The sequence below is a fragment of the Rhineura floridana genome, chromosome 10 (genome assembly GCF_030035675.1).
Source record: "Rhineura floridana isolate rRhiFlo1 chromosome 10, rRhiFlo1.hap2, whole genome shotgun sequence".
NCBI classification, from domain to species: domain Eukaryota; kingdom Metazoa; phylum Chordata; class Lepidosauria; order Squamata; family Rhineuridae; genus Rhineura; species Rhineura floridana.
Window position 1 is genome coordinate 21,373,237 of NC_084489.1, and position 283,869 is coordinate 21,657,105.

At 41.8% G+C, this 283,869-nt stretch overlaps 7 protein-coding genes and 1 non-coding gene across 18 annotated transcripts; 3 read left to right on the forward strand and 5 right to left on the reverse strand.

The window, feature by feature from the left end:
* Positions 1-4,451: 4,451 nt before the first annotated feature.
* SACM1L (SAC1 like phosphatidylinositide phosphatase) lies at positions 4,452-52,082 on the reverse strand. Its single transcript, XM_061587953.1, has 20 exons — positions 51,802-52,082; positions 36,459-36,556; positions 34,467-34,541; positions 33,433-33,560; positions 32,591-32,740; positions 32,176-32,235; positions 29,764-29,797; positions 24,896-24,997; positions 23,355-23,440; positions 22,864-22,950; positions 20,841-20,909; positions 20,672-20,751; positions 19,143-19,241; positions 17,410-17,548; positions 11,426-11,495; positions 11,259-11,331; positions 10,153-10,246; positions 9,133-9,225; positions 6,929-6,986; positions 4,452-6,425 (listed from the first exon to the last, which is right to left on the reverse strand). Exons 1-20 carry the CDS (start codon positions 51,855-51,857, stop codon positions 6,289-6,291), a joined length of 1,788 nt encoding a protein of 595 aa, XP_061443937.1. The 5' UTR covers positions 51,858-52,082; the 3' UTR covers positions 4,452-6,288.
* A 253-nt stretch (positions 52,083-52,335) lies between these two features.
* Positions 52,336-52,408, forward strand: TRNAR-ACG (transfer RNA arginine (anticodon ACG)). The gene has a single exon. It is a non-coding gene; the product is annotated as a tRNA-Arg (tRNA).
* A 12,554-nt stretch (positions 52,409-64,962) lies between these two features.
* On the forward strand, positions 64,963-69,964 carry SNRPD1 (small nuclear ribonucleoprotein D1 polypeptide). Of its 2 annotated transcripts, XM_061586029.1 has the most exons (5): positions 64,963-65,053; positions 65,481-65,698; positions 67,238-67,314; positions 68,638-68,829; positions 69,790-69,964. In XM_061586029.1, the coding sequence occupies exons 2-5, from the start codon at positions 65,685-65,687 to the stop codon at positions 69,864-69,866; spliced, it is 360 nt and encodes a 119-aa protein (XP_061442013.1). In that variant the 5' UTR covers positions 64,963-65,053; positions 65,481-65,684; the 3' UTR covers positions 69,867-69,964. The 2 variants fall into 2 exon arrangements, with proteins under 2 accessions (XP_061442013.1, XP_061442014.1); XM_061586030.1 differs by lacking the exons at positions 64,963-65,053; positions 65,481-65,698 and adding an exon at positions 65,887-65,906.
* On the reverse strand, positions 68,457-100,365 carry SLC6A20 (solute carrier family 6 member 20). 3 transcript variants are annotated; one of them, XM_061586028.1, is made up of 12 exons: positions 100,158-100,231; positions 97,993-98,077; positions 89,328-89,468; positions 85,791-85,882; positions 81,256-81,483; positions 78,866-78,976; positions 77,069-77,310; positions 75,842-76,004; positions 74,039-74,243; positions 73,355-73,514; positions 72,951-73,116; positions 68,457-71,547 (listed from the first exon to the last, which is right to left on the reverse strand). In XM_061586028.1, exons 3-12 carry the CDS (start codon positions 89,440-89,442, stop codon positions 71,419-71,421), a joined length of 1,611 nt encoding a protein of 536 aa, XP_061442012.1. In that variant the 5' UTR covers positions 89,443-89,468; positions 97,993-98,077; positions 100,158-100,231; the 3' UTR covers positions 68,457-71,418. The 3 variants fall into 3 exon arrangements, with proteins under 3 accessions (XP_061442012.1, XP_061442009.1, XP_061442011.1); XM_061586025.1 differs by lacking the exon at positions 97,993-98,077 and having other exon boundaries at positions 100,158-100,365; XM_061586027.1 differs by lacking the exons at positions 97,993-98,077; positions 100,158-100,231 and adding an exon at positions 89,547-89,670.
* Positions 100,366-109,807: 9,442 nt separating this feature from the next.
* LZTFL1 (leucine zipper transcription factor like 1) lies at positions 109,808-133,666 on the reverse strand. Of its 2 annotated transcripts, none has more exons than XM_061587218.1 (10): positions 132,927-133,214; positions 132,478-132,602; positions 129,888-130,082; positions 129,362-129,422; positions 128,233-128,301; positions 120,640-120,705; positions 120,463-120,540; positions 118,246-118,419; positions 112,342-112,445; positions 109,808-111,053 (listed from the first exon to the last, which is right to left on the reverse strand). In XM_061587218.1, exons 2-10 carry the CDS (start codon positions 132,552-132,554, stop codon positions 111,035-111,037), a joined length of 843 nt encoding a protein of 280 aa, XP_061443202.1. In that variant the 5' UTR covers positions 132,555-132,602; positions 132,927-133,214; the 3' UTR covers positions 109,808-111,034. The 2 variants fall into 2 exon arrangements, with proteins under 2 accessions (XP_061443202.1, XP_061443201.1); XM_061587217.1 differs by lacking the exon at positions 132,927-133,214 and adding an exon at positions 133,558-133,666 and having other exon boundaries at positions 109,809-111,053.
* A 4,976-nt stretch (positions 133,667-138,642) lies between these two features.
* FYCO1 (FYVE and coiled-coil domain autophagy adaptor 1) lies at positions 138,643-236,860 on the reverse strand. Of its 3 annotated transcripts, none has more exons than XM_061586020.1 (18): positions 236,800-236,860; positions 231,887-232,043; positions 229,478-229,584; positions 227,801-227,926; positions 215,193-215,299; positions 213,698-213,841; positions 211,377-211,470; positions 208,325-210,955; positions 204,637-204,729; positions 193,400-193,518; positions 191,858-192,025; positions 186,112-186,261; positions 183,435-183,634; positions 182,044-182,188; positions 159,209-159,304; positions 153,695-153,905; positions 151,806-151,915; positions 138,643-140,060 (listed from the first exon to the last, which is right to left on the reverse strand). In XM_061586020.1, exons 2-18 carry the CDS (start codon positions 231,939-231,941, stop codon positions 139,985-139,987), a joined length of 4,632 nt encoding a protein of 1,543 aa, XP_061442004.1. In that variant the 5' UTR covers positions 231,942-232,043; positions 236,800-236,860; the 3' UTR covers positions 138,643-139,984. The 3 variants fall into 3 exon arrangements, with proteins under 3 accessions (XP_061442004.1, XP_061442005.1, XP_061442003.1); XM_061586021.1 differs by lacking the exon at positions 236,800-236,860 and adding an exon at positions 235,697-236,000 and having other exon boundaries at positions 182,044-182,161; XM_061586019.1 differs by lacking the exon at positions 236,800-236,860 and adding an exon at positions 235,697-235,789.
* Positions 167,633-176,124, forward strand: CXCR6 (C-X-C motif chemokine receptor 6). Of its 3 annotated transcripts, none has more exons than XM_061586022.1 (4): positions 167,633-167,713; positions 171,515-171,541; positions 172,304-172,421; positions 174,480-176,124. In XM_061586022.1, the coding sequence occupies exons 3-4, from the start codon at positions 172,410-172,412 to the stop codon at positions 175,521-175,523; spliced, it is 1,056 nt and encodes a 351-aa protein (XP_061442006.1). In that variant the 5' UTR covers positions 167,633-167,713; positions 171,515-171,541; positions 172,304-172,409; the 3' UTR covers positions 175,524-176,124. The 3 variants fall into 3 exon arrangements, with proteins under 3 accessions (XP_061442006.1, XP_061442008.1, XP_061442007.1); XM_061586024.1 differs by having other exon boundaries at positions 172,304-172,373; XM_061586023.1 differs by lacking the exons at positions 167,633-167,713; positions 171,515-171,541 and adding an exon at positions 171,967-172,043.
* Positions 236,861-250,848: 13,988 nt separating the features above from the next.
* On the reverse strand, positions 250,849-255,429 carry XCR1 (X-C motif chemokine receptor 1). 3 transcript variants are annotated; one of them, XM_061586672.1, is made up of 2 exons: positions 255,353-255,429; positions 250,849-251,973 (listed from the first exon to the last, which is right to left on the reverse strand). In XM_061586672.1, the coding sequence occupies exon 2, from the start codon at positions 251,937-251,939 to the stop codon at positions 251,082-251,084; it is 858 nt and encodes a 285-aa protein (XP_061442656.1). In that variant the 5' UTR covers positions 251,940-251,973; positions 255,353-255,429; the 3' UTR covers positions 250,849-251,081. The 3 variants fall into 3 exon arrangements, with proteins under 3 accessions (XP_061442656.1, XP_061442655.1, XP_061442654.1); XM_061586671.1 differs by lacking the exon at positions 255,353-255,429 and adding an exon at positions 252,077-252,164; XM_061586670.1 differs by lacking the exon at positions 255,353-255,429 and having other exon boundaries at positions 250,849-252,207.
* Between the last annotated feature and the right edge of the window lie 28,440 nt (positions 255,430-283,869).

The following is a 283,869-nucleotide window of genomic DNA, read 5'->3' on the forward strand; positions in this document are numbered from 1 at the left end:
TTTTTTAAAGTTCTTTTAAAATGTTTTTAACACTGTTTTGTTTTAATGTATTTTAAGATCTGTTTTTATGATGTTTTAAAGTGTTTTTAGAGCTTTGTTTGCCACCCTGGGCTCCTGCTGGGAGGAAGGGCGGGATAAAAATTAATTAAATAAATAAATAAAGTCTCCAAAGTATGATAACCTCAGTTTCATCCTTTTAGCTTATAGTGACAGTTCTGGTTTAATTTGTTCTAACACCCAATTATTTGTCTTTTTCACAATCCATTGAATGCACAAAGCTCTCCTCCAACACCACATTTCAAATGAGTTTATTTTTCTTATCCACGTTTTTCACTGTCCAACTTTCACATCCAAACATAGAGATCAGGAATACCATGGTCTGAATGATCCTGACTTTAGTGTTCAGTGATACATGTTTGCATTTGAGGACCTTTTCTAGTTCTCTCATAGCTGCCCTCCCTAGTCCTAGCCTTCTTCTAATTTCTTGGCTATTGTCTCCAGGTTGGTTAGTGACTGTGCTGAGGTATTGATAATCCTTGACAAGTTCAGTGTCCTCGTTGTCAACTTTACAGTTACATAAAGCTTGTTGTCATGACTTTAGTCTTCTTGACGTTTAACTGTAATCCTGCTTTTGTGCTTTCCTCTTCAACTTTTGTAACCATTCGTTTCAAATCATTACTGGTTTCTAGTAGTATGGTATCGTCTGCATAGCTTAAATTATTGATATGTCTCCCTCCACTTTTCATACCTACTTTATCTTGGTCCAATCCCACTTTCCGTATGATAAGTTCTGCATATAAACAAATAGGGTGATAAAATACACCCGTCTCACAACCCTTTCTGATGGGAAACCAATCGGTTTCTCCATATTCTGTCCTTACAGCATCCTCTTGTCCAGAGTATAGGTTGTGCATCAGGACAGACACTGTGGCACCCCCATTTCTTTTAAAGCATTCCATAGTTTTGTGTGATCTACACAGTCAAAGGCTTTGCTGTAATCTAAAGCACAGGGTGATTTTCTTCTGAAATTCCTTGGTCCGTTCCATTATCCAACGTATGTTTGCAATATGATCTCTGGGACCTCTTCCCTTTCTAAATCCAGCTTGGACGTCTGGCATTTCTCGCTCCATATATGGTAAGAGCCTTTGTTGTGGAATCTTGAGCTTTACTTTACTTGCATGGGATATTAAGGCAATAGTTCGATAATAACTGTATGCCCTCGTATCCCCTTTCTTTGGAATTGGGATGTATATGGAATGCTTCCAGTCTGTGGGCCATTTAGTTTTCCATATTTCTTGACAAATTCTTGTCACAATTTGGACAAATTCAGTCTCAGTAGCTTGTAGCAACTCTATTGGTATGCCATCTGTTCCTACTGATTTGTTTCTTCCAAGTATTTTAAGAGCAGCTTTCACCTCACATTCTAAAATTTCTGGTTCTTCATCATACGGTTCCTCCATGAATGAATCTGTCATCCTGGCATCTCTTTTATAGAGTTCTTCAGTGTATTGCTTCCATCTTTTATTTCACCTCAGTCAGTCAGTGCGTTCCCCGGTTGATTATTCAACATCCCTTTTGGTTTAAATTTTCATTTCTCTAATTTTTTTTGGAATAGGGCTCTTGTTCTTCCCTTTTTGTTGTCTTCTATTTCTATGTAATAACTATTGTAATAGTTCTTTGTCCCTATGTACTAGTTGCTGTATTGTTGCATTTAGCGTTCTGACCGTGTTTCTATCTCCTTTTGCTTTTGCTTTCCTTCTCTCTTTAACTATTTTAAGAGTTTCTTCACTCATCCATGGAGATCTTTCTCTTTAATTAGAGGTATTGTGTTTTTGCATTCCCTGACAATGCCTCTGACCCCCTCGTGACCACCACGTTAAGGTGTGCATCCTAAAGATTAAACAAATAGGGTGATAAAATACCTCTCTCACACACACCCTTTCCGATGGGGAACCAGTCAGTTTCTCCATATTCTGTCATTACAGTAGCCTCTTGTCCAGAGCATAGGTTGTGCATCCGAACAATCAGATGCTGCGGCACCCCCATTTCTTTTAAAACATTCCATAGTTTGTTGTGATCTACACATTCAAACGCTTTGCTGTGATCTCTAAAACACAGGGTGATTTTCTTCTGAAATTCCTTGGTCCGTTCCATTATCCAGCGTGTGTTTGAGATATGAACTCTGGTGCCTCTTCTGTCCGGACTCTCCTTTTGCATCTGTGCACTTCAGCCTCTTGGCTGCCTTTTGGCTTTGACCCAGTTGTGTCATTAGTCGTAGCGCTACTTGTACTTGGCCATTGTTCTTCCCCAGTAGCTCAGTGAGTGCCTTCCAACCTGGGGTCTCATCTTCCAGCATTATCTGGTGTTGCATTTTGGATAGTCTGTTCATAGGGTTTTCATGGTAGAAGGTATTCAGAGGTGGTTTACCATTGCCTTCCTCGCTAACAAATAGCACCTAACTAAACTGAAAACTATCTTGTTTTGGTTTAGAAGGGATTTCTGTTGTCACAGTTGTTTTTCTGCTGGGAGAAAAGTTGTGCGGCTTTCACCTATTCTGGTTCTCACTATCCTCTGCAAAGAAACAGTGGACAATTAAACATTTTGGTTTTATTAAGAAGTAACACTGAAGTATCTTACCTTGGTTCAAGAAAGGGTCCCTGCTATCACAATTTCTGATGTCAGTTCATGCCATAACAACCAGACATTACACAGAAGTAAGTCCAATTGAATTCCATAGGGATTGTTCCCTGATATGTAGAGTAGAGGATTGCAGCCTGGATAGTCTTAAAGGAGGCACACACAACTGTTAACAAGGGACCCCATAATTTTCCAGACCTATGGGAAAATATTCCCCTCTCCCAGCTTATTAACTTCTGCAACTTTTTTCTAGAATAAGGTTCTCATCTGAACCATTCTCTGCATTTATTGACTTTTTATCCTCGTAACAACCCTGTAAAATGGATCCTAGTGTAATTTTAGCAGAACAACAGAAAGAATAGTCCTAGTCCCTTCAAAACATCTATTATAGCATAAACTGTCTTGGGCTAGCATTGGCTTCACCAGATGTCTTATTCTTGGTAATCTATTAATGCTTATGCAATAAATAATTTGCTAGCATTTGAAGTGCCACTGAACTATTGTTTCATTTTTGCTGTAAGCCATCATTAGTCGTCTACCCCTTTGATTGCAAGTGTACCAGCATAATGTACCCAATACCACATGGTGAGCCTGTGGCAGAGAGGAAGAATTTTAAACTAGGCCTCCTGATATTCTGGTGGACTTTTAAAAAAAAATTAAGTGTAAGGGCATAGCTTTTGTCGATTGGCTTACTGAGAAAGAAAATATGCAGGCAGTATTCTTCCCAATCAAAGCATGACACAATCTAAGGGACTTAGAGGCAGACAGGGTTAAGAATTATGAAACAAATGGCATGAGCATCCATAGAGTACACCTGTCTCCCCAATGTGGAATCTCTGTATTTAATAAGACAATTGCATAACAGTAATTTCAGCCTGAAATATAAACTTTCTATTACCAGTCATACACATGATACATGCATAGTCATAGCCTAAAGCAGTCCTAGTCCAGAGTTTAAACACCGAGGAATCCTAAGCCCTGAAGCAGTTGAAGAGAGATTTCTAGTGGTCTTTTCTCATGTTTTTGTTTGTTTTAAATGAAATGGTTCGGTTGCCATCTTGTATGTCAAGTGTACACCACAGTGTTACTATTCTGTAAGTCTCCCCACACCAAACTGATAACAATCAGTACACTTACAGAATAAATAATGCCAGGTTAAATTAAGCATCGTTTCTATCATCTATATCAGCAAGTTGCAAGGCTTATAGCATCCACTGCTGGCCAAAAATTCCAGCATGCCTTTGAATAAAGCCACTACCCCCTTTCCTCTCAGCATAATTATCCTATTAATTCAATCAGCTTTTAATGAGGGTGACCTCATTATTACAAAATTAAAATAATTTAAGTTCTCACATTCCCATCCATTAAACAAAAATGGTGTAAGTAAGAAAAAAATTACAGTTCAGTGAAATAAAAATAAACACCTGATCAGGGAAGACAAACAGTCCTGAGATCTAAGCTTTGTATCAGTGTTACTGCACAGGCTGTCACCCTGCACAGCAACTACACATGCGCCGTACACCCTCCCTGCTACTAATCTCCTCTAGATTGTTTTTTTTAAAAAAAATAGCACCCTTGCCTCTGGGATGACCCCCTTTGATGGTGACCATCGGCAGCAGACCTGCCACACAATGGCTGGCAGGCTTTTACGCCCCCTGACCCAGACAGGAGCTGATGCAAGAGGCTGCAAGACTGAATGCAGCCTCTCTCTAGATTCAGAGTCAGGCAGCTCCTTTTGAAGATCAGGATCTCCCAACACACACTTCTTCAATATTATCATTCAGGATTCAGAGACAGAAGTCAATATTTAGAAAAGATGACAGTTTTATTATTGATTACATTGTGTGTGGACTTAGAAATGCAACCTCTTTGAAAAGCAATGGAATGCAGACATCTTTCCAAACCTCAAGTCTACAAAAATTTAGTTCTGTTCTGACAATGCAAGCTGCCCAAACTTTTTTGTTGTTGCAACCAGTTCATAATGGAAAATACACCAGAAGGGCAAAGCAGGGCTCATTAAAAAAAATCATCCACTAATGAAATCAAACATGTCATGTGTAACCTTTTTATTTTTTCCACACATTTGAGTGGATGACTTGGATTTTAATTTTTAAACTGCTTTTTAGATGATGCACTGGAAAGAACAGTCAGCAAACAGGAACTGCATATATTTTATTACAAGTGACTGTGAGGCTAATATTGAAACAAACTCAGAGGCCCTCAACTATTCAAAGGTTAAAATGACCAGTTGCCATTCGTGCCCTGTACAGTATATTCAATAGCTTGGAGTGACAAATTGTATTAACTGTAGCTCTCTACCTGTTCTAATATTTAAATCCATAATTGCAATCTTGACTATACAGCTGTAATTACAGGAATTCTAATTAAACAATACACAGTACCTGAAGCTGATTTATGTCTGGTTCTGAACAAAAGTAATTAGAAAATGGTTGACAAAGTAGTTTAAAATTGGTCCTTGGATTTAGGATCATCTAGTTTTAATATAAAGCTTGGAAGCACTAAAATTGAGACACACATTTATTGATAACCAGCACAAGGCTATTCTTATAGCTTAGTAGTTTCCAGAAAGTTACAATTGTAGAGAAATATAATTACAGCATGCACAAAAAGTAAGCTGATATTGATCCCAAGTGCAAATATGAAATTTAGCCCCCTGCAAATGCATCAAATGTGTATTTCCCCCACAGATTATCCCTACTAAAACCAAAGCAGCATAAGCAGCAGATGGATGCCAAATTAATAAGAAATACATTTTACATTTGAGACTGTTCGGAAAGAAACAAATACTTTGGACCTTTAGCATAAGAGGGTTCAAATAAGCAGTTTTACATTCTTTGATTCCATTTACATCTTCTTAATAAGACAAAATCTTTGAATCACACTGAAGTTTGTAATCTAAATCTTCTAAGGACTGTAGTCATTAAAGCAGCACAAGACATGTTCTAAACAAAGTCAATTGTACACCTCATCCTCTCAACAATGATTTAAACAGAATATTGCATCAACAGCCCCAGAAACGGCAGGACAGGCTTGCATTTTGATGGGGGAGTACAGGGAGAAAAATATGTGCAGGGAGAAGAGAACAAATATATACAACCCTGCACTTGACTACAAGGGCACTCAACTAGACGTTTAATTAAGCAGCAATAATCCTTATTAACAAGCAAGGCTTTTTACTAGTATCAGATAATGAAACTTGGATGTATCCTGGTAGTGGCTGGATCCCTAGGTAGAATCAGGAGAATAGCATCTCTTTTCAAGGGCTGAGCCATCTCAAAGATTTTACAGTATTACACTCCTGAGTTGCAAAACTTGGCAGACCCTTTTATGAATCCAGTTAACACATGATAGCTCCACAGTGCAATATGGGTTTCATATCTTAATTCTCCTAATGGTATGTGCGCAAGCTCTCTAGTAAATGCAATACTCCTAAGATCATTGTGACTATAGCATCAAAATAGCCAATCTCCACTAAGTAACAAGTTAGATTCACTTTTTCATCCTGGAAAGATGAAAGTTTAAAAAAGACCTAAAAAAAGGCCACAGGTTGGTGTGGAAAGCAGGTCAGTAGAGACTCCAGGTGTGGGATGAGGAGCCATCCCTACCAAGCTGCTTTCCACACACACAAATTCAGTCCATCTTCTCCTTCTGAACTAGTCTGGGTGCATCTACAAAGTCCTTGCCATTGTAAAGGATGATAGCAAGAGTTCCAAAGCTTGCACTTCCCCAGAACACCACGTAGGCCAGTGTCTCTGTCCATGTGTCACCTGTGAACATAATAAATTGATTTCAACCAAATGTAAGAACTATTAAGGAACCATAATAAGCAATCACAGAAATGGAAGTCTGTCAAAATGACTTAAGTCTAAAGTACTATTTGAGATCTACAAACCAGGGTCTCCCTCTCCCCTCCCCATATCTTTATTAGCAGATTACATTTGCAGCAAATGTGAATGAAAACTATAGGCACACTTGATATGGAAGATTCTGCCTTGGAGTAGAGCAGCAGCTTAGGTTGCCTTCCAGCTCTATTGCTCAATTATACTATTTCATCCGTGTCCAAGGGGATCTTTGGAGGCCACAGACTGAAGAACACCGAGCTCCTCCAAAGCACTAGGCTATCCAACACATTTCTCAACTTGTTCATGATGGTGCTTGTAATTTCTCACCCAAAAACTGCTCATGTCTAGCCAAGAAGTGATTGTAAAAGCTTCCCATTAACTTTCAATAACTCACTGCACCTTTACATACGGGTCAAGTAATCACTTACCAGCCATAAGCAAACAGATAATGCACATTGAGAAAGCCACCACCATAATAATAGGCAACTGAGAAAGGAGAGAAAAAACAATTAAGAGGCAATAAGTACTGTTTCAAATCTCAGTTATAAACAAAGTACAGAGCATGCCGCAGTGCAGGCAAGTAGAACATGGGTAACTTGCCAATTTCACCAGGAACAAGATGTGATTCCTGGTACACTCTGTTTTCAGAAACGCTTCACATACTAACTAACCCATGGCATTTTAAAGATTATTGTGGCATAAATTTTTGTGAGTTATTCCACCAGATGCAATCAGCTTCAACCAAAAACAAAACCTTATGCCACAATTTGTTCACCTTTAAAATACCACAGGACTCAGATTTGGGATTCTAAGTAAGTTATATAAGCCGGCCAGACTGAAGAGCAAGGCAAAAACAGTACTGCTGAAGCCAGTTAGGAAAACGTCACTCCGTGGGAGGGGCTAAGGTGAGAGTCCTTTTGTGTGTTAACTCTTTCCTGCCTCAAGCAACAGGAGAGGAAGGCAATACCCACTTGGGGGTGTCTTGATGCCCACTGGAGAAGGGATTTTTGCACATCAAATGAATTTTTGTTTCTGAGAAGTTTCCAGCACAGTTGCAAAAATGGGGTTGAATGCATGTACGCAGTGGGGTATAATACCTCCCTGATGGAAGCCAGTAGGTTTTAGCAGAGCTTGATTGTATCTAGGCTCTATGAAAAATTAGTGAAGCTGGGTAAGGAACAGAATGTTTGCCCTCAAGTTCTGTTAGCTCTTCTGATTTCTGATCTGCACTATTTTTCCCAGAGTCCCTCTCACTTCCACAGTCTTTTGCATTACTGTTGAGCTCACCAAGCCTATTCTAAGCACAACTGAAGGAGCCACTCCAGCATTACTTTCCACATCCCATCCATCTGTGCAAGGTGGAATTGTGAGTGAGCTTTAGGCTCGCATGCTCCTACTCAGTCTATGTTGAAATGAATGACTGAAACGGAGAATCCAATGTTTGAGTATTTATTTGGAATCCTCATCCCTGGTTACTGAACATGCTAAAAGATTCAGATTCATTCTCCTGCGCCAAGAGACACTCCATTGGCGAACAAACACAGCACCTCCAAGCATTTTTTTTACATGTGGTGAAGGCAGCAAGGAAAGGTGTGCAGGGACAGGAGGCCCAATCCTGAGCTGGTGCAACAGCACAGGCAACTGCTGCCTCAAAGTATAGAAAGCAGCACCAAAGCAAAGGGGAAAAAGAGCCTCTTCCTAGCCCTCCAAACTATTCTGCTCAGCTACAGAGAACAGGATTGGATTTATTTGTCATTGATACTGTATAACAGTGTGGTGTAGTAGCTACAGCAGTGCATTTATATATGCGGGATCAAAGTTAAAATCCCTGCCTGACTATGAACTACACTGGACTGATTTGCATACAACGCTACACCATGGTTTGGTGCTATATGGACAAATATTGGGCTTGCACACTCCTCCTCTCACATAGTCCAGAAAAGGTTTTCTGCTAAGTTTACTTTGTTTCAAAGAATCTTAGTGTTACATGCAAACCAGAAATCTTGTTTAAAAACAAGCCCTGATTCACTACTAAACAAGCCAACTTCATTTGTTTAGCAATAAACCATTGTTTGCTTTTAAACCAGGATTCCTGGTTTGCGCTAAGCTGAGATTTTCTTTCAAAGAAAATAAACTCAAAAGAAATGTCCACTGGGTTGCTTGAACTACCCACAGGGTTGCTTTAATTATGTCCCAGGACTGTTTGGGAACCCAAAGGCACTACTCTGAGTGGCCAGAAAGGAAGCGATACATATCTTATACAGGACACACTTCCTTTTTTAAAAAGCCAAAGATGGAAGTCACAGGATCATTGGTCCATCTGGCTCAGTACTGTCTCTACACTGGGTGGCAGTGGCTCTGCAGGGTTTCAAGATGGAAGTATTTCTCAGCCCAGCTGGAGATGCCGGGGATTGAACTAGGGTCCTTCTGCATGCAAAATCGATGCTCTACCACTGAGCTACAGCCCTTCCCCTGAAAGATGTCCTGCTTTTCTTAAAAGCCAAATCAGGGCTTTAGTTCTGATAAGTAAAATGTAGAAGACATGTGATCAACAGTTTACATTGAATTAAGCTATGATTAATAGTTTAAAAAGTGTTACGAAGATAGCATACGAAAATGACAAAATCCTTACAGCCAAAAATTTCCAGTCTTTTTGTACATGAAGAGGACTGAGAGAATCTACTTCATCCACTGAATAATTTCCAAGAAATAGATCTATAGCATCCTGCAAAACAATCCAGACTTAAGTGGTTGAGAGTTAAGCCCCATGTTATCCTACAAAGAAAGAAATATTCAGCATCTCCCAAATCCATCCTCCTATTACAATACTCTGCACATTTGTAATCTAAAACCATGTACCTTCTCTTCTGGTAGCTTTCCTTCCAACCACATGCCATCTTTTCAGTAACTGCAGGATGCCTCTGATGAGAGGTCTCCTCCAGTTCTTATGCCATCCCTCTCCCTAAGCTCCCAGTCACTTGGAGACAGAATAGTATAGTGTAGTGGCTAAAGAATGGTATAGTGTGGTGGATACAGCAAACATAGGTTCATTCAGTATCATTCAGCCTAGCCTACCTCCACAGGATTGTTGTGACAATAAAGTGAAGAGATACCCTCCCGCTGTATGCACCATGGAGAAAGGGCAGAATATGAAAGAAAAAACCTTGTTCCTTTTCTTCTTTGACTTAGGCTGCAATCCAATACCTGTCAACTCAGAAGTAAGCTCCATTGGGTTCAATGGGACTTACTCCCAGGTAAGTGTGTATTGGATTGCAGCCTTAATTTCTTTTCCTATATTCCCTTATCTCTTCTCTGTATTCTCCCATAAAGCCTTTTATTATGCTTCTTCCAATGCCTGAAGCAGCTTCCCATTGGGTGGCTCGTTAAGCCACACCTCCTTCTCCTCTGTTGTGTCCCTCCTTCTTAAGAACCTCTTCTTGGAAGTCTTTCCTAAGTGACACTAGCCTAGTCCTCTCTGCATGGCTACTCCCACCTGTCTCCATCAACCCACCACCACACAGCCTCCCCGACTTACGTATCCATAAGCCCTGGTCACAGTGGCCACACTGATTTTCATTCAACACACAGTACTCATTTAAAGCTAATAAAAAGCAACAACAGTAAAAACAAACAAACAGAGGAAAGTCCTTGCCTGTCTAAATCCATCAGAAAAGTTGTTTTTGTAGTAACGAATTAGTGAGTTCCAACCATCCATTAGCAGGCCCCATTGAGTTCTTTTCCCAGTTCTATTAAAAAAAAGATGATGACTTTGAGAATTACAAAGAACCCAGGCATCTTCAAAAGGGAAATCAGAAATTTGACCTCAATGTCAAGTACTTAAGGGTACCAGCAATTGACCTATATAGCGGGGCTCTCAGCATCTGCAACCATTTCATTATTTTGTGAAGGAAATAGATGAGGAACTGGTGTAACACTAGTAGTGGTGGAGGGAGGTCTTCATGCTCCTGCTCCCTGAATGAAAGGATAGGCCTCGAGCCCTTTGGCCTTCCTATTATGACCAAAACACCATTCAGTTCAACCCAATTTCTCTCCTCCCTGCCAGCATCACAAAGGACTACCAAAAGGGCTCTACACTAAGGCCTCCTGGTTTCAAAACAAATGCTTCAGAGAGTTCCTCTTTTCCATATATTTACAAATAGCCCAGATACTAGCACTGGCCTCTCAGCAATGTTCTATCCTTGTTCATTCAAATTTTGGCCATATAAGTCTTGTCAAATTTGAATACAGACATAGAAAATATAAACGTATGGAGGAATTCAAGTGTGTAGCAGTTGCCCGTATCAACAGTACCATCTTAGTGCAACAAAGATAATATTTTCATTTACATTTAACACAAAAGAAGTTGCCAATAACAGAAATAAAAATCTAGAAAGTTACAGCCATTTACATGAAGCCTACAAATTAAAAATTGGAACCACCAGTAACAGATGGCTTTTTTGTTTTTGTTCTGCACAGTATATTTGGTTCGTTTTGCTGATTTTATAATATATTTAAAGATTTACTCTGCTTTTGTTACAGTAGTGATTAATTGCAGTAAGCTGCTTTGAGAAGCAGCTCGGCTGAACAAGATACAGTTTTCCTATTATGTTCTGTTCCAAGTCCTCTCACTGTAGCATGTGGACTACATGTACTCCAGAGTAACTATGGAAACCAGTTTATAAGTAAGTTAACAGCTAAATCCTTCTAGAGAAGTTACATCAATACATTTTTCCCCAAGACAGACTGGGTCAAACTTACCTTGTGTAATCTGTTTTTAAGGCACCCGTTCCAGCATATTGTTTGGCACACGCATTCGCATTGTCGGCCCATGCTATGAACAGAGAACATTTTTTTCTTTAAAAAGAGACACCAAGCAAGTAGCACATAAGAGGAAGATTTACTTAGCAATCAGTACAGAAACCTACCATTTTTATAGATTTTCTCAAAATCTGCTTGTTCTTCAATTCTCTGCCCAACATGCAATACACCCAATCTCTACAATGACAAAAGAAACCATTACTGAGAATCTCATTAGAATTCTGCTAAAGTTTTAACTGCACGGAGATTGGATCATTTTAATGTGTCAGAAAAAGCATGTTCTGGAAGCTATGTACTTGAAATACAAAAACTATATTATACAGCCACAAGTGTGGCTGTATACTATGGCCAGCGTGGATTTTTCACATTCCGCAATGTTAAATCGAAACTACCCCCCATGCCATTCTGATGCTTCCCATAAGCTCATTTCAAAACAAAACTTTTAGTCCTGAACTCAGAAACGCTTGCTTAACAACCCTCTCAATTTTCATGGCGATACACAAAACAGTCAGAGAGAATGGAGAGTTCAAAGTCTAAAAAGAGAGAGAGAAAACCCAAAGCCCATTTGGACTTTTTTCTGTCAGAGTTCTCATAATCCGTTGAAATTCATTAAAAATCAGCCATGTTCACAGAGTACCTGTAATCCTATAACTGACCTTGCCCCCTACTCTGACCTCCTTCTTCTTTCTGCAGTTTAAAAATTAAAAAAATGTCTGGCTGATTTTTAATTAATTTAATAAATTTTGGCTTGAACCCAATGATAGTGTTGGGCATGCTCAGTAAGAACCAACTGTCAGTGTTCTAAAAGCCAGACTCACAGCTGCTTGGCTTGGCTAATCAGGGGGCCACACCCACACCAGACTTTGATTTCAGTGAGACAGTCATGGCTTCCCCCAAAGAATCCTGCGAAGTGCAGTTTGTGAAGGGTGCTGAGAGGAGACTCCTATTCCACTGACAGAGCTCCAGTGGCCAGACTGGTTTAACAGTTAGCCACTCTGATTGAAGGTCTGTGAGGGGAACAGGGCGCCTCCTAGCAACTCTCAGAACCCTTCACTAACTACACTTCCCAGGATTCTTTGAGAGAAGCCATGACTCTCCAAAGTGAAATAAAAGCCTAGTGTGGATGTTGTTGGCTATTAAACCGAGAAAGCAGAGGTTAAATTTCCACAAGTGAGCTACGTGACTTATAAGCGAAAGTTGGCAGAGCTCCAGCCATCTTCAAGGACACGTTGCTATGCAACCTAGGCTCGGGCAGCTGGCCTTATCTATATAGAGGGCCAGCAGACACTTGTGAGTGTGGGGGTCGAGGAGTTTGTACAGAGAGAGAGCTTGTGATATATTCTATTGTCAGTAAAGTGACTCTTAAAACTTATTACTTGTCCGGCTCATTGCTTCAACTGGCATCTAGCCTGTCACTATACTGTTCTGCATCCTGGGCATCTGCTTGCGCCAGATACAACATCCAACAAGTGGTAGCAGAGGATGGTTTCCTGGTGCTGATGGTTACCTGGTGCTGATGGTTACCTGGTGCTGAGGATTGCAGAAAAGCGGCAGAGAAAAGCCAGAACTGCAGACCAGCGAGTAAAACAGCAGAGAGATGGAGAAACCGAAAGCTGAGCTGAAAGCTGTGAGAGAGCCGTGGGAAAAAAAAACCTAACTGAAGGACAGAGGTGAGAAGCTCTAATTACAAAGGCGGTGAACTGTGAAAAGTGAAAGTATGTCTATTACGTTATCGGCCGGGATTCCCTTGGAAAGGCTGACAGGGAAAAATTATGGCACTTGGAAACAGAGAATGCAGGCTTTTCTAGTGAAAGAAGACCTGTGGAAAGCTATCGCAGAAGACCCACCCGCCGGGGTGCCTATTCCAGCAAATTGGAGAAGGCTGGATGAGAGGGCAAAGGCGTTAATTGTTCTTGCTATTGATGATTCTCAACTACTGCACGTGCGTGATGCAACAACAGCTAAGGAAACCTGGGAAACTAAGAAATATTCATGTGAAAAAGACTGCCAGTTCTAAAATATATCTTGCCAGAAGATTGTACCAGATGTGCTTATCTGGAGATACAACCATGTCAGAGCATTTGTTAGAAATAAACAGACTGTTTACTGAGTTGTCAGAACGTGAAATTGAACATTCTCAAACGCAAAAAGTGTATATCACATTATCTTCACTAGATTCAAGTTATGATAGTCTGGTGAGCTCTTTGGAAGCAATGGACGATGCAAATCTCAATATGGATTATATAGAAGGAAAACTTTTACAAGAATTTCAAAGAAGGCAAGAAATGGCAAAGCAAGAAAGGACTGAGTCTAAACACAACTTAGGAAAGCTGAACAACAAAGCAGCACAAGAGAGACTGTATGGACAAAAAGCATGTTATTTTTGTGGTTCCAAGCAACATCTTCAAAGGAATTGTGAAGCAAGAAGAAGAGAAAAAGGAAGAAAACCATGTGTACAGGTGATCTATGCTAGTAAGAATAAGCAATGTATTAACAATGAGCAGGGAAATAACTGTAAAGATTTATGGGCAATTGACAGTGGGGCAACAAATAGTATAATCAAAGATAAATCCATGTTTCATACATTTTGTGACGTAGAGGATCATGTAATAATGGCTGATGGATCTAAGAAACAGATCAAAAGTAGGGGAACAGTGAAATTAGCAGGTTTCAATACCATTATGACTGATGTGCTGTTTGTTCCTGATATTGAATGCAACATTATGGCTGTGTCGAAACTCAATGAAATGGGGTTCAATGTAATGTTCAAAAGGGGTTCAGTGCATGTAATGAGAGGAGGAAAAATATTCATGAAAGGAATAGTGAGGAACTCATTGTTCTTCTTACACGTGAAACAAACAAATCATGTACTCATGTGTGCTAATAAGAAACCCCATAATAATTGTGTTCATTTATGGCACAGAAAACTAGGCCATATAGGATATGAAAATGTGGTGAAAACAACAGAAACTGTGAAAAATATGTAGACTGCCACGTGTGTAAACAAACTAGGGCAGTTGTGGCTGCAAAGAACAAAGAAGCCATGCCTAGTACAAATGCACCTTATCAATTAATACACGTGGACTTAGTGGGGCCATTTCAACCTACTCAGGTGGGTGCAAGATATTTCCTGACAATAGTTGATGATTTTTCAAAATTCTGCACTGTTTATTTACTAAAAGCTAAAAGTGAAGCTGCAGAGAAACTGAAAAGATTTATTACAAAAATTGAAGTGCAGTTTGGTGTCAAAATACAGAGAATAAGATCAGATCAAGGAGGAGAGTTCTTAGGACACTCTTTTACTGAATACTTGGATAAAAGAGGAATAAAACAGGAGTTAACAGCCCCTTATAGTCCTCATCAGAACGGGTTAGCTGAACGCTGGAACAGGTTGCTTCAGGACTCAATAAGATCAATGCTATGTGACTCCTCTTTAACACAAGGTTTCTGGGGAGAGTGTGTTCTGTATTCAGCTTACATTCAAAACAGAATATTCCATAAGGCCACTGGAATGTCTCCTTATCAGAAATTGTATGACAGAAAACCCAGATTAAAACATTTGATTAGGTTTGGAGCAGAATGCTGGGTACATGTTCCCAAAAATAAAAGGACAGGGAAGCTGCAAAGGAGAGCAGACAAAGGGTACATGCTGGGATTTGAAAACACGTATTACAGAATTTGGATGCCAAAACAAAGGTCTGTGGTGTTAAGCAGAAGCGTGCAAGCAATAGAGCAGGATTGGGAAGAGAAAACATATGTGGAGTTGGGAAACACTGAAGTTAGTAATGAACAAGAACAGGCAGACACAGTACCAATAAAACAAGAAGAAACAGGCAGCAGTAGTGAATCAAGTTCTAGCTCTGAGAGAGAAACAGAGGAATCGCCTGACACAGACACTAAGGCAGAAATACAACCACGCAGATCAGAGAGAACAACAAAAGGTATTCCACCTGTTAGATTTAAAATAAATTCCATTAAACATATAGACTTCAGTAACTGGAAAAAGTGGGATGATGGAAATCATGAAGAGTAATGAAATATAATGAAAATGATGCTGAGATTGCAATGGAGTAACTGTATTACAAATGAAAGTGATGTAAACTGAAATAAAAGGAAATGTATCAGAAGAATAAAACCAAATGATGTAAATGTAATGACATGTAAAATGTAACACATGTAAATGGAAGAGAAATGTAACTGGCTGAATGTGGAAATTTAAGGTGGGGGATTGTTGGCTATTAAACCGAGAAAGCAGAGGTCAAATTTCCACAAGTGAGCTACGTGACTTAGAAGCGAAAGTTGGCAGAGCTCGAGCCATCTTCAAGGACACGTTGCTATGCAACCTAGGCTCGGGCAGCTGGCCTTATCTATATAGAGGGCCAGCAGACACTTGTGAGTGTGGGGGTCGAGGAGTTTGTACAGAGAGAGAGCTTGTGATATATTCTATTGTCAGTAAAGTGACTCTTAAAACTTATTACTTGTCTGGCTCATTGCTTCAACTGGCATCTAGCCTGTCACTATACTGTTCTGCATCCTGGGCATCTGCTTGCGCCAGATACAACATCCAACAGATGTGGCCAGGGGCAGTTTTGGTTTAAATTTGGGTGGGAGGCTGTATGTGCCTGCTATAGAATAAAAAGAGGGGGAAACCCTGAAAAGCAATGATACTGTTCACGTTTTCCTTTTGGAAAGGTAAGGGGCTTCCCCTCTGCCCAGTGCCCACTCACCCAATCTCCAACCCCTCCCCTCCTCCTACCCTCCCTGCCCCTCCCCTGGGTCAGTGTTGGACTATGACCAGGGTTCGAATCCCCACACAGCCATAAAGCTCACCGAGTGACCTTGAGCCAGTCACTGCCTCTCAGCCTCAGAGGAAGGCAATGGTAAAACCACCTCTGAATACCCTTTACCATGAAAACCCTATTCATAGAGTTGCCATAAGTCGGGATTGACTTGAAGGCAGTCCATTTCCATTTTCAAACATGATTGCACAGAAATAAATCCCATTGAACTCAAAAAGTAATCAAGCCCCTCTTCTCCTCCCTCCTATCCCCTCCCTCTTGCCTTTTCCCTCCCCCTTCCTTTCCCCCTCTCTCCCCATCCCCATCCCCTTCCAATCCCCTCCTCCCCCTTCCCCCTCCCCATGGTCATTTTTACCTATCTTAAGCATGACTGCACGGGAGTAAATACCACTGAACTCTATAAGCATGCAAATGATCAAACCTGCCCCCTCTCTTCTTTTGCCCCCTCCAATCCATTCCTTTTCCTTCCCCCTCCCTCTCCTCCTCCCCCATGGTCAGTTTTAACTATCCTAACCATGATTGCATAGGAGTAAATCCCATTGAACTCAGTAAGCATGCAAATGATCAGACCTGCCTCTCCCCTCCTTCCCCTCTCCTCTCCCTCCCTCTTCCTTCTCCCCTGCCCACTCCAGCCCTCCCTCCCCCCCAGTCAGTTTTACTTATCCTAAGCATGACTGCACGGGAGTAAATCTCACTGAACTCAATAAACATGCAAATGATCAGACCTGTCCTCCTCCCCTCCCCTCCCTCTCCTGCCTTCTCCCCTCCCTCTCCTCCCCTCTGCCCTTCCCCTCCCTCCTCCTCCTCCCCATCCCCTGTGGTCAGTTTCACCTACCCTAAGCATAATTGCAGGGGAGTAAATCCCACTGAATTCAGTAAGCATGCAAATGATCAATCTATTCTCAGTAAACTTGGACAGGATCCCATTTCTTACCTTCCAGATTAAAAAGCAGATAAATTCACTAATAATTCTTCCAAGCTACACAGGAAGTGGATTGGACTGTGAAAGACCAACCCAAATGGTGTTTGCATTTTGACAAATTTGTAGGGCAGTACAATATCTCAGAGGCGAGGTCAGGTCTCCTGCTCCCCTGGTGCATTCACTATAGCTGCCCAATTTCCCTGCTTTTTAAAGTTTGATAGAAATATCTGTGGGCTGTAGGTACTTTCTTAAACCGCAAGGTTTTTTGCCTATTAGTGAATATATAATTGGTGGCAATTTGTATGACAATGTCTAGGATACCACCAACAACCCTTTACACACAGGTTTTACACTAGGAGGCAATCTGTACCTGCAGTTGAGCTTGGAGAGAGCACCGTGCCAGAAGGCTCTGAATCACATTCGTCCGGTCCAAGCAATCCATACAATTACTGCGGAATGTTCCTTCTTGTTGCATCACCACCTTCCCATCAGAATCAACTAGAAAGTAGCTGAAATACATAATGGAGCTTCTCTAAGAGTTTACAAAATACCACTTTTATTCTTTTCTGGGAGACTACCACAGCTGTGGCATCAGCATAGGAAAATGTTTATGACTGTTATCCAGATTTTTTAAACAATCCCCAAACAATCCCCTTAACTTTAGAGTATTCCCAAAGCCTTCAAAGTATTACTGCTAGTTAAATCTGAAATGAACTGGTTTTGTTTAGATCACAAAGGTTGCAGTCATAACTATTCAAGTTCTTTTCCATTTCTTATTTCTCTTATTTCAAACACCTGCCAAGATACACTTTTTCTTTTATACAAGATATCTGAAATTACTGCCAGAGTAATTTACAGAGAAGAAAAAGTGTTAAACGTGCTCAAGGGCTTCTGGACTTCTGTTTCTTGAAAGCACTCTCCATGCCAAATGGCAAGCCATGTTCAAAATCAAAAATGTTGAAAAGCTGTTTGTATTTGCAAATTACAGTCTGCTGATAAAAGTAAAAAAACCAACACACACACAACCATGGGCACTAACAAGCCCTTGGGCTTTAGGCAGCTAAAGTAGCTCTTCAGACCATGGCTAAGAAAGATTCAGAGACTATTTTAGAGGAGAGATACAAACTAGAGCAAGGCAGTAGACAACAGTTGATCCTTGCCTACAGCTTTTTCCCAGCTCAGATCATCCCAGGAATGTAGGCAAAATATTCCCCACAATTCCTTCTAGTCGAGTCATCTTACTTTGGCCAACCTGAGCCGTTCTTGACATTATACAAATGTGCAAGTGACATACATACATATCTATATCTGTATCTCCCACACACACACACACACACACACTAACCATATTGCTTGTGTTTATATTATCCTCACAATACCTTTTTTCATTACAAAACCTTCAGTTAATGGTTCATTCTTTTGCCTTCCAATGAAATTAAAAGGATGTCCTACTAGTAGCTATGGAGTGGATCATTTATTGTTACTTGTTCCTGAACTTGCAGACTAAACTCTTCTTCAAAGAGCAGCATTTTAAGATGCAGTGTTCCTTTTATACAACCATGTTACAGAAAATCAACGTGCTTCTTATTCAGGGGATCAAGACAAGGAATGTAATTTTGAGTTTCCTATTCGTTAGCCTTTGGAAATTCATCCATTCCCAGAAATTAAAATAAGGGCATGAAATTTGCTAGCTTCCTAACCAATTACAATTGTCTGCCTTAGCAATTTACACACACACACACCTCCAAATATGCCTTGCAGCTGACACTAGCTTTACAAAAACATGGCCAATTGGCATGGTGTGCCATCCTTTCAAGATCTTTACACCGTTGTGTAGAAATGGAAAGAGAAGCCACACAAGATCTGAGGACCTAATCTAGGGAAATCCAAAGGGAAGTGAACTCCACTGATTTCAAAGAAACTTCAAATAAATGTTTTTGGATTTCAGCCCATAATTGTCCTTAAAAATTACTAGAGCAATACAATTTTCTTTTAGAATAAAGCAGCAGTTTACTGCTAGCATCTGCTGTGCACTAATCAAATTATTATGTAACTTCTACTAACCACAACTAAATGCCTGCACACTGCAGTTGCATATATTACCCAAATTCATCTTGTTGTTCAGCTAGTTGATCCAATAAAATCTGGAGCCGGTCCCACCTCATATGACTGCATTCTTTATGGAAATCAAATGCTACATATCTGGAGAGAAAAAAAGCACATGCAAGTTAAGAAGCTATTCACTAGTATTTGGATCAGGATGAGGCGGGGAGGGAAGGGAATACAGGCCAAGGTGGTGCAGCAGAAAAAGATGTCAGAAGCAGCGTTTACTATTAAGCAAGCATAAAAGTTCCCCCTTGATAAAGAATTTCCTCAAAATGCACTGAGAATCATATCCACCTATTCAGCTTCCTTTTGCATCTTTGGGACAGAGAAAGATCTATGTTAGCAGGGGAGAAAAGGAGATCTCAGCAAAAGCAGATGCAAAGGAAACATTACCAAAATAATAATAATGAAAAAGACCTTTCATAGTATGTTCTGCCCACCTAAAAAGGGATTTTCAAGGCAAACTTTGCCAGCTTCACTCACAAATGTTATGTTTTTACAAAGTTAAAGGTTTTTTACTGTTAACTGCCCAGTACTGAGTAGTATATAAATATTGTTTCTAATATAATACAGTATATACATAACTTCTGTCTGTAGGATTGTATTCAGCTAAGTCTTACTACTCAGAGTAGACCCACCAAAATTAATGAGTCCACGTTTGTCATGTCTATTAACTTCAATGGGTCTACTCTAGAGTAGAACTACTAGCACTGAATACTACCAGTAGCCTTCTCCAGCAACAGATTTACAAGACAAATAAACATTTCCATAGAACCTCCAAGTCAAAAGCCACATCATGGCACTCCTGCATCTCGTCTATCTTACCGCACAACAAAACTATCCATATCTTTGACAATTTGGTTTAAGGGTTTCTCTGCCATGCCAGGGTAGAGAGTCAGCTTCTATTTTTTTAGATTCCCCACCCTCCCACAGGCACATGTATCATTCTACTTCATGTCTCGTCTCCCTTGCTCATCTTTGAGCTTTGATGGTGTACTTGATATGGGCATGCTTACAATTTGCACAGGTTTATTCCAATTAAGTGACATGAGGATCACGGTGCTTACTTGCCATTGTAGCAGAAGGGGATTTAAACTTACTGGGGCAAATTTTGCCCTAGCTCTTATTTTTTAAAGGAAGGAGATTCATTTAAAGTCCTGAATAAAATCTGCGCAGCTATAGAAAGCTTGTGATTGTCATGTTCACACAGAACTTCACTATTCAATTCTTGTACGCAGATTAATCTTTGTATTAGAGAATGTTTGATTACAAATCAATGTACAGGCAGGGAAGCTAAATATATCGTTCTTGTGGAGGTCAGGTGCATGGAGAAGACATTTTTAGCAAATAGCAGTAGGAGACAGCATATAATAAGGCATGCAATTTTGGGAAAGGTGGGTGGCAGATCTAGGTCAGAGTCCAATTAATGACTATCAAGAGAGATTAATTTTTTTATTAGAGAATATGAAGTCGACACCAAGCAGTTTTTCCAACACAGATGCAAATATGTTTCATTTGGCATGTACCTGACCATTCCATTTCCCAAGCTGTTTACCATTTTTGAAAAAGTTTGTTCAAGAGGTTTTTCTGAGCCCTTCTGGTTAACCTGCAAAGGAAGAAAAGGTCACATACAACAGTAATAACACACAGTCATACTTTCCTGAACTTGGATGCAGAATTAAATTAAGATCATACCAGGTTAACAATCATTTGTTTTCCGTAGCTAATAATCTGAGAGTCAAAGTGTCTTTGGAAGCCGTCCATCTGAAAAAGAATACAGTACATTATTTAACTGAAGTATTTGCCAAACTTTCATATTATGGAGAATCCATAAAAGGGGGGAATGGAGAACTTGTTCTATAGTCAGCAAACACAGCAAAAGAATATTAAAATGGATTCAATATGCATTTCTAGTTGTGTGTGGAGTTAAAACAAACAATGTTTTCATGACTATTGCAGATGCTGTGTCATGCATTCATTCTAGTCATATTCTGAAATTAGCCAGAGGGATCATCAACTATCTCTCTTAACCTATATGTTTTTCATTCCTCCACACCTCTGCTTGCCCTGCCAATCTTGATGTTACTATGCAACACCTTCAGCCAGCCAGAAGACTATCCGGGGGGGGGGGGGGAGAGCAGGAAGAATGACAACAGGGAAAATCTTCCTGGTTTTTAACTCCTAGCTCTAAGACACTACCTAATGTGCATTTAGAGAGAGTGCTCAAATGACACTTTGTTGGTACAGATCACTTTAGCAATTTTGGAGCATTTCATTGGAAACAGACACCACTTGCTACTTATAAGATATTCTTAGTCTTTCAAAGTTTAGCCAAATGATGATATTGTTTGTACACAAGTTGCAATACTGCAGCTGCTGTGCTGGAGTCCATGAAAGAGCCCAGTAATGGCCTGGTCAAGTGTTTTGCTTGATATTCCCAGGCATTCTTCCCTGGTAATTGGCATATACCAAGGTCAGAATAGGCTCAGGTGTTCCCAAGCAAAGGATCTGTTACCCAGACTTGTGGGGCAATGCCAGCCATCTCTTTCTTGAGCTATGGACTGGCTCTAAGCTCTCGTAGATTTAAACCTTTCAGTATGGAGTGGCTATGGGGAAATTAAGGTTGCTCTTCAGAAGCAGGTATGTATAAAATAAGAATATAGACTCAGTACTTCCTTAACATTAAATGAGAGAGATGGCTTTTGACATTCCTCTGACTAATGTGCATCCACAGATCTAGCCTTAATATGAGACAGGTTGACAATAAGACGGCATGCTCCTGATTAAGTTCCTGATTTCACTAAGACTGAGGTCTTACTACAGGCATACCCCGCTTGACGTCGCTTCACTTAACGTCGCCTTGCTATAACATACATGCTCCATATGCCTGTATTTCTCCAGAAACGCAGCACAGCAGCAGAGGCTTTAGAGCGCAGGGGTGGAAACAGACACGATCGCGCCACTGCAAATCAGCTGGGAGGCGTGATTGCGAGCAGCTGGGAGGCGCGGCAGCGCAGCAGCAGAGGCTTTAGCACATGGGGGTGGAAACAGACACGATTGTGCCACCGCAAATCAGCTGGGAGGCACGATTGCGATCAGCTGAGAGGTGCGGCAGCGCAGCAGCAGAGGCTTTAGAGCGCGGGGGTGGAAACAGACACGATCGCGCCACTGCAAATCAGTTGGGAGGCGTGATTGCGAGCAGCTGGGAGGCGCGGCAGCGCAGCAGCAGAGGCTTTAGAGCGCGGGGGTGGAAACAGACACGATTGTGCCACCGCAAATCAGCTGGGAGGCACGATTGCGATCAGCTGGGAGGCGCGGCAGCGCAGCAGCAGAGGCTTTAGCGCGGGGCTTTGAGGCTCCGCATGAAGCAGAGGTAAAAAAAGTTTTGAAAGGTAGTGCTTCACTTTAAGGACATTTTCGGTTTACGTACTCGCTCTGGTCCCATTGAGTATGTTAATGCGAAATATTACTGTATTAATTTTGTCTCTGAAGATGAAAGCACTACTGCATTAAGACCAAACCTTCCCTGGCTTTCAAACGACATTGCGTTATTTAGTTCAGGAACATCTTAGAGAGAACACGTTCCTCAGGCAACACATTCCTCAGAATATCAGCAACTACCTTACGGCTTTTTGCATATGTATATGGACATTATCGCCATATTAACATTAAACTCCTTCTGCAAAAGGATGGGAGAAAAATATATATTAAAACATACATGATTTACTGTTTTGCTGATCTGTGGCTTTGGTTTATATTTGAGATTTGGTCTCTGTGACCAGAAAAAGGGAATGGATCCACGTGTCTGAAAAATGAAAGGAACAGATAAGTGAACCATGTAACAATGTTATCTTATCAACACATCTTCCCAAATAACTTCCACATTTTATCTTAGCGTAGACCAGCATTAAAAGGTTATCGGGAAAGACTAATCATACAGTCCAAAATCATATATAGCCTCTACTCCACTGGGCTTTCTGTGCCAGATCAAAATGTTATCTGTTTAACCAAGCCTTTGATTAGATTTGTTACATTTTTCAAGATGCTGAAGTATGAGGATTTTTTCTCTGCTGCCTTTTATGATTGCCTTCTTTTAAATTATTGTTTGAAGTTAATTGTGTTCTATTAATTGTTTTGTAAGTCATCCTGGGTTCCTTTCTGGTGAAGGGCAGTTCAGAAGTGTACTATTAAATGAATGAATGAATGTACCTGGACAAAAGAAGCTTTGCTCCCATTGTAATGTACAATTTGTTCTGTTTCTACAAAATTTGCTGCATGTCCTTCAGAATCAATACCTGTGAGAATAAGAAATTCAGAGTTATACCTAACTACCCATAGCACAAGCCTTATGATTCAAAACCTAGCCAGTGTGTCATAGGCAGCCTACTTCTGCTGTGCGGTGCAGCAGCATTAAGTGTTACAGGGTTAAGGCGTTAGGCTGCAATCCAATGCACACTTACCTGGGAATAAGTCCCATTGAACCCAATGGAGCTTACTTCTGAGTAGACATGTACTGGATTGCAGCCTTAGTGATGGACGATTCTGATGGAAGATTCTTCTCCATCAATCTGTCCATTTCAAGATGATGACCACAATATAGAAAAACATAATTAGTTCACTGTAAGCATTGTGGCTTTTCTGTTTGCATTATCCAGACGGAGTCCAGGATGGCAAACAAGAAACAAATCACTAAAAACATCTTAGAACTAAAAAAACTTTTAAAAATCTTAAACAGCAATTCCAACACAGCAACTCCAACACAGCCCTTCCCCTACCCCATGGACCCTGCATGATATACCACTATTGAAAGCCAGGAGAATTTAAAAACACAGTTTGTGAAATAGCAGTGGTGACAGAATTGTATGTTGGGGTGCTGCTCTAAGGGGAGTTGTACCTGGTATGCGGGGGCAGCAAAGATCAGCCACCCATTTCCTCCCACTCCAAATAGCAACTATACAGGAAGATGTTTACTTTAAAATATATATATATATATATATATATATATATTTCCTTTTCTGCCCTTCCTCCAAAGAGATAGGAATGGCTTTTAGCTTTAAAACAGCCCTGTGAATTAAAAATGCCAAGATATAATGAATTGTACAAGGGCATTCAGTAGACTTCATGATGGAGTAGAGATTAAAATGTTGGGTTTCCCAAATCCAAGCCATTATTCCACACTGGATAACCACTCCAAGTTTTGTTCAGATTTTCACCACTTTCTAAATATATTTTTATACCAATACACAAAGTCTGTCTTTTAATCTACAGCAACTTCAATCTTCATCTTCGTGTGAAGATATTACAAGTACCAGAGGAATTTTTTTGAAACAAAATCTATATACCATGTGGCAGAACAGCTTAATATTGTTGTCAACAAGGTGCAAACAACTGACCCTTTTCATATTTATTTCTGACGTTTGAGGCAGCTTACAGAGAAGTGGGTTGCTGGGTGGCAAGAAACCACTATGGTAGCTTTCCAGTAGATAGGCCACTGTTGCTTACCAGGAAGTCGGAGCAGTGCAATGCCCCGGCAGGAGTGCTGGATTGGCTCTACCAGAGCATTTGCACCATGTCAACCTCTCCACCCCTTCTGGGAAGCAACAGTGACCCACCTCCTGGGAAGCATGCATAGTGGCTCCTTCCCACCTGGTGAGCTGCTTCTGGGCTTGCATATCATAAAAACCACAATACACGTTCAAATTGCCAAGCTAGCACTACTAACAATTATTAGTGGCACACCTTTGTCTTACCTCTTACATAGTAGCGTACGCCTGCTCTGAAACAACTTCTTCGAGAAATAAGAATCCAGTCAAAATATTTTCCATTAACAGAACAAGAGTGCATAATAATAACTGATATAGGAGATATGTTAAGGAATGCATTGCTCATTAACTATAACAATTAATCTGAAAAGTGAGTTATGCCATTAGCCACTCTTAGAACGGTCAATACACGGGACTATGGACATGGGACAGTGTCACTCAGTGGATGGTAAAGCTTCTATCAGCAGAATGGGGACAGAAGCCATGTTCAACTATTCCTCACCCCCTCCTGTTTCCCCAACTTCTAAATCTGTTCCAGAGGATTGGGGGACCATCCACAGCAGAATTAGGGGGTGTGGGAGACTGCAGGGAAGGTGAATCACTAAAAATTGCTTACCTCCCCAATTCACTGATGGAAACCTGACCATCAGCTGCGAGTCACCATTGGATGCAATCCATAGAGAGCACATTTTCTCTGTTTCAAACATCTTCATGCTAGTTCTACTCAGAGTAGGACCACTGCTTTTAATGGACATGCGTAACTTAGGCTTGTTAACTTCAGTGGATCTACTCTGAGTAGGATTTAGTTGAATACAACCCACTAAAGTTAAGAGCAAGCAATTTAATATCAATAAGTGGATTGGGGGAAAAAACTGTTTTGTTGCTTTGGACAGCAGTAGGGAGGAAGAGGAAGATGCATTTCCCCTCAATTTCCAGTTCATTAGGAAATGAAAATATAGTCAACAAGGCAATTTTGCTAACAATGTTAAAAAATAGTTTCCAAAATACACAGAAAAAACAAAATAGAGTTGATGTATTTTCCTGTATATATGCAAGGACTACTGGCAACTTGGAGGTTTTCCTGTATATTTTACCACAATATTACAGTATGTACTTGGCCTCTTTTCCATAATCCAAGGAAAGACTTTGATAAATGCTGCTGCATATGTCCCTCATTTGAAAACAAAATCGTATCACACTATATAAAAATCAAATAAATTAGTCAAAAGCTAAAATAAGTAGTTATGTCATTTTTATCTACCATGGCTGTTTGCTACAGTTCATTATACTAAGAATTCAATCTCAAAAGTTCTGCAATTTTCTAGTTTTTGGTTGTTACCCTGCAAGCAGCCATCAACTTAAATATGATTGTTCCAGAGATGTCATTGTCTCATTTTGTTCTTTCCAAATTGTTAAAACAGCTAATTCTGGTGTAGCATATATAGTATGTTGTACAAAGCTTGCCATTTCTGCAAATATCACATTCCAAAACTATGATGCAACAGGACATGATCACCATATATACATCTTGCTGATTCCAGTTTCCCCACTATTTTGTGTTTGTTATCCTTACCATATGTACTGGCATAATGCACCTTCGGAACAAAGCTGACCTATCATGTAGTTACTCTCTTTGTTAGAAAGCAAGAAGTTACTCCTTGTTCTGCCTGGCAACTAATACATCCTGAATAAGGAAGCTATTAAAAGAGAAGTTGAATTAGGAAAGAGAATCATTATGTTTGAACATGTTATAAATGATACAAAAGATACAAACTGTTCTCCAATCACACCATTTTAATAAGCATGTCTACTCAGAAGTCAGTCCTGCTCAGCTCAACAGAGCTCACTCCTACGTAAGCCACAGAACTATAGGTTAAGACTTAAAATGACTGGCATTTGGGGGTGGGGACATTCTGGCATTTTGCTAGAATGTCACAGATTCCCATGAAAACATGAGGAAGCTTCTTCAAAACAAGAACAGGAAAATATGAACTCTTCAATGTAAACGTCTACGAGGGGATAATCTGGAGCTTGGCAACAGGAACTGCTCTATAGTAGAAACGACAAGCCAGCCATCGAAGTAAAAAACAGTGGTCACATCAAATCAAGATTTTGACCTCTGAGACTTGTTTTATTGCATCAGAGCAATAGAATGTAATATCATTGTGCTCTCAGTATCTCCTCCACACTGTTCAAATTGGTAGGGAGGAAAAGATCTGTATAAGCATTTTTATTAATAGGTTGGGATTTTAAACAAAACCTGAAGAATACTATTTGCTGCATTGCATTATATATGCTAAAGTGAACTTACTTCTCTAAGGGCATATCCTTATGTAGCTGCAACAGCACCATGCACACACAAGAGGGAGGTACAACCAGGGGATCCCCCAATGTTTATAGAAATACAAAAACTCAGTAGGAAACTCTAAGGGGAATCTCGTCCCCACCCCACACTAAACAATGCTGAGTGGCCATGTAATGCTGGCCAATTGTTTGAGGTGGGGGAGAGAACTGAAAGCTGGGGTGGGGATTGGAAATGGAATGGAGTGGAGTATCTTTTTTTTTTTTTCAATAATTTTTATTCAAATTTTCATAAAACATACAAGACAAAATCATAAAACATTCAAAGACAAAAAACAAAATCAAAAATAGTTAAACAAAAAAAAAAAAAAAAATAAAAAAAAAAAAATAAAGAGTAAAATATTGACTTCCCATTTGTCAAAGATCAGATCAGTTATAAGTCTATAATATATAACAATCCTGTCTCTTAAGTCATATTATAAAATCACTTTCCTCCAATAGTTATCTTACTTAATCATCAAATCTCATAAACATTACTTTATTCTTTCCACAAAAAGTCAAAGAGAGGTTTCAATTCTTTAAGAAATATATCTATCAATTTTTTTTTCCAGATAAGCATATCGATTAATCCATCTCATTACTAATTATGATAATCTTATTGTCATAACCATAGTCAAAATAAACATTTCAATTAATCCATCACATCAGAATCTGTTAGGTTCAGTAATTTCAGTAGCCATTGTTCTATTATCCCTATTAGTTCCATTTTCCATCTTCCATCTTCAGTAGTCTTGTTAAGTCCAGTAATTTCAGTATCCAATCTTCCATTATCAGTATTCCATAATAATCTTGCTGTCAAAGCCATAGTCATATAGTAAGAGTCTGATGGGAATTACCTCTATCCCAAATATTTTCTTGCCATCCATTCTAAATAGGTTGCTGAAATACTGCTGTAAAATCATATCTCTGTTCTTTTTTTCAAAATACACTGGGTCATCTCTTGAAAGTTTTTCCATTGTCACATGGCTGCAGTTAATTCCATAGATTTCCTCTATATTGGGCTCCATCACATCATTCCAGTCCAGAAGATTATCCATGCCATTGATAACTTTATCTCTAGAATCTTCATTAATTTCTTCAGAGATAACATTGAGTTCCAAACAATAGATTTTATTTCTAAAGTCCATAGACTCCAAATCTTTTTCCTGTTCCACGTTTGTTCCAATCTCCGGGGTCTCCTCTCTCACAGGGACCCCTGTTCCAGTCTCCAGGGTCTCCTCTCTCACAGGGACCCCTGTTCCAGTCTCCAGGGTCTCCTCTCTCACAAGGACCCCTATGTCTTTAATCTCCTGTGTCTCCAAACAATAGATTTTATTTCTAAAGTCCATAGACTCCAAATCTTTTTCCTGTTCCACGTTTGTTCCAATCTCCAGGGTCACCTCTCTCACAGGGACCCCTATATCTTTAATCTCCTGCGTCATTTTACTCAATTCAATTTTCAGCTCCTTACAACCCTGTCGCAGGTTTTGTTTCGTTATCTCAATCTCATCCATTATTTTCTGAAACATAGTTATTTCCAGATTCTCAGCCACTTTCTTAATTGCCATTTTAAAAGAAAAAATATAGGAAAACCACTTCTTATTTCAGCAACAATTGGGTTAATACTCCAAACTTGGTGACATCACAGTATAAACAGAGCAGACAGCCTTATCTCTCCATAGTTAAGTAAACAAAATGCAGTTCCCAGGATCGAAACAATTAATGGCAGTCGTCAGAAAACAGATTCGTCAAAATAAAATAGACCAAAAAGAGAGTAGTCTCAGACAATATAATATTCTTCAAAATAAAAATCTGGAATAGAAATCCCTCTTCTGTGTATATCTTTAGAATGCAAATCCAGGACAGCTTTTTGCAACAAAAACAGAGATAAGCTATTAATTAGTGCGTAGCAGAGAGAAGTTATGGCTCCCCAGTGAGATGTCAAAAACCGATCAATCTGGCAAATCTCTTTTAAACAGCAACAATTTAAGTCAAGTAAAAGAAAAATATAGAAAGAAGGGTGCTTGCCTGTTAGTGCGTTCTCTCTTAGAAGATAAGATGAACGTTCGCTTTATCAGATAGAGCTTGCTGTTGAAAATCCGTCCCACCTTCGTCGGCTGGACCTCGTCCCATAAATTAATGAGATCTGGTCGTCCCAACAAAAATAGGCTTTGAGGTTAATCTCTTCGTTTCTCCCTACCCGGGAGAAGTTTAATCAGTCAAAAAAAAAGAAAAAACTGACTGATATATCTGAATAAGCTTCTTTTGAGGCAGGAGCCCGTCTCAAAAGCAGGCACAGGCTAAGTCACCCTTCCCGGAAGTCGGAATGGAGTGGAGTATCCATGAAGAAGGCATGGTTGAACAGTGAACAGAACTCCACACTACAACATTTCATTGCAGGTCCCACTGACCAATATCCTAAACACAAACCATGGCTCTGCATTACATCGGTACTAAACAGAAGTTTTGTTTTAGTCAAGAGCTTTGAAATATTATTACACAGCTACCTCCTTTTGTCCCAATCCTTGCACAAATTGTTTTTTTGGGGGATGGGGCAGGGGTAGGGATTGTTTTTAGGACTAATTTGAAAGAGTTATAGCAGGCGTTCAAGACTAAAAAACTTTGTTTAAACTTTGCACTTCCACCGACAAGTTGAACTAGTTGGTGGCAGTAGCACCTTCCTAAAGCTCTAATTAATCAAATGGTGTCATTCTGGCAGAATTGTGAAAGGATACATCCATGCATAACTGGAATAGCAAACCTATGGATCTGTAAAACAGAAAATTGAACACAGCTGAACCACCATATTTGAGTATTCAAAGAATTGCTCAAGCACTGGACAATGAACATTAGAATATCAAGAGATACATAATGAAGAAAAACCATTTGTAAAGCTGTCCTATTGACAGGAATATGTTCTCTACTCATATTGTATGTGCTTATTGCCACCTGCTTATACTAAACTGATGATCTCCCTTAATTATACCATGCTTTAGATTTCTGAACCCCGCGCATGTGTTATTTCAGTAATCCTTACAACCCTTTGTAAGGTAGATGGGACTTATCCCATATTGCATATACATGGGCAGAAGAATGTAGCTTTTAGAAGGTCACCTGGCAAATTCCTAGCTGAGGTAAGATTTGACAGACAAAATCCAGAAAGGCTGTACATAAGCAAGGTAACCCCCCACCACAGTGGCAGAATCAATAGCTCTATACCTATAGAAGAGGAATGTATATATGAAAAGTCTTGCTCCAAGTCCAAAAATGAGCAGCTCTTAAAGGAACATGTTTTCAGGAACTTTTATAATGTTGGATTTTAGACTTGTAACGTGAAACTGTTTCAAATATACATTTGTTGTACAACTACACATACAGCACCTTGAGCACTTCGGAGGAAAGGTGGAATATAAATGTAATAATAAATAAAACAAATGTCTTTGCGTTTGCATTTTTCTCTTTGAAAGTGAAATTTAGACCAAGAGATTTTGTGATTCCCTGCTCAGGTTCTTGGCCACAATGCTATACTAGCTCCTGATGCTGGAAAAGGTTTCATGTTACCTACCAATTTTATGGCTAAAGTGAAACTTGGAATCAAGGACTTTATGACCCCTAGTCACTACAGTGGCAAAGGATACTATCTAACACATGCCTAAATGCCATTGGCTCAAAGTGGGAGAGTGCTGATTGTTGGAAATTACTATAAGGTAGCTACTCACAGAAATATGCATTTGTATGAATATGAAGCGCACAGAATAGCTCAGTTGTTTCAACTTATAATAAAGCTGTAGGCTAGTAAGAGTTTGTTTTTACGCTAACATGGTTTCACAAGTTGCTGTTTTGTGAAGCTGACTGTCTTAATGAATTGTTTTGCTATCTCAAGAGACGCTTATCGTTTCTCTTCTAAAGACAAAATTCTTACACCCATCTCATCCACACCCACTGTATTTGTAATTTATTTACTGCCTGTTCATAGCTGAAAGGAATTAGGTTAGTTAGCGACCTGAGAGGAATTAAAACCGTCTTGCTTGCATGCATAATTGAAGACTATTTTTAACAAGCTGTGCAAGATGCCGATTGAATGAATTTGTTCTACACAAGTCTTAATAAGAGAATAGCTGACACAAATTTAAGTTTTGAACCAGGGGACTGCCAAACAAATTAGAATGAGAAAAAGATGCCTACTAATTACCATTTGATTAAGAAGGGTCTAGTAGCAGCAGAACTCCTGAACTCTCACAGGCCTAACTCTAAATCTAAGGCCAGGGTGGCTAACCCATGGCCCTGCAGATGCTGTTGGAGTCCAGTTCCCATCAGCCTCAGCGAGCAAGGCCAATGGCCAGGTATGACGGGAATTGGAGAACAGCAACATCTGGAGAAGAGGGCAACCGTTAGCTATCCCTGCCCTAAGGGGCTCCATTACGCATCTTCACCAACTACTGCTGTAACATGAGGTATTTGTTTCCTTGAACAATGCTCTATATCTGGATTAGCCTTAATTGAAATTGATCATCTTTTAAACCGTTGCTAAAACAACTTCGACTGAATCATGACACCAGTATTCTGTGCTATCATCTCCCAGCTTTCTATACCTACATCCACAGGTATCATTATCAAACTTTGTCTTCTCCCTTAGATTGAATTAACACAGGCTCTGGCTGGGACTATGTCATTTGTGTTCTCTACAACACACAGCAAAATGTAGGCACTAAGCAGAGAGCAGTAACTGAAGGAACAGCAGCAGAAAATGTCAGCACTCCATGGAAAGGGGGGATTGTTGCTACTGAAAAGGGCTAGACAGAGCAAAAATCATGCACAATATTAAAGATCATAATATCAAACTAAGATCTGCTCTAGTCATTCCTACTTGCAGCAACCACATCTTGCACACTGTATTGTTATAGTTTTTTTTTCTACCTAACCTACATAAGCAGGCTCACTAGAGTTTCTGCTTCAATTTCAATTAAGGCTATTAGCTTTTATAACAGTATTACTAGATAGTTTGCTACAACCATGAAAGACTTCACACTGTATCACCGGCTGTTCTGTCACAGGAATCAGAAGCAGGTAACTTCTGCTTTCATAGTTGTGTTTTCGTCACCTTCAATATTGTGAAGATTATGCTCAACAAAATGGATATACATTACCTCGGGCTGAGCAGCAAATTCTCTAAGAAGATGCCCATTCCACACAAACCGAGGATCTGCCTGTAAAAAGTTGCATCATAGGGTACATTTTAAACACCATATATATATATTGTTTGTTTTCAGACACTACTTTCCTGAAATGTGGCAACAAGGCAATTCCCTTTCCCTCCTATCTAAGCATTCAGAGGTACACATGGTTCTCCCATCCAGAAAGAGTTAAGGGATCAGTTGATAGATTAGTGGTTCACAAAGTTAATTCCCAAGCTATTGATTTAAGAGCTAAATGCTTTTGTTGGAACCATGACATTACATAATAAGCTGTAATGTTAACAGCTGAAATAAACACACAGTCATTCTACTGTAAATACACACGTCTTTTTTATAGTTGGTAAGAACCTGGGCACAGAATCCTTACCCTCTCTAGCAAGCTCATTTCTTGAAATTCTGGACTGGTATTAGCCAACCGTTGTAAGGTGTGCGTTAAGTCATATGTCGTAGAGAAATAAAATCCGTCCACACTCAGTACATGGCTAAGCATTGATAAAAAGACTTTATTGTCCTGTAACTGTTAGAGGGAAAGTATTGTTATTGACCACGCTGTCTCTTAGTTTCCCTACCAGGAGATACACATTTCCCAGAATAGCTAACAAAGACCTCACACAGAAAATCTGAGATTCTTCTTTTCTTAGTGCAACAGAGTTTAAGCATTCTGCTGTTACCATAGAGCCCATACCAATACACACATATTTATGAGGAGTTAAAACGTTCTACATTTGATTTAGACCCCACTTATATGCAAGTCTATGACCCAAAAGAAAAACCAGGCTCAATGCAGCTTCGTAAACATCAGTTAAATCAACAAGCCTACAGAAAAGCACTAGATTTCTAATGGCTTTCAGATTACGGTCAGGAGCCAAACAGCCCCATGTGCTAGCAAGAAGTGGGCATGCACCAGTTTTTCCCTCCAGCTGCATCCCCTCATGCTGCACTAAATTCTGTTCCGGGGGGACCTTCAGCAGCAGCTTTTCAGGGAACGCAAGAAGCTACAAGGAGAAGATCTCCCCCTGAGAAAAAGTGTCCTTTTGGATCCCAGCCTATGTACCAGTTGCTGAATTGAAAAAATAAATTCATTAAATAACTTATTCATACGTTTCAACAGCCTTATTTTTTTTAAGCAAAGAGATCTACTTTCATTTCATCTCAAACGTTTTTCAAAGTAGACAAAAGGTGTTTTTCTATTACCAAATCTTTCCCTACCTGAATATCAGTTAAATGTAGCATTGTCTTTTTGTAAGAGAGAATGTCGAAGTCTGTCGCTTTCCAAACAACATGATTGAAAAATTCACCTACTTTTCTCTTTTTTGTTATTACAATAAGATACGTGCCTGTAAAACAAAAGGACTCTGATCAGCAGCACTGATTTTCTTCTAGTAAAGCACACACACACGCACACACAGAGAGTTATAGTTTATCTATTTATTGCATTTGTATACCTCCCCCCTCCCCATAGCCCAAGCTCTCTGGGCGGTTTACAACAATTAAAAACATTAAAAACAAATATACAAATTTAAAAACACATTTTCTAAAAAGCGACTTAAAAGCACAGTTATAACACAAGGAAAGCAAACTATGCCTTGTTTCAAATAAATTTACAATATTCATCATTGCATTCTCAAGTTTCATTTTCACTATAGTCTTAAGGGTTGGACTTAATTCTCTTCTGCATGGCCAATTTCATATCTCATCGGCTTACTAATACACCAGGTTTCTATTGTACTGCTCCATACACCAGTTTTCAGGAGATGCGTGGTCACTATTTTTATCATCATCATTATGAATTAAATTTGTTAGTTGCTTGTTACCCAAAGTTCTCCAAGTGATTTACAACACTGTTAAAACCACAAATGTATTGTACCATAAAAACAAAAACAACAAAACACGATGGTTTTTACAGATAATCCAGCTGCACACACTAATCATTTATTTCCATTCCCAAAGACCATTAAGTGGGCAATTAAAAGTCTGAATGCTCCTCCACTACAAAAATTATTAGGGAAAAGATTGAAGCCTAGTCCTCAATATAACGTGCTACTTTTGGGAGGAAGGGAGGGATATAAATTTAATAGATAAATAAATAAAGATTTTAAACAAACAACAAAAAGGGAGAGCTTTAAAATATGCAATACCACACCCACAGCCTTAATGGTGCCATCCCAGCTGAAAAGAACCACATAGTAATTCTGAATGTATACCAGGCTCTTATTATAAGATCTCTCCAGAAATTCTCATACCTGCCACTAGACGGATTGTTCCCAAAATACCATATATTTGCCTGGTAACTGCTGAAGGCGGAACATCTTTCTTAACTGCAAAGGAAAAACAGCATGTATCGTCTCACTACACCAGTATTATGTTGATCACATGCAGCTGAGAATGATCCAATAAGATTTAAATGTCATTGTGCACATAATTAATAGTTTCAAATAAATTTACAATATTTATCATCGCATTCTCAAACTAAAAACTTGTTGGGGAAAATTTTAAACACATGGAACTAACATTAACATTTTATTATGTGAACCAATTTGAACTCATTCACATAACCGAAGAGATTCTTCTTTTCAACAGAGACCTGGGATATTGAAGCCTCAAGATCAACGTTGTATTTAGTAGTTCCCGATTTCAGTATTTCTATCTATTGCTCACCTCCAGTCTCTGCAGGTTTGTGTGTATGGGAAGGTCATTTTATTTTTTAAAAATTATCATCAACTTCAAAAGCTACATATCACTGATAACTGAAACACAACCAGAAAAATGACTGGGATGGGGATTATTGGTACCATAAGAAAAGTATTTAAATAAAAAATATACAGCAATACTATTGCTGTTAGTGAAGGAACTGGACTTTGCTGTACTGGACTGTTAATATGGAGCATGGCTTTTTATGGGAATGTATGTTTGTACTTGTCTGTTTAGGAAGTTACAGGGTTAACCAGCTCAAATGATCTGGCTGATCACATGATCTATCCTTGGGCTCAAATATCAAGGCAGTGAAAACTCTATTGTATATGTGACAAATGACACATCTCTTATCTGAGGGTGGGAATATTAGACACTGCTGCTTCCTGCTGCTGGTACCCTCAGCCCTAATACTTCCCGCTGCCTGAATTGTGCTGGGTGGAGCCTGTGATTAGCAGGGGACAGGTCATCAGAGATGATAACTAGAGGTGGCCTGGTTGGAGCTAAGCAGCTCAAGGCGGGCCTCCTGAGATAACAGGCTTTTACAAGGTGGATCTCAGCATGGTAAGGAAACGTTTGGTGAGCCTGAGAGGAAAGACTGCTACTCAAGAGTCAGATTCTCCTGAGAATCTAGTGAGTTAAGGGATTGTTTAGACTAAGGCAAATGGATTGTGTTTAACCACTTTTAAGCTCTTTTTTCTCCAAAGGGACATTCTGGACATTTTCTATATCAAATATCTTTCCTCAAATCTCATATTTTTCTTTCTGTTTTAGTAAACTCTTTTATTTGTTTGATAAACCTGGTATAGTCTCTCTTTATTTTCATTACCCACGCCTGAAGCCATTATATGGCGATACATCAAAAGGCTTTGGGGAGACCCAAGGAAGGTTTTCATTATTATTATTAGGCTGATTAATAAGGGGCACCCTATAATCCAATCATACACACCCCTTTGGTGGCAGCAAGTACTTAAAGGGGGAGAAGGGGGGCAAATACTTGGGAGTTTCCCTGTTAGTGCTCAATATGTACAGACAACTCTGGCTCATTATTGCTTCTTCCTTCCTTCACCAAAGATGCAGTCAGTCTTGCATCTTTTCTTCTACTAGTAACATATTGCAGTCAGAAAGCATGATATTAATACACCTAAAATCAACTGGATTCACGTATGCTACGCAAGAGAATTTCCCAAAAGGTTCACTTGTAAAGCTCATTACTTGAGCATAACTTGAACACAAGCTTGAGAAATTTGAATATACATAATGATTTTCATACACACAAACTAAAACACCTCTGTCATGTTTATTTGATTCAAATTTTCAGAATGTATACATAAATGAAAATAAACATGATTGGTCAAGAAATGTATGAACAACTACAGTACTATGAAGGAAGGAGAATAAACGATTGGATAGAATGGAATTTGTTTTAACACGAGCCAGATTTGTGTTGACTTTCAGGTTGCTGACTATTATTTTGTAGCTTGAAGAAAAAGAACCTAATACTATACTAGAACAGCATTTTCAAAGTGATGGCAAAGAGGTACCTGTAAGAGTAACCTCTGTGGAGACTCTGTCAATGGAAAGTACATCATCTGCTCCATCATCGCAAGCTTCCACATAAAACTTTTCTGGCGTTATGTGCCTAAAATGCAAGAAATGTGCAAGATCACCACCAAACAAGCAGCATTGCTTTAAAATACTTATACTATTACTTTGATTTCCTATCCACCCTTCACCATAAGGTCGCGGGACAAACACTACAATTTAAAAACAATTTAAAACATATTATAATCACAGGAATAGGGTGGGTCCTAAAAACACATCTCAGGTGTCAAAGTCCAGGGTAAAGAGCGGTCTCTTCAGCATATGATGAAAGCTGCATAATGAAGGTGCCAGGCGCACCTCTATGGGGAGGGAATTCCACAACGTATGTGCCATTAGAAGAAATGCCATATACCCAATATGCACAGCAGTGAACCAAATCAGCAAGTAAAGGATATACATTGTCATGGGTTCCATGGAGGACTCTTAGTGGAGTGATCAGGAGAAGGAATACTGGGATTCTGGAGAGGGGCCAAGTGGGCTGCAGTGAAAGGGGCTGAAACAGGAGGTTTCAGTAGCACACACAATGACAGCTCTGCCTCTTGGTTACAGTTACAACTGAAGCAGCACTATCAGGCTAATGTTCAGCCCTGCCTTGTCTCCCAAGCCCCCCACTTGTGCCTCCTCTTAAAGGAGGAGGGGGAGGCTCAACCCGAACAGGTGTCAGGAGGGGGATCTGGTGAAGTGCCTCCACCCCATCACCAAGGATGCCCTGGAAGATGTGCAGGTATGAGCAGATAGTGCCAACTTTTCAACCCATTCACAGGAGTGCTCACTTGTTAATACAGTCCTGTTCAGAGAAACCTTCTCCAAGCAAATAGACCCATTTAAAGGGTCTCAAGGGGCATGTCTAATTGCTGAGACAATGCCTTAGCTTGAGTAGTCATGCCAAATTATGTTTGTGTAGAGATGCAGAGTTCTGTATAATCTGTAAACTGATGATGAAATATTCTAAACTGAGATTCCATATTCAACATAATGGAGAAAACCACACCAGCGAGTCAGAGTCTGAATCCAATAGGGTTGGCCAGGACATAATTTGCCGATGCAAAAACGTTCTTGTTTGAGGAAGGGCTGTAGTGGTAGATGATCTTGAAGTCCCAGGTTTAATCCCCAGCATTTCTAAGTATGGGTGGAGTCACTGCCAGGCAGTATTAACAGTAGGGCCCCACTCATACGGCAGGTTAGGGACCAGACCCCTGCTGAAAAGTGGGACATAGCGCGCAATCAGCTGTACAGTACAGCTGATCACACGCTATAGCTGATTGCTGTCAGCTGGAGCGCAGCAGCTGGAGCTCCCCATGCTACAGCTGTTCGCGCGCTACACCTCATCAGCTGTAGCGTGTGGGGAGCTTCAGGGGCAAACCGCTGTCAGCTGATTGCCCCGCTGGCGCCGTATTAGCAGAATGCTGAAAAGCGGGGCCCTACTGTAATTGGACCAACAGTCTGACTTGGCATAAGGCAGTTTCCTGTGCTTAGCATCACGAGTGTCAAACCTCAAACCTAATTACTTTGAGGTAACTTGGAAAATAACATGAAAAATTCAAAAGAAAGACCACTCCCTTCTTAAAAAATCAGGATCTGTCACACATGTAGCATTCAATGTGTGATGAAGAATTAGGAAGACCCAATGGAGGGGCTACAACTGCATCTCTGTACCTTCCACTCCACCTCCCAATGCTTCAGGTTGTCTGTTACGACGCAGGGCCATGGAGCCTGCTAAACTACAATTCCCACCCCACACCCCCACCTAATGGTATGGCTGGTTATGCTTTCCCACGAGGTTTTGTGCGAAGAGTAACAAGGGCAGAAATTAAGATACAAAACTAAAGCTACGGCATAAATGTTCTGCATAATTGTTATCTTGTTCTTTGGCAAATTTCCCTCACCCACAGTGAATCCCATTGTTTGTTAGGAGCCTTAGTTTTCAGGGTCAGTTAGAGATACACACACACATACACAACATCACCAGACTTTCATACCCTCCTTGGCAGGAGGGGGAGAGAGGAAAAAGTATTTTAAAACCGAGGCTTGAAGGTAGAAAAGGAAGAGAGGAAGAAAGAGGAAGGGGGGCTGAGGAACATCAGAGCTCCGACACACGTGTACTACGCTCTCAAGGAACGCATCAAGGACTGCAGGGACAGAACCGGGGAGACTCTGGGTCTCGGTGCAAAACCTTGAGACCAAGAGATTCCTTCCTGGTTTTGGATCAGAGCTCTTCCACATAGCTTCAGCTGTATTCAACCGCCCACTCCGGGCATAGGATAGGTAATCTCTCTCACCTTTCACCTCTTATAGTAATAGGGTCCTTTGATTTCTTTAGTTTAAAGTTATGAATGGGTTAGGATATTAATGATTAATGCTGCCATGCACCCAAGTAATTCTGTAATGCTTTCCTACTCTTTCTCTCAATAAAATCAAGCTTTGTTTTATTTTGGTTTGGACCTGCATTTCTTGGGTTAAATATATACACCATTTAGGCACGTTTCAGGGCAAGCGCTTGTTTTATCCCTAGCAAAAGATCCCCTCCTCTCAAGGAGGTGTGTTTCATGGGACATGAGGGTGGCAAATGCACACACTCAGGTTCCCAAGAGCACATGTCGTAACATGTCTCTCCCACCTCCTCCTATACCTCCCTACTCTTGCCAAATGTTCTCAGCACCAGACAGAACACGCAACTGACAAGCATCAATGGTGATACCACAATGGCTGAGTACTGTAAGCTGATAACCCTTCAGGCAAATCATTTGGTGGCCTTGAGTAAGCCACCAACAACTAGAAACTTACTTTAAGCATATTTTTTAAAAGTGAGAAATCTTTTAATGCTTTTCTTAAAATAGGTACTCTACTTAGAATGGCACAAACTAATAGCGTAATTCAATTGCATTATTAGACAGGTCCACAATGCAAATGTTGTAAGATCAAATCATGGAATCTTATTTCCATATTCCTAGCAAATGGTAGCTATCCAGAAAAAAGAAAGAGCAACCAATTCACTTCCATTTTCAGTGAGGAAAGCATATGGGAGCCCATCTTTTCACTTTTCCGCAGGGGTCTGGCCCATCTTTTTATTGTCAACAGAACAACTGAAGTCTTGACAGCTTCAAACAGAGCAATACAAGATAAGAAATGGAAACAAGTAGTGTTTGAGTTGATTTATGAGAAGGGACAAGATATCTAACCTGTGTGAAGCAGTAAGATTTGTGAAACCCGTGATGGGTGGCTGGGAAAAGAGAGAGTGCCTGAATGTCAGATATAGTCATCTATTATGCTGACAGAAGCTCCATTACAAGGCACTCGAAACTAAGGATGGACAACAGGGAGGATCACTGACAGGATGCTTAAAGCAGGTAAGCCATTTCCATGCTTATCAGCAGGAAAATAGGTAGGGCACTTGCTGCTTGACATCTCAGCCACCTGATTCCACATACTGTTTTCACAGCAGCAAGGTTTTTTTCAGATAGAAAGTTTGGAAGCTCAGAAATATTAACTCCCCCCTCCTCTTGTCTTTTTCCATTCCCTTGAGGTGACAGATTTGGCTAGAACCAGAGACAGGATATCAAATGGAAATGAGAAGAACTGCAAAGCATTTTACATAGAAAAGCACTAAAGAAAGATAAGCTAAAATATGAAATTGGCTGGCAAGTCTGAAGAATGCAACCTCTTCAACAACTTGAGTATCAAGATGGCTCTAAATGCAGAACTTTTTTCTACAGGGGCAGTACAAGTTAGAGCTAATTCCCATTCATGTACAGCACTTGGAGTTAAATATTTGAACTATCTCCACTGAAAAAATAGGTGCTGCTTAAGGTGATTTTAGGCATATGAACACGCTGTCTGATGTTTAGCCATCATGACAAATCCACAAATGCACACCACTTAAGGTTGTTGTCATCAAATAAACATGTATGAGCAAATGCACCCTACATCTACTTTGTTCCTTGCTTGCAACATGCTGTGATCTGGTGAATTAACTTGGAATTTCTAAGGGCCTTTTGACATACAAATGCTTTACAACCCATCTCTCTTATCCTCACCAAAATCTTACTAGAGCACTAGAGAGTCTCATGGCTCCCTAAAAGACTAACAATTTTATTGTGACATATGCTATCATGGGTCACAGTCTATTTTCTCTGACGCGTGAAGTATTGACTTAGTATGTGTGTGTATCCCAAGCACAGACAGGAATTCATAAAATAAAATAAAGCCAGGAGAATGAACATTTCAAAAGCTGTTATATGGTATTATTTTTAAAGTTAATTTTAAAGTGTGTGAAACACACGCAGCTGAAGTTGATCTGTCTTTGTACTCTCCTTTGCATTTCCCTCTGCAGTCGTGATCCATCTAGTTGGCACAGAAGATCATGTTTCGAGCATATCTTCCAACTGTTTAATAGAATTTTTGATTGTGGCCTGTTCAGTTGAGCTGCTTTGGTTTCAAGGAAAAGGAGAGCACATGGCTGTGCATCTCTCTACTATATTAACAGAGACAATCAGGGAGTAGAGAGACTGCAGCATTTATAAACAAACGAACATAATTCCCTCAATTCCCATCATCCCTGGACGCTACTGCAAGTATGTGCAATAGTGTCCAGGGCCTCAGTCCCTGCTTCAGCATTCCACGGAGTGCTCTCTACAGTTCTCCATCATCAAAGTAAGTAGCAAATGCAGGACGAAGGAAAGTGTAGAGCAGGAGCAGCTAACAAGTGCCCTCCCAGATGTTGAACTACGCTTTCCATCATCCTCAGCCAGCAGCATCCACGGCAAGGGAGCTGTAAGTCAACATCTGGAGAGCAACCGGTTAGCAAACCCTCATGTTGAGACCCTTAAGCCCTGAAGCGTGATGAGGCATCACTACACAGGAGGGCCATAGGATAAAATCTTAAATTCCAACCTGGAATTTATATTAGTCCTCAGTGTCCAGGAAATTTATTCCAAATTATTTCCAGAACAGATATGAGGTAGGTCTGTCCTTTACTAATCAAATGTTCTATGTGAGCAAGAAATTTGGAGAGGCAGCATTATGTCTGTGTATCATATAGCAGTAGCTTATCTGCCCTGCAAACAAGGTCCCAGCCAGTGTCGCCTGCCTTAACACCCAACTTGCCCTCTCTCGAAACAAGGAAGCGAGATGCATCAGTGAAAGAGGATGTCTTGCCTCCCTAGCACAATCGTGACTCAGTATTTCTTTGCACCTTCTTAAACTTCTTGACCCATGCCTGGTTCTGGGCCTCCTTCACCATGCGGTAATAATTTCCAGGTTATGGTTTTTTTCCTGCCACTTCTACTCTATCCATCTAAATGAAGGAATCTCCAAATATTAGGATATGCTTGTTTATTCTGCTTATTGTTGAACAAGATACCAACAAAACCATTATTTCTTGCTTAAAAAAATAAAAAACATTTGCCTCTTGTAACAATTTAATAATAGACAAACATGTTCTTTAAAATGAAAACTCAAAATTATTCAACCTTCAGTTACCTAGACAAGCCTGTTTATATTCAAAATAAATATCTTGCAATGAAGTCTTATTTAGTTTTATGGTTTATAAAACACCAAACATTTATGAAAACATTTATTAAACCACAGAATGTATGTCATTTCTTTACTTGCAACAATCTCACAGAAGAGGTAGAGGTATGCTTCACAGAAAAGCCATATAGAACCATTAATACTCATTTGGGATTTACATATGTCAGTCTTAACCTCCCCCCAGCATCGTGCTCTTTTTCCATTTAGAGAGACATTATGGACTCACTCTCTGATGCTCTAATGGCATCTAAAGATAGCATTGCACTGAGCATCCAGTATCATTTAAGAACCCTTTTAGCTCTCACTGCACCAACCTTGATTTCAATAATGTACATATTTCCATCATGAATGCTCAATATTACTCTAATACAGGAAACTCTTCAATGCCAACTACCACATATTGTCATGAGAAGAATCCAAAAAGGCACATACTGTGCTGAGCAGTATAACATCAATCCATCTTGAAGTTATCCTCAAAATGAAAGGAGAATGAGGATAGACAGGCCATATTTCACTAACATTTATGCAGCACTCTGAACATGGATGATTCTACGAATTCTATAAAATGTTACATTTCAGTTCTACTTATAGTGGTGTGTGTATCAAGTTACCTCACATAACAGTTTAATAATTTTCAACCACATATCCCTCTAAGTATCCCTATTAATGTCATGAATTTGGGGGGGGGGAGGACAGCAAAACAGCAACAGTTTTCTTTAAAGAGAAAAAAAATCAACATGTACTCACTCTATTCCTGCAATTTTATTAGGGATGAGATGTCAGTCAAAACTCACATGACTGAAATAATGCCTTTATCTATATGTCAGCCTGTATCATCTAATGGCAATGGCAAAGGCTCCTTGTTCTCCAGCCCTGCAGGATCTGGGTATACACACACACGAGCAGACACTCCCTACCCTTCATTAGAACCACAATTAAAAATTAACTTTAATTTAAAACCTGCAATTATTTGGGTTGTCCTTGGGGTTCCAACAGAAAGCCAAATGTAAGATCTCCTGAATATCATTCAAAAAATGTTGGGCCACAAGAAAAAAATACGTATTAGGACAATACTTCTATCATTGACACTCATCCATATTTGCATAACATACTTAAAATAATTGACTTCAATACTTTAGGATTTTAATGTCATTGTTTCATAACAGTTAACTACTTTCTGTAAACACGTTTCTCATTATTTAAATGCCTACAATTTAAATATATAAAACATTAGTTATTAAATAGTATATAAATAAATAATTAGTTGCTGCTTAGTTTCATTATTGTATTTTTCTAATATGTGCTTTGCTTTTTTATATATTATATTCTGTTTGTACTTCTTACATTGTGAAGTATCTCCAAGTGCCCTATGAGACAGAAGAGGCGGCTATAAGAAATACTAAAATACTTGACCAATGTTTGACTGACTAATCAGTTGATCAGTTAATTGGCCAGTCAGATGGCCAACCCTATATTTTACTACACCTTAATTTGTTCTAGCATCATCTTTGTCTATATGAATCATGCTAAATGTGACCATGTAGCCATGATTAAGACAAAGGATCTATGTTAAAGCATGGGACTATAAAACACTAGAGAGTTAAAGTAGCAAGGAAGAATTCAAAAAGGACACAGAGCACTTTCCAATATTTTTCTAACATATACCATCTTTCTTTTTCATTCAGGCTATCCCTGAGCAGCTTACACAATCCAAACAAGAATAAAAAAGCAATTACACAAATTCAGCAAAATCCATTAAATTATATTTACTGTATTACAATCATAAACCTAAATCCAGTCAATGTATCCAATAAAATATTGCTAGAATAAGAAAGCCATGACACTCTTCCTAAAAGCCTCAGATGTCAGACTGAGGTAGGCCTTCAATGAATGTCTCCTACTGAGCTGTCTTAGAAGCTAGAGGCCTTTGTATTATGGTAATAGCATCTTGGAAGGCACCTGAACATATTTTTTAATACGTGGTCATCCCACAAGTTGGGAAGTAAAATCTTCTTGCTCTAAGGAGTCAATATGCCACTTCGTCATATAAACGGTATATCAATCAATTAATTAATTAGAACATCATAATCATTATTGTTGTTGTTGTTGTTGTTGTTATTATTATTATTGCATGAGTGCATCTCTGCCTTCTCTCAATACCATATGGAGGGTGGGTTAAAGGAGCAAGATGAAGAGGGGCCACGTGGAAGTCAGGACTGCCTTTGGCTAGAAGACTGGTGTCAATGGACTAGGTCAAAGATACGTGGGGACCATATGATCCCAGAGAATGCACCTAAAATGGAAAAGAGTTGTTATAATATACTAGAGACAAAACTGGCTGTTATGAGTTGGGGGGAGGGTTGAAGATTTAGATTATTTGCAAAATGATACACAATTTAAAGTTGAGACACAGATACAGCTGGCTTAATATAACAATGCTCTTGGATATTTGTGAATCTTATGAAAGGTATAAGCATAGGGTATTAAAACGTGAGTACCCGACACATTTAAACATGTAAACAAATTGAATTCTAGCTATGGTTTAGTGCTATGTGAGACAAGCCTGAATGAGGCCAAGCACAAGGTCTGGCTTGTATGCTTCCTTCTCATCTCTCCTATTCCCATGCAGGTGGAGGAATGATCTAAGCACAGTTTCATTTTATACAGTATATATAATTTATTTATTTAATGAACAAATCAACAATTCAGCACTTACATTACCTACACATTCTACTGACAAAGATACAAAAAAAAGAAAAAGGTGTATCAGTTAATCAATTCGTGCTGTAAATACACCTTATATCCTACATTACCTTGTATCTATATAATATACATAAATATAAATATAAATCTCTTGTACTCATCTTATATTAGAACAGCATATAATCAATTCCTATCCAGGCTACATCCAACTCTCTGATGTATTGAATAACTGGATCCTAGCTTTCTAATTTTTCCGTATATGCTCCTTGCTTCCTAAATATTATTGTTGATTTTAAGAATGCCCAGCTGTTCCCATAAGTTTCTAAGTAGCTTCAATTTATTTGGTTTGCAATTAACCTTTCAGATTTTGGCATAAAGAATTCTAGCTAGCATGAGTATGTGCAATACATATGTTTGAATTTGTCTAGGCACTGTATTACTATTGATACACTTTAAGAAAGACAATCATCAGTCAGCAATCCTATCTATGTGAAATTGTATCTGTGTGAAATAGAAACAGTGATAACCATTATCCAATATTTTCTGCCTCCCAACAGTTCCACCTAATTTGGGGTGGGGGTTCCCTTTAGTTTAATTTCACTTTTAAGGAATCCCACTTCAGCAGTATTCTGAACTAGGATCTGCAGTATTCTTAAGGGGGTCCATCCTGCGGCTGCACATTTCCCTGATAACCATGCACTGCAGCAGACTCCAATATAATAAAGCAGAACGGCTGCTTTATTAAACAGATGATAAACAGGACTAGCGCTGAGGCTAGCTTTCACAGAACCAAACTGGGAGAGAGTTGAAACACACACAACCTAAATCCCGCTCACCGTCGTAGGAGGAGCAATGCTTGCAGTCAATCCTCTTTTAACCATTTACAGGCCACGCACCACTGGGCCCTGGTTATAAACAAACTTCAAATTTCGTAACAAGCCAATTTCAAATGGCAGATTATGAAACTCATTAAACTAACCAGAGTTTGTTTTGAACTACAATCTCTGGTTCATAAACAACACTAAGTCAGGATTCCTTGAAAGTGAAACTAAATGCTGCAGAATTCCTCCTCCCAGATGTATGGAAGGAATGGTGCGCAGGATCAAGTCCTGCTTAAGAACATAAGAACATAAGAAGAGCCTTACTTTTAGCAGCTATTACGGCAGCTTTACTGGTTGCGCCTCCCAAAATGGAAAAGGTTGGCAAATGAGGCAAAGGCAAAAATATTTCTCATGACCAAAATGATAATTGTTACTAATTTTTGCAGAAAACGTATGTGCTCTCAAATATAAGAATGCTAACAGAGACGAAAATAAGTGATCATACAGCTATGTCTGTAGACAGGAGAGTAATTTTGCAGTACTACCAAGAAAAAAATTAAACAGAGTTTTTGTTATGTTCTAAAATTATTGCAGCAAAATGTTATTTTAAAAAAAATCTGGTTGTTTCATACAACCCTCTTCGTTGAGGGGGAAAATGTACAAAAAAGTAAAAAGCAAGGCACAAATCTTGTCCACTAACTAAGGGAGAAAATATATTTCCATCACTGCCTCATCCTGAGTCTCCTGGTAACAAAATAATATAGCAAGACCTTCAATAGAAGAGAAGATCAAGAGGGAAGAACAGCCCATTTTTCCTTAAAGGGAAATCTTCCATTTACCTCATTTGCTAGCAGAAACAATGGTAAAATGAGAGAAGATGCCATGCCGATGTGAATAATATAATTCACTTTGCCAAAACCTTATTGCACTGTAACTCCTATTCTGAGAAATAAAGGTCAGGGAGAGAATGCACATATGATTTTTTTTAAGGCAAGACCATTACAGCATAGTGTTTCCTTTCTGAAGAGGCAAAGTTTGCTGTCAATGCCAGACTTGCTAGTGCAATTATTTTAGGACAAGAATGAGCTCACAAAGTGTCTATGCAAAGCCATTTTATCATGGTCTGCCTTTACATTCCCTCCTTTTGAAACAGAATACTATTTATCCCAAGATGTCTTGCCAGCTAAACTTAGCAATATTGAATACTTGTAAGGGAAACAAAAAATTATTCAAAACAATCACTGTATTAAAATCACACACCTGCTGGATACAGACAAGCACATTTTCCCCACAATACCATAATATGGACTCTGGAATGTTTATTAGGGGCCAAAATTTACTTTACTCTTAGCATAATTTAGGTTTCTTCTTACATCCAAAAGTCAACTTAACGTATCATATTTCTGGAAATGAACACCCTGTATAATTGTAACCATATCGTAACTCCATTTCACATACATTGTATTTGGTTAACCTATCCACTTCAGACTCCAGTTATAATTTAGTAGTTAAAGGTTGCTCTCAATCACTTCAGTATGCCCTCAAATGATGTGATTCTATTAACGCAACACTGGGTAGGTAGAGGCCCTAACACCGCCATTCACATTTCAAATATGGCACTGCACCATTCATAAGAAAGCACAGCACCGCTCAGAGGCAGTGATGGGCTGGAGGTGGGCCAATAAATTGAAGCTGTACATACCAAGACAGAGGTGTATTGTGTTCCAAGTTCTGGGGTAGACAGCCCATTTTGGATGGGGTTTCACTCCCTAGGTCTGTAACATTGTCACTGGCAGCTCAGATTGCCGATTTCCTGCTATGGCAAGTTTGCCAGTTATGGTCCCTTTTGGACAGACATGACTTGGTCACTGTACTCCATGTTCTGGTAATCTCCCAATTGGGTTATTGCAATGCGCTGTATAGGGGCTGCCCCTGAAGACTCATACATTGCAACTGATCCATAATGCAGAAGATAGATAACTGCATGGCTTCTATTTAGAATTCACATAACCCCTGTTCTAAACCAGCTGCATTGGTTGCCAGGTCATTTCTGGGCCCAATTCAAGATGCTCACATTAGCGTTTAAAGCGCTAGAAGACTTAGACCCAAATACTTGAAAGACCACCTCCTTTTCTACAGACACCTCTTGGTGTTAAGATCGGCAGAGTGGGGCTGTTTGGTAGTTTTACCAGCCTCAGAAGCTCAGGGAAAGAACACTTTCTGTGACAGTTCCCAAACAGTGAAATCCCCTGCCCGTACAGGTATGTATGACTTTCTTATTGTACATCTTTTGCTGTATGCTAAAGACACACCTAATTATCCTGGCCTTTCATAGCTGAGATATACATTTGGGATCTATTTTTATTCTCTGTTTTAAACTGTGTTTTTGGTATTGGCATTAAGCATAAGCTTTTATTTTATTTTAAATTGCATCACTGTTTTTATTTAACCAGGAACCTTAAGGTGAAGAGCAGGTAAGAAATCTTATAAATAATTTTTTTTTTTTAAAAAAAGTATCATAGCTGCAGATAATTTCTGAGTAACACAACTGTGCTGTGCGCATCTACACTGTTGTAGTGGCAAGGCAGACAAGAGCTACCCTTGAGATTAACTCTAGGGAAAGGAGTCAGCAATTCTAGCAACCTAGAATCTGCCTAGATCAGGGGTGGCTACTCCATGGCTCTCCAGATGCTGCTGGACTACAGCTCCCATCATCCCTGACCATGAGCTGTGTTAGCTGAGACTGATGGGAGCTGTAGTGCAGCAGCATCTGGAGAGCCACGGAGTGGCCACCCCTGGCCTAGATGGTTATGAATGCTTTATACTACACCTTTACTTCTGAATTGATGTTAAAAAGAGGGTACTGTTACTCCTAATGCAATATTTGCAATAGCCTTCCTACTGACTTCAGCCAAGGCTCACGTACATAAAGGTAAATATTGGCAAGTTAACATGACAGTCAGCTCTTTGGCCCCAGGCTATGGGTCTGAAGGCACATAAGGCCAGCTCCCTGCTGAAGCTAAGGAGGGTCAGGTCTGGTCAGTGCCTGGATGGGAGACCTTCTGGGTACCATACGCCTTAGGTTTCTATCATGAAAAGAAAGGTGGGGTATAAATGTAATAAATAAATATTGGACTACAACCTGGGAGACCAGAGTTTGAATCCCCACACAGCCATGAAGCTCACTGGCTGACCTTGGGCCAGTCACTGCCTCTCAGCCTCAGAGGAAGGCAGTGGTAAACCCCCTCTGGATACCGCTTACCACAAAAACCCTATTCATAGAGTCACCATAAGTCGGAATCGACTTGAAGGCAGTACATTTACATTTTTACTCCAGAAAAATTAGCATATATTCCTCAATTGACACTGGATTGGTTAATCTACATGTTTGCTATCTTGAAACGCAGAATCTTCCATTCCAAGATTATTTCACAGCAACACATGAACATGGCTTGAGGAACTGGAAACAGAGTTGCAGAGCAAGGCAAAACTAGGCAAAACTACAGCAAAGATCATTCCTGAGGAAATTGCAGCTGGTAAGTAGTATTGCAACACGGAAACAATCTTTCTACACTTTGCTTTCACGTTGATACTCTAAAAGCAGGGTTGGGAACCTGGTGTCCCCCCGATGTTGTTGGACTCCAGCTCCCATCAGCCACAGACAATGGTTAGGGATGATTGGAGCTGTAGTCCAGAAACATCTGGCAGGCACCAGATTTCTCATACCTGCTTTAATGTCAGCTTCCCTTGGTTGCAGCATTACATCAGAGGAAAAGCAGAACAAATAGCCAATGAACAATTGAATTAGCCTATTGAGATTAAACTAAGGATACATGCAAGAAGAGGCTTGCATGCTCCTCCCAGCTGATCATTTAATGTCACAACTTAAACACATACCAGGACACAGAAGAACTAAATTCCACTAAGGAAAATAAATCACTTTAAGACTCTCATCTAACACCAGTGGAAGTTAAAGATTTTCAATTGCCTAAGTATTTGAAAGGCCTACTTTAAAACACAAAGGTCTATTATTATAACCTTGCTGCAATACAAAGGAAGATCCTGGCACACAGATTTTGAATGATCCCCACATTCATTAAGTCATTCACTATTAAACACACTGGAGGCGGTGATAAATAAATGTAACAGCATCACTAGAGCTGAGAATTTAAATTCTAACCCTGAATTTCTAAAGTGTACATATTTAGAAGCAAGTTCTGCTAATTCCATAAGTCTTCTTTCCATGTATGTGTTTTCACGCTAAAGATGCTACTTGTCTTTTCCTAACACTAAGGAAAGAATCTCCCTGAAGTGTCCTAAATCATCTTTCTGCTCAGGACCATATGTTCCCTTCCATGGCATTTCTAATATTCTAGATTAACCTTCACCTTAGACATCAGTTATCTTGTTCCTGCAGGCTAGCATTAGAAAGAATGCAGCTGAGCCCCCTTTTAACTCTGTTATGAATAATGCAATTACTAGAAAGACTGGCAGAAGCTGTTTTAATTTTCAAGAGCTACAGTAAAGGGCGATCTCATTTGTGAAGAAACAACAACAGGAGAAGAGAAACAAAAATGGACATGCAGAGTGGAAGTGGAGAGGAAGTTAAGGTAAACTGAGAAGGTGCTTCCACATAAGAATCTACAGGAACCTTATGCACTGTAATGAGAGAAAACTCAAGAGTACAGACAACAAAGCTATGAAATTATTATTTATTACACACTGCAATTTTTTACACAGTAGAACCGCTATGTTTGTTAGGGATTATGTGTTTGTGTTTTTACTGTCCTCTAACCACCTTGAGTCTCCTTGATGAAAGGAAGAAAAATTAAAAATATTAATAACAACAACCCATCACCTAAAGCAGGGGTTCCCAAACTATGGTTCATGGACCATGAGCTTCATTCAGATGGTCTGCAGAATATCTATGGATTTGTGTTTGAAGATGGGAAACAGCACATCCATCACATTAAATATTCAAATTTACTTTTAATTGTATTTTCATTGTATCATTTATTTCTGATACTGTATTTTATTTTTTAGTTTGAATTCTGTGGAATCACAATTGCTCAACAAGCAAAAAAAACATGAAGTGGTCTGCCAGACACACAGCAACTGAAGGGGAGAAAAGGTTGGGAACCACTAACCTAAAGCAACTAATTCCACAATAAATCAGTTAGCCCCTAAGACGCTGCAGCCCAGTTGTTAATCAGAGTATATATCTTTGGGTGGCAGGGCCCACTGAGAGAAGAGCCAGTGTGAGATAGTGGTTCAAGTGTTAGATTAGGGCCCTGGGAGGCCTCGCTTAACCCCACTCAGCCGTGTAGCTTTCTGGGTGACCTTGGTCCAATTGCCTTCTCTCAGCCTAACCTACTCACAGTTTTTGTGAGGATAAAAGGAGAGGAAGAGGACCATGCATGCAATCTTTTATTGAATTTATATACCGCCCCATAGCCAAAGCTCTCTGGGCGGTTTACAGTAACTAAAAACATTAAAAACAAATATACAAATTTAAAACACATCTTTTTAAAAACACTTTGAAACACAATTTAAAAATGTAAAACAATTTAAAAACACATGCTAAAATGCCTTTGCAGGGAAAAAAAGGATGATGATAATAATAATAATGAACAAATCTTCAGTTTGGGGGAAGGAAAGAGTAGACTAATGACTAAAGTAATTTCCACTGAGGAGAGAAATCAAGCAAAACAAATGTGTTATTAGCAGTATGAATGGGAGTCTTCCATGGAAGAGGGGTGACAGACCAGGAAAGAGAGATTGCTGCGAAGTCCATGCAATAGACCAAGCTTGCCTGGGATAGGCTGGTCACGTAAACTGTCTCCCAGTGAGCGGCCAGCACGTTGGAAGAGACCAGAGGAGAAAGTCAGGAAATGGGGGCACTTGGGTGAGAGATATTCAGTCGGCGAGTGGGGAGTGAAGTGACAGGAAAGGTTAAGCGAGTGGAACTATTTGCCTGTGGAAAGCGGGAATGCCCATTTGAGGGGCGGGTCAGAAAGAGCAGGGGAGCCAGCGGACCACGGAGGGCAAGGAGAACAAAAAGGAGGCAACGAGCGAATAGGAAAATTGCCACGAAGGAAGGGATGGGGGGGGGCTCTAGTGGGCTGCCCTATAGGAGGGGGATTTTTTTTCTTTCTTTCTCTTCCCCGCACATACAAAGGAAACGAGGGAGGAGCAGGTGGTATTCCCCCCTCTGTCGCCGGCCACTCACAGCTTCAGGTTTTCGTAGACTCCTGCTGCTGCTGCTACTCCTGCTGCGGCCGCCATCGCCCCCTCCACCGCCTGCTGCTAAGTACCGTCCGGCTTCGCGTCCAGGACTTTCTTCTCACCTCCCTTCTCACCTGACACGCTTCAGCCTTCAGGACGGAACGCTGCTTAGGACAAAGCTAGTCGGAAGGCATTTCGACATCTGGTGGAGGCGATGAAATGACACGGGGGAGTGGGATTGGAGGAGCCTGCGCCTTTGACCACGCCAACCTATACTCGAATCGAAGGGTGAGGTGGGCGGGAATCAGAATTGTGACGCTCAGCTGGAGCTCCGGTCCGGGACTGGCTATTCGCCTCATTTTAACTCCGCCTCGTAAAAGTAAAACTGCTAATAGACTGGTGACCGAAGTGAAAGAGCTCGGGAAAATTTTGATTGGTTGGTCCTGCCGGGAATACCCGCCTACCGCTGGGGAAACAAAATTTAGATTCCCGGCAGACGGAATTTAGAATACAAGCAGAGAACACCGTATTGCAAGCAGGGCCAGTGGCGCAATGGATAACGCGTCTGACTACGGATCAGAAGATTCTAGGTTCGACTCCTGGCTGGCTCGGCTATATTTTTTTTAATTTTCTGCCTGTCCTTAATTCATTGAGGGGGACGTTTTTCGTAAATCGTCAAGTAGCGTGGTTGCATAGTTCCATTATTACAGGCAACTACTTATCTTGTTACACTTCTAAGCGGATAAACTTGCCAGGCACCATTTCTACATCTTGCATTGTATTAGTCATTCTGTTGTCTGGAAAAGTGCTCGTCCAGTTCTTTCTGAATTCACTTGGCTGCAGATCTACAATCATAACTCTGAAACTGCTGGGTGTACTTTTATCTCTGATAAAATACTGTACTGATTGACGTACCAAAACTGTCTCCTAATATATAGTGAGTTTTAACTCTTGCCCGAAACACAGACTTTGCAAAGTGCTCCTTAAATAATTTCTCCAAACTATGATCACTGTTTCTACTACATACATCCAATTATTAATTTATAAGTATGACCCATAAACTGCTCAAGATAATGTTCTTTACATTTATTCTAGATTAGTCGTTGGGTAGAAGGGAAGGGACAGAGACTAACTGAAGCTGTTAAATACCAATGTATTTTCAATGGCCATTGAGAAAGGCATATTTCTGTCTGATCATTGATAGAACGCCCATAGATCACTATAAAGAGATCTGTGGCATCTTAGGTTTACATTTATTGTGGGCTCACGGGCATACATGTAGACATCAAAGAAGTTGATAAAAAGACCCAGATATTTAAGTAGCAGTTTACATGTAGATCAATACCGTACTGTTATGAGCATGGGGGTTGGGATGGATGATTCCTGTGGGTCCCCTTTCCAGCCTCTGATATGGAATCCTGTGCCTTGGAATGAGGAACACTCTGTTGGTCAAATGAGTCTTTTGTTAACCAAATAACTGGCAAGATAATGGGCGGATCAGTTGCCTAGCAACGGTGAATGGGCCAGGGAGACCTTTTTGTCATTGAAACTCTTCAGGAGAGGATCCCTGGGGCCCAGCAGAGGCTTATAGTTTGAGTTGTGTCTAGAGATTTGCTGGAGACTGAAGGCAGGCAGAGAGACTCTCTCTGCACCATGGCATTTGGGGTGCCTCCTGCAACCCAGATGGAAAAGCTGGATATTGGACTGCTGATGCCTTGAACCCCTCCATCTTAAGCTCAGGTTGGAATGTGTGTAAATAAATAAACCATATTTCATAAAGAAACTGCAGTCTCCGCTGACCTTCTTCCCAAAGGAAACCAAACCCTGGATGAGCTCAGGGACCCCGGAAATCTCACCACTCAGAGATTGGGGGAGGCATGCAACAGTACATTTAAAATGCATCCAATGCACATTTAAAGTGCAGGACTTTTCCCAAAGAATCCTGGGAACTGTGGTTTCCCCTCACAGAGCTACAAATTCTTATTTCATCTATATCTCTGAGAATTCCAATTCTGCTATTCTGGAAGAATAGGGCTGAACTTATAAGGCCTGGCAGCAAGAGAACCTGGTTTTACAGGAGTGGGCCTGTTGGGAGATGCATGTTTCCAGTAGGCCCCTTGACAAGAAGTTCATGATGTCTGATGGTTACTTCAAAGATGGTACCCAGGGGAAACGTTGTGGAGGTGCTATGCTCCTCCGCTATTTATAGAGAAGTGTGTGAATCCCTCTGTTCACCTAAATGGCTCAAGTCTTTTGTGGACTCATGTCACACACAAAAAATATCAGTTCATCTTGAAGATGCCATAAGAGGTGTGTTTTTTTTGGTCATCTTGCTACTAAAGATTATCAGGGCTGGAAGCTGCAGTGAGTATCAGATTTTTTACTTAGTAAATTGTAGTTCCTCAAGATCATTTTGTCAAGTTCAAGGTTCTAGTTTTGGTGTACAAAGCCCTATACAATTTGGGACCAGGATACCTGAAAGACCGTCTTATCCTTTATATACCCAATCGATCACTGCGCTCTGCAGGTGAGGGCCTCCTGTAGATACCATCTTGTCAAGAGGTCCGTTCTGCACAACATAGGAAACGGACCTTTCGTGGCGGCACCTAACTTGTAGAATTCCCTCCCCTTAAATATTAGACAGTTATCTTTTCGGCACCTATTGAAGACTTTCCTCTTTCAACAAGCCTTTTAAGTTGAGACCTATCCCAGTCTGCATTATTATTATTTATTTATTTAGTTGCATTTCTAAACCACCCTATAGCTAGCAGCTCCCAGGGCGGTGTACAACATGATAAAACCACAATATTTAAAATACAGCAAGTGTGTATTGCGCAGACAATATAAAACATTATATAAACAAAGTAAAAAAAACTAGAAATAAAATAAATAAGATTAAGAAGCATAAAATACATTAAAATGCCTGGGTGAAGAGGTGGGTTTTTATCTGGCGCCGGAAAGATGACAGGGAAGGCGCCAGGCGTATCTCATCTGGGAGGGCATTCCATAATTCGGGGGCCACCACCGAAAAGGCCCTAGATCTTGTTACTGTTCTAGATCTTGTTATCTTGTTACTGCATCTGTGTTGGAATTGCTTTTTAATATGTTCTTAAACCTTTTTTTAAAAATGTTTTTTAATCTTTTTTTAGAAGATATTTTGAAAGCTTTTTTTAAAAAACATTTTAAAGATGTTTTGTTTTAATGTGTTTAAGTCTGTTTTTATGATGTTTTAAAGTGTTTTTAATGCTTTTGTTTGCCACCCTGGGCTCCTGCTGGGAGGAAGGGCGGGATATAAATCAAATAATAAATAAATAAAATCAACAAATCAATTTTGGTGTAAAGAGCAATCTTAGAATCATAGAGTTGAAAGGGACTTTGGAATAGGGACACTCTGAGTGCTTGCTGTGGGTAAAGTTCGTGAGCCCTGGAGTGGGCAGGTCAAAGGGGTGTGTGGCAGCAATAGAGTTGGCACTGAAAAGTAACCATTAATATTATCATCATCATCATCATCACCCACCTTTCACTAGCAAGTCCCAGGGTAGGATGCAACAGTTTAAAATTCAATCTTAAAAACGATTAAAACAAACTACAATCACAGGAATAGGGTGAGTTTTGCAAGAACTGTATTCAAATCCTTGCAACATCCTTAGCACAGGCTAGCTGTGGAAGGAAGGCAAAACAGAATTGTTACATTTTAGTTCCCTTATCACTGAGTAATTAGAGAATGCCATCCATCATGTGGTTCATCAGGCATGCAGATCTTGACCTCACAGAATGCATATGCACCCAACAATATGAGTAATTTATTGATGTTGCTTTATTGTAATGTGCAGTCTTAGTTACAGTGATGGAAGTTTCCCAGTTAGGTTAATTGACACTGATATTTTACAGTGACGTGCAGGACAAATGACTTTCCTGTAAATTATTTTTTCAGAAACATATGACAGCATGCATGCCCACATGTGCACATTATCCTTGGCAAGTACATGCAACATGTAGTGTGGACAGACCTGCAATAGAAACGTGCTCAGATAGTTGTGATGCTCACATCTGGTTAGTTTCTTGCTAGTATTGCCTCCTATGTCCTTTGAATATGACTAGAATAAGGGTGGGCAAAGTGGTGCCCTCCAAATGCTTTGGACTACAACTCCCATAATCGCTGGCTATTGGCCATGCTGGCTGGGACTGAAAGGTGCTGTAGTCCAAAATATATGGAGAGCATCATGTTGGCTACCCTTTGAACAGGGAGACTTTGTCATGATAGGGTGCCCTGGATGTAGCAGCTGTGGCACATCCTTCTCACCTGATGGTCCAGGGGTTGATGGAGTCGCCTCTTCCACTGATGGCTGGTGCTGCTCCAGTTGAACTTCACCTTCCACCCTTCTCTAAGGCTCATCAGTCTCCTGACACTGTACCTCTTGCTCCTCAAGCATTGTACCTCCACATAAAAACATCAAATATTTTCTGTTAGGACTCTCTAACTGGTGGCCATATGGTGTTAGATGAGCAGATTGGTATATGTGGCTGCAGTGATCATAATTGTACTTAAGATCAAGTGCAGAGGACACAAAGGCATCCTAAAGAGCTAGAGCAGGGATGGGGAACTGTTTCCAGCCTGGGGGGTGCATGCCCTTCTGGACAACCTTGTGAAGGCCACATGCCAGTAGTGGGCAGGGCCAGAGGCAAAAGTGGACAGAGCAAATAATGCAGGTTTTACAGTTTCTATGCAGGCCAGTTTCTACACACACTCACATACTCCTGTCTGTCCCCCATCCAGACAAGCAAGAGGGATTATCAGAATTCAAGGACGCATTCTAGCCAGACAAAAGCATTTGGAGTGTGCAGCAGGGCTGGAGAGAGGTGTAACCTGTGAAATTGGGTTGTGGCTGGGGAGAGTTCCCAGGGCCAGATTGAAAAGCCCGGAGGGCTGCATTTGGCCCCCAGGCTGGAGGTTCCCCACCCATGAGCTACAGTGCAAACAGTTCTGTCTTGCATACCAAACCCCAATTACCATTGTGCAAACAGGTTCAGAAATAAAACAGTTCATTTGCACTTACTAGGACATACTGGGTCTTTGAAGGGTGGCTGCCTTTAAGCAGCCACAAACAGACTGGTGCCTGCCTGGTAGGCTTTTGTGGGCATTGCTGCTGTGGGAAAATCTTGACTACAGTAGTCATCCTGGATACAGCTCCGAAGCACTGTTGCTTCTCTGTGCAAGTGAGCATGAGTAACAAGATATCCCAGCTTGCTGTGATGGCAGTATATACTGCCAGCTCTTTGGAGCTCTCCCTAACAAGACCTCATGTCAGTATTTTGCTCATGAGGGTAATGGAGAATTTCTATATATCCACACATATAAACATAGATATTAGAAGGTATATGTTTATGAAATATAAGAAAATCACAAGGAACTCAGCAAAAGGCTCACAGGCCTTTGAGACCCCTAAAATCCAGTCTCACAGACAGGCAAGTGAAGTTCAGCCTGAACTTCTCAACTCATGAAATGAAGCAAACAGGCCTGTGTGTATGATTAACTTTTGATTAATTAGTATATTGTTTATGAGCAAGCACACATGCAGTAAGAATGTAACAAGTGCTGGATGTGCTGGTTAGATCTTCCAATGGTAAAGATGGAAGGTTTTAGGTAATATTATGGGGAATTCATATATTCCTATTCTCATATGTTCCTTATATAGATATAGATATATAAGTTAAGAGATATATTCTAAGAGCTGTAGGAACCAAGGAAAATCATAAAGAAGCAACAGGTATGGTTTGACGTGAACTTTTAACAACCCTGACTTGGGCAGTTACAGGTACACGTATGATTAATAAATAGACTGGGTAGGCCTGGCCGATCAGGAACAATGGGATATGCTATGTGCTAGATATCCCCCTTTAGGATGCACACCTTAATGTGGTGAGGGGGTTTGAGAGTGTTGAAGAAGCTGAGAGCAATGCCGTCAGGAGTCTAGACCAAGAGGCTAGACTCCTAGCAGGGGCACCCAAGGCAGAATGGTCAAAGCTGAGACACCAGACTAAGATGCATCCAAACTCAGAAGAAGGCAATGGTAAACCACCTCTGAATATCTCTTACCACGAAATCCCTATGAACAGAGTATCCAAAATGCAATACGAGATAGTGCTGGAAGATGAGACCCCCAGGTCAGAAGGCACTCACGGAGCTACTGGGGAAGAACAATAGACAAGTACGAGTAGCGCTGTGACTAATGACACAGCTGGGTCAAAGCCGAAAGGAAGCCCAGAGGCTGACGCGCACAGATCCGAAAGGAGAGTCTGGAGTTGTGCAGCGCACACAATAGGAACATGGAATGTGAGAAGAATGAACCAGGGAATGTTAGAAATTGTCAAGCAAGAAATGGAACGTATCAACATTACAATACTTGGCATGAGTGAATTAAAATGGATGGGAATGGGACATTTTCAATCAGGGAACCAGAAAATATTTTATTCAAGAAATGAGATATTAAGAAGAAACGGGGTTGCTTTAATAGTGAGAAGTGATGTAGCAAAAACAATTAAGAGCTATAACGCAAGGTCTGAACGAGTTACATCAATGAGATTTAACGGGAAACCTATTAACATAACCATCATCCAAGCCTACGCTCCCACAGCAAACACAGAAGAAGAGGAACTGGAGAGATTTTACGCAGAAGTACAGGAAGAAATTGATCACACACCAAAACAAGATGTGCTGATAATCATGGGGGACGGGAATGCAAAGGTAGGGAACAGAGAAGAACTAGGAATTGTGGGGAAATGGGGCTTAAAAGATAGAAATGAAGCAGGAGAAAGAATTATCGAATTCTGTGAAGCCAATAATCTGTTTCTTGCAAACACATGTTTTGAGCAACCAAAAAGATGACTGTACACGTGAACATCAGCAAATGATCAATATAGGAATCAAATTGATTATATAATTGGTAGCAGAAGATGGAGAAGTTCCATACTTTCTGCGGAAAGACCAGGAACAGACTGCGGTACAGATCATGAACTGGTAATAGCAAAAATCAGAGTAAAGCTAAAAAAGAACAACAAAGCAATCATCATGCCAAAATACAATAACATCCCAGAAGAATATAAAGATCAAATAAGGAACAGATTTGAGGCTTTAAACTTAGTTGTCAGAGAACCAGAAGAACTATGGACTGAAGTCAGACACATTATCAGGGAAGAATGCAAAAAGACAATACCTCTAGTTAAAAAGAGAGAAAGACCTCAATGGATGACTGAAGAAACTCTTAAAACGGTTAAAGAGAGAAGGAAAGCAAAAGCAAAAGGAGATAGAAACATGGTCAGAACCCCAAATGCAACAATACAGCGACTAGTAAGTAGGGACAAAGAGAACCATTACAATAGTTATTGTAAAGAAATAGAAGAGGACAACAGAAAGGGAAGAACAAGAGACCTATTCCAAAAGATTAGAGAAATTAAAGGGAAATTTAAACCAAGAGTAGGGATGTTGAACACTGGGGAACACACTGACTGGCCAAGATGAAATAAAAGGAAGATTGAAGCAATACACTGAAGAACTCTATCAAAGAGATGCCAGGGTGACAGATTCATTCACAGAGGAACCATATGATGAAGAACCAGAAATTTTAGAATGTGAGGTAAAAGCTGCTCTTAAAATACTTGGAAGAAACAAATCACCAGGAACGGATGGCATACCAATAGAGTTGCTACAAGCTACTGAGACTGAAATCTGTCCACATTTTGATAAATATTTGTCAAGAAATATGGAAAACTAAACAATGGCCCACAGACTAGATGAGTTCAATATATATCCCAATTCCAAAGAAAGAGGATCCCTGGGAATGCAGCAATTATCGAACTATTGCCTTAATATCCCATGCAAGTAAAGGAATGCTCAAGATTCCACAACAAAGGCTCTTACCATATATGGAGCGAGAAATGCCAGACGTCCAAGCTGGATTTAGAAAGGGAAGAGGCACCAGAGATCATATTGCAAACATACGTTGGATAATGGAACGGACCAAGGAATTTCAGAAGGAAATCACCCTGTGCTTTATAGATTACAGCAAAGCCTCTGACTGTGTAGATCATAACAACTATGGAATGCTTTAAAAGAAATGGGGGTGCCACAGCATCTGATTGTCCTGATGTGCAACCTACAATCTGGACAAGATGCTACTGTAAGGACAGAATATGGAGAAACCGATTGGTTCCCAATAGAAAAGGGTATGAGACAGATTTGTTTAATCTCTATGCAGAACATATCATATGGAAAGTGGGATTGGACCAAGAAGGAGGAGGTGTGAAAATTGGAGGGAGAAATATCAATAATTTAAGATATGCAGACGATACCATACTCTTAGCAGAAACCAGTAATGATTTGAAATGAATGCTAATGAAAGTTAAAGAGGAAAGCACAAAAGCAGGACTACAGCTGAACGTCAAAAAGACTAAGAAAGTGTGGTGTGTTGATTAAGGTGTTGGACTACGACCTGGGAGACCAGGGTTCAAATCCCCACACAGCCATGAAGCTCACTGGGTGACCTTGGCCAGTCACTGCCTCTCAGCCTCAGAGGAAGGCAATGGTAAACCCCCTCTGAATAACGCTTTCCATGAAAACCCTATTCATAGGGTCGCCATAAATCAGAATCGACTTGAAGGCAGTCCATTTCCATTTTCAGTGACAACAAAAGATTTATGTAACTTTAAAGCTGACAATGAGGACATTGAACTTGTCGAGGATTATCAATACCTTGGCACAGTCATTAACCAAAATGGAGGCCATAGTCAAGAAATTAGGAGAAAGCTAGGACTGTGGAGGGCAGCTATGAGAGAACTAGAAAGGTTCCTCAAATGCAAAGATGTATCACTGAACACCAAAGTCACGATCATTCAGACCATGGTATCCCGATCTCTATGTATGGATGTGAAAGTTGGACAGTGAAAAAGACGGATAAAAGAAAAATAAACATTTGAAATGTGGTGCTGGAGGAGAGCTTTGTGCATACCACGGACTGCAAAAAAGACAAATACTTGGGTGTTAGAACAAATTAAACCAGAACTGTCACTAGAAGCTAAAATGATGAAACTGAGGTTATCATATTTTGGACACATAATGAGAAGACATAATTCACTAGAAAAGACAATAATACTGGGAAAAACAGAAGGGAGTAGAAAAAGAGGAAGGCCAAACAAGAGATGGATTGATTCCATAAAGGAAGCCACAGAGCTGAACTTACAAGATCTGAACAGGGTGGTTCATGACAGATGCTCTTGGAGATCATTGATTCATAGGGTCGCCATAAGTTGTAATCGACTTGAAGGCACATAACAACAACAACATGTGCTAGATATGCAGACCAATTAGAACAGTGCAATGTTAAGGTTGATAGTAACTGGTCTCAACTGGCCCAAAACCCATCAGTAAGGTGGGACAGCAGAATAGTAGTAAAGTCGGTCAAGGAGATAGGGGTATATTGGAAATATTAGTCAAGGGGACAGATTGACATTAGTCAAAAAGGCAGTAGAACAATGGAATAGGAGATGTTTGCCAATTATGAATATACATGTACTCGTTTTAATAATGTTATTTGATTGGTTTAGAAATACTGCAGAAAGGAGTAACCTTTATGTAATGTTTAGAGGATATTGTATGATTGGTGTAAGTATGTCACATGCTGCACTTAGTACTGTATAAAAGAGCCAGCCAAACTGGCTGCTGCAATGGATTTGCAAAAGAGAACACTTAAGCCCAATTAGCAGGAGTGCCCAAGGGAAGTGCCATTAGCACTTGCTCCGAGCACTCTTCTTCTATTTGAAAGCAACTTTACAGGCACTGTTCTCCCTTTCTTGTGCACCTTTTTTCTCACGATGCAGGGAATGGAAGTGGACAAGAATGGCAAGGGCCAGGAGTGGCAGAAGCATCAACAACAGTGGCAGCCACCCTCAGGAGAGACTGCAGGATCCTGAAAGCGGGACCTTTGTATGCTGGTGGATAGGAAGGCTCTGAAGAGGAGGAGTTAAGAGCATCCTCAAGTGGCACCCACCTTACACAGGTCTCCTGCATCTTGGTGAATGTTGGGCCTAGGAATGGCAAGATCTGTCAGTTTTGATTCTCTCCATTTCTCATTTTTCCAATCTTAAATTCAGTCCTCCACATTTCTGCAGCAATTTAAAAAAAAAATCCTCATGGAAATTCTTCAGCGTTTTAGCGCAAGTGTCTTCTAATAAGCACATTTTTGTATGCAGTTTTGACTGATGTACACATTTTTGCAAAGCGATTTCTCCTAATAACATCTTTGAAGGTTATTTTTACTAACATACTCATTTTTATGTTCTAGCATATGCATTTTTGTAAACATTGTTGGTCGGAGAACTGCAACACAAAATTCGAGTAAGTGTGAATTTTGAAGGATGGCTGTGTTTCGGTTTTCATATTGTTTAAAAAATACCAATTTGATTCAGCTTTAAATGTGAACTGAATCAAATTCCCCCCCCCATGCCTAGTTGGGACCAACAATGACAGGATACTGCCGTGACATGAGTTTCTCACATATCTGCTCATGTAATGTATGGCATGCGTTTATTACTGCAAACACACCTGTGAAATTACCATGCAGGGAATTGTAATAAGGCTTATGGTGTATGCATTTCTCATGCCACTGACTACTGTCGCAAGGTTGTTGTTGTTGTTGTTGTTATGTGCCTTCAAGTCAATTTCGACATAAGGCGAGGTAACAAGATTACTGTGATTTAAATGTGATGAAAGCCATTCCCCCTTTAGGTAATTTTCTTTCTATAACAGTTCTGTTGAGATCTAATTTTTGGCTTGGTTCCATAGTTGAACAGGTTGTTGCCAACACTGCAAGCCTCTTTTATCAGCTTTCACTCTTTAGTAGGAGATTGGCAGCAGGAGAGCATCAACTGGCTGAACTGAGGAATTTCAGCTAATGAGTTGGTCATCTGCCTTGAGTAGAATCCTGCAATGTTCATTTTAATTTACATTTTAAAGGCTTGGTTTTATGTTTATTTTGATGGCTGTTCAGAAATGTCCAGTTTGTTTTTAGTTAATATTTTGATTGTGTGGTGGGTTTAATTTGGGGGTGGTATAGCACAGTGGGCAAAAGAGCCTGGCTGGGAGTCCAGAGTCTGAGTTCAAATCCTTGCTCGGGTCTCCTGGGTGTCAAGGGCCAGCTAAAGATCACCCCCACAGTGAGTGGCTCAGGGGTTACGTGCCCTGCCACCTGTGCAGTCGTGGACAAACTGCATAGTCCCAAGGAGCCCAGTTGCCCCCCAGCTGGCAGTTGCGGACAAGGAAGGGCCTGGCTTGTGCAGCTGTGGCAAGCTGAGCAGGCCCTAGCTATCTAGGGAGGACTAGCCTCAGAGGGAAGCAATGGTAAACCCCTTCTGAATACCGCTTACCATGAACACCGTATTCATAGGGTAGCCATAAGTTGGGATCGACTTAAAGGCAGTCCATTTCATTTTATATAATTTTGCAATTGATTTGTTAGCTGCCTTGAGTTTCTTTGGAAAATTAGGTGGCATACATTATTTTTAGAAATAAATACAGATTGTTAAATGTTCAATAGAAAGTTTATTTAAGTTACTACTTATGTTCACTCCTTTATTTAATAATGTGCATGTCATGCTGATAAGTGTCAGCAGCACAGACACTTCAACAAGAGGGAAAAAAAGATTAAAAATAATATAGCCTTACCCTTAAATCAAACCACGTGAACAAGGATTGGGGCGGGGGAAAGAAATAACATGTCATTCAATAAAGTAAATATACATACTGAACCGAATGCATATCAATATTTAGCAGACAATAAATAACATTGATGAAATTAGTAATATTGGTAATATTCGGCATATAAAAAGATATTGAAGATCGATTCCAAACCATTTCAACCTCACGCTTATGCAACAATTTAAAAACAAAGCAACATCTGTGGGCTATTATATAACCCAAAGTCAAAGAAAATATTCTGAAAATATTTAGTGTCTGACATAGTAGCTACAGTCCAAACCTGATCTCTGCACTGTGGAGGTTTAGCACTCTACTCAAACCATGGAGTGATGCTGGTGCCACTCCTCCAGTGTGGAGCTATTCTGTCCACCAAAAGGGCAGGCAGGTGGAAATCCTGCCATCAGGAACCCTAAAATGGAGCACAGTGGGGAGTGGTTGAGGCAGCCTGGGATCCATTGGGTCCCAAGTTAGTAATCATCAAGCTTAACTGCTATGCCAGCTCCAGGCTGACATAGTGCTGAACAGGACTTTGCCTGCTGTCCACTTTCACCTTGGCCAGTGTGAGTGACAGGCTATGCCATTCCATGAAACTCCACTGCTGCCTGGCCAAGGTTACTCTTACTGGTTGTTGTTAAGAAGAAACCTTTAAATTGTGATATAATCTCTTGCCGAAGAACATGCTACTTAAACATTTATACAGCATATGAGGCACAATTATTGTGGTGGGTATGTGCACCCTGTCATATTCAGCATGCACAACTGAGATGCATATAAAATTTGTACGTGGAGTCTTGTTCCTTGGAGATTGGAGGGCAGCTTGCCATACAAGACAGAAAGAGTATTAAAGTGCATGAACAGAAACTACCGTTTTAGTTGCAACTTTGCAATGGTAGCTTTGCACAATGATTGTTTTCACACACACTGAGCTATTTCTTTGATTCCACTATAGTTCAGCCTATTTTTAATTTTAATTATAGTAAACAGATGAGATTTATTTCAGGTTTCATGCCAGTTATACATCATATTTCTCTTTCTCGCTCTCACACACACACCCCATACCTATCAGTTCTTTGTTCATCTCTGTAACTTTGAACTTTTATGGGGACAGTCTGATGCTCCTTGCTAAGATGCGGTTGTGTAGTGGCATATTCAGAAGTGAAGGGTCCCTTCATGATACTAATGCCACACCCCCTCTCCACATTCCTCAATCTTTACCCCACATGCCTTTTCTCACAACAGATCTCCCTAGGAACAGCATGAAAGGGATGCGTTAACAACTGAGAAGAGTCCTCCTTTCTGATTGGCTCCAATCAGCAAGAAAGCATGTTACAAGAGTTGTCTCAGTGGCCAGTACACTCTCTTTTCATGCTGATTGGCTCGTAGGATGCTAGAGATACAGAGACCTGGCTGGGACCCTGCTGCTCAAAAAGTATGGGGTCTAAGACAATTCCCCCTCGACAGCTACACTCCTGCTCATACGGCAATCAAAAGCAGATCCTGTGTCTAGGTATTCCCGAAGCGTCTTTTCTAGATTTCCCTGCCGGTCCTGTGGGGTGTATATGCTGCTGCTCTGTTCGCCGCTGTTCTAGACAAGGGATATTTTTGAAATTGAAACATCTCACAACATGTCTGTGTTTAGTATTCCGTCCCAGGGTGTGAGCAGTCTCTCCAAATCACCAGAAGTAATCCTGGGTTGACTCAAGCGCCTTCCCAAAGGAAGAGCGAGAGAAGACAAGCTGATGCCGCTCACAAACTGTCCCAGCTGAAAGCACAGACGGCGGATTTCTCCTCTGTCTCTCAGATTCCAAAACCTATTCTTCAGCGCAAGCGCCTTAGCCACTCTATCCCTTTTCCCTTCGCACGGAGTCCTCCGAGCCTGGAGGCGGCGCCCGCTCCCAATAACCTCCCTTTTCTCTTTGACTTTCCATCTCCAGGGCTGAAGACGAGCATAAGGGCTGTGCTTCCGGCCATTCATATCGCTCACGGAGCGGAGTGCCACTTGCACGAGCAACGGAAGCGGCCTAGTTTTTGCTGCTCCGCGCTCAATTTTTGGTTTTCCTCCCCTTCATTCGCCTTTCGCTTCCCATCTCCGGGGAAGGTGCGGCATCAGTTAGGTTCGTGCCTACCGCTTAGCCGCTATGAAGCTCGTGAGGTAAGTGGGAGCGCGTGGGAGAGCGGAAAGTCGTTGAAAAGACGCCGCTTGGGCCTGGGAGCGTCGCTCGCGCGTTCATCCTCCCCCTCCAGCCGCGCTCGCGCTCCTCCCCCGTCAGCCCACGCGACGTTCTGAGGACATTCTTATTCTCGCGCCCCTTTAACCGTTGGCCTTGCGTGGGCTTTTTCGTTCTTCTCAGGCCTCGAGGGTGAGAGCTGGGTCGCCCCCATCAGCCGTCTCCCGTGGAGCTCCCTTTGGCTCCCCTTTTCCCGCCTTTCGGTTTCATCATAGCAGATGTGAATGTTTGGAAAATTTGGGGGGTGGGGTTATCTTTGAAAGGTATTCTAGCAATAGTAATTAATTGAGCAATTAATTTATGAATCGTCTAACCAAAAAAACCACCACCACTAGATGACATAGTAAAATAAAAAGATACTTTAATAAAACCGACCAGCAATACGACAATAAAATGCAACGTCGACAGACACAAATTAAGCAACTGAGCTGTTTGGCATAACAAGACTTGGGCCTGCTATAAAACCTAAAACTGGCCGAATTGTCATTGTTCCACAGAGACTACAATAAGATGTCGTTGATGATCAAATGTATTTTTGAAAGGCCAAAGAGAACAAAAAAATATTTTTTTTTGCCTGATACTGAAAAGACATAAAAGTATTCCACGGTGAGCCTCTGTAGAGAGAATATTCCATAGATGAGGAGCACTGGTGAAAACGCTATTGCTCTTATATTCCAGAATTCATTTTGAGGACACATCTGGAGAAGATTCTCCATTGGGAAATGGGTAGAGGCATTCCTGTAGGTACTGGGGTCCAAAGGATGCAGGACTTTGTATGTGAAATACAGAACTTTGAATTGGATCGAGAAACAAGTGGGAAGCCAGAGAATTAGCCTAGTGAAGCAGTCTTAAATGTCTACAAAGCCAGGATTTTTAATTCCACGATGTAATGTGGGCAAGGCCTGATGTGGGGGCTCTGCAGCTTCTGCCCCTCCCCTTTAACATGTGCAGCTTTCTCTCATTCTCTGTCTTGCGCATTTTGGGTGAGGTGGTCCAGAGGAAGTATCCCTTTCCTCAGAGTAAGAAAGTGATTGCCAGTGCTGCCACTGTAACACCAGCAGCAGAACAAATTTAAATGGGAGTGGGGCAAGCAGTGCATTGCCCTGGCCCTACGTAGGGTCCCCTAAGGCACAGAGATCAGGACAGTTGCCTGGATATACCCTACCCTAGGGACAGCACTTAATATGGGAGTTTAAACACTCTGTACCCTCATGAACTAATATAGCCCTTCCCCTTAATCATATTTGCTGGACTGGAAAATCACTGATTTTCACATAAGGGTCCTGCTGGTAATAGGAAGAGCTGCCTGCTTATAGTTAAATTATTCATTGGTTGGTGGGATGGTCTAGAAATAATTGTTCACTGTTTAAAATGTCATCGACAAAGGTTTCTATAACTTCAGCGCCTGTTAGTACCAATACATTGAGCTGAAAATATATTTTTGTTTCAATTATGAATTGCAGGTTTCTAATGAAACTTAGTCATGAAACTGTAACCATTGAACTGAAGAATGGGACCCAGGTACATGGAACCATCACAGGTATGGGATTTGAGATATCTAAAATGTTAAATTCCTGGTATGAAATATTAGGTAGTTGTTCTATCCTTTCATATAAATATCTAATTTGTGACTAGATAAAGCTCTGGAACACTTGACAGAATACTAGTTATATAAAGAGCTAGAGAAATTATTTGCCACATGCATAGCCCATCTTTCTCAAGAAATCCAGATGTGCTTAGTGAAGTATCCCATATTATTCCCCAAGCCCTGTGAAGCAGGTGCGCTGAGAAAGCAGCTTACTCAAGGCCACCCACTGTATTTCTCACAGATGTGAGGTTTATCCTTATTGAAACCCAATGTAGTTTAATAGCTCTATCACACTGGCTCACAGGATATGCATTTTCCCCTGTTTTATTGCTTGCATAGCTGATGTTTAATAGAGCTACGTGATGAAAAAACCTTTCATTATCAAGCTTGAGGAGGAGACAGTTATTTAATGGCTTACAATAGTTTGAATAAACATCTTATACTCTTAATGTTGCTTGCCTAGGTGGTATCTGTCTGGATATTTTCCCCTCTTCGACTGTTATGATACTCCACCAGAACAAGGTTGTGGAGGGGAGTAATGCTTTGAAAGTGTGCATAGCATGTGTTCTATCTAAGTACTGTTGGAGGGGGGGTTATTAAGGTAAACCTGCACTAAGAGTGACTGGGAAGAGTAAAAGAATCTAGAGATAGTAGTGCTTAAGTAATATAGATAAAAGGGTTTAAACATAATTACTGTTTTAGAAAATGTATGGGTTCTGTATCTTCCTCTTGGTTTTGAGTGGCACCTTCTCTGTAGCTGTACTATGGTGATCACATGTGTAGGAGTTTAGTGTCTTTAGTTTAGATGGCATGGCAAATGTAGTATCCTGTATCAGGGGTTCTGAAACTGGTCCACAGACCACCACTGGTCTGCAGGCTTCATTCAGGTGATCCATGCTGTGTCTCTGGATTTGTGATTGAAGATGGCCGATGGCACATCCATCACATTAAATATTCATAATGATTTTTAATAACTTTTTATTTTACTTATATTTTATTGTACAATAAAATAAAATACATAAGAAATAAAGCAAGCAATACAAATACAATAAGAATCGTACAACATCTAGCACAGCACATTAGTACAACAGGCAGAAAAATTATTAAGTGGTCCTCCAAGATGCTCAGCAATTTTTCAGTGGTCCATAGGGGGGAAAAAGTTTGGGAACCACTGCGTATAGCACTATGACCCTCTATTTAGAAACTATGTGATTAGTTATAGAAGTCTCTTAAAAACCCATATGTACAGGAAGATTTATGTTCTTTGTGTTTCAGGAGTGGATGTCAGTATGAATACACATCTTAAAGCTGTAAAGATGACTCTGAAGAACAGAGAACCTGTCCAGTTGGAGACTTTGAGTATTCGAGGCAATAATATTAGGTATTTCATTCTACCAGACAGCTTGCCCCTGGATACCTTGCTGGTGGATGTTGAACCAAAAGTCAAATCCAAGAAAAGGGAAGCAGGTTAGTGTTTGATTTCAAACTATCAAGAATTAATTTGCTGTCTTTATATGAACACTTCACTTTGTCCCCCTCCATCATACTTAATTGCAGCATAAATTCTTATGCATTCAACCCTTAAGAACATTTGGGGCGGGGTCAGGGGTCTGTGGCAGAGGGAGGAGCCAGGAAAGTCTTGTTAGACGAGCACATGTCTAGATTCAAATGTAAACGTTTGGGGCACTAGCAAATTCAGATGCTCTCTGTTGCATGTTGCCAGTTTTATTTAATTTTTTGATGGAGAGGGATTTGTTGTGGAATGAGAATTCTTGTGTTAATTATTCACGTTACATTTTGAAACCACAAATTTCTGGGAATCTACTAGATCTCTATCCCCCACCCCAAATTATGCAAGATTGCTACACTGGAGATTTCCCACAGAATCTGGCTAGTCCATTATAAGAGAGTGACTTAAGGTATTTGGAATAGACCTGAGCTATGAACTTTGTACTTGTAGGCAAGATTCTTAAGATCACTGGGTCCTATTTTTGCTGTTTAAAAAAGTTCTTTGAACAGTGAAATCTCCTGGGAACTAATCTGTTATGGAATCTATCCTTGTACCTAAAAGGAGATGTGGAATTTACAGAGGTATACTTAGCATATTTCTTTGAGCTTTCACTTGTACTGCTTGTGACGACAATGTTTACTGGTGATGGGACTCATAGCACTAACACATCTTTTCCAGTTTAATACATTGAATTTTTATCCAAAGTGGGAAATAGAACAATAGCTGTATACCATTTTGCAACCAAATTAATGAATTACTTCGATAAAATATTTTCTTGCTGTTGAGTCTGCAGTGCACACTTCTGAAGTGAAAACAAAATGTTTAAATAATAGAAGTTCTAGATCCAAAATCTGGTATAATTTTCATATGCCATTATATCAGTTTTTTGAAAGGAAGGTTTTTCTTTTTGTACTCAGTTGCAGGAAGAGGACGTGGTAGAGGACGTGGCAGAGGTAGAGCACGTGGCAGAGGAAGAGGAGGTCCAAGGCGATAATTTCTTTAAAGCCACTGAAAATTGCCAGGCACCATAGGCTATTTTTTGTACAGGTTTTGTTTCAGTGTCAATTTTTAATAAACAAGCGTGGAAAATGTTGTGTTGGTTATGTATATGCGCATGTATCTTACTGAAAATCTGATTACATGTGTCTTTGTTACCTCCAGTACTGTTCAGCCCAAATTTGGACTTGCTTAAGCCAGTATATACTGAAATTTCTTCTAAATTTCCTCAAAGCTATGTAATTTGTTCCTTATGATATAGCCCTTTTTCTTGCTACATATTCTGTTACAACAAAAGACCTTGCGCTGTTTTGTGGTTTTTCAACGTTGCTTGAAATTAAGTACATCTTAAGTTTCAGTTAATACCTTGAGTATCTTTCTGTAAGTCTTACATAGAAAAAAGAATGCAGAGTATAAAAGGCCTGCAGGCCATGAAATGTTCAAAGACTAAAATAAGCATTTGCATGCATTGTGAATTTAATTGAAGGGAGCTGAATGTAGAAAGTGAAATTACTGGCAGAAGGCCTGGAAACCTTATAACTGCTAGGGAACTTCAAAATTTAACAGATACCTTTCTGAATTTGAAGTACTTTTTCAGTCTTGGTAAGATATAGGTGAATGATGTATGGCCTTTTGCATAGTCTACAGCCATTTGTTAGAAGCCTGAGAACATCCACTCTCTTTTTGAAAAAAATGTTCAGTTTTTACTGTTTTAGAGATGAGACCTTTGGCAACACTTGATCATGGTTCAGGAAAAGAAAGCTAGTAAAAAGAACATGTGACTTTTAATCTTGTGACTTGTCCATATATAGGATTTTCTGACTCATGTTTATGCTAGTTGAAGGTAATGTTAAAATATTGTACAATAAGTGCACTATGCTATTGAGAACATTTACAAGCTTATTACTTTAATGTAACTAAAATATGCCTCTCTTTAGTTCCCTTGCTCATGACACAATTTCATTGTAGCTCTTACTGTTTAACATTTGCCTAGTCCCACTCTTTTAAGGTATGTGAACTACCTCTAGAAAAGTTGGAAAATTAGGTTGATTTGTACATCTTGGAAACTGCCCTTGAGATTGCATATAAACATTGCTAACTTGAGTAGTGAGCTTATATAGCTTGTAAAGAAACTTCCTAGCATATGCTAAAAGATACATCCTATGAATAATGCAAATAATTTAACATGGTTAAACTGTATGTTGTACATGGAAAAATTAGTTGTGCACAGGCACTTCAGTTACAATAGGATGCCCTTCCACTGAGACAAAGATGGTTCACGAGAAAGCAGAGTGAATTGACCAATATATACTTCTTTGTACAATCCAGGGTGTTGGTAAGCCACCATTCTGTGTTCATTCCTCCCAAAGGCAATATTAAATCTTCATCTGTTACAGGACAGTTTTCTTCACCATTTATAAGAACAGCCAGGATAATATTTTGATATAACAGTAGCAAAGTTCTGTGTAATTGTTGCAGGCTGTAGCTTCTATAGTCTTCAAGGTGGTGGATGAAAACTGCAGCTGTTGAAGTTCTCATGAGTCCAGTGACTAGTGATTTGTTCTTTTTGTTATAAAAGTTAGTAATGCACCCAGTGGTATACACACAGTGGATGCTGCCACAAGCAGTCCAATAACTGCTAGGGCGCCACTTGGATAATCTTTTGTAACCAGCTGACCCTGAAAGAAAGATGATCAGAATGTAAACCTGTAAGCCTATTAATGCAGAGAAATCATATGTGCTATTGTGCGAATTTTAGGTTTGGTGGCAGGTATTTGCAAATGCCAATCTGCATTTCTTTCACAGTATGGATCTCTGATACTTCAGAGAAAAAAATACAACTCTCAAAACGTCTCTACAAAGCTAGTTTCCCATGACTCACATTTGCATGACAGCTATTTGCTTCTACACTTACTGTTAAGGGTAAATCAATTGAAATTCAGACTTGCAGGGCTGTGTAAAACAAGGTTGATTTGTGAGCAGAGGATATGTAAAGTTGTGTATGATCACTGCATTTGAAACAAATTATAGTAATGATCCCTGTTCTCTCAAACACGTCCGGCTGACAGCTAAAGCTTCTGTTACATATGGTTCTCTTTTACAGTTCTATTCTGAATTTCAAATTGCGTTTTTGTAGAGATGTTGCAACAAATTATGTATCGGCCTCAAAAGCATTGACCTGATTCACACATCATGAAAAGTAGTTTGTCTTAAACCATGGGCCCCTGCTGGGCAGGCCTTCATGCAACTTCTCTCTCCTGCTCGAGACAGCTCAAGACAAGTATGCCTTGTGGCTTCCTAACCCGGACTGTTGTTTATTTGAAAGAAACAACCCATGATCCAGGTTTGGATGACACAACAATCCATAGTATGGCTTGTTTGAATCATATGGAAGGGGAAAAGTCATCCAAGTGGCTTGTGTAGTGGGGAAGGCAACGTGAACCAGCTCTCTGTCAATTGTAACATTGCTGGTTTAGGGGTATGTTTTAAGAAAAACAACTTAAAGGTTTGAATTTAATCACTAAATCTGAGCAGATGTATATTGTGTCTTTGAACTCAAGATCGATTTCGGGGGGGGGGATCACAAATTGTATTATTTGTGTTAAGCTGTTTTTAAGCTTAGTGGGCCTGATTTTATGTATGCTCCTCAAAGTAGCAATGATACAAGCCATTCCATAGCCCTGGTTGCTAGTGTATCTACTTTGCTGTCAGGGAGACACGAAAACCGCTACAGCATATACAGTATTGAAGATAACTGCATTGCATTCTGTGTAGAAGATTGTGTGAATTATTTCACATATATTTGGCATGTCTGTTACGATTCTAGGGTCTAAGAGTTACTGAAACTTAACAGGTGAAGGCCTATTGAGACCTATTATAAGTTTTCTAGCCTTGTTAATACTATAAAAATTGGGAATTCTGAATATTTCAGTTACCTGTCTTCCCCTGCCTACATTTATTCCCTAAACATAATTACAGCAGTTTTTAAAAAAATGTCAGCTATGGTTTTTGTACTCTTACTCTATCCCTACTTCCAGCTACCAATGGGTAAAGGAGAAGCAAACTCCAGTGAGTAAAATACCTCTGTTGCGTCCCAGGCTTGGTATTGCAGTGTCCCTGTTCTGATGTAGTCCGTGATGTAAAATATAAACAGGCTTACAATTATGACAGGACTAACAAAAGCCCACATAATCTTCCAGTACCAACTTGGTTTATGTCCACTTATCACACAAAGGTCTTTCTCAAATCTATCAAAGAAAATAATGCACACTTGATTAATTTTTTTTTAAAAAAATGCTACTTTGTTTTGGATAGAAATCATAACTATGCTAAGGAAAACAAGATCTGTGAATATTAAGAAATATTCAAGGATTTCCAATCCGTTTGATACTATTATGTACACAGTTATGAGATAACAGAAACTAAGGTTACAGCATAGTTACGGCAATTAAAATGTAGGATAGAAAGATGTTCTTGAGTTCTTACCTTTTGATCCCATATACATAACAGACAGCAACAGTTTCCACCAGTACAATAAGCAGTAGGGAAAGAGTAGCTGCATAGTCATTGAAGATATCAAACCAGTAGTTACCAGCCTCTATGGTGAATGCCAGGCCAACAATAAAGTTGATAAGGCACACACCACCTGTATATATATATAAAAGGAATTTTAGTTTCAACCGAAAGAAGGCAGGGATTGATGTTTTTTTAAGTCACAGCAGATAACTGTTGGCGTTACTGTGGCTACATGGTGGGGAGTCACTTGCCAATGGGCCTAATTAGGTCCATCAGGCTTCCCTATTTGGTCCAGAAGGCTATTTTGCCCAAGCCACAGCCACTTGTTCACATAATGTCAGGCACAGGACAGGTAAAACAGAGGCTGCAAACCACCAAATGTAAGCCTTGGCTGCAAAGGAATGGCCTGGATTTGGTGCCTTACCCAGGGATTGGATATACTCTGGAGCTTCCAGTCCTTTCTGAAAGCAGCGCAACAGAGAAAGGTGCCAAATTTAAACAATGCCAGAGGTTAAGTTGCAGCTGCAAAGGAACAATAGGAAGCATACTTCTGATTGTTCCTTTATAGCAGCAGTTTTCCATGCTTTATGCCTGACATATGATGTTAGTTGACTTTTCATTGTAGCACATTGGCTGTATTTAGGTGGCAATCACCTGAGATCATCTCTCTAGGCACGTGGGAGGTAAGGAACTTGCTGTCAGTCAAAGGAGTAAGGATGGCTGCTGTGTTTCCGAGCATGCTGCCTATTCCCAGCATAAGTAGCATAATGAAATACAGCACTGAATACAGCTGTGAGACTTCCATGTTCTTTATTGCTTCAGAATACACTATGAATGCTAATCCAGTCCCCTGAACAGCCTGTTTGAGAGGGAAAGAGAACAGACAATACCAGAATGATGGGTAATACATTACCATGCAACAAATAACAGTTGGTTAGAGGGCAGATAACTTTTACAGGTTAGCAGATGCTTTTATAATTGTGAACTGTAATTTAAAACGCAAGGTAAATTAAAGCTGACTTGCATGCTAATATTGACCTGTATGGTATTCTTAAGGTACGCCTGATAAATGTAGCTGGACTGTTAGAGGACAAAATATTAAACAGATTTCCAAGGCACATCTTATGACAGTTGGTAACATGATATTCCTGGCCCCAAACCATTTAGGGCTTTGTAGCTAATGACAAGCCTGGGATGATACAATGTAAAATATCACTGCTGTAGCTATGGGTCTAGAGAGAGCTGTACGTGTAGGTGTATTGTATTAAAAAGGTCTGAAAGTAGCAGCCATCTGTCTATTCCTGTACACATTATCAGTATGGTCAGAGCTTAAGAATCTTGATTTAGGATCGACTTGTGATGCACAAGCCAGTGACAAGAATCGCCCAAAACAGCAGTTGACACAGAAGGACTTGCATGTATAGCACTCCTTTCTGTGTGCAGTTTCCAATCCAAGTGTGCATCAACCTGTTTCGTACTGAGCATCAACCTTGGGGTAACGATACAAATTTAGTGGCAGGTTATCCATGATTGAAATCAATTGTACTTACAACTTAAGTAAACAACCACATGCTTTGTTACCATTGATTTTTATAGGACTTAGTTGCCACCAACTTTTGATGGGTCATATCCAGTACTGTTATGTGTTCATCCAGATATGAGAATCCCTTGCAGGTGATTTTCTATAAGCCTGTGAATATTATGACATGTAAGGAAAACATCAACTGCATGGGCACTGATATATGGCTATTACTAAAAAAAATGGCTTGTCACTGCTTGCAGTCACTACTCACAATGGAAGCTGTAAGAATATTTTCTCAAACTTGATCCCAGGTTTCCATTGCATGGAAGCATCCCTAGGCAGATTTTAAGTTATTGCTTTAATAAGCAGCAAAGTTAAATGGTGGGGGACAACATTTTTTCTCTGTGTGTGTGTTTTAATATTTATATCCTACCTTTCTTCCACAGAATGAAAAATAGCATACATAGATTTCCTAGATATTTATGAATTGTATATGTTGTTACTATTATTTAAACTTATTACTCATTTGGTACCTAAAAGGCCTGCTAGCAACTTGCATTTTAAATGTTTACATCCCATTTTTCCTCCAAGCAGCTCAGGGTAGCATACATGTTTCCCCTTTGTATCCTCACAATAACCTTATAGGATTGAATAGCCTGAGAGATAGTGACTGGCCCAAGGTTACCCAATGAACTTCCTGGCTGAGTGATGATGTAAATTCCAGCCCCCTGCCCAAACCTAGTTCAAGCGTAACCACTACACCATCCGAGCACTGACCAGGCCCAGTCTTGCTTAACCTCAGTAAGGTGCCTTCATCATCTCCTTTCTGACCATGCCCTGGGTTCTCAAAATATGATGAGTTGTTTTTTAACATCTTGAAAACAGACTGACAACTTTTGTCCTGATCCAGCCTATTTTAAAAAGAAGCAGCTCACAGTGTCTAATTCAGCTTCCAAGCTGCAGTTCTTAATCTGTGGCAACAGTTCTGCATATTCACTGGGGCGGGTGGATGCTAGGAACTGTTTCATATCTTCAAGATTTTCTATTGATAACGATCCTTCTTCTAGGTCGAAAAAATTTATCAGCACCAAGATCACCCTGCACAACAGAGTGAAAAAAAGAGATTATTTATATTCAAACAAGAAGCAATGTTTTCAAATGGTAACTCCTGGTACATGGGCAAAATAGATTTAAAAAACGAGAGAGAACACACTTCATGACAGACAAAATTAATTTGCAGATACTGTTGTACCAGTTGAAACTAGATCTTCCTCAAGTTGATTTTAAGGACAGATTTTAGAAGAAAATTGTAATGCAATTAATAATTGATGAGTGAAGCAATGGCTAAGTAGCCCCAAATAATGAGAAGTCCACTTGTGAACACCCATTCATTTTTATTTTTTTGGTTGTATCCAGACCTTTAAATAGAAGGGGTCACCTGGAGGGTAGGGAAAGCATTTCCCACCCATATCCCTTTTCCCTGAAACCTCCATGCCACCTTTCATGCTGTTCCAGAGGGTCCCCATCCCCAATCCTCCAGAACAGCTTTGGAGGGGGATGCAAGGGGAAGATGAAATTGGCGAAACACCTCCCCTCCCCTCCATCCAGTGGAGCATTGTGTGAGTGCAAATTGGGATCCAACCCTTTAGGTTGAATTTCCAACTAAGTTTTACCCAGAGTAGACCCATTGTAATTAATGAACCTAAGTTAGTCCTATTGATTTCAGAGGATCTACTTTGAGTATGACTAAGGTTGCAATCCATGTCTACTCAGAAGTAAGCTCCATTGAGTTCAATGAAATTTACTCCTAGGTAAGTGTATTGGATTGCAACCTTAAATTGAAATCAACCCTTTGTGTTTACAAGAATGCTGTAACTTAGATGCACCTTTGAAAGAAATTTAGGTAATTGTTTCTGATAGCATCATTCACAGATCAGTGTAAGAGAAAGATTTTCTGAATGGGATCGTGATCCATTTGGGTGTCTTCCCATCACCCCTAGTCAGACATGGCTAAAAAATCAGATGGCTTGAACCCATTCAGAAGAAAAGATTTCAGATGGATGAGTAACTTCAGAAATGTTGCTGTAAAAAGAAATGTGTTGACTACAATTTATTTTCAGATGCAAAGAGAAGAAGGGAATTGAATTAAAAGCCAAGCTTACTTGTTTATGCAGTTTTCATAATTGAAAGTTGCCTTAAAGCCATAAATGGAGAAAGTCACAATGCTGGCAAAAATAGAGGTGGTGCTGTTTATCAATGAAACAATTATGGCATGTCGTTCACAGTTGGTGTTCGGCTCATTGTAACTGGCAAAAGCTATCAAGCTGCCAAAGCCAAGCCCAAGGGAGAAAAAGATCTGAGTGGCTGCATTAATCCAAGTCTTGGGGTTTGCTAGTTGCTCTAGCTGCAAGGCATAAACCATGAGGATGGATTGTGTAGCATCTTTAGACTTCATTAATTTTCTCAACATGTCCATAAGGTTGATCATGACAATACCCATTTTATAAATATGGAATTGAGAATGAAAAAAAAATTACTCCACTTCATAGTACACAGCCTAGTTCATCATCCAGCTACTTTGATGTAAGGTCATTCACAGCCTAATCCTATGCTGGGTTCAATGGGACTTAATCCCAAGTAAATGGGAGTATGAATCCAACCTTACGGCCACTAAAACAAGGCTGGCCCTAGATGTCTGAACATGGTGGACAGTAAGTAGCCTGGATCTGTAATCTCCCACCCCAGCTCCTTTCCTGAACGTCAGAGCACTTTTCTGCTTCTGTCATTACCATTCGACAATATTTCATATAAATCAGCTGACACCATGGAGAGGTTATATCATGCTACTGCCAAATAAGATCTTCTGTGTGCATTTCTCTTCCAAGGGGATAATATTTCATAGAGTAACAAGTTAAACTAGCCCCAAGTTAAACTCCAGTAGATGTCAAAGAGAAGATCCCATGTATTTGGGGTAATAGAATTTTAAAAAATAATATTCATATTCTCTGGAATTTATGTCAGAGACTAATAAAATAATATGCCAAATTAAGTTTATTTTAGTTTTTTATTTCATTTCTACCCCACCTTTCTTTCATCAAGAAACCCAAGGCAGCATTGTGGTTCCCAGGCAATCTCCCATCCAGGCGCTGACCACATCCAGAGCTGCTTAGCTTTAGCAAGGTGGCAGTCTCACCATAGCCTGGGACTTGATGACTTGACTTGATTTGGAGCCCTAGATGTGCTCCCAAGGTGCCCATGGAGCACTGGTGTATTCACTTCTATAGAAGAGGCAGTTTTGCTCTCACACTTAAGTGAACGGAGCAGCCTTTGTGGATGGGAAAACTCCATGGGCACATCAGAACATCTATGTCTGCAGCAGATTTCTAGGTAGAGTGAGAGGCCTGGGAAGAGACACTCTGGTTTAGTACATTCAGGTTAATATAGTCTATTCAATTTGTGTTCAGTATAGATCATATTCATATGTACCTTCCTGTATTCTGGCTCTTCATTGGCCTAAACTTCTGTTATGAAAATATACCATGTTGATCTGAATATATGCTGCCCCCAATATAGGCTGCACCCCTAAAATGAGATCTCTTTGAAAGGAAAAAAAATACTGCAAATCTTGGACATCATCCAGTGTTTTTTATGGTCTAAAAATCATGTGCAACCTTTAAACTCATCTCGCAATGAATAAATCAACTGGCAATCATCACCACTTGTTGAGAAGGGATGGTGATCCTTTTACAAAAACTGCCACAATTCTGCATGTTTCCTGAGGTCTCATCTTAAATCACAACTTCTCTACTCATAAGAGAGTGTTTTGTATAAAACACTCAGGTTTTATACAAGCCAGGTGTGTGTGTGTGGGGGGAAGTGCAGCCTATATTCAGACCAGTACAGTACATTTAAGAAGAACATGCTTCAGTTTGTATGAAGTATTTGTCTAGCATAGGTACCTTTGGTGTAAACATGTAGGTCAACCCATTCATAGCTCCATGGAGAGTTAAGCCTCTGATTAAGTATATTATAAGGACTACATAGGGCAAAGTAGCTGTCACATACACCACCTGCAAAAGAACAACAAAAGGCTACATTTAGAAGAGTTGCACAACACACTTAAATGTGAGACTTCGGATGCGTTCACACAGTCTACGGACCTGTGTACACAAACAGTTGAGCTGTACACTCATACAGTTATTCTCATGTAACAGTCAGCAAGACAAGTGTACCACTTGTGTACACAATAGCTGAGTTGTAAAAATCAACAAGTGTACACACACACTTCTACACAAACACTTGTACATGTGAAGAAACAGCATGTACTTGTGTTCATTGTGACATATGAATAAGCCTTTTGTATTTGCATTTTACATTCCAGTTTTTGCAATTGGATTCAGTTTGAACTTATGTGTGACTGTAGTACTCAGATTTTGATGATGACTTTCAGCCACTAAAAGGATTCAAGCCATTCTGCTTTGGAACACCCAATATTGCTAGGAACTACTCTTATCTCATATGTTAAGCCAGATCTCCTCATTAAGGAAGATTACAGTTGTATCCACTATTAGTAACACAGAGAATAACCCCACTGAATTTAATGGGCATGTCTAAGGTCTATTATTATTAAATTATTATTATTATTATTCATTTCAATGGGTCTGCTCTGAGTAAAACATAGCTGGATGCAACACAAATATATTCCTGACTAGCTGCTCTAATATTCTAGTTGTCATTGAAACAGGATTTCGGTGGGAAGTTAAATCAAATTTTAAATTTTCACATTAAGTCTCAGATTTCAAAAGCTTTTACTCTGAATGTTGAAAATACGCCAGATTGTGGGTTTATGATCAATTTTATGTCAGTTCTGTCTCACTGCAATACAGAAACCCAGGTGTGCACACAGACCAGACATGTATGGGTGCTGCTGTTTTCATTATAATGGAGGGGAAACTGGTCAAACACATGCATTTTTTGTTGGTAAAAACTCACAAGATCCCTCTGTTGAAATGCATGGCAGCAGCCTTTTGTGAATGGAGAAACTCCATGCATGCATGCATAGCCCGTGCTACCAGCTGACGGGGTGAAGGTTCATATTAGTTTAATGAAAGGACAGTAAGTTATTTCATTTATAATTATTGTATTATTACTGCTAAGGAAGGGGAGAGATGTTTGTGGGATTTTCTGCTCGGCTGCCAAAATAATTTGGCTGGCCTTGGCTCCTCTGCACCTTGACTTGTTGTGAGGGGGGTGGGGTGCTGCTTACTACTTTTCTCAGACAACCAAATCAACTGGCTTCAATTGTCCCTCTCCAATAAACAATCTGGGTTGTACTCAATGGTGACTTTGCCCTAGCTTCTCTTCTTGTACAAGGTGGGGTGCCTGGTTATTGCCAATCCCTCTGACCTAGTGCAGACCTCCATTCCCCCCCTCCATTTTCTCTTGGGATTGGGGGACTCTCTGGAACAGTGTGAGATATGTCATAGAGTAGCCTTTGCTAAACTGGTGCCATCCAGAGCCAACAAAGATGGGAGTGTGCTGGCTGGGACTAAAGGGAGCTGTGTGTACTCCAAAACATCTGGAGGGCAGCAGGTTGGCAAAGGCTGCCGCAGAGGACTGCAATTGGTAAGGGGGGTTTGATAAAAATGGAGTGCCTCTCCATTGGACTTTCCCAACCTTTGGGCCCTCAGATGTGGCAGGACTACAACCCCCATCAGCCCCAGCCAGCATGGCCATTGATCAGAAATTATGGGAATTGTAGTTCATCAACATCTGGGGACCCAAAGGTTGGGAAAGGCTGAAGCACAAAGCCACCATTGAATACAACCCACTAGATTGGAGCGTCTCTGTGTTTTTACTTAGACCAAGGGTTCCCAGAGTGTGGTGCGTGGACCACCAGCAGTCCACAAGCTGAATTCAGGTGGTCTGCAGCATGTCCGCATTAAATACTCATATTGACTTTTAAGTGTATTTTTATCGCTGTTCTTATCTCTTATATTGCACTTCATTATAGTACCAGTTTAATTCTACGGAATGCAAGTCGTAATACAATAAAATGCAACATAAAAAATAAAAGCAGCAATAAAAATGCGATTCCAAATCATACAGTGCCTACTACAGCACGTTACAATTGTTACAGCAGGCAAGTGATCCACCCAGACCCTTGGCAATTTTGAAGTGGTCTGTGGGCAAAAAAACATTTGGGAACCACTGGCTTAGATGAGAAGTAAACAGCCTAGGAGAATTAAACCCAAACTAGTTTTAAAAGCTTTTTGAGGTTGTTTTCCTTCCCTCACTTCATATTAATTAAAGCTGATTTCTTCAGGCCCAGCAGCAGTAATCTTCTTACCTTGCCTGTGTGTTCAGTTCCTCTAAGAATACAGAGATAGACCACCAGCCAAGCCAGGACAAGGCAGGCTGCTTGCTCCCATTGGATGCTCCCACTCTCCTCAATGGAAGGAGAAATGTTGAGGGTTTTCCGGTACCAAAAGTACTGAGTGGGTGTTGCCTTCTCACACTCTTCCACATAATCTGTATGGTTAATATTCAGTGGACAGTTTGCCCATGGCAAAGGATCCTTTGGATATGAAGCAGACGTCATTAAGCTCATTAATCTTCTGAAGTACCATGAATCACATTAGAGACCATGAAAACGTTAGGTCAGGGATGGGTAAGTTATGGCCCTCCAGGTGGTGTTAGACAACTATTCCTATCAGCCCCAGACAGCATGGCCAATAATCAGGGATGATGGGAGTTGTAGTCCAACAACATCTGGAGGGGCCACTGTGGCCTAGATAAAGTAGAATAATGTGCAGTGCTCCATACCAATGTGAGGTGATTGCAGGGAGGAGAATGTCAAACCATAAATATTTTCTCATTGAGCAATCTTCCTGAAGTGCCGTATTCCAGTCTAATTGTGGAGGTCTAGATAAGCAGCAAGTGATTGAACTCGTAAGATGGCATTCTATAACTTCTGATGGCATAAGAATATACCAGTTTTTCAGGTAAAATAGTTCTCTTAAGGCAAACTATTTAACCTGCAGCTACATAAAGAATGGATGTTTGAATGTGTGCTAATATGAATAATATATGTCAACATAAACATGTTTCGCTAGTTCAAGTATATAATGGCCTAATCAGCTCTTTGAAATCTTCAGCTTTTCAAAAACAAATAGCACAATACATCCAATAGCAAGGGGAATTTAATCTGTAGCACCACCCTATGGCTGACATATTGTACCAAAAGTGTTTGATCAGCTATCCATTTTGTAATTTGCCCACTATCAACTCTTTTATATCGACAGAATTGTTCCCAATGTGCAAATTTATCCGAATTATCACATTTTTGTATGCAGTTTTGACTAACACACATTTTGCAAGCAATTTCATGCATTTTTGCAAGTTATTTTCACTAATATATTAATTGTTATGCACACTTTCCCCTAATATATGCATTTTGTAAACATTGCTTGGTTGGAGAACTGCACTGAAAAATTCGGATAAGTGTGAATTTCAAAGGATGGCTGTGTTTCGGTTCTCATGTAGTTTTGGAAAGTGCGCAATTGATAAATTCAGCTTTAAATGTGAACTATTTGAATTTCTCCCCGATCCCCAACACAGAAACAGCTGCTGTTTGTTTTCTTAACATGAAGGGAAATTGGAAATGCCCCCTCTTTCTTTAGCAACAAAAAAATTGTTCCCACTGAAAGCTATCACTCTGGGAACAGACACAGCTATAACTACAGTAAACTCTCATTTTAATACTCTGCTGTAAAAAACCTCACAGCAATTGTAAAAGAAACTCATGGCTAGGACAAATTCTGGGGGTTAAAATCTTGTAGGATTGATCTGGATTGTACTGAATCCCCCCTCCCCTGATTCTCATATTCATAGGATATCAAGTCATGTAAAAATAGCCTGTTTTACTCAAAACTCCAGGGGTCAAGTTGAATGGCAATGTATTCCTATTTCCAATATTACTACTAAGCTTAGAATAGAATCATAGAATAGTAGAGTTGGAAGGGGCCTACAAGGCCATTGAGTCCAACCCCCGGCTCAGTGCAGGAATGGACCTGGAGCAAGCTGTAAAAGTAATATATAAACACAGATGTTTTATGGTTGTCAATAGATACTGCTGAAGCAGAGGTGGAGAGCTACAGCACCACAAGCAAATTTGGGCTGGGTTGAATATTACTATTGCACATTATTGCACACTGAAACTCCCAAGTTCAAGTGACATTATGCAATTAAGCTGTTTCAGGAAAATCATAAAATGTGATCCTTATCAACAAAATCCAGCATATCATTCTGGGATAAATAATCTTTTATTTCATTATTGTCCTCAATTAGAAAAGCTTTTACAAGAATATGAACTAGTATTCTGCCCAGAACAGATAACATTTTACTAGACCAAGCTTTTGCAGCGCAACAACATATCCTCCGTGTGAGTTTCCATTAGACACATGGTTGGACATTGTGAGAAACCTGGACTAGATGGACCTTTGTTCTGATCCAGCAGGGCTCTTCTTGTGATCTTAAATATATCACTGTGGACCTCAGATAAGGGCGTACCCAGTGAGGCCTGATCTGAGATGAAGTAGGGTATGAATGGGAAAAGATGTCAGAAAAAGAAACTGGCTGCCTCTCCAACTCTCTTTATTCCTGCTTCCACATAACACACACTGCAATGTGATTGTGTTGCATATTTCCCTGCACTTACTGCATCGCTTACATTTGCATCTTTTGCATTAATGCAAAGCTTAACATTACAGCATAATAGCTCTATAGTGCTATACCTGTCTTTAATTTTAAATAGTATAAATGGAAATTTTTTTTAGCATTAACTGTGATTGATTAAGCATAAATAAATGGGGGTCATAAAATGACACCACACAAAAAAACAAAATAATAAATAAATCCCCACCCCCACTGCAGGTGTTGTAGGGAACATGTGCTGAGGTTCAAATGACTCCACCCATAGCAACTACATCACATCCACTGGTGTGGACGGAACATAATGGGAAGCGGACACAGAAAAAGTACAATATCCCCAATTTTGTGAAATGCTCTTTGCAATTCTGCTTGTAGCTTACAATTGGATAGCACTAGGAGTCACCTGTTTAGAAGCAGCCATAGGGTTGGATTCTATACCAAGTTAGTTGCACGAGTTAGTTAATGGGACCTAAGTTTGACTAACTTGGGGATGGAATCCTTAACACACTTCCTGAGAGCAAGCCCCCTTGAACACAATTTCTGTGTTCTGATTCCTGAGTATACATTAAGGACGGGTGAATCTGTCAATTCTGATTTCTCTCTGTTTGTCATTTTTCCAACCTTGAGTTCAGTTCTCCACATTTCCAATCAGCTTGCAATTTTTTTAAGTCACCATGAAAATTCATCAGTGAATTTCTCCAAATATACACATCTGTATGCAGTGTTGTCTAATATACACATTTTTGCAAAATAATTTCCCCCAGTACACTGCATTTTTGTATTGTTATGAGCATGGGGGGTTGGAATGGATTATTCCTGTGGGTCCCCTTTCCAGCCTCTGATTTGGAATACTATGCCCTGGGGGCTGGCTCTGCTAGCCAGATGAATCTCCTTTGTTAATCAAATAGAGTGGCCAGTTAAGACAACGGGCCGATCAGTTGCGCAGCAATGGTGAATGGGCCAGGGAGACCACTTTTGTGATTGAAACTCTTCTGGGGAGCCTCTCCCCCACTCCTGGCAGCTAGCAGAAGTGTCTTTGTAGTTTTTTAGGGTGTCTAGAGAATGGCTGGGGCTGCAGGCAGGCAGAGAGAGACAGGCTCTCTGCACCATGGCTTTTGAGGTGCCTCCTGCAACCCAGATGGAAAAGCTGGATATTAGACTGCTGATGCCTTGAACCCCTCCATTCTGAAGCTCAGGTTGGAATGTGTGTAAATAAATAAACCATATTTCATAAAGACACCACAGTCTCCGCTGACCTTCTTCCCCAAAGGAAACCAAACCCTGGAGGAGCGCAGGGACCCCCGAAATCTCACCGCTCAGAGATTGGGGGAGGTGTGCAACAGTATGTTGTTTTCACTAATATATGGATCTTTACCCATATACTTTATCCTAGAAATGCATATCCTAATATGCATTTCTGTACACATGGCTCAACAACCACATTTGGAGAAGTGGTAATTTTGAGGGATGGCTGTGTTTAGGTTCACGTCATAATTCAGAAAGTGCAAATTAGGTAGGTTCACCAAATGCAATCTGAATCAGATTTCTCCTGGTATATATGAATAGGATTGCATTGCGCATCTGGATCCAACCCAGAGACTTTACTGGCCATACCTTTTCAATAATTCCGACCCCCCCCCCAATCTAGGAAAGACAGTGCATCAGTCTGTCAGCATAATTGAGAGTGCCAGGACCAAGGGCTAAGAAAGCAAAGCCTCTGCTTTTTGCCCTAGAGTGCTTGACATCACCAAGCAGGCACTGTTTCCTGCACACATTCTCTCCTTCACACAGGCATCTTTCTGCATAGGTGCAGGGAGTGCTTTTTTGTTGTTAAAAATGAGGTGCCGGTACTCATACCTTGATGAATGTGCTGTGGGTGCCAAGACAAAAAGGCTACCATGGGCAGCAAAAACAGAGGTGCCGGTACTCTGGTACTCCATACTGGTAAACATAAAAAAGCACTGGATGACAGTACAAAAATTACAGATTGTTGTGCATCAGATGTAATGAATGTAAAATGACATGACGTAGCTCTTTTTTTTTTTTTTTACTCTGCAGCTTCTCCCAGCATCTACAGGAGCTGCCAGATAGATTTGCTGAAGTTGTTCAATCCTGGAAGGAAGGGAAAACACTGTGCGTGGCCCTGAACTTTGAAAGAGTTTTCTTACCCACCTGGAATGAATGGAAGAGGTACCAGAAAGCCCAGGCGTTTATAACATTGTAGTACATAGAGAGGAAGAATGAGACAATAACACTGGCAATTCCTGAAAATAATAAAAAAGAAAGTCATGGAAAAGAGCATCAACTTGCAGTTGTGTAATCATCCGTTGGATCCCACTAGCTGATTGTTCCTTGAAGGGGAACAGGAAAGGGGGGAGGGCTATGTTGAAATGGCACTCCATGCCACATCATTCCATTGCAGTTCCACTAGTGAAAACTGCTGCCTGCCCTATGAAATACTCCAGGCTATAAACTTTTTGTCAGCAAGTCAAAGCATATCTTACAATTATATTGCTTGATTGACGAGTTGATGATAGATGTACCTGTACTGTCTTCCCATTTGTTTTCAGGCCCAATTCAAGATGCTGATTTTGACCTTTAAAACCAAAAAAGGCTTGGTATTTTAGTACCTAATGGAATACCTTACCCATACCTTGAATTCATCTACAGACACTCTTCTCCATGTGCCCCCTCAGTCTGAAGTTCAGATTATGACCACTAGAAAAAGGGGCTTTTTTGGTGGTGGCCTCCAGTTATGGATGCTCTCTTTAGAGAAGCTCACCAGACTGACTCCCATATTATTGTCCTTTTGGCAACAGGCTAAGACTATTCTGTCCTTTTTAAGATCTTATTTTTTTTAGATTGCTTCCAGATGACCTGTTTACTGATCATTCATTTTGATTTGTGTGCAGGGAGGTTATATGATGTCGTGTCAAGCAGTTGTTATCCCACACTTTCCAGTGCATTTTCACTCCATTTTCCTTACTACAAAAAGTCTGTTTTTCAAAATATTATTATTTTTGGAAGCTGGTTTCTTGTACAAAAGCACCAAAGTCACTTTAACTGTACAACCTGAATTTGCTGATATGCAACTGAATCCCACCAACAAAACAGCAATAGTCTAGAAGCAGCTTTAATCTGTGTGGTATGGTTGCATTTGATGGTACATTTGATGATGCTTTTAGCTCTTACGCTTTTTCTTGTATTTTATTGTGCTGGCCTTCTGAATGTGGCTTTTACGCTTTTTGGATTGTGAAGATTATTGTGGATTTTCGTTGTACCATTGTTTTAGTGTCATGTTTTCTTTTTCTGTATGACTCCTGGAGAATTTATTTTATAAGGTGTCTTATCAATACATTTTTAAAAAGCTTGGATGTTGGTTTCAAAGGTTGTATTGTTTAGTTTTCAGCAGTTGCATTGTTCTAGCTCTATGTATCTTGCATGTTGCTTCATATGTTTTAAAAAGGAGGGACTCTTAAAGCAAGGCACAAGGGTAAGACCTTTTTATTGACTCAGGCCATTGGTCATCAAGATGACCCCTACGCTGGTGCTTGTCTTTTAGTGGGGTGGGTAGGACTTTTTCTTATTAATATGTTATTAGATAGCCTTTTATGCATTTTTGTAGTGTTCATTGTTTTAAAATCTTCTGGTTTGCGTTGTTTTTTCTGTGGTATTTTATCTTGTTAAGTTGCTGTGAGACTTTTTCTTCTGCATAAAGCAACTAGCAAATATAATAATAATAACAAGCTTCAAATAAGAAGCTTCAAAATGGTCCAGGTCATTCAGGGTTTGCTTGTCACATATTGAGAGCCAGTATGATGCAGTGGTTTGAGTGTTGGACTAGAACCTAGGACAACAGGGTTCAAATTCCCACTCAGCTCACTGGGTGACCATGAGCCAGTCACAGTCTCTCAGCTTAACCTACCTCACAGGGTTTTTGTGAGGACAAAATGGGGAGGAAGAGAACCATGTAAGCCACCTTGAGCTCCTTGGAGGAAAGATGGGATATAAATATAATTAATCATCATCATAATAGTGTGCATCTTAAGAACTGTGTTAGTACAAAGGGACAATCTAATGTAGTGAATTGGATGAAAAGGTGCATAAGGGCTTGTCAACTGCACTTTATTCCTTTCTTGATCTATGCCCACAACCATATAATCATGAATTTTATATGTCAAGCTCTCCTGCAACTCTGCATTGGTAAAATCTGCTGCCTCAAATTCCTCTTCTTCCATTAATCTCCTAGTGACATCTAAAATCTGATCACAATTGGCCAGAGCGTCTCTAGCAACCCTACATAGTAAAATAGTACTATGACTATTTTCTGTATTAGAGCTGAGAACCATGAACCCAATCCAAAGGACCAATCTCCCAACCAATTTGCCCCATCTTGAGCTACTGCATGGAACACCTTGATAGAATTCTTCAATTTCACCACATCCCTTTCAATCTGCCCACTTTGACTGATGAAGAAACAACATGACATGTTTATAAGTGTGCAGACCCTGCCCTGCTGGGCTGTCAATATATTTAAGGCCATGTGGTTCTCAACCACCATCTGTGATAGAGAATCCACTTCACTTCACCTTTTAGGCTTAGCTGCCTTAACAATCTATATGCTCACAGGTTCCTGTCAAGCAGAGTTTTTTTAAACTGTAATTTTCTTTTAATTCATGCTTCTGCATACCGAGGGCAACCCCTGGTATGTAGAAACTACTATCTTATTTTTTGGGCGGCCTCATTTTGCTGCCAAAATTATAGGCACTCAACCATCTGAGTTTGCTTTTAGAAGAAATGATTAAAGAAGACATGCTGATCGAGGGTATGGTCAGCAGAATCCCACATTATTGCCCTGATGCTTACTTTCTGTCTTTGCATGTCGTAACAATTGGGCAAATGTTTGACTTCTCAGTAATTTTGTTGTTTTATAGTGGATTTATTTGGTGCTAATTTAGTATGCCAACTATTACAAAATTAATTAGTTGCAAAAGTTGCTAGTTTGATGGTAATTGGATTGTAATAGTTATATGTCATTAAAAGCATAGAAAAGGATCACAGTTACCTAAAATGGACGGATTCTTGTTTTTGAATCTTGTAAGAATGGGAGATTTGTGCCTTTAGTTTTTCCAGAAGTGGGAAGCTCTGTTCCTTTCCCCCTCCAGCAAAGTTTAGAATGGGGAGGTGAGGAGGACGAGATGCTCAACCTTGGGTAGGGGAGGGCACTGGAGTCAAATGCTCCAGGCTTAACACACAACATCCTTGTTCAGCTTTGCATCTGATATTTCTGCTTGTTGATGATACATGAATAGAGGGTCCTTTATGCAGAAAGTCTGAAGGAGTGCTCACTGCAAGTGAATGCAACATAGTAATTTTTTGTCTTCCCATTTTAGAGACATCAAATCTTAACATACTGCTTCTGATGTCAAATATGGATGGTTTTGAAAGGATCATATGCATATTTAGTTTTTGTTTCAGTTGAGGTGGGAAATGGCACTGACACATGATGCACTGAGAAGGGTGAGCCTAAAATGAACATTCAGCCCCCAGGCCTCTCAGATTCTTAAAAAAAGTATCTGACAAGATGTGTACAGGTTCAGCAGAGACTGCGGGTGACATGAAAAGGTCCTCCAGTAGGTACATCTAAAAAGCAAGGATAATTTGACAGGGAGAAACAAAAATAGTTGCAGGAATAAAAAAACAACGCACCAACCCCACAGAGGTAAGGACTTATTGCTCTCCATGCTCCGATGCTCCCTTGGCGCATGTGCTGTCCCACTGCCAACTCCAAGTACAACAATGGCATCCCTTCCACAATTAACATGATCAGGTATGGAATTAAAAATCCACCTGAAAGAGGAACAATTAGTTAACATAATTCTCATATCTGGTATCATTTAGCAGTTGTATGTAAGTTTTATATCTCACCATTTGACTGCTCTTTTATGTTGCCACAAAATGAAAGAGTTGGATATGTCTCCCAGATTTCATGCCAATCTTCCATCTCCAGCACCATTTACAGATTGGTTTCCCAAGAATGGGGGGTCATCCAGTGACATCATCCCACTTGCGTAATGGACATGCAGTGGGACTTCCCTTTCTTTCTCCCCACTCTTGCAGCCTCTTGTGTGTCTCAACAATCTACTCCAGAGCATTGGGAGATTCTGTGGAGCAGATTTTGGGTGTGTACCAGGGGCTGCAGTGGGGAAGGGAGGTAGAGGAAAATCATTACCGCTAGCATAACACTGGGTATCGCCATACACGTATGCGCTGACTTGGTATATTTGTCCTTTCAGAATGCAATGTATATCTGAAAGAAGTCCCTTGGAACTTGCCTGATTTGCAGAGAACTGGGCTTCAGACATTATGAAGATCTTTTAACGTGCTAGGCAGTGATATCATAGGTCAAAAATTGCCTCCATTGAAAATACTGAAACCATTTAGATGGTGAATCTGGATGCTTGTCACACAAAAACTGTAGAGTATGGCAAGGATGGGAAACCTCAGACCCAGGGGCTGAAAGCACCCCTACAGGCCTGTCCATCTGATCCCCAGGACTGTTCCTAAGCCACATATCCTCATCCAGCTATTCACTCCCTTTTTACATGGCATCTATGTGATGTCCTGATCAAAACACACCCACCCTAATGTTTTCCCTTTTCATCTTCCTTTTCCCTCCCACAGCTCAGAAAATCCAACCTTTTTTCACTCAAGGGAATAGTTGTGCAATTTCCCCAAGTGTAAATGGTCTATCACACCGCTTTTCTCACTCAGTATGGCATTTACAGTTTGCTTAGCTACTTCTATGTGGTCTCTCTCCACTCGAGGAATCAACTCTATCACTGTAACTCTTCTCTTTCCAAACAGCATTGCTCTAATATCATTTTTTCCCCACCCCAAATTGCAACAGGGTGGGGAAACACGATTGGGAGTGCAGTGTGGGGGGGACGATTTAACCCTTCCCCTTCAATGGCCCTAATGAAAACCACCACCACCTTTTCACATTTGGGGCTGGTGAAAAGGAACTACTTAATTGGCTATTGAGGGTTAAAAATCTGGAAGCGGAGCTGCTATCCCACTTCCAGCTTAAAACAAAATCACAATGATTGGGTGTTGCTAAATAGTCCACATCTGGGAGCATGCCCAGAAAAAGCAGCCGTTCATCCTTTCCTGTACAAAACAGGAGAGTCAGCTTTCTCTCACTGTTTCCAAGTTTGGAAGAGACAAATTTATTCATGCATCTTTGCCATCGTACGTCTAGTTTATATCGTCACTTGATGTGGTCATAGAGAGGCATTCTCTCTCAACATGTAGAACAGTAAGCAAAATTTGAAAGCACTTTACTAAAAGGGAGGAAATACCAACAATTGGTTTCATCAGTGGAGGATGCTTCATTAGGGCAAGTGGCACACACTGTCCCACCACGTTTAGTCTGCCCTCAGCCAGTCCCCTCCTGCCTAGTCCAGGGGATGACACTGGCTGTCAGATTCCTCCTCCTTAGTCTCTGTGTTGCCCCTTGTAGAACACAGAAGGAAAGAGGATGCGGACAAAACTGGAATTAGTTGGCTCTGCCTGTCATTGGCTCTGGCTCTGCCTACTGTTGGGCTCCCTGCCTTCCACCTCTCCAATCTCAATGGGCACCAGCCAACAGCGGATTTCATCCAAACCATCACTGCACAGAAACAGGTAGTTAGGGTATATTAAACATGTGAGGTGCAGCTTAGAGGATACATATACACTCTAAATGAACAGAGTTCCAATATCTCCTGTATTTCAGTCTCATGTAATTATAAAAATACAGTGCAATTCCATACATGTCTACTAAGAAGTAAGTCCTACTGAGTTTCATGGGGCTTATTTCCAGGAAAATGGATATAGGATTGTAACCTAAATCGTGGAAGTGTACACAAGAACTGGTACCTGAATTGCTTTTCTTTTTCCTTTTCCCATTCCCTTTTTATTTGGTATCATACCTGTTAGATTATAAGCCTGGTCAGCTTTTAAAAATTATTATTTTTGAACTGTACCTCAGAAATGTTAGATGATGATACCATATCTACCATGTCCTGTTTGGGTCACTAATGCCAGAATAATTTTCGTACTATAGATGTGATTAAGGAGAATCATTCACACAGTTCAGACAGCACAACTGTTAAAGGATAACTAATTGTTATAAAAAGCATTAAAATGTAACCAAGAGAAGCGAGAAAAGATCAAGAGTACTGTGCCACTATGAAGGCAACTGATACTTTGGAAGGAAGTATCTCACTGAAATCAGTGGAACTTATTTGCCAAAAGGGATAGATGAATATGTCAAGTTTCGGTTTCTCTCCGTTTCTTATTTGTCCATTCTTAAATGCAGTTCTCCACATTTCTGCATCAGTTTGGAATTTTTTTAAAAAAAACTCCTCATGAAAATGCTTCAACATTTTAGTGTGAATTTTCCTTAACAGACACATTTTTGTATGCAATTTTGCCTAATACAATGCATTTTTGTATATTATTTTCACTAATATATGCATACTTTATCCTAGTATTTTTACATTGCTTTTTAAAAAATGTGTTTTTAAATTTGTATATTTGTTTTTAATGTATTTAATTGTTGTAAACTGCCCAGAGAGCTTTGGCTATGGGGCGGTATGCAAATGCAATAAAATAAATAAATAAATAAATAAATAGTATATACATTTTTTAAACATGACGTGACTGGAGAACTACATTGCAAAATTAGGCACGTTTTGTAGATGTTTTAGGGCTCTACACAGGGTTTTACTGTGTGTCTGGTGCTACGTGCATCCCCTTTTAATTTGCATGGTTCACATGACATTACTGGCAAATAGAAGCTATCACAGTTTCCTTCACTCTGTATCTCTAAGGCTTGCAGACACTGTGCTCCAGTGCTTTTAGGTGGGTTTGTCAATTGTTCCCCTCTCCACACCCACTCCCTCCTCCTCCCTTCTTTCCTTTCATTTCCTATGGGCTGAAGAAAAACTTCTGCTTCTCTCTCCCATACTGCAAGCTTCTTTTATGTTGCTGCAACCGGTGTCTTTATTTTCTTTCCCCCCCTAACTTGTGCACAAAAGTATTTACACTGCTCAAACAAAGATTTGTATTTCATGTGTACTGTATCAGTGAAAATACAAATAATCACACTTTCCGGGTTGTTGTTGTTTTTAAATTAAACTTACTTGTAGAGCAAACTGAGCATGCTCAATTGCCAGGTAAACAGAGGGACTGGAAATGTTAGAGGGCATGGTCTTTAGGAAACTGCGTGATTGATGCTTTCCCTCAAGTGTGACTAGAGAACACCATGTTTGCAGCTGGCATTGATCCCTTACTGTAGACGGTGCAAACAAAAAACAAAGGTGAAAACGACGTCTTTAGCACGAAGTTATGCTACCATGTGGATAAGCCCCTAGTTTGCATATTGTGTTAGACAGTGTGAATTAAGTAAGTTGTCTTCAGTTTGTCTTTACAGGCAATTCATTCCAATTTGTTTGCAAAGAGGTTAGATGACACTGCATCATAGCAAGTGTTATCCCACACCTTCCAGTGCATATTTCCATCACTTTCCTTAACGCAAAAAGTCTAGCCTTTTATGAAAGGTGGTTTGTTGTACAAGATCTCTCAGTCGGCTACAGCTGGACAACCTGAATTCGCCAGGACGTGATCAAGTCCCACTCACATTTCCAGACCACATTTTGCTTCTGGACATACCCATTAGGATTCAAGCACTACTTTCAGCCCCAGGGCAGGAGCTCAAACTAGAGCACAGCTCTAATGCTGCTTCAGCAAGAATTAAACCAAAACTGAATCCTATATAACAGCAGCTGCATCCCTATTGCTAGCTCACTCTCACTGGAAGGTGCCTTTTCAGTTAAAGGGCCCTAGCTCACTCCATCAACCTTCAGCTTTGATGAAGCTGGAGAGACTCCAGTCTCACTGGGGCCTCTGAGATGGAATCTCTGAGCCTGAGGATGGGATACTACATCTTTGAGCTGGAGGGGCAGTGGTTCCACAGGCTCATCTAGCAGAAGCAATTCTGGGCTTGGCCTGTTTTAATTCTCCTAAAGAAGGGAAATCTGAGTCCATGGTCATGACATGGCTTACCACAGGCATGAAGGCCCCAGAAGGTACCTCATGAGGGAATTTGGTTCTCGGACTCAAATAGGTTCTCTGTTAAGTAATGGGGAAACTCTCAAGGGGTACATTTTCCTACATGTTACAGGGGAGAACTTGCTGAAAAGATGCTGTTTTCCTTGGCATTCCCCTGGTGCATCTAACATCCAGTACAACAACCTTCTGGAAAACTTCTTTCTGTGTGAGTTTGGAGTCACGATGTCTGAGCAACCTTCTGCCTAAAAACAGGAGGTTGTTTTTTGTTTTGGTATGCAAAGCTGTTCCTGGTTTTCTTTTTAGAGCAGGCCAAAATATTTAGGGAAATATCTATTATTTTTTATTTAATCTCCAGCATTAACATTCCTTGAAGCAGGGACTGTTTAGCCCTGGAAATTAATGCAGTCTGCCCGGTAACTGATGCAGAGAAAGTGGGGGGAATGCTCAGCCATAATCCGTTTTTTTTCAGGGCATTATTTGTGCTGCCTCCTGCCTGGGTCTTTTATTAACAGCCCCTTTGTTTCGAAATTAGGTAACTTCCTCCTTGCAAAAGGAATTATCAGGAGTCTAAGAGCCTTGGCACTGTAGCAGATCCCTTTTATAACAGCAGGCCCCTAAGAGAATGAACTAACACTTTTGCTCTCCATATGGAGGGGACTGAGTTTGTAAACGGTTGTATGGACACGGGGGCGTTTGTGTCTGTTGCTTGCCACGTGAACTGAGGGCCAAAATAGACAAAATAGACAAAACTGGTGATCAGTGACTGCTCTGTCTCTCTTTTAAAAAAGAAATCACAGAACCTCCCCACCTGTTGGATTTGGGTTATGGCACAATACCCTCCCCAGACTGTTTTCCCAATATAAATAACCCGCTGAAGCTGCTATTTAACCTATTAAGGAAAGCTTACAAGTAATTTTCCCTAATAGGGCAAATAGTAGAGAGGAGAGCAGTTTAGGCTCGTGGCTCCAGTGTAAGTGGGGCAGTGAATCCACTCCGTGTTTTAGTCTGAACTTTCCAAATCTGAGCACCTTGGACAACTCCTGGAAACTTCAGATTAAAATCTGGAGCGAATTCACTGCCCCACTGACACTGAGAGACAAGCGTCCACTGGCGGGAGGATTTGCATTAGCAAAATAAAAGAGAGAGAAGTGGTTAAACTCTCTTCCTCCCCCCTCTCCCAGTGCCATGGTTTCCATTCAACTCTCCCCCTGCCATGGCTGCTTAAAAAAAAAATGAAATATGTGAAAGAGATCCAAGCACAGACAAAACTCTAGCATCTTGCCTCATTTGGCTCTGAAAGGAAAGGAGCACTATAAATTCTCTCCCAAGAGGAGACCTCACACAAAATAGTGTTGCCAACTAACCAGCAAGAAGGCATTTTTGTTTTGCTTTCAAGTAGTTGCCAGAAAGACAAAAGGCCAGACCCACCCCCTGCTAGAGTTTATTTGTTTGTTAGCTGAATATCTTAAGTGAATAGACAAATTTTTATACTGGTCTCTGCCCTGGGGCTAGCCAAACCCCCCCCACTGATCTCCCTACTAGATCTGCTCTGAGCTCCATCCCCTGTGTGAGAGGGATCTGCCCGGCAGACCATGCACAGTTCCCTAAGTTACCCTGATTATCTCTAGAACTCTGTTTTGCATGTGACCCATAACTTTTTAATGACATGAAGCAAAATTCCATGTTCAGGCCATCCAAGCATTTCAGGGCAGTTTAGTTCTAGATCAACCTTGTAAACAAGCCACAAAAATTAGTAGCCTGCAAACAAAAAAAAGTACAACCCTGCTAAGAAGGTACCAGTCTGCATTTCCATCCTGACCATGGAAGAAAGAGCTTTCTTTCTCCCATAGCTAGGGGTAGAAACACACTCACTGTTCTGTCGGCTCCAGTGCGTCTCCACCTCCCTTCTGAAAACGGGGGCACACAACACTAGTCAAACCCCATCCCTTTTTATTGTAAAACCTGGTGGGAGCAGCTTGAGTGCATTTTTTAAAATTCAGCTTCAAAGAGATTTTGCAACTGATTGGCTGATCAACCTGTTCCCCCTCCAGGTGTGGCTAATGGAAACACTTTGCTCTGGCAACTAGTGTGTTTACAGCCTAGGACAGAAACCAAGTGGGCTGTCAAAAGAGGGACAGAGCGTTTGGTTCCTTCTTCATCAGCCTGCTTATTTGCCTACATTAAACTCCTCATCATTACCCATGACTACCAAATAAGTTAAGTGGAAGGCTATTCTAGATATAACTTTTTATTTAATTGTTAGTAGAAAAAACACATGGAGCTTTTTTTTTAACTTAATAGGGTTCACATGTCAGTTTTGCCACACCTTGACTTTATAGTAAGGTAACATACAGCATAGCTGGCTCGTATATCATTTAAGTATGGTGTTGCTAGGGATGGACTGATCTGTCTGTTTTGATTTCTCAGTTTCTCACTTTTCCAGTCTTAAGTTTAGTTCTCTACATGCAAATTTATCAGCATTTTAGTGCACATTTTTGTATGCAATTTTGCCTAAAATACACTTTTTTTGCAAGCAATTTCCCCTAATATATTTTATATTTTATTTTCACTATATATGCATTTTGATACACATTCCCCTAATATACACATTTTTGATACATTATTTGGTTGGAGAACTGCATCACAAAATTTGGGAAAGTGCAAATTTTGAAGGATAGCTGTGTTTTGGTTCACGTATTGTTTAAAAAGTGCAAATTATGTATGTTTGCATTAAAATCCTAATGGATCCTAATTTTCCCCAATCCCTTGATGATTCACACAGTAGTATATTTGCTCCATCAGTTCATTTTTGGCCTAATGTTAGAATCCACACTGCAGTGTTTGTATCACTTCTCCAAGAACATGTTTGTTTGTTTTTCCCTGGCAGAGTATAAACTCGATGCATTTGAAGCTTTGCTCCAGTAGAGATCAGCACTGTGACCTGCTATGCTTGGAGTGCTGGACTGGATGGGATGGCTCTCTTGGATCAGGAAAGAAATATCCCACCTCCAGCACCACTGGAAAACAAAACCTCCTAGAGGGACACTTGCAAAACCTTAAGTTAGCCCAGTCACAAGAGTGAATGACGCATTTGCTAAAAGCTGACACCAGATTTCACAGTCGGTGACTAACTTTTTGAGGGCAATCAAAGTCAGTGGGAATTTTGTCCCTGATGGCAGATGAAAAATGCCTTGCTCTCCTTGTCATCATTCCACACATTAAAAAAAAGTTCCCAGCATACAGTGTACTCTCCCAGTGTCCTGCCAAACTCGACTATGATATATGAAACAAATGAAACAGGATGCAGACAGGGAACAGGTGATTCTTGGGGCCAAACGTCTTGTGATGCCTGAGATTCATCAAGGCTTGACACCTCATTTTTCCCCATTTACTTTAAAGCAGCTATCACTGTTTCTCCCAGCACCATCCAACAGAAGAAAACAACATAGGTAAATACAGTTATCTGGTATTTCCCTGCCCCCTGTTGTGGGGCTGATCTGGATCAGAGCAGCAGTGTAGACTAAAAGGTTAAATATCCCTCATGCAGTGTCATTATTTTGATCAAAATGGATCCCCCAAGGGGTGTTTTAAAGCAGGGTGGGGGAACAGTGGCGTCACTAGCGGGAGTACGGGGGTGTGTGTGGACCTCTGGTGCGCGCCCTCCCAGGGGCATGGACAGGGGTGGCTGGTCTCGCAAGCGCGCACACTCTCACCACACACTCCAGGCTGATGGTGGAAGACCCGTCCAGGCTTCACCGCCAGCGAGCGGGCGCCTGGTTTCAGCATGCACCGGACCGGGTGCTGGGGGGCCCTTGGTGAGCCCCCAAATCTTGTGCTGAGCATGGGCATGCGCGCGAGGCCAGCCACCCCCATCCATGCCCCTGGGAGGGCGCGTGCCAGAGGGGCACCCAGCTGGAGAAGCAGGCCTGGGAACGCCGGCAAGCTTCCCTTGCCCCGCCGACACTGCTCCCGGTCTCGCCCACCTGCCTGCGTGCCTCCGAGGAGGAGTTGGCTGCTCTGACCGACCTGGAGCGCTTCTTGGCTCCTTTGCCGGGCAACGGCACGGGGCGGGGTGGCTCTGGGTGTCACCCTCCTCATGGTGTCACCCAAGTGCGATCTGCACCCCCTGCACCCCGGTAGTGACGCCCCTGTGGGGGAACCTCAGGCTGGGGGGCCAAATGTAGTCATCAAGGCATCTCTCTGTAGCCCTCAGGACTTTCCTCAGTCAGGCCACACCCCCTCTCCCCAGGCCACATACCTCACTGGCCCTGCTTTGTACCCTCATTGAGTGCTTTCGCATGGCTGCAATGTGTCCTTGAACTCTGATAATGCTTCTTGCTTTCCTGGATGGAGGACAGAGAGGGGTGTCTGAGCATGTGCAGAAACTACCCTACTATATAAGGTAAAAATCACATTTATTGCTCTGTTACTTTTGCCTCTGACCCCACCCACCATTTCCATGTGGCCCCCAGAAGGTTGCCCAGCAGGAAATGCAACCCTTGGACTGAAAATGGATCCTGGATCTCTCGCATCATATATGGTTTCACTCTCAATAGCTGAAATTGCCACAGGTAGAATGCAGGTTTAAGCTGCACCTCACCCAGTAGTATCTCTGAGTCTACTTTTGTTTATCCTGTGTAAGTGTGACTGGCTGCAATTCTCTTCTATGGGGAAAAGTAAAAGCTCTACATTGGGGGACAACTTTCCACAACCCCAGGCACTATGGCACAATGTCTTTCCTTCCCTTTCAGGGTTGGGTGGGCAGGAAGGGAACAAAGCAGCGCACCTTGACACTGTTCTTCAACTTTGGGTTCCCAGATGTCTTTGGACTACAATTCCCATCCAGAGCTTGGAAAGTTACTTTTTTGAACTACAACTCCCATCAGCCCCAGCCAGCATGGCCACTGAATTGGGCTGATGGGAGCTGTAGTTCAAAAAAGTAACTTTTCCAAGTTCTGCTCCCATCATACCCAATGAGCTTAGCTACTGGTTAAGGGATCATGGGAGCTGTTGTCCAACAACTTCTGGGGACCCAAAGTTGAAGAACAGTGTGCTATGAGATGAATAGAAAGGCCCAAAGGGAAGGAATGTGAAAACCCTACCTGTGAATTTACACAGGCCTTTCTCTAGTCATATATAAAGTTCTTGGCTTCCATCTCTTGATCTGCTGCAATGTGTCTTCCTGTCCCATGCATCAGGGATTGCCAAACTTTTGGGGCCGCTTATACAAACCGGAGAATCTGTCATGGCTTGCATATGTGGGCCCATACGCATGCACTATGCATGCTCCACAACCATGCCTGCATGCCCATGCATGCACCATTGTCACCCACACAGACATGCATGAAGCGCAACCACACACATGCACACATACTCACTCTATCCCTGCCAGCTTAGGCTTTAAAAAAGTGTTCATTTCCCCCCAAACCTAAGAGAGAGAGAGAGAGAGAGTGCAGAGCTTGGAAAAGTTACTTTTTGGAACTACAACTTCCATCAGCCCAATCCAGTGGCCATGCTGGCTGGGGCTGATGGGAGTTGTAGTTCAAAAAAGTAACTTTTCCAAGCTCTGAGAGAGTGAGAGTGAGTGAGTGAGAGAGAGAGAGAGAGAGAGAGAGAGAGAGAGAGAGAGAGAGAGTGTGAGAGAGAGAGAGAGAGAGAGAGAGAACTTCCTGGGGAAAGATGGAGGCAAGAGACCTTTCCCTCCCCAGCTACAATCTCCAGGAAAATCACCCCTTCCCTGCAACAATTATTATTGACCGGCAATTAGGAAAAAAAGGCCAAGGGGTGTGTGTCACAGATGAAACCCCTCAAAGTGCCACTCCCCTGTTACAATTAGGCTTGAAAAAAGCTTTTATCTGCTGCAATAATCCTATTTTCTGTCTGTGTGTGCATGGAGGCACAGACCTCTGCAGGTGCCAGGGAAGATCTCTGTGAGTGCCTGTGCAGCACCAGCAACTCAGGCCATCAATTTAGAAGGAAGTGAACAGGCTTCTGATAGACTGCACATAAACACCATGCCTTTAGGAGCATGCAGTCATTCACTTCCATCTTCCACCCACTCAGTGAAAGAAGTTGTCTGTATTAACAGGATGATGATGACAATTATATTCCTCGAACACCAGATGAAAGTTCAAAAGAACAAGCCTTGCCTGCGGAGTCTAAGATTTACGCTGGAAAACTATTGAGGAAGGAAGGCGCATGTGTGAGGACAGGCTGGTGAACATCAGATGATGCTGGGATTCCTTGATAATGTTCCTTGTTTCCCTAAAAAAATATAGCAACTGTTTATTTCTTCTCAATCTGAGGAGCCCTATCCAGCCTCCAGTGGTATTCTAAAAAAGACCACCTGGCTTCACAAATAAAAGGTACATGATCCCTGATTCTCAGCCCAGAGGAAAATCAAGAAACTTAAGTCCCACTTACCTCCTCCATGCATCTGGCATAAATAGGGAAAGCGCCATACATTGCCCAGTCCCACAGCATAAGAAATGCAGGCAAACACAAACTGTAAGGGGTTGTCCCATAATGGCCTGGATTTCTCCATTTCTGCTCTTAGTTGCTGGTTGCAGACAGCAGAGAGTGCCTTTGCATTCACTCCTTCAGGTGCTCTTCAAGCCCTGCTAGAGACACACAAAAGTGTCAACCCAACTCTAAGGAGAACATGCTTGCCAATTGCCAGTCAAGCTTTTTAATTACTAATCTTATTAACAGGCACTTTGCAAAGTGGGAATGCCAGTTAGATAAATAAGAGGGAGAAAGCAAGCTGTAAAATCAGCATTCCAGACAAATAATTGTTTAGTTTTCAACTCAGCATTTCCGGGAAAGATCTGAAATGTGGTTGTTTGGTTTTGCCCCATGCTGGTCTTAACGTCAGAAACATTTAGGGTTGCAGAGGATTGTGCTGTGATAAGTCCATGGGGTTTTGGGAACAATTTGCACCTGTCAACATCTTGTGTTTAATTATTTGTGAAAAAAACATACCACACAGTATGGGTTGGGGTTATTGCACTCACCACCTTACAAACATTCAATTTAATTTGCAAATTACCTCACTGATGCCTGGGGTGGGGTGGTGGGAAAGGTTTTCCTGACATATCAAAAACAATTGTGCTGGGTTTTTACTCAGAAGGGGATTATAAAGGGAAAACGCAGTAGGCTACGGGGTAAGTCACAGAAAAAGGTTTCATTTTTCATGAGTCACATCATTAAGGTCAGGTTAGGTCTTTAGAAGAAGGACAAATTGTTTCTGGATCAGCTTGACTCTCCTGGGATACTTGTGGTAGATGCAGCTTTGGTTTTATAAATCTCTGTGAGGGGTAAACTACAGTTCCCAAGGTTCTTTGGGAGACGTCATGTGCTCTAAATGTGCTTTAAACGTATGGTGTGGATATGACCAATGTTTGCAGAAGAGTTTTAAGAAAAGGTATTTATTTATAGGATAATTTATCTCCATCTTTTACTGTGAATGGTCTCAGACAGCTATGGAGGGAGCCATTATAAATGTTTTGGGACTGATTTGTGGCAAATGAAGCTAACTGAATTGAAGCTGGTTTACATTATGTATGTGTAGGTTTTGACTATATAGTTTCTCTATCTTTATTTTATTTAAAAAATATATAATTAAAATGTAGCTAAAATATATGTGAATTTTTTAACTGATACGTGTCCAATGGAGACTGGTGGCTCCAATGTCAGTGAGGGAGTGAATTGGCTCTGGGTTTTAGCCTAAACTTTCAATGAGCTGTTCAAATTCAGACTAAAACCCGGAGCGGATTCAGTGCTCCACTGATATCAGCTACCAGTCTCCAGTAGATGTGTCCAGTGCTGTTGCTTTCTTGTGTTTTCCCTAAGCAATGTGGAAGAGAAGGGAGGATGAGGAGCAGTTGGAAGTATAGAGTCTCCTGAGACACTTAACATGAAGCATGACATTCCCTAGCAGCACTTACTATAAAGAGCCCCTCCAGACTGATTTTTAAAATGGGTGTATTTTGCAGTTTTGCAGTAATAGTGCTTTAGTGGTGGATTTATATTGGACCATCCACCCACCATTCCACTTTGTTGGTTCTGCTTCCCCAATGTTATATCATTATTCCTGTCGTGCACTATAGTGCAACAAAAGTTTGGACAAACCAACCAACCCAGGGCATTTGTGGTATAAAAAGTTACAGGACTTCAGCTGGAAGTTACAGGACAGACACTGATTGGAAACAAAGCAGTATGTCTGTCCTGAAACGTTTGCAGGTGCAAACCGTATTGAAATCAGGATCACCTAAAACAGTCCCGATCATCAGCACAAATTGCCATGAATTCACAATAAAAAGGACATTTGAAGGGCCCAAAGGCTACCTTAGCCATAGGTTGCTTCCAGACAGCCTGTTTATTGAGCACTCAATTCTGAGTTGTTTGCAGGGAGCCTACAGGACGTTGCATGAAAACAAATGCTATCTGACACTTTCTAGTGCGTTTCCCCATCACTTTCTTTATCGCAAAAAGGCCAGTTTGGAGGGAGAAGACGTTTTGTTGTGCATGAGCTCCAAATAAATTTTAGTTGCACATCCTGAATTTGCCAGTATGTGACTGAATCCCACCCCAAAATAGTGAAAGTCTGTATGCGTTCATATAAAGGATACATCAGATATATCTTGGAGCATAATAAAGAAATCCAGGTTCCCAGCAAGTCCCATAAACCGTTGATTAACTATGGACACCACATGATAACCTTTGTTTTTTAAAACATACCAACATTTACTAGTATACACTTTTATTTTCATTCCATCTATACATTAATTACTTCGATTTTAGCTAAATCAAGGAGAGATACCATATGTTGATATTTCTGTACATCCCAGTGCTCTCTTAATCCTGTACTCTCTTTTGCAAGTTCATTTTACAGCATAAAAGTATTTATTTATTTATTAATTGTGGACTAAATAAATGTATTTAATATGGATCCAAAGGTCCCTTTCCTCTGATGGAACAAATCCTTCTGTCAAAGAAAGGGAAACATTAGATCCAGTTCCTAATTTAAACCCTGCTTTTATACATTAACCAGTAGTCAAACCTATTTACTTCAAAAAACAGTCAGCAATATGTCAATACATGAAAAGAAAACAAGGCATTTTAAAAAGGACTGTTTTAAAGCAACACTAAAGGCAGCTATAAGGTAAAGCACATTCATATCCCTTACCAAGAATCAGTGGTCTGTGGGGCTGTGGCACTTGCATGACCTCCTCTTGCCCATGGTGCTGCTGCTGCTTACTGAGAGGTAGCAGGGAAGGGGCAAGGCGGTGGCGGCGAGGTTATCATGGTGCGAACACACTGGCAGAGCTAATCCGCTAATGACTGCCTCAAGTATTGGTGGCGGTATGCTTCTGTATACCAGCTGCTGGGAAATTCCCTCCTGTTTGCAGGCTTCATCTATAAACATCTGGTTGGCCACTGTAAGAACAGGATGCTAGACTAGATGGATGTTTGGTCTGAACCAGCAGGGCTCTTCATCTTGTGTTCTTATGTGCTAATCCTGCTAAAACTGGAGGTCATTTCACAAGCGGGGTGCCACAGGTGAAGAGACCCTGTGTTTCATACCAACTGCTGAATTTCTGATGGTGAGTGCAAAGAGAATGGCCTCAGAATTAGAGTGAGATTCTTGGGCAGTTTCATACTGAAGGAGGCTATTCCTGAGATATCCTAGTTCCAGACCTGTGCTTTGAACAGAACCTAGGGAAAAATTGGCACCTAGTGAAGTTGATTGAGGACTGATTGATGATCTAATAACTTGGCTCCAGACAAAACCATAGTGGCCATATTTTGGACCATTGAGATTTCTGGACTATCTCCAAGGACAGACCCATATCAACTGCTGATATAGTTATATTTATTGTTTTTAGCCTTCTGATTATTATTTTACCTTATTTATTTTTAAAACTTTGTAAACTGCCCAGAGGATATGTTTATACAGTGTATAAATTGTGAAAATAAGTAAATAAGCAAGTGTTGGCAGAATCTAACTTTCCTTCAAAGAGGCGCTAGTCAAGTATTCATTTGAATTCAAGAAGCTCTTCAAGAATCTTGTCCACCTTTTCACCAGGCACAAGCTGAAAAGTATCCATAAAAACATGTCAAGAATTATCCCTAGCAACAGCAATCAGGTTTGATTTTGTTATGGCCATTGTGCTCAGGTTGGTGCAAACTTGAGAAATTTTATTCAACATGTTATTTGCAAATTGGTCCCAACAGGGCTTTTACAACAACAACAACAGTTAATTTCTACACAAAGCAATGTACAATAAAAACAGCAAAAACAGTAACAGACAAAAAAGCAGGTATATTTTAAAAAACAACACAGAATAGAAGAAAAATAATACAAATTTGACACCTGTGGCAGAGAGACCCATTCATCCAACTGGGAAAGCCTGCCGCATCAAAAAAGTTTTCAGCTGTTTCCAGAAAGTTCAGATAGCAGGCGCCTGTCATATCTCAACACTCAGGAGTGCTTTTCCACAGATGTGTGGTTTACTGAGAGCTGCTCTGTTTTGCATTTCTTTGTTTTGGGCATTTTTATGTTAGAGTCTTTTCACAGACTAATTTTTTAGGGGTATATCTAAGATTTTTCAAGTATACATCACAGTGGAGGCTGGTCCATTAGGGCAAGTGTGGCATTGCCCCACCAAGCTCAATCTGCCCTCAGCCAGCTCCACCTGCCTACCTCCTTACTTATAACCAGTCTAGGGGTTGGCACTAGCTGTCAGCTTCCTCCTCCTTTGCCTCGGTGTTGCCTTTGTAGAACTCAGCAGGGAGGAAGATGGGGACAAAACCAGAATTAGTTGGCTCTGCCTATCATTCTCTCTGTCTCCACCTACTATTGGCCTCCCTGCCTTCTGCCCTAATAGTTCCAATGGGTACCAGCTTCCATTGCATCTAAAAGTATGAATGCTGTGAAGAGGTCTTTGAAAATACTTGTAGACACTGCTTGTCTAATATTTAAGGAGAGGAAATTCCAAAGGGGAGATGCCACAACACTAACGGCTTGATTCCCTTGTTGTGCAGAATGGACCTCCTGATGAGATACTATCTGCAGGAGGCCCTCCTCTGCGGAGTGCAGTGTTCGACTGGGTACATAAGGGGTGAGATCTTTCAGGTATCCGGGTCCTAAGCTGTAAAGGGCCCCATACACCAAAACCAGCACCTGGAACTTGATGGAGTTCATAGCGGGTTGTGTGTGTGTAGAAACTAGTTTGTTACACAAAAGTAACATTTGCATTTGTTGCTCTGCCCACGTTTGCGTCTGGCCTCGCCCACCACTGACATGAGGCCCTCAGAAGGTTGCTCAGAAGAGAATGCAGCGCTTGGGCTGAATAAAGTTCCCCATCCTTTCCACTGAGCCATTACTGGGGGGAGGGAATTATATGACACATATGGACAGACCTGCATAATATTAATGGGGATGTATGCAGAAAACCATGCAAACTGCAGTGTTGGAAGAGCCCTGTGGCTCCATGATGTCAATGGAAAAATGTTAGTGGCTCCACTGGAGGGGGTGACGTGTGTAGGAAATTTCCTGTGAGTCCAATTGGGGTATATAGAGATACCTAATGATCCCAGTGGGTGTGTATGAAGCCCTGCTGTTGTCTGCACTTGGGATCTAACTGGTTAGTGATTTACGTGCCTGTTAAAAATACATAAATGGTAATTCCATCAAACATGAGTTTCTTATGACAAGTTAATAAATGATAGCTGAAAGATAAGAACAGTGCCAGCCTGTTTGCTCATGGCCAAGCTTCTGCCTGAATGGAACATCAGATAAAGCAGTGGAGAATCATTTCAGTTAAACTTCTTCCTTGTGAATATCGCCATGTAATTTAGATTAACAGCCCAATGTGAGGCATGTTTATCAGAAGTCAATCCCACTGAATTCAGTGGAACTTACTTCCAGGGAAGTGTGTATAGGATTACAGTCTTAATTAAATAAAGGGTTTGGGAGGAATATTGTGGGAAGAGTGAGTGAGCTGAACAAGATAGGATACAACAAACCACCTAGAGTGAATGCAGATTTTTTATGTGAAGAATAAAGGTCTCCAGAGTGGTTTACAGAGCACTACCGGACAGCCCTTGGTGTAGTGGATAGAGAGTTGCATTGAGACCTGGGAGACCAGGGTTTAAATCCCCACTCAGCCATGAAGCTCACTGGATGATCTTGAGCCAGTCACTTCCTCTCAGCCTAACCTAACTCACAGGGTTGTTATGAGGATAAAATGGAGAGGGGAAAACCATGTACACCACTTTGAGATATTTGGAGGAAAGGTGGTTTATAAATGTAATAAATAATAATAAAGACATGACACAAAAGGACAATAGACTGGAAAGAGGAAGAAATAAGCATACTCAGGTACAAGTTCTTTGTTGCAAGTTCTGGGGTGGAAAAGTTTAAGGATGTGTCAAAAGTTGCTGGTCTCTGAGCTGCACGGATGGAGTGGCCCTGCATCCTCTCTCTTACCTCCTCTGCTGCCGCCTGAATAATGACTGCTGCCTGATGATGGCTGGAGAAAGGAGCCTGGCTGGGAGCCTTGCATCTCTTTCTTTCCCTCTCTTATAGCCAACTTAAGACATTGATTAGTTATCAAAGTTATGTAATCTAGTTATTAAGTGGCCACTTAGGCACTGACAAAAAAGTAATGCATCCCAGAAAAGAAAAGGCAAAAGAGGACACAATTTTGCAAAAGATGCGTACATGCTAGTTTATATGTATAGATGCAAGTTTAGAAATTGTTACTATAATTTAAATAGAAATACAGTACATCTCATTGTAATAGAAATACTGTAACCATCCAGGTAACCTGCTCACTATTGTTGGGCAACTTCAAGGCCCCTCCTGCTCTCTTATGGTTCTGTATCTTAAAACTGGATTTAGACTAGACAGCCCTTCAAACAGAGGAATCCTTCAAATATAGAACTATCCTCCACAAAGTTGGATCACATGGCCATGCTATTGATCACATATGTGCCCAATGAATATTAGGCAGGCGCCATCTCTGCTATCTTTTTGGCGCCTTTTGAAGACTTTCTTCTTTCAACAAGCCTTTTAGGTTAAGACCTATCCCAGTCTGCATCTGTGCTAGAATTGCTTAATATGTTTTTTAATAATGTTTTTAACCCTTTTTTAAAGTTTTTTTTTAAACATATTTTTAACGCTGTTTTTTTTAATGTATTTTAAGACCTGTTTTTATGGTGTTTTAAAGTGTTCTTAGCTCTTTGTTTGCCGCCCTGTGCTCCTGCTGGGAGGAAGGGCGGGATACAAATTAAATAATAAATAAATATGTGTTCATGCATGTAACTTAAGAAGGGTCAGCTTAGCAACAATCAATTTACCACCTGATAAATGTGGGAACGCTTGCCTGTTTCTTAAATGCATATTAAAGTGTAGTAATACAGATAACTGTAGCAACAGACTAAGCTATAGCATCGGGAAATTATTCAGTCCTGACCCACTTTCACAATGTTTTGAATTTTAATTTACCATTTGTGCCAGCTTTAGACTCTTCCAATTAAAAAATGGAGAATTGTTATTGATTTCAACTCCACAAAGTATGCCAGCCCATATTCCCCCCCTCCCCTGCATTTAATCAGGATTTACCCTTTCCAGGGAATATCCGGTTTTTTAAAAAAACAACGACCTGTTGTCAACAATCTGTTTGTGATACTTCATCGACCCATTTGCAAATTGAGTACTTTTAGACTAAAGCTGCAATCCTATAACACTTACCTGGGAGTAAGCCCCATCGGTGGTGGCTGGTGCCTATTGGCTGGGGCAGAAGGCAGGAAGGCCAACAGTTGGTGGAGCTAAAGCCAATGAAGGGTCGAGCCAGAGCCAATGACAACAGGAACAAATTCTAGTCTTGTCCTATTCCCTGCTGAGTTCTACAAGGGCAACACTGAGACTAAGAATGAGGAAGCTGACCATGAGCACCATCCCCTGGACTCCACTGTGTCCCACTGAATTCAATAGGACTTCTGAGTAGACATGGGTAGGTTTGCATTATTAGTCTTGTAAGATGCTATTCTTGCTACATAACCATGCCTCAGCAAGATGCATGGGTCCCAGAGGTTGCTGTTATTAGCTCTATCAAAGGCCAAACTAGACATGATGTTGGGAAATCTGTGCAGCCACATTGTGTGGTTATGTGATTGTGTTGAGGCTGCAGTGCTGGGGCCATTTTCCCCAATCTAAATCACCTCACATCTAACTGGCTACCATTTGCTCCAAAATGTCATGAGGTTTATCTTGGTAAAAACAGCGTATTTGTTTTTGTTTTTTTCATGATGATGCACCAAGAAAATGGCTATGTTTTATATATACTGGTATATACAAAATTTTAGGAAAAATGCCTTCAAAAGATAGGGAACAAACTGACCAGTTAGAGTATTACTATCCTGAACCATTTTCAAGTCAATTAGTGACCAACTACTGAATTCAGATGGTATCCTGCTATGCCAGCTGTTTATTCTGACATGGTTAACAAAGGCAATGTTAAATAGCTTAAATTTCTACTCTGGCAGAAAACATGTCATTTCATGTTTCATTTCATAAGCACAAAAGCTCCTTGAAGAGAAAATGTGTTTATTCATAAACCTCCTATTACAGTAAATGTAAAAATGCACCCTTTTATACATATTTATTTGGGGTACAGCCAAGGAATCAATTCTGTTTTAAAATCAGCCCAAGGTCATTCAGTTTTATATGTATCTGTGTATTTTTTTTTCATTTACATCCAAGAATACTTAGGAGCTTCTCTGCAATTTTGAAGCAGCTAATAATGAATAACAAATACACACTGGGTTGTATTCAGCTACCGTTTCTTAGAGTGGACCCACTGAAATTCATGGACCTAGGTTAATCATGGCCATTAATTATAATGGGTCTACTCTATATAAACCATAGGCTCTGCTACTAGAACCTGCCACATTCTTAGAAAAAGCTTTAAAGGGGAAATTAGAAATTTCATGGTGCTGGAGCCAAAAGGTTCCCCTTCCCTGACAGACTGAAACATGGAGGATAGGACTATCAACAACTGTTAGCCCCGATAGCCCGATAGCTAAATTTTCAGAGGCAGTTTCAAAATCTAAGCAATCAAAAGGAAGATGGGTGATGACTTTGTGTGTGTGTTTTTAAAGAGGCATCCACCTGAAGCCAGATGCTGGATGATTGACACTTGGTTTGATAGAGGCAGGGGTCCTCTCATGTCATTACTTAATAATTTCTTTGCTTTTATTCTCAACTCTTCCGTTATATCCTTCTTTCTCCCTACCAATGTCACTTACAAGAACGTTCTTCAGAAACTCTCAAGAACACACTCTCAGTCCCTCCCATCTATTAAATACAGTGCTGCCTCTTTAACTCTTATGTCTTTGGGGTGTGTGTGTAATGAATCATAGATTTAAAACATTTCATATTGAAAAACCAATCATGCAATTTAGGATTATTTGGAAGAGGCTGTATTTTTTTTAAAAAAGCAACCTGAACTGTCATTCTGGCTGTAACTACTCGGTAATGAGTGCTACTATATAATGATATATGTATATTCAGATTATAGTGCTCTGAAGCAAAGCAAAGAACCAAGATTTACCATGCCCATAAACAACCTTCCCTATCCCTTCACTTAATGGTGCTGTAAAGGCTGATACTATGAAGTGGCACCTTGGTCAGAATTCCCCATATTGATCCACATTTCTTCTCATGCATTCTGTTTTACGTTTTCCTGTTCAGGGGTGGGACAACGCATAACAACAGGAATGCCTCTTGCTTGTTTGGATTAAGAGACTGTGTGCACAGAAACCTCTGACCTGGAGGTGTGAGTAGAATGTAGCCTATGGTACAAAGGTAAGCCACATCCATTGCTCCATCTGCTTTTGCCTCTGGCCTGCCCTTGAGCTGAAACAGTTTCTCCACTTCTGCTATACGGCCTTGGCCAAAATAGTCTGAATTTTGCAAAAGAGAAGATACCACAATAGATAAACTACACAAATGTAGATATGCGTGTTTGATTTATATAATCAGAATGTACACATAAAACCCTACAGAATTAGATCCCATTCAGATATACACTGGGTGCTAGCTTTTACAAAGGTCAAGAGATATAAATTCAGTTAGAGGTTAGATATTGTATCTAAACTAAGGGACAAAAACTTATTGTCCTTGTGATTTTGCTTGAAACCCCCCGCCCACCATAATATCTGCAGCAGAATTTCCATTGAATTTCTGAAGAATTTGATAACATATATAACAAAAATAATTAATATAACAACAGGATGGCAGCTCCACAGAACCCAAAAGGCTGGTAAACATACACAATGAAGTGGTCAACTATTGTGCAACAAGGGTTCCCTCGGAAATTTAAGCCATCACTGCAAAATAACATTTTCATCTAGGCAACTCAGCAGATTTGGAAAAAACTACTTTTTGTTCTATTGAACTTTTAATTTTAAAGCGCAGTATGTTTTTGCTGGAATACATGGAAGGAATCTAGAAGGACTGCTTGCTGCACATAACCTATTAATTTCAGCATGGATTGCCCAGAATTTCTGTTCAAACTGCCAGTGAAATGAATGGAAGGTGTATGGGAAATAAATGTGGTGGTTCGTGTCTTACATTTGTAATGTAATAAATAGCTTAAGACAGTAAGATCAATTAGATGTGCAAGACACAAAAATATTTTTTTAATAGTTAATTAACACTTGAATACTTTTCTGCTGCCTACATATAGCAAATAGATTGTGGGTTTTTTCCTTTTTTATTACAGAAGCTCTTTTGGAAACTATTGAGCTAATCATTTTTTCTTAAATAGCAGGTATTAATAAACAAGTTACTATACTATACTGCTCCTAGTACAACTGTAAAAGAAAGGCCACGTTTGAGAAGCATGTAAATTGTAAGGAATGAACTCTTTGGGCCTGTATCTTATAGGAATGGAAAGAACTGGAATTTAAACTTTTTAACATTTTGTTTAAAACAGATATTTCTACTTTACAAGAATTGGCTACTACTTGTGTGTTAGTAGCTTTCCAGGTAATGCACAAGGTAACTATTCAAAAATAGGCATAAAATACAGAAATAGAACTATCACTTTTCTTTTTTCTCAGTTCTCTTATGGATTCCAAACATTAAACAATTTTTTTTAGAAAAACAGGAAACAAACTCCTTGGAAAGCATAAAATGCAATACATTGGAAAAAATAGATCCCATTTTCAAGATCCACTGCATCTTCTTTTTGTGGCAGTTTCTTAACATAGCAAATGATCTTCAGTTCTTAATCATCTGGTTCATATCTACAAGAAAAAGAAGTCAAAAACCAGATCAAAATATAATAATTTGATATAAACAAGTAAAATGTTAAGGTAAATGGAAATGGACTGCCTTCAAGTCGATTCTGACTTATGGCAACCCTATGAATAGGGTTTTCATGGGAAGCGGTATTCAGAGGTGGTTTACCATTGCCTTCCTCTGAGGCTGAGAGGCAGTGACTGGCCCAAGGTCACCCAGTGAGGTTCATGGCTGTGTGGGGATTCGAACCCTGGTCTCCCAGGTCATAGTCCAACACTCTAACCACTACACCACATTGGCTCTGATTATATAATGTCACACGACAGGGCCAATTGTTGAATTGATTCAGAATTCTGAAATGTTCAGATAATTTACCATCTTGGTACACAATCCTAGGATTTATAATCCAAGCATCTCAAAACCATAATAATCTGAAATCTCTATTTGAAGCATTCCATTCCAATGCTGCAGTGCAATTTCAATGAAGCAACACTGGAAAGACATTCACTCTAAATATCTAAAGGACTCTGCTTGGGTTACTTAGCTCTCTTTATAAAGATTTAAAGGAAAATGAGACGTGTACTGCAATAGCAGATGGCAGGGTGGGGAAGAGGCACTCACTTGACTTCTAAGTTGCCTGTGCTACTGGCAGAGTTGATCTGGTGCTCCTGCTGGTGCATTGCACCATGCTGCCCTTGCCTCTCCCAGTCTCCATTTCAGTATGCAACAGTGATGCAGGTGACCGGAGATCAGGTGAGCACTGCATTCCCACTCCACTGTCTGCTAGTGGTACACTGTTAGCAAATTGAAGAAGTGCCCTGTGTTACCACAGTATCTTATTAATAAAGGGAGCTGCTTTTTCCTTTCTGCTGCACTTCAGTAAGAATCATGTCTTGTAGTATGCATGTTTACCAGTTCTGTCAAAGTTACAGAAAGAACATCAGAAACTCAGACTGGGATCCAAAGATGTCTGCAACTAGTTCTGCATGTCCAAGGCAGCTTTTCACTTATGCTTCTGACACAACAGTCACCTGTGCTCTCTGGCAAACAGTTGTTGAAACTGTGGGGATTTTCAGATGTCATTTGTAATATGGCATGTGAGTCTACATTTCAAAGAAAAAAAGAATAAAGTATCTCTGAGACACAAAAGGTTCAGGTGCACCAGAAGCAGCTTTATTGGATCCCAGCTTGAGTTTTCATTTAATAAAAATATCAACCTCTTGAGGTTTCTCAAAAGCAAACATTACCATACAAAACACATGCTGAGAGGACAAATGAAAGAGCACCACTTACTTTGAAAGCTTCTTTCGTAGCTCCTTTATCTGTTCATTCTTCTTGGAGAGAATATCTTTCATATTGCGGTAGGCAGCTGTTTGTTGGAACTTCTTTTCCAATTCCTGTTCATTTGAAAATACCAATATATTTACTTAGTTATTTTAAAAACTGAAATAGAAACTGTATTAATCAATTCCTACTTAAAAACTGTTCAAAATATCAGCATTCAATTTCAAGTACAAGACAAGTAAATAAGTACATTAAATACTAGTGGTGTGCATTGCCTCTGGGGGTTCAACTCCTATTGTATCCATCCCAAATAGTAAATTGTGCTCTTGTGGGAAACTAACTGCAGATATAATTCTGAAATTTGGCAGGCTTTATCCCCTAAGAAGTGCCCATGCCAACAAATAGCATCCAATCATGGCAGAAAACCAAGAAGACATGGACCTTTTCTTTGTTTAGTTTTTTTTCAAACTTTAAAAGTACCCTGCATGAAAATCCCTGGATGTATCAGCTTACAATTGAGGGGGGGAGGGGCTCCTGTGCCTGTAAATTTCACCCACTTTGGCCAAAAGGGAAAAAAGTTTATAGTTGTTTTTAAGATCCCTTTAATTATAGTGAATAGGGAACACAGAGTTTCATTTTATACAGAGCGGTTCAGTACCCAAAAAACAGATCAAGTGGAGAGAGCAGAAAGTAACTCAGAATTTTAAAGATGCGCAGATACAGATACGAATCTTGAAGCCAGTGCACATCCCTACTATATATGATGCAACAATTTATGGAACAAGTATGTTGAATATTTCATCTTATATATGCCGTTAATTTACATATACTTTGATCTATTACTTAGAATTTGTGCCATATGTTTTGCAACTTTCTGCCAATTTGCTACAGTGAGACAGTGCTTCTGAGAAAAATTAGATTTGCAGTACAATCCTATACATGTCCACTCAGAAGTATGTTCCACTGAGCTTTATGGGCCTTTTTCCCAGGTAGGTAAATACAGAGCTGGCCCTAAATAGAGCTCTGGGCAAGGAGTGCCTTAGGCACCCCCTCCATGGTCAGCTTTGCAGTGGCCAAGAGGGTTTATGGGGACCAGTGCAGATGCGATGTTGTGGGCCCTGCTGCTGTCCCCTACAAGGACTCATGCAAGTGTGTGCAGAGCATATGTGAGAATTATTGCATGCATGGACTACATGTGAGAATTCTCACCTGCAGCTCCTCCTTGCCCTGGGATCAAGCAGAATGACAGATGTACTTTATTTTTTCTTACATGGGGATCAGGGATCAGGTTGTGCTTCTCCTGAGTACCTCCTCCAAATTCCCCACCCCTTCTGGCAGAGCTTCTTTCTTCCTGGGGCTTAGTCTCACAGGTCTTCTAGTTTTGGCCTGCTGCTGGCCTTCACTGCTCGCTCACTCAGGATTCCTCCCTTAAACCCTGGACATGTACCACTCCTACATCTTTCTTTGTGTTAACTTCCACAGAAAATTACATTCCAGTGGCACCCGGCCTGGAAATCTTAGGTGACAATCACTCACACATTATTTGAACTCTTTCCCCAATGGGCCTAGAGGTCTTTCTGTGACAAGAACAGGCCACCTACTCTGCCACAGAATCCTTCCTTAAAGCCTGTTCTTTCTCTCCTTACAACAAACTCTGTAATCAGGGCTAATTAGCCTGGGCCAATTATGAGCCTGCCTGACCAATCTTATCTCTATTGCTGCCCAGACATAAAGATTTTACCTTATCATGATTGATTTAGACTACATTACAGTTGGGCTGCAGGCCTAGCTAATCAGCAGCCCCCTCCCAGCCTCCCAAGGATGCATTTTATAGCCAGCTTAAGCCTCAAATTACCATCTCATCCATTTTTTATACACAACTATGTAAAATTACTTCATCATGGCTGGGGAAAGGGTCCATTATGTCAGAATTACATGTTGAGATTCAGTGTCATCTTCAACTTTAATACACTATTTCTTCTTTTCATGAAATACCAAGAATTCTAGGGTGCAATGTGGCAAGGTAAGGGCAAGGGCCAATGGTACACACAGGAACTGAGGCAGGGGGCCCTGTGCTTTGTGAAGGTCTGGGGAAAATTCCTCCTGTAGCTTCCACCCCACAGGCAGCCCTGTAGCTTTCCAGTGTTACCAAGTTGTATGGCTTGTGCAGGGTTGCAAAACATAGCAGTGCTACTCCCAGGCTTTTCCCCAGCAATGCCTATGAAAAAGGCCCAGAGTGAGCTACCTCTTATTTGAACATAAGAACATAAGAAGAGCCTGCTGGATCAGGCCAGTGGCCCATCTAGTCCAGCATCCTGTTCTCACAGTGGCCAACCAGGTGCCTGGGGGAAGCCCGCAAGCAGGACCCAAGTGCAAGAACACTCTCCCTCCTGAGGCTTCCGGCAACTGGTTTTCAGAAGCATGCTGCCTCTGACTAGGGTGGCAGAGCACAGCCATCACGGCTAGTAGCCATTGATAGCCCTGTCCTCCATGAATTTGTCTAATCTTCTTTTAAAGCCATCCAAGCTGGTGGCCATTACTGCATCTTGTGGGAGCAAATTCCATAGTTTAACTATGCGCTGAGTAAAGAAGTACTTCCTTTTGTCTGTCCTGAATCTTCCAACATTCAGCTTCTTTGACTGTCCACGAGTTCTTGTATTATGAAAGAGGGAGAAGAACTTCTCTCTATCCACTTTCTCAATGCCATGCATAATTTTATACGCTTCTACCATGTCTCCTCTCACCCGCCTTTTCTCTAAACTAAAAAGCCCCAAATGCTGCAACCATTCCTCGTAAGGGACTCGCTCCATTCCCTTGATCATTCTGGTTGCCCTCTTCTGAACCTTTTCCAACTCTAGAATATCCTTTTTGAGATGAGGCGACCAGAACTGTACACAGTATTCCAAATGCGGCCGCACCATAGATTTATACAACGGCATTATGATATCAGCTGTTTTATTTTCAATACCTTTTCTAATTATTGCTAGCATGGATTTGCCTTTTTCACAGCTGCCGCACACTGGGTTGACATTTTCATCATGCTGTCCACTACAACCCCAAGGTCTCTCTCCTGGTCGGTCACTGCCAGTTCAGACCCCATGAGCGTATATGTGAAATGAAGATTTTTTGCTCCAATATGCATAATTTTACACTTGTTTCTATTGAATTGCATTTGCCATTTTTCCGCCCATTCACTCAGTTGGGAGAGGTCTTTTTGAAGCTCTTCGCAATCCCTTTTTGTTTTAACAACCCTGAACAATTTAGTGTCGTCAGCAAACTGGGCCACTTCACTGCTCACTCCTAATTCTAGGTCATTAATGAACAAGTTGAAAAGTACAGGTCCCAATACCGATCCTTGAGGGACTCCACGGAGAACTGTCCGTTTATTCCTACTCTCTGCTTCTTAACCAATCGCTTATCCACAAGAGGACCTCTCCTCTTATTCCATGACTGCTAAGCTTCCTCAGAAATCTTTGGTGAGGTACTCTTTGCTGCTCTTCTGCTCCAGTCCTAAGATCCCAATGAAGTCTCTGCCATGTGGTATGGGTGGCTCTCAAAGGATGACTCTCATGGGGAGTCTCGTGGAGTTCTTGGCCTATATTTTTTATTATGTTCAGCACATACACAAAATGGCTCCTGCTGCACACTCTCCTTCCTGAACTTCAACACTCCTTCCTCAGCTATTACAGGTTTTATTTCTAATATTTTTGTTTTGTAGCAGTTCATATCTTTTGGTAAGCATTCTTTACTGTGGAATATCCAATATTTTTATCTTTAAAAATAATAAAGAAAAGTTATAAATAAAAAAGTTACCTAGCTGACCTCTTACAGCTTATGACTTTATTATATTATTTATATAGTGCTTGTAGTGTTTATTGTATTTGAAGTGCTAAGTGCTTGATAACATTGCCTTAGAGTAAAGCTGTGTTTAACTGATTTTCACCTAGCACAAATAACATCAAAGTGGGAATTGAGAAAGCAACATAATTTAAAGCTAATGGAAGGAAGATAATTTTTGTAGTTAGTACCTAAGCAACTACACCCTCCGTGGCGCAGAGAGGCAAGTGGCGGTAACGCAGCCAAAGCTCTGCTCACGGCCGGAGTTCGATTCCAACGAAAGGAGGAAGTCGAATCTCCGGTAAAAGGGGTCGAGGTCCACTCAGCCTTCCATCCATCCGTGGTCGGTAAAATGAGTACCTGGCATACGCTGGGGGGTAAAGAAAGGCCGGGGAAGGAACTGGCAATCCCACCCCATATACACGGTCTGCCAAGTAAATGTCGCAAGATGTCACCCTAAGAGTCGGAAACAACTTGCACTATAAGCGCGGGGACACCTTTACCTTTACCTAAACAACCTGTAGAGTCCCGAGGAAAAAAAAAGGTTACAGACACTTGCTTTTTGCCACCCTAGCTCACAGCAGATAGTACATTCAAAAGACAGCCACTAAACTCAGCTTGGCGCCTCCCTCAGCTCACCCAGGGCTGGCATTAGGGGTGGGTAAGTATAGAATTGAAGCTGAGCTTTCACTTCCTATTAATTATTTGTTTACTTCATGAGATAAGTCCAGAAAACTCAAAACTTCCATTACCATATGATATGGTAAGATAAAACAAAATGTTAATTAAACTTGTAAATTAAGGTTTATAAAAGAACAGGAATATTGCTGCTAATTAGTCTTTATTTTTAATTCTCTGTAAAAGGTCATGAAAAAGATACTCAAGATTTTCTTCAACAGTGTAGATTATGGGGTCTTCCAGATGGCAATTTAGTGTTCGCTTAGTGCTGCTCATGCTTGGAACTTTTTTGCAACATCCACATCATCAAAATGCTAGCCCTTCCTTTTTCTTTGTTAAGTAAAAATAGCCAGTCATGCATCTGTAGGTACTGCTGGCATGGAAGCTCCTTAGTGCATTTTTATTTGGTGGGTAGTTTGTCACACAAGTAGTTTCAATATGGTGGCCTATATTGCCACACCTCTACTTCAGTTTGCTCTTCACATGAGCAGATTTGTGAAAGATCTCTAATAATAAAAATAAAATGTTTGGGGCCACTTAAAGCTCTGTGTGAGGTCTGTGTGCGTATGCCGATATTCTGTAAATTAAGGTAATTCCTCTTTCCCAGCCTTCTACAACTGACATCCAGCTTCAGCATGAAGCATCCACAGATCATGTTGCTGATGGGGAAAGGGAGATCAAATTGATCCTGAGTCTCTTCTTGCTGTTTTTTCAAACTTCTCCAAGAGACTCTTCCTGCAGCATGGAGATATTGGAGAGATTTGGGGGGAAAAACCCAGTAAAAGTCGGCAAGTGTCACTGTTGAACAGGAAGCCTCTTGCCACCTCTTGCTGTTTTTTTAAAAAAATCTCTCTGATGCTACACGAGACTTGGACAGTTGGAGAAGGCTCAGAGAATTATCTTAATTTACAGAAAGATATTGCACAATTCTGTTAAATCTGAATTACACAAAAATATGTATTTTTAAAAAAGAACAAGCAAACTGCAGTTTAATCCTGCAAGCTTACTGGGGGAGGATAGATAAGGAATTAAGGGGAGAGACAAAATACACACACCTGGAATATTTTTGGCAAACTCCAACCATTGGTGCAGATGGCAAAGAGCAGAATAGCAATGAATATGGTGACTGAAAAAAACCAGGAGTGGGTGGACCCCTGTGTGCCACTTGCACACACAGAAATAACGGATCCAAACAACCCACTTGTGAGCAAATGCCCGTCTGGAGATAGCCTACATGTTCTACATTCTCCTTTACAAAGAGCTCATGCTCTTTATCAGTGCCTTATATTCCAGGAGTTAAAAAAGATAGCAATGACTACAGGTATGCTGTAAACTGCCCAGAGAGGTTCGGCTATGGGGCGGTATATAAATGTAATAAATAAATAAATAAAAACTAACCTTTTCAGCCATAGCTAACTGGTCCTGAACCTTAAGAAGATCATGCTTTGTTGTTACCAGATTCTCTTCCAATGATTTTTGGCTTGCAGTACTGTCTTGCAAAGTCTTTTCAAGCTGGCACTTCAGATCAGCCATGCTATTTTCTAATTCACTAATATCCTGAGTTGTGTTAAACTAAAAAATAAAATAAAATAATATAAACATGATTTTTAATGAAGAAATAAACACGTGGCCGTTGGTTACTTGAGAACAAATAACTGTCCTCTCTCAAAAACTGAAGTTTCCAAATATAAGAATATATACAATGCACTCATTTCTTCATTTAAATAATTTTTATCCTGTTGTTCAGTCAAAAAAGGCTTCCAAAATCCTACAAACAACTGATAAGACAGTACCTGCCCTTGGGCTTACAAAAGACATGATGCAAAAGACAAATGAAATGGAAGAGGAAAAAGAAAGCCTGTGACACTATTTCTTAGTTGCAGAGTTCTTGAAATGATAAAAACATTAGTGGAGACATTAATTCAGCCACACTTTATGCAGAACAAGAAGTGGATAATAAAAGAAGTAACTTTATGTCATTACCCAAACATCTAAGGCTGCAATCCAATACACACTTACCTGGGAGTAAGTCCCACTGAACCCAATGAAGCTTACTTCTGAATAGACATGTGCTGAATTGCAGCCTAAAAGTGTATTCTGAAGTATAATATAATCTTAATTCTGACAAGCAATGTTGAAAATACTGGTATCTTTCATTTGTACCATGTTGCCTTAGAACAAATATTCCCTCATCAGGAAGATGTATAAATGCACATTTAATATAATTAATCAAAATATTATCCAGCAACAGCTCTTCTGGAACACACAGTACCTGGATACTTGATTTGTGTACATGTGGAGTTCCCTATTTATTTTAATAAAATAGCTTCACATTTATTTATTTTATTATTTCATTTATATCCCATCCTTTCTCCCAGCAGGAGCCCAGGGCGACAAGCAGGAGCATGGTGAGGTTACAAGCTTTGCTTCCTTTTTTGATTTTCATTCAATATGTCTGATTGCTGAATGTAACCATGGGCATCATAGGAGAAGTGTACCACATTTTAAAAAACGATTAGTTGCCTTTGATTGGTAAGTCACTAACTCATGAACTGCTATTTGGCATTTATAATAGAGATAGAAACCACTCTGAGAAAAAAAATGAGCTAGAAACTCAGGTAGTCACTATTGTTACAGTTCAAAAAATGGACTCAACCATCATTACTAGAAATCATGAAACTATTATTGTATATGTTAGTATTGTAGGATTCATTTTATTTAGCATCAGGAGTAGGCAGTGGGGAGGGGCAGTGCCGTGCACCTGGCCACCTGGGATTGACGTCACTGTCATTCACTAGGAGGAGGAAGGGATAGGCAGTGGGGAGATTAGCACTGAAACTGCATTAGCAGAACTGCCTGATTGGCTCTGCTGGTCTACTTGCATAGTGCTGATTTCCATGCCACCTTGCCTCTCCCCACTTCTCCCTCAGTAAGTGGCAGCAATGCCAGGAGGCCAAATCTGTGGCAGCGCCCCATCCCATTTGTGATTTCTACATTCTATCCTTTTGGTAAAAAAAATATCCACCAACAATCAAAATGAGATCTCTGAGCTGCAACTACCTAGCAGTAAAGCCCTTCCAACTAAGCACACATAGAATTTGGCTGCTAAAATTGTAAAACCTGCATGTAAGGAAGCCTCACTGAAATGACTGGGAGTTACTTCTGAATAAGCATAGAAAGGATTATCTGGATTAAAAAAAGCATTTTAAGTTGACAACAGCAGATGCACCATATGTAAATAGTTTAAGTGTAAAATCTTGAGCAAAGCAGTAAAATGCTTAGAAATGAGAATTTAAATAATACCACAAACCATATTAGAAAGCAAAATAAAAAAGAAATACGAATTAAAACAATGGAAACAACTGTATGAAAGAAATCTGAAAGCTTACTCAAATTTAGGAGGCAATAGAAATGCTCATTTTGCAATGCCAATGTCATAAAAAGAGGAAATCTGTTTTATTGGTACTCGTTATTCCTCACATTTGGTTGTAAAACAATTTTACATAATATTGTACTTGGGTAAGTACAATTAAGAAGATTTTTGAAGGTACTAAAATAATCTACACAGAGTAATTCTATCAAAACAGCAGTATTTAACAGAAATGGTTTGAAAACCTTTTGATCTCCCTGGGCAATTTGTAGATCTCGTAGAGCCTTCTCTAACTTTGATTTTTCATCCAGTGCACTTGTAGCCTAAAAAAATTGAAAATAGCATTTAGAAAATATTTTTTAAAAACTAATAGAATTACTGCTCTTTTGGTACACATATACCAACATCTCAAGCAAACTTACCTGCACTTCTATGGTCTTTAATCTAGTCTTCAATTTTTCATTTTCTTCTTGGATTCTTGCAATTTCCTGTGGGCAAATAAAAAGTTCAACTTGATCTTGACCAAATTCCCTCTATCAGTAAATTAATCACACAGATGTGTTTTTCAGACTAACACAAAATTATCCCTGAATGGAGTTAAGGCAGTGACTAAGCTCTGACATACTTGGTCCCTGGCTTATTTGAAAAAACCTAAGATGTGCAGAAAATTAATCCAGGGTCCAAACTGGGACCCATTTGATTGATATTTGCTGCTTCCTCATAGGACTGCTGAGGCATCACAGAATAAGGAATAATGAAAGTAACTGAAGGATGAAACCAACAGATGGAATAGTAGTAGTAGTATAGTATAGTTTATTTATATACCACCTTAATCAAAGGATGGTGTTGATAGAGAATGTACCATTGGTCTCACCTGAAAGGTGATTTTCATAGGAGTGGGCCATCACTGCGGGGTATTAGCTCCACCTATCGTGCGAAGGCAAGAATGTTTTTGAAGTCAAGACTAGGGGCGTCAGGCCCCTCCCACTCTCCAGTTCATTCGTAGCGAGTCTAAAAAGAGATATCTAAAAATACAAGAACAAGGCCAACAGGCCTGCCAGCAGGAAAATAACACAATAGTCACATGCATAATAACATGACTCTAACATAACGATATAACAGAACTAGAAGTCTTGACTTCATTCTTAAATTTAAATATAATAGCGTAGCAGTAATATAAAACACATTAGAAAATATCTAGTCATCCTCCAACTGGGAGGGACGTGATGGCCCACTCCTATGAAAATCACCTTTCAGGTGAGACCAATGGTACATTTTCCATAGGAGGTGGGCCATCACTGCGGGATGTACCAAAGCAGCCCATACAGGGAGGGACCACCCACATGTTAATCCTCATTAAGAACCTGTTGCAACACTCGTCTGCCAAAGGAAGCATCGGCAGAGGCATAACGATCAATTTTATAATGCCTTATAAACGAGTGTGGGGAAGACCAGACTGCCGCCCTACAAATATCGGCAACAGGAGCATTAGTGGCAAAAGCAGCCGAAGTGGCAGCTGACCTGGTAGAATGAGCCGTTATACTAGCTGGAACTGACAGCTTCAGAGACTCATATGCTAAAGTAATACATGCCCTTAACCAACAGGATAAGGTAGAATTGGATACTTTATGCCCCATAGACCTTGGATGAAAGGATACAAACAGAGACTCCGTTCGTCGAATCTCTTGGGTCCTAGACAGGTAGGTCTTGAGAGCCCTCCGAACATCCAACGAATGCCAAGCCTTCTCGAGAGGATGGGTAGGATTTGGGCAAAATGACGGCAAAACAATGTCCTGGTTGCAATGGAAAACTGAGTCAACCTTGGGACGGAAGGAAGGATCAGTCTTCAGCACAACAGAGTCCTTATGGAAGACACAGAGGTGTCGAGCAGAAGACAACGCGCCCCACTCTGAAACGCGTCTGGCAGATGTGATTGCGATCAGGAACAAGACCTTGAAGGACAGCATACGTAGGGGCACGGTCCTGATGGGTTCAAACTGAGGACGTTGCAAGGCCTGCAGAACTTTCGGCAAACTCCATGAGGGAAACCGATGGACAACAGCCGGAGAGCGGAGGGCGACTCCCCGCAAAAAACATTTGATGAACGGGTGTGAGGAAATATGAACTCCAGGAGAGGACACTGAGAGAATGGACGACAGAGTGGACGCATGTCAACGTAGAGTGTTGGGTCGAAGTCCCATCATAAATCCGCTATGGAGATATTGCAGCGCCTGATGCATAGTGGGCTGAGATGGATCGTGGTGGTGTGACTGGCACCACTTGGAGAAAGCCACCCAAGTATGTTGGTAAATACGAGTGGTAGATGGTCTTCTCGAGGCCAAAATAATATCAATCACAGCGTCAGACAGTCCAACTGACCTCAAATGTCCCCGTTCAAACACCACACTGTTAGATTGAGCCAAGTAGGGTCCTGGTGCCATACTGGACCCTGGGATAGAAGGTCTGGCCTGACTGGAAGTGTCCAAGGATCCATCATTGACATTGCCAGAAGATCTGAGAACCATGGTCGGCGTGGCCAAAATGGTGCTATCAGAACCAGCTGTGCCCTCTCGGTTCGCGCCTTCCTCAAGGTTTTGGCTAACAATGGTATGGGAGGAAAGGCGTACAAGAGGCCATCTGGCCATGGTGTTGTCAGAGCATCCACTGCTTCCGCTGTTGAGTCCAGGTATCGGGCAAAGTACCTGGGAAGCTGGCAATTGCGACTGGAAGCGAACAGGTCGACTGAGAGGACGCCGAACCGACACTGGAGACGATGGAAAGTGGCTGGATGAAGTTTCCATTCTCCCGGAAAGACCTGTTGTCTGCTGAGCCAGTCTGCGGTCACATTCCAAATCCCTCTGAGATGTTGTGCTTTCAGGGATTGTAGATGTTGCTCTGCCCAGACAAAGATGAGGGAGGCTAAGTCTTGCAGAGGATGAGACCTGGTGCCCCCCTGTCTGTTCAAATGTGATTTTACACACGTGTTGTCTGTTCGAATGAGCACATGGTCCAAAGGGAACAGAGACTGAAAATGACGTAGAGCTAAATGGACAGCCTTCAGCTCCAGCCAGTTGATGCTTTGAGTTTGCTCTGCGGTGGACCAAACCCCCTGGACGTACTGGGAGTTGCAGTGGGCGCCCCAGCCGATGAGGCTGGCATCTGTGGTTACAACAGTCCTGCGGGGTTCTTTGAACGACGTGCCCTTGGAGAGATGTGAGATGTTGAACCTTGGTCCACCAGTGGAAGGAGAGGCGGAGTGCGGGGCTCAGATGAACTTTGTGATGGTTGGAGTTGGCAATGTCCTGTTGAAAGGGCAGCAGAGTCCATTGGAGATGCCGAGTGTGGGCTCGAGCCCATGGCACAATGTGGATTGTAGAGATGAACATTCCGAGCGCCCTGGCGAGAAGCATGACGTCTGCGGATGTTTGTTGCATCAGGGACCTTGCGATGCTCGTGATGGCAGTAATGCAATCTGGAGCCAAGAATACCATTGCCTGGAGGGTGTCCAACATTGCCCCTAGATGTAGTAGGCGTTGGGTTGGTTGAAGGTGGCTTTTGTCGAAGTTGACAAGCCAACCGTAGGCCTGCAAAACATTGAGGGTGATCGTTAAATGATGATGCGCCAGCTCCTCAGACTTGGCCCGTATTAGCAGATCATCCAGATATGGGTAGAGGTGAACCCCCTGGGTACGGAGATAAGCCACTAGGATGAGTAGCACTTTGGTAAACACTCTTGGAGCAGAGGAGAGGCCGAATGGCATCGCTCTATATTGAAAGTGCTGGTGGCCAAAAGCAAACCGAAGAAACTTTCTGTGGGCTATGCAAATGGGCACATGGAGATACACTTCCTTAAGGTCAATAGAAACCAGGAAGTCTCCTTCATGTAAACTCTCTGTAATGGAGTGGAGTGATTCCATTTTGAACCTGCGATATGTTACAAAGCGGTTGACAAACTTGAGGTCCAATACCGCCCTCCATGACAAATCTTGTTTAGGCACAGCAAATAGGAGGGAGTACACCCCTTCCGACCTCTCAGTTGTGGGAACTGGCTCTATTGCCGCTATGTCCAGGAGGTGGTGTATAGCTGTCTGCATGATGCTGTGCCTGGCAGGTGCCCTTGGGCAAGGGGACAGATGGAATCTGTCTGATGGGATTGCCCAAAACTCTATAGCATAGCCATAACTGAAAAGGTCCCTGATCCAGGAGACCGTAGTGAGGCGCAACCAACGGTCTCCAAAATGAAGTAATCTGCCACCTATGGGAAGTGTGTTAATACTGCTTGCGTTGGCGAGGACCTCCCCATATGAGGACGATGAGTTGCCCCTGCGCCCTTGGTACTGACCTCTGCCCTGGAAGCGTCGGCTCCAGGAGCCCCTGAATGAATTGGGGTCGTACGATCTGAAGTCGCGGCCTCGTCCTCCTGGCTGCGTTCCTCGAAAGGGCTGGTTAGAACGGAAGGGAGGAAATCCCCTGAAAGGCCTGTGGTCAATGTTCTTGACAGTGGCCAGAACCGGTTTGTGGGCGTCTTTGGGATCAACCAGCACTGCTTTAGAGCTTCATCGCCGAAGAGTAAAGATCCGGAGTAAGGAGCCCTGGACAGGTTCATTCTGGCCGCTGAATCAGCCTGCCAATGGCGAAGCCAGAGGGTCCGTCGAGCGACTATCTGAGCCGTCATGGCTCGTGCCCCCAATTGAGTGGCATCCAATGTGGCATCGGCTACAAAAGCTGCTGTCTTACGTAACTTTATCAGTGACCTTCTGAGAGCAACAGGATCAGGGTTAGTGTCCTCTAGAAGATCATCCAGCCACATCATAGCTGCTCTAGAGAAAATGGAGGCCGAAGCCGAGGCACGCATGGATAGGGCAGTGGCCTCGTGGTTTTGCGGAGGGCGAAGTCCATACGTCGCTCTGTAGTATCCTTTAGTTGGGATTCCTCTTCCCTGGGCAAAAGAGAACGTGAAACGAGATGAGCGATTGGTTCATCTATGCCAGGGACGTCTAACTTGGTGGCAAAGTCCGGAGCCAGGGCATAAAACCTGTCAGCCAAGTTCATGAAGCGGCGAGATTGGAATGGGTGAGCCCATTCTTCAGAGGCCAATTTGGCAATTGTATCCGGCACCGGGATGTAGTGTTCAGTAGGTGCAGGAGATTTGAGGACCTTGGCCCCTTTTATAGTTGGGGTGGAAGAAGTTGAAGGCGCAGTCTGGAGACCAAGGGTATTAACTATTCTGCGTGCCAGGGGCTGATAGTCTAAGGCATTAAACAAGCGATACGATGTATCTTCCTCATGATCTGAACAGTCGCTCCAGTCGTCATCTCCTTCAACGTGATCAGTGAAGGTTGACTCCTCCGCATACGAGGCTTCGTCCATACATCTGCCTCTGGCAACATCAAAGGGATTTGGGGAACAGGAAGGGTGAGCCTCATGACACGCACGTTGATCCATGTTGAGTTGAGGTAAGGCAGTGACTTGTGGTGGTGACTGCATTTGGGTGAACAATGTCAGCATGGCTTGAAGATGGGATAGGAAATCAAGGGACAGCTGTGGCCCAGTTGTGGCAGATGTTTGTGCCTGAGTGGCTATTGGAGCAGATGTTTGGGGCGGTAAAGCGGAGGGAGGCTGGTTAGGCGAAGGCCGAATGGGAAAGCCGGCAAAATCTTCCTCGTCAGAGGAAGCAACAGGGGAATGAAATATATCGCTCATGTGTTCCTGAGTTGCTGCGGTTGGCACAGAGGCATAGCGCGGCCGCTTTGGTTTGCTATGTCTGGAAAGGTGTTTTGTCTTAGCCAGTACTTTAAGGTGCTTAGTTTTAGTCGCCTTAGAATGTTGCGGCTTGGCTCTTTGTGACATGCCTGGCTGATCTGGCATCATATTGGCTGATTGCGACATGCCTGGCTGTTCTGCCACCTTATATTAACTTGGGTGCAGTACACGGCCACAGAGGGGCAGGATGTAAAGACCCGAACTGGCACAGTGTACGACCACAGATGGGGTAGGATACACTGGCAGATGGCTAAGTGCACGGCCACAGAGGGGGCAGGATGCACTGTGGTATCAGCGTTAGTATAATATGGGCTGTAAAATATAGGCTGTATTTTAGGTTTGGTACACGGCCACAGAGGGGGCAGGATGTACAAAATATAATTCAGATTAGTGCTGTAGGCTGGATTTGGGCGTGTTACATGGCCACAGAGGGGGCAGGATGTACAGAATATAATTCGGATTTAGTATAAGACAGCCACTGAAATTAAATCTCCAGCCTAGATTTAGTACAAGGGAGCCACTGATTTTAAATCTCCAGCCTTAATATAGGACAAGGGAGCCACTGAAGATAAATCTCCAGCCTGATAATACAGTCACAGTAGAGTTGTGTGAGTCAGCCACTGAAATTAAAGCTCCAGCCTTGCTGATACAGTCGCAGTAGATTTGTATGAGTCAGCCACAGTAGATTTGTATGAGTCAGCCACTGAATTAAAGCTCCTGTGTGTAAGTAAGCCCTGTGTAAGTCTGTCTACTGCTCACATACAACACACATACAGATAGCTTGCAGGGAAGGTATCCGTTGGTTAGTAAAGGGGTAACAAAAAAGGCAGGAATTTTGAATCTAACCAAAATGGCGCCCGGAAAAGAGAGCGGGAAAACAACGATCCAAAAATGGCGGAGGGAGAAAAAGCAATGGCGGCCGCCTGGTAACGAACTGGGGGAAGGGCTGCCCAGCAGATTCTCGCAGGAGGATCCGCAGGGCTGAAAGCTGCACTAGCGGCTCTAAAAAACCCCAAGAAGGGGACTGCCGAGAGAAGCCTGTGTCGGAAGAAGGCGCAGGAGGCAAGCCACAGTCGCCGCCGAGTACAGAGCTCCCCGAGAGCCGGAGCAACAGGCTCCGATGAGGCAGTACTCCGGCAGGCTAAAGTTGGGTGACGGGGAAAAAAGGCAGGGAGCCGCAGCCGCAAGCTCCCGCCTGGGAGAGAACCGCAGCCGCGGTCTCTCCAAGAGCTCCTCAGAGTGCTGCTTGAGGCAGCGCGGCACAGAAAAAAATAGATCCGCGAGCACCCGATGGAGAGCCAGGGGGAAAAAGCTCAAAAGCGGCGAAAAACGAAGAGAACCGCAGCCGCGGTCTCTGAGGAAACCCCCAGACAAGTAAGTAAAATAAATCGAGATGAAAAGCTCAAAAAATTGACGAAAAAACGAAGAGAACCGCAGTCGCGGTCTCTGTGGGGAGCCTCAAATTAAATGGAAAGTTAAACACAAAACAGAGAAAGGAAGGACTAGAGACAAATAACAAACAAATACGAGAGACTTAGCTAAATGCTACGTTATAAATCCAATCTTGTTCGTACGAAGGCAAGAATGAACTGGAGAGTGGGAGGGGCCTGACGCCCCTAGTCTTGACTTCAAAAACATTCTTGCCTTCGCACGATAGGTGGAGCTAATACCCCGCAGTGATGGCCCACCTCCTATGGAAAATTGGTCCATCTAAACTTGGTACAAAAACACATGAATCTGGACTACTCTATGTGTGTTCTCCAGTTCTGTTTCCATTGTCGAAAATGTAGCTTCACGTTCTTCCTCAACATCAGTTTCATCTTTAAAAGTCTTTTCCTGTCCCCTCTCCCATATTTCTTCTTACATGTACCATTTAACTCCACCTGCACACAGACGTCCTGTAAAATTTTATATTATTTATTATTAAATTTATATCCCATACTTTCTCCCAAAAAGAGCCCAGGGTGGCAAACAAGTGATAAAACACTAAAAACATCTTTTAAAAAATCTTTAAAAACATCTTTAAAACAATTCCAATACAAATGCAGACTGGGATAAAGCATCTATTTAAAAGGCTTGTCGAAAGAGGAGGGTCTTCAAAAAGCATCAAAAAGACAACAGAGATGGTGCTAAGAAGAGACAATGCATTCTGGATTACAATACCTTCTAAAGAGGGTATGAAATAATATGAAAGAGCTCAGTTGAACCAACAATGATGAACCACCATAAATATAACAAGAACAAAGTCTTACCTTGTTCAACAGTTCTGATGCCCCTTCATGCAGTGGAGTAAGTTTAGGCTTCACCAGTTCTGGAGTAGGCTAGAGTAGCAACAGAAATATTACAAATAAAAAGTATACATTTTCTTTTTAACACTTAATATAACAGCAATTATTGCTCCAGCCTTCCCATGATCTGGCAGAAAGAGTATTCATTTCTAAATATTATACAGAGCAGCATTTCCATAATTTGTGGTTGTCACTGAGCCCTCCATCATTTCCTCTCTACATGTTAAGAGTAATGAGAGAAGATGGGGTGTCTGGAACAGGGATCCAAAAAGGGATACCCCATACTCCAAAGCAATTATCCCAACGGTCTCGGTTGGACAGAAGGAAGTTTGCTAGCATACATCTTCATTCTCCTCTTCAGATTCCTTCCCAGTTCAGAGAGAAACCTTGGGGACACTCTTCCTCACGCCATTTTTTGAAGCTTCCTTTAACAGCTGTGTCCATGCTACGCATACCTCCTCACTCCCTCATGCCCTATCTTGTAGGTGATTATGCTTTATCCATTTCCTCTATGAACAGAATCACCCTCACTGCCCCATTTTTTCTGCAGTGCTACAACCTTGGGCTGCCATTGCCTCAACCAGTCTTCCAGTCATGAAAAGAATCCCCTGCTCTCCATCCCATCCACAACTGGGCTGCCACTGCTTTCTCCCTAGCTCCCTGGGTAACTGGGTTAGTCTGTTCACTCTCTCCATCCTGAAGAGCTGACTGATGTTACCTCCATAGGACATTGAGCTTTGGAACATACAAAAGCAGTATTAATCTCTCTCACAGCTGATACCTGCTCCAAGAACAGCGCAACTTGAGAAAATCTCCCTTTCCTAACTCAGGGAAGAGGACTCACATGGGTCAGTCTGCGGGGGCACTCACTAGATTTGTGGGCAAATAAATTTGTAGAGTTATATACAGACAAATAAATATATTTTTAAACTAATGAAATCTCACTATGATAAAATATGAGAATCTCTGATCTAAGCAATAACTTCACTTATTGGTACTTTCCCCTTACACACAGAGCCATAAAAGGCTCACACCCTTATTTTGCAATAAATTTGGCACAATAAATTTCATAATTTTAGAAACAGACACACACCTTCTTATTTGAAGTTGTAAATTCTGACTTTTCAAACTCTGCAACTTGCTCTAGTAAGTCTCTTGAAAAATACCAGAAAAATAATTTAGTCAAGTAATTCTATTGAACACCAAGCTATAATTTACATTCGATACAATATAAAATGGAAGAATTAGCCCCCTAGTTTTACATGGACAAATTGTGCCAAGACAGAATTTTTCATGAACAAATATCTATAATGAAGACAAAACCAACCACCTTTTAGATGAAAAATTCTAAGACTTGGGCAACAATCCTATACACACTTACCTGGGAGTAAGCCCCATTAAACCCAGTGGAGCTTACTTCTGGGTAGACATGTATTGGATTGCAAACACACTAGGGGCTAACTTCCATTTAATTCACTGAGTACGTCTGAATAAACAAGACTGTGCTTTAACTTGCCATTTATGAAACTATTGTGGTGGAGTTATTACATGAGTAAGAAATACTTTATTAGTAAGGATACATTTTAAGTTGATACAAAATTATCTTTATAGTATTTTACCTATTTTCCAGCTCCGATATGTCAGTCTGTAGTTTAAGATACCAATTCTCTGCTTGGGAAAAAATCTGGCGCAGAAGTAGTACATTGGTGTGTGCTGTATTAATAAGTTCTGATTCCACTTCGCTGTGTACCACAGTTTGTAAGCCATCCAATATATCTGTCACTTCATCAATAGTGAATGTGTCTTCCACCAGCCTTAGTAGAAACAGGATTTTTTAAAATAACCATGCCAGCAACCAAAAATATCAAAGAAATAAAAGATCTTAAAAAAGAAACACAACAATTTATTTTTATAGAAAGGTGACTGGCAATCAACACGCTTATTAAAATTGATTCTTTAAATAAAGCTTCTTAAATACATAGACAGAGATCATGCATGTGAGAAAAGTACATTGTAAATATGGTCAATAGCAGTAATTTTTTGTTTCTGGTGGTAGCTCTTCATGTCTCATGGGTTGCTATTCCAGAGGACCTTCCAAACCTCAGAGGGTAGCATATCAGGAGATGATGGGGCTGCTGCCAGGATGAGGAAAGTGAAAAGCACTCATGTATGTACAAAAATTAGTGAATAGTGCTCTGAATCCCAGCAAGTGTTAGCAAATATATGTTACAATTTTTGTATGTAAAAGTGTTACTATTTAATAACTGATACTCCAACTGACCACTTACACTGACACATCTGCAGCCTATGCTGAAACAAATGTTGCTGCATTGGTTATTGGTACAGCTTCGTATTTCCTATTAAATGGCAGCAGGAAACAAGATATCAGATTCTTATATTTATTTATATTATTTGTTTATACCTCATTTTCCAGCCAAGGTTCCCTTCCAATATGGCTTACAACAATTACATTTCAACACAAATGTTTTAAAGATGCATGTGTTTGGCAGACAGTAACAACAGTTCAGGTTCAAGGCTTTTCCTTCCACAGGGAGTGGACAGAAGGGGCTACAGGCAGAGTCAAGGGGAGTCTGGTGGTAAAGGTCCAATCCTGGAAGCAGTTCTGAAGGTGGAATTAGGGTCTGCTGGTGTTAAAGATGCAAACCCGCAGATGAAGTGTACTGACAAATGTTCTGAAGACTGGAACTCAGTTACTTTTTAAAAAGACAGGTGTTTGGGGTTTAAATGTGGAAGCTCCATATAGTAACCTGGGAATATTACCTCATCACAAATGTGTAGGATGAGACTGTGGTCACTGAGTGATGACAGAGCGCACTCTGTACTTGATCAGAAGAATTTTCTATTATTTTATGTACTGAGTATGCATATTCTGGCACTGAAATGAGGCTGCAAATTTGAGCACTGATTCAATTTAAGCCACTATGGGGACCACCAACAAATTTGCCTTTGGTTTAACAATAAAGGGCTCAAATATTAATGAAATAATTATAAATAAAAATTAATTATTTTACTGATCAATTCCATTTCTAGATCACCCTCTCAAAAGAGCCTCGACTGATATACAATAAAATATAAAAATACAAAGTATATATTATAAATAAGACATAACAATAGCCGACGTAGTTTAAACTCAGAACCATTAAAGCAAATTGATATGTGTATATCTATCTGCCATATGTAATATAAAAAGAGAATTTTCATCACATACCTTAGCCATGGACTGAGCCTGACTTTCTCCTGTCTTCCAAATTTGAGTGAGACATATATACAAGTGAATCAATCACTGGTGTGCTCATATACTGCATGCACATTTTTTAAAGTGTAAAACTGTTTTGAATATTTCTCAGTGACAGCTTGAGTCTCCAGCCAATCAGTGCTGTTTGCAAGTCTGTTGCAAACTTGCTGAATACAGTTTTTTTCAGAACTTGACCCTGGAGATGAAAGGTTAAGTTTGGACTGAACAAGAGCCAGGCCAGACATCCTGTCCCCTCATATTCACAGAGTAATTTGTGCTCTGCAAAGGAGGGGATTTTTTAGGGTGGATCAGTACAAATTCCAAGCTTTTTCAGGGTGTGGGCTTACCATTAAAAAGTGAGACAGCTGAGGATTTTTTCTCTTTTTACAAAAACAAAAGCATAACAGCAAAAAAGCTGCCACCATGTGGTGGTGGAGCTGCCCTTAACAGGCCAATGCATTCCTTTCTCATTGGGACTGAATGGCTGAATAGGAATGACTCCACAAAGCCATTCTGTTTCCAGTTAGAAAGGAATGCCACTTAGTGCTAAAGGCAGCTATGCCGTCAGTTAAAGAGGCAACAACTTTTTTTTTTTTACGGAGACCCTCACAACTGCCTCATCTTTAATAAGCCACCCATTGAAAAATCCAAAAATATACCCATCTTGAAAGATTGTTTTCAAACTTTGAGGACCATTTTTGCTCTATCCCTCAATAACCAACAAAAACGTCTGGCTGAATATTTGGCCCAGCACTAGACTGAACACAACGAGGGTGCTTTCAAGTCATGCTCGTTGTTCCAAAATGTCTTCATCCTGCTTTTTACAAAAGTAGAGCACGCAAATATGACCACCTGACAGTTAGAATATGTCATTTCCCATACGATGTTGAAGAACGACTGCTAATATTGGTCTTGTTTGAGTTTGCAATCGTATAATTTCATCCATAGCGTACCTGCTGTCCTTCAGGTCCTGAAAACAAGAGTCTACCGTCTTGAGACGCAGGCCACGCTTGGAGCGAGCAAATCGCATGTAGTTGATAACCTCATTCTGGTGGTGATCATTCAGACCCAGCTCCGCCTGTGAAGAGGGTAAAAACAATAACATTCATATCAATGAAGTATCTAAGACTAAGAATTTTGGTTTTTACTGTTGTACTTTAAACTGTGCTGACCCACCGTGGGACCGTAGGGTGAAAGTTGGGTAATAAATCAACTTAATAGTGTCCTACACAAACACATTTTTAAAAATCAATTTAAATCCAGTCTTAGGATTGTGCTGTAAAGATTTATTGGTTAAAAACTGGAGCCAGAGCTATTCTATAAGTAGCAGCAGATGGTACCATATATTTTGGAGGAAAAGATAAGATATAAACTAGAAAGAAAACAAGCAAGTAAAACTCACAATAATACGTGATGCAGTCTTGGTTATTCACTCCCAGACTCTCACACGGAATATGTGACAATTCATAAAGCTGCAATCATGTGCCCCTCTACCTGAAAGCAAGCCCCTCTGTAGGACTTACTCTCCTTTAAAGTTGCACAGGGCAGATTCCTCCTCCCCATCCCCGATCTGCATGATAAATTAACAGCGGCATTACGAGATTTGGCAACGAGCTAGTAGGATAAAAAGGTACAGGGAAGGCTCCCCAGGACCAAAATTATGTTACAATTCCGCCCAGACCAACGGACTCAGTCGATACTTGAGAGGCATCGTCCTGCATGAAAGGGGGCGGGGCAAGGAGGGGGAGACGGTTGAAGTATCGAGCCGGTGCGTGTTGTTGCGCCGTGAATCACGGAGATCTCAGACCTTCCGTCATGAGGAGTTCTTAATTTTTAAACCCATTGCCAAGGAGGAAAGAGCGCTCAAAAGCCTAGGCTGGTTAGGCCTCTTTCAGGCGGGAAAGGCGCCACCACTTCGGCAGACGACACCAGATTTTCTACCCTTTCCTGGGAATTTGTTGCAATAGTTATTACGAGCAAACAGACGCGGGGCTCAAAAGGGATCGAAGTGAGGTAAGGCGTCGGTTGCTCACCATGCCGAACCGCTCGGTGGTCCTCAGCGAGAGAGAGATGGTTTACAGCTCGACAGTTGCCACGGAGACGAAACAGAAGCCTCGCGAGCGCCTGCTTTAAAAATATCGTTGGCGGAGAGAGAGCCTTCGCGAGACCGGAAGTGAGGTGTTTTCAGTCGCGTGGCGAAGCCTCTGCAAACCGTCGTTTGGTTTGACTGTTGCACGGGACCGAGTGAAGATTTGAGAAGGCAGCACAGAATGCTGAACATTCGAATGACAATTCTAATATCTGGGCATTGGACTTCGTGGTTACTTTTGAAGCGCTGTCTTTCTCTTCCATAGGAAACAAGTGGAATAATTCAGGGCTGTAGCGTAGGCTGCCACTGGGCAGCAGCATGCCCCCCCCCAAATCGATAACATAGAGTGTGTGCTCTTTCTAACTCAGGATTTATTTCGTGTAAGCGCACCATTTTTTTTTTTAAAGGTCTTAAATATTTTTTTAAAAATACCTTTGCCATTACTTGTGCAATACAGCCTATTTTAGGAGATTGGTTTTTAGGCATCAGGACCGGGGTAAGTCAGTATGTGATAGGGTTGCTTTCCTAAACTCTGTTACAGCCACTGGCCTGCTTCCTCGTGTTGAAATTTCTTCTGCGATGAACTAAACGGACGGAGCGAGCTCAGCAGAAGGGATTTCCAGTCTTGCAGACATAGCAGCCCTACCATTGAGGCAGTCGTCTCAGATGGCAGATCCTGGAGGTGGGGCAGTAGCCTCAATCCCACAGCCCTTCCTGTCTGGTGGAAGATACAGCTGTGTGTGCACCCCGTAAGCTAGTTTGCTGTTCTCAAAAGTGGCAGACGGCACTGTTTCGTTGCTGGTGCTGGGAGTAAGATTCAACTACTTCTGTGTGTATGTGTGGGGAGCATTTTTTCCTTTGCCTTCAAGTTCAAGAATTAAATTACATCAGGGTAAATAAAAAACTTTGAAAAACAAACATACTCTCACTTAGGGGCAAATTATGTTGTCCTATTTATACTGTCACAATGCACAAAGCAGGGAGAAAACAAGGGTGGGATCTATTGCAGTTTTCAAAGTCCCGTAGATAAATTAACACACATAATAGCAATATACAACCGTAGTAAATAAAATAGGCTAAATTTGATCCATGTTTGATTCTTCAACTTGATAACCCAATTTTAAAATATATTCTTAGGAGAAAACCAGATACACTAGCATTGCAAATTTTCCTTTTGATGATAATTGCTAGGATTGCCAGGTCTCAGCTTGTCGTGAAATTCCAGGATTTTAGCCTGTTTCTCAAGGTCTCCAGGGGAAGGAGTAAAATATCAGAATTGGGGGGGGGGATTTAGCTTGGCTTGAAAAGTTTTTGCCATTTTCTCCCCCCACCCTGCCAATCCATCAGTCTCTATCTTAAGGCACCAAGAACTAGTGGGCCCTTCCTGTGACTGCTTTGACCAAACTGTGCTCCCCACCTTTGCCCTCTGTGACTCATGATCCAAGCCTCGGGAGATCTAGCAACCTTACATAGAATTGATTCACTTTAAATGATAGTGACTTTTTATTCAGTTCCTGAGCATAAAAAGCATCAATAAACATTCTAGTCCAAGGCCATTCTGCATGTGTACAAATGTACAGATTATAAATGTACAGATGTGGTTATTACCAATGCAAGATCAATTGAGATTTGGTGTCATTATACTGTGCAATATATTTTGGCAGGGTCAAAATCTCAAGCTATTTTTTTTTGATTAAGGAGTTAAGAAACTACATTGATTTCAATTATAAAACAAAATATCAAGTTGAATCAATTCATGTTGGTCAATTTTGCTCCTTTACAGAGCCTGTTTTTTTTTGTTCAAGATCTACCTTAACGTTAATAAACCAATGTTCAGTAATTAATGCATAAGCAGAAAAGTTGTCAAATTTTGAAACAAAACAAAACTCCAGCAAAGTTCTCTCATATTCTTTGTGCAGGTAAATTTGCCTGTGCAAAACTGGGCTTAGTTATGTCTGTGTGGTAGTCCCTACTATGCAAGCAAGTACATATTTGAAGGGCTAAAATACATGGTGTACATTTCCTCTGCATGCTTACTCAGAAGTAAGTTCCATTCTGTTCAGTATGGCTTGCTACCTGGTAAGTGTGCACAGGATTGCAGCCTTATTTCCAGTGATGTAATTAAAGATACTTGAGAATAACTGAAATGTGGTTTGCTATTAGCAGTAATAGGAAATAATATAATGAGCATTCACTGCTGAAGTACACACTAGTAAATTAAATATGTAAATGGATTGGTAAATTTTATAATTAATATCTCTTGCACTGGAGCAGAGTTACGCATTAGCCATTAACTTTGCCCATGGTAGTGAACTGAATTATTGTGGGGTTTCAGTGGTATTTGCAGCTTTGATTCTCCAGCAGTTCTCACTTCATAAGCAGTGATTTTTCTGTCTTGTACACTGAGAACTGTTTGTGCTATTGTTTTTGAGAGATAAATGTTCTTTATGTATAGTACTGCAGCTATACCATTTACTTTCTGCTTTGTGTTTTTGGGGCATGTTACCAAATTCTTCCAAGCTACACAGGAAGTGGATTGGACTGTGAAAGACCAACCCAAATTGTGTTTGCATTTTGACAAATTTGCAGGGCAGTATAATACCTCAAAGAGGAGGTCAGGTCTCCTTCTCCCCTGGTGCATTCACTATAGCTGCCCAATTTCCCTGCTTTTTAAAGTTTGACAGAAATATGTGTTGGCTATAGGTACATTCTTAAACTGCAAGGTTTTTTGCCTATTAGTGAATAAGTGTTTTCATTTATGTGGGTGAGCTTTTAGTGAGCATCACAAAACAAATATTCTTTGGGTTTGATCCAGAGAAACCTCCTCTTCTGAAGGACATATGTTTCTCTGACAGGAAGCTAGGTGCAAAGTTTTCTCTAGGTGCAAACCCTCTCACAGTTTTGGAATAGATAATCATTTGAAACCAAGGTTTAAAGTAAGCTATAAATAAACAAAAATGTCCAGACATCTTGTTGTTCAATTATGTATATTCAAAATCATAAATCTGAAGTATAACATTTGACAATAAGCCTTTCATATTAATTTGAAATACAAAACAAAAACTTTTTTTAAAAATAGCATTCTATCCCCTAACCACAGGAAATAGAAATAAAACTAGAGCTAAAATATTAAGTGGATTTCAGTTCAAAATCCATTTTATATTGCACAGTCCATGGCAAACAGCATTTCAGCTTTAACATTAAATTCATAATGCTGGTCAGTTAAAAACACAATACACTCCTAGCAATTAAATAATAACACCATTCAATAATGAAATGGCAAATGTACAGTTTATCCTATATCGTTTCTGTACTATCTGCTTTTTTCCTCTTCATTTCCTTCTACAATTTCATCTTAGCTGTGGCAGGCATCCCATAGATTGGTATGGAACTACACCAGCATTGTACAGAGTTGTATGTTGCATGAGTGCTGCCACCACTTCCCCATTGCACTGATATAACCCTCCACCCAAATATGCACATATATTATTTAACAATACCATACCATTTAAGTATGCCTTCTTCCAGTGTCACAGAGCTTTGACTGATGGAATAAGTACATAAAGGGGCAGTGGAGATGTGAAGTAAAAGAGTAGCTGGCAGTGTGCTGGATGCTCTGCTATTTATGGATGATAGAAGTTGAGTTACTATAGCTCTGTGCTACAGTAACTTCCACTCTCCAAGCAATTTAGCACCTTCTTCCTTTCCCCACCATTAATCATTCAGTTGGAGCCAGTCTAAATTAGCTGCACTTAGGCATTGAAATCAGTGTGAAAAGTTAGTAATGACTTAAGTCCCATTTATTTCAATGGGATGTAAGTTCAAGTAACTTAGTCTGGTTCCAGTTCATTGTTTTTAAGAACTGTACAGACTGCCAGAACATTTATGGTTGCAAACCCCTTTTAAAAATTGGCTAGTCTTATAACTGAATAATTCTAGAGACGAGTAAACAGCCTTTCTTACAACACCTCTGTGCACACTTACAAGTATCAGCACCTGGTTGGCCACTGTGAGAACAGGATGCTGGACTAGATGGGCCACTGGCCTGATCCAGCAGGCTCTTCTTCTTATGTTCTTATGGGGAAAAGATTAGTTTAATAGATGCGTTAGGAAACCTCAACATTTAGGGCCTGGCTGTTGTGATGCAGAGAGTCTTAGAATATCATACAAAGAATTGCTTAACAAAGTGCATCCTCTACTTTTAAAAAATGTCATTACATACCCATAGTTCTCATTTTTGTCATAGCAGAATTTACCTTGGTACTGGGGCTTAATGGTCTTCAGGAGGAAGTGTCAAAAGTTCAGAAAATCTATCGTGAGCGATATAATTTCATCAGTACTGCCTAGCTATTACAGGAACTCCTTCATTCCTATGATAATTGTTTCCAGCTGGAAAAGTTTCCAAAAAGCAAACACCTTGGATTTTTTTTGGTAGGGGGTAGCAAAAGTAGAATGAAGGTGTTTTGTATTTCCCTGAAAATATTTTAAAATACATTGTTTCATTCATTTTAGTCATTTTCAGACACAAAATGTTTGTAGGATGCAATCCTATACCCATTTACCTGGGAATAATTCCCATTAAACCAATGGGACTGACTTACTGTATAGGATTATACTGTCAGTTTGCAAGGATTTGATTCAAACCCAGGCATTTTGAACCTTTTAAACCATTAGTTCCTATCTCTGAACTGCCCCTGATAAAAAATTATACCTTGAAATAATTAATTGGCTGTTATTTCAGAATTGATTGTTTTCAATGTCTGACCAATTTTTTGTACTGACCTATCTTAAAACATTCACCCCGTACTACTATTCTTGCTGTTAGGTGAAAGTACTTTTATTCATATTATATTACTACAGTTTATATTGCTAAGTCTATGGCTGTCAGATACGTTTTCTTCCAGCAACAGCAGCATAACGTGCTGGTGCAATTCTGAGTTTGTTAATTTTAAGCATTCATAGCTTTAGAATTAGGCTATGATAGTCAAAGAAATAAAAATGTGTGTGTTTGTTGTTCCCCTTCTTGGTAACGTTACACAAAGATTTGCCAATTTAGGAGGTAGTCATGCCGAGTTCTGTTTTTATTCCTCCCTTAAATATTAGGAACAAAAAATTGTGCCAATTATAAAAACATGCTTAAGGAATTATTCTGCAGATATGATTATCATGGCCATATGATACACTATTACAGGATAGATTTTACTAAATTATGAAATGGTAAAATAAATTTAGAAAAAAAGTCCTTATGTATATAGTTTTAAATTAAGGGGTTCCTTTTACTAATTCTAAACCTGGCTGTGCTACATGCACATCCTGATTCTAAATGCATCAGGTGGAAATAATTTATTCCCCTGAAATCAAAGCAATTTCCACATGACACATTTAGGTTTCAAGTACCAATAAAGTTGTGAAACAGCCTTTATTACAAAGGACCTAGACCAACAGAAGCAGGTGAATTTCCTCATCAAGATATAGATAAATGCAAACATACTTTTACCAAGGCCCCAAGGTACCAAGGCAGGCACCTGATAAGAGCCAATTTCCTGCCATGTGTATTATGTGGTCAAACAGCACCTCTGTGTTTGGGTATTGGAAAGGTGTGTGCAATCACTCTGCAAAAATCAAGGGTGATAGCCATCCACAAATGCCTGCTATCTAATCACCACCTTCCTGCATGGAGAGCATGACTAGAGTGAATTTGTCCATGTTAAAATACCCTATCATTTTGCAAAATTACATTTTTAATCCTTTTTGCATAACGGGTCTCTTTTGCAGCATTCTTTTTTTAAAAAATGAGCAGTAGAAGCAGCAATACTTTAAAATAGTTATATACACTTCCACCCTAGACTTTCCTTGTATTATGAAAATAGCAAGCGTGTGGGTGGGTGGGATTGATTGTAACTGGGATCATAGTGAGAGCAAAGAGTTAAAGCTTCCCTCCCTTGCCCCCCCATGCTATAGTCCCAATCTGGCTTCCCCCTCCCACTGCTGGCTATTGGTTAAGGAAACATCACATCTAGTTTGGCCCTGGATTAATCAAAAGCAAATTTCCAGTTTCTTAGTTAGCCCTTTGAAAATGTATATCTGGATTGTGAACAATTTTTGCATCAAATGTAGCATTGCATAGCTTTGTGTGTTTAAACAAAATGGCTTTTGAACAAGTATGTGTAGTCCAGAATCACTAGTGTTCTTATGAAAGTTATGTTCCTTTATGTATATACTTGTATGTAAGTATGGTTTTAGAATTATTGCATGACTCTCAGAGGGCTCCAAACATATTTTTGGTTTTTAGTGCTCATGTATATATAAATAATAGTGTCTCGAAAAAATATAATTTGAAAACATACAGTATATAAATATAACATTCAGGGCTATGGAAAATCACTTCCGTCATAGATCACTGGACGTTGAACAGATAAGTGGTAAAATACTTTTTTTGAGATAAACCTGTAGGGGAAATAGATAGAAGAAACATTACTTGAGCCTATACTATAAGAGAAAACTTATCCAGAGAAAATTAGTGGCATACAAATCCCATTGAAATCAATCAGATTGAACTAGTATGCAGCTAAATGAGTTCCATTGCTTTTAAGTGTAATTATACCGGAATCTAACCTCAGAATTCTAATAAGGTGTGCTTAGAAGTAAGGCTGCAATCCTATATACACTTAACCTGAGAGTAAGTCTCATTGAACTCAGTGGGTCTAACTTCTAAGCAGATATGTATACATTGTATATGATTACATTGTAAGCCACAAAGACTTAAATAGGATTTGTTTCATGGGATTTATTTCCAAGTAAGCATGCTTAGCATTGTAATTTAGGAAAGCAAAATCGTTCAGGTTGGTTCCAGACTGGGCATGTGTGAACTGAGATCATAGCCAACCACTGTGTTGTGGAAAAAAATGAGAAAAGGCAACGCTAAACCAAACATGGCAGCCCAGCTCCCCCCCTCCCCATGACAATGGCCCCTGGGCAATTGGACATCTTATAACTGCTCCCCCTCCCTTCAAAAAATTATTCTGAATCATGTTGTACGCAAGTTCAGTGAAACTTACTCCTAAGTAAAAAATGCATATAGGATCAGATCAGTTTCAATATTGCACACTAGATTTTTTTAAAAGGTGTGTATGCCCATGAACAAATGCTCTTTGCATTATATACCAGAGACCACACTTTGGTCCTCCGGGTTGTTAATTGAAGAACAGCTCCCTCCCTAGGACTATGGAGGGGGGAGGTTTCAGCCAGAGTGTATTTAATCCAGTGTAGAACACCCGCATCTACACTGGGGACAAAGTAAGAAGTCATTCAGAGGTATGTATCTTTCTATAAGTGCTTCCCCAGTGATTTCTCAATGGAGGTTTCTTGGAAACCTACATCTAATTGTGGGTCCCAACCCCCAATGCCAATTCCCCCCCCTTTCCCTCTCCTTTCTGTACCATCTCTCCAAATGATGATGTCTGGAGGTTGCATCTTCCAAAAGAAGGTGCAGGGAATCAAGACAGGTGCCCATACTCAACCCCCCTACTCATCTTCAAATGGTTCCCATCGAGAGGCCTCTTCCCCCACCTTGCCACACCCCGATGAGTTTTTATTTTTTTATTTTTTATTTAGCTCAACCGGTAAATATATGTTTTGGGATGTTCTTGGTTATTTAACTTGGCTGCTACTCTGCAGTGGAAGCTGCCCAATGGTATTAGCATTAAGCTGGCAAAAACTTGCAAAGGATTGCTTGTGGAAGGGCTTGGGTTTCCCTCTTTTATGGCATAAAGCAAGGATTACTCAAGGGGCATGACAGCATAGCAAGGACAGCACCATTTTTATGTCGCTGGAATGTGAAGTGACATTCTTTTAAAAAAATAGTAATATGCATGGCAAACTATTAAGGCACATGATGCAAATGGTAGCCTTTCGAAAAACATACACACTGGGAAAAACAAAGTGTGCATGCAAGTAGGAAAGATTCTGTAGTGGTGTTTTAATGTGTGCTGCTGGATTTTTTTTTTAAGTGTGCATACAGGTGAGTAAAATGTGCAGTTACGTGCATGCTTATACTTGATGGGGCATCCAGTGAGAGAAAACAGTGCAGTTTGGGGTTAACAGTGAGGAGATTCCCAGCTTTGTTCTGTCGTATTCTACCCACTGGTATGGATGGTACATAGTAGGGTGTAGGGTTGCCAGGTCAGAGGCATCCCAAACCCTGAGATTTTGGGGGCGGGTGTGATGTTCCTGTATTAATGTATATATGGTAAGTGCTGTTTGTATAGGAGATACATGCTAAGTGGAATGAAAGAGGAGGGGGGAGTAAATGAGCAGTAGAATGCTGGATGATTGGCTGAGTGTTTGAATGGCTGGGAGTATAAATGGAAGAATGACAGTTGAATCTGGGTGGACATTAGTGGGTTGTTTGAGAGGTGTTAGGTGGACATTGGTGGGTTTTAGAGGTGTCTGAGAGGTGTTTGGAGCTGGGTGTTTGGAGGTGGATGTGGGGAGAGTGTGGAGTTCGGATTAATACTAAGACAAGTATCACAGGAATAGATGAAACCATATGCTTATGTGCCTTTATAAAGTAATCTTGTTATTTCTAATATTTAATAAACACTATTTTGGTTTACCGGAGGCCTGATCCTTGGCTGGGGAATATACAGACCAGAAGGGAGGGCAAGGTACTTACCAAGGCTGAAGGGAAACTGTAACAATTGGTGGCAGCGGTGAAGGGAAGAATATAACACCACAAGTATCCAGAGCAACCCAGAATTATATGCATTCTATATAGATCAAAGGGATTGGGACAGCTTAAGCATGCAGTCACAGAGGTAACCTGATTGAGAGAGACTCAGGCAGAGTCTCTGGGAATACTGGTTATAGGACGTGACTGGTGGTGCTGCCTAGCAGGGGGATCTGGTGAGGTCTGTGCTAGAGCGGAGAGAGAAACCATAAAAAAGGACAGTCCAGACTGGTGGAGTCCCTGGTGGTGCCTAGTGACAGGCAGTAGCCACGAGCAGGTAGGAACCTGACAGGGAGAGCCAGGGAAGGGTGTCACAGGTGTTGGCTGTAGCGGTGGGATACGAACAACAGAGAATCCAGATTCGAATACTAGAGAATCCCTAACAGTGGTGTGGCAAACAGAAATAACAAAGATTACTTGTGAGAGTGACTGGCAAAGAGTGTGTGGCAAAGAGTGAGTGAACTCCTACAGCATGGCTGAATACATAAAGATGAAAAGAGAGGAGCTGGTGGAGAAGTGCATAACATTCAATTTACCTCACGAGGGTAAAGGGGTAGATGAATTGAGGGTAGCATTAATAGGATTTACAACTGTCCAGCAAAAACAACCTGTCAGGGAAGAGACCCCAGAAGGATACTCAAGCAATCCCGCTTATATAGAGTATTTGAGAGAAAAGTTGAGATGGGAGGCTGAGGAAAAAGATAAATAGCGAGAGTTAGAAACTGAGAAGTTGAGGATGGAAACTGAGAGAATGAGAATGGGGTTTGAGGAGAGGGAGAAGCAACGAACATTGGATGCGGAGATACAGGTGGAAAAGTTAAAATTTGAAAGAGAGAAGTTTCATTCTGATGAAACAAGAAAGGACAGAAATGAAACAAAGATAAAGGTTACACCAAAAGACTTTGCAGTGTTTGAGCCTGGACAAGATCCACAGATTTACCTCAGCACTTTTGAAAAGGCAGCTCAATTGTGGGGGCTACCAGAGGATAAATATATGCAATATTTATCAAACCTGATCAAAGGGGAATTGGCTGAGGTATACCAATATTTCCCCTCAGACAAGCCCGTCACATATGCCGAGTTTAAAGAGGCAGTATAGAAAAGATACAGACTGGGACCTGACTATTTTAGAAAGTTATTCCGAAACTGTCAGATCCAAGCAGGGAGGTCTTTTGTTGAACTGGGAGCAAAGTTGATGGATATATTTGGAAAGTGGATGAGTAGTGCCAAAGCTCAGTCAGTGGAAGAGGTGAAAAGCCTCATGATACTGGATCAATTATTCCATCAGTTACCACCAGAAATAAGGCTCCTTGTCAAAGACCGTTCCCCTACATCGGTGCAGGAGGCTGCAGAGATGGCGAATCACTTTGCCTCCAACAGAACTGGCTGGGTGGGGAAAACATCAAGAGAGTTTAAACCCAGACCATATAATGGTGGCAAAAAGGATGTGGTGCCACAGCGAGTGAGTCCTCCAGTAAAATCTGAAGGGCACAGGACACCCCAGAGTGGATCTGTGTACCCTAAAAGTGAGGAGAAATTATGCTATAAATGTGGTAGACCGGGGCACCTACGTTTTCAATGTGAGGTTGCCAACCCCATTAGTAATCCTGCTCAGGCAAGGGCAGTAAAAACAGAACCAAAAGATCTAACAACGAAAAAGGTTCAGTTCTGCCAGATAAACTGGACAGAAGTAAAAGACCTTGATTCAAGTCTGAGAGAGGAAGTGAGTGTACAAGGGGCAAATTATTGGGCATTGCTTGATACTGGTGCCGCTCAGACGTTACTGAGGCCAGATTTAATAAAATCTGAGGAAATATTACCTCAGGAAACGGTGACTATCCAAGGAGTGAGGGGACAACCAGAAAGCTTACCTATGGCCCTAGTGAAAATGGAGTGGAGAGGCCGAGAGGGAAAATATAAAGTAGGTATTAATGCCCAACAACAAGAACCAGTGATACTGGGAAGAGATGTAATGGGGGCACAAGGAAAAATATATGTGGTGACCAGACGACAGCTTGGCAGAGAGACAGAAGCCATGTTAACAGAGGCTGAAGAAAACAGGGTGCAACCTGTTTTCGAGCCTACAGTCACCATAGCAACCCCTGGAAGGCCTGCTGAAAGAAACAACTTGTATCAACTGGTCTCTAGTGATGAAGCAGAGCAGTTCAGGGAAGAACTGAATAGGGATACAAGTTTGAAACAAATAAAGGAGCCAGCCCTGACACAAAAGATTCCCTTTACTGACAAGCTGAGGAATCAAATTGTGTGTGAGAATGGGATTTTATACAGACTGTAGATGCCTGCTGAGAAAAAGGATGAATGCGAACCAGTGAAGCAATTGATAGTACCTAGCAAATACAGAACCAGATTGCTAGAGGTAGCCCACGATGTCCCATGTGCAGGACATCTGGGAATAAAAAAGACCAAGAGGAGATTGGCTGCACACTATTATTGGCCAAATATCTCCAAAGATGTAAAACAACATTGACTATCTTGTGTTATATGCCAAAAGGTGGGAAAAAGTGGAGTAAAGACTAAGGCACCCTTAAAGCCCCTTCCTATAATTGGACAACCCTTTTATAGAGTGGCAGTAGATTTGGTGGGCCCTTTTTCCAAACCCACAAGGCATGGCAAGAAATATCTATTGGTGGTGGTGGATTTTGCCACCAGGTACCCAGACGCGGAAGCATTAAGATCCGTAGAAGCCCCTGTAGTGGCAGAGGCTTTGTTAAAAATCTTTATGAGGCTGGGTTTCCCTCATGAAGTGCTGATGGATCAAGGCAGTGTATTCATGGGAGACGTGATGCAATGTATGTGGAAGTGTTGTGGTCTAAAACATCTAAAGACCACCACTTACCATCCAGCCACTAACGGATTGACTGAGAGATTTAATGGGGTTCTGAAGGTCATGATAAGAAGTTATGTTCAAGATCACCCACAAGACTGGGATGAACGTTTGGGGTGCTTCTTATTCGCGTACAGAGAAGTCCCTCAGGAGTCAACAGGCTTCTCACCCTTTGAACTGATGTTCACTAGAAAAGTGAGGGGACCTTTGGAACTGTTAAAAAATTCATGGGAAGGAACCCTGGGAGAGTACAAAACATCTGTAGTGGATTTTGTATTAGACTTCTGCAGCAAATTAACATCGATGATGGAAGCTGTACAAAAGAATTTGAGTCAAGCTCAGGAGAAGCAAAGTTACTGGTATGACAGAACAGCCAGGGAACGTGTGTATGATGTGGGAGATATGGTTATGGCATTCATACCCAGGAAACATGATAAATTACAGGCTAACTGGGAGGGACCATATACCATAAGAGAAAAGCTTGACACAGTGACGTATGTAATTACCACAGACCAATTAAACAAAAGCAAAGTGGTTCATGTAAATATGTTAAAGCCTTACCATACCAGGGATGCAAAGGTGTTGCAAGTTACCTTATTCCCTGAGGGAAGTGGGCCTGAACTTCCAGATTTGGTACAGGAAAGCAAAGACAAAGGAGGGGTAGATCAATTGGAATGGTCAGAGGAGGTGAAGGAGGAAGTAAAAGAAGAGATTCTGAGAGTTTTGAAAAACTATGGAGATCTCTTTGGTAATAAACCTGGCCGAACCAGTATAGCCAGACATTCCATTGATACTGGAGATCATGCCCCAATCAGATCTATGCCGTACCGTGTGAATGGGAAAGTTGTGAGTGAAGTAATCTATATAGGACATAAGGTGGGGAGTGGGAAAATCACCCCCTTATGGAGCAAGGTGGAGGCAATACAATCGTGGCCTATCCCCTTAACTAAAAAACAAGTTAGGGCATTTCTAGGTGTGGCTGGTTTTTATAGAAAGTTTGTGAAAGATTTTGGGGAAATAGCAACCCCCTTGCATGAGTTGACAAAGAAAAAGTGTTCTGAGCGTGTGGTATGGACGGATGAATGTCAGAAGGCTTTTGATCTGCTGAAGCAAGCCTTGTGCCAAGGACCTATATTAATAGCACCAGACTATGAGCAACCATTCATCGTGGCTACGGATGCGTCGGACCTCGCGCTGGGAGTCGTCTTGCTGCAGGAGAGAGAAGGCACCAGACATCCAGTGGCGTATCTTAGTCGCAAGCCGACGTCGAGGGAGAAAAACTATTCGTCGGTCCAAAAGGAGTGCCTAGCGGTCGTGTGGGGACTGAACAAGTTGCGCCCATACGTGTGGGGACGAAGATTTATGGTGACGACTGACCATCGGGCCTTGTTATGGTTGCAGACTATGAAAAACCATAACACTATGCTGCAGAGGTGGTCCTGGGCCCTACAAGACTATCAAGTGGACTTCAAGTTCATCAAAGGCAAGGACAATGTATTGGCCGATGGACTTTCAAGGCAAGTGGCCGGGACTGCAGTGACGTGACCCAGACGGAGGAACAAAAAAGGCATTTTCCCCATAGAGACTTGTTTTACTTGTTAACGTGACGTATAAATCCTAGAGCAGGAATAATACTCTGCCGTTATTTTTAAGGGGGGGGGATGTGATGTTCCTGTATTAATATATATATGGTAAGTGCTGTTTGTATAGAAGATACATGGTAAGTGGAATGAAAGAGGAGGGGGGAGTAAATGAGCAGTAGAATGCTGGATGATTGGCTGAGTGTTTGAATGGCTGGGAGTATAAATGGAAGAATGACAGTTGAATCTGTGTGGAGAATCTGTGGTGAATCTGGGTGGACGTTAGTGGGTTGTTTGAGAGGTGTTAGGTGGACATTGGTGGGTTTTAGAGGTGTTTGAGAGGTGTTTGGAGCTGGGTGTTTGGAGGTGGATGTGGGGAGAGTGTGGAGTTCGGATTAATACTAAGACAAGTATCACAGGAATAGATGAAACCATATGCTTATGTGCCTTTATAAAGTAATCTTGTTATTTCTAATATTTAATAAACACTATTTTGGTTTACCGGAGGCCTGATCCTTGGCTGGGGAATATACAGACCAGAAGGGAGGGCAAGGTACTTACCAAGGCTGAAGGGAAACTGTAACAATTGGTGGCAGCGGTGAAGGGAAGAATATAACACCACAAGTATCCAGAGCAACCCAGAATTATATGCATTCTATATAGATCAAAGGGATTGGGACAGCTTAAGCACGCAGTCACAGAGGTAACCTGATTGAGAGAGACTCAGGCGGAGTCTCTGGGAATACTGGTTATAGGACGTGACTGGTGGTGCTGCCTAGCAGGGGGATCTGGTGAGGTCTGTGCTAGAGCGGAGAGAGAAACCATAAAAAAGGACAGTCCAGACTGGTGGAGTCCCTAGTGGTGCCTAGTGACAGGCAGTAGCCACGAGCAGGAAGGAACCTGACAGGGAGAGCCAGGGAAGGGCGTCACAGCGGGCCCTAGAGATGTCATGGGGCAGACCTGAGTGATGTCACGGGGCGGGCCCGAGTGATGTCATTAAGCATGATACATTAAGCATCAATCACAGTTGCTTGGAGCGTACAATTTTTAAAAAATTGGAAATTAAGCTAGACATCTTAGCTAAAAGATGGAGCCTGGGTAAAAAGGGAACATTTAATCTAGCCTACTTGCTTCTGGCAAAAAGGGTTTAAGTGCCTTCAGGCAAGGCCAGTCACCAGAAGGCCATTGTAGGAAGAAAGGAGATGTTAGATGGGAGCACTCAGGAGTAAAGATGGATGCCCCTGAAGGCTGCAATTCTAAACACACTTACTAAGGGACTAAGCCCCATTGAACTCAACAGGACTTACTTCTGAGTAGATATAGTTTTGATTGTGCTGTTGGTAACACTTAACTAGGGATCCTCTGCAAAGATATCTGTATCCAAGCAGGTTGGCAACCCTCTGCTTTGAATGCCCTGCCCCTATCTTTTAACATGGCTGCTCCAAACATCTTTACAGATTTGACCCTTCACTTCAGAAAGAGGTTCGAGAAAAGGGGTAAAAGGAAGAAAATTCTCTACCCTTTTCTGTATACCCTGTGGGCTGCTATAAACTCACTTTGACAGCCAACCCAATTCCAATGAGTAATAATTGACAGAGAGACAACACACATGGTTTGGTCTACCTTCACAGGCAGCAATCTGGGAACAACAATTGCAGCCACACTTCCAAATATGTGAGTTCACTTTTACCACTATTGGGCAAGAAACAAACCATCATGCAACCAACAAGGTGCATCATCAGTGGGCACAGCTTGGAAAAGTTACTTTTTAAAACTACAACTCCCATCATCCCTGCCAGCATGGCCGCTGGATTGGGCTGATGGGAGTTGTAGTTCAAAAAAGTAACTTTTCCAAGCTCTGTAGTGGGTTTAAGGGGGTTGAGCTGAGTGCATGGAACTACTATTGTTGCTTCTATGGATGTAAGGGAGTGAGGTTAAAGATAAATGAAATGCAAATAGAAAAGAAAAACAAAAGACAGTGATGATTTCCTAAATGCAATACCATAGCAAGCACAACAAGATTCCTATGAGTGAGGCAGAAAACTTAGCATCCCACAACCAGTCAGGATTCTTAATCAAAAACCAAAACTAAAAAAATCCTGGCAGCCAGTCAGCCAAGGTCACAGAAATTCTCATCAGCACAACCTCACCTGGGGGCTGCAGATAATGCAGAATGTTGTGGCACAATTGCTGACATGAGTGAGACCCTATCAGCACATAATATCTCTGCTCTGAAATCTGCACTGGTTGCTGATTTGCTACCAGGCCAAGTTCAAGGTGTGCTTTCCATTTTACAGGTGCCACATAGTATTTCTTCTGCTCTTGTAAGAAATCAATCATTTAGTGTGGCAGCACTTTTTGGAACTCCTTGCCTATTGACATTAGGCATACACCTTCACTGCACTCTTTTCAGCACCTGCTAAAATCATTATTGTTTAGGCAAGCCCATCTAGGCATGTAAAAGCTATTATGTTTTTTATCTGTTTTTAACTCATTGTTGATTTTATTATTTTGAATGTTTTTAAATATCCGTCTTTTAACTGTTTTTGTCAATAATTTTATTGTTTTAGTTCCTTCTGTAAACTGCTTTGAGATTTTTTACAATAAAGTGGTATACAAATGTTGTAAATAAAATACATAAATAAATTTTGGAGTCCCTGTGGCCCTTGGGTCTCTTTCCACTTTTAGAAACAAAGGAATCTGCCTTATACTGACTCAGGCCATTTGGTACCATCTAGCTCAGTACTGATCACATGGACTCGCATTGGCTTTCCTGGATTCCAGGCAACAGTCTTTTCCAGAAATTGAATTTTGGACCTTTGCATGCAAAGCCTGTGCCCTACAACTCTTCCCCTGTTTAAAAAAGTACCTTTTAAAATTGTTCTTTTCAATTCACTAATGACTGCACATCATGCCTAGGGCAGATCCACACCATTAATTTAAAGTACATTCAAGACATATTTGAAGCACATGAATCCCACCCCAGAATCATGGGAACGGTAGTTTGTTAAGGGTGGTGGGAGCTATAACTGTGAAAGGAAAACTACACTTCCTAGGATTCTTTAGGGGAAGTCATGCGCTTTAAATGTGAGTTGGATGTGCTTTAAATATATTGTGTGGATCTACTTCATAAACTTTGCCTGCCTGGGCTACTCACCATCTCTCAGCTTATCTGTCTCTCAGGATGAAAACAACAGAAGGGAACCATGACCACTCCAAGGAAGGACACACTTAAAATGTAGAGGAAATCTACAACCATAGTGTGAAATCAAATACTTATTGGGACACAGTATGAAGAAATATTTATATAAGAATGACTGTTAAAAATGTTTATTATTTACACAACCTGTAAAGATATTTATAGTGCAATCCTATGTTTGTTTACTCAGAAGCAAGTCCCAATATATTCAGTGGGGCTTACTCAAACAGGGAAGTGTGCACAGAACTGCACTCAAATGATAAGGAACTTCATTCACCCAACCCAACATTCAGAATCATGCCACTTTAAGCTGTTTTGCAACTGTTTATCCTTGTTTTTATGGTTACTGGATTTTAAAGGGATTTATTTCTTATTGTGAGCTGCCTTGGTTTTCAATCACCAACCTTACCTCACAGGGTTGTTGGAAAGACTCCATATACACACACACTGCAGATACATACACCCCATATAATAGTTTGTCAAACCAGTTGGTCATTGCAGAACATTTTTTTAAAAATCAGTATGTTTCCTAGATAATAAAAACCATGATACCTAAGTAAGGCCTGCCTAATTGCTTAAAAAAATAGGATTGGAGGGGGAGAGAAAGATTTACAACACAAACACAATTCTTTGCTATGTCCACTCAAAAGTCCCATTAATTTACAACACAATCCTAACCATGGCTACTCAAAAGTAAGTCCTACTGAATTCAATAGGGCTTACTCCAGATATGTGGGATTAGCATTGCAGCTTTCCTCCCAGAAATGCATGTATTGGATTACAGCTTCATATTGGGAAGGTTTTCAAAACAGTGTCCTCTTCAACAGCCCAGGAAAATGTAAACTTGTTTGACACCTGCACACACGACAGAAAAAAACTGAAAGCTATATATTTACTCAATTTATGAGATTTTCAAATAAGTAGGAAAAAACAACCACTTTCTGGTGTTGCAGTGGAGTCTAGGTACTGCCTGGAGGTCAACAAATCACAACCCTGACTTCACTTATTGGCTACAAACCTGAAAGGGCAGGGCTACAGCAGCCAGCAACAGAAGTTGCAGCTGACGTTTTGGTGTATATCTCATGAACCAGACCACCTAGAAACTTTTTTTAAAATAAAATTAAAGCTGAGAGTGTGGAGATTAAGATTCCTCGCCCACAGACCTGGAGAGGACCCCCCCCCCAAATCCAGAGTCTGTGGGTGAAAACCGGAGACCTGGCAATCCTAGCAAGGTGTGCTTGCTCAGAAAGTACATACATGTGCTTAGTGTGGAAAGTCAACTACAGTTCCTCTTGCATTTAACAATGGAATAACAATCGCTTCTACATGCAAAAAATAAATAGTCTGGAACCACTTTGTTATCTTTGCAGTTTTGACTAAATATAAAGTGGGGTCTATTTGTGAGATTAAAAGAAAAGCCTCAATTACAGTGAGAAACATTTGTTCCATGGGCAAAATTACACCCCCAGGCTGGCCAATTTGCCCATGTGGCAGTTTTTGGCCAGCCACACTCATACAACTTCATATACACAACAAATAAAGCCATGGCTGCCAAGGACCAAATGGGAGCAGATGAAGGTGCTCCTGTTTGTTCCTTTGTAGTGGGGCATACTTTTGGCAGTGTTTAAATTTGGTGCCAAATGCAGACCCTGCTGAAATTGGTTCCACTTAGAAGACCCCTGGTCCTATTCCTTCCAAAAGCACTGAACTAAAACAAAAAGTCTTTCAAGAGAATAAGGAATATTGTTTTTAGCATCTATGCAGAAACAGAAGCAAACACAATATTCTATATGAGACAAGAACCTACTTAATACATTTCACACACTCCAATTGTACCTACCTAGAAAAAGTGTTGTCAAATACAAGTATGTAGACCCCAGCGTTTCTGACTTTCACCTGTCCTCTGATGGTTTCCTTATGAGAGTTGCAGCGGATCATAGGAATAAGAACCTGCAAAAGATACACCAGAGCCATATTTGCCTGCAGGAACTTTGCCATGGTCAACTGAGTAAAGCTCGCTTTAAAAGGCATGCTTTAAACCAATTAATAACTGATTACATTTATATATGGCAGCCATTTGGAAAAGGAAGTATTTTGAGGTTCGAGTGGAGGAAAAGTTTCGTAGAGCTTTTACAGCAGATACAAGCACAGGTTTTCACTATAATAATAAACTGAAAGTGAGAGGAAAAGTGCAGCAGTAAAAGGGGAATCAGCAAGGATTGAGATCTTTGTGCACCAGTTGCTCTTTTGGACTGTGTTGTGGGTTGATCCTGCTTATAGAAGGGAACAGCTCAGCCCCCTTAAAGCACGAGTTACCAGCACAGTGCTTGTGGGTGCACTTGCATCTTCAGCAGGCTTCCATGGTGCCCACAGGCTCCTATCCCCTATGAAATTAGGCTGGAAAGTAGCCTTCTATAATTACAGCAGAGGAGAGGCAATTTGCAGGGGGTGGGAAGGGAAGGAGTAGCCCTTGCCCTGGGCTCCTGCTGGGAGGAAGGGCAGGATATAAATCAAATAATAACATAAATAATAATAAATACACCCTTTATTTGGCGGTGGGAGGGAGAGTGATCTTCCTGGAGATTGCTGCTGGGGAAGGGAGATTAATTCTTGGCTCTCTAGCTGCACTCTCAGGAAGATCACTCCCCTCCCCCCCAATTAGACTTGAAATCCACACACACACTGGTAATCTGGGAGGTTCTTCTGGGAGTTCAACAGCCTCAGGCACAATGGGCTCCCTATCTTCAGCAGTCAGCTCTCTGAGCTCTGACCCAGCTCCCCATCCGGTACCCCAAGAGACTCCAACGTTTGTGTCCAGATCACTACTGGATACAGGGGTCATTAGTTTGGGTTCTCCTTTCATTGTTGGAGACTGTCCCTTTAATACAGTGTAGTGGCCCCCTCCTAAGCCTTTGTTCTCTCCCCAGCCTTTCCGGCTTGCCACCGGGGTTGTAAGCCCCAGCTCCTGCTCTGCGCCTCTCCCTTGCCTCAAGCCTGCTTCTTGTGATAAGGATCCTCTGCTTATATCCTTTTCCCCGTCCTCCACCTTTCACCACTCTGTTTCTTGCTTTGGGTTCTCCTCCGCTTTCTTCCTCCCTCAGACCTTCCTGCCTTTTTGTCCTCCACACACCCAGGTTCCTACTCCCTTTGCCCAGGACCTGCCTCAGACACATGCATCAACAGCTTCCTATTTCTCATGCTGACTGCTGCATCTTGAGGCTTTCCATCCCATGCCGTTCCACTGCTCTGCTTCAAGAAACACTCAGTTCCCAGTCGGGCTTATGAAGGGATGATCTCCCAACAGCCACATACAAATATATTAAATAAACATCTTCCCTCAAATGTTCCCACTGTTAAAAGAATTCATATACTGCCTTTCCCTTCAAGAAGGTGAATACCAAGGTGGTAAATGTTATGTATTTTGAAGTGTTTACTGTTAGCTGCTTTGGGCGCAGTTTATTGTGAAAAATGGCATTATAAATAAACTAAATTAACTATTTCCCAGGAAAACACATCTGATACTGAGAGAACACACTTGATTCTAGAAAGTGTTGTCTGTCTGGTGTTAACAGTAATATAAATTCCTATATTATGATCTACTGGGACTCTGATAGCTAACAGCAGTTTACTGTTGTCAGTCAAATGAATTTGTTTCATACATAGTTAAGTGCAATGCCAAAGCTACTTTCAGTGAAGGAAAACATCACTCCTATAAAGTGGTTGCCTTACTTTACATTGATCCAGAGGGGCTTCTTCTGATTCTTGGTATACCACGCTGAACGATATGCTCTTTGGGTCAGATGAAAATACCCAACTTATTGTAAGGCCGCTTTCCTCAACAGTGATAGTAATCATACTGTAAGTATTTGACTTAATGAACAGTTCTCTGCTAGCGTCTCCAAACTTTAGAATCTCCTCCACGGTTAGAGGCAGCTTTAGCCTGCAGAAAACAAAACAGCACTGTATCTGATAGATGATGCATATGACACAAGGAACATGGAAGGCTCTGAATGTATATATCACTGTTGTACACTCTTTCTTGCAGAAGAATTTTGTGCATTGTAAAAAAATCAAATTCATTTTACAAGATACAAATCAGAGTGAACCCATTTTCTCAGTGGGTCCCACATGACATACAAGGAAAACTCAGCTATTCCTCATGGTCTCTGTGCAGGAGGGATGGGGGAGAAATTAGGTTCAGTTCACAGTCAGAAACTACCTAATTCAGACTTTCCAAAACAATATGCGAATGAAAACACAGCCATCCTCCGACATTTGCATGTCTCTGAATTTTTCAGTGCAGTTCTCGAGCTAAGTAACGTGTACAGAAATGATATTGGTGAAAATATTTAAAAATGCATAATATTGGGGGAAATTGCTTTGTAAAAATGTGACTTATGCAAAAGTGCATATTAAAATGTATATATTAGGAGAAAGTCGCAGTAAAATGGTGCTGAATTTTCATGAGGACTTTTTTAAAAACAAGAATCGCAAACTGAAGATTGGAAAAATGAGAAATTGAGAGAAAACAAAATGGACAGATTCACCTATTCCTGCTGCAAAAAGGTAAAGGTGTCCCCGCACTTATAGTGCGAGTCGTTTCCGACTCTTAGAGTGCCGTCTTGCGACGTTTACTAGGCAGACGTATATGGAGTGGGATTGCCAGTTCCTTCCCCAGCCTTTCTTTACCCCCCAGCGTATGCCGGGTACTCATTTTACTGACCACGGATGGATGGAAGGCTGAGTGGACCTCGACCCCTTTTACCGGAGATTTGACTTCCTCCTTCCACTGGAATCGAACTCCGGCCATGAGCAGAGCTTCAGCTGCGTTACCGCCGCTTACCACTCTGCGCCACGTACACAAATAGGATCTGTGCCTCCGCACAGCAGCATTCAGAAACATCTAGAGTTTGCAGAGCCTTTGGCCCCTGCTCCTCCCATGCTTCTGAATGGCTCAGGGGAGGGGCCAACACTCTCTCCTCAGTTTCTTTTTGGGAGCAAAAGGGAACTCTCTTAAGAGCTTCAGATTTGTTCCACCTAAGAAATTCATTAATAGGCAAAAAAACTTTGTGGTTTAAGAATGTACCTATAGCCAATGGTGGATTGGACTTTCACAGTACAATCCATTTCCTGTGTAGCTTAGAAGAATTTGGTAACATGTGCCTCTGAAAGGGGGAGAGGGAGGGCGGATTGGGTGGGTAGGCACTGGGCAGAGGGAAAGCCCCATTCCTTTTCAAAGGAAAACACTGTTAACAGTATCTTTATTTTGAGGGTTTCCTCCCACCTTTTTATTCTACAGCAAACACATGCAGTCTCCATGTGTTTAAACTACAGCTGACCCTGATTAGCCAAGCCAAACAGCTGTTATTCTGGTTGTTAGGACACTGATAGTTGGTTCTCACGGAGCATGCTCTGTGCTATGATAAACTCCAATGTTAATTTTCTAAACTTAATTAAAAATCAGCCATGCGTTTTTTTTAATTTTTAAACTACAGAAGGTGAACATCAGAATATGGGGCAAAGTCAGTAATATGATCACAGGTGCTCTATGAACTTGGCTGATTTTTAATTATTTTCACCAAATTATGAGACCACTGACAGAAAAAAGTCCACCAGAGTTCTGGATTTTTCACTCCTGTTTTAGACTTTAAACTGGATTCTTTCTGAGTGCTTTGTGTATCACTATAAAAATTTAAAGGGTTGCAAAGCAAGTTTTTCTGAGTTCAGGACTGTATTCAGGATTTTGTTTTGAAATGAATTTATGGGAAGCAGCAGAATGGCATGGGGGTTATTTTCAATCTAACATGGTGGAATGTGAAAAATTCATTCTGGCTATGATATATAGCTACTCTTGTGGCTGTATAATTTTCCCTGAGATTATATGATTCATGTCTCCATTGGCTTTTTCTTCAAAAAGAGAATGGCGTTCCCGCCTTGCGCAGGGGCATGTTTGCCACCACCCCATTGCTGAGAAGACTCAGGAAGGCTCCCGAAGGTTTTGAATTGGTCAGGTGGGGCATTTTGACCAATTAGGTGAGGGATTGAGCAGCTACAAATAGTCTGCTACTCCCTAAAACGTGCCTTTTTGCCTTGCGGCACACTGTGAAAACACTCCATGACTGTTTGGCTTGCACCTTGTGATGTTCCTTTATATGAATGTAATGTAAATATGGTAAGTACAGGTTTATTATAGGAAATATGGTAAGTGGAGTGAGTGAGAAGGGGGAGTACACGGGCTGTAGAATGCTGGATGATGATTGACTGTGTGTTTGAATGGCTGAAGGTATAAATGAGAGGATGACAGTTGAGTCGTGGTGGGTGTTAAACGGTGGGTGTTAAACGGTGGGTGTTAAACGGTGGGTGTTGGACAGGGTGGTTGTTGGATAGGGTGGTTGTTGGACAGGGTGGTTGTTGGACAGGGAGATTGTTGGACAGGGAGGTTGATGTGGAGAGTAAGAGGTGGCTGTTGAGAGATTGGATTGGGAGTTCTGAGGCAAATAGTAGGAATTAGGAACATAAGAGAAACATATATGAAACCATATCCTTGTCAATGAAATCTATAAGTAATCTTGTTATTCTTAGTGTTATCAATAAATATTTTCTTGGTTTACTTAAAGCCTGATTCCTCAGCTGGGGTGCACAGACCAGGGGGGAGGCAGAGTAACCAAGGCTGAAGAAGAAATAGTATTGAATGGTGGCAGCGGTGAAGGAAGATATATTTTATCAACATCCAATACCACAGAGCAACCCAGAGCTGTGAGCTTCATAGGCAAGAGGCTTCAGGGGGGTTGGGAATTACCTATGCACACAGACACAAGGTATCACAATAACCAGGAAGAGACTAAGGCACAATCTAGAGGTTATATTGGATACACAGAGTGTTGGGTAGTGTGGCCTAGCAGGGGGATCTTTTGAGATCTGTGCTAGAGCAGAGAGAGGTAAAAATAAACACGACGTTCCTGACTGCTGGTAGCCACAAGTGAGAGCGACACAGGTGGTGCCAGGGAAGGACGTCACACATCTCTCCTAGATCCTCCTGCTCATCATGACTAATTTCTATTTCTGAGTTGTCCTTGGTGACTGTATTTTCTCGAAGCGGTTTCCTGCCTTTCAACCCGTGTGTTCCCTCGCGCCTGCCAGTCCCAATAGTTGTTCAGGCGTGTGCAGGAGCGTGTGTGTGTGGGGTTTCCCCTTTGTCCTTCCCCACGTCTCAGCTGGGGGGCAGGGGTTGGGTCAGCTTTCCTCCCTGCCCGCCGGCCCTATAGCACAACGCCAATCCGTGCCTCTCCTACTGTTCTTTTGCTGGCTTGCAATGCAGCGCCGAGCCGCAGCTGCTCTCCTAACATTTGAAACATCAGGGCACAATGTCTGTTGTGGATCTGTGGAGTGTCCACGTGGGACCGGCTTGCGCATCAGGGTGAATGCCTGTATGGCGAGGCCAGGATGCGGAGGTTGGAACCACATACCTGACTCCAACAGCAAGGAGGGATAAGTTTTCCCACATCCTTGACTGGGGAGTTACAGTCCGATGTGACTGACTTGCCTCCTGGATTGGAGGGTCTATACCCTCCCAGATAGGTTGAGCCTCACCTGCTCAAAGTACTTGATATGCAATTAATTGGCTGATTTGAATTTGATTGATTATGTGGTATATTTTAATAAATATAACATTACTCCATATATGTGTCACGAGTCTTCTTTGGTGTGGTGGCAAAGAAATAGAAGGTAAATGGGGACTACATACATAGTTGGTGCCATTGTCACTCAGAAGTATTCCTTGCAAAAAATTGCCTCAGTGTCCTGCCTGCCTTTCCTCCTCCCATCAGCAGTCCATCATTGTTTTTCCAGAAATCTGCTAGGGTTCAGAACACTAATCTTTCCATGCACTCTTGCGTAGTTTCAGCCAACCATGTCAAGGCTGGGTCTCAAATTATGTGCCTCTTTTGGTTTGGGCATTTATTGGTTCTAAGCCAATACCTTCACTGAATTGATGCCTCCATATGCCCAGCCCAGCTCAGCCCAGTCCTGTCCCAGTCTCAGTGCTATTGTTACAGCTTCCAAGCATATTGCCCCAGATCCAACATCCATCCAAGACACAAGTATAGTTTGATTGGGTATGGTTCTGGACCATCAGGTGTGTCTTGCAACACCTGCCTTGGTTGCCACACTGGTCTTAACCATAGTTTGTTGACTATCTGGCCCTAAGGACTGTCAGTCTATGCCTCGGCTTGGACCATTCGGCCCTCATAATCAGGTTCAAAAATGTTCAGTTCTTGCAACAACACCAACTGATGCCAGTGTGGCAGATAATGCAATCTATATGGTTTTGTTATGTCATTTAATGTTCTTGCTGTTGTTTCAATATGTTTCATAAGGCCAGTTGCCAGGGGTAAACAGGGAATAAGTAGAATTGTAACAAGTGAGGGTTCTGGGCAGTCTTGGCAACTCTTACTGAGGGAATTGGAATGTTGCGAGAGTGACAGTTGGTTGGAGGGCAGTTAAGCCAGCAGGGGGAGAAGAAGAGAAGTGAGTTGAATTACTGAGGGGAAGAAACTGCTGTGGTGAGTTTGTGAAGAACATCTGCTAACGGCAGATTGTGCTCAAGGTCTTAAAGTGGCTGTGGAGAAGACTGAACAGAACAGCAACATGGGACAGAACAGTTGTTAAGAGCAGGGGATCTGGCAGCCTGCAACACCAAGGAGCAGCGTGGCAGTGTTGCCTCAGAAGACCACCCAGGCTACACCATGGCATCAAAAGGGGCTTGACAAGGAAAAAGAGACTGCAGTGCTGGTTCCTCTCTTTTTCAGAATATTGCTTTGTAAGGTGTTTATATGCTGGGAAAGGTATCCCTTCCTTCATTTATAATGAATAACCAAGGTATTTTATGTAGGCTTTCAAACACCCTCCCCAGATTGCAAACTTGGGAGTGTGAGCTTCCCTCTGGGACTCCAAGGAGGCATGAGGCTGATGGCGACACCAGCCTTGGTAACTGGAGGGCTTCCTGAAGTACAGAGTCTTGGTACCAAACTCTAGCCTCAGTACCTGTAGCAACAGCCACAAAACCCAATGGAGCCCTGCGTACATATGCAGGACACAAATGCAGGCTTTAAGCTAAAATACTGTGTAAACCTACTTGAGAGTAAACCCCAAGAACGCAATAAAACTGACTTCTGAGCAGAATGTACAGGATTACACTGTTGACCTTTAAAAACTGCTAGAGACTAAGCAATGGATTTTGCTTACATCAGTTCTTCTGACTTCAGCAAGCATATCTCTGCATCTTGGGCCATTTGCAAGTCGTCAGCCTCATCAAAAGTTGATGAACTATAGGTGCTGTTTCTGCGGCAAAGGGAAAAGGAGATCATTAAACATTTTTCAGATGGTACATAGCAATCTTAATGTTTGTTTATTTAAAATATTTATGCCCAGCTTCACATTTGCAACAGATTACAATAAATATTTTTAAAGTACAAAATCAAGATGATTAAGCATGTATCCAATGACAAACCTACAAACAAGAAAATGGCACAAGCCGAGTCTATGAGCAACAGGCTGAAGTGGCCCAGCAGGGACAGATGTCACCATGCACCTTGCAGTTGCATCGCTGCAGCTTCTGGGATGGGTGAGGTGGAGGGTTGGTCAGAGCTGTGCAGGCACACCTGCATAGTACCACCCGCTTCACCTCTCTTCCTCCTAGGAAGCAACAGTGACATCACTGCTGGGAGGCCAGATGCACTACTCCACCCCTCCCTTTCAGCCACTCCTGGCAACAAGGCCCTAGGCAATCAATTTTCAGTTATCAATTGCCCTCTAGAAGAGCCACTTTTTTTGCCATAAAGCAAAAGGTGAGCAGTGATCATGGAAAGCTGGGCCTCTCTAGGGAGGAAATTCCAGAGCTCCAAAATACATTCAGCTATCAGAGGCACCACATACTCCTATGGATTTAATTGAATGTAAAGGCTTTTTTAAGTTGACCGAGACACCTTTTTATAGAAAGGTTGGTTAGAACTCTTACAGCGCAATCCTATACATCATGTCTACTGAAAAGTAGGTCCCACTGCATTCAATGCACTTTACTCCCACGTGTACAGGATTGCAGCCCCAATACAACAACAAAAGTATCTTTATTAGCTTGACTATAGGGTTGACTAGTTTCTTTGGATCCAATTTTTGCTGGTATTTTTAAAAAATGTGTTATTTTACTATAAAAAGAAGAAAAATAATGAAACCAGCAATTAAAACCTCCCACCCGCAGGGGGAAGAGAAACTGACTTTTGGGGCAATTTAGAGAGGCTACGTAAGAGGCAAATCACAGGCTATTCATCAATAATTGCCTCAGCTTGGATCAACAGAAAACAGTAATGGTGTGAACTTGCAAAGAGGAAGAGTTCAGCTGAACAAGGCAGGAATCCAAAAAAGTCTTAATAGAGCTTTGCCTGTCCATGCTGGAGAAGCTGGTGCGTCAATTCCAATTTATCAGAGACAAAAAATAGCTCCAAACCAGATATAAAAAAATACAGGAGAATTACACAGAAAACACTGGAATGCAATGGACTACTGACAACATTGCATGAATGCTGTATAAAAAGTGAGTGAACAAAGGGTGGCAATTATAGAGAAAAGGAGCTAGCTAATGTGGACATACCCTTGTTACAGTAATGCAAATTTGCTTCTTAATTAACACCACTAAAAAAGGTAAAGGTGTCCCCGCATTGTAGTGCGAGTTGTTTCTGACTCTTAGGGTGATGTCTTGCAATGTTTGCTAGGCAGACCATATATATGTGGGGGGGGGGATTGCCAGTTCCGTCCCCGGCCTTTCTTTACCCCCCAGCATATGCCAGGTACTCATTTTACTGACCACGGATGGATGGAAGGCTGAGTGGACCTCGACCCCTTTTACCGGAGATTCGACTTCCTCCTTCCGTTGGAATAGAACTCCGGCCATGAGCAGAGCTTTTGGCTGCATTACCGCCGCTTACCACTCTGCGCCACGGAGGATCTTAACACTACTAAAGTGGACCCAAAAACACACAAGTCAATCCGCTTCAATAGATTTTAACTCATTTTACTTCAAAAGAAGTTAGCCATAGCATAACTACATGGCAGTGGATCACTAAGGTGCTCTAGTTTGCATAGTTTCTCACAACTTGTTTTCTCAGAAGGCCAGTTTGGCACTTCTGGGTTTTTTCCTTGTTTCTTCTGAGCTAGTTTGTGTTATGTGACACCAATTGTGGCTCTCCAGCATGTCTCCATTGTGTCCCTAAGTGTTTGGGGATGAGTATCTTCCCATCACAATTTATGCTTGCTGCAACATACGCCAAACACTGGTGTATTTTTTTTGGTACCGTGGAAAGTATCTGCCCTCATATGGCTGCCTAACCCATACATTTAGCCTGTGCACAAAAAAACTTTAATCCAAAGCATCAATGAGGAGACACTTAGGATCTAGGCTTTTTGGTTATATCAAGAAATAGAGGTGTTTCAAGAGAGTCAGTGTATCACTTTATATAGTTGTCAGTACAGTGCTTTCAAGTGCTCAGAGTGCTTCACAAAGATCATCTAGTTGCAATCCTACAACAGCCATGTAAAGCAGTGACTGACAACCTTTCTGGCCCCATGGGTGCACATGCAAACTAGAGAAACTGTTATAGCCACTACACAACTGCCACAACCAAGCACACACCACAACTTATTCTGCTGGCTACAAAATGCTGCTTTCAAGCCTAATTCTGGTGATGGTGGGGAAGGGGGCTCCGTGGGCACCAGAGCAGACCTCTATAGCTGCATGTGTACCTGTGGGCATCATGTTGGTGACTCATCATGAAAAATAAGTCAGTATTATCCCTCATATTCAGTGGCGATTGGTGGAATTGCAGCTAAGGATGGGGGGCAGGGGCTGAGGGCCAAGCTAGATGATACAGTATGTTAACTCCATTTTATTTATTTTTTGATTGATTGATTGTACTTATATACCGCCCCATAACCGAAGCTCTCTGGGCGGTTTACAGTAACTAAAAACATTAAAACAAATATACAAATTTAAAAACACATCTTTTAAAAACAATTTAAAACACAATTAAAAAATTTAAAACATCTGTGCCTTCAAGGGTAGAATTTTTTAAAACACAAATTGCTAGTGTGAGGGCCTGATCCAGAGCAGGATACTAGAATGTGGACAGGAGGGTTTTAATCCTTTGCTTCCCACTATGGTCCTAATCTGGATCACACATATCTCCTATGCTAACAATTTGTATAGGAAAAAACTCTCATTGATTGGGAGATTATTGCAGGATACAGCAGTCGTGACAGCAGCTAATTATTGTATGGTTTGGTTCTGAGACAGTAGCTTGTCTAAGATCACCTAGTCAGTTCACAGCAGAGGCAAGATTCAAATTGGAACAGTTACACAGATGTGTCACGAACTACTAAGAACTGCCTCACATAGTGAGACATATACCTGCAGCCTTCCATGAGAGAACCTTCCAGATCTGACCTGGCTCCAACCACCCAGGCTAACCATTGGCACCTCCTGGGTAGGAAGGTGTATAAAGGATTTTATTTTTCAGCTGAGCCTGTAGTAACTGTGCTGTAGTATGTCTTAAGTTTCTCAGCTTGGTCTTTGGGTCTGACTCCTTGCTTGCTCTGTAATCATATTGCTCTTTCGCCCTGACTCACTCCAGATTGCAACTCATGCCCCAGCCCTGATAGATGGAGAAGGGGTTTAACCCTTTCTTCCACAGAATGGTCACAGAACAAAAATTGTTTTCCTAACCCCCCCCCATCCCAGCTGTTATTTGCTCCAGGACAGAAACTCCAGTGTGAATCCAGTGCGTCTTGCCCGTATTTTTTTTTGGGGGGGAAGAAACTGCACAGTCTTCCACAACCTGGACATTTGTGTGGCAAGCCTGGTTCACAAGGGAGGCTATCTGCATTGTCAAAGGGGGGGGCTTAAACTGCTCCTCTAGAACTTTTAAGGGCAGAGGCACAATCAATGTCCCACCAATCTCCTCTGCAAAATTTGAACTTTTTCTTAATATTCTCTGAATGTGCAAATATTCAGTGAAATATATGAAACTGAACATCAGCCTCTGATATCTGGAAATTCTGCAGTAGGAGTCAACATTTGACTGTACTGGACAGGTAGTTTACAGTTCTCTTACATTGTCCCCAGTACGTGACATGTAGATGTCATGTCAATATTTGATCACATTTGAAGCTGACATACAGCAGCAATCAATATTTGGCAATATTTTGCCCCTCCCTCTGCCCTAATCAGTTCACCTGTATTATGCACTCATACTGTCCTTAATGCTGACACAACTTTTAGGAAATGAACACTGACAAGGCATTCTAGGGATGTTAACACCCTTCAGTCAACTTCACACACATCTACTAATCTAAACTAGCAGTTTCAAATGTCAAGACTAACCAACTGAGAAGAACGTATAATAATCATTTTAGTCTGTGGGGTTTTGTGGTTTTTACATTCTTTACTAAACAAAAGTTAAGTCAGCACTGTGGTTTATTTTAGGCCTAATTCTCCCTGAGGAAGTAAGCATGTGTCTGGGCTTAGTCATTTCAGATTTCTTGTAGAGGCTGGCATAACTGAACGCTCTTCTATGCAAAAATAAGTTCTGCACAAAATAGAAAACTTGCATGAGTTGGATAAAACTGTTCCTCCTGATGCAGTATAGCCTTGGAGAGTTTTTACGCAGAAGTACAGGAAGAAATTGATCACACACCAAAACAAGATGTGCTAATAATCATGGGGGATGGGAATGCAAAGGTAGGGAACAGAGGAAAACTAGGAATTGTGGGGAAATGGGGCTTAGAAGGAAAATTGAGGCTTTAAACTTAGTTGTTAGAGAACCACAAGAACTATGGATTGAAGTCAGAGACATTATCAGGGAAGAATGCAAAAAGACAATACCTCTAGTTTAAAAGAGAGAAAGACCTCACTGGATGTCTGACAAAACTCTTAAAATGGTTAAAGAAAGAAGGAAGGTAGAAAGCAAAAGGAGATAGAAGCCTAAATGCAATAATACAGCAGTTAGTATTAAGAGAACTATTACAATAGTTATTGTATAGAAATAGAAAACAAAAAAGGTAGAACAAGAACTCTATTCGAAAAGATTAGAGAAATTAAAGGGAAATTCAATCCAAGAGTAGGGATGTTGAATAATCAACAGGAGAATACACTGACTGACCAAGATGAAATAAAAGGAAGATGGAAGCAATACACTGAAGAACTATATAAAAGAGATGCAAGGATAACAGATTCATTCAGAGGAACTGTATGATGAAGAACCAGAAATTTTAGAAAGTGAGGTAAAAGCTGCTCTTAAAATACTTGAAAGAAACTATCACCAGGAACAGATGGCATACCAATAGAGTTGCTACAAGTTACTGAGAATGTACAAATTCTAACAAAAATTTGTCAACAAATGGAAAACTAAACGATGGCCCACAGACTGGAAGCGTTCAATATACATCCCAATTACAAAGGAAGGGGATCCCAGGGAATGCAGTAATTATCAAACTACTGCGTTAATATCCCATGCAAGTAAAGTAATGCTCAAGATTCTACAATAAAGGCTCTTACCATATATGGAGCGAGAAATGCCAGACATCCAGGCTGGATTTAGAAAGGGAAGAGGCACCAGAGATCATATTGCAAACATATGCTAGATGATGGAACGGACCAAGGAATTTCAGAAGAAAATCACCCTGATAGATCACAGCAAAGCCTTTGATTGTGTAGATCATGAAAACCTATGGGATGCTTTAAAAGAAATAGGGGTGCCACAGCATCTGATTGTCCTGATCTGCAACCTATACTCTGGACAAGAGGCTACTGTAAGGACAGAATATGGAGAAACTGGTTCCCCATCGGAAAGGGTATGAGACAGGGGTGTATTTTATTACCCTTTTTGTTTAATCTCTATGCAGAATATATCATACGGAAAGCGGGAATAGACCAAGATGAAGGAGGTGTGAAAACTGGAGGGAAAAATATAAATTTAAGTTGCGCAGACGATACCATACTACTAGCAGAAACCAGTAATGATTTGAAACAAATGCTGATGAAAGTTAAAGAGAAAAGTACAGTAGGGCCCCACTTCTCGGCATTCCGCTAATACAGCGCCAGCGGGGCAATCAGCTTCGGGGGGACTGGAGCTCCCTGCACTCCAGCTGATTGTGCAGGAGGAGGGGAAGATCAGCTGTAGTGTGCTACAGCTGATATTCTCCTCTTCTGACGCGATCAGACTCTCCCGCTCGAGCTGATCGTGCCGGAGGAGGGGAAGATCAGCTGTAGCATGCTACAGCTGATCTTCTCCTCCTCAGGTGCGGTCAGACTCCCGTACTCCAGCTGATTGCGCCGGAGGAGGGGAAGATCTAATCTTCTCCTCCTCTGGTGCAATCAGCAGGTTAGGTTCCAGACCCCTGCACTACAGCTGATCCGCTTTTCGGCGCTTTTTGCTTTTCGGCAGGGGTCTGGAACCTAACCTGTCGTATGGGTGAGGCCCTACTGTACAAAACCAGGACTACAGCTGAACATCAGGAAGACTAAAGTAATGACAACAGAAGATTCATGTAACTTTAAAGTTGACAATGAGGACATTGAACTTGTCAAGGATTATTAATACTTTGCCACAGCCATTAACCAAAATGACAATAGTCAAGAAATTAGAAGAAGGCTAGGACTGGGGAGAGCAGCTATAAGATAACTAGAAAAGGTCCTCAAATGCAAAGATGCATCACTGAATACTAAAGTCAGGATAATTCCGACCTCTATGTACAGATGTGAACATTGGACAGTGAAAAAAGCTGATAAAAGAAAGATCAACTCATTTGAAATGTGGCGTTGGAGGAGAGCTTTGTGGATACCATGGACCGTGAAAAAGACAAATAATTGGGTGTTAGAACAAATTAAGCCAGAATTGTCACTAGAAGCTAAAATGATGAAACTGAGGTGATCATACTATGGATACACAATGAGAAGACATGATTCACTAGAAAAGACAATAATGCTGGGAAAAACAGAAGGGAGTAGAAAAAGAGGAAGACCGAACAAGAGATGGATTGATTCCATAAAAGAAGTCACAGACCTGAACTTACAAGATCTGAACAGGATGGTTTATAACAGATGCTATTCGAGGTTGCTGATTCACAGGGTCACCATAAGTCGACTTGAAGGCACATAACAACAACAAAGTATCAGCTTTGCACACAGTGTTGAAGGGATTTTGGCCCATTCTTCTTGGCAGATTCGCTCCACGTCATTCAGGTTGGTTGGACATCGCTTGTGGACCGCAATTTTCAAAGAGCACCACAGATTCTCAATGGGATTGAGATCAGGACTTTGACTGGGCCACTGCAGGACATTCACCTTTTTGTTTTTGAGCCACTCCAATGTTGCTTTGGCCTTGTGCTTGGGATCATTGTCCTGCTGAAAAGTGAATTTCCTCCCAGGTGAAGCAGGTTCTTTTGCAGTATTTCCCTGTATTTTGCTCTATCCATTCTTCCTTTGATTTTAACAAGATGCCCAGTCCATGCTGATGAGAAGCATCCCCACAGCATGATGCTGCCACTGAAGGACAGTGACATCCTTCACTGTAGGGATGGTGTGTCTTGAGACATGGGCAGTGTTAGGTTTGCACCACATATAGCGTTTTGAGTTTTGGCCAAAAAGCTCTATTTTGGTCTCATCTGACAACAAAACCTTTTCCCACATCGCCGCTGGGGCACTCATGCTTTCTGGCAAACTCCAGATGTGCTTTCAGATGGTACTTTTTGAGTAACGGCTTCTTTCTTGCCACCCTCCCATACAGGCCAGTGGTATGCAGAGCTCTTGATATGGTTGACTGGTGCACCATTACTCCACTCCCAGCCACTGAACTCTGTAGCTCCTTCAAAGTGATCTGTGGCTTCTCTCACAAGTCTCCTCCTTTTTTGAGAGCTGAGTTCTGAGGGACGGCCTTTTCTTGGCAGTGCCTGGGTGGCGTGTTGTAGCTTCCACTTCCTGATTATTATAACTGTGCTCACTGGGATATCCAAACACTTGGTTATTAGTCTGTACCCTTTTCCTAATCTATGCATTTGTATTACATTATCTCTTACTTCTGCACAATGCTCTTAGGTCTTCATTTTCTTTTAGATCCACAGCCTGACCAATGATACTTCAACAATGGGGTTTTTATCCTGACAATGTGACAGAAACTTTAATGATTCACAAGTGGAGGCCAATGGTAAGGTAACTGTGTCCTTGAAAGGGCAATTTCTTACAAACATTTCCCAACATAAACCAATGTCACATTACAGTAATTGATTTTGAGTTTCAGTGTTTCAAAATAAAATATCATACAGAATGAAATTACAATGTACCATTTGTAATTCGGTAATATGAGAGCATTGGTCAGGGGTCTGATTACTTTTGCAAGGCACTGTAACTAGCTTTGCACTTGGAAGAGGATGGGCATTTGCTTCTTTACCTCAGATAGCAAAATGTCTTGGCCTAGGCCTGATTAAACAAATTTTGGTTATTTAGCGATGCCTTATCTTTATCTTGATGGCTAGACTCAGAGCAGACACAGCGTCTTCTCTTTTCCTCTGACTGTGGTGTTTTGCTATGTATATAGAAAAAGATCAAAAGGAAGCACCAGATGTGACAGCACTGATAAATACGCATAACCACCGCTACTGCCAACTTCAATATGAAATTGAGTCGCAACTGCTAACCACTGCAAGGTAAGTGGATATCTCCTCTTGTATCAGGCTGAAAATCCTAACAGCGTATATATGACATGACAAAATATAGAAGGAACCATCTTTTTTAAAATCAGGCCTTTGCAGGGCCCAGCTGGTTTTTCTAATCCCCTTGAAAGCTATCTCAAGTAGCTTTCAAATTAGAAATATATTCATCTTCATCCGAGGTTTTGATGTAAAAATGTTTATATTATTATGGTTACTTAAACAGAGCCAGGTTATAAGACAGAGGACATTTGCACAATGGGCACAAACAAATTCAGACACTGATGCCCATGATTCCCTTGCTCTTATTTGCCCCTGTATTCTGCAGTTCAGAAAATATTTTGCCTTCCCCACTAGCAAGGCTACCATGACTCTAAATCAGGAGTGCGGAATGTGTTGCCCTCCAAATGTTGTTGGACTGCACCTTCCATCATCTCTGACCAATGGCTGTGCTGGCTAGGACTGATGGGACATGGGAGTTTAACAACATCTGGAGGGCTACAGGTCCTTCATCTCTGTTCTAATCCTTCCTCAAAATGAGAGCTCTCATTCCCTGTTTTGTATGATGAAGAAACAGTCATGCAAGGGGCAAGGCTGATAAATTCTCTGCGGGAAGCTCAGGATAAATGAAACCAAAGTCAGAGCCCAATCTGACCAGTCCCCTACTCTGTGGAATAGCCATGTAGGTAAGAAAGAGCATATTCAGCAACAGTACTCCAGGAGCGGCACACAAAACATTAGTTGGTTTTGATCCAGTGTGCTCAGGGTAGGATCCTTCACTTTATTCATTAGGTATTTGTTGGAAACCAAGTCACAACTGATACCATTATAGGAGAAATTATTAGGAGGCTGAAAGCTGCCACACATTTCAGGTTTGACTAGCTATCTAGGAGATAAGAAGCCTGCCTAAGAAAAACTGGGCTTCTCATTAGTGTGTTGTCCTTTCTGTGGTACTGGGCTCTGATCCTTTTCTCAATCCTCTCCATTCCCTACCTGTTTGCCTGGTACCCTTGTTTATCTTTCCTCCACTCCTGAATCAATGGTTCCAATCCTGCTGTTGGCTCTTCATGATCTCAGCCCAATCTGCCTGCCTGCCTGCAGAATTACTAGGCTTTGAATGCTTACTCCAGCCTTTGCCTACCTGGTGCCCTCCAAATATATATATATATATTTTTACAATAATTTTTATTCAAATTTTCATAAAACAAACAAAACAAAGTCATAAAACATTCAAAGACAAAAAACAAAACAAAACAAAAATGATTAAACAAAAAAATAAAATGTTGACTTCCCATTTGTCGCAGATCAGTTATAGGTCTACAATATATAACAATCCTGTCTCTTAAATTATATTATAAAATCACTTTCCTCCAGTAGTTATCTTAATTAATCATCAAATCTCATAAACATTACTTTATTCTTTCCACAAAAAGTCAAAGAGAGGTTTCAATTCTTTAAGAAATATATCTATCAATTTTTCTCCAAATAAACATGTCGATTAATCCATCTCGTTAATAATAATAACAATCTTGTTGTCATAACCATAGTCCAAATAAACGTATCGATTAACCCATCTCATCAAATCTGTTAGGTCCAATAATTTCAATAGCCATTATTCCATTATCCATATTAATTCCATCTTCCATCTTCAATAGTCCTGTTAAGTCCAGTAATTTCAGTGTCCAATCTTCCATTATCAGTATTCCATAATAATCTTGCTGTCATTGCCATAGTCATATAATAAGAGTCTGATGGGAATTTCCTCTATCCCAAATATTTTCTTGCCATTGATTCTGAATAAGTTGCTGAAATATTGTTGTAAAGTCATATCTCTGTTCTTCTTTTTTACAAAATGCACTGGCTCATCTCTTGAGAGTTTTTCCATTGTCACATGGCTGCAGTTAATTCCATAGATTTTCTCTATATCAAGCTCCATGACGTCATTCCAGTCCAGAAGATTATCCAAGCCATTGATAACTTTATCTCTAATATCTTCATTAATTTCTTCAGAGATAACGTTAAATTCCAAACAGTAGATTTTATTTCTAATATCCATAAACTCCAGATCCTTTTCCAATTCCACATTTGTTCCAATCTCCAGGGCTTGTATCTTCCCTTTATTTTTTCTTTTCTCATCTCTGATCTCATTCTCCTCTCTCACAGGATCCCCTATTTCTTTAAGCTCCTGCGTCATTTTGCTCAGTTCAATTTTCAGCTCCTTACTGCCCTGTCGCAGGGTTTGTTTCGTTATCTCAATCTCATCCATTATTTTCTGAAACATAATTACTTCCAGATCCTCAGCCACTTTCTTGATTGCCATTCTTTTTTTTTTTAATAATTTTTATTCAAATTTTTCAAAAGACAAACAAAACAAAGTCAAAAAAACATAACAATACATCAACAAAAAATGAAAATAAAATAGTTGACTTCCGATTTGTCGCAGATCAGCTATAAGTATATAATATACATCAAACCTGTCCCTTAATGTATACATACAGAGTCCCTTTTCTCCGTAGGCTGTCTTAATTAATCGTCAAATCCCAGTATCATCATTTTATTTTGATCTTTCAACAAAAAGTCTAAGAGAGGCTTCCATTCCTTAAGAAATGTATCTGTCGATTTTTCTCTAAGTAAACATGTCAATTTGTCCATTTCTACTAAATTCTACTTGATTGCCATTCTTAAAACCACAAAAACAAAACAAAACAAAAATAAAGAAGAACCACTTCTTATTTCAGCAACAATTGGGTTAATATTCCAGGCTTGATGACATCACAGTATAAACAGAGCAGCCTGCCTTATCTCTCTATGTTCAAGAATACAAAACAAATTTAGTTCCCAGCATCAAAACAGTTAGTGGCGTCGTGAAGAAGCAGATTCGTCAAAATAAAATAGACCAAAAAGAGAATAGTCCCAGACAATATAATGTTCCAAAGTTCATATTTTTTATTTTTTTCTCCTCGGAATAGAAATCCCTCTTCTGTTTATATCTTTAGAATGCACTTCCAGGACAGCTTTTTGCAATAGAAACAGAGATAAGCTATTAATTTCGTGAATAACAGAGAAGAGTTATAGCTCACCCAGAAGTTCTTTAAAGCTGATTCATTTGACAAATCTCTTTTTGCTGCAACAATTTAAACCAAGTAAAAAAAAAAATAGAAAGGGTGCTTGCCTCTTAGTACGTTTTCTCTTTGAAGAAAAGATAAACGTGTCACATTATCAGATAGAGCTTGTTCGGAAGTCCGTCCGGCATTGCTGGCTGAACCTTCTCTCATAAATTAATGAAATCCAGTCCTCCCAACAAAAACAGGCTTTTGAGGTTGATCTCTACGTTTCTCCCTGCCCGGGAGAAATTTATCAGTCAAAAAGAATGTTCTGACTGATTTATATCTGAATAAGCTTCTTGTGAGGCGCGAGCCCGTCTCAAAAGCAGGCACAAGTGAAGTCACCCTTCCCGGAAGTGTGCCCTCCAAATATTTTGGACTACCACTCCCCATTAGCTGTGCTGGCTGAGGCTGATGAGAGTGATATCCCCAAACAACTGGAGGTCACCTGGTAGGCAGACTGGCTTACTCTGACCCCAGTCCTTCCTGAGGCTCAAGGGATCCATTGGATGCTTCCCCCTGCCATTTCTCACAGAACTACGTATCAACCCAATTAATTTATTAAAATGGTTTCATTTAAAAGATATGGCCTCTCTAGCTGCAATGAGGCGGCAGCCATCTCAAGCAACTGATTTAGGGTGCTATGAAAGAGCAGCAGATGGTTATTTATTTATTTATGCATTTTTATTATCAGGGAGAAGTACTTGTAGGATTACCTGCCGTAAGTATCAAAATAACTTAACTAACCTTGAGTACTATGTATCTTGACTGGGGGTAGCAATGGTGATGCCATTTGCTGCTTTGCCTCAGGCAGCAAAATGTCTTGGGCCAGGTTTGCCTTCACTTGCAACACAGAGATGAAAAATACAGGAAACTGTGGTTTGTGCTAACCAGCCTTTGTCCACATGCTAGAATTAGATCAACACAGCTTGTGCTTGTATGAAGAATCCATGTTTTTTAATGTCTGAATTAGGATGTCTCAAGGTATGTTTAGGATTGTAGCCTCAGAAGCATCTGAATGCCCATTGCTGGGTTATTTTATTTATCCATTACACTGTCTTAATATTTAAAATTTAGATAAATCAAGTTTATGCTTATGCAAATTTAATTATCTTAATTAAAAACCTAAAACTTAGATTAAGAGTTCTTCAAGCAAGTAATAACCATGGTGTACCTGCAAAAGCAAAACATAACTGAAATCCCTGTCAGAAAGCACTTCTTTTGTGAGTAGCACCATTATATTAGGTTTGGTTTTCTACTTTTGTAGATCTGTAAGGATACTGGAGCTAAACACCATAAACACAATTGTGAGGATAAATTTTTTTTAAAATAAATGGTGGTCTTTTGTTCTGCAACATTAGATTACTAGCGTGGAAGAAACAAACCTAGTTATTCCATACTAGTTGAATGTTTTAATATGCATATTGTTCTATGATTATGAATCACATCGTAGCTCAATTTGACAAACATTATTTTCTTTCAGGGTCCAAGAGAAATCACCTTTTGTGAAAATAAAAAAGGCAACTGTTTTCCACCTGCACCCTGTTTGTGAAGTATGGCTCTTCAGTTTGTTTCACTCAAAGACTGACATGGGATTGTTGGTAGTAACTGCCTATTCATCGGTATCTTTTATGATATCATTTAGTAACAGAGAACATTATGATCTTTTTATTAGTGGCATTTTAAAAAGTCATTTGAAAAGAATCATGCTTTTACAGAAACAAAACTCTCAAGTCTAGCCCTGAAACAAGATCCTCCTCCAAGTAACTGATGGTATAGATCAGGGGTTGCCAACCTTTTTGGACCAGAAGGCATATTTCAAATTTTGAGAGTGCCGGGGTACCAGTCACAAAATGGCTGTCATGGGGGCATGACAGAGTAGAATTGAGAGTAATCACGATTAAGCTTTTCCCATAATTGTACTTCCATACTAGGAAAAGCTTGATTGTTGAATTTCTGCCTGCCATACAGCTGTTAAAGGCACAAGAACCCTGTTTTCCCCAACCCTAAACCAAAGCCTAGGCTGTCATTCTACACCCACTTACTTGGAATGTATACCACTGCATTGTAATTATACAATGAATTCATTATATTTAGTTCCTGCAAAGCAGGAGACATGCCTAAGCGTATTTGCCTTTCAAAGGGAGGGGGATTCTTTAACATTCACCTACACTTACTGTGTAGTAGTATTTGCAGAAAATCTTTTCTAGACACTACCAGCTCTCAGGAGAACCCAGCACATGAAAGATACATCCTGGTTGCTAGCGTAAAAGGAAAGGCAAACTATGGTGATTCCAAGGACTAGGAAAAAAAAGACAAGCAAAGTGCACTAAAAGGAAAGGAAAAATGGGAAGGATTCCAATTTCCTGGTGTCCACACAACTCACCTATCAATCACAGCTCTGACTTCACCAATTGGCTAATAACACTGAAAGCCTTCAGTGACTGACTTCAGTGACTGACTTCAGTGGCTAATAACACTGAAGGCCTTGACTTCACTCAGCTTCCCATTCCTCAGATTCCAAATACACTTTTGCAAACATATGGGAGGAGAGCAAGAGATTCAGCTTTAGGTACAGTAGCAGATGGGGAAAGGGGTAAGCACTTTGCTACCTTTTCCCCACTCCAAATCACGTTCTCCCAAAGCTGCTTTGCCATTGGGTGTTCAATCACACGCCTTTGCATGCAACATACAGTTAAGCCATAAGCATTCCTTTCTGAATAGTTGGTTGACATCCCAGTGCTGTACTGATGAATGAATATAACACTTTAGAAATGGAACTAAAAATTGGAAATCTTAATGATGGCACAAGGAATCACACCATGTTTCATGTCTAAGGGTTTCATGTCTAAGGGTTCCTCATGCAATCCTTAGTTAGTGGCTCCTGTTTTCAGGTTTGTTAATCCCTCCTGCCTATCCAAACAAGGAATCCATGAGGTAGAGCCACACTCCTATCCTATAGGAGGGTGTATTCATGGAGCTGATCTCCATCTCTGTATACCTGAGAAAGCCAAGCCACTATTGTTTACATCAGGGTTGGGGAACCTATGGCTCTCCACATGTTGTTGGACTCCACAACCCATCAGTCACAGCCAACATTGTCAATGGCCAGGGATGATGGGAACTGTAGTTCAACAAACATCTGGATTGCCACAGGTTCCCTAGCCTTGGTTTGCATCCCAGGATAAGTGGTCATGTTAGGGAGAGGAGATATTTTTAAAAGTCCATGAACTTGCTAGGGCTTGAGAACTTTCTAAATTAATGTCAGTTTTTGGCTTTGCATCATGAACAAATGAGAGGTGTGAGGCAGTTCAAGTGTTGCTACCTCAGGATAATGAGTGGGTGGATTTCTGCCTAAATCTTATTGTTGCTGCTAATGATAGTTTGAATTAGACTGTGCCACAATGCTGAATCCAAACACTTCCAGGAATTTGAAACTCAGCCCAAATACTGTGGCTTGAAAGTATATTACATGTTTACTTCCACTCACTGCAAGTCAAAGCAAACACAACCATACCTTATAGATGGGGTACATATATTACAAAATGGGAACTTCTATGTGGTTTCACCATAAAGCAAGTTAAAATTAAGAGCTTAGCAGCAATTTAGAGACACTTTACAATTCACTCATTGAAACAATTTTCAAATGTGCTTTACAGGTATTTCACCACATGGACATCAATTATGATTATTATGAACACCTCAACACCACATCTCATGAAGACCACAGGCATGAGGCATTTTCATTGTTTAGCAGAGTTTTCCTAGTCTGTATGTACTCATTTGCCTGTATCCTTGGAGTGTCAGGAAACGCTTTGGTTCTTATCATTTTTATTTTCTATGAGAAAGTGAAGGTGTTGACAGATATATTTTTAGTGAGCTTGGCTATAGCTGACTTGTGCTTTCTTTGTACATTGCCATTCTGGGCATATTCTGCTGCTCATGAATGGATCTTTTACACTTTGCCATGTCAAATCATCCGAGGCCTTTACACCTTGAATCTGTACGGTTCCATGTTAACCCTTACCTGCATAACCATTGACAGGTATTTTGCTATTGTCCGAGCCACCAAAGCTCACATCAGCCAAGCCAAAAGAATAGTCTGGGGCAAAGCAGTTTGCATTTTGGTCTGGGTGATTTCCCTGGCATTTGCATTGCCACAGTTTTTATTTAGTATACAGGCTGAGTTTGACAAAAAGGTATGCATTGCAAATTATTCTACGCGCTTTTTGGAGCTGTTCACAGAAGTAACTCAGATGGTTCTTGGATTCTTCTTCCCTATGATGGTCATGGTTATTTGCTACTCGATTATTGTGAAGACGTTATTTGATGCCAAGGGTTTCCGCAAGCACAAATCCTTAAAAATAATATTTGCTATCGTTGTGATGTTCATTTTTACACAGACACCCTTCAACCTTTTGAAACTCATTCGGGCTGTATACCAGAGTGTCATTCTGGATGAGAGGTTTGATTATGCTTTGATCATAACAGAAGCCATTGCTTATTTCCACAGCTGCCTCAACCCTGTTCTCTATTTCTTTATCGGGGTGAAGTTTAGGAAGAATTTGGCAAAAATTCTTAAAAGCATTGGATGTGCTAAACATCAACAAATCACAAAGCAATGGCAAACTACTGAAGATGATGGCTCAAAAACCTGCACTGCCACACATAATGCAGAGGAAACAAGAATGTATTCATTGTGAGAGAATTTTAAAGAGCATACATGAATATCTTTAGCTTCATTTTAGTCACCCTGAGCACTCACGAAAGCAGGTGCAATGAGCTGAATCTTCTCAATATAGCGATCATATTTGCAAAGCTTTCCTGCAAGGAAATCTTACAGAATCTCATTGCCATCCTGACTCATATGTCACAGGCATCTTCTGGCTGAACACTCAATTGTGTTAAAAAGAGCAGTTTTAGAACAGATACCAAGAGGGAGTTTGGATTGAAACCTAGTATTCACTTTTATTTTAATTGGCCACTGGGAAGATACACCCTTTGCCTCCCAGGAAGAACATCATGGCAAAGGGGAGATTAAACTGGCCCCAGCTGCTCTAATGCTCATTTCTCCTTCTCTATGCCTTTTTTCCTTTGGTATTGTACCTATAAGATTGTGAGCCAATGGGCAAGGACTAACTTTATTGTTTAATCTTTGTACAGTGCTTAGGAAATGTTAGGCATTTTATAAGTGCTAAATAATCTTAATTTGCAGCACAAAGTACAGCTGCAAAGCATGAATATAGATCAAACAGCTAGAGTGATATGTCCTTTATACACCAGAAAATTGCAAATAGTGTTTTTACGTGCTTTGGTTCACCATATGAATCATTTAACATTAAACAATGACATTTTTGAAGAACAAAAAGCAGTGTCTATATCCTGTGTCTCTTCTTGTGGCAAGGAGTTCCATAGCTCAGCTTTCCTGAAGCTAAGTTCAAATGTTTGCTCTGAAGATATTGTGACTCAGCCTTTCCGTTTAAGTAAAATTTCCTGATTAAGTGGAGAAGACTTGTTTTCCCCTTTCCATTCCAAATGCCTCTCAAAGTATTTTTACCCATTCCTGTAATGTTTTCATCCATTCTCCTTTCACACTTAATTTGTACCTTATCCCCCTTCACCAGCAACTGTCAGTTTCTTTCATCCTTCTTCTCTGGTCCTTTTACATTCACTTCTTCCTCCTAAAATAGCTTTTCTTTCTTATTCCTGTCCTTTCTATTCCCAGATCATCATCACCATCATCTTAAACTATTAGCCTTTAATCTCTCTTTCTAATATACTTCAACACCTCTTCAGGCCCTTCGCAATCAGAGAAGAGAGACAGACCTTCCTCCCATGAACTTCTCTGTCTCATTCACTTTTATTCAGCTGACAAGGAATTGCTAGTGTCTGCTATGGCACAGCAAATCACAAAGCAAGGGCACTGAGGCCTATCTGAAAGGGGTCTGAGGTCCCAAGCCCATTGTGTTTGAGAAACACTGAGTTAGTGGAAGGAAAGTTTCCTGTCTCCATCTTGCCCAGCAGCTCACTGCACCCCTTCCCATGCTGTTCAGGAGGCACCTTCCAGAGAATTTTTTCATGGGTTGCAAGTAGTTGTAGGGTGGGGAGGGGAAGGTTACCTTTGGTGAACTTATCTTAGGATCCAAGCCATTGGATATTTGACTCATTAACTTTTCCTCCAGCCATCAGTTTGAGATTTGCCTTTCTTTTGTTTCTCTGGCCATTTTTGGTGCTTTCATGCTTTTCTCTTTGCTGTTGTTTACTCCCAAATTTGTTAAGTCAGCAGTTTTACTGTTGTCATCAGAACTTTGTGTGTGTGTGTTTTGGTTCCCCAAAACCAGAAGGAAGGTCTCTGCAAGGCAGATTCTTTAGTTAACTATGTGCATGCGGAAAAAGGTGACTCTGAATCCTCATTAGCAAGCTGACAGAAAGTACCTGCGCCATTCTCATACTAGATTCCTGTGTAACCTTAGGTTCCCTTGCCCCAGGTCTTCATCTGTAAAACTGGGCCCAAAAATACTTCATATGCAGAAATAAATAAATACCACATTGCGAGTGTAACACTGCAGCCAACTCAGAAGGGACAGGAAGGGGGGAGGCATGAATTTCAGGCACCTCCGCAGTCAGAAGAAGCAGAGTTGGGGATTGTTGTGTCTGAGCAGGAGTGTGCGGAAGGGGGGCAACCTGCTCTTCAGCCATTTCCCACGAGTAACGCCTTTCCGAGGAGCCGAGCGCACCGCCCCCACTTGATGCAGAGAACTTGTGGGAGGAAGTTTCAGAAGCAGTGCCAGCTCCTCCTTTCCCAAGCAGTTCCCAGGAGGATTCCAATGAGGCACCGCCTCTTGACCTCGAGCCTGTTGTTCGGGAGCAGGTGTCTTCGGATGAGCAAGCGGAGGCGCGCCCCCTGTCTCCTCGTTCCCGCCACCGCGAGAAACGGACAGGGCAAAGACAGGGGTTACGAAGGAGTCAGAGATTACGTTCGAAAACATTTCCTATATAAGCCTGCTGCTCCCAGGGGGGGGGGGGTCGCTGAGTCAACTTTCTTCACACGCTGCAGTGCATGTCTAGAGTTTAGTTAGGGACTTTAGTGAGTTAGCATAGGGTTTCCTATGAAGCGCAATGCTTTTGATGTATCCATTACTCTAATAAAACGAGATTTACTTGCACACACGCTCCAGCCTCATTCTTTCGTCCCTGACCATTGGTCACTCTGGCTAGGCTGATGGGATTTGGGAGTCCAACAACATTTAAAGGGTCACAGGTTCCCCATCTGTGATTTACAAGGTCATGAACCCTGAAGGAATCAGTAAGTACAGAGGAGTGGACCTTAAGCTCTCTTCCTTTAAGCCCCACAGCTGCATTCTTTGCTATTAATAATGGTGAAGAAGGAATCTGTCAGTTAGCTTGTCTGATATACAGGAAAGCTAATAGCCAAACTTCCCACCCCATACTCTAAGCTTAAAAAGTGATAAAAATGAATTAAAAATCTAAAAAATCTTGGACAAACTTAAGTTAGATTGTTGCTAATGAACACGTTTTTAATTATACAGCCATGAGAGTGGCTGTATACTATAGCCAGCATGGATTTTCACATTTCGCAATATTATATTGAAAATACCCCCTCATGCCATTCTGCTGTTTCTCTTAAGCTCATTTCAAAACAAAACTTCACAAAACTTACCTGAACTCAAAAATGCTTGCTTAACAACCCTCTAAGAGTCAGAGCGAATCGAGAATTCAAAGTGTAAAATAAGAGGGGGGGGGAGAAATCCGGACCTCTGTTAGACATTTTTGTCAGTGGTCTCATATTTTGTTGAAATTAATTAAAAATTAGCCATGTTCACAGAGTACCTGTAATCCTATTACTGACCTTGCCCCATACTCTGACCTTCATCTTCTGCACTTTAAAAAAATAAATAAATGCCTGGTTGATTTTTAATTAATCTAAATTTAACATTAAAGTTTATTATAGCATTGAGCATGCTTAGTAAGAACTGTCAGTGTTCTAAAAGCCAGACTCCCAGCTGTTTGGCTTGGTTAATCAGGTGGCCACACCCACACCAGTCCTTTATTTCACTTTAGACAGTCCTGGCTTCCCCTAAAGAATCCTGGGAAGTGTAGTTTGTGAAAGGTGCTGAGAGTTGCTAGGAGTCCTATCCCCCTAATAAAGCTCCAGTGGCCAGAGTGGTTGAACATTCAGCCCCTGTTCTGGGGACTGTAGCTGTGTGAGGGGAACAGGGCCTCTCCTAGCCACTCTCAGCACCCTTCACAAACTACATTCTTTGGGGGAAGCCATGAGTGTCTGAAGTGAAATAAAGGTCTGGTGTGGATGTGGCCAAGGACAGCTTTGGTTTAAATTTGGGTGGGATACTACATGTGTCTGCTGTAGGGTGGGGGAAACCCTGAAAAACAATCATACTGCTCACAATGTTTTCCTTTTGGAAAGGGGCTTCCCTCTGCCCAGTGTCTGCCCACCCAGTCTCCTCCCCTCCCCCTCCCTCCTTCCTTCCTGACCCTACCCTTCCTCCCCTTCTCTCCCCCTCCCCCTTCCTCCCCTCCCCCAGGTCAGTTTCATCTATCCTAAACGGGATTGGACAGGAGTAAATCCCACTGAACTCAAAAAGCATGCAAATGATCAAACTTCCTCTCCCCTCCTCCTCTCCCCTCCCCCTTCCTTTTCCCCTCCCTCCTCCTCACCTTCCAATCCCCTCCCCCTCCTCCTTATCTCTCCTCTCCTGCCCCTCCCCCTCCATGGTCAGTTTTATCTATTCTAAGCTTGATTGCACAGGAGTAAATCCCATCGAATTTGATAAGCATGCAAACAATCAGACCTGCCTTTACCCTCCCCCCTCTCCTCCCCCTCCCCTCTTCTCTCCCTTCCTCCTTCCTTCTTCCTCCCCTCCTCTGCCCACTTCAGTTCTCCCTTCTTCTCCTCCTCCTCCACGGCCAGTTTCAGCTATCCTAAGCATGACTGCATGGGAGTAAATCTCACTGAACTCAATAAGCATGCAAATGATCAATCCATTCTCAGCAAACTTGCACAAGATCCCATTTCTTACCTCCTGGATTAAAAACCAGAGAAATTCACTAAGGCAAAAAAACCTCCTTGCAGTTTAAGAACGTACCTATAGCCAACAGATATTTCTATCAAACTTTAAAAAGGTCTCCTGCTCCCTTGGTGCATTCACTATAGCTGCCCAATTTCCCTGCTTTTTAAAGTTTGATAGAAATATCTATTGGCTATAGGTACGTTCTTAAACCACAAGGGTTTTTTGCCTATTAGTGAATTAACTCTCACACATTGTAAAGGTTTGCCAAGTAGAATTAGACATGTGCTTCGAAGTCTTTTAAAAAATTATTTAATGTAATATACCTCCTTTTAATTAAAAGAAAAACCTCAGGGCATTCTACAATAAAGTTCAAGATAACTAAAATAGCAAATAATAAAGCAGAAAAAATCATGCAGCAATAAACTGCAACAAAACTCATCAAAGACTAAAAAGCTTAGAATTTTAAAAAAGAAATTATTTGCCTGGTACAAAAACTATAACAGTGGGAGCCTGGTGTGTTGCTCTGGAGAGAGCATCCCACATTTGGGAGTGTCATCATTGAGAAGGGTAGGAAGCTATTTCATTTAAGATGGTAAGAAGAGAGACACTGTTTCATTTTCTTTTCTGTATTTAAACTCTTAGGGTGAAACTAGACGTTATATTGGCAAATGCATGTTCCTAACACTACATATGCCAAGATAATGGAAAATTCAGGAGCAGGCAGATACTTACAGTGGAGAACTGGCAGAACAGAATGGAAACTTATTGCACTTGGCATTTCTCCTCTTCAAATGTTCCCCATGCCATTTCCCCTGCTCACTTCTAGTTTTGAAAAGAGGCTGGGAGGGGAGGAGATCCTTTAAAATAGGAGTGTCAACCTTTTTGGATCCATCAGTGTATTTGCACACTGCAGAAATGCCGTGGGCACCACACGTGCACCAGGTGCACACATACATGCACACACATACCGTCTTTCCCTTGCCAGCAATTAGGCTTTTAAAAAGGTGTTTTTACTTTCTTTCAAACCTAATTGGCTGGGTGATCTTCCTGAAGAGTGCAGCTGGGGAGGCAAGAGTTAACCTTCCCTCCTCAGCTGCAATCTCCAGGAAGATCCACACACACAACAGAAGGCTCTTTACAGTCCTAATTGCAGAGGTGAGGGGTGATTTCTGGGGAGGGGTCACAGCTGGAGAGGGAAAGGTTAACCCCCCACCTATGACTCCCCAGATCTCCCCTTCCCTTTGCAATTAGGCTTGGGGAAGAAAGCTTTCTTCAACAGAAAGCTTCTTTCAAGCCTAATTGCTGTGGTGGTGGTGTCACAGCTGGGATGGGAATCCCTCCCTCTGTACCCATGACCCCCTGAAATCGCCTCTGCACCACAAAGAGCTTGAAAACAGCCTTCCACTGGCTGCAATCGAAGGATTCTTTCAAATCTAATCAGAGGGGAGAAGGGGTGAGGAGAGCAGGACCCTATGGATATCCAGGAAAGGCTCTCTGGGTGCATGTGCCCTGCAGGTGCCTAATTGACAACCCATGCTTTAAAAATATTTTGGAGAGAGAGATATTTGCAGGGCACAACTGGCATGCAGAGGAAGAGTTGGGAACCTATTGTTTCTCTTACAGTGTTTAGCTATTGTGATAAAATACTTAGAAATGACTAAAATGGAAATGGACTGCCTTCAAGTCGATCCCGACTTATGGCAACCCTATGAATAGGGTTTTCACGGTAAGGGGTATTCAGAGGTGGCTTACCATTGCCTTCCTCTGAGGCTGAGAGGCAGTGACTGGCCCAAGGTCACTCAGTGAGCTTTATGGTTGTGTGGGGATTCGAACCCTGGTCTCCCAGGTCGTAGTCCAACACCTTAACTACTACCCCACACTGGCTCTCAGAAATGATGAAATTAACAGATAAACAAATTGCATCAAGAACAGCCCTGCTGAATCATACCAATGGTCCATCTAATTTCGCATTCTGTTTTCACCATGGTTAAACGGATACCTATGGGAAGCTCATAAATAGGACATGAAGGCAATAGCTTTTCTCGCTCATGACTCTCAGCAACTGGTATTCAGTGTCATATTGTCTTTGATACTGCAGATAGTGCATAGCCGTTGTCACTAGTTTGCCCTTAATGACACTGATTTTCAAAACATATAAATAATGTTTACTCACAGATCAGTTATGCTATGATCCAAAGACTCTTCTTCAGTATGGGTTTCCTCGTGAACAGAGTCACCTTCCTGGATTTGTCCTACTTCCTCATCTGTGATAACATCAAACACTGCATCATCTGTGGGTTTAGAGGCTTCATTTGTAACTGTACCACAACAAAGGATACAAAAGAAGAAAGCTTTATAGTATTGCATATAAAGTAAGGAGACTTGACTTTTTACAGTGTTTATTATAGACTTATGAGGCTAGAACTGGGACACTGAGCACACTGCCCTGTCATCTGCCCCACGGCCGAACTCTCTTAAATCAGGGTCTCATGTGCTTCAGGAGTTTACCATGCAAATGCAGAATGTGGCCTTGTGGGAATCTTCAACTACTTTTAAAAAGAATTTTAAAATATTTCTAATGTAGAATTCAGGAACCTTTATTGCGTCCCATCCAGGCAGAATCTGTTCCAAACCAGGAGGAGAGGGGGATACATAAGGTGGGACTTGCATAGTACAGATAGCAGCCTCATATATAGCTATTTTAGCATTTGAAACAGGAAACATATTTACCATCCTGCTACTTGCTAATATGTCCATCTTTGTTTATAAGAAGCAAAGTATTTATTTATTTAAGATTATTCATACCCCACCCTTCCAATGTGGACACAGTGGTCAGGGCAACTTTCAAGTGGCCGAAACACCAACAAAACCATTAATAAAATTTAAACTGGTTTCAGTTTCTACAAGGTTTCAGTTTCTAAAATTGCTCCACCCAGCAGGTCAGATGACTGCTGGAATAAATGGTGGTAGGTTAAGAGTTGTTCCTTTGAAAAGAGAATGTCTGATAAGATATTCTATAATATCACTTGGATAAAATAAATTATTTATTTATATGCTGGGTCATAAAATAAATTATCTAGGCATCATACAAAACAAAAATAATAATTAAAACACAACAACAAAATCATACTACATAAACATTCACAGGAAGCTTAAGAGACAACCAACATAAACACCAAATATAAAGCCATCATAATAAAATAGCATACACAGCACAGAACTAAAACAGCCATCTAATACCTACACTAAAACAATAAACCATACCATAGAAATGTAAAGATCCATCTTGGAGAAAAAGAATTTTATTAAAATACAGCAGCTTGAAAAACAGGTCATTTTCAAATATTGTCATCCCAGTGTTCTTAGCACATTTGCCAATTTTTGTAGTAAATTTGCTATTCTCCTATGGAAAGTTGTTCCTGATTAGGGAAAACTTCTGTGTTAGTTCCAGGGTCACCTAAAAAGCTCTACAGTATTAAGTAGGTACAAGGATGGAATCTGATCTGAAGTCCATAGGACATTTTCTAGGTAATTTACTCCCATTTATACAGAGAAATGACTCACCCAGAACTCTTTGGACCAGTGACAATGGTGAGGCTAGCAGGCTTGATGATGGTTCTTCGTGGCTAGCATTTGATCCAGAGTCAACCAAACTGACACTTGCGTTTTTAAAGCAAGCTCGACAACAGCGCTCTTTCTTGCCAGTATGTTTTGACAGCGCATAGTTGTTGCAGCAGTAGTAGCAGAAAATGCGCCCACACATTCTAAAAATAATGGTATTTAAAGAGAGAGAAATGTTAAAAATGAAGGCATTTGAAGGATATAATATCCTTTAATTAATAAAAAAAATTACATCCCACCCTTTCTCCTAGAAGGAGCCCAGGGTGGCAAACAAAAACACTAAAAACACTCTAAAACATCTTAAACACAGACTTTAAAATATATTAAAACATCTTTAAAAACATCTTTTTTTAAAAAAAAGCTTTTAAAAATCTTAGAAATCAATTCTAACACAGACACAGACTGGAAGAAGATCTCTGCTTAAAATGCTTTTTGAAAGATGAAGCTCTTCAGTAGGTGCTGAAAAGATAACAGAGATTGTGCCTGTCTCATATTTAAGGGGAGGGAATTCCACAGGGCAGGTGTCACAACACTAAAGGTCTGCTTCCTATGTTTTGAGGAACAGACCTCCTGATAAGATGGTATCTGCAAGAGACCCTCACCTGCGGAGCACAGTGACTGACTGGGTGTAAAAGGGGTGAGACAATCTTCATGGTATCCTGATCCCAAGCTGTATAGTGATTTGTACGCCAAAACCAGAACCTTGACCTTATCCAGGTAGCTAATGAGCAGCCAATGCAATTCTTTCAGCAGCAGGGTGACATGTTTAGCGATACCTTGCCCCAGTGAATAGTTGCGTCGCTGCATTTTGCCCCAGCTGCAACTTCCAGACCAACCTCAAGGGCAGCCCCACATAAACCACATTGCAGTAATCTAGCTTAGAGTTACCAGTGCATGGGCAACAGTGGTCAGCCTATCCCAGTCCAGAAACGGCCGCAGCTGTTTTATGAGCTGAAGCTGGTAAAAGGCACTCCTGGCTCAGGCCTCAGGCTCTAGCGACAAAGATGGATCCAGGAGCACCCCCAGACTTCGAACCTGCTCTTTCAGAGGGAGTACGACTCCATCGAAAGTAGGCAACTGACCAATTATCCGAACTCGGGAACCACCAACCCACAGTGCCTCAGTCTTGCTAGGATTCAGATTCAGTTTATTGGCCCTCATCCAGCCCACCACAGAGGCTAGGCACTGGTCCAGGGCTTGCACAACCTCTCCCAATTCAGATGTTATAGAGAAATAGACCTGGGTATCTTCAGCGTACTGCTGACACCTCATCCCAACTCCTGATGACCACTCCCAAGGGCTTCATATAGATGTTAAACAGCACTGCGGATAAGATGGTACCCTGTGGCACCCCACAACACAACTGCCAGGGAGTTGAAAGAAAACAACCCTGGAGATACAGTCACAACCACTGTAAAACAGTGCCTCCGATACCCATCTCACAAAATTGGTCCAGAAGGATACCATGATCAATGGTATCAAAAGCCGCAGAGAGATGAAGGAAGAATAACAGGGTCACACTCCCCCTGTCCTTCTCCCAATAAAGGTTATCCATCAGGGCAACCAAGGCCAATTCAGTCCCATAACCAGGCCTGAACTCAGAATGGAATTGGTCAAGATAATCTGTTTCATTCAAGAGTACGAGCAATTGCTGCGCCACAACCCTCTCAACCACCTTCCCTAAAAATGGGGTGTTTTTGCCTGGGCAGTAGTTGTCACAAACCAATTGGTCCAGGGTGGGCTTCTTCAGGAGTGGTCAGATCACTGCCTCTTTCAAGGCTGGGATCACTCCCTACCACAAAGACGTATTGATCACACCCTGGATCCACTCAGTCATATCCCCTCAGCAAGCTTTAATAAGCCAAGAGGGCAAGGGTTGAGATGACTTGTTGCTGGCCACATCATTGCAAGCACCTTGTCCATGTCATCACGCCACATCAACTGAAGCTGATCCCAAGAAGTTGCAGTAGACATTGCACTGGATACCTCACTGGGGACTACAGTAGATGGGGCATCAAGAGTGCTATGGAGGTGAGCTTTACCTTCAAAGTGCCTTGCAAACAATTCACAGTGGGCCTCCAAAGGATCTAAAACTCATTTTCCTGGAGATGATGTCAACAGACCCCTGACAATACAGAAAAGCTCCACTGGACAGCTACTTGAGGTTGAGATGCAAGCAGAGAAGTGGGCCTTCCTCACAGCCACACAGTAGGCATGGTTATGATGTTTTATTTGTGCCCAATCAGCCTCATAGCATGTCTTTCGCCGCTTCCACTCTAGCCATCGTCCAGCCTGCTTCAGTGCTGTTAGTTCACTGGTTGTACCAAGGAGCAAACTGGGCTCCACAATGCCAGAGAGGGCACTCAGGGGCAACCGTGTGAAGAACCCGACACGTCTTGTACCACAGTGTGATAAGGGTTTCAACAGGGTCACTTCTTGTTAGTTTGAAAACGTCTATTGGGTCAAAAGAGGTTGCAACAACTGGTTACAATATGGTGACTACCATGCAGAAAATGTTTATACATGGACTATTTCCAATTAAAATCTGATTTACAAGGCACCTTTTTAATGCATGTTAAATGAGCTTACTAATAACAAAAAGTCACCCCCACAAACTAACCTGCAATGGTGTCGGCGATTCATCCAACCAAATTCTTTTTTACAGTCTAGGCAACAGCTTACTTCTGCATCACCAAGCCATCTCTGCTCTGCAGCGAGTTTCTGCTGGAATTCCAAAGCATCTGACTTTTGCCAAAGCGCATCCTTGTCCCTTTCAAAGTGTGCAGAGAAAATAATTTAACATATGTGAATTTAGGTTTTCAAAATTCAAGCCCAGCCCACCACAGGAAAAACAAATCTCCTCTGTTAAGGACATTTTAATTTAAATATGATGGATTTTTAGTTAAAATTCTGGTTGGACACCATACAACATGCTTTTTTGCTTTTTAAAGACTTCTTGCAGGTATTCCATACAAGAAGCGCAAGGCTGCATTTGTGGGTATGTGAGAGACAGTGCATGTGTGAGCATGTTAGGGATGGGATCCATTGGCCAGTGCCACTTCAAAAACATTCCATCAACCTAATAGGCAGTATCGATTCGAGTTTGTGCTTTGTCCGCTATCTGCTGCTTTTACTAGTCCGATCTGTCTCCCCCCCACAAAAATTGATATCAATGTGTTTTCCCCCCAAAATATTGCTATTTTGAAAGGAAATATTGGTAATGAAAGAAAATATCAATATTTTGAAAGAGAATATTGATAAAGGAAAGGAAAGTTGCTTTGCGCTGGTCACTTTTCATGTTAGCAGAGACTGGCTGTTTTCCTTTTGGACAGGAAAGGAGAAACGTAGATTTCAGTCCCCTGCCCCACCTCTTCCTCAAGCCCTGAGTTCTTAACAAGGATGAAACTTGGCTTGCTTCCTTCTGCTTGGAGCATCGATTATTTGAGTGGAGGGGCGTGGCACAGGGAGAGGGAGAGGGAGAGGGAGAGAAACACCTGTATTGCTGTGCTGTGAGTAAAATCAATAAAAGAATAATACATTCAAGGGAATATTCAAGGGGAAAAAATCTGGGGTTGGGCAAAAACTGCTGAAGTTTAGAGCAAACAGGATTGCTCCACAGAGATGGAGAATACGCAGACCATTGAAAAATTCAGTACTAAATCTAAATTCAATGGAATTCTCGCCCATTCCTAGTGCATGTCCACAAGATATACCTTTTCTTTACTATTTCACTTCACTGTTGCTGGGTACATGTCAATCTTTCACTTATAAGAAGTAAATAATAATCTGTACCTTCTGCGTATTGTCATAAAGGAGATCTGAAAGGAGGTTCAGTTATCAGTTAAGTTCCACCAGTAAATCTGTTAATTTTGCTATGTGACATCCACAACATGGCTTTTTAAAGCAGGCATCTACAAATCCACTCACTAGCTCATCAGGGGGTATGTCCTCTAGGTCTCTGATGAGCAGGACACTGAACAACATACAGATCCCCTCCATGGAATTTTTGTGTTCTGCGGATTTCAGAAGGTAAGAAACAACAAAAATCTCTTCCACACACTTTCTTCATGTTCCAGCACAAAAGAAAGATGACCCTATCTCTGTCCCAAATGCTCAGTGCATGCCAGTGAAATGAGAGGGGGCTAATATCACTGGCAACCACAAATAATGGACTGTCAGGTAGGACAAGCCAACATTTGTGGATTGCTGTTTGTAAGCTTATTTAATAAAAAATCTTTGGCTAGGAGCCAAGGAACTTAAAACTAGTTCTGTGAGCTGAAGAGGGATTTAGGCTTGCTTTTCTACAACAAGAGCCTCCTGTGTTACATGGTAAACTGTTTTAGAAACCGAAGAGAGTGTCAAAAAACAGTTTGTGAAATGATGTTAGGGGTGAGGTGAGAGCCAGTTATTTAAAGAGGAAAAATTGACAGATGAACCATAGCACCGGACAGCCAAGGCCATCATGGCTGCTACAATGTGATACCATGGTGCACATGAAATGAGAAAAGGACATGGGTTGTTTTAAATATTACAGTTTTAGTGGGCACACAAGGCAGGTTAATAACTTCTATCCATAATGTGTGATGCAGAACTCATAGTTACAATCAAGTCATGATTACAAATGTCAAAAAAGTAAAAAGGTTTGGAATTCCCTCCCCTTAAATATTAGACAGGTGCCATCTCTATTATCTTTTCAGTGCCTCCTGAATACTTTCCTCTTTTAACAAGCCTTTTGAGTACAGACATCCCAGTCTGCATCTGTGTTGGAACTGCTTTTTAAGATGCTTTTAAAGCTTTTTTTTAAAAAAGATGTTTTTAAAGATGTTTTCTTGTAATATGTTTTTAAGGATATTTTGTTGTAATATATTTTAAATGTTTTTCTGATATTTTAGAGTGTTTTTAGTGCTTTTGTTTGTCACCTGGGCTCCTACTGGGAGGAAGGGCGGGATATAAACCTAATCAATCAATCAATCAATCAAATCCCCCATCCTTAACATTTCAGACCTTTGTTAAGAAAAACAGCGTGATCCCATGCATGTTTACTTGGAATCAAGGCCCACTATGTTCGATGGGACTGATTCCCAGGAAAGAGTGTTGAGGAGAGTAAACTGTAAAGACTGGCAAAAACCACATATGTCACAAAAAGGGAGAATTCTTAAACCTTCTTAAATATTTAAGCCTTTTGTGCTAGATAAATATTGTTAGAGGAAAAAAATGTATTTCCTTGCAACTTCAACGAAGCTGTCAAGTGTGACCCACAAACCACAGAACTTGACAAGTGCAGATGTAGCCAAATACATAGTGGAGATGTTTAGTTAAGAAGCATAGTGTGATGCCACTGACATGAAAAGGTTGCATTGCATAGAACACACCACAATTGCACAGGAAATAGTCTTAGGTTTGCAAATAACAAATTCCTCTATCTCAGTGTATCAGCAAAATAAATAAATGGGGATATTAACAACAAATTGACTTGGATGGGGCATATTATTGGCCACATCACAAACTATGCGGACATAGTGGTTTATCAGTGGTGATGTGTTTAGTGATGCAAGCCGATTGGCCGATGCAAAGGTTTAAAGAGTGGGTTATCTTAGCTAACCTCGACCATTAGAATGGGAAACCCATAACTTGTTTCATTAAACATTAGCGCAGTGGTGGGGAGCCTCCAGCCGGCAGGCCTAATTAGGCCATTGAACCTCTGACATTAGACTACCACGCTGTTCGGGGAAAACTTCCCCCACCTTTCCTGGGCCTGACATCATAGATGACATCAGGTGCAGGAAAGTTCAAACTGCGGCTTGAAACTTCCAGCCACAGCTAAAAGGAAGAATTGGAAGCACACTCTAGGTGTTCTCCTGATTGTTGCCGCCTTTTGCTGTCACCTTGCACGGTGACAGAAACAAACGCCAAATTGAAAAAAGTGGCCACTTTTTGATGCAAAGGACGAATTGTGAGTGCACTTAAGAGTACGGTCCTCATTCTTTCCTCTGAAGTTGACTTACCTGATGTCATGGTGACACCTGGGTGACTGACAGGTGGGTGGCCCCAGCCTCCTGTGAAAGTGGCCTGTGGAAACGGGGGAGCTTAGGATCTGCCCCACTGGTCAGATGCTGATCTCCACTTCTACACTAGGGCCTCACTCTCTAGCTGGGACCTTTTGCATGTGAGGCAGATGCTGTACCCCTGAACTACAGCCCTTCCCTTATTTAAGACAAAACATAAGAAGCTGCCTTATACTAACTGAGACCATTGGTCCATCTACCTCAGTATTGTCTACACCGACAGGCAGGATTTCAGGCAGGGGCCATTCCCAGCCCTTATATGGAGATGCTGGGGATTGAACCAGGAACCTTCTGCATGCAAATCAGAGTCTCTGCTACTGAGTTATGGGCCTTTCCCCCTCTCCCAAAAAACGCCAGAGGTCATGTTGTGCTGTTTAATTGGTGTATACTAGATATCGCTCCCTAATACATAAAACATAAATCAGCTACCATTGTGCAATTATCCACATTTTTGCATCAAATACAAGAATAAAAAAGGTATCAGTTTCTGAAAAGTATTAGTCTTAAGCGTATCCCTTAAATATTAAGGATTGCACACATGCAATTAACTTGTACTGTTTTGTGTAGCCATGCAGAAGCCTGAATGGCCTTAAGACCATGCGGGGGGTTTGGGGGGGACATTTTACTTGCCTTTCTTGCCACAGTCCGAATGAAAACCACTTCTCCAATGTTGCTATTTGCATTTCAAGGCAAGCACCCACTGATGCTAAGGGAGGCTTCCCTTGAAATGCAAACAGTAGCTTTGGGGAGGTGATTGTCATTGGATTTTGTTGGGAAAATCTGAATAATAGCTTGCACAATGGTAGGTAACGTATGTTTATTTTCCCTGCTTGCATTAATTTCACTGCTGATATTAATGGGGGAATAAGAAAGAAATGAGTGCACATATCTTCTTCCTTCGATTGGAATGAACGGGACAATTGAAAGTGTGGGAGTGTCCTCTGCCTGCAGCGGATCCCTGGACAAGAGACAGTGGCTGAACTAAAAGTCTACAGCGCATCAGTGTGAATGCGGAGCTTCCTCCATGCAAGAAATTCACCATCATTTGAAAAGAGAGAGGTAAGCCCCTGCTGCACAGTATCCCACGTCTGTAATGGAACCACATGATGCTTTAGTCGTTATTCTAAATCAAAATACTCCATACTGAGCCGCCAGAATTGCTGTTCTGCAAAATGCCTCCTGCGCACCAACGGCTCAAGCACCAATTCAGCAGGTGCAGCACTACTTCTGATTTTTTTCAGCATCTGCCTAATGTCTAGCAATGGCCATGGGAGAAAGCAGACCGTATTCTGACGAATGCCATCTGGAAAATGTCATCTGAGGGCTCATCCAGACGACTGCAAAATGTGTGACACGCGCTAAGTGTGCTTATTATTTTTCGGTCGTCCAAATGACGTCACGCAGTGTCACGCATTTTTGCGGGTTAAATCCGCTCCTTCCAATACCGGCAAAAATGCGATTTGCTGTTTGAAATCGGGAATTTCATTGGGACATTTTTTTTTCATTGGGAAACAGTGAACAAAAAGGCAAAAAGTGAGAACTATCAGCTGACAAACCGGATATGAAAACGGTGGATTATCCCACTCCGTTTGGATAAGCCCTGAAGATGCCATCATTGTCTGTTTTTAGGCTCCAGGCAAAAACATATTTATTCACCCAGACCTTTGAAATTTAATTTTCTGATTGTTTTAGTCAGATGGGGAAGAGCTCGGCCTTGTTTTTATGTATTTCAGGTGTGTTTTAGGATGTTTTAATTTTATTGTTTTCATATCTGTTTTTAATATTGTACGTCGCTTTGAGTTTCTTTTTCGAAAAAAACACATGACTAAATAATATATTAGACTGGCCTTTAAACTCTGGCCTTTCTAAAGGTTGACCAATTCTTGTCTGTATGTTCATTTAACCGCTCTGGGGCAGTGAGGCATTCCTCACAAACATTGTCTCTTGCCCTGCTGGGTACCGCTGTGATCCAGTAAGTAATGACTGGCCTCTTCACAGTGGGACATGGAGCGGTTAGGAAATTGGTCCAAGGAGGTAAACACCATTCCTGAATAGCATTTCTCAGAGTGGTTGTTGAAGGGTTGCATTTAGGTAAGGGCCTGGAAAGTCTAACCCTTCTAGTGTTCCACAAAAAGATTATGAGGGCTGCAAATATCCTAAACAATACTTGCTAGGACTTATTTCCACTTGCTTAGGCTTACACTATAAATTTATATTTAATTCCACAATAGGAAGCACCAGAGATCAAAAGACACTTTCCAACCATAGAAAATATTTAAAAATAAAAATAAAGCTACCAACCTGAGAAGTTCTATTAGCCGTTCTTCAAGAAAGTGCTTTGTTCGCATTAAGTCATCTAGTTCAGCCAGTAACTTCCTCTCATTGCTTTCTTGGTCTGCGTTCATCTTGCTGAGTTTCTTGCAGTAGTCCTGAATTTGCTCATTTGCTTTGCTGACATCCTTTTGAGCCCTATTTAAAAACACAATAAATTCTCTTCAAGCCTTTTTGACTTCAGCATTATCTCAATTAGTACTATTAAGTCTTTTCCACACAGCACAGCTATACCACAACACTGCTTCTAGTTTTTCATTGTCAAGCACATAATACATCATGACAATCATGGCACTTTTTAAAAAACAAAAACAAAAAACTAGCCTTTTTTTTGTCATCTGGAAAAAAATATCTATATTAGTTTATTTTGTACAGCTGAATCCAGCTGATTGTCAGGGTTTCTGCTGTGCCGTGATCCCCTCAAACACAGACAATCAGCTGATTGTTGGTGCTTCCAAACAGCCCTGTGCTGTGCTTTGGAGCCCTGACAATCAGCTGACAGTTGGGGCTTCAAAGCACTATGACATCAGGTGTAGGACAGGTGGGTGTGGCTTAGCCAAAATGGCCAGTTGGGCCAAATGGGGTGCCTCGCAGATCTAATTAGGCCCATGGGCTGGAGGTTGCCCACCACTGCTGTAAGGTACGTCAGCATTATTATCCCCATATTGATTATGGTGGGACTGAGGATAAGCAAGAGTGGCTTCCCCACGGCCACAGAGTGAATTCAGAGCAAAGAGATTTAAACTGATTCGTACCACAGTCTCTTAGCCACTATACCAGCTGTCTTTAAGAGATTTAAATAAATAAATAAATCATGGGTAGGGAACTTTTTTGGCTCCGTGGGTGAGATCTTTATCAGGGGCTGCTCACCTGTCAATCACATGATGTCATTATGACACACCTGTTAAAAACCCTTGTGTTTCACTTTTAAGTCTCCAAAATCGGAGAGTTAAAGGGAAAGGGGAGAGACTCGCAAAAGCCTTTTCCAAGTATCCCTGTGCTTTCCTTTTAAGTCCCTGGGATTGGGGACTTAAAAGGGGAGTTAAGGAGAGATTTGCAAAAGCCTCTTCCAAGTTGGAGACTTAAAAGGAAAGCACAGGAAGACTTGAAAGAGGGTTTTGAAAGCCTAAGTCACTCTTTAGGTCCCCAATTGAGCAAATGGGAGTGCAGGAGCTGTCTTAAAGTCTTTGCAAAAGTAGCTGGTGTACATGAGTTGATTCAAAGTGTGCTTTTGCACAGGGCTTCAGTCCCCACTCAGCTGGTGAGTAGGGATTACATTTTGCTGCCTTGACTGTGCAATCTTGTTCCTTGCTGAGAACAGGATATCACAGCCAGTTCAGGAGTACACCCTGTCCTCCCACCCATCAACTGACATCAGCTGATGGTTGATTGGGCTTCGTTTAGATAAAGTGGCCTCAGGGGCCAAATGGGACCCTCTGAATGGCAATGATTGGCCCAGAGGCAAACAAATACATGTTTACATAAAAATAACAATGTAAACAAACTTCCAACCGTTTTAGGTCTTCTTTAAGCTGTGTCACCTCCTCATCTTTTTTTTGCTGGGCTGCTTTGTACTCAGTCACCTGATCCATGGCAAGATCCAGTTCTGTGCACAGATCTCTTTTCACAGCCTAGTAAAATGATACAAAAATGGTAAATAACAGAGGTATACAGAAAGCATTTCATCTTCTACTCAAAATCTTTAATAAATTTGCTGAGACAATTCAGGGTTTCCGCATGGATCTGACTGCAGGGTATTTTCAAAGTGTTACCCTCAGGGGTGTAGTTGTTCAGGGTCTTTGGGGTGTCTTAGACTTTTTACTTTTAAAAGTAAAAGGGTCTTTTTGGGGATCAGAGTCTCTATGTCTCCAGCATAATATGAGCCAATCAGTATGAAAGGGGAATGTGTTAGTCACTGAGAAGAGTCTTCTAACATGCTTCCTTGTCTTTTGCTGACTGGAGCCAATCAGAGTGAAAGGAGGTGAATTAGCTGCTGAGAAGACTCTTTCAGTAGCTAACATTCTCCTCTTTTATGCTTATTGGCTCCTAGGGATGTCTGTTGTTGTGGGAGAAGTCATTAACAAGGATCTCATTCTCAACCCTACAGCATGAAATGGTCCATTGGACTCACCTGAAGGGTGATTTTCACAGGTACGCCTGCCATCAGATTGGGCTCTACTGCCATCTAGCGTCCGAAGGCAAGAATGCACTAGAGTTAAAACCTGGGCCTCGGGCCCCTCCCACTCCAGTCTTCATTGTGACGAGTCCAAAGTGGTATATCTGAAAAGAACCAGAGGCCAAAGGCCCCAGCAGCAAGGAAAACAGAGAAAGAAAACCGGAACAGGAAACATCATAGAACTTGCAACCTAAAGTACAGGTTTTAACTTAGAGAGAACCAGACAGAGCACTAAGCCTATAGTCTATAAAATATACAAAAAGGAACAAAATTTTCCAGAAATCCCCCACAAGGGAGGGACGTGATGGCAGGTGTACCTGTGAAAATCACCCTTCAGGTGAGTCCAATGGACCATTTTCCACAGGTAGCCTGCCATCAGATTGGGATGTACCAACGCAGCCCCCTAATAGGAAGGGATTCTTCGGAATTTATAAATCAGCACGGACATGTTGCAGGACACGTCTCCCGAAGGAGGCGTCAGCCGAAGCATAGCGATCAATCTTATAATGCTTCACGAAGGAGTTAGGGGTAGCTCATACTGCCGCCCTACATATGTCAGTAAGAGGAGCATTAGTTAGAAAAGCCGCCGTAGCAGCAGCTGACCTGGTGGAATGCGCCATGATGTTAGACGGCACTGGCAAATTAAGGGACTGATATGCGAGGGAAATACAGGCTCGTAGCCAACAGGACAAGGTGGATTTGGAAACCTTTTTTCCCAAGGAACTAGGGTGAAAGGATACAAATAATGCTTCTGTCTGCCTGATGTCTTGGGTGCGAGAGAGGTAAACTTTCAGCGCTCTTCTAACATCCAGCGAATGCCAGGCCTTTTCGAGGGGATGGACCAGCTTTGGGCAGAATGAAGGAAGTACAATATTCTGGCCGCAGTGGAATACTGAGTTGACCTTTGGACAGAACGATGGGTCAACCCTCAGAATTACTGAGTCCTTATGAAACACGCAGAGGTGACGTGCCGATGATAAGGCGTGTAGCTCCGAAATTCGCCTTGCAGAAGTAATAGCAATGAGAAAAAGAACTTTGTAAGGTAACAGTCTGAGAGGTACCGAAGCAAGAGGCTCAAACGGAGGGCGCTGTAAGGCTTGCAAGACCTTAGAGAGGTTCCAGGAAGGAAAGAGGTGGCGTACAGGCGGAGAAAGGCGGGCAGCCCCTCTTAAAAAGCGTTTGATGAGCGGGTGATTCTCCAGGGGGGCGGCCAATGAGGAAATGGATAGGATCGAGGAGATGGTGGAAGCATGGCGACGCAGAGTGTTCGGTCGCAGTCCCAATGTCAGGCCTTTGTATAGGAACTGTAGAACATGCTGTACAGTGGCGTGAGGTGCCGGAAAGCCTTTGGAAGTGCACCAGTTGGAGAAGGCACGCCAAGTACTCTGGTAAATGCGAGTAGTTGACAGTCGTCGAGATGCTAAGATAGTGTCTATCACCCCCTGAGAAAGTCCGGCAGTATTTAACTGCGTCCGTTCAAAAGCCAGGCCGTCAGGCTCAGCCAGGTCGGGTCTGGATGCCAAACTGGTCCTTGGGAGAGAAGATCCGGCCTGACTGGAAGGGTCCAGGGGTCCACAACTGACATCGAGAGAAGGTCCGAGAACCAAGGTCTGCGAGGCCAGTAGGGTGCTATCAGGAGGATCCGTGTCCGCTCGTGTCGGAGTTTCGTCAACGTCCTGCCCAGGAGAGATATCGGAGGGAAGGCATACAGGAGCCCGTCTGGCCATGGTGTCGTCAGCGCGTCCACTGCTTCCGCCGTCGGCTCTAGGTACCTCGAGAAAAACGAGGCAGCTGACAGTTGTGGCTGGAAGCGAAGAGGTCCACCGAGAGGGAGCCAAACCGGAGCTGGAGGAGATGGAACACTGCCGTATGAAGTTTCCATTCTCCCGGGTTGACCTGATGCCTGCTGAGCCAATCGGCGGTCACGTTTAAAACCCCACTGAGATGTTCTGCCCGTAACGACAATAGATGGTTCTCGGACCTGTCGAAGATTTGGGTCGCCTCTTCCTGCAGAACCCTGGACCTGGTACCCCCCTGTCTGTTGATATGAGATTTCACGCAAACATTGTCCGTACGGATGAGGACGTGTTGTAGAGAGAACAGAGGCTGGAAGTACCGAAGTGCTAGATGAGCAGCTCTGAGCTCCAGCGAGTTTATGTTGTGACTTAGGTCCTGAGTGGACCACACGCCCTGAACGAATGTGGAGTTGCAATGGGCTCCCCAGCCGGACAGACTGGCATCTGTAGTGATTAAGACTCTGGCCGGGTCCCGAAAAGGTGTCCCCTCGCTGAGGTGTGTTGTCGTTACCCATCAGCGGAATGATTCCTTCAACGATGGGTCCAGCGGAATCACACGATGGTTGGACTTGGTAATATCCGCCTGAAAGGGTAGGAGGGCCCATTGTAGAGGTCTCGAATGATGTCGAGCCCACGGGATGATGTGAATTGTGGAAATCATTGACCCGAGAAACTGCGCCAGGAGCATGACATCTGCCCTTGAGCGATATGTCAGAGAGGTTGCCATGACTGTGATGGAGGCAATCCGATCTGGGGACAGGAAAAACATGGCTAAAGACATGTCCAGTATAGCCCCTAGGTGCTGGAGGTGCTGGGTTGGCTGCAGGTGACTCTTTTCCGCATTGATCAGCCAGCCGCGAGAGTCTAGGGCGTCTAGGGTGAACTGGAGTTGTCTGTTGGCCAAGTCCAGGGAGCATGCCCGGAGGAGGAGGTCGTTGAGATAGGCGTAAATGTGAACCCCCTGTAGGCGAAGAGATGCCACCAGGGTGGCCATCACCTTGGTGAAAACTCGGGGAGCCGAGGAGAGGCCGAATGGCATGGCACGGTATTGGAAATGGTGGTGGCCTAGTGTGAATCTCAGGAACCGTCTGTGACCCGGGCAAATTGGAATGTGTAAGTAAGTGTCCTTCAGGTCGATGGATGCGAGGAAATACCCTTGTTGTAGAGCTTCCACAATAGACGCCAGTGACTCCATCTTGAAGCGGCGGTACTTGACAAAGCGGTTGAGGCACTTGAGGTCTAGGACCGCCCTCCATGAGGAATCTCATTTGGGGACCATGAAGAGGACGGAGTACACGCCTTGTAGTCTTTGGGATGGGGGTACAGGCTCTATAGTGGCTATTTCTAGCAGATGTCTTAGGGCATCTTGCATAGCCGTCCTGCGTGCCTTGGAGACGGGGGAGATGCAAAATCTGTCTGGGGGGGTCTGCCAAAGTTCTATATTGTATCCCTGGGTGAAGATAAGCCTGACCCAAGAGATGTGTGTCAGAATGAGCCAGGAGCTGGAGAAGAAGGAGAGTCTGCCTCCAATGGGGATGGAGTCAGAACTGCCTGCGCTGACGGGTTCCTCTGCCATAAGAGGCTGAAAGGGCTTGCCTGCCTTGGTATTGGCCCCTGAACTGGAAGCGTTGTCTGGGCCAGGGTGCCTTGGAGGAACGGAAATCTGTAGACCTGGTATCCCGTCCTCGTCCACCAGGCCTTCCTCTCCGAAAGGGCTGGAAGGGGCGGTAAGGAGTAAACCGCCGAAAAGGTCTGCGGTCGTCTCTTCTGGCTGTTGCTAGGGTAGGCTTATGATTGTCCTTGGGGTCGACAAGGACTGCTTTAAGTGCATCCTCGCCAAAGAGCATAGAACCCGAGTATGGAGCTAAGGATAAGTTGGTTCTGGTGGTCGAATCGGCGTCCCAATGTTGGAGCCATAGGGTTCAACGAGCTACAATTTCAGCTGCAAGGGCCCGTGCCCCATGGTGGGTTGCGTCTAACGTGGCGTCAGCCACAAATGCAGCCGCCTTGTGTACCTTGAGGAGACCTTTCCGTAATTTGGCAGGATCCGGGTTAGGATCGTCTAGAAGGTCATCTAGCCACATCATGGAGGCCCGTGAGAAGATGGAGGTGGTAGCAGAGGCCCAGATGGAATGAGCGGATGCCTCATGGTTCTTTCGTAAGACAAAGTCAAGCCGCCTCTCATAAGGATCCTTGAGCTGTGAGTCTCCCTCTTTCGGGAGGAGAGACTGAGATACAAGATTGGAGATAGGTTGGTCCACCCCCCGGACGTTCAGGAAAGACATGAATTCCGGGGCGAGGGTATACAGCTTGTTGGCCAAGGAAGAGGAGCGGCGCGGGCGGAGAGGACGGGCCCATTCTTCTCTGGCCAGCTTGTTAATGGGGTCTGGCACGGGAATGAAGTGCTGCACTGATCTGGGGGAGTTGAGAACTCTGGCACCCTTGACAGGAGGGGTAACCAGTTGTGTTTGTTCTGGTTGAATGCCGAGGGTGTCCATTACTCTGCACGATAGAGGCGTGAAATCCGCCGGGTCAAAGAGGCGATAAGAGACCTCCTCATCTGGGTCAGATTCTCCACTCCATTCATCAGGGTCGGTCTGGAAGAAGTTCAGGTAGTCATCCATCTGTGAAGGCTCTACACCCAATCTGCCCCTGACCACATTATATGGATTAGGTGAGGGTAGCGGGGCATCATCATTGCAGCCAGGTTGTCTCGTAGAGCTGGACTGCCACGAGGCTCCAGGCTGCGAAGATAGTTGTAGAGGAGGCTGAGGTTGAGATAGGCACCCAAGCAGGTCTCGTAGTTGGAGCAGGAAATCTGGAGTCAACTGTATCCCTGGAGGGGTGGGAGTGGGTAGAGCCTGTTCCTGTGGAGGAGCGTGAGTCTGCACAGGTGGAGTCAGAGGAGTAGGGGAGATGTCAGATTGGCGAGGAGTTTGGCTGGGAAATCCTTCAAACTCATCCTCTGAAGACTCAGAAGGAGACTGGAAAAGCGCAGGAACCGCTGCATGGTGAGATTTCTCCGGGAGTGGAGGTGAGACATAGCATGCCTTCTTAGATGCCCCGTGGCCAGACAGGTGTTTAGTCTTAGCTAAAGCTTTAGCGTGCTTATGCTTAGCTGGTTGGCATTGGGATGGGGCGATGTTCTGACGACCTGCTCTTGAGGTTAGAACCATCTCTGGGTTCGAATCCGCCATTTCAATGACTGGATCACGCACACAATGGGGAAGGTGCAGTGACAGTTCTGAGCTAGAGATAGAATAGAGCAGGATACAGCCCGGAGGTCAGGTGCCAAGAGAAATGCGGCAAGGTTCACTATGGGATCCAAAAATAAGGAGTGTACACCCACCAATAAAGTACTAATAACCCCCCTAAGCAATCAGGACTCCAGAGTATAAGAGGGGAGTCGAGAAGCAATATTGGCCACGAGCTAAGTACATGCACACAATGGGGAAGGTGCGAGACTGCTAATCACCCTGCCAGGAAAAAAAAAGGGGGGCTTATAAAAAGAGCAGCATGGCCAGGGCTAGATACACGCACACAATGGGGAAGGTGCGGTACCGCCAAGGTGCACTGATGAAAAATTAAGGCGCCACCAGAGGATGGGGCTTACGTCAAACAGAGGTGCACATAAGGGGATACGCACACACAATGGGGAAGGTGTGGTATCTCTTGACTACAGGTAGTCTAAATGAACAGGACCCACAGGAGCCTCAGAAGAGAAAACTTCAAAAAAGAAAAAACAAAATGGCAGCCGCGATATCGGGAAGCCTCAATAAAGCCCCAACAGGGCTGGAGAAGCAGCCGGGACGAGATGCTGCCGAATAGGGCAGCAAAATGGTGGCCGCGATATCGGGGAGCCTAAATGAAGCCCCAACAGGGCTGGAGAAGCAGCCGGGACGAGACGCTGCCGTATAGGGCTGAGAAAAAAAATATATATTTTTTTAAATAAAATGGCGGCCGCGAGATCGGAGGCGGCGGGAAAAAGAACCACCGCAGCAGGCTTCTGGCCAGGAAAACAAAAAATTCTGTCCTGGGGCACGGGAACGAGGGAGCCCACGAGGAAGCCGCAGCCTAACGAGCAAAAAGTGGTGTCCAAAATGCTACACCTGTCCTGGGGGTGTGGGAACGGGCGGAGAGCCCACGAGGGAGCTGCAGCCGCAAGCTACCCTGCGCTGAGGCTGAATAAAAAAAAGGGGGGGAGGCCGAAGCCGCAGGACCCCACCCAATGGAAAAGCAGCAGCCGCTGCTAGGGGAGCCTCAGCAATGGAACCCGAAAGAAAACCCCCCAAAATGACAGGATTCCCGAAATACAAACAGTAAAAATGACAAAATAAATACAGGAAAAAATCGCACACTCTTCGAACGCAAACGAGGGGAGGAAAAGTAAAAGGTAAAAAAGGGTCGAATGGAAGGTAGGAACAAGACTTATCTACGCTCTGTCCAAATTAACCTGCCTTGGACAAAGGCAAGAATGAAGACTGGAGTGGGAGGGGCCCGAGGCCCAGGTTTTAACTCTAGTGCATTCTTGCCTTCGGACGCTAGATGGCAGTAGAGCCCAATCTGATGGCAGGCTACCTGTGGAAAATGGCAGGGGCAGTGGCAGGGAAGAGGAGGAAGGGGGTATGGCTATGGCTGTGACTAACATGAAGGGACCCTGCACTTCTCAATTTGCCACTATGCTACTGTCTACCCTGTTATCACCATAGGCTTGTAGATTTTCTGAAAGGTAACTATTTCCTCAAAATGGCTGCCAAAATCAACATCTGAGTAGGCACAACTCAGTAATCACCAACAGCGGAAGTAGTGATGCTATAGAATCCAAAGGCCACAGCTAGAACCCAAAGTAATAGAAATGTATTATCATAATTATCGTTGTCATGCCACACCATGACAGAAGTTCTCTGGGCAGTTCACAAAGCAAAAAACAACCCCCCCACAACATTAAATACAGTATAAAACAATAAAAACTATAACCATTTTTTAAAAAAGTAAAAAGCCCTTGCTTCTCGGCCTTTTGGCTAAGACCAAGTATATAAAAATGTTAAAACACAAACTAAAGCTCAATTATTTGTGTGTGGAAAGCCAAATTCCAGATGACTGTATTCATGCTTGCATCTCTAGTTCTCCAGTGTTTGGACTCCCGCTATGGAAAGAGGGCAAAAGGAAATCCAGTGGACCCTGGAGTGGTGGCGGTATGCGTTCAAGGTGATCTATCCTCATAAGGAGAGGATATGGTAAGTTCTTTTTTTTTTTTTACAATAATTTTTATTCAAATTTTCATAAAACATACAAAACAAAATCATAAAACATTCAAAGACAAAAAGCAAAACAAAAATGATTAAACAAAAAAATAAAATGTTGACTTCCCGTTTGTCGCAGATCAAATCAGTTGTAGGTCTACAATATATAACAATCCTGTCTCTTAAATTATATTATAAAACCACTTTCCTCCAGTAGTTTTCTTAATTAATCATCAAATCTCATAAACATTACTTTATTCTTTCCACAAAAAGTCAAAGAGAGGTTTCAGTTCTTTAAGAAATATATCTATCAATTTTTCTCCAAATAAACATGTCGATTAATCCATCTCGTTAATAATAATAATAATCTTATTGTCATAACCATAGTCCAAATAAACATATCGATTAATCCATCTCATCAAAATCTGTTAGGTCCACTTCCGGGAAGGGTGACTTCGCTTGTGCCTGCTTTTGAGACGGGCTCCCGCCTCAAAAGAAGCTTATTCAGATATAAATCAGTCAGAACATTTTTTTTTTGACTGATGAAATTTCTCCCGGGCAGGGAGAAACGTAGAGATCAACCTCAAAAGCCTGTTTTTGTTGGGAGGACTGGATTTCATTAATTTATGAGAAAAGGTCCAGCCAGGAATGCCAGACGGACTTCCGAACAAGCTCTATCTGATTAATGCGATACGTTTATCTTTTCTTCAAAGAGAAAACAGACTAACAGGCAAGCACACTTCTTTCTATTCTTTTTTTTACTTGGTTTAAATTGTTGCAGCAAAAAGAGATTTGTCAAATGAATCAGCTTTAAAGAACTTCTGGGTGGGCTATAACTCTTCTCTGTTATTCACGAAATTAACAGCTTATCTCTGTTTCTATTGCAAAAAGCTGTCCTGGAAGTGCATTCTAAAGATATAAACAGAAGAGGGATTTCTATTCCGAGGAACATTATATTGTCTGGGACTATTCTCTTTTTGGTCTATTTTATTTTGACGAATCTGCTTCTTCACGACGCCACTAACTGTTTTGATGCTGGGAACTAAATTTGTTTTGTATTCTTGAACATAGAGAGATAAGGCAGGCTGCTCTGTTTATACTGTGATGTCATCAAGCCTGGAATATTAACCCAATTGTTGCTGAAATAAGAAGTGGTTCTTTATTTTTGTTTTGTTTTGTTTTGTTTTCGTGGTTTTAAAAATGGCAATCAAGAAAGTGGCTGAGAATCTGGAAGTAATTATGTTTCAGAAAATAATGGATGAGATTGAGATAACGAAACAAACCCTGCGACAGGGCAGTAAGGAGCTGAAAATTGAACTGAGCAAAATGACGCAGGAGCTTAAGGAAATAGGGGATCCTGTGAGAGAGGAGAATGAGATCAGAGAGGAGAAAAGAAAAAATAAAGGGAAGATACAAGCCCTGGAGATTGGAACAAATGTGGAATTGGAAAAAGATCTGGAGTTTATGGATATTAGAAATAAAATCTACTGTTTGGAATTTAACGTTATCTCTGAAGAAATTAATGAAGATATTAGAGATAAAGTTATCAATGGCTTGGATAATCTTCTGGACTGGAATGACGTGATGGAGCTTGATATAGAGGAAATCTATGGAATTAACTGCAGCCATGTGACAATGGAAAAACTCTCAAGAGATGAGCCAGTGCATTTTGTAAAAAAGAAGAACAGAGATATGACTTTACAACAATATTTCAGCAACTTATTCAGAATTGATGGCAAGAAAATATTTGGGATAGAGGAAATTCCCATCAGACTCTTACTATATGACTATGGCTATGACAGCAAGATTATTATGGAATACTGATAATGGAAGATTGGACACTGAAATTACTGGACTTAACAGGACTATTGAAGATGGAAGATGGAATTAACATGGATAATGGAATAATGGCTATTGAAATTATTGGACCTAACAGATTTTGATGAGATGGATTAATCGATATGTTTATTTAGACTATGGTTATGACAATAAGATTATTATTATTATTAACGAGATGGATTAATCGACATGTTTATTTGGAGAAAAATTGATAGATATATTTCTTAAAGAATTGAAACCTCTCTTTGACTTTTTGTGGAAAGAATAAAGTAATGTTTATGAGATTTGATGATTAATTAAGATAACTACTGGAGGAAAGTGATTTTATAATATAATTTAAGAGACAGGATTGTTATATATTGTAGACCTACAACTGATTTGATCTGCGACAAATGGGAAGTCAACATTTTATTTTTTTGTTTAATCATTTTTGTTTTGTTTTGTTTTTTGTCTTTGAATAGTCCTGTTAAGTCCAGTAATTTCAGTGTCCAATCTTCCATTATCAGTATTCCATAATAATCTTGCTGTCATAGCCATAGTCATATAGTAACAGTCTGATGGGAATTTCCTCTATCCCAAATATTTTCTTGCCATTGATTCTGAATAAGTTGCTGAAATATTGTTGTAAAGTCATATCTGTGTTCTTTTTTACAAAATGCACTGGCTCATCTCTTGAGAGTTTTTCCATTGTCACATGGCTGCAGTTAATTCCATAGATTTTCTCTATATCAAGCTCCATCACGTCATTCCAGTCCAGAAGATTATCCAAGCCATTGATAACTTTATCTCTAATATCTTCATTAATTTCTTCAGAGGTAACGTTAAATTCCAAACAGTAGATTTTATTTCTAATATCCATAAACTCCAGATCTTTTTCCAATTCCACATTTGTTCCAATCTCCAGGGCTTGTATCTTCCCTTTATTTTTTCTTTTCTCATCTCTGATCTCATTCTCCTCTCTCACAGGATCCCCTATTTCTTTAAGCTCCTGTGTCATTTTGCTCAGTTCAATTTTCAGCTCCTTACTGCCCTGTCGCAGGGTTTGTTTCGTTATCTCAATCTCATCCATTATTTTCTGAAACATAATTACTTCCAGATTCTCAGCCACTTTCTTGATTGCCATTCTTAAAACCACGAAAACAAAACAAAACAAAAATAAAGAAGAACCACTTCTTATTTCAGCAACAATTGGGTTAATATTCCAGGCTTGATGACATCACAGTATAAACAGAGCAGCCTGCCTTATCTCTCTATGTTCAAGAATACAAAACAAATTTAGTTCCCAGCATCAAAACAGTTAGTGGCGTCGTGAAGAAGCAGATTCGTCAAAATAAAATAGACCAGAAAGAGAATAGTCCCAGACAATATAATGTTCCTCGGAATAGGATATGGTAAGTTCTGTGCAGCTTGCAAACAGGGTTCATGGGAGTATTTTTTTAAAAAAAAAATCTGTAAGCAAACACAGAACATGCTGGTGTGAATCTCTGGCTCTTGGCCATACTTTCATCCTACCCCCCTTTTACTAGAGTCAGGTCCCTATCTGTTAAGTGTTGGTATATATTCATTGCTGAAACACACTGTCAGTCTCAAAGACAGTCAGCCTACTTGTGTTCGATGGACTCTTAACACAAATTGGTGTTGAGTTGACTCAAATGCTTCAGTGAGTTTCTTGTTTTAATCAGATAACGGACCAACCTGCAGCTCTTGGAGTGCTTCTTCTGCAACATGTGCTTGCCGGCTCTGCTCTTCAACTTCTTGCTTTAATTTTTCACATTCTTCATTGATAGCCTGGTATGATCCATAAAAAACCCCACAAAAACAAACCCTCATCATCACTGATTTTTTAAAGAGAGATTCTCGATTTGTCAAGCATTAACACAGTTCATTCCTTTTAAAGTCATCTGCTAATAAATCCCAGGTTAAACATAATCTTTTTCAGGTGTTCAAACTAGGCAATGATGAAGGGAGCTTCTAATGGTGTTTCACTGAATATGCTTGGATGCTCCTTGACAATCAGGAACCCTGATAAGACAGGGTTCTCAATCATGGGGAAGGTGTCTAACTGGATTCAGTGAAAACATGCTTATAAGTCCTTTTCAGACTTATTGTTCAAAGCATTTATATATCACTTAATTTCAAAAGACATGCTAAATGGGCGAAGGTCAGGAGTGGGGATGGGATATCGAGGCCAGGGCAGCAATCCCTCCCCCCCCCCCGATTTTTTCATACTTTTTTAGTCTTGCCTTTCAGGTGAATGCCTGAAGAAGGCTTGTGTGTTGTGTGAACTGCTTCTTTTTCTGTGTCCTGAGCAGGGCATTTTTAAAGGAATTGTTACTGGGTGTCCATTTTTTTTATTCAAATGACTTGCACATGGAACCCCCCCACACACACACGTACAAGACTTGGCATTTGGATTGAGGTGAAGGGGAGAATGAATATAGCCTTGCAAATGCATTTAGACAAGTTACTAGCCTAGCAACATTTTTACTAGCCTGCCCACCTACTAGTAAATACATGAATTAAAAAGCAAAGTCGTCATCGTCGTCATCATCTCCAAAATTCTAATTTCAGAACTTAGAAAACTGGCTAAAAACACAGCTGTTCTGGTATTACAAAAATATATTTGGGTATTGTTTTATTTTTGTTTTGCAGTCACTTAAAGAAGGTACTTTAAAAAAACTGCATAGCACACAGTAAAAACTAAAAACACTGAATCCTCTAATGCCAGGACTCTAAGATCACAGAAGAATTGTTCTGGGATTACAGAGGATTGAAAAGAAAATATTTGGTATTTCATTATTATATTTTGTAGGAGAAGAGCAATGCTTCAGCTCTCTGCAAAGGAGGTTTTCTCTTCCCCCCTCCCCACCCCCAGCATCTATTTAGAAGAGCAAGGCTTTGCAGTTGAAGCTGGACATATACACACACAATATATCATACGGGCTTAATTCATGCTGGATTTCATTCCTGGAGCAATGTGATTTTAATACCAAATTGACTCACCAATAATAAAATCCCTCTGGACACTTTATGCATATTCGGAGGGCAAGCTCTCCCCCACCCCTCAAGTTAATAGCCATAGCCATACACATTACATCAAATGAAGCAGCAGGGTTTCCAGGGCTGTTAGCATGGTCTTTAGAGATTTAAACTTTTGAGCCCTAACACTTTTCTTAGGAATTAAGGCCTGGCCTCTGAACATATACAGAATTCCATTTCCATATAGTAGAAAGTAACCCTAACCAAAAAGGAACAAGGGACAACACAGGGAGTGGGATGGAATAGTTTTTTTCTGGCCCACTTTTCACAGATCAGATAATCACTCATTAGTCAGACAAACAACTTGGGAGAGTGACCAAGAAAACCAGTCATAGGAAAGTTATAGGCCTAATCTGCTGCTGCTCAACTAGCAAGTTACGTCTCCTGCCCCAAGTGGCCCCCTCGTGGTCCCCTTGTGCCTGAAAGATGGCACTAGTAGCTCAATTGTGCTGTACAAAGGGGGATTTTGCCTCTAGTCAGCCCCTATGGATGAAATGGATATTGACTCTTCTCTTCTGACTCCTATGGCATCCCCTTCCTCCCAAGAATCCTCCAGGCAGCCATACTTCATAAGGTTGCAAGTGCATTTTGCATCTAAAGAACAATGTTGACAATATGAAATGTTCAAACATTGGTTCACTGATTAAATTTTATGTGTCCATTTGTGCACTGGATGTCCAAAAGCTAGGAACAGGTGTCCATTTGGACATAACTATTACTTTAAAAATGCCTTAGTCCTGAGCAGTGTCAACGGCCCCGAGGTCTATTATTATGAGAATGGAATTTATAGAGAGAAATGTCTCTATATTCAGTCTGTTCACTTTCAAATCTAAAAGTCAAAGTAGACATGATGATTGTTGCTTCGTTTGCTGTAGATGACTTAAACAGCCGGTGCTGGAGGCATGAGCCACATTGGGTCCATGGTGAGGGGGGCTTTGACCTTCTGACCCTGCCACAGTCCAGACAGGAACTGGGCCATGCCTACCATTCACAATGGCAGACAAGTTTCTATTGGTGCCAGTGGGAGTTTTCCTGCCACAGTGAATAGCAGATGAGCGTCCAATTCTGATCAGGACATGGTAAAGAGTTCAAGTCCCACCCCCACGGCACAATCCCAGACTAACTTGGGGTCGTTGCGTTGGATATTTGGTTTTTTGAAAGCCACCAATACAATGCCAAACTATGTGCCAAGCTATGTGCCAAACATCGCATCTAATTTGACCCTCACTATTCACAGACCTTCAGCCTATATTGGGTACTTGCTGATTTGTTCAGCTGGCTGAGACTGGCCTGGAAGAAGCATAGGCTTGATGTGGTTGGCTTCCAAAGGTGAGTGAAGAGGTGTCCCAGGGAAAAAGATACCTGTTTCCCCCAGAAAACGTTCTACTAAACATGCAGTTCAAGAACATGCAATTCAGTTTTTCCACTGTGTATCTATTTCTAGTTGTGATTTTATAGTCTACTTGATAAAAACTGCTTAGAAATTTGTATATTAAGCAGTACTTAAGTACAGATAAATAAATACATAAATAAATTCTTGCAATTAAACTGCAGGTTAAGTGTTATAGCATCCAACCAGAAATCAGGAAAACAGTTGCTTGGAAGGCCTTTTAGTTACCTACTCAAAACCAGTCCTACAAATTATCTGTGTGGCTAATGGGGTATCTATGAAAAAATGAATGAAATTCTGCTTTCTGCAAGTGGCGTTCAACACAATTAGGACCATTCTATGATGTTTTTAAAAGCTGCTTTAAAATTAATTATATGTTGACTAAAGCTGCAGTCCAAACCTCCCTTATGCCTGGCTGGGGGTGGGGGTTGGACTGAGCAGAGGGATCCTTCTGCCCACTTCTGCCAGCTCAACTGGCCTCCTGCCAGTGCAGACCCTTCCCCGCATCTCCCAAATGTGTAGAAAGCCCATTGGCGGAGCATGGCACAAGACCACAAACTGGGGCGCTCTGAGGGCAGGGCTGAGTCAGCTTGGAACCTGCTAGATCCCAAGCCACTCTCACGGCTGGTGCTGGCCAGTGTAGGGCCTGATCCACTGTGCCAATCTGCCTGCTACCCAATCTTCTGCTTCTGTGAGTGGCCAGGCTGCAGATGCAGTGATGGCTCTGCCACTCTGCAGAGCCTTGGCGGCAGCAGTGACAAATTTGGATAGCTCTTTAAGTTTGGAATACTTTGAATTATTGATTTCAGGAAGATTCTCATAACCATTGAGTCAATTACAGTGCAATCCTAGCATGTCTACTCAGAAGTCCTATTGAGTTAAATGGGACTTCTTGAGTAAGAGTGCACAGGATTGCAGTTTTATTTTTCCAAGGAAAGACTTAAGTTAATTTACCTTAAATTTTGTTTCATGGTTTATAATTTCGGTGCTCAGTTGAAATTTGACTGCAGCCAGCTCCTCTTTGCTGGTCTCTTGCAAGCTGTGCTGCTGTCTCTCTGCCATCTCCAGCTGAGTTTGCAGGCCAGGGAGAGCTCCAGCACAAATCTTAGACTCTTCCAGTTTTTCTTGCGGTCCTTGTTTCTCCTGACTGAATCTTGAGAGATCAAGCTGCAGCTTCTCACGTTCTTTGGCTGCTCTTTCTTCGGCAGTTCTGAGTTCCTCCATGACCCGGGACAGCTTCTCTTCTGCTTCTGCCTTTTCAGATGTCAGAGTGCAGATCTGAATGCCAAGCTCAGCCATGTCAGTGTTGGTCCTATGGAGAAGGTCTTTGATTTCCACGTTTTCCAGCTTAACTGCTTCCAAATGGTACTTGACCTTGGACAGGTCATCTGTGAGGCACAGTAAGTTCTTCTCCAGCTTAGCCTTCTGGTGGGCTTCCTGGTCCCTCTCATTTTTCAGCACTTCCTCTCGATGTTGACATTGAAGCAGTTCCTCCACATGGTTTCTGTTGAGGATTTCACTGTGCCCTTTCAGCTGCTGGGCCAGGGTCTTTTGTTCGCTTAGAATAGCCCCTTTGACATCTAGCTTTTCTTGCAGTTTCTGCAGCTCTGTAGCTGTCTGCTGAAGCTTAGCTTGAAGGTCCACCATTTCCCTCTGAAGTCTCAATACCTCTGCCTGGTTGATACACAGCTGCTCCTCCGAAAGAGCCAGTCTTGAAGCCAGATCTTTAGCTTCTCTCTCTTGACAGGCTGCCTGTTCCAACTGGGCTTTCTCCACAGAAGCCTTCTCAGAAGCAATGGATTCAATCACTTTTGTCTGATGAAGGCAAGTGTTTTCTAGGTTTGCCTTTTCTGCTTCTAGGGCCTCCACCTTTTTGTTGTCCCTCTCAACTTGCCCTTGTAGCTGCTTGCACTGGTTCTCCAGGTCTCGCAATGCCTTGTCTTTCTCTGTGAGCTGTAACTTCAGAGATCCTTCGTATTGCCTTGAGGAGGACAGACCCCTTTCCAACTGCAGGGCATGCTCTTTGGTGCTCCGCAGCTCTGCTTGCAGTGCAGTTAAGGACTCCTTGGTAGTGCCTTTGCTCTTTTTTAGTTCTTGGCAATCAGCCTGCAGGGCATTCAGCTGTTCTTCCAGAACTTGGTTTTGTCTTGTGGCATTCTGCAGGCTTTCATCCAGCAGTTTGTTCTGTCCTCGGAGTTTCTTCTCTTTTTCATCCACAGACACCACCGAGTCTTCAATCTGACTTTGGAGCTGATTCTCAGAGGCTCTCAATCTGACAACCTCTGTCTCTGAAGAAGATTTTAATGCATCCAACTTCCTGCACTTCTCTTCTAGCTTCTGATTGGTTTGCTGCAGCTTTGCATTCTGGGACTTGAGCTTCTCATTTCCTTCACAGCTACTTCTCAGCGAGGAGCGTTGTTCTGTGGCCTGCTCTTCCATTCTTTCTACTGTCTTTTGGAGATGCTCTCTTTCAGAAATAAGTTCTCTCTTTTGCTCTTCTATGTGCTTTACTGTTTGACTTAGTTTTGATAGCTGAATTTCCAGCAATCCAAGTTGCTCCATCAGGTTTTTTACTTCTTCTTCCATAGTTGTTTTTGTAAGCCTAACCAACTCCTCAAGTTTCATCTTCTCATTCCTTTCCTCTTCAAGATTTTTTTCTAATGATTTTATGGAATCCAGGGACTCTTTCAACTGGATTTTAAGATCAGCCACCTCATTGTCTTTTGCTGTTAATGCCTTCTGAAGGTCAGCTTTTTCAATTTTCATCGTTTCTAGATGAGCACACCATTTTTCAGATTCTGCCTTGGAGTTGACAGTGAGGCTCCTCAATTTCAATTCAAACTCTTTCTGTGTCTCCTCTTTCAAATGGAGTTGCTCTTCCAGCATTTTAAGCTGAGGAAAGTGTTTATTATTTAACTGCTGAGCATCGGCCTTCTCCTGTTCCACTTCATGAAGCTTCTTCAGTAACTCCTCAATCTTCAGTGCAGACTCATACTGACTGGTGGCTTGTTGTGCCTTTTCACTTGTCAGACCATTGGCTCTGGCTACGAGCTCTTCATTCTTTTGCTCTGCTGATTTCAGATTGGTTGTAAGCTCACTGATATGGCTATCTTTCATGGCCACCAACGCCCTGGTAGTTTCCAGTTCTTGATTCAAGAGAAGCACCTTTGAGTCAGAGTCCTTTTTACCAGACTCCAGTTCCTCAAACCTTGCACAGTATTCTTTTTGCTTCTCGATGGCATTCTGTTCTAAAGTCTGCAGGCACTTCTGGAGGTCCTGAACGGTGTCCTGGGTGCAATGGGAGATTTCACGCTGCTTTTCTAGTTCCCCAAGCATTTGCATTAGCCTGGAGTTCTCCTCACTGATATTCCTGCTCTTCTCTCTTTCTGTTTCTGCTTGCTGCTTCTCAAAGCTGACAGCCGCCTGTAGCTTTTGACTCTCCTTTTCCAGATGCTGGATCCGATCCTGCAGTTCTTTCTGCCGCAGCTCTGCCTGGTCAAGCTCCACATGCAGCTCGTCTAGGCCCTCAAGGGGTTCGGTGTTTAAAAAGTTATTCCCGTTGGGGCTGGAGGGGATTTCTTGGGCCTAAGAACAGCAGCAGAAAAATGAAGGATTTTGGTTAGAAGAATGGCTGCCTCTTTATTATATATAGCTATTCAGCAATTTGAGTCCATCTCAGATTAGTACAAAGAAGCCTCTGGTTGGGGAATCATCACATTATTCAATTAAACCAGACCAGCAGGGCTTTTATTGTAAAGTTACAGTGACAAAGAGCTAAATGAGTAACACATAGCAAGTACAGATAATCAGGAGACTCAGGTAACCAACTAGAATAACGTCATGTGGATTCTACCAAAATTTCCTCCTCCTCTTCTTTTTTCAGTGTAATGGTAATAGATCATAAAAATGATGCTATACATAAGGAAAACTATCAGAGTAACAATGGCACTATTGCTTCTTTTATAAGGAAACGTTGCTCCTGGAGTCATTTGTCTATACAATTTACCTGCAAATAGCTGCTCACCAAACTGCTCATGCTTGAACTGCGGCTTGGAGGCTTCCACAGGTAAGCTGAGGAGCCGAATGAAGACAATGTTCTCCTGAAAATGGAAGAGGCCTTTTATGTTATTTTTTTTTTGGAAGAAACCACCACCACCACGCACGCATTTTCAACAGGTTGCTCTCAGTAATTATTTACTTGGCTCTAATTTAGGAATCAGATGTGCTCTTTCAGCACATCCAGTCCCACAGTATGTGTATACAAACAACATAAGTCTACACAGCTCTGTTGCTGGCCTAGGCAGGTGTGGACTGTATAGTCAGCATGGTTAACTTCCCCATTAATTGAGAGGTGGTAGACAACTGCCTCTTCCATAGACACTGTGGCACCAAACAAGGAGTATGAAAGCTGCTGTATGAATGTATCCTCATAAATTCTCTCTCTCTCTCACTCTCTCTCTCACTCTCTCTCTCACTCTCTCACTCACTCTCTCACTCTCTCACTCTCTCACTCTCTCACTCTCTCACTCTCTCACTCTCTCACTCTCTCACTCTCTCACTCTCTCACTCTCTCACTCTCTCTCTCACTCTCTCTCTCACTCTCTCACTCTCTCACTCACTCTCTCACTCACTCTCTCACTCTCTCACTCACTCTCTCACTCACTCTCTCACTCTCTCACTCACTCTCTCACTCACTCACTCTCTCACTCACTCACTCACTCTCTCACTCACTCTCTCTCTCACTCACTCTCTCTCTCTCTCACTCACTCTCTCTCTCACTCACTCACTCACTCACTCACTCACTCACTCACTCACACACTCACACACTCACACACTCACACACTCACACACTCACACACTCACACACTCACACACTCACACACACACACACACACACACACACACACACACACACACACACAAAATCCAAAAAAGGGTGAACTACCAAGAGCACATTTCACCAGTGTTCAAGTGTTTGCTCTGACTTGGCATTATTTTCCCAAGTACAATTTGAGGTACTATTTCACCTTGAAGAATTATACATGGATCTCCTTCCTCTGTGTTCCATCACAACAGATAACTTTCTTGACTATACCTTCGTAGCATCAAATGCATACATACAATAATGGAATAGAGAAAGGCAGTCCCTAGAAACTCACCAATATCTGAGCCTGAATGCTGACCACAACAGTGTAAGAATATGCATTTGTGCTGGCTTTTAACTGCTAGGTTTAGCCAGTGGAGGGTATTTTTAATCATAATTTATATAATGCTGTTCACTACTCTGTTTTTTTGGGTTTTTTTAAACTGAATTCCTTGGGGTGTGGGGAACAGAAATTGAGGATGGACAGATGGATATAGATCAGAGTGGGGAACCTTTTTCAGCCCAAAGGGCCAGATTCCTTCGTGGTTAAATATCCAAGGGCCTCATGCCAATGGTGGGCGGGGCCAGAGGCAAAAGTGGACGGGGTAATTGATGTGCATTTTGCTTTGGCATTTCAGCCATACAAACTCAGAGGTTTCTACATACACATTCTCCATCCAGAGAAGCAAGAGGCATTGTCACAGTTTAAGGACATCCTTCAGCCAGACAAAAGCACTGGAGGAAGGCACAAACCAGGGCCAATGACAGGCATGGCCTGGGGAGAGTTCCAAGGGCTGGAGAGTAACCTGGAAGACTACATTCCCTGGTATAGATAAATGCAAAGTTCCTTACCAGACTAGAGGACAATGCAATTCATAGTACATCTGCAGAACTGTTCACAGTGCACCTGATCTATGACCATACACTACAAATGGCAATGACTGGATATGGTATATCTTCCATGGGACAAATTATAGATTGCCTAAGAGAGTTTGATCAGTTTCACTGTCTATTAATAAAAGATAAAATTGGGCTGATGCAAATGTGTTACAGCCTTTATTTCCATTAATTCTTTCACTTATTCATTGTTCTACAGGCCCCTTAGGCTTCATGCACCTCCTATTCTTCAATTGTTGCATGAGTCAGATGACATGAACAGAGGATACTATCTCACTGTAAGAGCTGGATGAGATGCATCCAGTAGTATAAATCCATGATCATGATGAAAAAGAAAGTCATTGTTAATGTAGTCATTAAGGGCCTACAAGCAAACTTATTTCCTATTGTCCTTCTGAAGTTAATCTGATATGACACATTAAGTAGGACTGCAACAGAACTTAGACATGAAAAAAATCTGTATCATGACCACAATGAGTTCCCATCTGGCCAATGAAGCTTTAATATATTCTAAATCCTAAAACTATTTTATTAAAACATACAGGTTGCAGAAATGTTTCTATTACCTGGCAAATGCGGGCCATTCTGAGTCTAAGTCATAGCCTCTAGACATCAGATCAAACCGAACCTCATTCAGTTCATAGAGGTGACCAACAATATCAGAACTCATTTTCGAATTCAGGAAGGGACTTCTTGCATAGTACCAGTCACTAAAGAAAAAGGATTGCAGTAAATAGGCAAAAAGCAGCTCACATCAATAATCCTCAGCAAGATGCAAGATAATAAAAGAACGACTGCATTGTTGATTGTATATATTCCAGAAAAGCTGTGTGCTTTCATTTATATTGCAACCTTTCTGCCACAAATGAAAGAGCTGCTCCTTTTCAGAGCTTGGAAAAGTTACTTTTTTAAACTACAACTCCCATCAGCCCCAGCCAGCATGGCCACTGGATTGGGCTGGTGGGAGTTGTAGTTCAAAAAAGTAACTTTTCCAAGCTCTGCTTTTATTTATAAGTACATAGAGCACAATTCCACAAACGTGAGTTGAAACTAAATCCCAATGAAAAGGATGTAATAGGCTCAGGGTGAAATCCTAACTTCTCCCTACTGCCAGTGGAGCTCTGCGGAATGGCAGAGCCACTACTGCATCTACAGCCCCCATGGCGGCTACGGCAGAAAATGCAAGGGCAGGACTGCTGGCCCTTGATGAACGGCAGTGAGATCAGCTCAGGATCCAGTGATTCCCAGGACAGCTCAGCCCTGCCCCCTCTCCATCCTCGAACCACCCATACTTTCTGTTGGCTCCCACTGGCAGGGATCCAACCAGCTGACATCCCACCCACCTGCATATTCAGCAACTGATGGGAGGTTCGTTTCGCCAGGAAAGCATAAGGCTCTGCCCTCCTCAACTAAATTGCAGGATTGTGCCCAGATTGTTTCCCATAGGCATCTGGTTGGTCACTGTGGAGACGGAACGCTGGACTAGGTAAGGCTTTGAACCAATCCAGTAGGGCCCATGTTAAGTTAGAGCCAATTTCATCTAGTTCACGCCTACAAAGTTCACAGCATTCTTTTAAGACTATATTTCATTTTTAAAGCAGGCATTCAGAGGAACAAGCCATTCTCACATCTGTAATCACTGCTACAATGTGTTTTTAAATTGTGTTTTTTTAAGTGTTTTTAAATTTGTATATTTGTTTTTAATTCTTCTAAACCGCCCAGAGAGCTTCGGCTATAGGGCGGTATACAAATGCAATAAATAAATAAATAATACAATAAAAAGACCCAAATATTTTTTTGAGAAGTCTCTGGTCAGTAATAGGCACATGCTCTGTGATTCTTAACTGTTTTCCATTCCCACCATTGCTATCCCCATTTCCTCTTTTCACTTTCCTTTGTAGACCGATTGCAAAGCTATTGTTGTACAACTACTGTACCTTTTATTTATTTATTGTACTGATATACCGCCCCATAGCCGAAGCTCTCTGGGCGGTTTACAGTAACTAAAAACATTAAAACAAATTCCGTTATATAAACGTTGAACAACACAACAGCATTTACCTTGTTACTTTGGTATTCATAAAACACTGTTGCAAAGTGTCTGCAAGTCTTTGGTGCACTAGGGAATAACGGATAAATGCCCTGCCCTTACCAAGGGGTGTTCTCAGCTGGAAAAAAAAAAAGACAATCACAACAAAGTGTACTTTTGTGAGTGCACATATGACATAATGATCAGCAACACATTTTACCCAGCCAGTGTTTAGCATTAAAAACCAGCAGTCAACAAGGTACAGCTATCTCTAGTTTCACACAGATCAGCCCCGAGTTGCAAGACTATCAGTGTACTGTACGTACGCCAGGCCGTTTAGGACCGGGGGTTGGTAGGAGGAGACAGTCAGGGCTGGTTCCAGGTTACTGGGGGCCGTCGGGCACAGTGGACCCTATGTGTCCTCCCTAAGGGGTCACTGGCTCACTTCCTCCTGCCCCCTGTCTTTGTTGCTGCAGGGACCCACCGGCACCGCTACCACCACCACCACCTTCTCCTCCTCCATGCTCGCTTGTCCCTCCCTTCAGTGGCTGGAGGTTCTCGGTGCTCTGCAGCAAGCCCTTCCACAGCCACTGGCACCAGAAGCATGTCGGACCCCACCCCCTCAGAATCAGCCTCAGTGGTACCCCTCCCATGCTATGGAGGCTGCTTCTGAGGAGGTGGGGCCTGATGTGCTTCTGGTGGCGGTGGCTGTGGAAGGGCTCACTGTGGAGCCTCCAGCTGCTGAAGGGAGTGTGGAGGGGGTGGTAGCGACACTGGTGGGCCCCCACAGAAATGAAGACAGGAGCCAGAAGGAATGCTAGGCTTAGCGCTGGTGGGTGGTGAGCCCCTGCGAGCGACTCGGCCCTTGGACCAGTTCCTAACCTGGCCGCCTGCTGGCACTGGGCCTGGGGACAATTGCCTGAAGCCTAGGCCATATCAACATTGACACATCCTAAATGAGAATAGAACCCAGAGGAGCTTTATATTAACATTCAGCCCTTGGGCTTCTCTGAATCAACCACCACCCCTCTCTTTCTCACATACATACACGCACAATTCATCAGGAAGATGGGAGAAATGTTACCTTCAGAAATAATGGCACCTTCGCAATTCCCCATTCACCACTTGGATCATATAGAAATGCTTCAATACTCCTTATTAAATAAATGGTAGCTTGCCTATACTGAGCTCTCATTTGAGCCAGAGATCAACACAGGCAAGCTACCATTTCTCGGTCATCGTATCTGTAATATGGACATGAATCTCACAGTTCATTCTCCTAACTACTATGCTCCTCTAGCTCCTTATGTTTACCACTCCCTTAACTGGTTGTTGTTGATTATGACTTATGGCAACCCTATGAATCAGTGACCTCCAAGAGCATCAGTCATGAACCACCCTGTTCAGACCTTGTAAGTTCAGGTCTGTAGCTTCCTTTATGGAATAATCCATCTCTTGTTTGGCCTTCCTCTTTTTCTACTTCCTTTTGTTTTTCCCAGCATTATTGTCTTTTCTAGTGAATCATGTCTTCTCATCAAGTATGATAATCTCAGTTTCATCATTTTAGCTTCTAGTGATAGCTCTGGTTTAATTTGTTCTAACACCCAATTATTTGTCTTTTTCGCAGTCCATGGTATGCGCAAAGCTCTCCTCCAACACCACATTTCAAATGAGTTGATTTTTCTCTTACCTGCTTTTTTCACTGTCCAACTTGCACATCCATACACAGAGATCAGGAATACCATGATCTGAATGATCCTGAGTTTGGTGTTCAGCGTTTGCATTTGAGGACCTTCTCTAGTTCTCTCACAGCTGCCCTCCCCAGTTCTATCCTTCTTCTGATTTCTTGACTATGGTCTCCATTTTGGTTAATGACTGTGCCGAGGTATTGATAATCCTTGACAAGTTCAATGTCCTCGTTGTCAACTTTAAAGTTACATACATTTTCTGTTGTCATTACTTTGGTCTTTTTGACGTTCAGCTGTAGTTCTGTTTTTGTGCTTTCCTCTTTAACTTTCATCAGCATTCGTTTCAAATAATTACTGGTTTGTGCTAAGAGTATGGTATTGTCTGCATATCTTATATTATTGATATTTCTCCCTCCAATTTTCACACCTCTATCTTGGTCCAATCCTGCTTTCCGTATGATATATTCTGCATATAGATTAAACAAATAGGGTGATAAAATACACCAGTCTCACACCCTTTCCGATGGAGAACCAATCGGTTTCTCCATATTTGGTCCTTACAGTAACCTCTTGTCCAGAGTATAGGTTGCGCATCAGGACAATCAGATGCTGTGGCACCCCCATTTCTTTTAAAGCATTCCATAGTTATTATGATCTACACAGTCAAAGGCTTTGCTGTAATCTATAAAGCACAGGGTGATTTCCTTCTGAAATTCCTTGGTCCGTTCCATTATCCAATGTAGGTTTGCGATATGATCTTTGGTGCCTCTTCCCTTTCTAAATCCAGCTTTGGTATCTGGCATTTCTTGCTCCATATATGGTAAAAGCCTTTGTTGTAGTATCTTGAGCATTACTTTACTTGCATGGGATATTAAGGCAATAGTTCGATAATTACTGCATTCCCTGGGAATTGGGATGTATATTGAATGCTTCCAGTCTGTGGGCCATTGTTTAGTTTTCCATATTTCTTGACAAATTATTGTCAAAATTTGGACAGATTCAGTCTCAGTAGCTTGTAGCAACTCTATTGGTATGCCATCTGTTCCTGGTGATTTGTTTTTAAGAGCAGCTTTCACCTCACATTCTAAAATTTCTGGTTCTTCATCATATGGTACCTCCATGAATGAATCTGACATCCTTGCATCTCTTTTACAGAGTTCTTCAGTGTATTGCTTCCATCTTCCTTTTATTTCATCTTGGTCAACCAGCGTATTTCCCTGTTGATTATTCAACATCCCTGCTCTTGGTTTAAATTGCCCTTTAATTTCTCTAATCTTTTGGAATAGGGCTCTTATTCTACCCTTTTTGTTGTCCTCTTCTTTTTCTATACAATAACTATTGTAATAGTTCTCCTTGTCCCTACGTACTAGTCACTGTAATGTTGCATTTAGGGTTCTAACCGTGTTTCTGTCTCCTTTTGCTTTTGCTTTCCTTCTCTCTTTAACCATTTTAAGAGTTTCGTCAGTCATCCACTGAGGGCTTTCTCTCTTTTTAAGTAGAGGTATTGTCTTTTTGCATTCTTCCCTGATAATGTCTCTGACTTCAGTCCATAGTTCTTCTGGTTCTCTGACAACTAAGTTTAAAGCCTCAAATCTGTTCCTTATTTGATCTTTACATTCTTCTGGGATGTTACTGTATTTTAGCATGATGATTGCTTTGTTGTTCTTCTTTAGCTTTACTCTTATTTTTGATATTACCAGTTCATGATCAGATTCACAGTCTGCTCCTGGTCTTATTTTCGCAGAAAGTATGGAACTTCTCCATCTTCTGCTACCAATTATATAATCAATTTGATTCCTATACTGACCTTTTGTTGGTGTCCACATGTACAGTCGTCTTTTCAGTTGCTCAAAAAATGTGTTTGCAAGAAACAAATTATTGGCTTCATAGAATTCAATAAGTCTTTCTCCTGCTTTCTACTCACTCAGACCTTGCGTTGTAGCTCCTAATTGCTTTTGATACATCACTTCTCACTATTAAAGCAACCCTGTTTCTTCTTAATTTCTCATTTCCTGCATAAAATATTTTGTAGTTGCCTGACTGAAAATGTCCCATTCCTGTCCATTTTAATTCACTCACGCCAAGTATTGTAATGTTGATACATTCCAGTTCTTGCTTGACAATTTCTAACTTTCTATTTCTAAGTTACTAAGTTCGAAAATTTCTAACTTAAGGTGTGCATCCTAGAGGTTGCCCTTAACTGGTATCACCATGATATTTTTTCTACTGGATATTGCAACTCCTGTTTGACTACACAAGGTCAAACTCTTACTAGACTTAGCAAACATCTCTCATAACCCTTTTTCAGCATCCTCTTAACTAATCTAATCAACCAATTAACAGCAAGAGTCTGGAAGAATCTCCACAGAATTGTCACTTATTCTTGCTGCCCTTCTCAAAAGATTGAGATGGGAGAAGTTTTAAGGTAAAACAAATGAAATACCAAGGTCCAAGAGATACAGTGTTTGAAGAGCAGCATAGAAGTCTGCCGAATAAGTAAATTCAGGGTGGGCGTATAATGCCATCTACAGGCCTATCGCTACATTTACATGTCAGAAAGAATCTTGCCTAAATGATGGAGGAAGTGAGGCACAACAGAAGATTGGAGGGATGGTCCAGCGATTGCTGGATTTATTTATTTATAAAAGTATTTACACACCACCCTCTCACAAAATTTCAGGGTGGTGTGCAGCAACATAAACACACTTAAAAGCAACACAAATTGGTTTTATTGATTTATGGTTTTACTGCTACATGGTTTGCTTTAATTTTGTCTATTTCAACATATGTTGCCTGAAGCATATTTTTGTTATGATGACTCATACATTATTATTATTATTATTATTATTATTATTAATTAGATTTATATCCCACCCTTTCTCCCAGTAGGAGCCCAGGGCGTCATTAATTAAATAAAGTCCTTGCCCTTCCTTTCAAAGCCTTCCACAGCCTTGCCCCTCTTGTCACTCCATGTCCCAATACATTCCTACTTGTGACCCTTGCACCTTCCACCCTCAAAGCCGTCGTGTTTTCTCAGTCAAGTTTGGACTTCCTCCCTTTCCACTCCTGATGCCTGGAACTGCTTCCCAGAACATCTCCATGCGATGTCACCTTTCTTACTTCAGGTCTTCCCCAAAATCCACCTTCTCTGAAAAGCTGTTTAACAGACCCACGTAACCCTGATGGTGTACTGTAACAAATGCTAATTCCATACAAGCAAAATTATTGCATATTCCTCCTCTGTTTACTCTTGGCTTCCTTTCTCTCCCCTCCCTCTGTCCCCACCCCCACCCCATGTTGGGGCAGGGACCTCTCCTAGAGTATTTTGTAAAGTGACAAGCACACAAATGGCACTATACATATAATAAATAACCCACCCACCATGTTGACTGTCAACGTGGTACCCCTCCATTCTTTTTTATCTATAGTTTATTAGGGTTTTCACATTATTACAACAAAACAGTACAATCCCTTATTCCCTCCCCAGATCCCCTCCCTCCCTCTATCATCATGCCCTCCCCTTTTCAGTTACAACATTTTCATTTCTGATGTTCAGATGCTTGGTGCGTTATGCAGTGTTCAGATTGACCCTCATCTATTGTAACCCTTATCTGAGCATATGAACCTGAACACTGCATAACATGTTAAACAGCCGACCACAACATATGAAAATGTGTGTAAAGAAAAAGAAAAGGGCACGAGGGCAAAGGGAGATGGGAAGGGGGTAGGAGAAGGAACAAGGGATTGTATTTTTTTATTGTAATAATGTTAAAACCCTAATAAACTATGCATCTGTTCAGATAAGGGTAAAGATAAATTAGTGTCTACGTCCTGCTGGGGTCTCAGATTAACCACTGTTAAATTGAAGAAGTTTCCATCCCTGCATTGAATTGTGCCTCCCATTTCTTCTACTTGTAAGTAAAAGAGTTCCAAAGAGTTCCAAAAATGTGTTCCAAATCTCTTTGCTATCATATTTCCCCTCAGTTTTCTCTTCTCCAGGCTAAACATGCCCAGTTCTTTCAGTCTCTCCTCATAGGGCTTTGTTTCCAGTCCCCTGATCATCCTTGTTGCCCTCCTCTGAACCTGTTCCAGTTTGTCTGCATCCTTCTTGAAGTGCGGAGACCAGAACTGGATGCAGTATTCAAGATGAGGCCTAACCAGTGCTGAATAGAGGGGAACTAATACTTCACGCGATTTGGAAACTATACTTCTACTTCCTGAAGTGTCCCAAAGATTTTAAATCCATTATTCTGTGTTATGATCTATGAGAGGTACATGATACCCCTATCTGTCCATGATAAAACTGTATTATTGTCTATTGTTGTAATGTGGGTTGCCCTAGATGGTGAGGTCTGCATGTGCAAATGAGTCAAGTGAAGCTGGCTTGCCACCCAGCCTTGTCGGGCCACAGCTATGGTGGGATAAATGATGCAGAGAGCCTCAGATGCTTAGAACCTAGTGCTACCCAACTCTGCAGTGGGGCTAGTCTGCCTACTTCTAGCTGTGTCCACTGTGGGATTTGTACCCCTCCATTCTTAAGGACCCAGCATCTATTCCACACTGCGCCCCTCCCCTTTATTTCTTCAGGACATTTACTTTTGAGACAAGGACTACCATGAACACTTATTTGTGTTAGTTCTGTTTTGAAGAGAGAGAAAAAATCTAACCGTGATTCTTGATTTAAGGAAGCTCATTATGAGTCAGGGTGAAAAAACCCCTGGCACCTGACAAAAGTTCAGTACAAGAACAAAATAGCAGCATTTATCCAGTCAAAACATATGAGGAACAAAGAAAGACATACAGTGTATTGTGTTTCTGTAGCTTGCAAGAAGTAAGCAAGAAGGTCTGGCTCCTACATTATCTCCTGTTCGTTAGAGCAGTTCCTACCATCTTTGGGCACACACTCAGAGGCTTTTAAATGAGAAAAGAAAAGTCAGGAAATCTGATCATGGATCTCCCACATCCTCTCTGTTTCAGCTTTGAGACACTGGAGAGTCACTGGCAGTCAAAGTTGACAATGCCAGGCTAGATGGACCAGTCATCCTACTCAGGACAAGGTAGCGACACAGAATCTGCATTAGGTTAGCAACTTGGAACTTTCTGCACTCCTGCAAGCAGCAGCCCATGACATTGATTGGACTCAGGGAAACCTGTAGTGGGATGATATTACATCACATGCTTTGGGAAAGAGAAGTAGAGGAGACTGTGGGATGCTGCTTTTGGCAACAGTCCCACAGGCCCTGGAACCTCAAGGTTTGGCAATCTGTTTGTAACAAAAACTCACTGGTGAATGTCAGGGTTAGGGATGGGCGAATCTGACAGTTTCAGTCAGGGCCGGCTCCAGGAATGCGGGGGCCCTTGGGCATTAGCCTGCCCCGGGCCCCTCTGCTTCCCTTCCGCAATCCCGCAGATTGCAAGACGAGCTTCCGAACCGCCCGCCATCCCCCGCGCTTCACCTACCTTTCTCTGCTGTTCGCGCAGGGTTGCCATCAATAAAGATGGCGGCCGAGGTTTCCATAAGGGACTGAAGCCTTTGCCGCCATCTTGGTTGATGGCATGCAGTGCGCGCAGAGAAAGGTAGGTGAAGCGCGGGGGATTTGAATTTGCAAATAAACCGGGGAAATGGTTAGCATATAAATTAAGAAAAGAACGACAAAAAAAATCTTATTTTAAAGATACAAGAAGGAGATGAGATGTTGACAGACAATTTAAAAATCCAAAGGGTTTTCCATCAATATTATTCAACTTTGTACAAGTGTCAGGAAATTCCCTCAGAAAAAATAGAAGAGTATATATCCAAACAGAATTTGCCTAAAATTACAGATCTTCAGAGACAAGCTATTAATGGTCCTATTACGTCAAGAGAAATATCTGAGGCTATAAGTAAAATTAAATTAGGAAAGGCGCCAGGACCGGATGGACTATCAGCAATGTATTACAAATGCTTGGAGGAGGAACTTTTACTACCTTTACAGTATACAATGAATTCTATTTTACAAGAGGGGAAGATACCGGATAGTTGGAAAAATGCCAATATAACATTAATACCTAAAGAGGAGCAGGATTTAACTAAAACAAAAAATTATCGGCCAATATCTTTACTGAATAATGTCTATAAAATTTTTACAATGATTTTGGCTGAAAGAATGAAAATAATATTGCAACAATTTATTCAGGAAGATCAAGCGGGGTTTTTACCTAAAAGACAATTACGTGATAACGTCAGGAATGTTTTGAATGTGTTGGAATATCTAGAACAACGAAATGACATACAAGCTGCTTTGATTTTCTTGGATGCTGAGAAAGCATTTGATAATTTGAATTGGAAATTTATGTTTAAGGTTCTAGAGCAAATGGACTTTGGAGATAATTTTATAAAATGGATCAGATCGATTTATACATCACAGAAGGCACAGATAATTGTCAATGGGGATTTAACGGACTCATGTGAAATACAAAAGGGTACAAGACAGGGATGTCCATTGTCCCCCCTTCTATTTATTCCGGTTTTAGAAGTGCTGCTTAGAGACATAAGGCAAGACAAAAGGATTTCGGGAATAAAGATAAAAAAAGAGGAATATAAATTGAGAGCATTTGCTGATGACTTGATAATTGTATTAGAAAATCCCTTGGAAGGAATCAAAGTATTGATGGATAAATTAGAAGAATTTGGACCATTAGCAGGATTTAAGATCAATAATCAAAAAACGAAGATGTTGGTGAAAAATTTATCTTTAAGAGATCAAAAAGAGTTAATGGAGAAGATAGATTTTAAAATAGAAGAAAAGGTGAAATATTTAGGTATCATTATGACAAATAAAAAATCAAAGTTGTTTCATAATAATTATGAAAAACTATGGACAGAGATTAAGAAAGATTTGTTAAGATGGGATAAATTACAGTTGTCATTAATGGGTAGAATATCTGTAATAAAAATGAATGTATTGCCGAGAATGATGTTTCTATTTCAAACAATACCTGTCATATCCTCTGATCTACCTTTCAAACAATGGCAAAAAGATATTTCTAAATTTGTTTGGCAGGGGAAAAAACCAAGAGTTAAATTTAAATTATTACAAGACGCCAAAGAAAGAGGAGGGCTGGGATTACCAAATTTTAGACTTTATTTTGCTGCTTGTTGCTTAGTCTGGATAAAGGAATGGATTCTATTGAGGAATAAAAGATTATTGGATTTGGAGGGTCACAACCTGAAGTGGGGATGGCATGGATATCTATGGTATGATAAAGTAAAAGTTAATGTGGATTTTAATAATCATTTTATAAGACGTCCTTTGTTGAATATATGGAATAAATACAAAACAAGGTTTTTTTCGAAAATACCACTATGTGTTTCAAGTCAAGAAGCATTTTATAGAAGAGAAATGGCTGGAAAAGAGAAATGGTTAACTTACCAAGAACTATTAGAAAATGTGCATGGTGAATATATAATGAAAGAGAGAGAACAACTGACAAAGGAAGGATATAGTTCACAATGGTTTGCCTATTTACAATTGTTAGAAAGATTTAAAATGGACAAGAAAATGTATGGGTTTGAAATAAATAAATCTGATTTTGAAATAGGTTTGTGTACAAATGATGAATGCATAATTGCAAAAATGTATAAATTTTTATTAAAAATGGACATGGAAGAAGAACAAGTAAAAGAGTGTATGGTTAAGTGGGCAAAAAATTTTGGTTATAATATACAAATGGATCAATGGGAAAATATGTGGAAAAAAGGTTGAAATTTACATTATGCTATAATCTTAAAGAAAATTTTTATAAAATGATGTATCGTTGGTATATGACTCCAGAAAAGGTGTCAAAAATGTATAGTAATGTTTCTAATGTATGTTGGAAATGTAAACAACAAGAAGGATCTTTTTATCATATGTGGTGGTTGTGTAAACAGGCAAAATTATTTTGGGCACAGATAGGTAGGATGATGCAAAAAATCTTAAAGATAAATATTCAGTCAAAACCAGAATTCTTTTATTGGGTTTTATGGATAAACAAAAGGAAAAGAAATATGGAAGAATAATATTATATATGATCACGGCAGCAAGATTACTATATGCACAAAAGTGGAAAATGGAATCGATACCAACAATGGAAGAATGGCTATTGAAATTAATGGACTTAGTTTGAGATGGACAAATTGACATGTCTTAATAGAGAAAAAACGACAGATACATTTCTTAAGGAATGGAAGCCTCTTTTGGACTTTTTGTTGAAAGAAAAAAATGAAATGATGATAATGGGATTTGACGATTAATTAAGATAGACTTTGGAAAAAAGTGAATTTCGTATGTTCTAGGAGACAGGTTTGATATATATTATATACTTATAGCTGATCTGTAACAAATCGGAAGTCAAGTTTTGCTTTTTATTTTAATTTTTTGTTGTTGTATTGTTTTTGTTGTATTTGTATTTGTTTTTATAAAAATTTGAATAATAAAAAATTATTATAAAAAAAAAATAAAGATGGCGGCCGAGGTTCCCATAAGGGACTGAAGCCTTTGCCGCCATCTTGGTTGATGGCATGCAGTGCGCGCAGGGAAAGGTAGGTGAAGCGCGGGGGATGGTGGGCGGCTTGGAAGCTCGTCTTGCGATCCTTGGGATCACGGAAGGGGAGCGGAGGGGCCCCCCAGGGGCTCCTAGAGCTGCAGGGCCCTTGGGCCAGTGCCCAACCTGGCCGCCCTTTGGAACCGGCCCTGGTTTCAGTCTTCTCAGTTGCTCATTCTTCTCATCATAAGCTCAGTTCTCCACATTAGTTTGCATTTTTTAAAAATAAATTTAAAAAGGCCTCCTGAACATTCATTGGCATTTTAGTGCGAATTTCTCCCAATATATATTGTGTGCAATTTTGCCTAATATACATGTTGTTGCCATGCAGTTTTCCTTAATACAATGCATTTTGTATGTTTCTTCATTAATACATGTATTATATGCACACTTTACCCTAGTATATGCATTACTGTACACATTACTTGGCTAGGGAACAACACTGCAAAATCCAAAGAATTTTGAAGGATGGGTGCATTTTGGTTTGCTGATCAGGGAGCATGAATTAGATAGGTTTGCCTTTACATGTGAATTGGACCAAATTTCTCCTCCATCCCTACCCAATAGCCAATATTTGGTGGTAAGAAGGTGGTGGTGATCCAATTACAGGGATGCTTGGAAGAAGATTACCTGGACCCATTTCAATCCAGCTTCAGGACTGAACACGGCACCAGCACTGCCACAGTCACCCTGATTGATGACCAAGGAATAGGGGGAATGCAACCTTGTTGGTTCTCCTTGACCTCTCTGTGGCTTTTGATACAGTTGACCACAGGATCCTCCTGGAGTGGCTCCAGGGATTAGGAGCTGGGGGCATTTATTATTTATTTATTTGTTACATTTATACCCTGCCTTTCTTTTCATGAACCCCAAGGCGGCTTACATATGGTTCCCAAGCGGTCTCCCATCCAGGCACTGATCAGACCTGACCCTGCTTAGCTTCACCAGGGGGCTGGCCCACGCCTATCTCTGAGACAGATTTCAGACAGAAGCTATGGGGGACTGTTGTCTGGCACCTTAGGAGCTAATGTGGGGTTCCCTAGGGACCCTAGAGGGTCAATCTCGTCCCCCATGCTTTTAAATATCTACATGAAGCTACTGAGATTTCCATCAGGGATTTCAGGTGGTAATGGGTGGGACAGAGACCAGGACTCCTCGGAGACAGTCCACCAGCAAATGCAGCTCTGTGGAGGAGATGGATTCACTCTCTGGTTCATCCTGGGAATGCCAGCAAATCCATCTTCCCTGGGCCCCAAAGGATACACCTCTGCTACCAGATTCTGATGGCTGATCTATAAATCAAGAGAGATTCCCCAGAACTGGAAAACCTTTTACCCCAAAGGAGCCAGCCAGTGTCAAAGAAGGCACTAGCCCTTTAGCTGGTAAGGAGGCAGCACTCAGGGGGTGGGACCTACAGTTCATTACTATCTAACCCCGCTATAAAACATAGCTAGTCGGTCTAGGAACTTGTTGAATCAACTTGGATGGTTGGCCTCAGCTGCAGGAATGCTACCAGGGATCCTGAACCCACACCTTGATTTTCATTGAAGGTGCTGACCCCTACCCTGCAAACCAGGAACTTCTGACCTCACCATACTTTCATCATCAACCCTCCCTGGGGCGGACATCGCTCTGGATCATGACACTCCAAGCTCACTGCGCTTCATTATCACTTTAAACCTAAGGTCCCCAATGTGATGCCTGTAAATACCACAGCACCTGCAGACACCTCCCTTGGTGCCCACCAATGCCCCCAGGCCCTCCTAATTTTTTAAAGGAGCTTTTTTTTGGGGGGGGTGCCTTTTTTGGGGAGGTGATCTACTTTTATTGGAGCTGTTTTATTTGTTTTGGGGGGCGTGTAGGTGATTTCCCTGTTTGGGGGTGGGGGAGCTGATCATCACCACTTTTTCCCCTGTGAAATGGGCATTTTGTGGAGCCCATTACTTAGACTTCCAAATATGCCCCTTGTCCCAAAAGGTTGGAGGGGCTGCAGGCTATGGCCTTATGTGACATCTAAACTAGGCCACTATGTGTCTTCACATGAGGCCACTGCCAGGACTGCTCATGCATAGAAAAAAGAATATATCATGTTAACCAGCCCCAACCTGCCTGTAGTCTAAAGATAAGGTATCTACAGGTGAGGGGCGTGAAGACATTTTTGTACCAAAGCATTATCTACATTTAGATATAGACGTAGTAACCCAATAGCCCTGTCCCAGAAGTACTGAAATCTCCAAAAGGAGGGATCTTCAAAAATTGGTGGAAGGCTTCATATAAGAGAGTCGCCCATTGGCATATTGAGTTTCTGCACCATTGTCACCCACACAGTGGCCTGTCAGAATTTTATGCTGCATAGCTAAAATGACTAATCCATATGCTTTACTTACTTCTGAAATAGATTTGACAAAGCGTATTCCATCGTGTGCTCCTTTCACCTTTGCTAGACAGTCACAGAAATAATCCCAGTAATCTTTCCTGTTGCCCAGTAAGGTAGACTTTTGTTTCTGGTCAAACTATGGAGTAGAAAAAGGGAAAGTACAACTTCTACTGCTGACTTGCAAAACATCATTTCCTCTCTTCAAAAACATTCAGAGAAAAGAGTGGTGCACACCCTCCAATAATCACTAGAAACCACTAGATGAATTAACATGAGGTAACACTGCCAATACGAACCCATGCAGAAGTAAACAAATCATCAAAGACGTCAGACCTAAAATAGCTCCTCCTAATCTGCAAACCAGTTGAAGCGTGACAGCCAGTGTGGTGTAGTGGTTAGGTTTGGCTGGTAAGACAGCTGCAGCTGTTTCTGGACCAAGACAGCCTGACCACTGCTGTGCATGCACTGGTAACCTTCACGCTGGATTACTGCAATGTGCTCTATGTGTTGCTACCCTTGAGGTTTGTCTAGAAGCTGCAGCTGGTGCAAAATGTGATGGCACGACTGTTACCCTGCTGCTAAAAGAATTGCACTGGCTACCCATTTGCTACCGGGCCAAGTTCAAGCTTCTGGTTTTGGTGTACAAAGCCCTATACAGCTTCGGACCAGGATACCTCCATCATCTTACCCCTTTTGCACCCAGTCAATCACTGCACCCTGCAGGTGTGGGCCTCCTGCAGATATCATGTTCCCTTCCGAACAACATAGGAAGTGGCCTTTTAGTGTTGTGGCACATACTCCTTGGAATTCCCTCACCTTAAATATTAGACAGGCACCATTTCTGTTATCTTTTCGGCACCTACTGAAGACCTTCCTCTTTCAACAAGCTTTTTAAGTAGAGACCTTATCCCAGTCTGCATCTGTGCTGGAATTGCTTTGTAATATGTATTTACAGTTGTTTTTTAAATATGTTTTTAAGATTTTTAGTATGTTTTTAAAGATGTTTTGTTTTAATATGTTTTAAAGTCTCTTGTTTTTAGGATGTTTTCAAGTGTTTTTGTTTGCTGCCCTGCGCTGTTTCTGGGAGGAAGGGCAGGATAATAAGTAAGTAAGAAAGAAAGAAAGAAACCCATCTTATGAACTGGCTTTGGTTGAACAAGCATAAAATGTTCTTTTGTTCCACAGAACTCAACGAAAGACACTAAGAACTGAGTCTGTGCCAGTTTGCATAGCCCCATCCTGGGTACAGTTTCTTGGTCACAGTAGACTGAAAGAGCACCAGATTTATTTATTTTTAAATCCCCCCCTCCAGTTTTTCAGAAAAAAATCCAAAAAAGGTTTTTTTAAAAAGATTTTGTTTTTTTTCCCCCTGGGCCTTCACATTTCTAACCCAAGAAATTTATTTTTACATACTCATTCCTGTAGGTTATTCTGTTTTTATTAATGGGATTTAGAACTCACATTGTTACAGTTATCAGGTAAAAGGAGTCAAAGTCAAGTTAGACAATGTTCCTACAATTAAAAAAAATGCTATTTGGACTTCTAACATATTTTAATATGTAGATTTTCTTTGGTTCATTTCCTGCACCTCTTAATATACATTCTGATTATCAGGACCTTCATTTAACAACTATAAAAAACAGTATTCAAGAAACAGAAATGGTCAAGAAATGCCAACACTACTTACTTGTAAAAGATATTCCAGCTTGTAGGAAAATTTGTGTAAACTGATACAGTCATCTGTGATTGGTTCTCCTGCTTCTACAAATTCTTTGTTCAGTCCTGTCACAGCATCTTTGGAGGAAAACACAAAGCACCATTTTAAACAGGAACATTGTGAATCAGTGGATCATCTCTTTTCCTTTCCATCAATATATTTTATGTTTTATATGGGGATCTTACTGGGCGATGTCAAGAGTTCAAGCAAGATAAAATGCCAAATGGAAAAAATGCATTGATTAAGCTACTACAGTTTGTTTTGTTTTTGTTCCTTTACTTAATCCTCCTTGAAAATAATACTCATGTCAGGTGGGCTCATACATTGTCAATGACCATTTGGGGGTTTTTTTATATTGTTACTTTTTGGGCAGGAACCAGAGTTTTGAAAATGGTTACAGCACAACCCACAGTTCTTAAAGCCAGGGCTGATTGCATGTGATGATTTTGAGAGGCCCAGGTAAAATGCAAAATGAGGTAGAGGCATCGATTCAGCTTCCCAGAATTCTCAGCTTTTATTTTACAATGAACAGGTTTCCACGTCTTAAGACTGCAAAGTGATGCTTAAAATGAAATTTGTTTTAATGTATTTTAAGGTCTTTCTATGATGTTTTAAAGTATTTTTAGCGTTTCTGTTTGCCGCCCTGGGCTCCTGCTGGGAGGAAGGGCGGGATATAAATAAATAAATAAAAGAGCGTGGACAGTGCCTGCTGAAATCTCAGAAGTCAGAAGGGTGGCTGCATAAGATTTCTAACGGTTGAGGGTGGGATGTTTGAACTCTACATAGCACTCTGGCCTTTACCAGAACTACTTAAGCAGAACAAATCATGCCAAATAAAAAACTGAAATGCTTCTCTTGCTTTTATTCTAGATTATGGTTTTTAAGAGAGCTCTATTATCCCAAGAGAAGAGCAAGGGGGATGTAATCACATTCAGCTGAGTGTGCAATTAATACTAAAACATGGGTTCTCAACAAGGGAGGAATTCCCCCCCGGGGGGGAATTTTAGGGTTCCAGGGGGAGAATTGGGACCACTATTCAACAAAGTGTGATGTCCTGTAGATTATGTACAATCTGTAAAATTGTAGTTTGTTTTTAATTTAATCTGCGACATTCAATAAAGTTTATTGAATGTCACAGATTAAAATAGATTCTTGAACATGCAGCATTATTTTCATTTGCAAAATTAAATTATTAAAGACCAGAAAGTGCTCCAAGAAATTCTGTTATAATATAAACTAAGAAATTTTTCTCTCACGAGAAACACCACCGTCACTCGCGAAACGTCAACACGCTATGAGAGACTATCTTGGGAAGGGGGGAATTATATTCTGAACAATGGAGCAAAAAAGGTTGAGAACCACTGTACTAAAATATAAGAACTTGGGAGGGTGGATGCACATCCAATATATGCATTCAATGGCTGCAATCTACATGTACCCAGGTCTCTAACCCGTCGGTACTGAAATCAGGGTAATACCTGTATGAACTTGGTAATAGCAGCATTTGGATGCCACGAGCAACCAACTGTGCCTAGCACTATGACTAATTTAAAAACAAGCCAAATTCAAGTTACAGTTTGCTGAAACTAATCACAGTTAGCATTTAATGAAAGTTCCCTGTTCGGATGTCAAAGGAAGCTGTAGTGAACTAAAAGCAGAAAATGATGCTTCCAAACTCCTTCTCCCAGCTGTATGGGAGGAGGAGGGAGGGAGAATATGAGCCCAAATCTCACTGAGGTTCATTCCCACTGCGATAACCCACAGCTTATAATATTCAAACACAACCACTGTGTTCACCCATGCCACATCATACCTACTTCTTAAAAAGGCATTTTTCTTATGCTCTGGTTTAATGGTATAACGCTGAACAGAGAGTCTGAGAAGCCTATTCAAACATTCCCTTCAGAAGGTCTGTTACGAGAAACAATTTACTGCAGCCAGAGATACCATTGGCTGGTTTATTTATTATTTTAGAGATTTATATTCTGCCTTTCACATATGCTTCAAGGCAGCTAACAAAAATGGCAATGTTTTTGATACTATCCACAGGCTGCTTAAACCTGAGCACAGTAGCTCCCTGTGCACATTTTTAAAAAGAAACTGAACATTTGTGGTGACCTGGAGAAAACAGCCCATTTGAATGGCAGGCAACTTCACATGAATGGATCGCTACGTGTTGAACTTGACATCTTTTGCTCAGGGCAATCATAATATGCTGACCAGCCTAAGCTGTTTTATGTTTCAGAACTCTTGCCCTATGTTATTTGTTGGAGCCTCTGTTCCAGCACAACATTCCTGCCCCTCCCCTTCTCATAAAAGCACAAACAGTGCATCAAGACACAAAGAATGAGTCAACCAACACCCAGGTAGCATTTTTACCCTGCAAGTCTCGAATAATTCTCTGCAGTTGACTTTCTTCACTACTTCTAGCCATGATTGAAAGCACAGATACACCACTCGACTTCTCAACCGGCTACGAAAAGAGGATAAAGTTCATGTTGTTGGTGGGCATTTGGACTAGTTGTCTTCGCAGCATCTGCAAGTGTAAAGAAAAGAAAGAGTTTGTATTTACACATTCTGCTATAAGCAGTCACTATGGTATTTTGGATTTTAAAATCATAGTTAACAAATGTCTGGTTTTACTAAAACAGCTTCATCGTTTTTTAAAATTAGTTTTTAATATCTCGCTTGAGTTCTGGGGAACTGAAAAGCTTGCACACTATTTTGTGACATTTTGGTTAGCTTAGTAAAAGTATTGTCCTAATAGTAAAAGTATCGCCTTAATATGGTTTGTGGAATAATATTGTCAGATTATCAAGAGTATTTTAGTTTTTTAATATCAGCGGAACAATTTTCTTCCTTCCCAGTCCACTGACTTCACTGCCAAGCTGAACGCCACTGCACAAAAGTGGAAGTCAAGAGAGAAACGATTCATAGCTAGTTCACTTTTATAATCGAGAATGATGGCAGGCGACTCTGCTAAAGGTCATGTCAACAGGAATGGACTGCAACACATGTTTCATTGCATTGGCACAATACAGGTAACTCACTGCATTGCAGTCAGGCAGCTAAGCGGCAGCTGGGCCAGTGCAAGGTTTATATTCCTATGTAGCAATGCCAAAAATGGGGAGTGGGGGGGAGGAGGGCTAGAGCATGACCAGATGACGTGGCATCATAGTCACTATCAAAGACAATACAATTTTTACACTGATACAGTGCTGCACAGGGAAGTAAAAACACCCTCAATCCACAGTGCCATAGAACAATCCTGCCCCCACAATGAGGCAAGTTCAGTTATGGGACCATTGCTAGCCTTTTAGCCAATCATGGCACAGCACCAAGCACATATACTGTAGGGAGGAACTCGCTGCTGACAAGATATCTGCAACCTTGGTAGTCTTGAGTGTCCCACTCCACACTCCCTGGAAGGTGCTTTTGATGTGTCTGCATTGGGTGACATTGGTAATGGAAATATGGGGTTCTGCCCTGGGCTCCCAAGGTCAGTGACCCACCAGAGGTGAGGTTCATCATCTGCCTCACAACCAAAGAGATTTGAGCAGGCCACAGTAGTCAGATGACACATGGCCAGTGGCAGCAGCAGTCAGGAATATCATAACCCAGGTGCTGTTATAGCCACAGCAGGACTGGCATTTGGGGGACACTATCAAACATAGCAGCCAGGATTAGAACCCAGGGTACACTTCTTTTCACTGAGCAATGGGCCCCATCTTACTTCATTTGCCGTTTTCATTTAAAACTATAAATCAGTGCCAAAAACTATAAATATGTGTTTCAAACTGTATTGATCACATCAGTTTTGGAGGACAATGAGTAGCAGCTCATTCACTGTAACTGTAGCAGCAGCAGCAGCATTCACTGACTTTTGCTTCCTACAGTCTTGTTTTCTGAGGTACTCCACCAGGGAGGGTGCTTGATCTGATCTTACCTTGCCATTTTCCCTACATTGACTATGCAATTCCTCATCCTTTGGTCCTTGGATCTTTCTATTACAGTACTATAGTAACACAGTTATTGTAATACTATCAGAGAGGCCCATCAGTTTCAGCTGCTCAGACCTCAGACAAGTGGCAGATGAAAAAAACAACATTATCTGTCAGAAGCAGGATTTAAATACTTCTCTCCTACAACTCCTGTTGCAGCGTACTTAATCACAGAGCTCCTCTTTATCATGGGGCGGGGGGGGGAAGAATGTGTTGCGACCGTGCAGGTATGTCAATTCACTGCTGCACAGAGACTTGTGCCACTTCCCCTATGAAGCCGCTTGAGAGTTCCCCACTTGTAAAATGGGGGTAACAGTAACCTACATTCCTTCAGAGTTGCTGTAAGGACAAATGCAATTGCAGATGGTCAAACAGTTTGCAACATGTAATTTTTTAAAATATAAATCATAAGCAGCAATAAGTAGCAGCCTAACTCATGAACAAAATTAGCCCGGCTCAAAATGAATCTTTCTTTTAGACATGCGATTCACAGTTTGCACATAAACAAAGTGGAAGAACAGAGAATTTCACATCACAATATTTTAACCACAAGGTCATAGCTTGTTAACATGCATTTGAAATGGAATTTTAAGTTATCATGAAAGCCTCTGCTATGGTACTTTATCCACCCTATCTATCTGGTAAAGATATGAGATGATTAAATCTTGCTATGATCACTTTCCTCAGGAAAAGAAGAGCTATGAAGTTCACCACTGTTTTTTTTTAACTTCCTTCAAAATTACCAACAAGGGAGGTGTCTCATATCTATAGATGCAAATCTGACCTGTTTATAAAAATAAAATAAAAATCACCTTCTTTTTGGTCAGAAAGAAGGAAATAAGCCCAGGAACCATAACATCAATGTTAAACTTTTGGGCCATTACTAACATTTTCATTCCATTGCCTCTGCTGGGAGATTGTCTTGGACATAAAACATCCACTCCAAGAAACAACAGAGTATCTCTTCTATACCACCATTAGCCCAATATACTTTAGAAGCTTGGGACACTGGATTTTCATCAGTGACAGTGGAAAGCCTGAAACTGAAGAGGGGTGATAAGAGTCTTGAACCCAGAAGAGAGAAGCATTAAGATCTGACATACAAAGCTCAGGCAGAGAAAAATAAGTTGGCTTTTACTTCTTTTTCGACATGCAGCAAACTTCAATTACATATACAACAGTGCTAGCTGGGGATTAGAAAGAAAGAAAGAATATAAACTACATGCCTAACCGGTGATACAAATCCACAAAGATTCTTCTTCTTACATTGGTGTTTCAGATGTGAATCATAAGAATGGCATTAAGGGAAGGACATTCCCTTATATTCTAATCTCACTGTTTTGGCAAACCACACCCTGTTGTCCACTGGAAACCAGGCCTGTAGGATTAGTAGGCCACTGAATATTTACATGTCAGCATTTTATAATCTAACAAGTTAGTCCGGCTGAAATACATTTTTAGATTCACCAACAGCTCACCCACAAGTCCGTTCCAACAAAATGATTGCAGAAAGCAAAACTAGATCTCTCAGAAATGAAGAGCTTTAAATGGCAATAAAATCTAGACACTGTTGCTACTTTTTTGGCGCTTCTTTGACCAGTAAATACTACAGCTACTGGCGGTTAAACGTACAGATGCTAAGAAACAGGACAACAAGACAGAGCCAGTGCAGTGTAATTGTTAAGACTGCTGGACTAGGACCAGGAACACATTCAAATCCCCATTCAGCTATAAAACTCAACAGGTGATCTTGGGCCAGTCACTGTCTCTCAGTCTAACCAACCTCATAGGATTGTTGTGAGAATAATAGGGGCATGTATCCCAACTTAAGATCATTGAACAAAAGGCAGGCTATAAATGTAATAAACAACCTTGTGGGAGAAGAAAGACAAACCTCTGCTTAGAAGTGGCTGTCGTCCCAAAATTAATATGTGAAAAACAACACAATAACTGGGAAGAAGATAAGATAGGGTAGCGATGTAAAGATAGTAAGTGACGGGAGGTTTACAAAGGCAGAAATCCTAAGGACATTTACTTGGGAGCAATTGCCATGGAACCCAGTGGGGCTTACTTCTGGGTTCAGTGTGGATAGGATCAACATGTACAGGTGCCCTGAGCTCCTTGGGGTAAATTGAGGGATATAATAAATAAAAATAACATTGAGCCAATTTTTCATTCTCCCACTTACCCCGGTATATCATCTCTTCTGATGAAGAGTTCTGGAGAATTCAAACTCTCAATCATCCCAGAGTGCAGGATATGGAATAATGGGCTCAAGGTACTGGAAGCCAGATTTTGGCTGGACATCAGGGATCACTTCCTAACTGTCAGAGTGGTGCAACAATGGAACCAATTCCCTAGGGACGTGGTGGGCTCTCAAACACTGGAGGCTTGGCTCCTTCCAAAACTATTCTACAATTCTATGAAAGCTTGCTTTCCAATTTTGTGACATTTTGGTTGGTCTCCTCCGGATAAAGGCATTGCTCAATTGTGGATTGAGCTGTTAGTCAACAGAAAGGGATAACATCCTGCAAATTTCAAGCCTAGTGAGTGAGTTGGCTAGCTCTAGAGAAGACCCACTTTTGCCGGTTCAACATCTCACCAATGGGTCGTTTGTGCAGCAAAACAAAACAAAACAAAACCCCATCGCGTTACATATCCTGTCACACTCCTTCACGTCTTTTTTAAGGCTTCCTACAACAGATTGTACCAGACACGAAAACACTATTTTTCTCTCTCAGCTGTTCCAAAACAAGAGCTGCTCGCCGTGGGCGGCTGTCCCTATTATACAACCCGTTGGATGCTTTCCACTGGTGGTGTTATAAATAAAGGCATCGTATCCCAATCAACTTTGGAAAGTTACGATCAGAGCTATTTGGGCGATCGAAGTGAAAGTAAGCTTCCCAATCCTCCTCAATCAAAACATTTGAACTAGACGAACGGTTGTTTGAAAAGAAAGAGAAGGAAGTGAAATTATTGATTTTTTAGTTTATCAAAGCACATCCTGCTTCCTAAACGGGGCCATTTAGGTCACCCCGGTTGTGGAGAAACCGCTAGGAGGGTGACTTGTATGGTGTGAATACAAAAGAGCGATAGCAGCAACAAGTGAAAATAGAAGAAAGTTTTGAGTTTCCCTTCACCAGAACTCTTACACTACATCACAGCCTACTGGATGTGCCCCAACTAGCCACTTTACTGATAAGATGCCACAATTGTTTAAGGACACCAGAGCCTGCATCGGCATAGGGGAGGAGGACGTAATTATCCTATCGAAAGAACAAACTACATTACCTCAAACGTAAGGCAGCCATTACATAGGAATACTCTCTGAATGTTTTCCTACAACTCCCATGATCCCCAGTGGCCTACAATTCCCATGATCCCTCTGACCTACCCCTTTTTTCCCTTTAACCCCTTGACTGCATAGAATGGTGTGCGATCGAACGTAACCTTGATTTCATTTCTGTTTCGTCGCCCTACCCTCAGAGCAATCAGTCAGGCTGAGAGATAGTGAGCTTTATGTGTTGGAATAAAAAAGAACAATAAAACCTTAATTAATCAATCAATCAAGTTGTTGTTACAGACCGTCAGTGCAATACATTTCTCTTCCCACTGAGTTCGACAGGGCTTGCTGCCAAGTACATTGAGTATTCACTAATAGGCAAAAAACCTTGCGGTTTAAGAACGTACCTACAGGCCACAGATATTTCTATCAAACTTTAAAAAGCAGGGAAATTGGGCAGCTATTATAGTGAATGCACCAGGGGAGCAGGACAACTGAACTCCTCTCTGAGATATTGTACTGCCCTACAAATTGGTCAAAATGCAAACACAATTTGGGTTAGTCTTTCACAGTCCAATCCACTTCCTGTGTAGCTTGGCAGAATTTGGTAACATTGCCTCTGAGCATAAGGTGAATGGTGACAACACCTGCTATCAGCCCAAATAACAGAAACAAGTCATGTGCTGTGCTGATCTTAGCAGGGAGGAAGCAACTATGTTAAGACAGTGAACAGTATCATTCTTTTTCAGCGTTTCCTCACCTTTTTATTCTACAGCAGGCACATGTAGCCTCCCACTCAAATTTAAACCAAAGCTGTCCCTGGCCACATCCACACCAGGCCTTTATTTCACTTTGGACAGTCATGGCTTCTCTAAAAGAATCCTGGGAAGTGTAGTTAATAAAGGGTGCTGAGAGTTGCTAGGTGACACCCTGTTCCCCTCACAGACCTTCAATCAGAGTGGCTGACTGTTAAACCACTCTGGCCACTGAAGCGCTCTCAGTGGAACAGGAGTCTCCTCTCAGCACCTTTCACAAACTACACTTTCCAGGATTCTCTGAGGGAAGCCATGACAGTCTCAAGAGAAATCAAAGTCTGATGTGGGTGGGGCCCCCTGATTAGGCAAGCCAAGTAGCTGTGAGGCTTTGAGTGACAGTTGGTTCTTACTGAGCATGCCCCAAGTTATCATAGGCTGTCAGCCAAAATTTCTTAAATTAATTAAAAATCAGCCAGGCATTTTTTTAACTTTTAAACTGCAGAAGATGAAGGTCAGAGTATGGGGCAAGGTCAGTATTAGGATTACAGGTACTCTGTGAACATGGCTGATTTTTAATGAATTTCAACAGGTTATGAGAACTCTCAGAAAAAAAAGTCCAAAAGGGCTCTGGGGTTTTTTCCTCTCTTTTTAGACTTTGAACTCTTGATTCTCTCTGACTGTTTTGTGTATTGCCATGAAAATGGAGAGTGTTGTTAAGCAAGCGTTTCTGAGTTCAGGACTATAAGTTTTGTAAGGTTTTGTTTTGAAATGAGCTTATGGGAAGCATCAGAATGGCTTGGGGGGTATTTTCAATTTAACATTGCGGAATGTGAAAAATCCACGCTGGCTATAGTATACAGCCATTCTCGTGGCTTTATAAACAGCCACTCTCGTGACTGTATAATATAGGATTGCAACCTAAGTTAGGGGAATAGGGACTAAGGGGCTGTGAGGAGACATGACACCGCAATCATCGCAGTTCAGAGGAAGAGTCAGATTTCCGGTTGTGGAGACCAAAGGAAATGGGCAAGATGCTTCAATCAGTCAGTCCGATCAGATGGAACCTAGCCTCATTTCCCCATCGTGGCTCATAAGAAGTAGTGTGGGGGGTGACACTTTATGTCCAGTGATGATGACTGCTTAGTTATGTTAAGAGGTGGGACCTGCTACCTTTAAAGAGCCAGTAGGACAACCACTCCTGAAAGATGGTGGAGGCATGGTGTTTTTGTGGCGGTTGGTTCCACTTCTACCTATAGGGTCAGTTTCAGAATCATTGGGGGACTTCTGCTCTTCCCCATGGCAGTTTTGGGAGTGCTCTTAGATCCATCATTGTCACTGGAGAGGCCCAAGTGGCCTCACAGTGGCTCCTCAGAGCGTTTTTGGCCCGCTTCATTTGGCCCGCCAACAATGACTGTTTATGGACAGGGATAGTTTCCTATCCAGTCTCCTGCTGGGCCTCTCCTGACCAATTCTGCAGTGATGACTGCTTGTCCCAATTCAAAACACCCAGCAAGCAATGGGAAGCTGCTCCAGGAACTGGAGAGCCTGTGTGGGTGCCTTGGGGAGGAGGAGGAGCTGAAAGTGAATGAGGAAAAGTGGTGGTGGTGGAAATGGGAGGTCTTCCTCTTCTGAGGAGAAAGGGCCAGAGGAAGTGTTGACAGAAATTGAAAAGAGCAATAAAACGTTAATCTTTTTCAAGATGATAATAAATAATAAACTGGAAATAGAAAGGAAGGGGATAAGAGTGGGAAAGTTGTTAATGACTGTAAAAGGAGTAGAGATTACCTTTATACCCTATCTTCCCCCCCCTCTCCATTTTATCCTCACATCAACCCTGCAAGGCAGTTTAGGCTAAGAGTTTCTGACTGCCTCCATAGTTGGAGGCAGTATGCTTCTGAATACCAGTTGCTGGAAATCGCAGGAGGGGAGAGTGCTCTTGCACTCAGATCCTGCTTGCGGGCAACTGTTCGGCCACTGTGAGAACAGGTTGTTAGAAGATCCAGCAGGCTGTTATGCTCTTATGTGAGCTTCATGGCTGACTGGGGATTTTAACTCAGGTCTCCCCATGTCTGTTCTGACACACTAATCTCACCAGCCTTTCGCAATCTGGACTACAATTCCCATCATTCCTGACCATTGGCCATGCTAGCTGGGGCTGATGGGAGTTGTAGTCCAACAACATCTGGGGACTCAAAGGTTGGGAAAAGCTGCACACCACGCTGGCTCCTGTTAAGCACCTCCTCCTCCCACTGTTCCTCCACTTAAAATTGTAATCTGCTTTTGGTTAACAACAACAAAAATGTCAGGAGAAGTTTATTTTTCTATGACTCAACAAAGAGTTTATTTCATTCTGTTCTGAGGAACAACACATAGTTCAATATAGAGAGTAAGTAATGCATCAGCTCCATGCCTTACTTGTTCTCTTTTAATCATACACCAAAGCTAAATAAATCAATCTTGTCTAGCACTTCCTATGACTTATTCTCACTTTATGCTGTCCAAAGTAGGGTGGGTGCTGCCCAGTTCTTCTTTTCTCTGCACTTCTCTTTTTCTTTTCTCTCTTTCAGTCACTGCCATTTCAAATAAACATGAAGTTATTGTTTGACCAATGTTTTATTTTCCAGATTCTATTACTCAAATTAACAGGCAGGAAGCAGTCCTATGGATTTGGTCAAGGTTAGCTTCAAGATTTTGAGGGCCCCTCAGGCAGTAACCCATAGAGGACTCCTTAACCAGTGCAAGATGGAAGAGGTTGGTGTGTTTAAATACAGCATTCAAGAGTCCTCTGCCCAGATGACTTACAGTAAGTGTGCACCCTATACTGGAGACACATCTACTCAGGAACTACTGTGTGGCAGTGTGGGTGGCGAAGAAGGCTCACTTCTCTGCCTTCATCGCATTCTCAAGTAGCCGTCCAGGGGAGCTTTTCCATATTGTCAGGGGTCTGTTGGCATCAACTCCAGGAAAAGGAGTCTTAGACCCTTCGGAGGCCCACTGTGAATTGTTTGCAAGGCACTTTGAGAGCAAAGTTGCTTGTCTCCGTATCCACATCTACTGTAGTCCCCAATGAAGTGTCCGGTGCAACGTCTGCTGCAATTTCTTGGGAATGGTTTCAGGTGATGCGGCCTGATGATGTAGACAAGGTGCTTGTGATGATGCGGCCAGCAACATGTCCTCTTGACCCTTGCCCTTTTTGGCTTATTAAAGCTTGCTGAGGGGGTTTGACCGAGTGGATCCAGGGTGTGCTCAATGCATCATTGCGGGAGGGAGTGGTTCCAGCCACCCTGAAAGAGGCAGTGATCCAACCACTCCTGAAAAAGCCCACCCTGGACCCATTGGTCTCCGACAATTTCCGACAGGTTGCAAATACCCCCTTTTTAGGGAAGGTGATTGAGAGGGTTGTGGCGCAGCAATTGCACATACTCTAGATGAAACAGATTATCTTGACCCGTTCCAGTCTGGGTTCAGGCCTGATTACAGAACTGAATCAGCCTTGGTCGCCCTGATGGATGACCTTTATCAGGAGAAGGACAGGGGGAGTGCGACCCTGTTACTCTTACTTGATCTCTCAGTGGCTTTTGATACCGTTGACCATGATATTCCTCTGGGCTGACTTGGTGATATGGGTATTGGAGGCACTGTTTTACAGTGGTTCCAATCCTATCTCAGGGTCATTTTCAGAGAATAGCATTGGGTGATTGTCTTTCGGGCCCCTGGTAGTTGTGCCATGGGGTGCCACAGGGTACCATCTTGTCCCCCATGTTGTTTAACATCTATATGAAGCCCTTGGGAGCAGTCATCAGAAGATTTGGGGCAAGGTGTCAGCAGTATGCAGACGATGGCCAGCTCTATTTCTCTGTAACATCTGAATCTGGAGAGGCCATGCAAGCCCTAGACCGCTGCCTGGACTCAGTGGTAGGCTGGATGAGGGTCAATAAACTCAGTCTGAATTCTGGCAAGATGGAGGCGCTGTGGGTTGGTGGTTCCTGAGTTCAGATAATTGGTCAGTTGTCTGCTTTGGATGGGGTCGTACACCCTTTGAAAGAGCAGGTCCGTAGTCTGGGGGTGCTCCTGGATCCATTTTTGTTGCTAGAGGTCCAGATGACCTCAGTGGCTAGGAGTGCCTTTTACCAGCTTCGACTGGTAAGATAGCTGCAGCCATTTATGGACCAGGATAGCCTGACCACTGTTGTCCACGCACTGGTAACCTCCAGGCTAGATTACTGTAATGCGCTCTATGTGGGGCTGCCCTTGAGGTTGGTCCAGAAGCTGCAGCTGGTGCAAAATGCGGTGGCGAGACTGCTCACTGGGGCAGGGTATCGCCAACATGTCACCCCACTGCTGAAAGAATTGCACTGGCTGCTCATTTGCTACCGGGCCAAGTTCAAGGTTCTAGTTTTGGTGTACAAAGCCCTATACAGCTTGGGACCAGATACCTAAAAGACCGTCTTATCCCTTATATACCCAGTCAATCACTGCACTCTGCAGGTGAGGGCCTCCTGCAGATACCATCTTATAAGGAGGCCTGTTCTGTACATTATAGGAATCGGACCTTTAGTGTGGTGGCACCTACCCTATGAAATTCCCTCCCCTTAAATATTAGACAGGCACCATCTCTGTTATCTTCTTGGCACCTATTGAAGACCTTTCAACAAGCCTTTTAATTTGAGACCTTATCTCAGTTTGCTTCTGTGTCGGAATTGCTTTTTAATATGTTTTTAAACCATTTAAAAATGTTTTTAACCCTTTTTTAAAGATGTCTTCAAAGCTTCTTTAAAAATGTTTTTAAAGTTGTTTTGTTTTAATGTATTTTAAAGTCCGTTTTTATGATGTTTTAAAGTGTTTTTAGTGCTTTTGTTTGCTGCCCTGGGCTCCTGCTGGGAGGAAGGGTAGGATATAAATCAAATGATTAACAAACAAACTGTAGGATATACTGTGGAAATCATTATGATGGCTCAACACCAGATACCCTGCTGCTATAATAAATGTGATGATGCAACAGCTCAGATACTTTGGTGGAACACCCTGCCAGTGCATATGCTGCAGTGTCAAAAATGAACCAGTGGAGCGGCTAACATGGGATGCAGACATGGGCAAAATGGGAATAGCACAGTGGAGGTGCACACTTGCGCCGTATCCTACACTATCTCAGACCACATCCCCATCAACAGTACAACTTTGCATCAGTCCCTGATTGGTGGGCAGTGGTGGTGTTTCCATCAGTGCTGAGGGCATAGCTGCCATTCCCCCACCGTTTTCTGATTTTCTGGTTGTGTGTTTTTTCTATCCTCGCCTGGACATGCGTAGAATATGGCAGTCTTTGCACTGGAAGCCATGTAGTGTAGTGATTAGAGTGCTGGGCTAGGACCTGGGAAGCTAGAGTTAGATCCCTACTCAGCAGACAGCTGATATAGCACAGTGGGGAGGAGAGCCTGGCTGGGAGTCCAGAGTCTGTGAGTTCAAATCCCTGCTTGTGTTTCCTGGGTGTCAGGGGCCAGCTAAAGATCACCCCCACAGGGAGTGGCTCAGGGGTTACGTGCTCTGCCACCTGTGCAGCCGTGGACAAACTGCATAGTCCCAAGGAGCCCAGTTGCCCCCCAGCTGGCAGTTGCGGACAAGGAAGGGGCTGGCTTATGCAGCTGTGGCAAGCTGAGCAGGCCCTAGCCAGCTGGGGAGGACTAGCCTCAGAGGGAGGCAATGGTAAACCCCCTCTGAATACCGCTTACCATGAAATCCCTATTCATAGGGTAGCCATAAGTTGGGATCAACTTGAAGGCAGTCCACCCTCACTCAGCCATGAAGGTCACTGGGTGATTTTGGGCCAGTCACTCTCTCAGCCTAGCCTATCTCATAGGGTTGTTGTGAGGATAAAATGGAGAGAGGGAGAACCATGCACTCCTTCTTGAGCTCCTTGAAGGAAAGATGAGTTATATCATCATCATCAACCCCCACCCCCACCTTCCCCCTTTGTGTTGTAGTTCTGATAAAAATCTTCTGAATCTGCTGTCCCCACCACTTCTATGAAGGAAGATGCCATCAGCATCAATAAAAGCAAACTCCATAAAAACCCACAGAAAAGGGCCATAGCTTAGTGATGAAGCACACTCTTTGCATGCAAAAGGTCTCAGGTTCAGTTCCCCAGGATCTTCAATAGGACTGGAAAAGACCGGTCTGAAACCCTGGAGAGTTGTTACCATTCAGAATGCACAATATTGAGCTAGATGGGCCAGTAGTCTGACTCAGCATAAAGCACGTTCTTATGTTCCTAATAGAATTTACAGATAAATACCAGAAAGGTTAGGGCAGTTTTACACAAACATGCACTTATGAAAGAAACATAATAGCTCTCGTACAATTATCTGCTCTTCTAAGCATGTTATTCTTTACATTATTACCCATGACTATAGGGCAGAGATGGGGAATCTGTGGCCTTCCTGATGTTGTTGGACTTCCACTCCCATCAGCCCCAGCCAACGTAATGGTTAGGGATGACGGGAGTTGGAGTCCAGTAACATCGGGAGGGTATAGGGCATAACAACATCTGCTATAGGATAGTAAGCTAGGATATTGAAGAGTGGGTGATGCAAACATCACTTTCACTGGTATAATTCCATTGAAGTCAGGGACATCTCTCAAAATAAGGCACACCAAGTGATCACTTGGAATGCTTGCACGCTGCTCCTGCAGTTTTGCTATCCAGTTTTGCTAGTCCAGTTCCTGATGCTAACTGGCACACATTTCTAATGAACTGCTGGGGTTTATTCTTCCCTGATGCAATAGTGGAGCATGTGGTGGGGTGGACCCACCCTCTTGACACTAGTGCCATTGCTGCTTATCTGGATAGGGCTTGGCAGGGGCAGGGTGGCAACAAGGTTCTGGCTATATAGGCATACTGGTGGGAGCACTAGATTGCTTGTGATGCTCCTGCCACTGCATCTATGTAGCCCCAATCTCACGTTCACCTTGTCCTGCCCTGCCCAATCCCCATCCAGCAATGATACCAGTATTGGAAGAGTTTTGTTCAGGGCCAGCTTATTAAAAGGGCCCATGATTTTCATAACACAATGCCAGCGTAGCTCTTTCCTCTCAGGTGTTATGTGTGCATGGCCCAATGCCCCATCTAGCAGCCTAGCAACCACATTTGTTTTGTGGTATGCCTGGGTCTAAAGGCATGTTGACCCCTCAGTCAGACCTCCAGCATACTATGTGAGAGGAAATTAGATCTTGGGCTGGAGTATAACATGTGCTTGCCTTAAAATGAGTGCCTTCTTCTACTCTCTGACACCCCAATAAAGAATTCACACCAGAAATTGCACCAGAAGGATGAGTTTATTACATGGAAAATAGCATAGAATTATATCCTACAGTCACAATTGTGTGATATGCAGGCTTCAGTTGGTACACAGACATTCACACACATACTTAATCCTATAGAGAATAGAGTTGTCTACCCAGAACATCTACACAGATTCGCGCTAGAGGAGGGAGAGAGAGAGAGAAGGGAGGAAAGGGGTGTACCTTTCTTGTTGCTAGGAAGAATCACCAAGTCAGGGTAGAGTTGCCTTACTAGGATTAAGCCCTCCTGGGAATCAGACATTAAAACTCATATCTGTCCTTTGATCCTGGGTTCAGTGGAGTTTGAGGGCAAGGGTTGAAGAGGTCCGTTGGAGCAAAGGTTGCCACTGAACTTGTTCACAGCCTTGTCTTAAATGAGTTTGAGGTCACACTGGATCCAGTGTGAACCACGAGGTGTGGAAGTGGAGGTGTGGGGATGACTTGAAACGATTCCTTTGAAATGAGTTTTTTTTGGGGGGGGTCTGATATCTTGGATGGATGGATTATCCTTTTCAATTTCCTTCTGAGATATAGAAATACCTTGCCTTCCTCTGGAAAAACAGGTAATCTTTTACTATTTCAATGGATGTCACACATTTCAATTAATTTTTAAATTAACTGTTTGTTTGAAGGAGATGCATCCTCAAAGGGCAGATAACCTATCCCTTGTATGTTCCCTATCAGCCATTTGCTGCTACTGGAGCCAGGGAGTCTGATTTGGGGGGGGGGATTCCCACAATGATGTGGATCAGAGGGTCTGTTTCCCAGGATGCATCATGGCGAGCAAGACTAAATCTGCTCCACTGAGGTGAACCAGGAAAATTAAGGTCAAGCCAGGTGCATCATTACAGATTCTGCATCTGTGGTCTCCCAACCAATTTATAGGCAGCCTAACTTACAGTGAATGACAATAGTCAAATCTGGAGGTTATTGCATGGGTCACAGTGGCCAAACTATTTCTATCCAGAAATAGGCATACCTGGTATACCAGCTGAAACTGCTAACAGGCACTTCTTTCCACAGAAGTTACCTGAGTCTCCAGCAACAATGGATCCAGGAGCACCTGCACACTACGTTCCTCCAGAGGGAGTGCAACACTGTTCAGAACAACTAAATCCCCTAATTTCCAGAAACCACTCACACACAGGGCCTCTTTCTTACTGGGATTCAGGGATTTCAGCTTATTGGCCCTCATCCTGTCCATTTCTGTATCCAGACAGCAGTCCAGATCATGCACAACCATCCCTGACTCAGATGTAACTAAGAAACAGAGCTGTCATCATCATATTGATGACATCTCACCCTAAATCTCCTCGTGACCGCTACCCAACCCTTCATATAGATGTTAAGTAGCATTGGGGATAAAATAGTATCCTGTGCCACCCCACAGTATAATTGCTGCGGGGGGGGTACAGTCACCCAATGCTGTTATCTAGAACCCACTCTGCAGATATGAGCAGAACCACAGCAATACAGCAGTCACTTCCAGATAACCTTTGCTGAACAGTCCTCCTGATTTGTATGCTGGAAGGTTAGATGATGTTGGCTGCTTATTGAGCATTCATTCTGATTTGCTTCTGGGGAGGTTAGACGATGTTGCCTCAAGCAAATGTTATCCCACACTTTCCAATATATTTTCCTATCACTTTCTGTAGCACAAAAAGTTTTTTGGGGAAGCAGGTTTGTTGTGCAAGACTTTCAAATCAACTTTAATTGTGCAACCTGAATTTGCTGGTGAGCGAATCCCATCTGAAAATAGCGATGGTCTGGAAGCACCCAGTTTCTCCCAATCCACAGAGGTACAGGAAGATACCAAGACCAATGGTATCAAACCTTGTGAAAGACTGAGCAAGAGCAACTATACAAAGCAAGTGCCGTACTAGCCCCGCCCCAGTATATTATCCACTAAAGGTCATTCATCAGGGCAATCAAGGCCAATTCCATCCAGAACCAGGTCTGAACCCAGACTGGAATGGGTCTAGTTCAGGGGTGGGGAGCCTTTTTGCCAATGGACCACCCACCTGTCAATCATCATGTCATAATGACATCAGATGACTGACAAGTTGGCAGTCCAACCCACCTGTCAAAATTGACCCATGGGGTGAGGTGGGGAGAGGGATCTGTTTTGCCAGCATGTTCCCCAAAGAGAACATGCTGGCAAAACAGCAACAAAGCAGCAACAAGCAGGATTGAACTCTCTGCTCACCAGCTTATGAACTGAGGGTTTGATCCTGCTCTCTGCAGGGGTCTGCTTTGTCAGCACATTGCTTACAGGGAATGGGCTGGTGCAGTAGCACCCAAAAGAATTGAGCATGCATTACAGGGCAAATTTTCTCTCATGCATCTTGCCCAAAAGTGGGGATTGGTGACCAGGTGGTAATTACAATGTAATGATGCATTAACTAGTCCCCAAATCCATCTGACCAGCCCTTCTCAGTTAGTTCAAATAAATCATGATGGGCAGTGGGTAAAAGAGCATGTAGTTCACTGAACCACTGCAAGCATTTTATCCATACCTCGGGCTGCAAAAGCTGAAACTGGTCCTACAAAATTGTATTCAGATTCATAATCCATATTTTAATAACCATAGTCTTGCTTTTCTAATGCAATAGTTCCTGCTTCTTACCAAAGTTCTGTGAAATTAGGTAGAAAGTTTGTTAGCTTTAGTTTCAGGTCAGGTTCAGCACTCATCCTACTTCTTTATTTGGACTTGAAGGTAGGAACAAGTGATACAAATTCCACGTCACAGAAGTATGAAGAATTTTTTGTCGGCACTGGCATCTTCACCAAATTTATGAAAATCACAGGACCTAGGCCACACCACTGAGAAGGGTCCCGTTGTCTGGTAATATTTTAGGGGGAAATTAATAAACTGCACTAGTGTTGTGTTATGAAAATCATGGGCCTTTTCAATATGCTGACCCTCTTGCAACAAAAGTTAGCTGAGTCTCCACAGTGACAATGATGCATCCAGGAGCACCCACACACCACATTCCTTCAGAGGGAGTGCAACCCCATCCAGAACACATAAACTCCCCAGTTTCCAGAAACCACTCACCCACATGGCCACTCTCGGTTCAACTTATTGGCCCTCGTCCAGCCCATTATAGCATCCAGACATCAGCCCATGTCATGTACACCCATCCCTGACTCAGATGTAATGGAGAAATGTGACTGGATGTTATAATTTATGAATAAAGGTCTCTTTTAGTTTAGAATAAGTAGAATCTATTTCTCATGGATAAAGGGGTAGATATTTATTTAGTAATTATTTGATTTATATCCCGCCCTTCCTCCCAGCAGGACCCCAGGGCAGCAGTTGACAGTTTTATTTTTAGTCCCTTTCCTAATGATCCCTAACATGGAATTCACCTTTTTCACAGCTGCCACAGTGCCCATGGCACCAATATCATCACTGAGCTATCTATTATGACTCCAAGGTCTTTTTCCTGGTCAGTCACTGCCAGTTCAGACCCCATTAGTGTATATATGAAATTAGGATTTTTTGCCCCAGTGTCTACCAGTGTGTGAATCAAATTTGCTGTTTTAACACCCATTCACCCAGTTTGAATATATCCTTTTGGAGCTTCTTGCAATCTCTTTTTGTTTTTATCACCCTGAACAATTTGGCATCATCACCAAACCTGACCACCTCACTGCTCACCCCCAACTCCAGTTCATTTACAAACAAGCTAAAAAGCACAAGTCCCGATACCAATTCTTCTTATATTTCTCCATTGTGAGAACTGTCAATTTGTTCCTGCTCTCTGCTTCCTCTTCTATAACCAGTTGCTGGTCCGTAAGAGGACCTGGACCTATCCTATCCAGTAACACTTAAGTTTACTCAAGAGCCTTTGGTGAGGGACTTTATAAAAAGCTTTTTGAAAGTTGGACCATTGAATATTTGCTTCTTCCCACCCTTACCTCCATAATATAGTTTATAATTATGATCTAACTATTTTAACATTTTTAACATATTGAAAGCTGCCTTGGGAGGTGGACCTACTCTGTGTGTGTGTGTTTATCTATACAGTATATATATAAACAAATAAATGTTAAACTTATTATTTGGTGCTCTGCTGATTGTGAGTAGCTGTGACCAGACCCCATGTTCAAGCGTAAAAGGCCACTTGAGACTCTTCAAAAATCACTTGCATTAGTTCAGTTTAAAAAACCCTCCACTTTATCAGGAAAGCAAAATATCCATGCAGTGTATTAATCAATTCCATTTTCAAAAAACGTATGAAGAATGCATTTTATCATCCTTTATATTATAGAAACCATAAAGATTAAATGCTTTAAATTGGAAATGAAAAGCTTTTTACAATATTATAGATCTTGGGGATTCAGAATACAAACGTAAAGCTCTAAAAATAATATAAAGGTGTTGGAACAACTGTGTTATATAGCCACAAGAGTGGCTGTATATTATAGCCATCTCTTTGGAGATGGCAGGTGTTGCCACCACTCACCATCTGCTCAGAGGCACGTTACCAAATTCTTCCAAGCTACACAGGAAGTGGATTGGACTGTGAAACACCAACCCAAATGGCGTTTGCATTTTGACAACTTTGTAGGGCAGTACAATATCTCAGAGAGGAGGTCAGGTCTCCTGCTCCCCTGGTGCATTCACTATAGCTGCCCAATTTCCCTGCTTTTTAAAGTTTGATAGAAATATCTGTGGGCTATAGGTACGTTCTTAAACCTCAAGTTTTTTTGCCTATTAGTGAATATACACTGTATCGTTGTAGAATTGTAGAACTAGAATGGAAGAGGTTATATTGCAGAAAGGTTTAAGGCCTTCCAAGTGGTCACCAGGGATAGCATATTTCAACCATTCTGCTACAAATTTGTACTTGTTTTTTTTTATTATGCTCAAACTTTTATTTTAAGTCTTAATGAAAACTTCAGCCTGCATTGGGAAAACAGGAAACTGAGTCACATATTTGGATTGTCTCTTTAGCTCAGCATTGCCTGCACTGACTGGCAGCACCTCTTCAGGATTTCAGAGAGGGGTCTTTACCAGTCCTGCCTGGAGAAGCGTGTTATTGAGAACATGAAATCTTTTGCATGCAAAGCATGTGCTCTACCACTAAACTAAAAGGTAAAGGTGTCCCCGTACTTCTAGTGCGAGTCGTTTCCGACTCTTAAGGTGATGTCTTGCAACGTTTACTAGGCAGACCGTATATATGGGGTGAGATTGCCAGTTCCTTCCCCTGTCTTTTTTTACCCCCCAGCGTATGCCAGGTACTCATTTTACCGACCACGGATGGATGGAAGGCTGAGTGGACCTCGACCCCTTTTACCGGAGATTTGACTTCCTTCTTCCATTGGAATCGAACTCCGGCCATGAGCAGAGCTTTGGCTGCGTTACTGCCGCTTACCACTCTGCGCCATGGAGGATCTTACCACTAAACTATACCCCCCTTATTTAGATTTGTCAACACATAACAGAAATAGACAAATTATGTCTCTCCTAATTATTGCATGAAAGATACAAACGCATGTCAGGAATTTTCATGTATCATGTTTGTAGCTATGTTGGGTCAAATATGCAATTGCATACGTTGCAAAGATAATGGGTGCTTCCAGATGGATGCTTATTGTGGGATGGATGCTCCTCATGTACGCAAGGTGTTCTTTTTTTTTTTGCAGAGTTCACACGACATCATTGGCATCAAAGTTCCAGCCTATATTTTTCCCCATTTAATCTGTATTTACCCTTTCTGGGAAAAATCTGATATTATCAATAACTACAACTTGTTGTCAGTGACCCATATGCGATATCTGAATGACCCGCTTACAATAGCAAGCCCCCAATTTGGAAGCACCCAATATCCTGATACTGGTATGCCAAGTTTTGTATATCAGGAACAGCACCTCGATCATTCAAACATTTAAGAGATTAGAGTAATATTTAATTAATTTGAAAACAAAAAGTCAAAAAGCCCCCCCCCCCAGTTTTTGCTTACAGTTCGGCAAACATCTGAAACTTTAAACAGAGGTAAACACAGAAAAATGCCAGAACCACAATCTTTGTCATTAACAAAATGGAAGAATTCCAAGCAAGACAGACAGTATCTCATTCCCCACTATTAATTGAATAAAATATTATGAAATCAAGAATTGTTGTGGATATTTATCTATTTATTTGGTTAGCTGTGGCCTTCCAGCTCTCACTCTTTCAGACAGTCTTTGCTTCAGTACATGGACGCATCCTCATATGGGCCCATATGAAAAGAATAAATTCTAGGGCTTGAGGGTGGGATCCTGCTGTGGCACGGACAGTAATCCCTGTAGAGGTGTTTCAGATGCCTTCTGAATTTCACCCCAACAAAGACGTAGAGGACCGGGTTGAGGCAACAGTGGCAATAGGCTATTTTACGACTGATGTCAAAAGCAAAGAAAATGTCTCTGAGTGGTTGACAGAGTAAACTGATGATGTTCTTAGAGGACAAAACATACACGGAACCAAGCACGTTATAGGGGGCCCAACTGAGGAAAAAGACCAGCACTATAGCAAATATGAGCCTTACAGTCCTGTGCCTTCTTTGAGACCGTTGTCTAAGCAAGATCTTAAGCATCCCGATGTAACAAAATGCAATGATAATGAAAGAACATAGGAAGAAAGCTGCTTGTAGACACAACTCCACCAACTTCCAAATAGACTCTTCTGGGTAGTCACAATGCTGCTTGCCATCATCACCAGAGGCTATTACCTGGATAAAAATAGTCTCGGGGATCACAATTAGGAGGGTGCTGGTCCAAATGGCAATGCTCAACAGTATCCGACACCTTTTTGTTTTAGTTCTCAGTGTAGACAAGGGATCGACCACAGCCAGGTACCGGAATAATGTCATTATAGTTAGAAAGATAACACCCCCGTAGTAGCTGATAGAAAAAATGGCGCTTATAGCCTTGCAGAGGAAATCACCCAAAATCCATCCATAGTAATTGTACACAATAAAAAAAGGCAGCGTGCAAGAGAAAGCCAGATCAGTGATGCAAAGGTTCACGATGAAGAGGTTTGTTAAGGACGTGAGGCTTTCATATCTCATTACAATCCACAAGACAAGGCTGTTTCCTAACAAACTGAGAAGAAAAATGAGAGAATACAGGATGCTGGTAAACGTGGCACTAAATCTAGAGAGGTCATCCATCAAACACACGTTAGACTCGATTGGGTCATAATTACCGTAGTAATAATATGTTGCATTTGTGATTGCCTCAGGCATATAGTCTGTTGGTTCCATCATTCGGATTTGTGATAGGCTTGCCTACCTCTGAAGCTGTGGATGACAACCTCTCCAAGCAAAGAACTTACTCTCACTGTGGCCAGTGGAAAGCCAAAAAAGAAATCAGGACATCAGGAATAAATATGCAAACTTCAAAACAGGTAGTGAAATTTTGTCTTGTTCCGCTCTAGTACCAAATGCTTACACTAAATATAGGGTTTTTTTAACAAAAAAACTTGTTGGGAGGGTAAACTAAAAGTTTGTTTTAATTATTAATATCATAAATAAATTTTGTTCTTCTATATCAGCAAATAAAGGGTGAATCTAAGTGCAATATTCAGTGTCTTCAGTCTGATCAAGCTCACCAGGGGGTGAACTGGCAATCCCACCCCATATATACGGTCTGCCTAGTAAACGTTGCAAGACGTCACCCTAAGAGTCGGAAACGACTCGCACTACAAGTGCGGGGACACCTTTACCTTTACTGACCTTTTATTAAGGCTCCATAGGTATGGCATAACATGTCATCATTACTCTCAGTCCTTGCTTTCCATCTTCATTTGCCAGCCTCTAAAATTGATTTGACTCAATTAACCTACCTTCCTTCATGCCCAGGTTTTAAAAGGATCCTTTTGGTGTTTAATACCCCTCAGCTCCCCTCCTTTATCTTGAGATCCAAGGGATCACTAGCTATAGCTGGGATATTTCCTAAACGAGTGTTTAGGACTTAGGGTACTCTCCTCTTGTTTCGCAACCATGCCACCTCCTCAAGTAAATCTAAATCTGCAGATCATTTTCACCATAATTCTACCTCAAAGCATGAACCTTTATATAAGTTACAACAGGATAGTGGGTTGCCATCTTACCCAGTGGGAGGTTTGAGCAATTCTAGGGGTTTTATGCCCTACATGAGAGAGTTTCTAGGGTATCCAGAGCCTGTGGAGGAGGATCTTTTGAGGTCCTCTGGAAATCTTTCAAATGAAAAGCAGGAGGCTATTTTAGGCAGGCTTGAAATTCTAAAAAGCAAATTAGTCTCTGTAAAGGGAATAACTCTTCTCAGGCTGAGCTACCCTTAACAACATTCCCTCCTGCTGGAAACATTAAACAAGCTGCTCCTTCAGCCACCTCACCCTTACATCCCATTTCGGTCAGAGGGATGTCCTTACCTCTTGCTGCTACAGATGGCAATTTTAACCAATCTTCTACAAACACCCATCCTTTTGAGATAGACTGGACTAGGAAACCTTTGAATTCTCTAGCTACTAGGAATTGGATGGCTATGTGGTGTGTGGAACCACATGAACGTGGTTCACCCAATTCTAATGGGGCTGTCAATGCAGCTATGCCTGACTTACATTCTTTGAAGTTGCCAAAGGACAACTGTTGCATTTTTGTTGATTCAGAGCAGACTCTTGATTGTATTGTTCCTTGCCCATGTGGCAGGCTGGCATAGTAAGTGTAATGATACTGATTTTTTAACCTTTTAAACTAAATTTAAAATAATTTGTTTACAAGAGACATAGCTATCGGAGAGTTTCCCCCAGGTTCATGGCTATAGATCCTTTTTCTATCCTGCCACCAAGAGTACTAAGAGAACTTTGGCTAAACTCTCCAGGCGACACCTAAAATTGCAAACAGAAGTAGCTTATTGAATTTATTCAATTTAGATCATTTTACAAACACCTCATACGTTCAAAAAAGCATGAACGCAACAGAACTCAATGGTAAGCCTTAGGCCAAGCTGTTATAGAAAACAATGAATTTAAGTTCTGGGATGTTGTTGCACATGGCCTGGCTGAGGCAAGAGGGATTACTGAGGCTCAGATTTCAATCAATGACTAGACCAATTATTTTACTAAATTATATTCTTTATCAGTTTCCTCCCCTTTTGTAGATCATAGACCCAGTAACCTCTTATACAGTTAAATTCCTGATTGATTTGATTAAGCTCAATGAGGCCCCGGGTGAAGATTTTTTACCACCAGAACTTTTAAAATCATTTCCTAACTGGTGGGTTGTGTTCTTGCTAAATTGTTTACTGAGATTAATCTGACTGGTCTAATTCCTCCTGGTTGGAAACTATCTATAGTTTACCCTATTTTCTCTTCCCCAGAATTACAGACCGATTAGTCTGCTAGATATCTCTTCTAAAATATATGCTTCCTTTTTACTTAATAAGCTACAGGAATGGGTCTCTTCCAATTCTATTTTGTGTGAAGAGCAAGCTGGTTTTAGGAACTCTTACTCCACCATGGATCATTGCTATGTTTTTTTACATCTTATTGAGAAAATGTTGAAAAACAGTTCAAGACTCTATGCAGTTTTTGTTGACCTCTCATCAGCTTTTGACTCAACTGACAGAAACCGCTTGTGGTCCAAACTGCATGCTCTTGATATAGAGCCTAGCTAGGCTGTTGATGCTGCTCCAAAGTTTGCATCTAGATGCCATAGCTAAAATCAGAGTTGTTGGACTGGCCTTTTATCTGACCCTATCCCAGTTAAGAAGGGTGTCAACAGGGATGTGTTTTGGCCCTCCTCCTTTTTAGCCTTTATATAAATGATTTGGTCAAACTGCTTGGAAATTTGGATGCATGTCTTCCAGCTACAATAAATAGAAAGGTTAGTATTCTCTTATATGAGATGACATGGTTATATTATTCTTAACAAGGGGTGGCCTGAACAAGCAGATGGATTTATTGGCTAAATATTGTCAGCAGGAACAGTTATCAACTTCTCAAAAACTAAACTGGTTGTGTCTGGTAAGAGATCTCCTATATTCAACGGGTCAATTTTTAATAATCCTATCCAACAGACTAAATCATTTTCCTTTTTAGGAGTCCATTTTGCAGCAAACTCCTTCTGGAACGTTCACATGGACGCTATCGCTGCCAAAGCAAGACGTCTTGCTGGCACTGTTCTGAAATTCTTTTACACCAAGGGTGGGAAATTGGCTGTTCCAGCCCTAAAAAATTTTTTTGCAAAGGTTGTCACTTCTATGTTACACGGTGTAGAGCTTTGGGGTTTTAGCCATTCACTAATTCATGAGTTGGAGAAGGTTCAAAGCACTTTTTTAAAGAAGGTTTTGGGCCTACCTGTTGGCACTCAAGCTGTGCATGTTTGTGCAGAAGTGGGTTGGCCTTCAGTCCAGGCCAGAATATAGGTTTGTCTCCTAAATTTTCACAACATAATATTTGCTTTGCCACCCTCCCGCCTGGTCTCCATAGCTTATGGCTCACCGTTAAATGCCCAAAAGAGAGTTGCTGCTTTAGACACACTTGTTAGAGAATTTGATACTGAGCTGACTGAGATTTAGTTACTGTCTAAAGTACAGTTAAAGCTGTCTGTGTACAGGAGAGCTTCTTTAGCTGATATGCTAACTATCCACTCTTCAATATTCTCCAGGCTGTATCCATGCTTTAAAACAGACCATCAGAAAGCTAATTACTTACAGGCATTGCTGGTGGGATTTAAATTAGTAGTGACTAACTTTTCACATTGATATTCAATCGGATCTACATGTAACAAATGCATGTCTACTCAGAAGTAAATCCCACTGAACTCAATAAGACTTATTTAGGCTGCAATCCCATACACACTTACCTGGCAGTAAACTCCATTTAATTCAATGGGACTTGCTTCTGAGTAGACATATATAGGGTTGCTCTGTTAGTCTGGATCTAGCTGTATACATGCTATTGTCTTTACTCAAAACATACATTTCTGTACGTTTAGGCTGCAAACCTCTACACATATACTTCTGAGTAAACATGCATATCATTACATTCCACAACCTCAATCCTAAACCTCCCTACTAGGGAGTAAGCCCTACTGAACACAGTAGGATTTATTTCTCAGTAACATCTACAGGATTGTATTATTCCTTGCCTGCAATTCAGTTTGTCAATTAAAAGCTGGTATGGTTAATCTGCGGTTGTTTTTTAATATGGTGAGTCTTACTTTTCTCTCTCTCCTCAAATTGCCATTTAGTTTAAAAAGGAATTAAAAGTTGGAAAAATAAATTGTGTGACAACAGAATGAAGATATGGGCACGGTTAGTAATTTCTGTATAAGTCAAGTTAAAAGGAATTGAAGAAGTTTAGAAAAGAAACCAATGAAATAAATAGGGGCAACTGGGCAAGGTTGCTGTTTTCAGTATGAGTCACTTTAAAAGGAATTGAAGAAGTTACGGAAACTAAACCATGTAACCACAGAAAACAGAAAGGAACAAGATAGCAGATATACTGCATCCACAAGCTGGAGATGTAACTGTGAATTTGATCATTTAAAGAAAAAGCCTTCTTGTAGTAATATCACCACTGTTTTCCTTGTTGCCTCCCATCTTTTTTAAAGGCCTGACTTGCGATTTTACTGACTGCAGTGACAGTCTGTCCAGTGATGACTAGACAAACGGCTGTTTCACTGAAGGTCTATGAAGTGATGCCTCTACCAGGGCCAGCTCGAGACTCTTTGCTGCCTGAGGCAAAGGACCCTTCCCCGTTCCTCATACATAAGCCTGCCCTGCATTTCCTGGTTGCACTGTCACTACTGCGTCTTGCTATCCAGTACCTTCCCCTACATCAGCCAGACCTCTCCATTTGGCCCAAGACACCTTTTTGGCCAAGCCATGCCCACCTGTCCATTTATAATGTCAAGTGTTGGACAGGTAAAGACGCAGCTGGGCTGAAAGGGGCTTTGCAAGTAACAACTGCACAGCCCCTTGCACAGCACTTTGCAAGCTCTGATAATCAGCTGATTGCTGAGGCTTCTGTGCACAGCACTATGCAAAAATGGGTCATGACTCAACATCATTGTGGCATCTGCTACCAGCTGGGCTGTCCTGTCTACAGGAGGTGGGGGACATAAGGATACAGCTTGATGCAGTTCCCCACTCCTGCAGCCAGGAAGATATTTTTTCTCTTAAAAAATAAAATAAAATCAGTTGATCTCATATGATATTATGCTAAAGCACAAAACCAAAATAAAAAGGATATTTTTTAAAAAAATAAGGAAGTGGCAGGGCTGCTGTTCCTCCAGAAAGGAAATGACTATTAAACATCACATTTCAGAAATACCACAGCAGCTTGGAGGGATGAGTTCGGGAACTTGGGTTGCCAGGTCAGAAGCATCCCAAACCCTGAGATTTCAGGGGCGGACCCTAGTAATGTCACGGGGGCAGGTTGTACTGATGTCACATGGGTGGGCCGTAGTGATGTCATTAAACATCAACCACATTTGCTTGGAGCATACAATTCAAACAAGAACATATCTCTGATTGGAAATTAAGATAGAAATCTTAGCTAAAAGATAGTCTGGGTAGGGAACATTTAATCTAGCCAACGTGCTTCCAGCAAGAAGGGTTTAGGCAGTGGTGTGCTGGTAAATGTTTAACAACTGGCTCTCACCAACCTTGGCATAGATGCATGCTGGAAGTGTGAGGAAGTGTTCTCCCCCTGATAACCTCTGTCTCTATACCAATAACAGAAAATCTCTCATGAAGTCTTAAGGATGATGCCCTCCCCCTCTCTTTGAGTGAGACAGAGATTGTGAATATTTGAGTGCAAGAAAGAGACTGCATGAGTGGAGAGTGTGTGTGGTATACGCTGCGCAATTGCAGTGCGTGCACATGAGAGCAAATGCTCAGTGGAAACTTTGGCCATGACCACCACAGGCAAGCAGCCCTCAGAAGGCTGGCCAACCTAGAACACTGCCCTCAGACTGAAAATGTTAGGAGCATAAGAAAAGCCCTGTTGGATGTCATCACAGGCAAATTTAGGGCTCATCCAGATGACTGTAAAATGTGTGACATGATCGCTTTGTGTTTTCATTATTTTTCGGTCGTCCATATGACGCCGTGCGCTTTTGCGCATTTTTGCGCTGTTAAATCCGCTCCTGCAATACCGCAAATCATGCAATTTGCTTTTTTAAACCGGGAATCATCTACTCTACCTTCAGGCGCTCGGATGCAATACCGCGGACTTTACAGCTGGGGGCGTTTGATGGGCGGTTCTTGGGCAGTTCCCCATATCCCTTCCCTCATTCTCAGCCAATCACGTATTTCCACTGTTGCGCATGTGCGCGAATGTCCGGGGAAAGCCTGGGAAAAAGGAACCTATCAGAGCAATGGTGTGGTGTTCCCCCCCCCCCGCAACTTCTACTGCGCAGATGCAAAAAAGTGCATTTGCGCAGAAGCAGCAACAGCGGTTAATTTTTAGCCAGCCTGCAAACTGGGCAGCCGCTCAGGGTGAGATCTGCAATTGTGGTTGTTTGTAAACTTTTTCAAGGGAGAAAATATTTATCTTTGCCTAACCGCCACCTCCCACCCCTCACCCCCACATCAAACGCCCTTCTTGAACGTATTGGTCTTTGCTTCCAGGCATCCAGAGTCGAGGGAGGGGGGGAAGAAGAGAAATAGAGGCTTTCCTCTTGGAAAAAGGAAAGGGGCACCTGGAGACACACACCCTAGCTGGCGCTGCTCCAGAGTGGTGAGCAACAAGGAACTCCATTACAGCCACTACTACCAAACCATCAGGAAATCCAAACGTTTGCGCTCATACGTTCAAGCGCATGCACCTTGTTGTGCTTTGTTGCAAAGGGGGAGAGGAGCATACGTCATATTTTTGCGGACCAATTGGCTGATAGGGGGCAGTGTTATGGGCGGAGCTGGAAAAAAGCGAGAAGAAGTACGGGTCCTCTCGCTGCATGTGTGGGTGCAAAAATAGCGGGTTTTTTTAATTGGGAAAGAGCGAACAAACAGGCAAAGTGAGGACTGTCAGATGATGAACTGGATATGGAAAACGTGGATTATCACACTCCGTTTGGATGAGCCCTTAGTCCAGCAATCTAGTTCAGTAGGGCAACCAGACGCCCTGGGAAGCCCACAAACAGAACATGAGCACATGTGTCAGAATATACATATGCGTACAACACCACACATCACTTCAGTTCCACCACATGTCTTTCGTTTGTATTCCAGATTCTATTACATAAGTGCTGCTCTTTAACTCAGTATATGCACACACAATTTGACCCGATGGCCTTTCTATCTATTTTAGTCTGCTTAAGTAAAAACAGCAAAGAGCCTTGTGGCACCTTGAAGATGGACAAATATATCATGGCATAAGCTTTCATAAACTGCAGCCCATTTGATGACATGCATCAGAGGAAGTGGACTGTAGTCCACAAACGCTTGTCTGGAATTGATTTACTTGATTTAAAAACTGGATAAACTATTTTGCTTGCTTTTAGTTATAGGATTATATTATGGCAACCTGTCCTGGGACCTTATAGAAGAGGGCAGGTAAGCAACATGTTTCTTAGATATGTCTGGTACTATGGTGCACATCACCTGATGCCATAACAAGTTAGTTCCACCTAGTCTTGGCTGGTAAAGGGTTATAGCTCAGTGACTGAGCATCTGTTTTGCATGTAGAAGGTCCCAGGCTCAATTTCCAGCATCTCCAGGTAGGGCTAGGAAAGACTCACTCACTCTCTGAAATCCTGGAGAGCTGCTGCCAATCAGTGTAGACCATACTGAGGTAGATGGCCAATGGTCTGACTCAGTGTAAGACAGCTTCCTATGGTCCTACATTACCAATGCATAATGCACTGATACACTGCAAAGGTGGAGAAAAAATGAACTGAATGTTGAATGCATCTAGTTTCTTTTTGTGCATTGTTTTACTGATGCACACATGTATTCCTGTACATTGGTAAAGAGCCACACACACAAAAATGTGGTTGTATCAAATAAGATCAAGTCTGCTTTTATTTTGTTTTATTACAGTGTTTTATCAATGCATATAATATAGGATGAAAGACACATATGAAATGAAAGAACAGAAAGCTATGGCAAGCTATGAATATGCACAATATACAAAAAATTAGAAATATTCACAATGGAAAAATGGAGAATTCCTGATGCATCAGTTTCATTTCAGAAATGTGAGATCAAGTAATTCGGAAATCCAAAATCCAGGAAGAAGTTCAGGTGAGGAAAGCTCAGCGAATAGATGGTTTATGGAGTGCTGGATTTGATGGATTTCCATGTGGTTTAGACTTTATTTTATTTATTTATTATTTTATTTATATCCCACCCTTCCTCCCAGCAGGAGCCCAACTTAATATGTTGCTTAAACCTTCTGAGGATAAGGCCCTTATGTCACTGGAACCCTAAAAAAGCCTTTGCATGTTCAAATACCATTTTTGATTCAGCTTGCCAGAGATGCAGAAATGTTCCCATTAGATTCAACATCTTTATCATTTGAGGAATGAGCTACTGCAAATCGTGGTCCTAGATCTCTATGGACAGGAATCCCTCTTGTAATTTACACTAATTGGCCTCTTGCATTGGCACTTGGAGCCCAGAGACTTAGAAATATTAACAGCTATGTAGGGATTTTTTAGTCTCTCTGGGGTCAGGAAGAAAACAAAGTCCATTGTAATGTACTGAGGCTTGTGTAATCTGGATTTCAGCTTCATATATTTATCTGTAAACAGGAATCCTGTCTTGGCAGCTGTGACTCTGGTATGATGTGCCACAGCAGAATGATTCACATTCCATGTTTTCTTCTAGAATAAACTCCTCCAATTGATAAGTTTTGTCGTGGCTTCTTCTTACTCTTCTTTCCCTAAAGGAACTTGGCCTACCAGAAAATAATTAAGCATATCATGTTGTTCTGTTCCTCCTTGTGTGTCACAACAAGCAAGCGGAGAAGATCTGACAACAGAGGACAATTATCCCAAGCAGCACACACACAAAGCAACCACAGCTGTAGTCACCACTCTCAAAAACCGCTTCTCTCCTAGGCAGCCAAGCAATTAGGCTTTCTAAGTTCCACTGCTTCTTTGAGATGCTCCATCTTTATGGAGACCAGAGATGGGAAACTGAGGTAGTGTTAGATTCTGCCAAATGACCTAGCAAAAAGTCAGAAGTTATTTTTGAATGGCACCAAGGGTGGAACATGGGGGTCTGATCGCCTCCGAGGAGGAGATCAGCTGTAGCGCGCTAAAGCTGATCTTCCCCTCCTCTGGTGCAATCAGGTGGAGCGTGGGAGTCTGATTGCGCTGCAAGAGGAGAAGATAATTGGACTTCCCGGAAGGAGTGCTGGCTGGTGATTGTCTCTGAGTGAGCTCTATCTCAGAGGAAGCTTATTTCAGTTAAAAGCCAGTCAAGAGGAATTTTTGACTGGTGTAAATGTTCTCCAAGATAAAAGGGGAACCGAAGAGATTATCCACGGAACTCCGTCGAGCTGTAGATTGCTAGATTTGATCAGGAATCCCCCTGAGATGAGAAGGCTTTTCTAGCAGCGGAAGACTGAGTCTGGATTTCCAACAGGCTGTGCTGAAAGTAAGCGAGACTTTTTTTCTTTCTCTTTTAAAAACGTTTTTAACGAGCTAGCCTCCTTCTGTCTAAATCTTATCAACTAACTTAAATTACTATCGTAAAAGAGACTTGTTTACGAATTGGCAACTCAGAAACTTGGGTAAGTCACACTTTTTTCGTATTATACAAAGCTAAGGAAGAAGGGAGCAATTCAAAGAACCTGCTTTATTTTTTATGACAAAAAGCTGGCTTAAAGCTGGAATTACAAAGATTAAACGGATAAGAGGCAACTTATTAGATAAGATGATTTGATTATTTGAAGGAAATATATCTGAGAATTTTTTTTTATTTTGGATTAAAAAAAATTTTTTTTGAACGAATCTGCTGTTGGTTTATCTTACTAACTGCTGGATGCTGAGAACTGGATTTGTTTTACATTCCTGAATGTGCTGGAGATAAGAACTGTGTTGGTTAAACAGGCCTGGAATATTAACTTTTTTGTTGCTGGGAGAAAAGAAACTGTTTGCTTCTACATTGGCTAATAATAGAAAAGTTTTTTTTTTTCAAGAATGACAACTAGGAAAACAGCCAAAGTTTTGGAGCGAAGAGTTTCAATTGATACACAGGAAGGGATGGACATGTTCCAGAAAATTATGGAGGGATTTAGTGATTTAAACAAGAGTTGAAACAAGAGATGAAACAGGACAGACAACAACTTAAAGATGAATTTTGCAATATGAAAAAGGATTTTAAAGATTTACAAGATCATATTAAAACAGAAGTGGGTGAGATTAAAAATAACATTGGGCAATTAACACAGGATGTAAAAAATGTTAAAGATAAGGTGCAAACCTTAGAGAATAGAATAGATATTACAAATATGGAATTTTTCTTTTTCTTTTATTTTTTTCTGTTGTATTGTTTTTGTTGTATTTATATTTGTTTTTATAAAAATTTGAATAATAAAAAAATTATTATAAAAAAAAAAAAGAGAAGATAATTTTGGTCTCCCTGCGAATATCCCGATCCTTGAACGCTCTACTTTTCATTCGGGAGAATGCGGCACTCGCAGAGCTCAGACGATGTTGAATTTCAGCATCGATGTCAGCTTTTACAGAGAGATGGCTGCCGAGATAGGGGAAATGATCGTTCTCCAACATCACACCATTAAGCTGGATCGATGGTGCTACAGAGGAACTAGTTCGCACCTGTTGGTGAAGCACTTTGTTTTTTTTAATATTAAGTGAGAGCCCAAGCTTTCCATATGCTTCTGCGAAGACATTTAGGATAGTTTGAAGATCTTTCTCTGAATGTGCAGAGACTACATTATCATCGGCATATTGAAATTCTAGGTTGACATTACCTTACATTTTGCTTTCAGCCTACTGAGATTAAAAAGCTTTCCATCTGTTTGATATATGATTTCCACACCAGTAGGAAGTTTCCCCTCAATAAGGTGTAGAATCGTAGCAATGAAGATAGCAAATAAGGTGGGAGCAATGACGCATCCCTGTTTTATGCCTGATCCGACTCTGAATGGATCGCTTTGAAAGCCATTGTTGTCCAAAATTGTTGCTGTCATGTTGTCATGAAGGAGTCACAAAATATTCACAAATTTATCAGGGCATCCAGTCTTCTAGGTGCTTCACAATCTCCCAAGACAGCCTGCAGAGCTTGGAAAAGTTACTTTTGTGAACTACAACTCCCATCAGCCCCAGCCAGCATTGCCACTGGATTGCACTGATGGGAATTGTAGTTAAAAAAAGTAACTTTGCCAAGTGCTGCCAGGCAGGCAGCAAACCCAGAAGATCTTGTGAACCCTGGTGGCTGCCACTCATGGCTGGTGAGTTTCATTTAGCTTTGTGGCTCTCAATTTGTGTAAGGCTTCTCTAACATCTAACAATCACAATATGAACTTTGATATGTGTCAGCATGCATGTTTCCTAATACGGACAGCTTTGATACTACTAGCCACCTGTTTGGGGGGAATTGAATCAAGGCTTTACTCCCCCATACAGGTAATGGACACTCTCAAATTTAGCTGTGCTACCCATCCATTTAGAGAGTACAATCTTAGACTTAGAAAATGGAAATGGACTGCCTTCAAGTCGATTCCGCCTTATGGCGACCCTATGAATAGGGTTTTCATGGTAAGTGGTATTCAGAGGAGGTTTACCATTGCCTTCCTCTGAGGCTGTGAGGCAGTGACTGGCCCAAGGTCACCCAGTGAGCTTCATGGCTGTGTGGGGATTTGAACCCTGGTCTCCCAGGGAAGTAAATGCAGTCTGATCCGTATCACTGAAATTTGGTAAGCTAAAGAGGTCTTATAGTTTTTTGTGTGTGTTTCGTCACTTGTTTGCCGCCCTGGGCTCATTCTGGAAGGAAGGACAGGGTATACATTTAATAAATAAAATAATAAATTAGACTTGTGAATGGAATATAGCAATGAATAGACCCAGCAGAAAAGGGGAGAAGTGGCATTATATGTAAATAATGTATACACCCTGCATGGAAATCCACCAAAGCGGAAGTCCTGTGAAAGCCTCTGGATGAGAATAGGAGAGAGTAACAAAAGTGTTGTTGTTTTGATGGTATACACAGCCAACCAGAAGACATGAATAATGCTTTCTAAAACAGTTACAAAAACTTAAACATAATAGTAATGGTGATTTCAACTATCTGAACATCAGCATGGATTTATCAAAAATAAGTTGCACCAGATCAACCTTATTTCTCTAGTTACTCCTCTGGCACAAACAGTGTTGGCGTATGTGCGTTGTTGTGTGAAACAGCATACATTACGTTGGAGTTAAGTTGAGCAAGAAACTTCTTCAGAGCATGTTAAGAGTCTTTATTGAAAGACATTAAGGCCAGAGGCTTAAGAGTAAATACATGTAGAGATTCTTCAGTCACCCCCCTTCTGGTACATCACTCTCCATAGATAAACACAAAAGACAGCCTCTCAGCTCAGAGGCATAATTCAGAAGAAACGACAACACATAGACTCTGTTAGAACTTTCCCAGTCGCTATCAGATGGCTACCGTAGCAACGGCCCTGGCCGTCCGTTCCCAGACAGGGCATAGACATAACTCCCCCTTAACCACAGTTATGTCTACACACTTGCAGGCTTCATGGAAAACTACTAGAGACAGTAATGCCTACTGGTCACCAGCCCAACAGCTTCCCTTTTTTCCATTAAGACTGCAAAATACACATGAAATACATCTCCATAATACATAGTCATACAGTCATACATTTTCAGTTCAGTACAGTTCAAAATTACATCTCAGTACAGTTCAAAACTTTATTCACTCAAACTTTGGTTCATTCCAAGCCTTGTCACCAGTTTGCCAAATTTCTCCTCACACAAAGGCTTGGTCATTATGTCAGCCACCATGTTGTTAGTGTCACAAAATGTTAGGTTAACAAACCCCTGCTGCACACAAGCCAACAGTGGTAGCAGAGGATGGTTACGCTCCACAGCGCATTACACCGGAGTAAGTTGCTGGTCTGAATGGCAGACGGAGTTCCAGAGAAGGCAGCTTGATTGATTGAACCAGACGGAGGTGAGCAACATGGCTGTAAACCTGTCTGGGGGAGGCTTGCCGATGGAACGGCTTAATGAAAAGAATTTTGGCAGCTGGAAGCCGAAGATGAGGGCTTTGCTGATAACAGAAGATTTATGGGACATGATTGAGGAAAAACCCCCGGCGGTACCGACCGCGGCCTGGAAGCGTCGAGACCAGAGGGCGCAGGCGTTTATAATCTTGGCTCTATCGGATTCTCAACTGATGTGTGTGAGAGATGAGACGTCGGCTAAACAGACGTGGGACGCGTTGCAGGATTTGTCCCAGGAATGGCAGCGGAGGCAGGAGGCGCAGAGAGCCCAGCTGATGGAGGCTGTCAGAAGCAAGGAGGAGAAATGTGCCGAACCGGAGCAGGCTGTCGAAAGCAGACAGGAAAACAAGCAGGAGCAGCAGCGGCTGAAGTCTTGTTTTGCCTGTGGGGCCCGTGGGCATCTCTGTAAAGATTGTGCAATCAAGCGAAACTCCAGGGACGGAGGCTTGAAGCAAGGAAGTGTGAACTTTGTTTGTAAACAGAAGTCTAAAGACTTGGAACAAATTAATTTTATTGTCGACAGTGGAGCAAGCCATATATTAATTAAAGACAGACGTTTGTTTTACGTTTCAGAAGTGAAAGACTTTGTTTTACTTGCTGATGGATCACGGAAATCCGTAAAAGCTAAAGGTCTGGTTAAGTTTGACAAACTTGGACTAATGACAGACTGTTTGTTTGTTCCGGAATTGGCTCATAATATTTTATCAGTTAGAAAACTGGTGAGCTGTATTTATTCAATTTTGTTTCACAAATACCAATGTTTTGTAATGAGGGGAGATCAAGTGTGCATGCAAGGAAGCTTTAATGATTCACAGTTTAAAATGTCCATGGGTGTGAAGTGTGCTGATGCCTTGAGTTCAATGGGGCGGAAAGGGAATGACGGTCAGGGCTGTAAACAGACAGCCGTAAAAGGGATGCCGTCGGTATTCACTGCCCAGATGGAGGAAGTTCACAGAGAACTAGAAGAGCCAGCATCATTTCAAGCAATCAGGCTGATGCCTGAGGCAGAGCAGCACAAATGGCAGCAGGCCATGCAGGAAGAATTACAAGCCATGCAAAAGAATGGCACATGGACATTAGTAAAGTTACCCATGGGTAAAAAGGCCATAGGTTGCAGATGGGTGTTTAAGAAGAAGAAAGCAAGTTCCGGGGAAGTACAGAGGTACAGGGCACGTTTGGTTGCCAAGGGATTTACCCAGCAGCATGGGACAGCTGACCTTCTCCTCCTCGGGGGCGATCAGACCCCCGCACTCCACCTGTTTGTTGGGCTGGTGACCAGTAGGCATTACTGTCTCTAGTAGTTTTCCATGAAGCCTGCAAGTGTGTAGACGTAACTGTGGTTAAGGGGGAGTTATGTCTATGCCCTGTCTGGGAACGGACGGCCAGGGCCGTTGCTATGGTAACCATCCTCTGCTACCACTGTTGGCGTATGTGCGTTGTTGTGTGAAACAGCATACATTACGTTGGAGTTAAGTTGAGCAAGAAACTTCTTCAGAGCATGTTAAGAGTCTTTATTGAAAGACATTAAGGCCAGAGGCTTAAGAGTAAATACATGTAGAGATTCTTCAGTCACCCCCCTTCTGGTACATCACTCTCCATAGATAAACACAAAAGACAGCCTCTCAGCTCAGAGGCATAATTCAGAAGAAACGACAACACATAGACTCTGTTAGAACTTTCCCAGTCGCTATCAGATGGCTACCATAGCAACGGCCCTGGCCGTCCGTTCCCAGACAGGGCATAGACATAACTCCCCCTTAACCACAGTTACGTCTACACACTTGCAGGCTTCATGGAAAACTACTAGAGACAGTAATGCCTACTGGTCACCAGCCCAACAAACAGGTGGAGCGTGGGGGTCTGATCGCCCCCGAGGAGGAGAAGGTCAGCTGACCTTCCCCTCCCCCGGAGCGATCAGGTGGAACACTGGAGTCTGATCATGCCGGAGGAGCAGAAGATCAGCTGTAGCGCGCTCTAGCTGATCTTCCCCTCCTCCGGCATGATCAGGAGGAGCGTGGGGACCTGATCACCCCTGAGGAGGAGAAGATCAGCTATAGCACGCTACAGCTGATCTTCTACTCCTCTGGCGAGATCAGCTGCAGCGCTGGAGTCTGATTGCGCTGGAAGAGGAGAAGATCAGCTGTAGCACTCTTCCCCTGCTCCAGCGAGATCAGCTGGAGAGCGGGGAGCTCAACAACCAGCTTGCAAAATTCCTGAAAATTTAACAATCGGCTGTCGCAAGCTAGTACGACCCAGCTCCAGCACACCCCTGGGTTTAGGTGCCCTCAGGCTAGCCCAGTCACCAGAAGGCCATTGTATGAAGAAAGGGGCCTAGTGTTCTGGAGATGTTAGATAGGAGCACTCAGGAGTAAAGATAGATACCCCCAAAGGCTGCAATTCTAAACACACTTACCAAGCCCCACAGAACGCAATAGGCCATACTTCTGAATAAATATGGTTTGGATTGTGTTGTTGGTAAAGCTTGACTAGGGATCCTCTGCAAAGACATCCATATCAAAGCAGGGTTGGCAAATCCCTGCCTGTAATGCCCTGCCCCTATCTTTAACATGGCTGCTCCAAACTTCTTTACAGATTTGACCCTTCACTTCAGAAAGAGGTCTGAGAAATGAGTAAGAGTAAGAAGATTCTCTACCCTTTTCTGTCTACCTTGTGGGCTTCTATAAACTCACTTTGACAGCCAACCCAATTCCAGTGAGTAATAATTGACAGAGAAAACACACACATGGTTTGATCTACCTTCACAGACAGCAGCTTGGGAACAACAACAGTTGTAGCCACACTTCACAGTATGTGAATTCTCTTTTACTACTATTGGGCAAGAAACAAACCATCATGCAACCAACAAGGTGCATCATCAGTGGGTTTAAGGGGGTTGAGCCGAGCGCATGGAACCACTGTTATTGCTTCTATGGCTGTAAGGGATTGAGGTTAAAGGGAAATGAAAGGCAAACAGAAAAAGAAAAACAAAAGGCAGTGATGATTTCCTAAATGCAATACCATAGCAACCACAACAAAATTCCTGTGAGTAAGGCAGAAAACTCTTCATCCCACAACCAGTCAGGATTCCTAAACAAAAACCAAAACTAAAACATTCTTGGCAGCCAGTCAGCTAAGGTCACAGAAATCCCCATGCAGCACAACCTGACCCAAGGGCTGCAGTTAGTGCAGAATGCTGTGGCATGATTGCTGACATTAGTGATACCCTATCAGCACATAATGCCTTTGCACTGGTTGCTGCTATGCTACCAGGCCAAGTTCAAGGTGTGCTTTCCATGTTACGGGTGCCACATAGTACTTGTTCTGCTCTTGTAAAAAACCAGTCTTTTAGTGTGGCAGTACCTATGCTTGGGAACTCCCTGCCTAGACATTAGGCAGACACCTTCATTCTACTCTTTTCAGCACCTGCTAAAAACATTTTTGTTTAGGCAAGCCTATCCAGGCAGGTAGAAGCTATTGTGTTTTTTATGTTTTTAACTCATTGTTGGTTTTATCTTTTTGAATGTTTTTAAATGCCTGTCTTTAACTGTTTTTGCCAAATGGGCTACACAGTTTTTGGTGCAGAACGAACCTGTCTTGGCCCAGTATACAGCGTTTGTTGCCGCTATGACTGAGATGTTTCGTGACCCCCAACAGAAGGAGACTGTATCTTGGCAGTTGAGAACCCTGAAGCAGGGGGAAAGCTCTGTGGGGGTGTACACCAACACTTTTTGTGTCCTAGCTCAAGAAGTGGATTACAATGACTTTGCCTTGATGTATTTCTACCGGAATGGACTTAGTGCAGAAGTGCTGGATGAACTGGCACGCACTTCCCAGCCTGGCAGCTTCACAGAGTTGATACAGTTATGTCTGTAGATAGATAGCCAGCTTGAAGGTTGTCGCTTGGAGCGCAAGGCAGAAGTCCCATGTTCCCAGGCTTCTGTGCCACTCCTCTGTGCCTGTTTCACCCCTAGCATGGGAACTTCAACGTATCGGGGGTGGAGCCCATGCGAATTGGAGAGGCGAGGCCATGCCTGTCAGAGGAGGGGAAGGAGAAGCACAGGAGGGAGGGGCTATGTTTGTAATGTGGGAGGGCTGGGCATCTTTCCTGGGGGTGCCCCTCCAATGGAGAGTGAGTTCCAGTGCAGGAAAACTCCAAATCCCAGCTCTCGTAGATGCCAAAGAGTTGGGAATGGAGGAAGAGCAGCAGCCTCACCACCAGCCCCTTCCATTGAAAGGCAGCCCTCCACCTGCCAATTTGGTTGGTTCTGCCTTCAGTACAAAGTCTCCAGGTCCAAGCCATGATCGATTCAGGGGCTTCCTCAAGTTTTATGGATGAGGCTATGCTAAGGAGCATGGAGTGCCAACCTAGACACTAGAGAAGCCCTTGTCCATTGAAACCATTGATGGGTGGTCCCTAAAGTCGGGAACTGTTACCAAGGCTACGGAGATGCTAAGAATGGAAATTACGGGACATGTGGAAAGCCTGTCATTCTATGTGGCTACCCTGCCCCACTTTCCAGTGGTGTTGGGAATGCCCTGGTTGGTTCAGCACAACCCACTATTTTCCCTCTACCATCTTGGCTGGAACTGCATTGGAGAAGGGAGTCGTTCTACCCAAGAAATACACAGAGTGCTGGGACATCTTTGACAAGAAGGAAGCTGATCAGTTGCCCTACCCCACCCCATGACTGTGCCATAGACCTGATGCCAGGGGCATGCATCTCTTCAGGATGGATTTACTCCTTGTCTCAACCGGAGTTGGCGGTACTAAGGGAGTTTCTGGAGACCAATTTAAAAGGGGGTTTCATTCAACCATCGCAGTCACCTGCCAGGGCACCTTTGCTATTTGTTAAGAAGAAGAGTGGGGAGCTATGTCCTTGCAATGATTACCGAGAGTTGAACAAGGTCACCATCCCCAGCAGGTACCCCTTGCTGCTCATCACAGAGATGCTGGAGCTACTGCGGTTGGCCAAGATCTATACCAAGTTGGATTTGAGGGGAGCTTACAATCTTGTGCGAATCAAAAAGGGGGATGAGTGGAAGACTGCGTTCAAGACAGTTCGAGTACCTGGCTATGCCATTTGGACTATCAAATAGCCTGGGGTCTTCCAGAGTTTTATGAATGACATCTTTAGAGACTGCTTCATGATCATGTATTTGGACGATATCCTCATTTATTTGGACTCCCCAGCTCAGCACGAGGAGCATGTGCGGGCGATGTTGCAATGCCTCAGAGAACATTGCCTCTATGCCAAGCTGGAAAAGTGTGGTTTTAATCTAACCATGTTGGACTTTCTGGGATACCTCATTTCTCCCACAGGAATCGAGATGGACCCATTCTCACATAGCAGCCTCCCAAAACGAAGAAGGATCTCCAGCAGTTCCTGGGGTTTGCTAATTACCACCATCAGTTCATCATGTCTTACTCCAACAAAACTGCACCACTCACAGACTGCCTGAGGGGCCCAGGTCCCTTCCGCTGGATGGAAGCCGCGCAAGGAGCTTTTGAAGAGTTAAAAGTCCTGTTCATCTCGAAACCCATACTTCAGCACTCAGGTCCTGCACACCCTTTTGTGGTGGAGATGGATGTGTTGGATGTGGCCATCGGAGCGGTGCTTTTACAACCAGCCAAGAAAGGAGAGGGTCTGAAGCCATGCCAGAGCTTGGAAAAGTTACTTTTTTGAACTACACCTCCCATCAGCCTCAGCCAGCATGGCCACTGGATTGGGTTGTTGGGAGTTGTAGTTCAAATAAAGTAACTTTTCCAAGCTCTGGGCCATGCAGAGGGATTGCGCTGTAAGATACTAATCATCCTTAATGAACAATCTCATAAAAGCAATCTAACTAGAATGACAAAAAAACAAGCAGCCCCGTGAAAAATACAACCCAGCACACTTGAATAAAAACCAGCTTAAATTAAAAACAGCTGTAATGTAAAACAGAGCACAGAACTTTAATTAAAAGCAGATTGGAACTGAAATGTTATCAAATCCTGTGTACAAGACAAGACTCCATGTGGTGTCCCTGGTTACGGAAGAGTGATGAAGGCCCAGCAAGTGCTAAAGGACCCTACTGTGGTAGATTCATTAGGTTCAGATACCGCAAGATCCTCACTGTACTGGTGGAGAAAAAGATCTTTCTCATGGCCCCCTCTGTAGTTTGTAAGCAGGAACTTCAGTATTTTTAATCTAATACCTAGAGCAGTGGTTCCCAACCTGGGGGCCGGGACTCCCAGAGGCCTCATGAAGTAATCACAGGGGGGTTTCAAAGAGCTAAGAGAAGAATCAATTTAAAAATTAATTAATGGCTGGTCTGTGCACCACTAATTTGTGAGCCTACACTGCATGTGCACACAGCCTCTTCTGCCTCACCTTCCTTCCTTCCAGCCGACACAGTCAGTTCCCGCTACACAGAGAGCTGAGCAGCGCAGAACTCGAGTGAGTGCATCAAGAGAAGGGGCCAGCTGGGCTTATTTAGGCTCCATGCCTCTCCACCCCCTTTTGTCAATAGCAGTGAAGGAAGAATGATCAAGCTGATTAGCTCAAGCCGTGGAGAAAGAGGAACCCCAGGAGGGGGCTGCATGCCAAAAAAGTAACAGGATGGAGTCCTGGAGCATCCCCCCACAAATGCACACCTAGGCATTCATTAAAAATTCATTGTATAGTTAACTCATAGTACAATGTATACATGCCTTATTCAGAAGTAAGTCTCTTCATAGTTCATGGGGCTTACTCCCAGGTACATCAAACTGCAGTAATCAGACTAGATGAAAAATTTGTTGAAGCTTTGAAGCTGTACTACCTTTTGGTGGGGGATAAGGGGCTTTATAGTACAGTACATTCTGCTTAAAGGAAGTAAACAATTATGTCTATAATACAAGGACTTTGGTTGCAATCCTAACCAGGTCTATTCAGAAGTAAGTCCTATAGAATTCAGTGGAGTAACAACTATATGAGCTAGGTGAGGCTGAGAGTTAGTGGCAGGCCCAAAGAAGTAAGTAAGCAAAAATAAAGATAGGTAAGGTAAGTTTTAAAAATGTGAAAACTGCACATGCTCAGTGTACTTTTGTTGCTTGTTATCAAGGCTTTGAGTGTGTTTTTATACAGTTGTATATGTTCATTTTAAATATTTTTTATTTTAAAATATGTTATGTTGCCCACATTTTGTTGTTTTTACTCTTCACCTGAATTCTTTGCATGGTTTAGTGTTGGCATTGGGGGAGAGCAGAGCTCTTGTGCTTTTAACAGCTATGCGGCAGGCAGAAATTAAACAGAAATTAAATTAAGCCTTTTCTAGTATGAAAATACAACTTATAGAGAAAGCTTCACCTCCTGACATTCTGTCTCTTAGATTAGATTATTGTCATATGGAGCTTCCTGAGCCAAGTGCTGAAGAAGAGGCAACATTGTATGCAGGGGGAACACTTAAAACCAGAGACCAAATATTCTGGCATCAACCAGGCTCTGTTCACCACTCTGGGTGGTTTACTTCTATCTCCGTCCTTTCATTTCCTTCAAAATTTGTTAAAAGTTGTTTACATTGCTGTAACCTGTCCTGGGACCTTCTGGCAAAGGGCAGGTAATAAATATCATCACCATCATATTTGTTTTTGTGATGAATAAAAAGTAACATTATTTAACACTTAATTAACAGAGACTAAATCACAACAATAGCATGTGGGGAGTCGCGAAATGTTTTGAGGTTACAAAGAGGGTCCCTTTGTAAAGGGATTCATAAAGGTTGGGAACCATGGACCCAGAGGTTAGTAAGCTCTGGCAATATAAAAGGTGCAAGGTCTAGCAACATGTAACAACATATAATAATGTGGTGAACTGGCAACAGTGGAAGAACACATGATCTGTATGCACAGTCCCAGATTCATGCAGGCCAGTCCCCAACATCTCCATTTAAAAGGATCTTAGATAACAGAATGGGGAAGACCCTTCTCTGAGGACTAACATAGACTTGATATCCTGATGAGGATGATTGTGACTTAGTTTAACGCAGTGGTAGAGCAGAACTTAAAGCAGAGCAAGGCAAACTTTTTCAGCCCTAGGACCATGTTCCCTTCTGGGCAACATTCCAAGGGCCACAAGCCAGTGGGGTGCAGGGCCAGAGGCAAATGTGGGTGGAGCAATGAACATAAATGTTATCTTTGTACAGTAGGCTAGTTTCTGCACACACTCACACATCCTTCCCAGTCCTCCATCCAGGTAAATGAGAGGCATTATCAGAATCCAAGGACCCATTCCAGCCAGGCAAACAACAGTCATGGTGTGAAGCAGTACCAGTGAGGGGTGTGCCCTGGGGAGAGTTCTACGGGTCAGACAGAGAGGGCTTGAGGGCCACCTTTGGCCCCAAGGCTTGAGGTTCCTCACCCCTGCTTTAAAGTAGTGCTGGAAGAGGGCATGTGCAACCCTTTCCATCCATGCCATTTTCCAGATTGTAATCATCTCTTGAAACTGCTGTGAAGCCTTATCAGGAAAAAAAACCCGCAGTGGTATATCACATGTTTGTATTTTTCTATGGGTGGTGGTGGTGATAGGGTTGCAAGGTTCAGCGCCTGAGACTGATTCTGTATCTTTAGGAGAAGAGAAAGTCAGCCAAGTGCAGGTGTTCTTGCAACACTGTAATGGGAAAAACTACAAGGTGGGATTTTCTCTCCCCACTGCACAACTTTTAAAGATACAGAAGACCTCTTGTAGGCTAGGCCTGGCAACCAAGAAGTTTTCTGTATCTTTAAAAGTTGTGCAGGGGAAAGGGAGAATTCCACCTTGTGGTTTTTCCCATTACTGTGTTGCAAGAACACCTGCACTTGGCTGACTTTCTCTTCTAAAGATACAGGATCAGTCTCAGTCCCTGAGCCTGGCAACCCTAGTCATTGCAGCTCCAGGGTTAATTTAGATTCTGAACATTGCACAGGGAGAATATGGAGTTAACCTCCTTCCCCAGAGTCACTGCTATGATCAAAATTGGAGTGTCCCCTATAGAGGCTTTTGAGTGAGAAAATGAAAATCAGATCTGATCATAGATCTCCCACATCACATCTGCTTCGGCTTTGAGGTACTGGAGAGTCACTGGCAGTCAAAGTTGACAGTGCCAAGCTAGATGGACCAGTCATCCTACTCAGGACAAGGTAGCGGCACAGAATTTGCATTAGGTTAGAAACTTGGTACTTTCTGCACTCCTGCAAGCAGCAGCCCATGACATGGATTGTACTCAGGAAAACCTGTAGTGGGATGATACTACATCACATGCTTTGGGAAAGAGAAGTAGAGAAGACCATGGGATGCTGCTTTTGGCAACAGTCACACAAGCCCTGTAACCTCAAGGTTTGGCAATCTGTTTGTAACCAAAACTCTCACAGGTGAATGTCAGGGCTAGGCATGGGCAAATATGACAATTTTGGTCCTCTTAGTTTCTTATTTTTCCAATCATGGATTTAATTCTCTACATTTCCACATCAGTTTGTGATTTTTTTAAAAAGTTTTCCTGGAAATGTATTGGTATTTTAGTGTGAATTTCTCCTGATAGACACATTTTGGTTTGCAATTTTGTCTAATAAGCAATTTCCCCTAATATAATGCATTTTTGTATGTTATTTTCAGTAATGCATGCATTTTAACGTGAATCGTACTACGCTCTATTACGGCTTGTGTTTTCATCGCGGCAGTTTTTGCTGCGGCTGTGTTCCTTTTGCCGTTGACTGTGCCTCTTTGCCATCATTGTGCTCCTGTCGCGGCCCGTGTTCCTCTGCTGCTGCCGTTGCAATTCGAGCTCTCGCCGCGGCCGTGCCTCCATCGCCGCCGCTGTGTACTGCGCTCCCGCCGCTGTTGGGCCTTCGGGTCTTGGAGCGCTCTCTATTTGGCGGGGAGCGGCGGGCGGCGGATGGGGCGCGGTGGAACCTGGTCGTGGGGTTTTTTGGATGTGCCCACGTTGTTGGGCTGCTTGGTGCCCGTTGAAGGTGGTGCAGTATGGTGTGCCCTCTATTGGCCGCAGCGGCAGTCCAAGAAGGAAGAACAGAACATCTGAAGGGGACTGTGTTTGTGTGTTTGGTTTTTGAATGAATGTCGGTGTGCATGCCTGATTGTGTTAGACGTGTGTGTGTTGTGTGTCTGTTTGTAAGTTTTTAATATGTGCTTGGGAAAGAGGTCTTCTCATCAATCGGGGGGACTTGAGGGGGCCCCAATTACCGTAGTGACGGCAGAGGGAGGTATGGCATTGTGAGAGGGACGGGCCAGGTAAGGGGAACGCGGCCTAGACATGTAGTGGGTGTGCCGTGTTCCGGTCCCTCTCACACCCGCAGGGTTGTTGGTTGTCCTCTCAGCCAACTCTCAGATCTCCCGTTGCTGCTTTTAAATGCCAGATCGGTATATAATAAAACCGCCCTCGTCCACAATTTGATTGTGGATGAGGCAGCCGATCTGGCATGCATAACTGAGACCTGGGTGGGTGACCAGGGAGGAGTTAGTCTCTCCCAGCTCTGCCCACCGGGGTACTTGGTTCAGCACCATGGTAGATCTGAGGGTCGGGGAGGTGGGGTTGCTGTGGTCTATAAGAGTTCCATCTCACTCACCAAGCACCATGTCCATACAGTCACTGGCCTGGAGTGCTTGCACCTTGTGTTGGGCCAGAGGGACAGGCTGGGAATCCTTTTGGTGTACTGCCCACCTTGCTGCCCAATGGCTTCCCTAACTGAGCTGACGGAAGTGGTCTCGGAGGTATTGCTGAGATCCCCCAGACTATTAGTACTGGGGGATGCCAACATCCATGCCGAGGCGACTTTGTCTGGGGCAGCTCAGGACTTCATGGCATCCATGACAACCATGGGGCTGTCTCAATATGTTAGTGGTCCAACACATGTGTCGGGGCATACTCTAGACCTTATTTTTGCGACTGGACATGGGGATAGTGATCTGGATGTGGGGAGTTTTACATCTCTCCCTTTGTCATGGACAGATCATTGCTTGCTGAAGTTTAGACTTTCAGTAGCCTCTTCCCTCTGCAAGGATGGGGGACCTATTAAATTGGTCTGCTCCTGGAGACTAATGAATCCTGAAGGTTTTCAAAGGGCTCTGGGGTTTTTTCCGGCTGACAGGACTGGCGCTTCTGTTGAAGCTCTGGTTGATCTGTGGAATGCGGAGATGACCCGGGCTGTTGACACGATCGCCCCTGTGCGCCCTCTCCTGTGTAGAGCTCATACAGCTCCTTGGTACACTCCAGAGCTGACAGCGATGAAGCAAGATAGGAGGCGGCTTGAGCGGAGATGGAGGCGAACTCCCAACGGATGCAATTATGCGCTGGTTAGTGCTTCTACCAAGCTATATGTAAGAGCGGTGAGGGCGGCTAAAAAACAACATTTTGCTGCCACCATGAATTCATCTCTCTGCCGCCCAGCGGAACTTTTTAGAGTTGTCCGTGGGCTACTTCAGTTACGCCGGCAGGACACGGTAGAACCATCGCTGGCTCGCTGTAACGAGTTTGCTGAGCACTTCCACCATAAGATCTCATGCATCCGCCGGGACTTAGACTCTCAATTTATAGCAGCTGATCCTAGCGAGGTGTCCGGAGCACAGTCTTGTCATGTTTTATTGGATGAGTTTCAGTTGGTTCAGCTCGAGGACGTGGACAAGGTACTTGGACTGGTGCGTGCAACCACTTAGATACTCGATCCGTGCCCCTCTTGGCTAATAAAAACTAGCAGGGAAGGAACTGGTGGCTGGGCCAAGGAAGTGATAAATGCCTCTTTACGAGAGGGAGTGGTCCCTGACTGTCTGAAAGAGGCGGTGGTGAGACCACTCCTGAAAAAACCTTCCTTGGACCCAGAAAATTTCAACAGCTACAGACCAGTGGCAAATGTTCCGTTCCTGGGCAAGATCTTGGAACGTGTGGTTGCCGGCCAGCTCCAGGCGCTATAGGATGAAACCGATTATCTAGATCCATTTCAATCGGGTTTTAGGCCTGGTTTTGGCACTGAGACGGCCTTGGTCGCCCTGTATGATGACCTATGTCGGGAGAGGGACAGAGGGAGTGTAACTCTGTTGATTCTCCTTGATCTCTCATCAGCTTTTGATACCATCGACCATGGTATCCTTCTGGGGAGGCTCGCGGAGTTGGGAGTTGGAGGTACTGCTTGGCTGTGGTTCCGCTCCTACTTGGCGGGTCGTCTCCAGAAGGTAGTGCTTGGGGAACATTGCTCGACTCCGTGGGCTCTCCAATGTAGAGTTCCGCAAGGGGTCGGTTCTGTCTCCCATGCTTTTTAACATCTACATGAAGCCGTTGGGCGCGGTCATCAGGAGTTTTGGAGTGCGTTGTCATCAGTATGCTGATGACACGCAGCTCTACTTCTCCTTTTCATCCTCCTCAGGTGAGGCTGTCGATGTGCTGAACCGTTGCCTGGCCGTGACAATGGACTGGATGAGAGCTAACAAACTGAGGCTCAATCCTGACAAAACTGAGATGCTGCTGGTGGATGGTTTCTCTGATCGGATGGTGGATACATACCCTATCCTGGATGGGGTTACACTCCCCCTAAAGGACCAGGTTCAGAGCTTGGGAGTCATCCTAGACTCTTCCCTTTCACTTGAGGCTCAAGTAGCCTCGGTGGCATGGAATGCGTTCTACCAACTTCGGTTGGTAGCCCAGCTACGTCCCTATCTGAGTAAGGAGGACCTTACATCGGTTGTACATGCTCTGGTAAACTCGCATTTGGACTACTGCAATGCGCTCTATGTTGGGCTGCCTTTGAAGACAGTTCGGAAGCTGCAGCTAGAGCAAAATGCGGCTGCCAGATTGTTGACAAGGACCAAGCGGTCCGATCACATAACACCTGTTCTGGCACGCTTGCAGTGGCTGCCAATATGCTTCTGGGCCAGATTCAAAGTGTTGGTATTAACCTATAAAGCCTTATACGGCACGGGACCACGATAGCTGTTGGAATGCCTCTCCCAATATGAACCTGCCCGTTCACTGTGTTCTGCTTCGAAGGCCCTCCTCCGTGTTCCGACTCATAGAGAGGCCCGGAGGGTGGTGACAAGATCTAGGGCCTTCTCAGTGGTGGCCCCCGAACTGTGGAACAGTCTCCCCAAGGAGGTGTGCTTGGCGCCAACACTGCTATCCTTTCAGCACCAAGTTAAAACCTTCCTCTTTCCCAATGCATTTTAACTTAAGCTATTGATTTCTTATTTGTTGTAATTGATTTTAGACTGTTTATCGTTATATGTTCTTATTGTATTATATTGTGTATTTTAGTATTTTCTGTTGTTCACCGCCCAGAGAGCTTTTGCTAGTCGGGCGGTATACAAGTTTAATAAATAAATAAATAAATAAATTTGTATACACATTACTTGGCTGCAGAATAATATGGCAAAATTCGGAGAAGTGCAGATTTTCAAGGATGACTATGATTCGGTTGTCACATTGTTTCAGAAAGTGCAAATTGTATGAAGTTCCCCTTTAAATGCAAACTGAATGAATTTCTCCTCCATTCCTAGTCAAGGCTAAGCAGTGAGCAGCAGACTGAGGTGAGCTGGGAGCTATGGGAAAAAGCCAGTCGTCAGGACCAAGGGCAAACCAGGAGGCAGTGTTGGAGAATTTTGTTTTTCTCCATTGGGATCTTTTGCTGGGGGTCCTTGAATAAAATTTTTGAAGACACAGGCTTGCAGCAAAAAGGTAGGCCTTTATTGGATGACAAGTGTACACTTGGTCAGTCTCCCTCCTAGTGAGTGGAGAACTGCAACTTGGCACTGTTTGCCTGGGGTTTTTATACATTTCAGGACAAAGACTTTAGCATCTACCAGTCAGGGTTTAACACATCAGAATGACATAGACATGATAGTATTACACAGGCATTTTGCATAGGTGCTTTGTACTTTAACACATCAGAATGACATAGACATGACAGTATTACACAGGCATTTTGCATAGCCATTGCATAGGTACTGTACTTCTCTGCATCGTGTTCTAGTGAATTTGGTGTTCTAATGAATTTGGCAATGCTCAGTACTTCACATGAAAATACATTTTCACAGTGAGCTAAGCATCTTAGCTATTGTGCAATTCTTTCTACATCTTAGAGGTACCGAGATATTCAGCACAGTGTTATCAATTGTTTTGAGTACAAATAGTTCCAAACAAACCAGCATGGTCAGGGAAGTCAGTTTCCTACTAAACTATTAAAATGTTATGAACCTTTATGGCTTTATAGAAGAATATATTTTGCTCATTGTTTATGTATATTGAATTCCCCATTAGCTATACATGTATGTATATATAAAATTCCCCATCAGCAGTACCAAGAAATAAGCCAGAGCAGCAGCGTCACTATGGGGGTGTGGGGGGTGCAGACCCCCATCAGAGGGGGGTGACACCCAGTGCCGCCCCTAGGCACCTATCTCTATCTTCAGCCCTACAGCGGCCATCTTGCCAGCCACTTCCCTCTTGGGGAATCTCCCACTCTTCGGCTGCAGAGCAGTTTTCCCCCCCATCCTGCCTGGCCTGCCCGCTCATCAGCTGTGAATTTTAGGTGGGAGGTTTGAATCCCCTGCCTGCTCTTGGGCTGTGTGCCTGAGTGGCTTCCCAGGCAGGAAGGGGGAAAAACCACTCTGCAGCCAAAGAGTGGGAGATTCAGACCTCCAGCCCAGGCAAGCGCTGCCTCTGTAAACCCACTGCATGCTTCAGTGGCGTACCAAGGAGGGGTTGGGGTGCAGTCAATCAGGGGGTGCAAAGATGGAGTAGGGTTACCAGGTGTCCAATTTTCAGCTGGAGTTTCTGGTTTTGGGGGATCCCCTCTGGGTCTCCAGCTAACTTACCTTAATCTCCGGACTCTCAGCTTCAATTAAAAAATAACCACTAAGTTTCTAGGTTGTCTGGTTCCTGAGATATACACCAAAACGTCAGCCCCCCCGCGACTGTTTAATCTGTTTTTTAACTGATCTGTATAGCAGCTTTTAATCCCGCCCTTTCAGGACTGTAGCCAATAAGGGGAGCCAGGCTTGTGATTTGTTGACCCAGGCAGTGATTAGGCTTCATTACAACATCAAAATGGTGGTTTTGAGGTCTTCAGTTTGAGTAAGTAAGAATATGCGTTAACGTTTTTTTTCTCTTGTGTGTAGCAGTCAGACTCTGGGCTGTTGGAGAGGGCAGTGCTTTGAAAACCTTTCAAATATGAAAGCTTTAATCCAATACTTGCTTTTCTGGGAGTACAGGAATGCTGATCCCATGTAAACCCCATTGAATTAATTAGGACTTACTTCTGAGTAGATATGGTTAGGATTGTGCTGTAAATTAATGGGACTTCTGAGTAAACATAACAAAGAATTCTATTGTTTTCTTACCGAATTTTCACTTTAACCACATGAAACTATGTAAATGTAAATACAATTAGGCTGTGCGTATGATATTGTAATTTAAAGGTGTAATTTTAATTTTGCTAGTTGTTTATGTCACTACTATTGCCATTACATTCAGTGATATACGGGAATTACGATTTATGAGTAACATTAGTACAAAAAACATTACTAAGGATTCTGTATGGTCTGGTACAGGAGGAGGTCCATGGGTGTAACACCATGAGTTACCACACTGGGTGACACCAACCCTAGTGATGCCACTGAGCCAGAGGCCAGGATGACTGAAGGGCAAGCCAGGAGGCAGGATTGAGGTACAAGATGAAGTCAGGACTGAAGAGCAAGTCAAGACCAAAGACAAATTGAGAGGCAGGAGCGAAGGCCAAGGCCAAAAGACAATGGATGACATCCAACTGAGTTGTACTCAGAGTAAATCAATTGAAAGATTACGGATTTGCAAGGGTCTACTTTGAGTATGACTAACATCAAAACAGAAAGGAGAACAGGCTGCAGTGCTTACTGGTACAAGACTTTTATTCATTGACATCTTTCAGAGCCAGGTAAAGACTTTTTCCCCAGGCTTTTGACAGATTAAGATGATATTGTTTGTTATTAGTGTGCTACCAAGCTTGCTGTAGCTGTTATGAGGGTGGTGGTGCTTGTTTCAGTAGGAGACAGTGTGCTTCTGAATACCAGTTGCTGGAAACCGCAGGAGGAAAGTGTGCTCTTGTGCTCAGGTGCTGCTTGTGGGCTTCCCATAGGGATTTGCTTGGCTACTATGAGAACGGTATGCTGGACTAAATGAGCCATTGGCCTGATCCAGCAAGTTCTTCTTATGTTTTTATGGTATAATATATTTATTTAGGTTTTAACAGTGTTGTGAGTCGCTTGGAGACCTTTAGGTAACCAACTATCATCATCATCATCATCATATCATCAACAACAACAACAATTTAGCTCTATATGTTTCAGGATTAAATCCTACTTCTTCAGGAGCTTGAAAAGCTTGCAAGTTCTTTCAGTTCAGAAGCAATCTGCTCTGAAAATCTGAAGAACTACCTATTGATTGTTTGTTTTTAAGAACCACCTTTGAACAAGTTGTGAAGCATTTTTTTCCCTTTCTCCACATCTCTGCTAGGCAGGTTTTTTTTTTTTTGGAGCTAAAATAAAAGTCTTGTATCAGTAAGCACCAGAGCCTGTTGTCCTTTTCATTTTGTGGTGCTTTCCCCAATATTCCTGCATGCTAACATCGGACATCACCTAACCAAAGGATAAAGGAATATGCCAAACCTCTGGAAGACCTTAGCCCTCTTCAGGTGTTCAAGAACACCTGAAGGGCAAAAAGTGTATAAGGGGCCAGGGTTGTATGGGCTGCCCCTGCCCCTCAGATCCCCACATGGGCCACTCCCATTCCCTCTACTCCTGACCTTCATATGTTTACCACAAAGGCCTGAAGAACACTTCTAAGTGCATTCAGCTGATCAAGAACTCTGCTTGCAATGCACTTAGAAACCCCCTTCAGTCTTTATTCTCAATATAAGGGAAAGTCAGGGTGCAGTAGGTGCACCTGGTGCACATGGCGACATTGGGGATGGGGCGGCATATGCCTTTGCATGTTTAGGCTGAACACTCAGAGAGGGCTCTTGTTGCTCAAGGAAGACTTAACTGGAACAGGAAGCCTTCTTACAGTCCTTCCTGTCCAGGAGGATCCAATGACTAACCAATGACTCATGTTGTTGGTCCAGGGCCTGAAGATACCAAGCTGCCTAAGCAGATGCTGCAACATGCAGTTCAGTGGCTCACCACACAGTGCAGCTACACACAGACCCAAAGGTCCTTAGTTGAAGCCCTGACAGCTCTTGACAGTAAAAGACATTATAGAACTTAATATTGCCTCCTGTCCATTTGGTTGCTCAGCCTGGTATTTCTCTGGGTCCTGAAATGAAGACATGACATTAATCTGCCTGGAGTGTTTGCAAACAGAAGAGCAGAACAGAAATTATCACCATCATCCCATGCTCTATGTAGTTGTGGATATATATATAAAAAGAGGCAAACTTGGTTCTAATGTTCCAGGTCAAGTGCAAATCAATTGTCAATTAATTAGGGCCTCTTCATATGTTGTATGTCAGGTGTATACCCAAGATTCTTAAGTGTATACCCAATAATGTAAAGTGTGAACATGCAGATCATCTGCTCTGCATGTAGAAGGTCCCAGATTCAATCCCTGGCATATCCAGGTAGGGTTGAGAAAGACTTCTTGTCTGAAACCTTGGATAGTTGCTGCCAGTCAATGAAGACAATAATGAGTTAGATGGACCAATGGCCTGTCTCGGTATAAGGCAGCTTCCTGTGTTCCCAAAAAGACATGTATGTGTACTTGTCAAAGAGCTAGTGTTGGCTGCTACTCTCTGAGGATATACTTAATGGGAAACCTGTGTTTATTGCTTGGTAATGTGTAAAATGGCTCTTCTTGGCTCTGCAGATTTCATACTAAGAAATGAAACAGAGGAACTATGATTGATTCTTGGGGAAAATAAATGAGGCAGCAGTGATGCCATTACACTATATTGGAACATGTCACAAAAATGTGAATGGGTTACATCCCTACAGAAATGCTTGGCCAAAGGCGATATTGCATTGAGCGGGGAAGCATCTTGTGGTGCAGATACTCTGTGTGTGCATATAAACTGGTGCATGTAAAGGGTGCCTTTGGATCACACTCAGGATTTTGGGAAGATTGGATTTGTGTTGCATTGAAATCTTCTTTTGAAACAACTTGGTAGACCCTGAGCTTTATGCTCAGGGCCTGTGGATGGGTGCAGATGAACAGCAGAAGTGGTGAATCCACCAAATGAAGATTACAATCTACATCAACATTGACTAATCATAGACAAGTGGTGAAATCAGAGCTTGTCATCGCCTGGCTCGCCCATATTTTGCAAGAACTCTAGCAGGTGGTGTGTTGCAATCTTAGTGCTTGCCTGCGATGTGTTTGCACATTCACACAGTCAGTCGTACAGTGAATATTGTTCAAGTTGCTTGCTGAACTATGTTCTCCACAGGAACCTTTGGTGTGTTGCCCTCTTCTTATCCCTGCTTTCTCTTTGAACCCATGATCTGAATTTCCTAAAGTTAATATGTAGGAAGAGGGTTAATGTCTATGAGATAACAGTTGATGAATACTGTGATGATGACGTTGGCTGAAACGATATCATCTATACTATGAAAATATCATCCAAATAAGTGATTCAGATCTAAATAACTGTGTGGGTGAGATTCATGCACACCAGGAGGTAAGACAGAAAGTCACTTTTAAAACTGAGTAGATTTTCAAAAGTTATTTATAATATGGCATGGGTTGTTCAAAGAAAAAAGTATCAAAAATTCTACTGGGAATGGCCACTTGCTTCTCTGTTACCTTCTAAATCAATCTTTTCAGCTCCAGTCTCTGGTGGGAGTTAT

Bases quoted from the DNA above. Each gene is read 5' to 3' on its own strand.
- LZTFL1 (XM_061587217.1), bottom strand. The intron at 120,706-128,232 runs GTAAGACTTTGT...ATTTGCCCACAG, and splicing joins CATCAGAACTGTTGAACAAG to GAAATTGCAAGAATCCAAGA. The intron at 118,420-120,462 runs GTTTTCAAACCA...TTTATTTTTTAG, and splicing joins TTGCCCAGGGAGATCAAAAG to TTTAACACAACTCAGGATAT.
- SNRPD1 (XM_061586029.1), top strand. The intron at 67,315-68,637 runs GTATGGGATTTG...TTTGTGTTTCAG, and splicing joins GGTACATGGAACCATCACAG to GAGTGGATGTCAGTATGAAT. The intron at 68,830-69,789 runs GTTAGTGTTTGA...TTTTGTACTCAG, and splicing joins ATCCAAGAAAAGGGAAGCAG to TTGCAGGAAGAGGACGTGGT.
- SLC6A20 (XM_061586025.1), bottom strand. From the start codon at position 100,278: ATGGAGAAATCCAGGCCATTATGGGACAACCCCTTACAGTTTGTGTTT. The intron at 89,469-100,157 runs GTAAGTGGGACT...TTCCTCTTTCAG, and splicing joins ATGCCAGATGCATGGAGGAG to GTGGATTTTTAATTCCATAC. The intron at 77,311-78,865 runs GTACCTATGCTA...TATGCCTTGCAG, and splicing joins CCTACATGTTTACACCAAAG to CTAGAGCAACTAGCAAACCC.
- FYCO1 (XM_061586020.1), bottom strand. From the start codon at position 231,941: ATGGCTAGAAGTAGTGAAGAAAGTCAACTGCAGAGAATTATTCGAGAC. The intron at 183,635-186,111 runs GTTAGTTTGTGG...CATTATTTTTAG, and splicing joins AATCGCCGACACCATTGCAG to AATGTGTGGGCGCATTTTCT. The intron at 153,906-159,208 runs GTAAGCAAAATC...TGTTTTCTGCAG, and splicing joins CTGAAGTCAGAAGAACTGAT to GCTAAAGCTGCCTCTAACCG.
- XCR1 (XM_061586670.1), bottom strand. From the start codon at position 252,137: ATGATGGAACCAACAGACTATATGCCTGAGGCAATCACAAATGCAACA.
- SACM1L (XM_061587953.1), bottom strand. From the start codon at position 51,857: ATGGCGGCCGCAGCAGGAGTAGCAGCAGCAGCAGGAGTCTACGAAAAC. The intron at 20,752-20,840 runs GTATGATCTTAA...CTTCCTTTGCAG, and splicing joins AACAAATGATTGTTAACCTG to GTTAACCAGAAGGGCTCAGA. The intron at 17,549-19,142 runs GTAATATATGCA...TATGTATTTCAG, and splicing joins GAACAACAAGATGAATTTGG to CTACTTTCTAGTTGATTCTG.